Source organism: Hypanus sabinus, chromosome 18, assembly GCF_030144855.1.
Source record: "Hypanus sabinus isolate sHypSab1 chromosome 18, sHypSab1.hap1, whole genome shotgun sequence".
NCBI classification, from domain to species: Eukaryota; Metazoa; Chordata; class Chondrichthyes; order Myliobatiformes; family Dasyatidae; genus Hypanus; species Hypanus sabinus.
In genome coordinates, this window is record NC_082723.1 from 57,202,784 (window position 1) to 57,430,876 (window position 228,093).

Sequence of the window (228,093 nt, forward strand, 5' to 3'; positions counted from 1 at the left end):
CATCATTCTCTGCTACTTCCACCATTTCCAAAGGGATCCTACCAGCAAACATATCTCTACCTCTCCGCCCACTCTCCACTTTCCACAGGAGTTGACCCCTCTGTGGATTCCCTTGTCTATTCATCCCTCCTGTCACTTATCCCTGCAAGCTATAGTGCTATACTTGCCCATTCACCTCCTCCCTCATCTCCATTCAGGGCTCCAAACAGTCCATGCAGATTCACCTACGAATCTGCTGGGATGCTCCAGATGCGGTCTCAACCACTTTGTCAAGCACCTCCACGCCATCTGCCAAAAACGGAATGTCCCAGTACCCAACTATTTTAATTCCTATTCCCATTCCCACATGTCAGTTATGGTCTCCTCTTTTGCCACAATGAGGCCACTTTCAAGTTGGAGAACAACACCTTATATTCCGTCTAGGTAGCCTCCAACCTGATGGCTTTAACATTGATATCTCCTTCCGGTAAAAATATTTTCCTCCACCTTCCCTCTTCTTCCATTCCTGACTCTGGCCTCTTCTCACCTGCCTGTCACCTCCCCCTGGTGCCCCTCCCCCTCCCCTTTCTCCCACAATCTGCCCTCCTCTCTTAATTGCTTCCTCTCCTGACTTTACCTATCACCTTCCAGATGTCCTCCTTCCCCTCTACCACCTCTTTAGTCTGGTGGCTTCCCCCTTCCTTTCTACTCCTAATGAAGGCTCTTGGCCCGAAACATCAACTATTCATTTCCATAGATGCCGCCTGACCTGCCAAGTTCCTCCCGCATTTTGTGTGCAATACACATCTCTCTGATTTTTGTTCCATTGGCAATTATATTCCATCTGCCATTTACCCTTTCAATCACAGTAAAACATTGGTGAAATTTTAAGATATGAATATAGAAACACAGAAAACCTACAGCACAATGCAGGTCCTTCAGCCCATAAAGCTGTGCCAAACATGTCATTACCTCAGAAATTACCTAGGCTTTACCCATAGCCCTCTATTTTTCTAAGCTCTATGTAGCTATCCAGGAATCTCTTAAAAGACCCTATCGTATCTGCCTCCATCACTGTCACTGGCAGCCCATTCCACTCACTCACTACTCGCTGCATAAAAAAACTTACCCCTGATATCTCCCCTATACCTACTTCAAAGCACCTTAAAATTGTGCCCTCTCGTGCTAGCCATTTCAACCCTTGGAAAAAGCCTTTGACTAAGCACACAATCAATGCCTCTCATCATCTTGTACACCTCTATCAGGTCACCTCTCATCCCCCATTGCTCCAAGGAAAAATGGCCAAGTTCACTCAACCTATTCTCATAAGGCATGCCCTCCAATTCAGGCAATTTCCTTGCACCCTTTCTATGGTTTCCACATCCTTCCTGTAGTGAGGCGACCAGAACTGAGCACAGTACTCCAAGTGGGATCTGACCAGGGTCCTATATAGCTACAGCATTACCTCTTGGCTCTTGAACTCAATCCCACTGTTGATGAAGGGCAATGCACCGTATGCCTTCCTAACCACAGAGCCAACCTGCGCAGGAGGATGTCTTCATCATTTTTTTAATAAAACGGAACACAGATTTGTTAATTGTAAAAAGGCTTGGGGATGGTTCTGGGGCAAATACTTTTCATGCCATAGTTGGAATCTGAAATTATTTTGTCCAAAGTAAATGCTCAAGCAAAGATTAATTCTTTTCAAAGGAACTTAATTGCATGACATATTCCAAGTTATAGGAGCAAGTGGAATCAGCCAGGGCCTCATGTAGAGATGTACACACAGTGGCCACTTTATTACACCTGCTCGTTAGTGCAAATATCTAATCAGCCAATCATGTGGCAGAAACTCAATCATGAAAGTATGCAGACATGGCCACTCCAAATATCAGAATGGGGAAAAAATGGAATCTAAGTGACTTTGATCATGGAATGATTGTTGATGCCAGGCGGGTGGTTAGAAACTCCTGATCTCCTGGGATTTTCACACACAAGTCTCTAGAGTTTACAGAAAACGGTGAACAAAAGACATCCAGTGAGCAACAGTTCTCTGGGTGAAAATGCCTTGTTAATGAAAGAGGTCAGAGGAGAATGGCCAGACCGGTTCAAGCTGACAGGAAGGCAACAGTAACTCAAATAACCATGCATTACAACAGTGGTGTGCAACAGTGCATCTCTGAACACACAACATGCTAAACCTTGAAGTGGGTGGACTCGAGCAGCAGAAGACCACAAACATACAGAAATACACTCAGTGGCTAATTTATTAGGTACAGGAGGTACCTAATAAAAGATGCCACTGAGTGAATATTGTAACAGTATTCAGTTTCAATGGCATAGGTTTAGGTACAAATTCATTCGCATGTTGAAATTTAGGGTTGGCAATATTGGGAAAATATTGTTACAAAGATTGTGATATTCATTAACTGCACAATGTATTCATAATAGTCTGGTTATTGTGACAAAGGCAAAAAAAGAGCAGAAGGATGTTGAGACAGCATCGTGTAAGCATAAAAGCTTCAACTGATGTCTTCCAGTCAAGATCTACAGCAACAGGTTGTGCCTCAATAGGCAGGCATCATTACTCTGGAGAAATAAAAGAGAGCGCACAGATAGGAGAAAAGCAGATCCTTGTGTCAAATCTGACACATAATACATCTGAGTCTATTAAGATAACTGCCTTCAGAGAGGCTTAGTGGACTTGGGCTAAAAATGATATGTGGGGGTGATCAGAGAGGAGTTGATTTATTTCACATTAATGGATTGAGTGCCTCAGCTAAGGCTCGAACCAGTGACCTTCAGGTTACTAGTCTGATGCCTTGCCCACTAGGCCACGCGCCAACACTTAATAATTAAATAATACATTAATCATGCCAAGTGGAAATAAGTCCAGGACCAGCCTATTGGCACGGGGTGCCTGACACTCGGAGGGAGGAGTTGTAAAGTTCGATGTAAAGCCACTGGCCCTCCACCTGGATTCCGTGACCCTCTCGTGTAATGAATTCGCAAGGTGTTGGTGGAATTCCCCTCCAAAGTCACGGCCAACCCCAAGCACGGCGTGCAGCACCACATCCCCACGCAAGGACCGCCGCTGCACACCCGAGCTCTCAGGCTCCCACCCGACAAGCTCCACCTCGCCAAGGAGGAGTTCCGTAAGATTGAAGAGATGGGAATCGCACGCCGCTCAGACAGCCCGTGGGCATCCCTGCTGCACATAGTGCCCAAATCCACAGGAGGATGGAGGCCCTGCGGAGACTACAGAAGGCTCAACAATGCCACAAGCGCCGACAGATACCTGATACCCCACATCCAGGACTTCACAGCGAACCTGCACGAAGCAACCATGTTCTCCAAAAGCAACCTGGTCAGGGGATACCATCAGAACCCAGTGCACCCCGACGACGTGCCCAAGACAGCCCTCATCACCCTGTACGGCTTGTCTGAATTCCTGAGGATGCCTTTCGGTCTCAAGAATGCAGCCCAAACTTTCCAAAGGCTCATGGACTCGGTGGGACGCGGCCTGGATTTCGTTTTCATTTACTTGGACAATATCCTGGTGGCCAGCAGTTCGCACCAAGAGCATGTGGCACATCTGCACCAGCTCTGACAACACCTGAGTGACCACAGACTGGCAATCAATCCAGCGAAGTGCCAGTTCAGGCTGACGAAGAGCGACTTCTTGGGCCACAGAGTCAACCGACATGGCGCAGTTCCCCTACCGGACAAGGTCCAGGCCGTCCGCCAGTACCCCAAGCCCAGCACGGTCAAGAGCCTGCAGGAGTTCGTAGGGATGGTCAACTTTTATCATCAGTTTGTGCCGGCGGCGGCACTCATCATGAGACCCTTGTTCAGCCTGATGGCCGGCAAGGCAGGGGATGCGGGGTCTACGGAGGCGCTCGAGCGGGCCAAGGAGGTGCTGGCAAAGGGGGCCCGCCTAGTGCACCCGAGAGTCGATGTACCCAAGGCACTCACAGTCAACACTTCCTACACAGCAGTTGGCAGAGTCCTGGAGCAGCTCATCAAGGGCCAGTGGCGACCACTCACTTTCTTCAGCCGGCACCTACGGCCAGCAGAAGTGAAGTACAGCGCTTTCGACAGAGAGTTGCTAGCTCTCTACCTGGCTGTCTGGCATTTCCTGTACTTCCTCGAGGGAAGGGAGTTCACCATGTATACAGACCACAAGCCCCTCACCCTCACACAGGCCAAGGGATTGGACCAATGGTCAGCTCAGCAGCAGAGGCACCTGTCCTTTATTTCAGAATTCACCACGGACGTCCGCCACATCGCAGGGAAGAACAAGATTGTTACCGACACACTGTCTCGCCCCTGCCTCCACTCAGTAGGCATATCATCCTCAGGAATAGACTACGCAGCACTGGCGGAAGCACAATGGTCGGACACCAAGATCCTGGCTTACCGCACCTCCGTTTTTGGGCTCCAGTTGGAGGACGTCTCCTTCAGCCTGGCAGTGGATCGACTCCTGTGCAATGTGTCTACCTGCAAACCCCGACCCATTGGAACCAGCGGCATGGAGATGCTGGGTGTTCGACACACCGCACAACCTGGCCCACCCATCCATCCGGGCGCCCATCAAGCTGGTAGCAGACAGATTCATCTAGCACAGTTTGCGCAAACAGGTCGGACACTGGGCCAGGACCTGCGTACACTGCCAGACCGCCAAAGTCCAGCAGCACATGAAGGCTCCCCTCCAGCTGTTCCAGCCAATGCATTGGAGGTGCCAACACATCCATGCAGTCATCATCGGCCCCCTGCCAGTCTCCCGGAGCATCAGGTATATCTTTACCATGGTAGACAGGTTCACCAGATGGCTGGAAGTTGTACTGCTCGCAGACACATCCACAGAGTCCTGCATCAGGACGTTCATTGCAAACTGGATCGCCAGGTTCAGCCTCCCAACGGACATCAACTCCGACAGAAGGACACAGTTCACGTCTGGTTTGTGGACAGCACTGGCGCAGCTCCTGGGCACCCAGCTGCATCACACCACAGCGTACCATCCCCAGTCCAACGGTTTGGTACAGTGGTTCCACCGGCATCTCAAGTCGGCCTTGATGGCACGTCTCAGGGGCCCCAACTGGACAGATGAGCTTCCCTGGGTCCTACTGGGCATCTGCACAGCCCCCAAGGAGGACCTGGACAGCTCATCGGTGGAATTGGTCTAGGGCGCCCCCCTGACGGTCCCAGGCAAGTTCATACCAGAGGCCCGAGGTTCGGAAGAAACTTCAGCAGCAGTGCTAATGAGGCCGCTGGACAAGGTAGGGACTCTGGCACCGGTCCCAACCTCCAGGCATGGTCCCACACCATCCTTCGCCCCTAAAGACCTCTGAGACTGGGAGTATGTTTTTATTCACAGGGGCTTGTACAGATCACCACTAGTGGCAATACAAGAGACCCTTCAAGGTGATCTGGCAGGACGGAACCACATGTGTCATGGAGGTGGGCGGCAGGGAAGAGACTTTTACAGTGGACCGCCTCAAACCAGCGCACTTGGACATTGAGCAACCAGTGAGGGTACCCGCACCGCGCCAGCGAGGCCAGCCCCCCCCCCCCCCAAGGCAAGCCACACAGACCGGGGGCTCCACTCCCCCAATGGACATTTTTGGAGGGGGGCTTGAGGTGGCCCGCACACGCAGGACTCAAACCACCATCGGGAGCCATGGGTAGACACACGGTAGCACATTTGTAACTACCTGCTTGGGGTGGACCTTCCGGAGACAGTTTGACGTCACGTCTGCCCTGCGGGTCACAGGGGCCCATGGGAGCAGAGATTTAAGCACACAATTTTGAATCAGTACAGGCATTCTGAGTTCAGCTCCTTTACCTCCTTGTGTGTCTTTAGTAGCACATTGCGCGTTACTACAAAGGGTTATGAAACGGAGTAAGATTTTTGCTTATATTAAAAAGTTAAGGGCCTCCATTATCGCATGTACGTAGTTGTGACAACGCATGCCTTTTCAATCAGTGGAGGGATCTACAATTTCATTCTTCATTCAGAGCAAAATCTCAAGGGGTCTCAATTTTTATAGATAATACAATTTATTTTGTTCAACATACAGTTATCACTGAGACTAATGGGTGATTTGTCACAGTGTCAGGGAAACTAGATAATAAATTAATTGTATTTGCTAATGTCTACACTCCCAATGTGGATGATCCAGGATCTTTTGAGTGTTTCTTTTCATTCCTGCCAGATGTGAGCTTTTATTCTTTAGTGATGGGAGGAGATTTTAATTGTTGTCTAGACCCAGTATTAGATCATTCTTCTCTTAAATCAGCCACACCTAATAAATCAGCTTTAGTTATTCAATTCTTTCCAACGAAGTGTGATATTGTTGATATCTGGCGTTTTTTTCACCCAGCAGAAAGGGAGTATTCATTCTTCTCTCACATCCATCATTCTGATACCAGGATTGATTATAAATGATTCCATTAGTTTAATCCATTGAATATAATGAAATAGCTGTATCCAACCATTCTCCTGTATTGCCATCTTTAAATCTTCCTGGTTTCACTCATATGAACAGATCCTGGCATTTTAATTTAACTTTGTTATCTGATAAGGACTTTCTAAAATTTCTGGAGAATCAAATTACTTTTTTTTAAGAAAATCTGTTGGAAGAGACTTCTAGTATAATCATTTGGGATGCTTTTAAGGCATATATTAGAGGACAAATTATCTCCTATACTGCATATATAGAAAAAAGCTAATAAAGAGAGAACTGGTTTAGTTAATCAATTAAAACAATTAGACCAGAAATATGCTGTGGCACCAGACCATGAATTATACAAAAGACGTATTGAAATTAAAACTAAATATGATCTTCTTATAACGAATCCAATTGAAAGCCAACTTTTAAAAGATAGAGGCCAATTCTATATCCATGGAGAAAAAACTGGTAAACTGTTGGCTAATCAATTGAAGACCTCTATAGATAAACGGCAAATTAAAGAAATTTGCAAAATCAATGGTGATATGACAACCAACCATTTTGAAATAAGTGACACTTTTAGAGAATTTTATTCAAAATTGTATAGTTCTGATTCTGTAAAAGATAATACTACAAAGAACAATTTTTTAGACCAATTATATATTCCTGGACTTTTGGGTGATAATCGGAAGCAGTTGGATCAACCTATTTCTCAGGAGGAGATCACTGAGGCTATACATTCATTGCATTCTGGGAAATCTCCAGGACCTGACAGATTCTCTGGAGAATTTTATAAGGCTTTTTCTTCATTGCTTATACCTTATTTATGTTCTACCCTTACTGATTCCTTCAAGGTGGGTGGGTTGCCAGTCTTTTTACGAAGCTTCCATTTCACTTATTCTTAAAAAGAATAAAAATTCCACTGAATGCTCTTCATATAGACCAATCTCTTTACTCAATGCTGATGCTGAGATCCTATCTAAAGTTTTGGCCCGTAGACTTTAAAATATAATACCTTCTATAATATCTGATAATCAGACAGGATTTACTAAAAATCGATATTCCCATTTTAATATATGGCGACTGTTAAATGTTAAGCATTCTCCATCCAGGGAAATATCAGAATGTGTGATTTCTCTGGATGCAGAGAAGGCTTTTGATCGAGTTGAATGGAATTACCTACTTAAAACCTTAGAAAAATTTAATTTTGGGCCCAATTTTATTCATTGGATTAAATTACTTTACTTATCTCCCTCTGCTCGGGTCCTTACTAATTTTCAGATTTCTAAACCAATTAAACTCCAATGTGGAACCAGACAAGGATGTCTGTAGAGTCCTTTGCTTTTTGATTTGATGCTAGAACCTTTAGCAATTGCCTTTTGAGACTCTAAAGATATCAGCAGTATTTTAAGGAAAGGTACTATTCATAAAGTCTCGCTTTATGCTATTGACCTATTGCTTTTTATATCTAATATTTCAACTTCTTTACCCTCCATTTTTCTTTTACTGACTAATTTTAGTCCGTTTTCAAGATATAAATTGAATTCACATAAGAGTGAATTGTTTCCTTTAAATAATTTGATACCAACCAATATTAACCTTCCTTTTAAAATTGTAAGAAAACAATTTACATACTTGGGTGTAACAATCACTAAGAATTATAAAGATCTATTCAAAGAAAATTTTCTAACCTTAATGAATTATGTGAGAAAGACACTTGCTAACTGGTCACCTCTATAACATTGACTGGTCAAATCAATTCTATTAAAATGAATATTTTACCTAAATTTATATACTGTGGCAACCCATTTCCTGGCATATCCGAACCGGCTCACAATTAGCCAGCTTTCTGGCTAAGGGAGATAGCCTACGGGGGTTTGCGAGCAGAGAGCTTTGGAGCCTCTGCGCCACGGGGGGCAGGTTGAGGGAGGCTTAAGAGTGAGGCTGAGGATTTCAAATAAAGTTTTTCCTTCAACTGCAGTTACCGACTCCGTGTCGTAATTTTAGCGCTGCATGTAGCACACCGCTACAATACCTTTTTCAAGCCATACCTGTTTTTATTACCAAGTCTTTTTTTGATTCTTTAGATTCGATTCTTTCTTCCTATATATGGAAGAACAGAAAACCCCGATTAAATAAAGCCCACCCTCAAAAAATTAAAAAGAATGGAGGCCTTGCTGTACCCAATTTTGGGTTATATTATTGGGCAATTAACATACAAAATCTTACGTTCTGGTTATATTATATTAATCCTGAGGATTGTCCAATATGGGTCTTCTTGGAAGCCAACTCTGTTATGAAATTTTCTATTATTTCTTTTCTTGGATCCTCGCTGCCTTTATCTTTAAATAAATTAACCGACAGTTTGGTGGTTAAAGACACTTTGAGGATTTGGCTACAGTTTAGAAAATATTTTGGTTTATTGAGACTTTCCCTTTCTAGTCCTATTTTACTATTTTTTTTTAAACCATCTATGACGGATCTGTTTTTTTAGAGAATGGGATAGATTAGGCATTAAACAATTTCAGGATCTGTTTGTTGGAGGGAATCTTTCTTCTTTCGAGCATCTCTCAGTGAAATATAACCTATCAAATGCCCACTTTTTTCGATATCTACAGATTAGAGAGTTTTTAAGATCTAAACTACATATATTTCCTACCAGCCCGGATAAGAACATAATAGATGTAATTTTTAATTTGAAACCTTTTGATAGTGGCTCAATATCTTATATTTATGTCTGTTGTTGGGGTTGAGAATGGCTCCTTTAGACAAAATTAAAAAAGATTGGGAAAAGGATTTATAGACTACATTATCTGATGAGACCTGGAGGGCTTTTTTCAAAATGGTTAATACTTCATCATTATGTGCCCGTCATTCCCTCCTACAATTTAAAGTGGTACGTAGGGCTCATATTAGAAGATTCAAACGAGAGGACATGATTTGAGAGTTAGGGGGCAGAAGTTTAAGGGAAACACGAGGCGGTATTTCTTTACTCAGAGAGTGATAGCTGTGTGGAATGAGCTTCCTGTAGAAGTAGTAGAGGCCAGTTCAGTTGTGTCATTTAAGGTAAAATTGGATAGGTATATGGACAGGAAAGGAGTGGAGGGTTATGAGCTGAGTGCGGGTAGGTGGGACTAGGTGAGATTAAGAGTTCGGCACGGACTAGGAGGGCCGAGATGGCCTGTTTCCATGCTGTGATTGTTATATGGTTATATGTTATATGGTTATGTCTAAAGACAAGCTCTCTCATTTTTTTGCAGATATATCTCCTTATTGTGACAGAAGTAATAATGGAGAGGCTTCATTAATTCATATGTTTTGGTCACATTTGATCCTTGAAAAATATTGGAAAGATGTATTCCAAACTTTTTCTGTGCTTTTTAAAGTTAATTTTAAGCCCAATCCTTTGTCTGCCTTATTTGGTATTGTTGAGGAAAGAGCTATAATTTTGGGGCCTTCTCATTTGTGGGTACTGGCTTTTATTTCTGTTATGGCTAGGAGGGCAACCTTGCTTAAATGGAAGGAGGTTGCCTCCCCTACACATGCTCAATGGTTATGCAATGTTAAGTCACGTTTAAATTTACAGAAGATTCATTGTTTGATTTCTAATTCTAACCAAGATTTTCAAATGCTTTGGGGACCCTTTCTGAACTATATTAAAAATCTTTTAATTGTTATTGTTATTAAAATATAGATTTGGGCTATTATTATAAAACATTATATGGTGCTTTTTTTTCTCGTTTTTTTTTACCAGCCAGCTTTGTCTTGGTAGTGGGTGCAGATTTTCTTATAATATAATTAACCATATTATTGTATTTCATAATTCAATTTATTTTATTTGATTGATCATGAATATGAGATACCGTGATTGTATGTGTGATTTATATATGGTGCATTTTATGCTATCTTATTTTGATTTATAATAAGTATCCTTTTGAATTCTGTATTTGTATATGAAATTTAATAAAAAATATTGGAAAAAGAAAGAAAATGATGAAACTAGGGCAGTTCCTCTGAAATAATAGCCCTGAGGAATTTTTGCTGACCACCTCCACCTCGGATACTCCGATGAGGATGAGCTCATGGACCTCTGATTTCCTCCTCCTGTCAATAAACAGTTCAGTGGTCTTGCTACACACAGTGCAAGGTTGTTATTGTTAAGGGCAGATCTTGCCTGACAAATCTGTTGGAATTCTTTGAGGAAGTTACAGGCAGGATGGACAAAGGAGTCAGCGATGCTGCTTAATTTGACTATGTGCTGATATGAGGCTGCTAGACAAGATAGGAGCCCATGGTATTACAGAAAAGGTACCAGCATGGATAGAAGATTGACTGATTGGGAGGAATAAAAGTGGGAATAACAAGGGGAGGGGGCTTTTCTGAATGGCTACCAGTGACTAATGCTGTAACAGAGGGGAAGGGATTGGGTCCGGTATTTTTGCATTATAAGATAGTAATCTGGATATCAGGAGGAATAAAGGCTTAGGCTATTTTATGAATAGGGAGGAAATTCAGCAATCAGGGTGCAAAGGGATTTGGAAGTCCTAATGCAGGATTCCCTAACTGTTAACTTGCAGATTAAGTTGGCAGCATGGAAAGTAAATAAAATTCAGCATTAATTTCAGGAAGACTGAAAGCAAGGATATAATGCTGAGTCTTTATAAGATCACAAACAAGAGAAAATCTGCAGAAGCCAGAAATCCAAGCAACACACACAAAACACTGGAAGAACTCAGCAGGCCAGGCAGCATCTGTGGAAAAGAGTACAGTCGAAGTTTCAGGCCGAGACCCTTCAGCAGGACTTTATGTTTGTCAGACCATATTTTAAGTATTCTGAGCCATTTGGACCCTAAAAATAAGGAAGAACATGTTGGCTTTGGAGAGAGTCCAGAAGTTTACAAGAATGATCCCAGAAATGCAATAGTTAAAGTATGAGGAGCATTTGATGACTTTGGGCTGTAGTCATTGTTTAGAAGGCTGAGGGGGATCTCGTTGAAACCTACCAAATATTGAAAGGCCTGGATAAAGGGGAGATGGAGTGGATGCTTCCAGTAGTGGGAGAATTTAGGACTTGACAGTCTCAGAGTAAATGGTCATCCCTTTAGAAGCGAGATGAGAAGGAATTTATCTAGGGGCAGTGAATCTGTCAACGTCATTGCCATATATGGCTGTGGAGGCCAAGTCATTGGGTGTATTTGAAGCAGGGGTTGATACATTCTTGATTAGTGAGGGTGACAAAGGATATGGAGAAGGCAGGAGAATGGGGTTGAGGGAATTTTTATATCAGCCGTGGTCAAATGATGGTGCAGACTCAATGGGCCAAACAGCCCAATTCTGTACCTATGTCTTATAAAGCATTTGTCAAATCTTTAAATGAGGGTTTTATGTTTGTACTATCATCATCATCACGTGCCCTGTCTGTATGACGTGGGCAATCATAAACTACATGATCATGATTATCCTTGCCAATTTTTTCTACAAAAGTGATTTACCATTGCTTTCTTCTGGTAAGTGTGCTGTAAAGACAGATAACCCCAGCCATTAGCAATACAGTACTCTTCATAAGTTGTCTGTGGTCACATAACCCGGACTTGTGATACTCACCAGCTGCTAATACAGCCATCCACCAACTGCTCCCATGGCATCACGTAACCGTGATCAGTGAGGGTGCAGGCACTAAGCCAGTGTAACACCTTGCCCAAGGCTAGCAGAGGGAAGGAACACCTTACACTTCCTTTGGATCTTCACCCCAACGAAACCATAAGTTTGTATACAAGGGATAAAAATCTTGGAACCTGTGAGAGCTTTATGAAATGAATCCTTCGATGCTGCCCTTGACTTCACACTCTGATTAACTTGAGAAGATAACCATTGCTGCCCACAGTTGATAACCGAGCCATCGAGTGTCACGCCGGTTTTGGGTCCTACGTTTGTTGACTTATCATAGTAGTAATAATTTCTTAGTGAACAATAAATCCAATCTATTCTTTGGCCGTTGTGTAAGATCTTACAAAGGATGGTGGGAACGTGTTAGGTACAGAAGAAATGCTGCTGATGCTGGAAATCCAAAGCAACACACACACAAAATGCTGGAGGAACTCTGCAGGTCAGACAGCCACCATGGAGATGAACCGACAGTCGACGTCTCGGGCCGAGACACTTCTTCAGGTCCAAATGACAGAGAGCGGGCGGCCAAAATGGTTACAGTTAAGGATGTTGAAATGAATTATCATTCACTCAAGGGCTGGCACTCAGTTCTCTTGACCCCACTCCTTTCAACCACTTGGGCTTGTCTGTCTGACCAGCGCCCTGCTCCCTCTTTCCCTTCCCCCCTCCCGCTGCCGCGATGGGTCCGGCCATTGACTCTCAAAGAAGTGCCTGACACCGGGAACTGGCATCACGGACAAGCAACCGGGAGATCTGCGGACGTCAAATCAATGCGGCGCGAGTCGCAGGCTGATGACGCCACGCAGGCGGCTGTTGGTTGTTGCTGGGAGACGGCTGGCGGGAGCGGGACCGGGACCGGGACGGGTGGCGGGGATCTGGAGGCTGCGGCCCAAGGGCGATTGGAGCCGCTGCCATGAGCCACCAGGGAGCCGCGCTGCAGTCGTACAACAACGAACTGGTTAAATGTAAGTGGGATGGGGTGACGAGGCGATGGGCCGGCGGGAAACAGGAAAACAACGGGAATAAGAGGCGCAGTCGACTGCTGGACCCTCTGCCTCCTTCGGTTATAGTAAATCTTCTAGTCAGTATTACTTTCCTCCACTTACAGTTTTATCTATCACTGCCTTAATTAGATTCAGCAACTGGGCCTTCATAGTCCACACAACACCTCAGGTTCTAATATGACGGTCATCTGATGTCCAATGGGCCTCTATTCCATAACATCATAAGACACGGGAGCACAATTAGGACATTCGGCCCGTCGAGTCTGCTCCGCCATGCCATCATGGTCGATTTATTATCCCTTTTAGCCCCATTATCCTGACTTTTCCCGTAACATTTGACGCCCATACAAACTAATGAAGAACCTATCAATTTTCATTTTGAATATACCCAATGACTTAGTCTGCAAAGCCGTCTGTGGCACTGAATTCCACTGATTCTCCACCCTCTGGATAAAGAAATTCTTCCTCATCTCTGATTTAAAGTGGCATTTTTCTAGTCTGAGCTGTGCCTTCTGGTGCTAGACTCCCCCACCTTAGGAAACATCCTCTCCTCTATCTAGGCCTTTCAATATTTGATAGGTTTCAATGAGATTTCCACCCCCCCCCCCATCTAAACTCCAGCGATTACAAACTCTGAGCCATCAACTCCATGTAGAATATTTTGGAGGACCAAGAACTCCCACCCACCCACACACAGGCATGCTTCAACCATTTTATTTCCAGGATTATTCTCATGAATCTCTGGACCCTCTCCAATGCCACCATCATTTCTAAAGTAAGACCCCGAACTCCTCACAATACTCCCAAGTGTGTTCTAATCAATGCAGTGGCATTAGCAATGATCTTTCAAGAATCAATAGATTCTGGCATTGTACCAGACTGAAAAATTGCAAATGTTACTCCACTATTTAAGAAGGGTGGGAGGCAGCAGAAAGGAAACCATAGACCTGTTAGCCTGACATCAAAAGTTGTTGGAAGCGATCATTAGGGATGAGATTACACAATACCTGGAGGCAAATGACAAGATAGGCCAAAGTCAGCATGGTTTCCTGAAAGGAAAATTCTGCCTGACTAACCTACTGCAATTCTTTGAGGAAATTACAAGCAGGGTAGACAAACGAGATGCAGTGGATGTGATGTACTTGGATTTTCATAAGGCCTTTGACAAGGTGTCGCAAAGGAGGCTGCTTAGCAAGATAAGGGCCCATGGAATTACAGGGGAGTTACTAGCGTTGGTGGAGCATTGGTTGATCGGCAGAAAGCAGAGAGAGGGAATAAAGGGATCCTATTCTGACAGGCTGCCGGTTACCAGTGGAGTTCCACAGGGGTCAGTGTTGGGATGGCTGATTTTTATAATGTATGTCAATGATTTGGACTATGGGATTAATGGATGTGTGGCTAAATTTGCCATTGATACAATGATAGGTGGAGGAGCAGATAGTGTTGAGGAAACAGAGAGTCTGCAGAGAGACTTAGATAGTGTAGGGGAATGGGCAAAGAAGTGGCAAATGAAATACAATTGTAAAGTGTGTGGTCATACACTTCGGTGCAGAAATAAATTGGCAGAATATTATATAGATGGAGAGAGATTTCAAAATGCAGAGGGACTTGGGAGTCCTTGTGCAGGATACCCTAAAGGTTAACTCCAGGTTGAGTTGGTGGTGAAGGCAGCCAATGCAATGTTGACATTCATTTCTAGAGATATAGAATATAAGAGCAGGGATGTGCAGAGAAGATTCACATGAATGATTCCAGGAATGGAAGGGTTACTGTATGAGGAATGTCTGGCAGCTCTTGGGCTGTATTCCCTGGAGTTCAGGAGAATGAGGGGGGATTTCATAGAAGCATTCCAAATGTTAAAAGCTTGAACAGATTAGATATGGCAAAATTATTTCCCATGGTAGGGGGGTCTAGGACAAGAGGGCACAACTTCAGGATTGAAGGACATCCATTTAGAACAGAGATGCAGAAAAATTACTTTAGTCAGAGTGTGGTAAATCTGTGGAATTTTTTGCCACAAGCGGCTGTGGAGGCCAAGTCCCATTGGATGTGTTTAAGGCAGAGATAGATAGGTTCTTAATTAGCCAGGACATCAAAGGATATGGGGAGAAGGTGGGGGAGTGGGGATGACTGGAAGAATTGGATCAGCCATGATTGAATGGCGGAGCAGACTGGATGGGCCAAATGGACTACTTCTGCTCCTATATCTTATGGTCAAAGCACCAATCCTCCCCCCCCCCCCCCCCACTGACTTCAGCAAAAAAAAGCATCAGCAACTTCTACCCTCCAAGCACAACTGACTGTTTTCAATATCCCGAGGACTCGGCCTAGAAGATGAGGGCCATGAAGCCTCAGACCACCGAAGGCACCCTTACCTTCTAGGCCATGTCCTTGGGATATCAGAAAGCAGCCAGTCGTGAGCCCCGGGGAGTGGGTCCCATTGCCACAGCATCTGAGTTTGAGTGTAGCTGTAGGTTAGGGTCTTCGACAGAACCCCATCCACCTTGAAAAGGAAAAAGAGAGACATTAAAGGCATAATAACATGTTTACCCTTGACTCCACTTTAAAGGGATTATGCACCTGTACTCCAAAGTCTTTCTGTTCTACAATACCTGGGGTCTTTCTGTTCAATATAAAAGTTTGACCTTGATTTGTCTTTCCAAAATGTAACACTTCACACTTAAACTGAATTAAATTCCATTTGTCGACCTACATATGAAGCTGAACAAGATCTTGCTGCAATCTTTGGTACTCCTCTGTCTACAGTATCACCTATGTTAGTGTCATCTGCAAATTTATTAACTCTTCTTCTATATTACAATCCAAGTTGTTGATGTACTGCAGCTGACAAATAACAGTGAGCCCAAAATTTCTCCTGGGACACATCACTAGTCACAGACCTCTAGTCTGAGCAAAATCACCATCACCATCACCCTCTGATTCCTACCATCCAGCCAATGTTGTATCCAGTTTGCTAGCTCTCCTTGGGTGCCCTATGATTTAACCCTTCAGAGCAACCTACAACGCTGAATGTTATCAAAAGCTGTACTGAAATCCACGTGTACCCTGTCTACCTCGTCAGCCTTCCTTGGCACTTCATCAAAAAATTCAAATTCGTAAGACAAGATCTCCCACGCACAAAGCCATAGTTGCTATCCCTAATCAAACCCTGCTTTTTCCAAATGTCCCTCAGAATGCTTTCCAGTATCCTATCTACCACAGATGTTAGGCTAACAGGTCTGTACTTACCATGTGTATCTTTACAAACCATCTTAAGTAAAGGCACAGCATCAGCTACATTGCAGTCTTCTGCATGTTCAGTGGATTCACCTCTAATTATTTTAATTTCCACAAAGCATAAACATCGAGTACTAAATGCCTATGTGACTAATGTGACACCTTGAGGCAATTTGACAAACCATTATTGCACTCCACCTATCACAGGTATGTTATTCCTTTGTTAGAGTAAACAGACTTGTTCATGATAGTCCATTTGCAATTTCCGGATGCCTAATATAAATGGATCAGGACAACTCTATTCTTGCGTTGAAGCCCAACTTGCGCTTTGCTCTCCTGTTACCTGTGATTTCAGTAATTGTTGTGAAAGGTCACCTACATGGACTGTCTGAGATCTCTTTGTCAAGAAGTCTGTGATTCAGTTACAGGGGGTGGTGTTGAGACCTAACAAGAGTAGTTGGGTCCCAACACCTCTTGCAATTCATGTCAGGCCAATTGATCTGTTACTCCCAGTTTTCGCTCTTTCCCTCTTCTTAAATAGTGGGCTAACATTTGCTAATTTCCGATCTATGGAAACTGTTCTCGAATCTGTGTTTTAGAAATCACAAACAGTGCAACCATTGCTTTCATCGCTATCTCTTTCAAAACCATAGGAAACAGGTTATCAGAGGACTTGTCACCTTTTAGTTCCAGTAATTTGTCTAATTCCAATTACTTATTGATGTGAATTTCTTCAAACCCCAGTCACTCTGATTCCATCGTCCTCCACTATTTTCAGGCTTTGTCTTCCATGAAGAATACTACAAAATATATTATTACTCACCGAGGAAGACATTCAGTGAAAGACCATTGACTTGTACTAATAACTCTGAACCTCTGTTGCCTGATCTGTTGAGAATATCCAGGAGTTTATATTCTCATTTCAGATTTCCAACATTAGCAGTTTTAATTTTAGAATACAAAATGTTTAGTTTATTTTCTGTGTAATTTCCTTATTTCTCCAATGTATGTTGTCCTTTCTCAGTCTTTGCCCACAGTAATTCTGCTTTATTTTACATATACATAGAAGCTTTGCCTATTGAACTTTAGTTTCTCTTTCCTTATCAAAGCCTCAGTTCTGCTTTTATACCCTGAGATTTTATCAATCCAAGCTTAGTCATTTCTTCTAGCAACGTTATAATTTCCTCTGATTTAATGCTATCTTTAACTTGATTGCATTGACTGGACCACTTTTCCTGTTTCTTGTTGTTTTACAGGGATATACATTGCTCGCATGTCTTAATTTTTAAAATGTTAGCCATTACGTATTTGCCAACTTATACCTTTTAATGTGCTTTCGCAATGTAGCATTGCCAACTCGTGCTTTTGTTGTTTACTATATCTGAATATAATACTAAGATTTCAGATTAAACTGCATCGCATTAAAACTTAAGACAATATTCTGTTGTATTATTAGTGTTCCCACAAGAACTTATAACATTAGTTCTTCAATTAGCTCTTTCTCCTTATGCAATACTAAATCTAAAAGAATATCTTTTCTTGTTTTGACCTAGTAAACTGTCTGACACACCCCATGAATTGCCCTTGTGACAGAGAATGCTCAGCAAACATACTCCATATATCCATCTATATATAGATCCACACACACATTGCCTTGCCATTCTGCTGTCGTGCGGAGCGTGCGCACTTCAATGTCTTTCCCAGTATATTCTAATGTATTCCACCAGCTTGGCTTTATGTTGCCTTTCCTGCCATATGCAGCAGATTATTCAATTTCCTTAGTAATGGGGATGTGTAAATGTGTGCATGTTGTTTGTGTAGTGTATTTAATGTAGATACTTTTTATTTTGTAATATGATTGAAACCACATTGTGTGGTGCAGCATATTCTAATTCATGTGTAGTCTTAAGTTAACTTGGCTAGTAATTAAAGTTGGTATGTCCTAGTGCCTAAGGAAATCAGGACTCTTTGCCCTCGGTAGGAGAGAGAGGCCGGCTGGTGGCGCAGTGACATCAGCGCTGGACTCCGGAGTGAAGGTTCCCGAGTTTGAACCCAGTTGGGCTGCTCCCGGGCACACTTTCCATCAGTGCCTGGTTGAGTGTCGAGCTCGCAACTCAGCCTCGTAAAAGAAAACAGGGCGCTGTGGGAAGGACGTAGGGGACCACTCACAGAATCTTTCCTCCAAGACAACCACTTGAAAAAATAAGTGGTCACCGAGGCTCTGGCAGAGTATGGCACACAAAAAAAAAGAGAGAGAGAGAGAGATTAGGCTACCAGGAGTTCACATTAGATAAATAGTTTGGAGCTAATTATTGTGTTTCCTGGTAGACATCTTTTTGTAAATATTGGCAATTTTCTTTTCATTATTTTTGCTAATAGATAGCTAGAGACTTTATGATCCCAAAGGAAGTTGCAGAATCACAGTAGCATCACAAGTGTAGAGGTATAAATATTAGAAGAGTAGAAAGTATAAAAAAATAAGTTACCTTAAAGAGTCTAACAGGAGAGGGTCATCACTTCCACGGCAATGGGTTGACTCATTATAAAGCCTGATCATCAAGGGTAAAAATGACCTCATGTAGCACTCTTTGGAGCAGCGCAGTTGTCTTAGCCTGTTACCAAAAGTGCTTCTCTGGTCAGCCAAGGTGGCATTCAGAGGGTGAGAAACTTTGTCCAGAAATGCCAGGATTTTCCGTAGGGTCATTTGTTCTATCACAGTGTGTTGAATATGATTCCTATAACAGAGCCAGCCTTTCTAATCAGTTTACTGAGCCTGTTGGCATTACCCACGTTGATGCCATTGTCCCAACACACCACCACATGGAAGATTGTACTGGCAACAACAGACTGGTAGATCATGTGAAGAAGAGACCTGCATACTCCAAAAAGGATCTCCGTCTTGTCAGGAAGTAGAGGCGATTCTGGTCCTTCTTGCACACAGTCTCTGTGTTGGTGCTCCACTCAAGTCCGTAAACCAGATGTGCCTGCAGGAGCAAATCGGAAGAAAAAAAACACAGTCCTCATTGAGGGGTCAGCAGTGCAAAGGGTGAGCTGCTTCAAGTTCCTGGGTGTTAACATCTTTGAAGATCTATCCTGGGCCCAACATATTGATGCAAGACAAGACAGTGTATATTTAATTAGGAGTTTGAAGAGTATGTGTACTGTGGAGATCGTTCTGATTGGTTGCATCACTGTCTGGTATGGAGACACCAATGCAAAGGATTGGATAAAGCTGAAAAGGGTTACAAACTCAGCCAGCTCCATCATAGGCACTGGCCTCCCTGCCATCAAGGACATCTTCAATAGGCAATGCCTCAAGAAGGTGACATTGATCATTAAGGACAAGTACCATTTAGGACATGCCCTCTTCTCATTGCTGTCATCATGGAGGAGATGCAGGAGTCTGAAGACCCACACTCAAATGTTTTAAAAGCAGTTTCTTTCCCTCCACCATCATGTTTCTGAACAGACAATGAACATAAACACTACTTCACTTGTTGCTGTACCTATCTATCTTACTGTAATTTATAGTAATTTTTATGTATTGCACTGTATTGCTGCTACAAAACAAATTTCGTGACATACTGTATGTCAGTGATAATAAACCTGACTTTTTCGCATCTGCCTTTACTTGGGAGACGGACACAGTCTATAGAACTGAAGCAAAACAGTAGAGAGGTATCATATCTAAATATCTAGACCATATCTAAATTACAGAAGAGGAGGAGCTTGTTGTCTTAAGAGTTAGGGTGGATAAGTCTCCAGGGCCTAACCAGTTGCTCTCCCCCACCCCCCACCCCCATAAACCTTGTGTTGGCTAGTGGAGAAATTGCAGGGACCCTGGAAGAGGTACTTAAAATATCCTTAGCCATGGGTGAGGTGCTGAGGGATTGAGAATTAGCTAATGTTCCATTATTTAAGAAAGTCTCAAGAATAAGCCAGGAAATTGAGGCGAGTGATCCCAATGTCAATGGTGGACAAGTTATTGGAAGATGTCCTAAGAGACAGTAAGTATAATTGTTAATTATAGGGCCCTGGCTAGTAATAGTCAACATAGCTATGTGTGCAGTAAGTCATGTCAAACCAATCTTAGAGTTTTTCAAGGAGGTTACCAAGAAAGTTGATGAAGGAAATCAGTGGATGGACATGGACTTAGGCAAGGCCTTTGACAAAGTCCCACATGGGAGATGTTCAGGAAGGTTTAGTCACTTAACATTCAAGATGAGATAGCAAATTGGATTCAACATTCCCAAAAAGCCAGGGAGGCAACCATCTATTACCACTCTCTGCACCAACAGACCAGCTGTGACTTGTGATGTGCTACAGGAAATTGTGCTGGGTCCATTGTTACTTGTTATCTCAAGTAATGATATAGATGATAATGTGGTGAACTGGATCAGCACATTTGTAGATGACACCAAGATTAGGGCCATTGTAGACAGCAGGGAAACTATCAAAGCTTGCAGTGCGATTTGGACCAGCTGAAAAATGGCTGATGGAATTTAATGTATTTTGAGTGGACAACCCAAAGTACATCTTACACAGTGAATGGCAGAGCGCTGAGGAGTGCGGTAGAACAGAGGGATCTGGGAACACACATCCATAATTCTTCGAAAGTGGCATCGTAGGTGCACAGTGTCATAAAGAGAGCTTTTGGCACATTGGCCTTCATACATCAGAGTATTGAGTATACATGTTGGGATGTTATGTTACAGTCATAGAAGACATTGGTTAGGCCAAATTTGGAGTATTCAGATTTAGAAATACATCAGCGTAACGAGCCTGTGCCGCCCAATTACATCCATGTGATCAATTCACCTACTAATCTATGTGTCTTTGGACTGTGGGAGGAAACCCATGCGGTCACAGGGAGAACATACAAACTCCTTACAGACAGTGGCGGGAACTGGACCCGGACCGCTGGCAGTGTAATAGCATTCGTTGGAATGGTTGGCAGACAGGAAGCAAAGAGTGGGATTAAACGGGACCTTTTCAGAATGCCAGGCAGTGACTAGTGGGGTACCACAAGGCTCAGTGCTGGGACCCCAGTTGTTTTCAATATATATTAATGATTTAGACGAGGGAATTAAATGCAGCATCTCCAAGTTTGCAGATGACACGAAGCTGGGCGGCAGTGTTACCTGTGAGGAGGATGCTAAGAGGATGCAGGGTGACTTGGATAGGTTAGGTGAGTGGGCAAATTCATGGCAGATGCAATTTAATGTGGATAAATGTGAGGTTATCCACTTAGGTTGCAAGAACAGGAAAACAGATTTTTATCTGAATGGTGGCCAATTAGGAAAAGGGGAGATGCAACGAGACTTGGGTGTCATTGAAGGTGGGCATGCAGGTACAGCAGGCGGTGAAAAAGGCAAATGGTATGTTGGCATTCATAGCAAAAGGATTTGAGTACAGGAGCAGGGAGGTTCTACTGCAGTTGTACAAGGCCTTGGTGAGACCGCACCTAGAATATTGTGTGCAGTTTTGGTCTCCTAATCTGAGGAAAGGCATTCTTGCCATAGAGGGAGTACAGAGAAGGTTCACCAGATTGATTCCTGGGATGGCAGGACTTTCATATGAAGAAAGACTGGATCGACTAGGCTTATACTCACTGGAATTTAGAAGATTGAGGGGGGATCTTATTGAAACGTATAAAATTCTAAAGGGATTGGACAGGCTAGGTGCAGGAAGATTGTTTCTGATGTTGGAGAAGTCCAGAACGAGGGGACACAGTTTAAGGATAAAGGGGAAGCCTTTTAGGACCGAGATGAGGAAAAACTTCTTCACACAGAGAGTGGTGAATCTGTGGAATTGTCTGCCACAGGAAACAGTTGAGGCTGGTTCATTGGCTATATTTAAGAGGAAGTTAGATATGGCCCTTGTGGCTAAAGGGATCGGGGGGTATGGAGAGAAAGCAGGTACAGGGTTCTGAGTTAGATGATCAGCCATCACCATACTGAATGGCAGTGCAGGCTTGAAGGGCCGAATGGCCTACTCCTGCACCTATTTTCTATCTTTCTATGTTAACTGTAGCACTACCGTGCTGTTCTGGTCATTCGTCTACAGGAAAGATGTCAATAAGACTGAAAGAGTACAGAGAAATTTACAAAGATGGTGCTGGGATTTGAGGACCTCAATCATAAGAAAAGGTTACTAGGTTAGGTCTATATTCTCTGGAGTTCAAGAGAATGAGGGTGGTTTTGATAGTGGTATTAGTATGGGTATAGATAGGGTAAGTACAAACAGGCTGTTTCTAGTGAGATTGGGTGAATCTACATCTTAAGGTCATATGCTAAGAGCAAGGTAAATATTTAAGGGAACCTGAGGGAGAACTTCACTCAGAGAGTGGTGTGAGTATGGAATGAGATGCAAGTGGTAGATTCAACTTTGATTGAAAAATTTAAGAGAAGTTTGGATAGGGATATGGAGAACTGTGGTCCAGGTGCAGGTCAATGGGAATAGCCAGAATAATAGTTTGGCATGGATTAGATGGGCCAAAGGGCTGGTAAAGTTTAAGGAAATCTCAGATTCCTGTAAATAATGGATTAAGTACAGACTATGTCTGTGTATTTTGTGAGTAACTAAAGTGTGTTTGAATAATGTCTCACAACTGCTTCTTTGGAGCAAGATGAGGGTTAAAGTTCACCCAGATCCACAAAAGATGTCTCCTGATTTTTCACACCTTTTGGTTTCGACGAAAGGTGACACCTGATGGAAATTGGACAGGACATTCCTTTCTTAATTAAAGCATAAATTGGTGGATGTTCTTCTCTTTGTAATTAAGTTTTGGCTCCAACAAACCAGGTAGGACATTCCTTTTTTTAATTAAAGTGGCTGGAGTGTCTGTCAAGCTGATTGTTCTTTTGTATCAGCGGCCTTATAAATTGTAACAGTTCTGGAAGTCGAACAGTGGACTTGTTTAAACCACCAGAGAGATGAGAACGCTTCTCACCAATGTCAGGGCCAAGTTCCCTCGCTGGCTGAGCTCGAAGAAGTAAACTGGTAAAAAGATAAAGGAACAATCTTATGTGCTGTAGTTATTTGGTCCAGCAAATTTAAGTTTACAAGAAGGGCCTGCTTCTGAGCTGTAGTGCTCTATGAATCTACTGTAAGGGGTATTTATATAAATTGAAGCAATATTTTCTGCCTTCTACTGTTCTTCAATACCAGCCAATTTGTTTCTATTTCTTATTTTTCTAAACTAGGATCATTTACTTTTGTCTTTAATTAATTTGCTAATGTTAGGGCTAACTAACTTCCTTTTTCATTTTGGCCATCTCCCCTAAAAGTTAAATATCCAAGGACATTTAATTCCCAACCTTTGTCACTTTTCAACCATGGTCCTGTGATGGCTATTACATTGAATCCATGTACTTTTGTCTGTGTGAAGAAAGGTCAAAGGAGAGAGGAGCATGGGAAAGGGGGCAGATGAGGAGCAGGAAAAGGAAGAAAGGGATGAAAAACAGTATAGCTTGTTTTCAGAAAGTGTCCATTCAGTCCTTTCAGTCTGTCACCTATTCAGTAACTTTTTTGACTGAATTATTCCATATCTCTTGACAACACTCTAGCTGGATGTTTTATTTCCTGCAATGACAGGTATCGAGGATTTGTGTACAAAGAGAGAAGAGCTGAATCAGCAAATTCTTCAGGAAGAAGAGGAAAAGAACAAGCTTCAGAATGACATCCGCATTTTGACGGAGAAACTTGCAAAGGTGAATGAGAGCCTAGCACGCAAAATGGCTACACGAAATGAATTTGATAGAACTATTGCAGAGACTGAAGCCGCTTATATGAAGGTGAGTACAAAAATTGCTCAGGTTCTTTTAATTGAAATCTTATCAATTACTTAAAATATCATCAAGATACACAGCCATGACTTTGAACACCTACTGGAAAACTAAGCTTTACGTCAGTCACCTTTCCTTTCTGCATCCATGATCATCATCCCCATAAATCACATTTTAATTTAGCAGGATCACTGAACATAGACAATGAAAACTACTTTGTGAGTGATCCTTTTTGTACCCTGGGACTGTCTGTTACACTTTTGTAGGGATGCCTAAACATTTGTGCTCGGAGAACAGAAAACTGAGCTTGTTGGCATTTTCATGGACATTACAGTTAAGTATTCGCAGTGACGTCTGATATTATCATTGCTTTTTGCTCTTTTATATGCCCTTTCTTTTGCTTTTATGTTGGTTTTGACTTCCCTTGTCAGCCAATCTTGTGTCATTCAGCCTTTAGAATACTTCTTTGGGATGTATTTATCCTGTGCATTGTGAATTGCTTCCAGAACCTCGAGGTATTGCTGCTCTGCCATCATCCCTGCTATAGTCCCCTTCCAATCAACTTTGGCCGGCAACTCTCATACCTCTGTAATTCCACTTACTCTACTGTAATTCTGATACATCTGACTTTAGCTTCTCCCTCTCAAATTGCAGGGTGAATTATCATATTAGGATCACTGCCTCCTAAAGGTCCCTTTACTTTAAGCTCCCTAATCATAAGACCATAAGACATAGGAGCAAAATTAGGCCATTCAGTCCATTAATTCTGCTCTACCATAGCTAATCCATTTCCCTCTCAACCCCATTCTTCTGCCTTCTCACCATAATCTTTCATGCCCCAATTAATCAAAAACATATCAACCTCCACCTTAAATACACCCAATGATCTGGCCTCCACAGCTGAGTGCGGCAGTGAGTTTCATAGATTCACCACCCTCTGGTTAAAGAAATTACTCATCTCTGTTCTAAAGCGACGTCTCTTTATTCTGAGGCTATGCCCTTGGGTCCTAGACACCCCGCCTCCCAACCATAGGAAACATCCTCCACATCTCTTTCAACATTCAGTAGGTTTCATTGAGACCACCTCTCATTTTTCTAAATTCCTAAATAACAGACCCACCAAAACTGCCCACGGTACTCCAAGTGAGGCCTCACCAGTGCCTTATAAGGCTTTGGCATTACATCCTTACTTTTATGTTCTAGTCCTCTCAAAATGAATGCTGACATTTGCTTTCCTCAACCTGCAAATGAATCTTTAGGAAATCCTTTGCACCTTGGACTGTTGAATTTTTTCCCCATTTAGAAAATAGTCTATGCTTTTATTCCTTCTACCAAAGTACATGGCCATACAGTTCCCTATGTTGTATTTCATTTGCGACCTTTTATGCTCCTGAACACTAAGCTCTTAAGTTTTGGCCACACAACATCAGTAGATAGTTTCAGTGTTAATGACTTTGTTATAGTCAGATCCCTTGCCTTTTTAATTCTTCCTTCTACAATCCTATGTTTTCTTGCTGATGCCCTTCCCCTGTAGCAGTTAAATGCACTGTTCATTGCCATTCCCTGTTTGAACAGATCCTGGAAAGCTCACAGACACTGCTGACTGTTCTGAAGCGGGAAGCTGGAAGTCTGAGTCAAGTCAAAGAGAACAGAGATGAATGACTCCTGATTTTTCTGCAGTCAACTTCAATCACAACAGTGAGAAATGTCCTCAACAGATGCCTACTGTACAGTTTCAAACAACACCTTTATCAGGGATTTTTGATTCTTCAAAAAATGACTTCTTTGTAGTGCCGCATTGTAATAAAGTATATGGAGATAGAAAACATGGATTATTTAAATATATCATTATAGAGGGTGATTGGGAATCCTTCCAGCACTAGAAAGAAGTTTACCTGCCTTTTATGGTGAGAGGAGGGATAGTGATCCCCATTTTCTGTAAGTTTTATCATTTGAACTCCCCTGATCACTTTGGCATTGAAGGAAAATGCTGTGCTGTGAAGGAGAAAGTTAACAGGAATAGCTAAAGTCTGCAGGCATTGGCCACAAAAATCTTCGTGCAGTCATACGTTTTTCACTGCAACATCTATAGACAGACCAACTGAGTTCATACTTAAAGATTTAGTAAAAGCTTTATTTCTTAAATTATTGTAAGATTTTGTGAATAAAACATGCAGGTCAGTTTATATGCTTAAAAGCCGCAGCCCTTTACTTCCATTATGAACAATCCGAAAGCAGGGGCCTTACATTGACATCATTACATCAGACTCTGTCTCTTAAAGTGAACACAATTCAAAGACTGCGTTTATCAATTATGTAGAGCAGTTTCTGTTATGAACAACAACGTGTCATCTGTCATCCACTACATTACCCTACACAGCAGCCCCCACCCCAACCAGAATTCACCAAAACTGGCATTGTGAATGAGGCTGGAGCTGGGGTTCATTTGAGTAACAGCAGGTGATTCTGGCTCAGCCAGGAGTGTGCTAACACACTCGAGTTCATATTCTGATGCAGGGGGTATGTTAGTGAAAGCATCCAGGTCTTGGTGGGCCGGTTGTAAGGCAATCTACAGAAATACATTCAGGTTTGCCTGTCCAACCTACAATAATCTTTCCACCACATTCCAAAACGGGGAACGGACTATCATTAGGAAGCTTGAGTGGGTGTTGATATCCATCACAATGGACAAAAACAAACAAGGTCAACTGGAACCCAAGGGTGCTGTTTCCATGATGGGAGGTAAGAATAGATGTAAAAGAATTGAGTTTACTGAGGAGAGCAGAACACTTGAGATGCCAGCCATGTGGTTGTGGAGTCAGGAATAAAATCACCTGGCACCCGTAGTCCCATAGCACACCAACTCAGCTGTGTGAAGGACTGCAGGTCCTCTTTTGGAACTTCTGAGCCCCATCAGGATCCACGGGAGATGACCATGCCAAGACTCGTCCCACATGAGGGTCCTCAGAGCAGCCTTTAAGGAATAGTGAAATTGCTCACACAGGCCATTGGACTGCATGTGATACGCTGCTGTGATGCAATTTATCATCAAGATTCTGGGCCATTGTGCCCCAGCGGGGACCACAGTCAGAAGAAACATCAGACGGGGTGCAAAACCGAACAACCCAGATGTCAATGAATAGCCGAGCCTTGTCTGCAGTCATCATCAGCGCTAGAGGGACAACTCTGGCATCTACCTTGATAAGGAGATGCGTGGAACTGCTGTTGGGAGGTGAGGGGAGAGGGAAAGCAGGGGAGGACCAGCCAGGTCCACAGTGATGTGATCAAACCATAACTCAGGAACCTCAAAAGGTGCCGATGGTGCCAAAACATGGTTAACTTTTGCCCTGTGGTGCACCTGTTCTTGCCAAATCAAATCCTATGGCCAGTTCTCTCAAGCTCCTTCTCTTGCCATCTCCCACCAAAGAAGACCTTGACCCACCTTAGTGTCCTTTGTAAAACCTCTCCCCCAGCATCCTGACTGGATGACACATTCCTAAGCATCCCTTACCTTTAATAGTAACTCAAACAGGCTGAAAGCAAAACAGACAGCTCTTACAGAACTGCTAAAATGAAATACTTACAGCATAGCACAAAAAATCTGAACCAGGCCATTACACAAGAGAGGGGCAACAGCTCCATGTTAAGAATAGTGCATGCATGGAATGAGCTGCTAGAGAAAGTGATTGATTTAGATACAATAACAATGTTCAAAAGACAAGTATGTGGTTAGGAAGGGTTTACAGCAGGGGTTCCCAGCCTGGGGTCTACGGATCTCTCAGTTAATGATGTTGGTCCATGGTATAAACAAGGTTGGGAACCCCTGGTTTAGAGGGATATGGGCTAAATGGGACACCATAGTCAGTACAAATGATTTGGGCTAAAGGGCCTGTTCTCCTGCTGTGTTACTATGACTAAAGAAGTGCATTTGAAAAGCATATCCTGGACATAACTTAAAGCTACTAAGCATTACATATGTTCAGTGGCTGGCTAGAGAAGCGTCATTGAGTATCTCAAATTACAATGGAGTGCAGATTATTTGATAGGGAGTGAGAAGATCATCAGGAACCTTAATGTTTGTGCTGTCTCTCTGCAAGAGCAATGGAACTAGTCCCCATGGCTCTATTGATTTTTTTCCCTCAAATACTGATTCATTTTATATTTGAGAGCCACAGTAGAAACTGACCAGTCAGACAGGCAATGGACTCCAGATGCTGGGTAGGCATGTGCTCTTGTTCTCACTGAAATGGTCCAGGGTATGAATTTCTGTGACTATGGTCCTGGTAGAACTCACTGGATGTGGTTATACAGATATGAGAACAAAAAAGGCCCTAGAATCACAATCTCTTTTGAATGTTACAGCCAAATCTGCCTCCAGCCCAATAATGCATTCCAGAACCTAACTACCTACTCTGTAAAAAATTTTCCATTATCATCTTTGATTCTTTGGGCAATCACCTTCCTTCATTTTGTATCCCAGGTTCTTGACCATAGGGGATCTCTACTGCTTGAAGTGTGGGAGAATGAGAAAAGTTTATAAAATCCCGAGGAGGATGAATAAGGTGGATGGTCATAGACTTTTCCTCAGGGTCCAAAACTAGAGGGCACAGATACAAGATAAGAGGGGAGACCCAAGAGCTTTTTTTTATACATACATACACACGCACACACACACACATAAACCTCTCACTGGGGTCGTGTGCAAACTTGGCTCAATAGTTAACTGTTAACAGCCACTTAACCGCGGTGAGAAGGCCACCTTTCATAAATAATATGCATCTAGGGTTGGTATGATTTGGGGTTCAGCTAAGCAGGAACCTCATGATGTTCCAATTTAAGGAACTTTGATTTGAGTGAATGCTGTGTAAGTACTGTCCGTCCACAGTTATCAGTTAGCAAGAAATAACAGATTGTACACCGCATAAAATTATAAAGTATATTTACTAATTTCAGTTTATCAAACAGTCATTAAGAGAAAAAAGAATTAAATAAAAGTGCCCATTACAGTTAAACGTACACATAACCATTGGAGCTCATCTCTTCCAAAGCTGGGTATAACCGTTACTCATGGCATTGAACCCTTGGTCTGCGTGAAAGCACCAGCCACAGTCCAAACTTCCCTTAAAGTCCATCTCAAACAAACTGGCCCTCCTCCTTGGAGCCATTCATCTACACCAAGCACTTCTTGCAGTGGGGGCTCTCTTTCCCACAGCATTCTGCTGCATCTTCCCTTCCGTTCTGCTCTGCCAGAGACCCCAAACCAGAGTACTGTCCGTCGCAAATCTCTCTCCACCCCTTTCTCTCTAGAATTTCCTCCAGATCCCATCATCCTGTTTGGCTGACACAACATTCAAAAGTTGAACAGCAGGGCTTCTTATCTTCAACTGAAACCAAAGCATTCTACCAGCAGGACACACTGCTTTTGCAGAAAATTGATAAAATGAAATACCTGCGGCATAGCAGTAGAAATCTTAATCAGGGCATTATATACAGAAGTTAGCGAGTTCCTGAGATGAGTTGTCAGAGGAAATTATCAAGGCAGGTACAATTGCAACATTCAAGGTGCATTTGCATAGGTACATGGAGAGGAAAGACTTGGGTGGTTATGGGCCGAACAGGCAATTGGGATGAGCAGGAAGGATGTTATGGTTGGCATGGACCCATTGGGCTGAAGAGCCTGTTTCCATGTGTTGTATTACTTTATGACTATGACTTAAATAATTTCCCATTTTTCCAGCCTGCAAGGCCTTCATCACTATAATACGGAGGACCTGAGCTGGACACAATATTGCAGACATGGATAAACCCAGTGTTTCATGTACTGTATTCCTTGCTATTATACTCTATAATTCATCAACTACACCATTTTGTCAGCCTAACCTGCAGTTTTCAATGTATTTCTTTTACCAATGTGACCTCTTCATAATCACCTTTTCTCATCTTCCATGCAGAAAATAAAACTATTTCTCAGCATTAAATTTCATCTGCCATCTACCAGTTAGTGTGTCCATATCTCCTTGAAGTCTCTTCCCATCCTCAGTTTAACAACCGTCCAAATTTTGTGTCATCTGCAAATTTAGAGATAGTCGCCCACATACCGTACCTAACCAAATAATGAATTTATATAACTAAAGGCAATGGTCTTTATCACTGGGTCTTGGGAAACTCCACTTTATGCTCACTTCCAGAAAGTAATAACCTTCCCCATTATGTCCTGTTGCAGAGAATGAAAAATAGGCCACCACCCCTTTTACTCCAGGTCTTCACCCTGAGTAAGTCTACAATGTGGTATCTTACTGAAAGATCCACATCAAACATACACATTTCACTCATTGATCTCATCAAACTCATATTAGTTTGGTTAAACTTGATTTGTCTTTAACAAATCTTTATCGGTTTTTGCTAATCTATCCGAGTGAATTTTTATTATTACTTCCTCCCTTGCTTCCCACGACAATCTGAAATTCAACTCATTACATCTGAAAATGGCATCACAGGCAGACAGTGGTGAAGATGGCATATAGGAACTTTTCTTCATTGTTTGGGGCACTGACTTTAAAACTTGCCAAAGTCATACTGTAGCTGTATGAAATTTTGGTGGCAAAAGAAATGTTGTGTGCAGTTCTGGCTGTCACACCACGGGAAGGTTGTGGAGGCTTTGGAGGGGGTGCAGAAAAGGTTCACTAGGTTGTTGCTTGGGCTGAAGTGTCTTAGTTTCAAGGAGAGATTGGAGAAACTTGCACTGTTTTCTCTGGAGTGCTGAAGGTTAAGTAACCTTATAGAAGTACAGTAATGAGAGAAATAGACAGAGTAGATACGAGATATTTTCCCCAGGGTGGGAATATCAAATACTAGAGAGCATAGGTTAAAGGGGAAAGTTTATAAATGTGCAAGGCAATTTTTTTTCCCCACACATAGTGGAAGGTGCCTGAAATGGAGCTGCCAGGTGAGGTGGAAGAAGCAGATACAGTGACTGTGTGTAAGAGGCTTTTAGGTAGGTACATGAATATGCAGGGAATGGAGGAATATGGTCCAATTGCAGGCAATTGGCATTAGTTTACTCTGGCATCATGCGTGGTACAGACAGGGTAGGTTACTGTGCTGAGTTGTTCCATCCATAGCAGATGAAATAACCATTTATTCACCTGCATAGTTCTAGTTCTAGCATATCCAGAATCTCAGCGACATCTCTCTTTCTGAATCTCCATCAGCACCTCTTCCTTCATAAACATGATATAAAGTACTCATTTAGATCTTAGCTGTTCCCTCTGCCTCTGTGATAATTACGTTATTCTCCCTGATCAAACTCCCTTACAACTCTTTTGTAAGAGTTTGTTTGGATTCCTTTTTATACTTGCTGCTAGTCTTTTTTTTCAGGAACTCCTTTTCCCATTTCCTTTATTGCTCTTTTAAACCCTCTATAATCAGCCCTATCCTCCCTTGAGCTAAAAACTTGGCATTTGCAATGCTTCTTTAGTTATCCTCCGTTTTACTCTATTCATTCATCTGGGAAGACCATAAGACAAAGGAGTAGAATTAGGCCGTGTGGCCCATCGCTCTTTTTTTCCCACTCCTCACCCCCATTCCCTGGCCTTCTCCCTGTAACTTTTGATGCCATGTCCAACCAAGAATCTATCAACCTCTGCCTTAAATACACCCAATGGCCCGGCCTCCACAGTGGCATGTGGGAACAAATTCACCACCCTCTGGCTAAAGAAATTTCTCCACATCCATTTTAAATGGATGCCCCTCTATCCTGAGGCTGTGTCCTCTTGTCCTAGACTCCCCTACCTTGAGGAATATCCTTTCCACATCTACTGTGTCTAGGCCTTTCAACATTCAAAAGGTTTCAATGAGATCCCACTCCCACCCCCCCCCCCATCCTTCTAAATTCCAGCGAGTACAGACCCAGAGCCATTAAACATTCCTCAAATGATAATCCTTCCATTCCCAGAATCACCCATGTGAACCATCTCTGGACCCTCTCCAATGCCAGCACATCTTTTCTTAGATGAAGCCCAAACTGTTCACAATACTCAAGGTGAGGCCTCACCAGTGCCTTACAATGCCTCAGCATCACATCCCTCCTCTTGTATTCTAGACCTTTTGAACTGAATGCTAATATTGCATTATTGCATGGGAACTCTCACTTTAACTCCTCAAAACTATTGAAACAATTCCATATTAAAATTACAAATGAGAAAATCTGCAGATGCTGGACATCCAAGCATCACACACAAAATGCTAGTGGAACATCTATGGGGGAAAAAGTACAGTCAACGTTTCAGGCCAAAACCCTTTGGCAGGACTGGAGAAAAAAGGCTGAGGGGTAGATTCAAAAGGTGAGGGGAGGGGAGAGAGAAACGCCAGGCGATAGGTGAAACTTGAAGGGGAGGGATGAAGCAAAGAGCTGGGAAGCTGATAGGTGAAAGAGACTGAAGGCCATGGAAGAAAGGGGGGGGGGGGGTGTAGGAGCACCAGAGGGCAGCAATGGGCAGGGAAGGAGATAAGAGGGTGGACAAGGGAGAGTATAGGCATGTGAAGGCATTACTGGAAGTTTAAGAAATCAAATCAGGTTGGAGGCTACCCGAACAAATACATTTGTTCCCCCTTTTTTCTTCCATGCCGTTGTCTCTTTCACCAATCAACTTTCGAGCTTTTTGCTTCATCCTTCCCCCTCAATGTTTCACCTAGCGTTTCTCTCTCCTCGACCCACCTTTCAAGTCTACTCCTCAGCTTTTTTTCTCCAGTCCTGCCAAAGGGTCTCGGCCCGAAATGTTGATTGTACGTTTTTCCATAGATGCTGCCTGGCCTGCTGAGTTCCTCCAGCATTTTGTGTGTGTTGTTCAGATTTAAATGGTTCAGTTATATTTTTCCAGCGCCAGATCTGTATTCATCCCACTGAAACAGGCACATTGGGAAGTACGGTAGCATAGTGGTTAGCACACTTTACAGTACCAGGGACCACAGTTCAATTCCCATTGCTGCCTGTAAGGAGCTTGTACATTCTTCCCGGATTTCCTCCGGGTGCTCTGGTTTCTTCCCACAGTCCAAAGATGTATCGGTTAGGTTAATTGGTTGTAAATTGTCCTGTGATTAGGCTAGAGTTAAATTGGGGAGCACGGTTCAAAGGGCCAGAATGGTCTATTCCACGCTGTGACCCATTTCCAATTGACTTTTAATTTTGGACTGGCCTGTATCCATTCCCATTTCACTTCAAAATGATATAATCACTGTTTACGATATGTTCTCCCGCTAATGCATACTCTGCTTAGCCTGGATCATTTCCAGAACTAAGTCCAGCAATGCCAGCTTCCTTGTTTGGCCACAGAAGTACTTACTAAGAATATTGTCTTGAACACCTGTCAGAATATTTTCTCCTTTTTCTCTTAAGCTGCAATCTGCAAGCCAGACAGCATCTGTAGAGAAACGTTTGAGGTCAATAACAAAATCATTGATCTGAAATATTGTCTCTGATTCTGTCCTGACATGCTGCCTCACTGGTTGTGAGTATGGATAGATGTGAAGGTAGTTTGGGAGCACATCTTCAGCTCTGTTGCTGTAATATTGTTGGGTTCAATTAGTCTGTCATAACCAGTGCTGTCAGCTACTATTTCACATTATATTGGCTTAAGATTGACTTTATGTTGTGGAGACCTTGGGAAATGTCATCCACTCAATGAAGACATGGTGGACTGAAGAGCTTGTTCCTGTGCTTCAACTTGCTTTTTGGCATTCATGTCCTCATTCATTGATGACACATATTTATAGATCCTCCTGTTGCTTATTTGCCACCACAGTTCATGACTCTAACCTGATTATTTTGGTCACAAGTAATTAGGGAAGTGAGTTAAGGAATGTCAGATGGAACTTAACTCACACAGGTGCAAGATATGACCATGCGATTCAAGAGCATAATTAGGTCACTCAGCCTATCAAATCTGCTCCTCCATTCCATCATGGCTGATGTATTATCCCTCTCAACCCATCTCCTGCCTTCGCCCCGTAACTTTTGTTGCCCTTACTAATCAAGAACCTATCAACCTCCAATTTAAATAGTCCACTACTCTACTCTCTCCACCTATGACTGTGGCAAAGCACAATTCAAATGCCATCTATAAATTTGCCAACAGTTGTTGGCAGAATCATAGATAGTGACAAGGAAGTAATATCAGAATAAGATTGGCTGGTTGTGTGGTGTTGCAACAACTTTGCACTCAATATCAGTAAGACTAAAGAATTAATTGTGGACTTAAGGAAGGGGAAGTCGAGGCAAGACAGACCCGTCCACATTGAGGGATCAGCAGTGGAAAGAGTGAGCCGTTTCAAGTCCTTGGATGTCTGAAGGTCTGTCCTAGGCCCAACGAATTGATACTATTATGAAGACAGAACAGCAGCTATAGTTCATAAGGAGTTCCAGGAGATTTGGTATGTCACCAAAGACTCTAGCAAATTTCTAAGTGTACCACGGAGAACACGCTAAATGGTTGCATCACCACCTGGTATGGAGGGGCCACTGACCAGGACTGGAAAAAGCTGTGGAGGGTTGCAAACTCAGCCAGCCCCATCATGGGCACAAGCCTCCCATGAACTGAGGACAGCTTCAAAACACGGTAACTCATTAAGACCCCATTACCCAGGACATCCTCGAGAAGGTAGAGCCCGAATACAAACTAATTATTTTAGGAACAATTTCTTTCCCTCCAACAGATTTCTAAATGGACAATAAACCAACTCATGAACACTACCTCACTATTTTTGCTCTACTTACTTAATTTAATTTTTAAATATATTTTTCTTATTGTAATTCATATTTGTATACCTTTTGCATTGTACTGCTTCAAAACAATGAATTACATGACATATGTCAGTGATATTAAACATGATTCTGAAATATACCCCATGATATGGCCTCCACAACTGTCTGTGGCAATGAATTTCACAATTTCACCACCCTTCGGCTAAAGAAATTCCTCTTCATTTCTGTTCTATACGGACATCCTTGCTTGTATTCTGAGGCTGTCTCGTCCAGTCCTAGACTAACCCCACTATAGGAAACATCCTCTCCACATCCACTCTATCGAGGCTTTTCAATATTTGATATGTTTCAATGAGAATACCCCTCCCTCCATTCTTCTAAACTCCAGTGAGTACAGACCCAGAGCCATCAAGTGCCCCTCTTTCATTCCTGGTATCATTTTCATGAACCTCCTCTGGACCCTTTCCAATGCCAGCACATTCCTTCTTAGTAAGGGGCCCTAAACAACTCTCAATGATCCAAGTGGGGTCTGACCAGTACCTTATAAAGCCTCTGCATTACATCTTTGATTTTATATTCTAGTCATCTTGAAATGAATGCTGATATCACTTTTACTTTCCTTACCATTGACTCAACTCTGGAAATTAACCTTTGGGCAATTCGGCACAAAGATTCACAAGTCTATTTACACCTCTGATTTCTGAGTGTTCACCCCATTTAGAAAATGGTCTACACCTTTATTGCATCTATCAAAGTGCATGGCCTTACATTTCTTTACACTGTATTCCATCTGCCACTTCTTTGCCCATTCTCCTAATCTGTCTAAATCCTTCTGCATAACTCCCTGCATCTTCAATACTTCCTTCCCCTTAACTTCCCCACAAACTTGGCCATAAGGCCATTGATTCCATCATTTTGATAAGTTAAACAAAGGCAGGACTTAAACCACAAAAGGTAGGGCCCTAGAGAGCGTTGTAGAAGAGAGCTAGGAGTATGTGCACATAATTGCTAAAAGTGGTAATACGGATAGAGATAATAGACAATAGGTGCAGAAGTAGACCATTCGGCCCTTTGAGCCTGCACCGCCATTTTGAGATCATGGCTGATCATCTACTATCAATACCCGGTTCCTGCCTTGTCCCCATATCCCTTGATTACCCTATCCATAAGATACCTATCTAGCTCCTTCTTGAAAGCATCCAGAGAATTGGCCTCCACTGCCTTCTGAGGCAGTGCATTCCACACCCTCACAACTCTCTGAGAGAAGTAGTTTTTCCTTAACTCCATTCTAAATGACCTACCCCTTATTATTAAACCATGCCTTCTGGTACTGGACTCTCCCAGCATCTGGAACATATTTCCTGCCTCTATCTTGTCCAATCCCTTAATAATCTTATATGTTGCAATCAGATCCCCTGTCAATCTCCTTAATTCCAGCATGTACAAGCCCAGTCTCTCCAACCTCTCTGCGTAAGACAGTCCGGACATCCCAGGAATTAGCCTTGTGAATCTACACTGCACTTCCTCTACAGCCAGGATGTCCTTCCTTAACCCTGGAGACCAAAACTGTACACAATACTCCAGGTGTGGTCTCACCAGGGCCCTGTACAAATGCAAAAGGATTTCCTTGCTCTTGTACTCAATTCCCTTTGTAATAAAGGCCAACATTCCATTAGCCTTCTTCACTGCCTGCTGCACTTGCTCATTCACCTTCAGTGACTGATGAACAAGGACTCCGAGATCTCTTTGTATTTCTCCCTTACCTAACTCTACACTGTTCAGATAATAATCTGCCTTCCTGTTCTGACTCCCAAAGTGGATAACCTCACACTTATTCACATTAAACATCATCTGGCAAGTATCTGCCCACTCACCCACCTATCCAAGTCACCCTGAAATCTCCTAACATCCTCATCACATGTCACACTGCCACCCAGCTTAGTATCATCAGCAAACTTGCTGATGTTATTCTCAATGCCTTCATCTAAATCGTTGATGTAAATCGTAAACAGCTGTGGTCCCAATACCGAGCCCTGTGGCACCCCACTAGTCACCACCTGCCATTCCGAGAAACACCCATTCACCACTCCCCCTTTGCTTTCTGCCAACCAGTTTTCTGTCCATGTCAATATCTTCCCCCCCCCCCCCAATGCCATGAGCTCTGATCTTACCCACCAATCTCCTATGTGGGACCTTATCAAATGCCTTCTGAAAATCGAGGTACACTACATCCACTGGATCTCCCTTGTCTAACTTCCTGGTTACATCCTCGTAAAACTTCAATAGATTAGTCAAGCATTATTTGCCCTTGGTAAATCCATGCTGGCTCGGCCCAATCCTATCACTGCTATCTAGATATGCCACTATTTCATCTTTAATAATGGACTCTAGCATCTTCTCCACTACTGATGTTAGACTGACAGGACAATAGTTCTTTGTTTTCTCCCTCCCTCCTTTCTTAAAAAGTGGGATAACATTAACCATTCTCCAATCCCTAGAAACTGATCCTGAATCTAAGGAACATTGGAAAATGATTACCAATGCATCTGCAATTTCCAGAGCCACCTCCTTTAGTACCCTAGGGTGCAGACCATCTGGACCTGGGGATTTGTTAGCCTTCAGTCCCATCAGTCTACTCATTACCGTTTCCTTCCTAATGTCAATCTGTTTCATTTCCTCTGTTACCATATGTCCTTAGCCCATCCATACATCTGGGAGATTGCTTGTGTCTTCCCTAGTGAAGACAGATCTAAAGTACTTACTAAATTCTTCTGCCATTTCTCTGTTTTCCATAACAATTTTACCCAATTCATTCTTCAAGGGCCCAACATTGTTCTTAACTACCTTCTTTCTCTTCACATACCTAAAAAAGCTTTTACTATCCTCCTTTATATTTCTGGCTAGCTTGCATTCGTACCTAATTTTTTCTCCCCGTATTGCCTTTTTAGTTAAGTTCTGTTGTTCCTTAAAAATTTCCCAATCATCTGTCCTCCCACTCACCTTAACTCTGTCATACTTTTTTTTAATGCTATGCAATCTCTGACTTCCTTTGTCAACCACTATGGCCCCTTTCCCCCCTTTGAATCCTTCCTTCTCCAGGGGATGAACTGATTTTGCACCTTGTGCATTATTCCCAAGAATACCTGCCATTGCTGTTCCATTGTCTTTTCTGCTAGGATATCCATCCATTTAACTTTGGCCAGCTCCTCCTTCATGGCTCCATAGTCTCCTTTGTTCAACTGCAACACTGACACCTCCGATCTGCCCTTATCCTTCTCAAATTGCAGATAAAAACTTATCATATTATGGTCAATACCTCCTAATGGCTCCTTCACTTCAAGATCACTTATCAAATCCTGTTCATTACACAACACTAAATCCAGAATAGCCTTGTCCCTGGTCGGCTCTCATACAAGCTGTTCCAAGAATGGGCACTCTACAAACTCCCTATCCTGGGGTCCAGCACCAACCTGGTTCTCCCAGTTCACTTGCATGTTGAAATCCCCCATAACTACTGTGACATTACCTTTGCCACATGCTAATGTTAACTCCCTATTCAACTTGCACCCAATATCCATGCTACTGTTTGGGGGCCCGTAGACAACACCCATTAGGGTATTTTTGCCCTTACTGTTCCTCAGTTCTACCCACACAGACTCTACTTCTCCTGATCCTATGTCCCCCCTTGCAAAGGACTGAATCTCATTCCTCACCAACGGGGCCACCCCACCCCCTCTGCCCACATTTCTGTCCCTACGATAGCCCTTGTGCATTCATTTCCCAGGTCTGATCTCCCTGCAGCCACGTCTCCATTATCCCAACAACATCATAGTTACCCATTCGCACCTGAGCTTCAAGCTCATCCGCCTTATTTCTGACACTTCGTGCATGCAGGTATAGAATTTTTAGCCCATTTCTCCTCTCTCTGTTTAAATTGCTGCCTATTGTGCTGAACCCAGCTCCCCGAACTCCCATCGGGCTATATGCTCCTTGAATTTTGTTGTCCTTCCTAAACTTACTTATTCTTTCTGCACATTTAACTCCATGTTCCGTCAGACCATCCCTCTGGACATGTGTCCTCCTTATCACTTGTTACGCCTCACCTTTCTCTACTACACACTTAATATTCTGGAATAGTGCTGAAGATGGTGTTTGGCATGCTTACCTTCATCGGTCAGGGCAATGAGCACTGGAGTTGGGATATCATGTTACAAGGTACAAATCATTGGTGACATTATACTTGGTATTGGGCACAGTTCTGGTGGGCCAACTATTGCAAGGATGTCATGAAGCTAAAAAGGGTGCAGAAAAGGTTCACATGGATGTCACTGGGACCAGAGGTCTTGAATTATAAGGAGAGACTGGATGGGCTGTAAATGTTTTCCCTTGCAGAATAAGATGCTAAAGGGTAACTTTACAGAGGTAAATAAAGTCATGGGAGCTGCAGAAAAGCTGGATGGTTATTTTCTGTGTTTGAAACAGACCTTTCCCTTCAGAACACTCTGGAGAGAGACAAGTGTACCAACATACCCTCCATTTTCCCTGGGTGGCAACAATTTGTTGTCTTTTGCACACTGGTTGTCTGCCCCGTTAATGCAGTATTTCATTAATTTCATTATGGTTATTGGATTTACTGAGTATGCCCACAAGAAAATGAATCTCAGGGTTGTATATAGTGACATATGTACTTTGATAATCAATTTACTTTGAACTTTGGTTCAGTTCCATTGCAACTACAAGAACATCTGCTCTTTTATTCCTCACTTTCCAACATAGAAAGGCCCCAAACTTTTGCTGGCCAAATTTTTTTTTTATTTACTCCTTGGAACATGGCCAGCACAGACATGACCAGCCTTAACTGCCCATCCCTAAATGTTAGAGGTTGTGGTACATGTTGTTGACTGGGGAATTTCACTATCTGGACTCAACAATGAAGAACTGGTGATACATTTCCAAGTCAAGATTCTGTAAACTTGGAGAACATACAAACAATGATGTTTTAATGCACTTGCTGTTCTGGTCCTTTCTAACTGAGGTTGTGGGTTTGAGAGGTGTTATTAAAGTGGTCTAGGCACATAATTATAGTGCATGTTGTAACTGGTGTACCCTGGGGTCATAGTACAATGGTGGTGAAAAGGCTGCATATTCAAAGTTGTGTTGGGGTGCCAGTCAAGCAGGCTGGCTGGCCCTGGGTGGGGTGGGGTTCGGTTGCTTGAATGTTATTGGAGCTGTACTCTCCCCAGGCAAATAGTATGCAATTATGACCTGAAAAATTTAAGGGTGTCAAGAATACAATAAGTTACTTGCAGTTAGATGCTCAGCCTCTAACCTGTTCATCATCAGACTTATGTACCTCACTCAGTTGAGTTTCTTGACAATGGTGAACCCTTTGATCAGGGGTTCCCAACATCTTTAATGCCATGGATCCCTACCATTAACCGAGAGGTCCATGGACCACAGGTTGAGAATCCCTAGATATTGCTGCGGGGGACTTAATAATAGTAGTGCTTCCAAAAAGAAAACCTAGGCATATTGTTGAAGATGGTAATTTCTTGGCACTTTTGAGGAGTAAATGATGCTTTCTGCTTATCAGTTACATCTGTTTCGAATGTTGAGGAGTTGTAAATAGAATTGAACATTGTCAACCTTCAGAAAATATCTCTACAACATAGGGTCAGAAGTGGGGAAATTTATTGAAGGAGGATCTGAAGATGTTAGACTTAGAACAATTTCCTAAGGAATTCCTGCAGACATATCCCACATTGGGATGATCAGCCTCCAATAGTGACAACCATTGGTGCGTCTCCCTTTACTTTGATTTTTTAGTTAGGTCATTGTATTTGCTTTCATTAGATAGAACAGAGAGGGTGGCTGCTTCACAGAACTTCAGTAACCTTGTGCTTTGTCCCCCTCAGTCAGGATCAACCTTCCACACTGTTAAACTAATTAACTTAGCTTCTCCCCTTCTGCTGGCACTCTTAACCCTTGCTGTCGATCACACCTGGTTGTCATATTCTTGACAATGAACAAACTCCTTCACCAATAAGATATCCTGTGCCCTTGTAGTTCAATATGAAAGAGTTTGATTCATCAGGGCACTAGATGTTTCACATAGCATCAAGTTTCTTTGCCTACATTGGAGCCAATTTCACAGTGCTTCACAGAGCCACTGACTGCCAGTGGGACAGGTAAGCTAGGCAAAGGTCAAGTTCTTGGTTTGTAGACCCTGATTCCTATTTAAACATATCTCCAAATATTTATGAAGGGCTTATTTAATTCACTAAATTAAATTCTGCTGAGTTTGAACACGTGTCCCATTTTTAATCCACTAATATACCGACCATTCAAAAGGAATTTGTAGACATGAGAAGTATTAGGACAGTAGAGAAACTGTTTCTTTTCCCCCAGGAAGGTAATAGGCCAGTGGTGTGTTATTAAGTATATAAAATAATGAATCCTGGTTGATAGAGCTTTCCTTTTGTAAAGAGGTCTGGTAAAAGACAAATGTTAGAGCCAAGTTGCAGAAGTTCAGGTGGCAGGGGCAGAAAGAATATTTTGAGGCAAAAAATTTCAGATTAAAAGTGTACTTATGTGAGCACGACAGAACCTTGCAGGAGCTTGGAAGAGGCTGAGCAACGATGTACTTACTTCCTACACATTTGGCTTGGACCACTTGTGAATATTGCACTCTGACTTAAGCCAAATGTCAGGCAGGGTTCGGACAGTCAAGTTCAGTTACTGATCAGCCACAAGTCAGAACAAATGTGAGCAGTAAGTAGTGCCCTGCTGTTTTTATCAACAACATTTAAAGATGAATTGATTTTTGATGCCTTTTCACACACATGCTATAGCCAGTGTATTTTTTTTTATTTTAAATCACATCTCTGAAAATCATAAATCATTATATTACATCTACAACCAAAAATACAAAATTTCTATCAAAATAAGCATTGCATATAACTATAATGAAATAAACTCTTCGCTAGTAGACTGTCGTGTCCATAATTGAGGTGTTTTTTTAAACAACATGCTTTCTTAGCATTTGCATTAACGGTGAGTGTTAATAAAAGAGCAACACATTTGGCCTTATGACTGGACGGTGGCAAGTTCCACTTCTTCCTTACAGTTCATTCTCTAAGTGCAAAATTGTATAGTGCATATGGAATTTCCTGGAATAACAAGTTTCACCCTGGCATCCAGATCTAAGATGATGCACTCCCCTGGCTTGCCAAGCAATTTCTAAGTGTTTTTGTATGTGCACACAGAATTCATCCCTCCTTTGATAACCTTTTTGTCAAACATGCTGATCTGTGTCAAAAATCACAGAAGGCTCTATATTCAAACACTGTATGTGAATAAAATGCTTACAACTCACCCAGAGCTATAAATTTCTCCTAATAAGAATGCTGTTAGTTGGTCTTAGAGTACTTGGAGTGTGCTATTTGGAGTGTTGACTTAAGTAGAGAGAATGGTTAATTTTCTTCAAAAATTCTTCAGATCGGTCAGATGGTGTAGGCCCCTTGTGCTCGGAACTGTTAATCAAAAACGTGTAGCTCTAATGTAAACTGTCAGCTGAAGCTCTAGCTTTCTATTAATAAAAGTAGAATATATTCAATATAGGTGTGCTGTTAGCACTTAAAACAGTAAAAATGTCAATTGTGTAGGTAGAAATCTTTTGCTCGACAATGTTTTGATCACAAAAGTCTACCCAAAAGATTAGCCTGGTTCCCTCTCCTGACGATTTTTTTTTTAATTTTCCAGTGTGCTTCTCTTTTTAATTTTGTGTCACAATTCCATGGGATTACAGCAGAACATGGGCGGGAGTGGGAAAAAAGCAGAGGGTGGATGAGTAATGGCTTTACCTCATTCATGTCTGCACCTAAATAATTGACACATTAACAGGCAGTCAACTTGCACTCAAAGTTAAACCCACCCTCAGACAGAAAAACAAGCACAGTGACTATAGTCTCAAAGCGGACAATTTGGTATTGAAGTGCAGATCAGTTTATAATAATTTCACGCATCCTTTTACACAATTATGACACTGCCTCAACTCTTAACACCAGCATTAGAAAAATGCCTACCCCTCTACATCATCCCTGACCACCTGTGGATGATCTTTGCTCTCATTCATCAACCTGAGGGAGATGGCTCCTTAACTAGGAATAAAATTGCAAATGTTTTTAGACCAATGTTTTTGTCCAAAAACCTTGGGGGGGGGGGGGGGGGGAACAGGGAGAGTACTTGAAAATAGCTTCAACATAAAGCTGCCAGACAGGTTTCTTCAAGCACCTCAACCCAAGCAGGCTTTAAACCCGGGGAAAAGGAGTGCATTCTGCAAGTTTACATTTCAACATGAATGAAGAGTCTACCTTATGGAGCACCAAAGAACCAGATAACATCAGGCTAATCTAGTGCAATTGTTTGATTTCCAACTCCTCATCTAACATTTTAAACCCAATTATAATTAGGAAGCTGTAATGCGCTAGACTTTTTAAATTGCATTCTATATTCTCTGGAAACTGAAGTTACCCAGGTCTTGAGGATTCTCACTCATGGTCCATTGCCCCGAATCCCAATGAATTAAGAAACATACTTATTCGAACAATTGGGAAACTGGCATGGAACTAATGCAGCCCAGCATTTATCTCGGCACCTTTCCACATTGCTCTGACAGCTAATGTCAAATACAAGCAAAACAACTTTCTACACACAATTCAGCCAGTATGACTGGAGAACAATCCAAGTCGTTAGTTTTTCTTTCCAGCTTTCTCTTTAGTAACTGCAGCATTGGAATTAGTATTGTCATTAACTGCTTCCCAGCTCTGACACATTCCAGCTCAAAGAACAGCAGCCTCCATAGCAATGGCTAAAGCAGCATGTCTTACAGACTTTCACCATTACAGCAGTGCACATGACCATTTCAGTAGACAAGAGTAAAACAGAATTTCAGGTCTCACATAAGATCTGGGAATAAATTTCTTATTTGTATAGGAAAGTCTGCACGAATCAACACAAAATCATCCCTTAATTAGGTGTGGCATCATACCACAAGCAGCCTAGAAGTGATTTCTGCTTCAATTCCCACACTTTTGCTCTCATTAGCAGTCATTGATATCAGGTCCAATTTACAAGGACCTTTGTACGCCAGGTACAGAACGTGTAAACGAGATTTAAACGAATCCACAAACAGAGACGAGCTTTGTCCTCGATCACTGTTTGAAGCCTCACAAAAATCTAACATCTCACTTGAGGCATTAACATACTTTCATTCCTGAGGAGTAGCAGGTGCACAGAAAAATTCAACGCCACTCTTAACCCTTCTGAATTTAGCAACTCGCTCCCGCTGCCCAAACTAACCAGTAAAAGCATGGCACTAAACTCATTCCATAAAGAAATTCCACCTTCAAATGCAAAGCGGTTTGGCACTCTCGCAGCCTCTACGCCTCACCAGGAGGCAGTTGGAAGTCAAATGCCAGGACGGTTAATTATATCATTAAGGAAACTCAGACAAGCACAAAAACAAAAACAGACAAACCCTTAGACCAGTACCACCATCGGTTAAACCTGTGGCATAATGGAAGTTACAGACAAAAAGGTTCATTATATACACTTCATGATATTGCCGTCTCAAATACAACTGGAAGCAACTGCTGAGAACACAAACTAAGTTCAGTACCCAATATTCAAAGACAAAGGTGGCCAAAGCCACAAAAGACAGGACAAAATGAAATTCTCCAGTGAAGAATTGAGTAGTCAGCATCTTTCAGTATAAGCTTCAAACATCCATTGTCTGGCAGTATCCGGGAATGATTTAGAAACAGGTCAGAGCCCTTAAAGAGCAAGTGCAAACATAGCAAACTCAGTGTGTCAGTAAAAAAATCTCTGAGCCTCAAGGCTGCCACATAAGCACCGCTGTGACTCACAAGTAATCTGGAGATGGATCTCCTCGTAGGCACAGGAGATACCTGAAGGAATGTATGGAAGCAAATTGAGTCTCTCTTGAAATTAACCTTGGTCCTGGGACATGCAAGTGTGGCCCACAAAAAGCAGCGATTGGGAGGGTGAGCTTTTCGAAGGGCACCTGGCCACATCTCAGGTGGCACGTGGCCTGCATTTGCCAGTCTAATCATTCCTGGCAAAGTTGTCCCAGAAAAGCACTGTTACTGTCTCTAGGTCCCATCTCCTTCTGATCAGAAGTACAATGCTGGTTCACTACTGTAATCCGAATGGGAGCTGCTGTCTGCTGGTGTGAGCTGAGGATAAAAATGGAACAAGAGTGAGTATTGAGCATCATTAAACAACAAATAGCACTGTATAGAAGCAGACAGAGAGAGGTTAGTATAAAATGCTAATACCCTTATTACATTTTCTTCTATACCCATGTGCTATCTCTGTTATTTGCTTATTTTCCTTCTTACAGTTTCCTAGTTACTTCAATCCAATGAGTGATCTCATGTTCCCAGAATTGCCCATAGTTTTATGGCTTTTTATATTTCTATTGTCTTGCATAACTACCAACTCTACTTCCTAACTTTGCACCATCAACAAATGTGAAGAAGCCATTCGTCATTGCCTTCATCCAAGTTACTCACACATTTTCAGGGAACGGAATTTTAAATTAGCTTAAAATCATTAGTCTTTCGTGTTTTACTTGCATAATCCCTATTTCACTATTATATCATTTGATTTTATCTTTACACATAATGCCACTCATTTTATATCACTTTTCCCCAGCCTTCTCCCAAATGCCATTTCCGAGTTGCAAGTCCTTGTACCCACTGTCCACTAGGTTCCTGGTCCCAGTTCTCTTCCAATGGTACAGTGACACCAATACAGCAGTAGGAAATTCCCTAAGAAATAAGGATATCTTCCCACACCATTCTTTTGTCAAAAGTTCATTACACAAATTGATGTCAAGCTGAGTACATTTGGGTGTTTTCATTTAGTAATTCAGAAGATTTTAATCCGTGAGGTTCTTGAGCTGCTTATATCTGGTATTCTCCAAACAGCACCCAATGTGGACCACAGCAATGACATTCTTCCTTTAATCTTCAACACCTTTTCAAGTCTACATGAGACATCTACTCAACTGGAGCCAGATATGTAACATAGCGCAGGTGCCCATGACTTCCACACAAATCTTATAAGCACTGTTGTTTCCCAACTCCCTTTTCCCTTTCTCAATCTGAACTCTTTAGTTCTCCCAGTTCATGTCAAATTAAAATTATTAATGCTCCTTTCACTGCTGCAGTTTTATCACCCCTTTTCTTTTCCCCAGATACATCTCATTCCCAGCTTCAATCCAGTTCTCTGTGATGGCCTTCCAGCTCATCCATTTCCAGTGCCTGCACCTCTTTTTTAGGTAACCAATAATAATCAATAATCCTTCTCCCACCTACATTGGCTTAACATCCTTTCTACAACCCCATTTGTTCTTTTCACAATGACTTTACTTCAGTCCAGGTACCTGTATTGTATGAAGTGGAACCCTAATTCTCATGCTGTCTTTCAGCTTTCTTCTTTACTTCCCTGAACAGTTTATCCTTTAAAGCAATTAACTTGCGTCTTGGGGAATAATCCTGAATTACCTTTTCTAAATTTGGAAGAGATCGTCATAGTCCCTTACGAGAGAACAGGGAGGAGGTCCTGACGTGTTACTCACCTCAAAGTTTATAACTGGCTGTCACCCCATGTTACGCTGCAGAATACACATGCGTATAGTTCCTGTCAATATTATGGATCCCCCTTGTTGAATCTATGGCTTATCCCCCACTAGTAACATAATGGTCACCACATCAACCAGCAGGCAAACTCCCTCACTGAACGAACTCACCATGCTGTCCTCTGTCATGGATTCATTATTCTGCAGCAAGCTGTCCCCACTGGGCAAGTTTTCATTTAGCTTCTGCTCCTGCCATGTATCAAATGGCATTGTGTGTTTAGGCATGTAGTTCGACAGGTCTGTATCAAAGGTGGCAGGGTGAGTGGCAGGAAAAGGAAGAAGATTAAGAAATTTTTATCTTTAAGATTGTTATCAGATCATAAATGGCGAAATATCAAATCGCTAAGTTCGTTTTAAATTATCCTGTACAGTGGGTGAGATGAGATCAGCATACACATCCACTGACTGGAAGCTGCATGGAACTTTACAAAACCCAAGGAAAAAGAATGGAACTGAAATTATATGGAAGTTCAAAAAGTGATTCAGATGTATCAGTGTCAGTCTCTCATCCAGAGGGCAGCAAGTATATAAAACGTCTTTTCTGTCCTTCAACATGTACTTTCTGTGACTACTACAGGTGATAATCAAACATCAATGCTAACTTCTACTACCTACTTTAGAAGAAAATCAAACACCTTAAGATTTCTAACTAAAGAGGAGAAACAGTATTCTCGACCAAAAGACAGTGGAGGCTAATTTGCTGAAAGTACATGAGGCAGAGCAACTTCTAAATGCAGAAGGCATCAGAAGGGGAGGTGGAGGTAAGAGAAAGCAGGAGTGTGGTATCTGGATACAGCATCAGCCGTGATTGTACTGAACAGTGGAACTGAAAGACCAAATAACCCCATCAAAACCTATTCAAATAACTCCTGTTTTCCAACATTTAGCACTTACCCTCACCATCCAGCACATGCTGAACCTTCTGCTGAATTAACCATATGATCTACTCTAGTAAGCATGATCTGATGTACCTGTGACTTCTGTCAGTCATAATAACATTACTTCCTCTTTTATGGTATTCGCTGTGATTTAACTTTTATTCTTAGATGACCTCACTCTCATCTCTATCCTGTAGTGACCATAATACTTATTATAAAGAGCTGCCTTCTTGTACATTGTAATCAATAATTTACCACCAAAATAGCTCAGTTAAGACTTCTATTTCATTTTTTCTTCATTCATTGTTCTTCTTTCCATCTGCTTTTTAAATTTTGAAGATAGCTAGTTCTGCGTATAGTGGATTCCAGTTAATTGGGACACGTCGGGACCAAAACATTTTGGCCCAATTAAATGTCTGCCCCAATTACCCAAAATTTCATGGAAATAATTAAAAGGGTATAAAAAAGCTATTTCCATTTAACTGAGTAACAAATTATACATTTGAATGAAATACAGAACAAATTAAAACACTACCAATACACTACAATAAAACTGCATTAGTTCCTAATAGTTATCGATGGATAAATTCATCCAGTGTATGCTGCCACATTAAATGAACAAAATCAGCTCAGATACCATGTGCAGATAATGGGCTGCCTTCACTTAATGCTTCAGTCTTCATTTTCATTGTGACATTCAAGATGATTATCAACACCTTCAAATTCTCAGTAGTTCCCAATTTGTACATCCCCAGCCAGTTCTGACATCTCTAAGTCTAAATGCTTGAAACTACACTGAGGTAAAGAGCTTTGCATTGTCTTACTGCTTATTTCTCACCATTAGTGACAAAAAATCACTACTTTTTGAACACAAGCACACACAACTGACACTTTTTAAAGCTATTTGCTCTACGCACGGTGTAGTGTCTAACAGTCATAAAAGTGTAAGTGACTGATGTTAGTTTGAAACTGTTCGGCAACAGTCTCCCGTCCCGGTTAAGCGGCATGTGTCCCATATAAAAGCTGGGAACCCTTTCTATTTTCTCAATTAAGTTTTGTTCTCTAAGTTGTCCCAAATAAGCAGCTGCCCCGATTAATTGATGGCCCAATTATCTGGAATCCACTGTATTTAAAAAAGCTTGCAGTACCCCACTGTAGCCACCAGATGATGCTGTTTCCACAGTTCTGCCTGGAACAAAGTTAGCATGGTCTCAAATGGGCCTTTGCCATTGGTCTGAAGCAGCATTCATCACAAAGACAGATATTCCAGCTATTTTCAAAGGAGAAATACATCTGGACTTGGCTTATTTTCTTTTCTACAGGACTTTATCAAACTGGGAATTTTACAATAGTATAGTGTAACCCAAATTGATTTAACTAACAGAGTTTAAGTTTTGATGTGATCTGAGCTCTTCCCTCTGGATTATGAGTTCAATTCTCAAGATTAGTGTCCAATAAAATAACTATCAACTTCTAAGCAAAATTAAGAACCAGAGTGGCTTAAAGTTAAATGGTTCCTGTTGCAATGTGAACAGAAATTCCCCTAGCAAACACACTTCCAGCCATGAAAGCCAGCAATTACTTTGCCCCACTTAAACCTATTTTTAATTTTATTGCATAAACTTGTATAATTTTGCAAATTATTGACAGACCCTTTCTGGGCAACATCAGATCATATTCAGGCGATGATCCTTGATTTGCTTCCTGAACCTTGCGTTCAACATTAGTTGACTGAAGAGCTGATTGTGGACTTCAGAGGGGGTAAAACGAGGGAATGCGAATCAATCCTCGTACAGAGATCAGACGCGGAGAGAGTGAGCAATTTCAAGTTTCTTGGTGTCGAGATTTCTGAGGATTTAACCTGGTCCCAACATGTTGATGCAGCTATAAAGAAGGCAAGACACTGGCTATATTTCATTATGAGTTTGAGGAAATTTGGTTTGTCTTCTAAAACACTTGTAAACTTCTACAGATGTACAATGGAGAACTTTCTGACTGGCTACCTCACCACCTGGTATGGGGGCTAGGGGAGGGGGGCTACTGCACAAGATTGAAACAAGCTGCAGAAAGTTGTAAAATCAGTCAGCTCCATCATGGGTACAAGTCGCCATAGTATCAAAGACATCTTCAAGGAGCGGTGCCTCAGGAAGGTAGCATCCATCATTAAGGGCCCCCACCATCCAGGACATGCCCTCTTCTCACTGCTACCATCAGGAGAGAGGTACAAACACCTGAAGGCACAGACTCAGTGATTCAGAAACAGCTTCTTCCCCTCTGCCATCGAATTTCTAAGTGAGCTTTTGACCCCATGAACACTACCTCACTACTTCTTTTTAGTTTCTGTTTTTGCACTACGTATTTTAATTTACCTATTTTAAAATAAATATATGCTCTCCGTAATTTTGTTTTTTTTTTCAATATTTATCATGTATTGTATTTCGACATGTGCCCGTGATATTGAACCTGATTCTGAAAGTTCCTGATTTATTCTAGATCCAAGCAGCAGTCCTGTTGTTGTATCAGCCACTTTCCCCAGGAGACTCCCTGCTCCCCAGCCTAGTTTTGTGAAGGGAACAGTGGATGTGGGTCTTATTTCCCCACTCTTCCATTACTAAAATGACTGTTCTGTACATGTCCCTCAATGAAAGGCTTTGCTGAATCAATCCTGATTACTAAAACAAATGGGAATGATGTGAAAAGGTCTGTGCTAAAGATGGGCAACACGACGCACAGTAGAGCTGTTACCTCACAGTGCCAGAGACCCAGCTGTAACCCTGACCTCGGGTGCTGTTCCTGTGGAGTTTGCATGTTCCCCTAGTTATCAAGGTCTTCTCCGGTTTCCACCCATGTTCAAAAGACACATGGGCAGGTAGTTTAATTCTCTACTGAAGAGGATTGGGAAGCTTTTAAAAACCAACAGAATGCAACTAAAAATGTCATCAAGAAAAAAAATTGAATACAAAAGTAAGCTAGCCAATAATATTAAGGATATCAAAAGTTTCTTCAGATAAATAAAGTTTAAAAGAGAGGCAAGAGTGGATATCAGACCACTGGAAAATAATGCTGGACAGATAGTCATGGGGAACAAGGAAAGGGAGGACAAACTGAATAAGCCGTTTTCATCAGTCTTCACTGCGGAAAACACTAGCAGTATGCCGGAAGTTCAAGAGTGTCAGGGAGCAGAAGTATGTAAAGTTGCCATTACAATGGAGAAGATTCTTAGGAAATTGAAAGGTCTGATAAGTCACCTGGACCAGACAGAGGTCCTCTGAAAGAGGTGACTGAAGATTATGTGGAAGCATCAGTAATGATCTTTCAAGAGTTAATTGATTCTGGCATGGTTCCAGAGGAATGGAAAATTGAAAATGTCACTCCACTCTTCAAAAAAAGGAAATTATAGGCCAGTTAGTCTGACCACAGTGATTGGGAAGATGTTGGGAGTCTATTATTAAGGATGTGGTTTCAGGGTACTTGGAGGGACATAATAAAATGGACCGCAGTCAGCACGGTATCAAGGGAAAATCTTGCTCGACAAATCTGTTGGAGTTCTTCGAAGAAATAAGAAGCTGGATAGACAAAAAAACACCAGTGGATCCCGTATACTTGAATTTTCAGAATGCCTTCGACAAGATGCCACACGTTAAGAGCCCATGGTTTTACAGGAAAGATAAAGCTGACTGGCAGGCAGCAAACTGAGAATAAACGGAGTCTTTTCTGGTTGGCTGCTGGTGACCAGTGGTGTTCAGAGTTTTGAGGAAGTAGGGAGGTTACTGAAGAACTTAGATTAGGAGAATGGGCAAAGTAGTGGCAAATAAAATGCAGTATTGTAAAGTGTATGGTCGTGCACTTTGGTAGAAGAAATAAAAGGGTATTTTCCAAATGGAGAGAAAATATAAAATTCAGAGGTGCAAAGGGTCTGGGAGCCCTTGTACATGATTTCCTGAAGGCTCATTTGCAGGTTGAGTCGGTGGTGAGGAAGGCAAATGCAATGTTAGCATTCATTTCAAGAGGACTAAAATATAAAAGCAAGGATGTAATGTTGAAGTTTTATAAAGCACTGGTGAGGCTTCGCTTGGAGTATTCTGAGCAAGTTTGGGCCCCTTATCTACGAAAGGATGTACTGACATTGGAAAGGATTCAAAGGAGGTTCATGAATGTGATCGCAGGATTGTCATATAAAGACCGTCTGATGGCTCTGGGCCTGTATTCACTGGAATTGAGAAGAATCAGGGATGACCTAATTGAAACCCATCAAATGTTGAAAGGCCTCAATACAGTGGATATGGAGAGGATGGAAGAGTCCAAGACCAGCCGACACAGCTTCAGCATAGAAGGATGCCCTTTTAGAATGGAGTTGAGGAGGAAATTCTTTAGCCAGTGAGTGGTAAATATGTAGAATTCATGGCCACAGGCTGCAGTGGAGGCCATATCATTGGGTAAATTTAAGACAGAAGTTGATCGATTCTTGATTAGTCAGGACATGAAGGAAATGGGGAGAATACAGGAGATTGGGGCTGAGAGGGAAAATGGACTCAATGGGCCAAATATCTTATATCTCATGTTATATTGCCCTTAGTGTGTAGGTAGAATCTGGAGGGTGATAACAGACATATGGAAGGAAAAACTGGGATTAATGATGGTTGACAGTGGTCCAAAAGACCCATTCCATGTGGTATCTCTCTGAGTCTTTATCAGTTCATGACTGTACAAGGTCAACTGTCTGTTACCTTGATGCATAGTATGATTTGATTTCGAATCATAGCTATTTGAATGCACCAAAGTGACTTACAACAGCCTTCCCTGTGGATTCTCTGTTGGAAAATACCAATTTACTGCCCCACTTCACTACTCTGTGCTGAGTACACAGGATGGACCTCTGCCAACTCATCATTTCATTCTCATTATTTTCTGCAGTGAGAGAGACCCTTTGAGTAGAAAGGTTTCATTTGTGATTGAAACTCTAGTGCATGAGCCCGATGTCCCCCGCGTACTCCCACCCGGACACGCACCTGAGGCCACGCTGTTGCTCACAGACGTGGGAGAGCTGGTGTAGCTGGGACGTAGAAAGCTGCTCATCGAGAGCTGCTCCTCTTCGTCATCCTCACTCGCTTCAGATTCCTCCTCTTGAATAAGCGAGTTCTCAGAGGGATACTCAAATGTTGTGTGCAGACTAGAATCATTGAAAGAAATCTTCATCTGGTAAAAAAGTAACAAGAAAAGAAAGGGCAGACGATTAAACCAGATGTGAACTTCAGCCTTCCTCCACAGCTCAGTTTTAATCTACTTAATAAAAGGCTTTGACTTGTGCTGTAGTGGGAGGTGGGAAGTAGTGGCAGATGAAGGGAGAAGGTTAAGAGTACAAGTGGCAGGAATGTAAATAGAGGAAAAGCAAATGGGAGACTGGAAGCTACGGTCACGATGAAGGAAGCCAGAGATGGACCTCCTAAATGCTAGTGGTGTAACAGGCAAGAGAGAGAGTGGGAGACAGCAGGAACTGAGAGAAGTGATGAGACAGAAAGCAGTTGGGGAGGGGAAAGAAAACAGGAGCTGTTAGTAGTAGGGACACAAGACAGTGACGGAGAACAAGCACTTGGCATAAAGAAACAGTGTGCGACGACAAGAGCTGAATGTAAGCGGGCCATCAGTCAGAGCACAGGAGAAATGAGAAGAGTACAAAGAGCTAGCAGCCAGCACCATGAGAACAGCCCAGAGACTGCGAATAGGCCAGAACTGAGAGGTTTGATTTTCAATCGTTAGGATAATGGATTAAACAGGCAAAGGGGAAAATAGAACTTGATTCATTAAACAACATACACTGGGCACATTAAAAAATAATCAGTCATGAGCCAAGGGTGTGCAAGTGTGAAGGAAAAGGCAAGAAAAATACACTTTAAGTTGATGCCAGCTGAGGAATATTAACTACAGTGCTTTTCTTTCTTCTTTCACAGATCAATGTTAAGTCTTAATATCACTTATGATAAACTTATTTAATAGTAAGAGGGCACTATATTTATTTAATAATAAATAAAGGCAAGGTGGAGTAAGATCAAATGCATACGGTGGTGTAGCGTGACACTACTACAGCTCAGTGTCAAGAGTTCCGGCATCCTCGGTGAGGAGTCTCTCTGTACATCCTCCCTGTGGAATGTGTGGGGTTGCTCCGACCCCTCTGCTGTGCTCCCACAAACCAGTGTTGGCTAAATGGTCATTGTAAATTGTCCCGTGATAAAATTAGGGTTATATTGGGGGTCGCTGGGCAGTGCAGCTTGAAAGGCTGGAAGGCTGTATAAACATGAAGTGAAGGGGAACTCTGACCAACACAAACAAGGAGAATCACCAGCTGGGATTCCAGCTCCAGACATGAGTGTATCCATGAGGCCGAGAGCTGCAAGAGTGAGTAATGGATTGAGAGGCCAGAACTCTAAGTATTCCCCAGTTGTGACTCATTCACTGAACCATATTCAGCCCTGAATCCTACAACGGTGATACTTCCTTTAGGGAATACAGCCAGGGCCAAAGGTGCTCCAGCAATCATACAATTGGGAAAGTACAAACATTCTCACATACCAGTCAGGAACTTCAATTGTACCAATAGTTATCAACCGAGATATTATCAATACATGTTCACACAGGTATACAGAAAGATCAGAAAACTGGACCCACTGAATGTTCAGAGTTCTAAAAGTCTATTGAAAACATTTTTACCCAGTACACGGCAAGCTCAACAAGACAGGTAACAGTTCTAGACTTGCAAATGGAAGTTCTACATCTGTAGGCATTATCGATGAGAGATAATTTTGGTGGTTATGGAATTGAGTGAAACTTATCATGGATTGGCAAGAGTACAAAGATGTGGTGCAGCAGGTATGAACTGGAAACCACCACTTGCAATCAAGTCAGTCACCAGGGTGTGGGAAGCATTCAGAGATGATGAGAGCTCAGACCACATCCTCACACAGATGTACAGAAAGATCACAAAATTGGAATTTTTCGAATGTCAAAAGATTATACACGGTTGTGCCAGGCACAAAAGGAAATTGAGGTCTCAGTCCTACTGAAACTGAGTATACAATGTGCAATATGAAAATGAGGACAACAAAGGTGAAATACAAAGCAGCTGAGAAATGAAATCAAGCTGTATTAAAATATGGCACTCATGACCAACAAGGAAATGGTGGTTTTGGGCAGGGTTGGGAATGGAGAAAAAATAGAAACACAAGAACATAAACAATAAGCGCACAATAAACAGATGAAGCAGTAAGCGACTCAGTACTTGCGCCTGCTCAGAAATCCAAATGTTTTATCTCAGTGCCACTTTCCCCCATGAAGCCCAATTTCACTCCATTCTTTTAAATATCCACATACTTCGTCTATCACCATCTTTAACTAGGAAGTAGACCAAGACTGCAGTGAGAGACTGACTAAAACCTACAGCCTGAATTCAGAATTCAAAGTAAAGTACATATATCAGTTCTGGTCGTCTCACTACAGGAAAGTTGTGGAAGCCATAGAAAGGGCGCAGAGGAGATTTACAAGGATGTTGCCTCGATTGGGGAGCATGCCTTATGAGCATAGGTTGGGTGAACTCGGCCTTTTCTCCTTGGAGCGATGGAGGATGAGAGGTGACCTGATAGAGGTGTACAAGATGATGAGAGGCATTGATCACGTGGATAGTCAGAGGCTTTTTCCCAGGGCTGAAATGGTTGCCACAAGAGGACACAGGTTGAAGGTGCTGGGGAGTAGGTACAGAGCAGATGTCAGGGGTAAGTTCTTTTTTTACTCAGAGTGGTGAGTGAGTGGAATGGGCTCCCAGCAACAGTGGTGGAGGCAGATGTGATAGGGTCTTTTAAGAGGCTTTTAGATAGGTACATGGAGCTTAGTAAAATAGAGGGCTATAGGTAAGCCTAGTAATTTCTGAGGTTCAGCACAACTTTGTGGGCCGAAGGGCCTGTATAGTGCTGTAGGCTTTCTATGTTTCTATACTAACATATACAACTCAGAGATTCATTTACTTGTGGGCATACTCAATAAATCCACAACAGAATCAATGAAAGACGGCACCAACTGGGTGTTCAACCAGTGTGCAAAAGACAACAAACAGAGCAAATACAAGAAGTAATAAATGAACAAGGCTAGGGAGGTCACAGGCTGAGTGCAGGGCAAGTGGCAAAGTCACCAACACTCTGAGGTAGCAGTAAACTCAAAATACGGAACACTCCCAGGCAGTCAAAAATATATTATGTTTTTGTATAAAAATCTAGCAGTTCATACCTTCCTCTCATGAGAACTGGAGATCTAAGTCAGGAAGCTTGACTCATTTCCTCTTTGCCCATGCTGAAGTATCACTGATACTTCACTGAAATACATCAGTGCGAATCTTTCAAATTCATATACATTTTCCTCTCTAACCTGAGTCAACTTTGGGTTGGTAATTCAAAATATCTTGGCCTCCATTTTCCTTGCAACAGCTCTTTTAAAAAATGGTTAATATTAGTTACGTGAACTGCCAGATCTGTATCGATAAGTATTCCATCCCATTGTTATAGAGCAACACTGGACCAGTACAGGACATCTTCATTTATGGCTGGATCTCAAGTTGGGCCCAAATTAATCCATGAATTTCTGGTCCCCAAGTCTCTGTCTGCAAGCTGGCACTAGATTCCTGGGACGAAGCTAGTGAGAAGGATTCATGTTCTTAGTTCAGGTCTTCAGTGGCCCACAGCCTCCTCAACACATTGTCGAGTCAGCAAAATGGAATAGGCACAGTGGTCACTGATTACTGCTTTAAGATGTGCCCTGTCCCATCGTGCACCCTCTCTCCCTCTCAAACACACTTGAGAAAGACGTGAGGTGTTTTGGTTAATAAAGGAAACTTTTTTGCATGTCACTTTAATCATTTGTGTACCTGCTTCCATACCTTCTCCACCGTTCTTGCCCACTCAGATATTCTACCAGTTGACTTCTGGGGTACAAGTACTATGAGGGGATAGGACTAGAGGGGAGAGGTCTATTACCATAATTCCTTAAACACATTTATAGAGGTTTTAAAGACAAATTAGTTAATAAAGATTTTTGTTTTGAAGTGCCTACCCTACCACAGCCTCACTCTCAGATTAGAGGGAGGCAAATCTCAATGAACTTGAAAGACTCGCACATAAAGCTGATGTAGAAAAGTTCAGTGATAACTCATAGTGGACAAAGAGGAAATGAGTCAACCTTCCTGACTTAGTGGGGCAAACATTTCCTGTTCTCATGAGAGGAAAACTAGAACAGCTAGACTTTTAAAACAAAAATCACATAATTCTCATCTTTTTAGAATGGATTGCTGTGCTGTCGTAAGAACGTATCTCTTAATGCTTCATTTAGTTTTACCTTTGCATGTTGACGGCTCTGCACTTTTCATTGAGCATTCAAATAAAGTTCTTTACACCTCACCAATTAGGGTAAAAAATTGGGAAAAGCAAAATATTTCAGATTTCTGCAGTAAGATACACAATGATGGAATACTCAGCAGTTCAGAGAATGCAAGGGTACAGTGGGGGGGGGGTGTTTAGAGAGAAGCTTTTCAGCTCAATGATCTTTCACAACACGGAAAACCTATAATACAAGAAGAGCCATCACATGTACAGGACAGAGCTACAAAGCTGAGCCCACTTTCTAGCACTAGTTCTGTATGTAGCCTTTTTGGGTTGGTCACGGCTCTGAGTAAATATGGTGAGAGTTTCTGCCTCCTCCACCCTTTCAAGCAGAGAACTCCAGACCCCTATAATGCTACCATTTACTTTCAATCTATATCCCCTCAGTTTGATACCACTGCGAAGGGAAGTAGATCCTTACTCACTTTTTCTAGCTTGTCATAATGTTAAACTATTACATCTCCCCTCAGCCTCCAAAGAAAACATTACAATCCTGCCAATCCTTCTTCGGGGTCGAAATTTTCAACCCTGGCAAAAGCCTCCAATTGTTTTTGCACCTTGATCAGTGCCATCACATCTCTCCTGTAATTAAGCAAGATGAAGTACTCAAAGCTTTATTTACAGTTCCAACATAACCCACAGCTTGGTGGTGCAGCAATGTATATCTGCTGCCTCATATCATCTGCCAGCTCTCTCTATGACTTCAGCCTTCTCCCACATCTCAAAGACAAGTGTAGTGTGTAGTTGAGAGGCTGAATGGAGTGTACAAATGACTAGAAAACTTGTGGGAAATAGGATTAGTGAATTGCTCTGAGAACCAATAGGGTGAAATGGTGTCGTGTAAAAAAAAGATAAATTCCATGCTAATAAAGGAAAGCATCCAATTTGCCTTTTTAAACCAACTTGTTGACACATATCTCTGGACATACACTCTATTCCTCTGCACCACCCCGTATCCTCCCTCCATGCCACTCCATATCTCCCACTCAGTGTATATTCCCTTGCTCTGATCCACCTCATTAACGCAGAACTTCACACAGAGCAGTCGTTGGGAGGGTGAAAGGTTGCTGTCAGAGGAGCACTACAGTCTGTGGTACTTATCCTTTCCACAAGACTGAACACACGGTATAGTTGCACATAATTTTAGTAAAACATATTTCTCACGAGGTGATTTCAGCAGTCTGGAGGAAACAACAGAAAAGTCAACAATCAGAGCCTCTCACCTGTTCAGTGTTAATAGATAGATTTAATTAAAGATACGGGATGCTTACAGCTTGCAATTAACTTCTTCATGCAATGATGCAAGCAGAAAGCCTCTATCCTCCATAAAGTATTTGCATATGCACTGATAGCCACTCTACTGGGAAAACAGATTTAACCCGTAGCTCTCCTTTATCAAGGATAGATGCAATTGGACATAAGGGTTACTCGCATGCTCTTAATTGTTTAATGACTACATGGAAATCACCTTCAGTCTGAGATCCTCAAAGTTTCTTTCACATTTAGTTGAATTAGGATTCTGAAGAAATATGCAAATTAACGAAAAGGGATGGAAAAAAAACCAATCTGTTGGAGGAACTCAATGGTACAGCGGTATCTGGACCCATTGAGTTCCAAACAGATGGTCAATATTTTGGGTTAAGACTGTGCACCATAACAAAATAACTATTACAGTATAAGAAACATTTACTAGAACATATGGTAATGGCAGCCTAGTAGTTGTGGCTTATAACAAAAGCTTATGAATTTTAAGTTTACAGACTGAATTCAATAATTTGAGCCAGTTCATAAATGATCATGAAAGTCCATCAGTCAGTCATGAACAATCATTAGCTTCGCTGATAATTAACATCTGCTCAGTAAAACCTGCTTGTGACTCTCAAAAAATAATTGAAATTCAGTCACTTTAAGTCTCCTTGTAAGTCACTCAGTCATCATCCTAACTGGGGATGGGCACAAAATCTCAGACTTTTCACATCATTCATAGAGGAAAAAAAATTGTATCACTGTACTATGGAAATCCTGCAGATAAGTTGGGTTTCTACACAGACTAACTAATCTCAACCTGCTTAGAATGGCTTCACCTATCAGCTTCTAGCTAGTCCTATTTCCCTTCCTGCCCCCCCCCACCTTTTTATTCTGGCATCTTCCCCTTCCTTCCCAGTCCTGAAGAAGGGACTTGGAGCCATTATGAACGGTTTTGCTAAGGAAGCTCAGCAACTTAATTGAAGGCTTCATTTTGTGCAACGCATCAGAGTGCTGGAGGAACTCAGCAGGTATGGAAATGAATACCTTGCAAGGGGCAACCATTCATAATGGCTCCAATACATAGAATAAAGAATAAAATCTTTGATAGAGTAGGTAAATAATTAGCCTTTGTATACATGCCAGCTAAAAATAATGAGCCTTCCACTTTCCTACCACTTCTGAGCTCTCTGTTTGTAGTTAAGTGGTTACCCAGGTGCCTCAAGAACAAAATGGAATTTCTGCCTTCACGATCTTTTCCACACATCACCATACTCAACTCCTTTCTTTTACAGTTTTTGTTTGCTTTATTTCAAAGTTTTAAATTTTAAACTTGAGACATTACCATTTAGCTTTAACAAGATAGAGATGATGGGCACATGGGGTTTGATGCGGGATTATATATGCACAGTGAAGTTTTGGATATGTGGAAGTTTGAGGATCTGTAGTGTTTGCTGCCTCAAACTCTTCCCTCCAACTGTGCAAGGCTTTTCAGTGCTACAGACAAGAGCACTGGGCTTCAAATTTCACCCCAAAATTTGAGAAAGAGAAGCTGAAGTCAGATACATCAGTATTACAGTGGAGTAAAGGGAATTGTAGAGGCATGAGAGAGGAGTAGGCCAGGACTGATTGAAATAAAACACTGGCAGGGATATATATCCCAAAGAGGAAGTAATAGTCTAAAGGCAAGATGATACAACCGTAGCTAAGAAGAGAAATCAAAGCCAACATAAAAACCAAAGACAGGGCAGAAAGTAACAGGAAGTTAGAGGATTGGGAAGCTTTTAAAAACCAACTGAAGGCAACTAAAAAAAGTCATTAAGCTAAAGATGGAATACAAAAGTAAGCTAGCCAATAATATTAACAAGGATACCAAATGTTTCTTCAGAGACATAAAGTGTAAAAGCAAGTTGAGAGTGTATTTCAAGTCACTGGAAAACAATGCTAGAGAGGCAGTAATGGGGGACATGGAAATGGCAGACAAACTGATTAGTATTTTGCACCAGTCTTCACTGTGGAGGACACTCACAGTCTGGTGGAAGTTCCAGGTGTCGGGAGTCATGAATTGTATGAAGTTACCATTACTAGAGAGAAGGTTCTTGGGGAACTGAAAGGTTTGAAAGTCAAGAAGTCACCTGGACTAGATGGTCTATACCCCAGGGTTCTGAAAGAAATGACTGAAGAGACCGTGGAGGCATTAGTAATTATCTTTCAAGATCCACTCAATTCTGAATTAATTCCAGAAGACTGGAAAATTGCAAATGTCACTCCACTGTTCAAGGAGGAAGAGAGACAGAAAAAAGGAAACTATAGGCAAGTTAGTCTGACCCTAGTAGTTGGGAAGATGTTGGAGTTGATTAAGGATGAGGTCTCAGGGTACTTGAAGGCACATGCTAAAATAGGCATGGTTTCCTCATAGGCATGGAAAATCTTGCCTGACAAATTTGTTAGAATTCTTTGAAGAAATAACAAGCATGACAGACCAAAGAGAATCAGTTGATGTTGTGTACTTGGATTTACAGAAGGCCTTTGACAAGATGTCACACATGTGGCTACTTAACAAGCTATAAGCCCATGGTACTACAAGAAAGATTCTTGCATGGATAAAGCAGTGGCTGATCGGCAGGCAGCAACATGGAAATAAAAGGGAGCCTTTTCTGACTGGCTGCTGTTGACTAGTAGTGTTCCACAGGGGTCTGTGTTGGAACTGATCATTTTTATGTTTATATGTCAATGATATGGATGATGGAATTGATGGCTTTATTGCAAAGTTTGCAGACGATATGAAGATAGGTGGAGAAGCAGGCAGTTTACAAGTAGTAGAGAGGCTACAGAAGGGCCTAGACAGATTAGGTGAATGGGCGAAGAAGTGGCATATGGAATATACTGTTGGAAAAATTTATGATCATGCCCTTTGGTAGAAGAAATGAAAGGGTTGAGTATTTTCTAAATGGAGTAAAAAATACAAAAAAGTGATGTGCAAAGGGACTTGGGGGTCCTTGAACAGGATTCCCTAAAGGTTAATTTGCAGGTTCAGTCTTTGGTGTAGAAGGCAAATGCGATGTTAGCATTCATTTCAAGAGGACTAGAATATAAAAGCAACGACGTAATGTTGAAACTTTATAAAGCACTGGTGAGACCTCACTTGGAGTACCATGAGCAGTTTGGGCCCCTTATCTTAGTAGGATGTGCTGAAACTGGATAGGGTTCAAAGGAAGTTCATGAAAGTTACTCCAGGATTGAATGACTTGTCATATGAAGAGCTTTGATGGCTTAGGGTCTGTATTCACTGGAATTCAGAAGATTGAGGGGTGATCTAATTGAAACCTATCAAATGGTGAAAACGCTTTGATAGAGTGGATGTGGAGAGGATGTTTCCTATGGTGGGGGGGGGGGGTATCTAAGACCAGAGGACACAGCCTCAGAATAGAGGGACATCCTTTTAGAATGGCGATAAGGAGAAATTTCTTTATCCGCAGAGTGGTGAATAAGGGGAGTTATTTGCCACAGGCAGCTGTGGAGGCCAAGTCTTTATGCATATTTAAGGCAAGAGATTGATAGACCCTTGATTGTTCAGGACATGAAGGGATACGGGGAGAATGTTGGAGATTGGGGCTGAGAGGAAAATTGGATCAACCATGATGAAATGCCGGAGCAGACTCAATGGGCCAAATGGCCTAATTCTGCTTCTACGGGCTGAACACCAGTTTGTTTTCCCCTCTCAGGCCTCAACTCTTCAATCTGGCTTGAAGTCTGCCCCAGCAAAGTCCAGCTTGGCAATTGCTGTACCTGCATTCTTGAGAGTCAAGTTCACCGAATCCTTCAGGAGATCGCACAATTGCTAGCTAGCTTAGTAGGTTCAAAAATAGATGGCAGTGGGGATGAAGCTGTAGTTGAACTTTCAGGTTGAGGTCTTCAGGTTCCTGTACCTCCTGCCTGATGACAACAAAGAAGGTGTGACCTGGATGGTGGGGGCCCTGATGATGAAAGTCACCTTCCTGAGATGTGCCTCCTGTATGGCAGGGAGAGCTGCACCCATGATGCAACTGGCCTGGTGCATTCCTGTGCATTGGAGCTTCCATTCCAAGACATGATGAAATTAGTCAAAATTTTTCCACTATATATCTGCAGAAGTTTGTCAGAGTCTTTGATGGTGTGCCAAAACTCCTTATACTTCTAAGAAAAGAGAAGCTGACATGCCTTTGTTCTGGTTCAACCAAGAGCACCATGCTGTGAGAATGGGCATTACCTGGTTTTCAGGTCCGATAAAAGGAGACTGAAAGCTGAGTTGTCTGCCTTATGTTAATCCTCAGCAGTCTCACTAAAATGTCTGCTTTCTGATGCATCAGCAAATATCCAAACACAATGACTGTTAATGCCTGTCACTGCAAAGTGCACTGGCAAAAAAATGGACTTTTTTCCTTTAGGTTAATTAGGTTAATAAGGTGCAGTTGCACTAATAATCACTAAACAACGATCACTGCTGGAAGCACGCGAGGAAGGACTTTCAAACTCCAAGCAATTTAATCTGGTTATTTGGCCCCCAAGTCTCTCCCAATCTAGACAAAAAGATAATTATCTTGGAAAGGTAGAAAAAGCATCCAGTAACCGTTCCTCATATTGGGGTCAATGGCCACAGGCAAAACTGAGATATAATCTTTCACTGAATAAAAAGCATCAGTAAAACCATAAATATATGTTGTTCTCACAGCTCAGGATATCGATGCCCCTCCCCTTCTCAGCATCACGAAGAAACAACACCTCCCAGTCACCATTGTCACCTCGGATGGCAGAATGAGCACAGGAACATTAAACGTCTGAAGCCTATTTAAATGTGTGCACACCAGAGTACACTTGTGACAGAATTTTGTAGTCATGGCCCCTTCAAGATTTGTTGCTCCGGCACTCACCAACAGTTTAATTCAGCTTTCTCAGAGCTAAGGTAATAAAGCCAATTACTTCAGGTAATAAAGATCAAACGAGCCAAGAAATAACAGTGACCCATGTAATACTGATCCCACAAGCTCATAGGCAGCACTGCCCAGCACCCAGGGCTCAACCAGACACCGCTCATTCTCCGCTCCTGAACATACTGTGCACTGATGTCATGAAAAGAGAAGAGTACAATTTCACTGATTGCTCATCGCCCACACTAATAGGCTTGGCGATAAATGACCCTGAAGTATGTCCCTGATTTTTATTTAAACATATGGCCATTTAACACGTCTGAAAGGTACAATACAGCTCAAAAAACACACTACAGACTGACTCAACATTCACACACAAAAACATCACTGAAAGAGAGTCAGGTGATGTTGTGCAGATTTGAAGTTAAGCAGCAGGTTATGCAAAGAGAAGCTGATTTCATCAAATCGCACCCATCACCTAAATCACCTTTCTGAACGATTGGTAAAATCTATTTGAGCTACTATGAGGTGCACGTCTAACAAATTTATTTTTCAAAGATTCAAAGTACATTATCAAAGAGTGAATGCAGTATACAACCTTGAGATCTGTCTTCGCCACAGACAACCACAGAACAAAGAAAGGTGACTATGGAATCCATTCAAAGAAAAACAAACCCCCAACGCACACACACAAAAAAAGACCAAATCACACAAATGACAATAAACAAAAAGAAAGAAACGAGGGGAAAACACAGAATATAAAACACCAAACATCAAACCAGTCCAGTTCTAAACTTAAAGAAGCACTAAATCCTTTTTTATACAAAAAAAGTTTAGAACAGTACTTCCAAATGAACTGGTAAAGACAGCCAAAATATTTTTCACATTTTGAAATAATCTAAAAGGGAATTTCCTTGTCCTTTATGTAGCACATTCCTGATTTTTTAAAATAAATTATACATAGGTAAATGTACCCATACATCAGGAGAAAGACCTATTCCAGATTCTCCTGAATTTACAGAATCCCACAAATTCCAATTGCATGGTATCAACTCCAAATTTACTGAAGGCCCATCCCATCCCTATGAAATCAATACAGAAGTAACTGTCTCATGCAGCTGGATTTTAAAATATTATTAATTTCTATGACTCCTTTCATTTCTACAGATTCAAGATTGAATCCTGCCAGATTTCATGCCCTAATACAGAACCCTTTAACGCAGGAGCTCCAAGACATTCTCAATCAGACGATAAGATACAAGAGCAGAATTAGACCATTTGGCCCATTGATTCTGCTCCAAATCAGCTCACAAAATCAAACTTTTTTTCACCTTCCTCTGCTTTGAAACCCTCCCACAAGCTATTTATTCTAGTTTACTTGTTTAAGCTCAATAGGTATAGAACAGCCCTATAATTATTACTTTTGGTGTGGCAAGTATTGTTTGTGCTATCCTTTACCACGGAGCATATATACCATGTTTACATTCAACTCCTATTTATTGGATGGAAGCCTATCCAATTTGTGGATCCTGCACACCCCTCACACACGACATCTCTCTGGACCCAAACATCCAAGATTCTATCCGAGTGGGAGTCCCGGGGAAGGTCACCACTCTCTGGATTTCATGGCAGAGCAAGGTATTCTGCATTATTCATTTCTGTATTGTGAAATGGAGATTCTGCATCGCAACACCCTGGATAATCAAGCACCAACTCTACTAAGGTGCGAAAATGCTACTGAACATTTGGCATTTTACCACAAAAAATACAAATAATATTCCAAATACTTCAATAAAATTTACCAGAAAGCTTTGCATTGTGCAGTAACCCAGCAGCAAGTGAAGTCCAACAAATTGTCTGAAGTCACACTACCGTTTACCAAATATACTGTCCATTTATAATGTTGTAATTATACCAAAAGAACGTGAACCTCGCATTCATACAAATTCTGAGGGATATCAAACTGATCAGAAACACAAAGAAGTCTGTATGTGCTGAGAATCCAAAGCAATGCACACAAAATGCTGGAGCGACGTTTTGGGCCGAGACCTTTCTTCGGGACTGAGAATGAAGGTGGAAGATGCCAGAACAAAAAGGTGGGGGTGGGGGTGGGGGTAAGGGAGGCTAGCTGAAAGGTAATAGGCGAAGCCAGGTGGAAGGGAAAGGTCTGTGGTAGTGGGTCTGTGAGAGTACACAGTCGAAGAGTCAGAGGGCAGCAAGAACCTGAACTCTTACCCAAATCTTCACCTCCAGGAAACTACAAGCAGGTTCCCTGACCAATTCCTGACAGGAACTACTTCACAAATCATTCAAACTATGTGTTACGCTCCATACACTTTTTGTCAGAGATTTAGAAGATGGTGCTTACTCCCTCCCATGTCCTCGATTGAATACACCCGTTTGCAAAATGGGCTTACCGCTGCATCGAAGAGATGATGCATTTAAAACAGTTCCCATCTTTGTCACTCAATTTTCTGAACAAAAACATGACCCCAATTCAATAGAACAGAATTATAGATCACCCAACTCCATTTACTGAAAGATAATAAGAATCACATGTACTACACAAATTACATTAAGTATATCAGTGAAGACAGATTTATAACTGTGTTAATGAGCTTTCTCCAATATACTCTAGGCCGGGGGTCGGCAACCCGCGGCTCCGGAGCCACATGTGGCTCTTTTAGGTCTGTGCTGCGGCTCCCTGTTGCTTTGGGAAATAATTGGTTGTGGCGACCCTTTTCCTGGCACATCCGAACCGACTCACAATAAGATAGCCTACGGGGGTTTGCGAGCACAGAGCTTTGGAGCCTCTGCGCCATGGGGGGGGGGGGGGGGCAGGTTGAGGGAGGCTTAAAAGTGAGGCTGAAGATTTCGAATAAAGTTTTTTTCCTTCGACTGCAGTTACCGACTCCGTGTCGTAATTTTAGCGCTGCGTGTAGCACACCGCTACATGGTCAGTATTTAATTAATATGTTTTTTATGTTAGTTTGTTAGTTTTTGAAATGTAAATCTAAATTTGAAGATTATGGTGATCTTGTACAATCTAAATAAGACGTTGTGGCGGGCGACCCATTTCCTGACACATCCGAACCGGCTCACAATTAGCCAGCGTTCAGGCTAAGGGAGATAGCCTACGGGGGTTTGTGAGTACGTGTCTTTTGCAGCATCCGCGCCCATGGGGGGCGGGTTGAGGGAGGCTTAAAAGCAAGGCTGTTTAGTTCGAATAAAGCTATCTTTGACTGCAGTTTACTGACTGCGTGTAGCAACCGCTACAACGTGTTTTTATCGCTGGCTGTCCAGAGGGGAGGTGCTGAAACGCTTTGTCGCGCGTCTGGAAGAAGTGAAAACTTTCCTGGGCAGCAAAGGGCTCAACTTTCCTGAGCTGGAACAGCCAGAGTGGCTGGAAAAGCTACACTTCATGGTAGACATGACAGCGCACCTGAACACGCTGAACACAGCTCTTCAACGGGGTAAGGACGTACAGCCCTGCACATGTTGGGGGATGTTTTGCATTCGAGCGCAAGTTGACGTTGCTTGCCAGAGATTTACAGAAAGGCACATTGTCTCACTTCCCCAATTTGAGAGAGTTCAAACAATGTCACGACATGATAAATTCGGAGTATTTACATTCTGCAATCATCGCAATGCAAACATCGTTTGGGAAACTCTTCTGTGAGTTCAGAGAGGAAAAAAACACATTATCCTTCCCGGTCACTCCCCTAAGCATCGATCCATCCCTACTGAATACGACTGCATTGTCAGGTGTGAGTCAACCTGAAGAAGTATGATAAATATTTTAATTGCGTATTATTTTACGTATATTCATATGTTTTCATTGTTCAGTGAAATAGTCCTTTTATTTTTCAGGTTGACAGCTGGCTGACGTTATTTTTGGTTTGCTGCTGGCGGCAAATTTAAGTTTGGCGTTTTTCATAAATACAAGAAGGACTCAAATAGACGTTGAGTATTTTACTTAAAAGTAACCTTCAACCCAACGTCTTTTTTTCGGAGTTCAAAATGTTTTTGTTGCATGCAGAAATGTAATTTCGTTTTCTCTGCAGGAGTTCATCAATTTCATAAATGCAACACATTATAGTTTATTTATACATAGCATAAAGGCAAAACAAAACGTTGTATGCAGTGTTATTTCATTTTAAATGTCAAACGGGTTTTGCGGCTCCCAGTGTTTTCTTTTCTGTGGGAAACGGGTCCAAGTGGCTCTTTCAGTGGTAAAGGTTGCTGACCCCTGCTCTAGGCTCAGATAAGACTGAATGTTTAAACAAAACCCAATTCTCAGCAACAAAAGCAGACAAGCTCAAACTAAGTGAAGCAAACCTCTGGCTTTGTTCTTTTCTCCCTCCCTAACAGTGATAGAGATCACATACAAAATCAGTTCCAGGCTCAATGCAGAAATGTGGATACTGTTAGGAATGGGAAGCATTTGGTTTAAATCAGCTCTCCGTCACCAAACTCATCCAGCAAAGAGATGGAGTCAGCTTGTCTGTGCTCTACGAAATAAAGGCATTCTGGTGTGGTGCTGGTAATCTAACAGACAGCATCTCAAATCCCATTGGGAGCTAATATCCAATTGAATATTGGTCACAGAGCTGCTGGGCCTTTAATTAATGGTGGGAGTAAGGTTTTCTGACTCTTTTTTTAATCTCAAGTAGACCCTGCTTTCTGCCCAGATTGGGATGAGCTTCAAGTCACCTCCTCCCTCTCCCCCCTCTCACAAAAGACACAGCGAGTGGCCAAAACATCAAGAAGCTTGTAAATTGAAATGGAAAGCATTCCTCCTGTGAATAGGACATGTTTAACTCACATTTTACTTCAGTGCCAAGCACTGTTCTCCACTATGGGAAGCACTCTGCCTACATAAGAAATTTAAAAGACCCAATGCTGACTGACTGCCGCATAAATCAGGACCAGCTACCTGGGGCAAAGTAAAATGAGTATTTTTTAGCTCTTCATTGGAACAGCGAACATTCAGAGGTGTGGCCAGCCAAGCAGAGAGGAAACAGCATCACACACAAAATGCTGGAGGAACTCAGCAGGCAAAGCAGCATCTAGGGAAAAGAGTAAACAGTCGAAGTTTCGGGCCAAAACCTCGACTATACATTTTTCCACAGATTCTGCCTGGCCTGCTGAGTTCCACAAGCATTTTGTGTGGGTCTTGCTCCGATTTCCAGCATCTGCAGATTTTCTCTTGTTTGAGGAAACGCCATGTTCGGAATGCTGACAGTCTCTTCACTACACAGTCACACTGCTTGGGTACCCTGGGACTTCCTTATGCAATACTAGCTGCCCTTTAGACTGCTCTGCTAGCCTCAAGCAGTGGCAGATGCAAGTTAAGACCTTGTCTAGGTCAGTATAAAAGACAATTGCACAGTTTCTTGTATGGTCACAGGAAAAATGGGACTCCTGGGAGGTGCCAACCACTGCCAAAGCAAAATTAGCCATAGTGGACTGGAGCTGTGATACAATACACAAGAGCTGTGACTGAAGAGGCAAGGCCAAACAACACCTGCCAATGCTTGAGGATGGGCCAAGGATGGTTGGTTGAACTACTCACTGATTTATAGGAATGGTTGTTTGTTAAATAGATGCATCAGAAAAAGACCACAAACAGTTCCCAATAACACAGGAAAAACACATACTCCTCAAAGAGGTAAAATAATCTAACTTAAAAAGTGAATTTCCTCATTGACTGATGAAGAAAGTTGGCCTCAGTGAAAATCTTGTCAGGTTTTGTATAGACAATACCAACACAGTTATTTTGCATTTCTAAACAAGTGCAGCGCCATGATAACATAGCAGTTAGTGTAACTCAATTACAGCTCAGGGCGTCAGGAGCTCGGAGTTCAGTTCTGTAAGATGTTTGTACACCCTCCCCATGAACGCCCAAAGACGTACTGGTCAATAGGTTAATTGGTCATTGTAAATGGTCCTATCATTAGGCTAGGGTTATATAGATAGGCTGCTGGCCAGTGTGGCTTGTTAGGCCAAAAAGACCCATTCCACGCTGTATCTCTAAATAAATATTAAAAGTTAGGAAAGGCCATGTATGGTAAAAAAATACAGATCGAAGTAGGGAGTTAGAAACAGCACGCATATTGTATTGTTTTCAAACTGTCTACAGCCAGCAGACAACTTGATTTCCACTTAACCTGGAGTGTTTTGCAGTGGAGGTTTATAATTACTTTCACATTTGCACTATTAATAAAGAAATTGAAGGAATCTACAAGTCTGAATGTATTCTGGGACATTGTCACATAAACTTCCCACCAGTATTTGAAAGAATTTTATTTTTGAGATAGTAAATGCATCTTTCTGCTGGTAAACAGGTAGCCATCTTTCTGAAGACAAAACTATTGAGGAAAAAAAGAATCATTGGTGATCAAAGCTGCACTGCAAAACCATATCCTTCAAGAATACTTATTGGAATGGAGGCTGCAAACCTTGTCGGACACGAATGCCCTTCAGGATAGCGGCACTGCAAAACGTGCAGCTGATGCACTGCTCCAGGTTCGACTCTGAGCTCCAGCTGCAACCATGAGAGGTCAGAGAATTTTGCCCTTGTCACAGAGGGACTCCTTGGGGCTGTGTCCCACGCTGAATGTTCATCAACGACCTTCCATCGCAAGGTCAAATATGAGATGCTGGATGATGACTGCACAAGTTCAATCCACTTGCAGTTCTTGCAAGATTAACACTACCCAGGACAAAGTAGCCCTCTGGTGGTCACCCCATAGACCCTTCTACAAACACCTTACAGCTGCAACAAGCACCCTATCCTCTACAAATGAACTTCACTTGTTCGCCACAGCTACACTGAGGGCATCTAAACCAACGGCTCTAACAGCAAGGTAGGTGGGGTCATTGGCACAAGGAAGCAGCACCATTTCTACATTCTCCTCAGAGATGCACAAAACACTGACTGGGAAAGATACATGTTGCCTCGTTATTACTGAAATCTTGGAATTCCAACATTGTAAGAGCCCTGTTGCAAATGTTCAAGGCAATAGCTCAGCACTACTACCTCAAAGGCAATTAAAGCCAACACCCATAGCTTATGAATAAGTACATTAAAACACACAGTAATCAGATTGACAAATAACAGGAAGCTCACGCCCAGATTAAGTCCTGCGATCACATGCAAGCAAAGGTCACGTGGTTGCAAAGCCGGCAGCAGCTATGTAAAGTCTACGTGTTTAAAAGGCCACAGCCTCCAAATGACTGTTTTATACCAGCTCATTAAAATAGTCAGCTCCTGAAATACAAGCTAAAGCGAAAAAGAAAGCTGATACAAAGCAATGTCATTAAAATAACTGTATCTGCAGAATATGGGTAATAACTCTGCTGCAGGGTGCCACTTGGTCATCCAGTAACCTGAATAGGTTAGTCACAAACACAAGAAAATCTTGGTGGCCACCCATTTCAATTCTACTTCCCATTCCCACACTGACAAGTCAGTCCATGACCTCCTCTACTGCTGCACTTTGGTTGGAGAAGCAACACCATATATTCCATCTGGGTAGCCTCCAACCTGATGGCATGAACATTGTTCTCTTGAACTTCTGATAATTGCCCCTCTCCCTTCACTATCCCCACTCCCATTTCCCTCTCCCATCCATCATCTCCCTCTGGTGCTCCCCCACCCTTCCTTTTCTTCCATGGTCTTTTACTCTCTTCTGTCAGATTCTCCCTCCTCCAGTCCTTTATCTCTTTCACCAATCAACTCTCCAGTTCTTTACCTCACCCCAATCCCTCTCCCGGTTTCACCTATCACCTACCACCTTGTATTTCTTGCTCCCCTCTCCCACCTTCTTACTCTGACTTCATCTTTTTTTCCAGTTCTGATGAAGGGTCTCAGCCCAAAGTGTTGACTGTTTATTCCTTTCCTCAGAAGCAGCCTGACCTGCTGTAATCCTCCAGCATTTTGTGTGTATTGCCCTGAATATGTTAGTGCTAATTACCCAATAATGACAACTCAAAATCCTTTCTTCTACTAACACCAACTACCAATTCCTTTTGAATACACATGTCCAATTATGGACACCAACTCAAATCCTCCACCTCTGCTGACATGCTTAAAAACTGACTAGGACTGTCAAATCAAACTGTCGGTAATCTTCATTTAATGGGAATGATAAGCAATGTTGTTTTCTAATTGTACAGTGTGGCATCCGTTAGTCTCGCCAGGCCATGGATCTGTGCCCTCTCCAGGGCGCAGGCCTGGGCAAGGTTGTATGGGAGACCAGCAGTTGCCCATGCAGTGAGTCTCCCCTCTCCACACTACTACTGTTGTCCAAGGGAAGGGCAAGGGCCGATACAGCTTAATTGTACAGTAACTTTTCCTCATGCTCAATCATTCGTCCATTAAATTCCAAATCAATTGGAAAATGCTTCACCTCACTGCTACAATTTAAAATTTGTGTTCAACCTCTCTTCACTTCTTCCAGTCCCACAATTCATCCAATTTCAGTCCCTGGATCTATTGTTTGTCCCAACATTAGCTACCACCGCGCAGCCTAACATCAAATGGCTTACTTACATTCTTCAGTAATATTGCATTTTAAGAATAGTTTTGTTTTGATGTATCACTGCAAATGGAGAGGAGTGAGGGAGCCAGATCATTGAGTTGAAATCTAGACCTGCCACACATCAGACTCCAGCAGCTGTGACAGGCTTGACCAACTCTCACTTCTGTCAAGTATCATTTTTCGCCACTAAAATATATAATTAACACTTTAACTTTAAATCTCATTATAACAATTGACAACTCTATTGTTAGATGAAAGGAAAATTACTGATAGGCATAGAAAAGTATAGCACAAAAAACAGGCCCTTCATCCCCTCTAGTCCAAGCCAAGCCATCTAAGGTGCCTACGTCAATTGACCTGCTCTGCGACCATAGCCCTCCATACCCCTACCATCCAAGTAACTATCCAGACTTCGCCTAAGTGTTGAAATCGAGCTTGCATGCACCACTTGTGCTGGTAGATCGTTCCAAACTCACACCACCCTCTAAGTAAAGGAGGTTCCCTCAAGTTCTCCTTAAACTTTTTAATCTTTCACCCTTAACCCATGACTTCTGGTTGTAGTCCCACCCAACTTCAGTGGAAAAAGCCTTCATGCATTTGCCCCATCTATATTCCTCATAATTTTGTATACCTCCTGTCAATCCTCTACGCTCCAAAATAGGTTAGGAATAAAGTCCTAACCTATTCAATAATGTGCAATAATTTGCTGTTGAGATGAGTAAAGGAGAGAAAGCAGCCCAGCGGTAGCAGTCTCTTGAGGTTCTTGTCTCTTTTATCTGTGCCTTTGAGTCAAGCAGCCTGCTGTTCTTACAATTCATGAGTCAGTGCACAAATCCTTTCAAAATGTATCTGTGAAATGACTGCACATCTGGCTGAACAACATACAGCCAATAATAATCACTGGAAGCAACACATTACTTCATTTTGTGTGTTCAAATGACAAACGTGATACACATAGTGAACGTTACAGCTCCCAGACTCCAAGTTAATGGAACAGCTTCATTCAAGAGGATTAAATAACAGAACGCAGTTTTCAGAACTTACAGCACCTCATTCCAAAATATGGACACCATAAAATCTTACTAAAGCCCCTTTTGTTACAGATGTATTTGGGAAACGCATCATATTTCACATCACTCTCAACATCCAACGAGAAATTAAATGAAATTAAGTGTGCAGCTTTGATACATGTGAGCCATAATTGGTATTTGAGTAAAATGCTATTTCTTTTAAAGGTTTGCCAGATGACAGTCTTGACAAGGTTTGAGTTTTTAAAAAATGCCTACATATAAACTTATTTGGGTGGAAAACTAACTGCTCGATAACGTGAAGTATTCTGCTGGCACATCAGCTGCTGGAGTTAAGATCATAATAATCCTTCACAAATCTCTTACTTGTTCAAAAATGCAATAATAAGCATCTTTACATCCATAACACATGAAAATTATTGAAACCAGATCACCAGAGCAAATTGCTTGGGACAGGCCTACAAGTAAGATTGCATTGGGAAGAAATGTTACTCAGACACCTTGCTCAGCCTTTCAGCATACTAAACCCCCCAAATGCAGCTACCATTGATATCATAACTTAGTGCAGGGCAAGATTTGCACTAAAAGATCTGGGAGCCCATTCCCTGCTTTGGAGCGAGGGGTGGAAGAGGCTCAATAGTAATCTTAAATGTTACTTGTATCAGTTGTACACTACACTTACACATTTCAATCTCACATTCTTTCTAAACACTTTGATTTACTCTTTCCTTTCTGTTTGCTATATCTATTTGCCTGTTGAGACACAGTGCAGAATAGGCTCTTCTGACCTTCAACCCACATCACCCAGTAATCCCCAATTTAATCGTAGTCTAATAACGGGAAAATTTACAATGATCAATTAACCTGCCAACCAGTAATATCTTTGAACTGAGAGAGAAAACTGGAGCACCTGGAGGAAACCCATGTGGTCTCGGGGAGAACATACGAACTCATTACAGGCAGTGCTGAGAATTAAACCCAAGTCACTGGTAATGCAAAGCGGTGTGCTGATCACTACACTACTCTTTCTTCCTAACTTAGGATACAGGATTTAATTGGCAATAATTTTGATAAAATAAAATGAAAGTTAGGCTTTAACTATTATAATTTTCAGAACAGCACAAAATTAAGTACATAGGCCGAGACAATGCACAATTATAAGTTTTATGTAATACTATGACTACTTTGCACTACAATGGACTTTAGCTCAAAAATACAACTGCAGATGCTGTGGATCAAAGAATACATACACAATGCTGGAAGAACTCAGCAGGTCAGGCAGCATCTGTGAGAAAAGAGTAGCTAACGCCCACTCCTGATGAAGGGTCTCGGCCTGAAACGTTGGCTACTCTTTTCTCATGGATGCTGCCTGACCTGCTGAGTTCTTCCAGTGTTGTGTACATATTAATGGACTTTAGCTTATGTTCTAATAGTGTCTTTCATGTATAATTTATATTTTTCTTATAAATGTTGCATCTCCAATATTATGTGCTTGTGAACCTGCTGCAAGTACATTTTTCACTGCACCTGTACATAAGATATTAAACTCAATTTGACTATAAAAAGCAAATAATACTCGTTTCAATTTATTGCTTCCAGCCAGTAATATTACATATGAAATATAAATAAAATACAAAAACAAACATTTTCATTAGCGGCTGAGTACATACATGAACCTTAAACCTAACATTGCAATTTGTTAGTTGGTCAGTGCAGGGTGAAACTGAGATGCTGATGATTAAAAATAAAACCCTGCCAGTCTTACTCATAACTCAGCCCTATGACTAGTGACCTATTTCATCACTGTGCACTGCCTCCAAAGCTAAAGCACTTTTTTCATTTCTTGCTGACCTGAACTCAACCCACGCACAAGCTGGGATTAATGAGAACTCGTCCCAAAACTACAGGGGCAGTCTGACAAGAGGTGAACCTCAGACTCTGCAAAACCTGGGCACTGAACAGAGTCCTCAAGGTGTGGCCACAACTGTTTGAAAGCCAATTCGCCACTTAAGGTATGTCTGACCCAAGTTCTGCACTGTGTGGTCATGCTCTGTCTGAATTGCATACTATTATTTTGACTCAGTTGTACTTTGGCTTCAGTTGAAAATGAATTGGCACTGAGTGAACTACAGCTTAGTTTCTTGGCATGTTCAGTCAGATTCTTATTCTACAAGTGCTACTAAAAGGTTACATTATTTCACTTTATCATAATTGCTGTAATTTACTAAACAATTTTTTAAAAACCATTAGCTGTTGGATCAATAAACTTTTCTCAGGCTCCCAGCTGGGTACAGGTACCGACAGCAGAGTTTTGTTTTTGAAACTTGGGTTAAAATCTATACCCGTACCTGGATAGAAGCCTGAGAAGAGTTTATTCATCATATATGCCGGGAAAGTACTAGATCCTTTTTCAGTATTGGATCAATTCGAATAGTCTAATTGTCTTTGACTACTGAACGTTTTTATAAGTGGTTCATAAACCTACCAGGAGTGGGATCTCGTCAATATGCTACTGAAACTCACATGCCTTTGAGCTTATTCTGCTTCACAGGATACCTCAGGGAATGTTCAGGCTTCCAAATCTGAGAAATTCTAGGTGGGCTGCACAGAACGTCTTGGAGACCCTGAAGGAGGCAGTGATGGTGGATACTGTTGGATGATCCGGAGAAGAACATCAAAGTCATTTGGTCAAACACTTCATTGATGGAACTCTCAAACAAACAAGACCTTGTTCAGCTGTTGGCAAGAACCCTCCCCATCAGATCGCTCTTACACAGCCAGACTCTCAATACACTGCCTTCAAAATAGCTAGGATGCATCTCAGAGTCCATCTCCAAGGTGGCCTGGAAAGAAATTCAGTGGCCTTTGTCAAGGAGCTGTCAGAACAGCTGGTAAATATAGGTCTCTTTTTTCCACGGGTTGTATCCAGTGATACATACCGAGACAAACACCAAAACAACTCAGTGGAAAACACATTTCATTCTGCCCGAAACTTACTGGTCTTCCAGTACAAAAATCAAGTCAAGTCACTTTTATTGTCATTTCGACCATAACTGCTGGTACAATACACAGTAAAAATGAGACAACATTTTTCTGGACCATGGTGTTACATGACACAGTGCAAAAACTAAACTGAACTACGTAAAAAAAAAACATAGAAAACTACACTAGACTACAGACCTACCCAGGACTGCGTAAAGTGCACAAAAACAGTGCAGGCATTACAATAAATAATAAACAGGACAATAGGGCAAGGTGTCAGTCCAGGCTCTGGGTATTGAGGAGTCTGATAGCTTGGGGGAAGAAACTTTTACAATAGTCTGGCCGTGAGAGCCCAAATGCTTCAGAGCCTTTTCCCAGACAGTAGGAGGGAGAAGAGATTGTATGAGGGTGATTGTCTAGAGTCCTTCATAATGCTGTTTCCTTTGCCGATGCAGTGTGTAGTGTAAATATCTGTGATGGAGGGAAGAGAGACCCCGATGATCTTCTCAGCTGACCTCACTATCCGCTGCAGGGTCTTGCGATCCGAGATGGTACAATTTCCGAACCAGGCAGTGATGCAGCTGCTCAGGATGCTCTCAATACAACCCCTGTAGAATGTGATGAGGATGGGGGGGTGGGAGATGGACTTTCCTCAGCCTTCGCATAAAGTAGAGACGCTAAAAATACCTAGAAACAAATGATGCTGGTGGGCCCACTCGCTAACGCCATGATGAACTTTGGTGCAGTCACTGCACAGGTTTTGTGGAGAAAGGCTACTGTTTCAGGCTGTATCAACACAGGGCAATTATGCCATGTTTGAGGAACATTGTAAGGGGATGCATTGAACTGTTCAGTGTAGGGAATAAAAATAATGACATACACCAATTCTATTCTTGTATATTTTATGAATAAAACTTCAGGGCAGACAGAGACTGGAAATAGCACATCTTGGTCCAGAATAATTGGTAGATTGTATTGTTTCCAACTATACATAGGCTAGCCGCAATCAAAAATGCGAAGTTGTAAAGAATAGATTACACTCAAGCTTCTACCAACCAAGCGTACTTATCAGAGAAAGATCATGGAAACGTGAGTCAGTGTCATGCATGGTCACTGGAACCAGCTCGATCGCTGGAAATAGTACCTGCAGCAGGAATATTGGGTAACTTGAAAAGCAGCGTGACTTGCGTTAGATGCAGAACCTCACCACTCCCAAAGCATGTAAGGTGAATTATAAAGGAGAAGCTCTACCAAGCCCATAAAATTCACTTGGTATTGCGCAGAGCAAACACCCCACCCACTATCACAAACTGGTGTCAAAAAAAAGCAGCAAGAAGTCAACACCTAAAATTTGTGATACCAAAATATAAACAGTCAGATTAAAACAGCTAAAAATACTAGCAGCTATTATTTTTCCACAAGTTTGTCTCCTTCACTGAAAGCCTGGGCCGAGGGAATTCTTAGTGAAACACAATGTTAACAAGGCCAAGAATAATCCTACAATATCTTGTTTAAAACCACAATAAGCAAGCAATAGTTGGGTGTATAGTGCTTCAGCAACGAAAAGCAAGGCGTGGCTGCTCTTTCAAAAGATATTCGCCTACTCTTGGGTGAAATACTGCTACTGATAAACAAACTCTGATGAATATACCATCTACTCAAGTGAGACAGGACCTTGTCAGAACTCTACAGTTTCCAAAAACAGCAGTTCTCTCAATACAATAATTATCATATGCGGTTTATGCAGCCTTGTAAAATTTGGTTATACCGCAATGGTTAAATCACTTGACTAGTAATACGGTGGATTCCAGTTAATCGGGACACTCTGGGACCTGTACATTTTGGCCCAGTTAAGTGGCTGCCTCAATAGTGAAAGTTTCGTGTAAATAGTTAAACAGGTATAAAAAAGCCAAACTACCATTTAACTGAACAACAAATTATTTGTTTAAATGAAATACCCAATAAATTAGAACACTACCAATGCTACTACAGTATTATAAAACTCTGAATTAGTTCCTAATAGTTATCAACGAACAAGTTCTTCCGGTATACACTGTGGGGTTTGGGGTGTCCAGGGAGGAATAGCACCTCTGGTGAAGGAACTTGTCGTGTCCATTCTGGGGCAGCTAACTCACCTTCTCTGGATGTGTGGTGAAGAGTATATTATCTGGCTGCCTGCTATGGAAATACCAATGCTCTTGAACGGACCAGTCCATCTGGGTAAAGCCCTCCCCATCATTGAGCATGCCTGCATGGAGTGCTGTTGCAGGAAAGCAGCATACATCAACAGGGAACCCCACCACCTCGGTCATGCTTTCTTCTCACTACTGCCTTCAGGAGGTGCTACAGGAGCCTCATGACTCATTCCAGCAGGTTTGGGAACAGTTATTATCCCTGAACCACCAGGCTCCTGAACCAGAGGGGATAACTTCACTTGCTCCATCACTGAACTGTTCCCACAATCTATGCACACACTTTCAAGGATTCTTCATCTGATCTTCTCAATATTGATTGCTTGTTTATTTATTTATTGTTATTATTTCTGCCTTTTTGTATTTGCACGGTTAGTTGTCCTTTGAACACTGGTTGTCCACGTGTTGGGGTGGTCTTTCATTGATTCTATTATGGTTATTGGAAGTTAGAGTATTTCCACAAGAAAATGAATCTCAGGGTTGTATACAGTGCCATACATGTACTTTGATAATAAATTTATTTGAACTTTAGGAAAAGTTATTTCCTTTTTAACACAAATAATGAAGTTTATCAAAACTTACCAAGGAAACCACATCCTTCTCCAGCTCCTTTGTTCTGAGCTCCCACCCTTACACGTTTCTCTTACGTATTTGAATATTCTGATTACTTATCATGTAATTTTGTATTATTGTTTAAAATGACTGAGCAAGGATTCCAAACCAAGGTCACGATTGGGCCAAGATTTGGTTAAAGTATTAATCAGCATTTTTTTTTTAAACTTAGATCTGACATTTTGTTAATGTTCTCACCTCAGAAGTTTACTCACACAGGTGCTTGTTGCCTTCCATCACCTTTCCCACTCCTCACTGGAAGGTTTGGAGGAAGAAGCATCAAAGCCAATTCTGGTATCAGAATTATTTTGCTCATGAGCAGGACTGTGAATGACGTCTGGCAAAGCCAATTTTCATCTGTGAGTACCAACTTGTATTTCTAATCATTCTATGTCTATGGGATATTAAACATTTGACCCTCAAAGGTTAATTCCAGCAAGGCCAAATAATATTCCAATGACTTTAGTGAGGAGTAAATCAGCTAATAAGTAAAACAACAGTGGGAGCTATTGATCACAGAACTACTCTACAACAACTCCACTTATCTTCTCCCCAATTATTATGTCGGAAGCACCATTGTGGTCCTGAATTGAGTACACAATTAACCATCCACATTACCAGCTAATTACTGGCTCAAGTAGAGTAGCTTTGTCCACCTCAAGTAAGCTTGGTACCAAAATAACCAGCAGGATTTAAAATCTTAATCTCAAAAGATGTCTAAGCTCCAGAGAAACCAGCCCAAGGAGATCTTTCCTGCACATTATTGGATTCCTGACTCTTTGGGAAATTTGGTTGCATACTCTTGGAACATTAATAGCACAACACATCCACTAATCTGTCCTTTAAAAACATTTTTCATCTGCATTGAAAGACAAGAAGCTACCCAACCTGCTGAGACTACCAGCAAGTATGATGAGAGAAAGAGTTAACATTTAAGGGTTGTTCACCTTTTATAAGAACTGGGCTAAATTAAACTGCATTATTTTAATAAATAATTACACTGGATTCTTGAAAACTTGCTTAAATCAAGTGTTGAGGCTGAGAGAAAAACAGAGCTGGAGGAGAGAACTGACTGCAACTTGGTTGACCTTCAACCAGTAAATACAAAATATTTAACATCCTCTACGCACATCCAGTTAGTTATATATAGTGATTAGCCAAAACATCAATTTACTACAGTCCCAGGAGATGCAGCTATTCCAAGACACACTTCCTGCCAACATATTTTCACTGAACACACAAGTATAACTTATTTTTGAAACCACTTCAATGATTTTAAAACACATTTAAATTCTTGAGAATGGAGAAAATAATTCTTAGAAAGTTATCTTTACATGAAACAGAACAATATTGGTTCTATTTATCCTATACTAAAATATTGAGGTTATGGTAACATAGTATTGACAGAATTTTTTTTTAAATCTCATCATTACTGGAAAAATTTGAAAGCAAGCTTTAGTGTATTTATTGGCTAAATCCCTCTTGGGAGCTCCATCAAACCACATTCAATGGATAGAATGCCAATTCCAATAAAGGGGAACTTCTAACTAAGGGTCTCTGTCAGAAATGCTGTCCCTTCAAATGTTACTCGCTTTGTCATTTTAGCTGCAGTTAGAGACCACATTCAGAACTGTGTGCACATACTATGCAGAACGGAACTGGCATCCAGCTTCACCAGCAAAGTTCTCTACCAGGGTCCCAAAAGGAGAACCCTTCATTTTCATTTGTAAAATTGTTCTATTTTCCAGAATACTCACTTAATCATTGTCAAAAGTTCATAGACAGGGTGTGACCAACTATGTACCAACTCTCTTCATTAATCAGAATATTCAAGAGCATTGCTCTGAACTGTACTGGAAAGATGAAACTAATTCCAATTCTACATGATTTCTCCAAAGCCAATCTGTGCCGATCCAATTACTGATTGTTTTAAATTCCATTTGAAAAGAACTTTTCAAGTTTTCACAGCTCCAAATAGATCAGCTTTGTATATTACTTTGCCCTTATGCAAACTTGCCTTTCATAAATGGCCAGATCAAAAAAATTATATATTTACAGCAGGTGACAAAGCCTAGTTTGCAATGCATCTCAGATATTGACCCTCCTAGGAAACTAACTTCTACTTTTGTTGCAGACATCATCCTGAAGACATTGGTTGCACAACCAGCTTCTATTTTTACAGCTACATGTAGACTGTATCCCGATTACAGGGCTATCAACATCAGTCAATTGTATAACCCTAGTGTTTCATCCAATTTCTTCTCACTCAACAGCCATCCTAGATGTAACCAATATGCTTCTTCCCTGTCAGAGAGGGAAAACCTGTACTAAAAGCAGTGCAGGGTCACAGCTGATTAGCTATACGGATCAATTACCTGGATGGAGAATAAGCAATGAGTTTACATATCACTGACATTACAGATTCTACAAGGCTTTCACCAAATTGACATTTGAAACTTTCTAATAAACGGCATAAAAAGAATGTACCATTTATCAAAGTTCTTAGCACAAACAGTTGGCTAAACCTCCTTGTTTAGTTGCTGCTTTTGAGTTTGTTGAGCCTCCCCAATGACACGAGTCCACAAGCGTCAAATTCTTCAGCTGAGCACCAGCAATGTCCACGCCACCTTAGTTTTGAAGGTGGATGCTCAAAATGGGAAAAGAGCAAACCCGAGCAAGGAAAGGCACAGCAAGAAATGGGGAACAAGATTCTGTGTAAGGGGGATGTGACAAACTGCAGGGAGGCAAGGAATAAAGATCAATAAGTGATCTAGGGCTGAAGTGAATGTGATTGTGAATAAATTAAACAGAAGATTTTAAAAGTATTTACACAGCAACATTCTTGACTTCACTGCAGCCTCAAGTGCTTTACAGGAAATAAAACCATGTATCATGTGAAGTTACAAACTAATGATATATTGCTGCCACAGGCAAGATTCCACTCAAAGTTCAAAGTACATTTACTATACAACCTTGAGATTTGTCTGCTTACAGGCAGCCACAAAACCAAGTCCAAAAGAACCTGATTTTAAAAGAAAGACCAACATCCAATGCGCAGAGAGAGAGAGAAATAAAACACAAATCATGTAAGTAATAAAAGCAAGTAACAGCATTCAGAACTAAAGAGAGCCCATAGACCCGGAGCAGCCAGAGTAGGCCCACAGGCTCAGCCGATCACACATCAGGTCAAATCATCGTGAAGCTCGCAGAAACAAAGCCTGGAGCAGCCACTCAGCCTCAGCTCCACAGAGAGAAGAATAAACGACATGCAACAACAAGCAGAGTCAGCCCGACCCCTGCCTCTGGCCTCGATACCCTTCTTTTCCAGTCTATCTGTCCAGTGTTTAAATTGCCCAAACACCGGCTCATCTCCTGAACTAGGATCCAGTCTCCTCCCCAGCACTACACTCTGGGCCTAGACCCTGACACCCAGCCCATTGCCACAGCCACGTTCCAGCCCACACTCAACCTTTCCAAATCGGCTCTGTGCTTAGATTGATCCAACCTCGCTGCCGGTTTAAGTGGATGGGCTCCATTGCTCATTCCAAACTCCATTTCCAACATGCCTCCACCTCACTCCAACCACTTCTCCTCAAACATTCTACACTCCAACTTTGCATCCCACCTGCACGCCTTAACCCTCGAGTCAGCCTCACCTTTGCACACTTCATTGCTTGTGATGATAATTTACCACAATTTACCACAGAAAAAGTGTTATTAATAAAGTAATTAGTTATATTTCTTGCCAGTAAGCTGTCCACCAACTTCAGTAGCGCCATCTTAAAGCAAAAGCAACCTTTGATCTTTCACCACTGATAGAAATAAAATTTACCCTGCTTGGCTGAATGATTGTTAACATTGAGGAAATGGATCTAAAACTTATTTGTGTTTTCCTTCTGTTCATCAGTGCTGAAATAAAGTTATAAAATCATTTGAAATCCAAATAAAAGAGTCATTAAAATGACAAGGTCTGCCCTGTGGAAGCTGGACAAAAGGTCAATGCTTGCCTTTTTCCTAATCTGGCCACAGATTTTCAAAGAAATGAATTTATGAAAAAAACAGAATACAGCAGCTGAAGGCACTTAGATGAACGTTTCATAGAGATGAATATTTCTGTTCAGAGTGACCTCCTTCCACTGTTGTTGGCATTGAGTTGAATCCTTCTGTTGAAGAAATTATTGACACTCAGTTATCAGTGGAAAGATTGCATGTACAGAGAAGGTTGAGGAGAGAAGACTTTAATTCAGTGGAGTTGGTTCTGACACATTTTCTCTCATATTATCGCTGGGCTTGTCTCGGTCTGACAAGAACGATACATCTTAATTTGTCTGGACAGCAACTGGCTTTTCTTGGATTTTCTTTTATAGAAAAGAGAAAGACCTTCACTCCAGTCATCAGGCAAGAATGCCTCTCAGCTGCCGTGACAATAAAGGAACCATTAATTACCCGAGAAGGATTAGATTTAATATTTTAAAAATGCTAACCACAGCACTGACTGAAACACCAACCAATGATCTTGCTCTACTTAACCACAATGCACAGCAGCAGACCTTTAGAGAGAAGCCAGCTTTCAAACTATTCATTATTCACTTGTGCTGAGAAGTGGAAGAGCCTGAACCCTTGAAACATTACAAATCGCCCAAGGAGCAATGAGCATCAAGCAACAGAATTCTAATGAGCTCATTACGGCATCTAATCCAGGACATGCACCATCAGTAGTGCATTAAGGTCTTGTAGGGAGATCCGTTATCATGCAGCAGGCTTTGGAGACAGCTATATTATTTACTTGAAAGGAATGCCAACTCACAGCTAGCTGATCTGTACTTCGGCCTCTGACACAAATGGGCAAAACCAGCCATTGAGAGGATATGTGTGGAACAGTGAATCTTAAAATTACTCCACAAATATTTCAAAGGAATTAATTGCAATTTGTTCTGCAACTGAATGCATCTTCCTGAATACAAAATCTTCAGAAGAATGGAGAAAAATAAGACTGCTCTGGGTTCTTAGCTGTAAACAATCTTTGTAAGTGCTTGAACAGTCGATTCAAGAGAATGGAAGCAAGGGCACAGTAATAATTTTACAAGAATAACTTTTGCCTTATAAATATGAAAATAAATTAATCATCTGCAATAATCAATGCTATCATCTGAGTAGGGAGAATTATCCAACCATATAAATTCCTTGATTGAAACTTCAAAAAATTAAACAAGACCATTTTATTGGTGTTGGGACCAAATAATACTTCGGATTATCACAGAAAGACAACTCATTCCTTAAACTAAACCAATTTTCCATCTTGTCCTGTAATCATTTAAGTGCAGGAGTGTGGATTTCAAATTGCCATTTCAGCAAATTGCAGACCCATAGCCCTCAGGAGAACAAGACACAGCTGTGTCAAATGGTATTGACAGTAATGGATGTAAAAAATAAAACTAATTTTAGGGCAATTGATCAGAACAGACTTTCATTTAATCTAGTGAGAGGCAAAAGGAAATGGAATTTTTTTCCTAAACATTAACATTTTTGAAAAAGCAAAAAGCATTAGCTTTTCAAAGTAAATGGTTTCATAATTCTTTTTGCTTGCTCGAATCATCACCCTTCAAACTAGTAAGTGTCTTGCCAAATTAGTTACATGGTATTTCTGGGCTCTGAAAAAATTTGTAACTTAAGTGGCTTTTGGATTAGCATGGGGTCATTAACAGCTGAGACCTGTGCCAATCAGTGATGCTCCCTGGTGTAAAAACTCTTCAATATTGTGACATGGAACGGTCCACGGTCCTCATTCTTCAACAAAGTGAAATTGTATCACAGTATTTCCCAGTTTAATGTGTAAAGCCTCCCAAAAAGAAAAGATGGACTTAAGGGTGAGCTGCTTCCAAGGCTGGACAGATGATCAATGATAAATTGGTCTTTGTCATGCAAGATGTAAATTTACCCAACAGAATTCTATTGAATATGGGAGTCAGCACAAAGACGCTACTGTCAGGGTGAAAATGATGGGTCAATTTAAAATCTAAGCATTGTACATTGCTTGTTTTATCAGTACTGAGGACAGCTTTTGACTAATCACTTAATTTCCCCATTAGCATTATTTCCACTTTGTATTCAGATCCAGCACAACCTTGAATATAAAAATAGAAGATTATAGCAGTGACTTGCGCCTCCATACCTCATCCATTACGTTAACACAGCAAAAGAGTCTTATTTTTGAATGCACAGGAAAATTGATGATGCTTCAAATACAGACACAATACAAATTTAGGTTCATACCACTTTGAGAAACCGGTATTTAATTCAAATTAGAATTATTGAGTGCATTCCTGGTCAGCTACCTACAGAAAAGATGTCAGCAAGATTGAACGAGTGCAGAGAAAATTTACAGGGGTGTTGCCGGGTCTTGAGCACCTGAGATACAGGGAACAGTTAAATAGGTTAGGACTTCATTCCCTGGAGCGTAGGTGATTAAGAGGAGATTTGATTAGAGGCATACAAAGTTATGAGGGGTATGGATAGGGTAAATACAAGTAGGTTTTTTCCACTGAGGTTGGGTGAGACGAGAACTAGAGGTCAGGAAATTTCTGCACTCAGAGGATGGAGCAAGTGTGGAACGAGCTGCCAGCGGAAGTGGTGGATGCGACGTTCAAGAGAAGTCTGGTTAGATACTTAGATGGGAGGGTATGAAGGGCTATGGTTCAGGTGTGGGTCAATGGGACTAGGTAGAATAACAACTCGGCATGGGCTCGATGGCTGAAGAGCCTGTTTCCGTGCTGTAGTGCCCTACGAGTCCATGACTAAGTCACTGACCGGCTCCTTTGTTTTTCTGACACTGACAGAAATGCTGTTATCTTGACACCATGCCACCACGCCACCACGCACCTGTACTCCATATTTGCTTGAGATCCACACCTCAACAGTGATAACCTTTCCTAATTACTTGGTGTAATTGTTATGTTAAAGTTCAGTATTTTGTACATAAGACACTCAGGTCTACCTGAAAATCAAGACCGTTCAACCTCTCACCATTTAAACAAAATACAGACTCCACCCCATTAAAGTGGAGTTGATCACATTTATTTTACATTACGCTCCATCACCCATGTCCTTGCCCATTCATTTAACTGTACCATATTCACTAAAGCTTTTGTATTTTCCTCCCAGTCCACATCACCACTCCAGCTTTGAATCATCAGAAAAACTGGATATATTACATTTGCTTTCCTCTTCTACAGCAGTGCTAGGAAGCTTGTGAACCCTGTAGAATTTTCTTTATTTTGCATTTGACCCAAAACATGATTAGATCTTCATGCAAGTCCTAAAACTAGATAAAGAGAACCCAATTAAATAAATAACACAAAAATCGTTATATTTGTTCATTTATTTGTTGAGGAAAAATGATCCAATATTATATGTATTTATTGAAAAAAGTATGTGAATCTCTGGGGTAATGCCTTCTACAAAAGCTATTTGGAGTCAGATGTTCCAGTCAATAAGCTGAGATTAGAGGTGTAAGTTGTAGAGATACACCAAGCTGAAAAAGGCTACAAAGGATTTATAAAGACCCAAGTGTACATCAGTAAGAGAAATTGTCTGGAGGTGGAAGAAATTAAGTATTGTTACTACACTCCCTAGGAGTGGGCATCCTGCAAAGATCACACCAAGAGCACAACGTGCAATGCTGAAGGAGGTAACGAAGAACCCAAGGGCAACAGCAAAAGACCTGCAGAAATCTCTAGAACTCGTTAAAGTCTCTGTTCATGTGTTCACTGTAACAAAAACACTGAAGAATAGCGTTCATGAAAGGACACCACTGCTTTCCAAAATAAATATTGCTGCACATCTCAAGTTTGCAAAAGTCCACCTGGATATTCTACAACACTTCTGGGATCTGTCTGTGGACAGATGAGAGAAAAAATTTTTGGCAGAAATGCACATTGTTACATTTGGAGGAAAGAGGGCACTGCACACCAACACCAAAACCTCATCCCAACTGTGAAGGACGGTGGAAAGAGCATCATGTTTGAGGCTGCTTTGCTGCCTCAGGGCCTGGGCAGCTTACAATCGTTGAGGGAACAATGAATTCAAAACTGTACCAAGACATTTTAGAAGAGAATGTCAGGGTTGCAGTCTGTCACTTGAAGCTTAATAGAAGTTGGATAATGCAAGAAGATAATGATCCAAAAGACAAGAGTAAATCAATAACAGAATGGTTTAAAAAGAAGAAAATTTGAGTTTTGGAATTGCCACGTCAAAGTCCTGACCTAAATCTTATCGAAATGTTGTGGAAGGACCTGAAGCAAGCAGTTCATGCAAGGAAGCCCATCAACATCCCAAGCTGAAGCAGTTTTGTAAGGAAGAATGGCATAAACTTCCTCCAAGCTGATGTGCAGGACTGATCAACAGTTACCGGAAACATTTGGTTGAAGTTATTGCTGTACAAGGGGGTCACACCGGTTACTGAAAGCAAAGGTTCACATACTTTTTCCAACAAATACACGTAATATTGGATCATTTCTCTCAATAAATAAATGAACAAGCATAATATTTTTGTGTTATTTAGTTAATTGGGTTCTCTTCATCTAGTTTAAGGACTTGCTTGAAGATTTGATCACATATTTATAAAGAAATTCCACAGGGTTCACAAACTTTCTAGCACCACTGATTATCACTGCTTTGCTAGTGAACAGCTGGGGCTCAACACTCATCTCTACAGCACCAAACAAGGAAAAGGCGCTCTTTTATTTTCTCCCTTATCTACACATGAGTATATTACTCATAATACCAAGCATTTAAATGTTGTTTAATAATCCCATGCGATAACTTATTGAAGAAATGTTGATAGCTGAAATACACAAGGACAACTCCCATTTACTAGAACCAATCATCCATTCTCTGGGCCCTTTGGAACAAAATTACCCATGCCATTCTCCTTTCTCCAAACAGGAAACACAGTTTATCAGCATTCACCCCTGTTATCCAATTAAGCTGTGAACTTTGCCTGTGGTTATTGTTCCACAAAATTGGCTTCTGCCTTTTCCATCAGCCACTCCCTTGTACTTGTGTCATTTATAGATCTTCTTACTAAAGATTTAAACATTCAGAGTACATTATCAAAGCATGCAGACAGAATACAACTGAGATTTGTCCTCCCACAGGCAGCAACAAAACAAAGAAACACCATAGGACATGCTCAAAAAAATAGCAAACACCCAGCAGGCGAATAAAAACGAACAAATTGCACAAATGGCAAAAAGTAAGTGAACAACACAGATATCAAACCAGTAGTATTCAGTTTAGTTCAGTTCAGCATGGCGCCACTGGTCAATGCAGGCCACAAGGCCATTCTTTGATGAAACGGCCCAATCCAAATCAATCACTCCTATCAAACTGCCCAAAAACATCAGAAAAAAGAGTAATCAGAATCCAGGAACACATGCAATATGAATCACAAAGTTCCCCAAAATGAGTCCACAGCCTTGCTGATCAATCTTGGCAATGTGGATCCCAAGACTCCTACATTTTCCTCAGATAGCAGCTGGTAAAAGGGAGAGAAAGACCTCTCCGGTCTCCACGGTCCATATTAAAATATTAAAAACTTTCAAAAGGAAATACAGAAAACTTCTCTTGGGTGGGAAAAGAACAAGGATACAGCTTTAAAGTGTGTTTGAAGGAAAATAAACAGCAACATTTTTTTCGGAGAGGTTGTAATATAGATCTACCAATCTTGCTCTGGTAGTTTTCAACAGAGCAGACAGTCTGATACACAAATGACAAGTTAGGAACTGCTTACTGCTCCAAAGTAACTCGGTCTCTCAAGTCTTTTCCAGCATTCTGATTGGATAATTGCTGATCCTAGCTCTGCATTCCCACCTTTCCCTAGTAATTTTTCAATGCCCCTCTCCTCATCAGGAACTTTTTTTAAAAGGAGAATATCAGGAATATGGTAGCAAAATGTGAAAAATATAATTCAGATTACAACCAAGAGGATCACTTTCATAATCACAACACTAATTATTTTGGTCACTTTGTAGTAAAATAGACTTTTGTTTTAAGAAGTTCCTTCCTAAAATTTCTTATAATGTGTTAGTTTTTCATACAAATGCTGCTTATATAAAGCCTATATAAGCTTATGTGCCCATAAATTTGTCATTACATACACTTACTTGTGCATATGGCAACAAACCCAACTTTGACTTTCATATCCAATTGATACCCTATTGGGATAAAATAGACCAGATAGTAAAAAAAAGCTCCTAGCACATTGATTAATCTTTGTTATCTCTCACTGGGCCAGAGTACTTCGGTATAAAGCTATTTCCAGAAGGTGCAAGAACAAACTTGATTGGACTCTACATATAAAATATTATTTATTTCCTCAAAATTAATCATTTGGCCCTCAGCCCTCCATACCTCTCCCATTCATGAACTAGGTGGCTTTTAAATGTTGCTAATGTTTCTATCTCAGCCACTTTTACTGGCAGCTCATCCTACGAGCATAAAGAAGCTACCCCAATATCTCTTTTAAATCAATCCTAAATCGATGTTGTCCCCTCTTGCTTTTCACAACTCCTCCCTGGGAAAAATGCTATGGGATTTCATACTGTCTATGCCCCTCATGACCTTACATACTCCTATCAGGTCACCCCTCAATGTGCTGTGTTCCAGGAAATAAAGTCCTAGTTTACTCAATATAACTCAGCCCCCCCAACCCCCACCCAAGTCTAGGCAACATCCTGGTAAATCTTTTCTCATTCTTTCTAGTTTAATAACGTATTTCCTGTGACAGGAATACAATACTGCAAGTGAGGCCTCACCAATGTCTTATATAGCAGCAACAATGTCCCAGCTCCTATAGTCAATACGTCAACTGCTGAAGGCCAGCTTGCCAAACACCTTCTTCACCACCCTATCTACCTGAGATACATCTTCAGTAAACAATGCACTTGAACTCCCCCTATCTGCAAACATGACCACAGTTAAAAAATAAACAATGCATGTATATTCTACAAAAATATTGAATAAAATCAGATGAATCAGTATCAACCACACTGATAGAGTGGATAAATTTTTACCACATCCTATGTTTTCCGGGAGTGAACATCACCAACAGCTTGTCCTGATCTAAGCATGTTAATGAAACAGCCAGGAAAGATCACCAATGCCTCTACATCCTCAGGAGGTAAAAGAAATTTGGCATGTCCCCATCAACTCTTACCAATTATTTTATTGATGCACCATAGAAAGCATTGACTCTGGTTGCCATTCTGTTCATTTGGCAACTGCCCTGTACTTGACTACACGAAATGGCAGTGAGCTGTGGATGCCTCCCCTTTATAGATTCTGTCCATACTTCCTGCTGCCTCAGAAAAACAGTCAATGCAATCAAAGATCCCATTTACCCCTCCCATCAGGCAGCAGATACAAAAGCCTAAAAGGTCAGCTTCTAACCTACTGTTACCAAACTCCTGAATAGACATCTTGTACAATAAGGTAGACTCTTGATCTCACAATTTATCTCAGTATGATCTTGCACTTTATTGTTTACCTTCATTCTTGTCCTTATACACCTCCATCCCACATCAAGAAGGCCTCAAAACCCTCAGCTACTTTTTGGATAACAGACCCCACCAGTTCCCCAGCACCACCACACTTCTCCAGTTGGCGGAACTTGTTCGAACTCTCAATAACTTCTCCTTTGGTTCTTCCCACTTTCTCCAGATCAAGGGTGTAGCCATGGGCACTCGCATGGGTCCCAGCTATGCCTGCCTCTTTGTGGGTTATGTGGAATAGTCTATGCTCCAAATCTATACTGGCACCACTCCCCAACTTTTCCTCTGCTACATCGACAACTACATTGGTACTGCTTCCTGCACCCCTGCTGAGTTCAATTTCATCAACTTTTCTTCTAACTTTCACCCAGCCCTTAAATTCACTTGGTCCATCTCGGACACTTGTCTCCCCTTTCTTGATCTCTCGGTCTCCACCTCCGGAGACAGACTATCCACTGACATCTTCTACAAACCCACTGACTCCCATAACTATCTTGACTAAACCTCTTCCCACCCTGCCCAATGTAAAAATGCCATTCCCCATTCCCAGTTCCTCAGTCTCCGCCGCATCTGCTCCCAGGATGAGGCTTTCCATTCCAGGACTTCTCAAATGTCCTCTTTCTTCCAGGATCGTGGTTTCCCTTCTAGCGTCATCAAAGATGCCCTCACCCGCATCTCCTCCACCTCCGGCACTTCAGCCCTTAACCCATCTTCCCGTCACCACAACAGGGACAGGGTTCCCCTTGTCCTCACCTACCACCCCACCAGCCTCCGGATCCAACACATTATCCTCCGCAACTTCCGCCACCTTCAACAGGACCCCACCACCCAGCACATCTTTCCCTCCCTACCCCTCTCAGCTTTTCGCAGGGATCATTCCCTCCACGACTACCTGGTCCACACAGAACTTCCACCCGGCACTTATCCCTGTAAGCGCAAATGCTACACCTGTCCCCACACCTCCCCCCTTACCACCATTCCGGGCCCCAGACAGTCCTTCCAGGTAAGGCAACACTTCACCTGTGAGTCTGCTGGAGTTGTCTATTGCATCCAGTGCTCCCGGTGTGGACTCCTCTACATCGGCGAGACCCGACGCAGACTGGGGGACCGCTTCATCGAGCACCTCCGCTCCGTCCGTCACAATAGACAGGACCTCCCGGTTGCCACCACTTCAACTCTGCCTCTCATTCCCATCTGCCATGATGAGGCCAAACTCAGGTTGGAGGAGCAACACCTCATCTACTGTCCGGGTAGGTAGCCTCCAGCCTGGTGGTATGAACATTGAATTCTCCAATTTCCGGTAATTCCCTCCCCCTCCCCTAGGTCCCTCTCTGCCCCTCTCCCCTTTCAACTTTCTGCTCCTTTATCTCTACAGTTCTTTCATGCTTATCCCCTCCCCCCTTTATCCTTCCTCTGATTGGTTCTCCACCTGGCGCCTCTAGCCCTTCCCCCTCCCCTATCTCTATGACTGGGCTTCGGCCCTCTCTTCCCCCTTCCCCCCATTCCAGATGAAGGGTCTCAGCCCGAAACATTGGCTACTCTTTTCTCCCAGATGCTGCCTGACCTGCTGAGTTCTTCCAGCGTTGTGTACATATTCTTTGATCCAAAGCACCTGCAGTTGTATTTTTGTGTTTCTTGTTTCGCTGTAGCTTTTGTGTTTTATCCTGCATGATTGTTTTACCTGGTTCTACAGCAACACACTGTATCATAATTTAAAGTTTAAAGATTAGCTTTATTTGTTATGTGTACATCGAAACATACAGTGAAATGCATTGTTTGCATCACAACCACAGTCCACGAGTGTTGCCATGTACCTGGTGCCAACATAGCATATCCACAACCTACTCAACCCTAACCTATAACTTCTTCGGAAAATTATCTGTATGAACAGAAGGCAAGATAAGTTTTTCACTGTACATGTGACAATAATAAAGCAACACCAATAATGTGGCCACTCACCTTTCTTTCATTTACTCAGCTCGACATAGGCACAGCACAGAAGCATCAATGGACTGCACAAGAGAGCAACTCCATTCACTCCTCTGAACAACTCATTGATATTTACCTATGCTTGACAATAGCAACACCACTTTAGTCACTGTCATTCATCAAGTCTATGGTTCGGTATAAGCACATCTTAAACCTGATCAATCTGCTCTTTGCAAAGCCTTCTTTCAATCCAGCAAAGCTCATCGTACCCCTGACAGAGCAATGGACTGCTTTGGTGCAAGTCTACTCACCACTGTAGAAAATACCTGGCTAAAAGTCAAACGCCTCAGTGATCTTCTAGTGCATCACCACAAGACTCCCACAACTATATAAATAAGACTGCTACAAGACCTTTTGGAAGATTTGTCATTGCTGTTGAGACAGAACACAAGAGCACTCACTCTCAATGAGACAAAACTTTGATATCTGATATTCTTTAAGTTTCTGGACTTCAAGCTTGCTTTTCACTAAAGACGGCTGTACATACTTAGGGGGTACATACTTGGGGGGGTATAGTGAGTTATGCAGAATGCAGCCGCAAGTTACAAATTGAGCACCTTCTGCAGATGGAACCTGATACAACAAAATGAGAAATTATCCAAAAGACAAATCAGAACAACTTCATGGTGAGATATTGTGAAGTTTAACTGAGAAAAGATAAGTGGACATATATTAAAACTAAAGCATAACATTGCTGGCCTATATTCAAGTGAACGTGAGCTGCAAGCTAACAGGAACAGTCATTCTCTGAAGAATTGTATGCTGGTTTTGCCACCAACTGTGGAAAATAAATGTCATGACTTTGTAGAGTGTGACCTTCACGATCACTGGAACAACACTGGAACAAATTTAGCTTATATATCCCTAAAAAGATTTGCCTTCTCTTCAATTTAGGTATTTAATATGATAAAATAGGGTAGATCCAGGGAGACTGCTTCTCTGGTGCAGGACAGCAGAGCTTAAGGATTGAGGGGCAGACCAGCTGAAATCCACCCAGTACCTGGACTTGGCCAACCATCCACATTCACTTTTTCTGAACATACAAGGCAGAAAAAAAGATGACCCAATCAGCCTGCAGTTCTCCAAGTGACAAGTAGGCCTGGAGCAACGTGCACTGAGATTACATCTCTGGTTTTCCTCGTGACCTTTGAGGGCCTACCACTAACAAAGGCTTCAATACAGTAACACAATCATTCAAACAGATTTGCATATATTAAATATTAAGGAAGTAAATAACAGATTAATACTTTGCATAATCTAAGGCACTGATTATTTGACAGTAGACCTGATCAATTAATTAGTTAACCGAGAAGACGGATAAAAACTTGATAAGGGCTATGTTCAAATGCTTTAGATGTCCTCCCTTCACAGCCTTCTTCAGCTCATGTCTTTCCACCCAATTATTAAAACTGCAACTATAACCCTCCACGTCAGTCAACATAATCAGTAACTAAATGACTTTACTGAACAGCTAAGCTATAAATTAATAAACTATGGGGCAAGAACATGGGCATTACTCCCCATCCTTATCATATCTTTTGGATCACCTTTGAGATTTGTTCAGAAAATCACATGGCTAGGATAAAGTTCCTTCGTGAGGTCTCCTTTAACAGAAGGGATCAACAGAACAGGGCCTAATACTAAACAATATCTTCAGGAAATATCAAGCATTTGAACTAGAACAAAGACACTTTTATTAACCAATAAACAATGTGGAAACTAACACTGATTCGCACTGCACTCAGTATTTCTGTACACTTTATAAACTAACTACAACTCCATTTATCAAAATTATGAACAATTATCTCCTATATCATACATTAGGAAGAGAGGGTGGGTAGCTTTACAGTACAGGTGACCCGGGTATAATTCCTGCCCCTGCCTGTAAGGATTTTGCATGATCTCCCTAGACTGTGTGGGTTTCCTCAGGAGCTCCGGTTTCATCACACGGTCCAAAAGTTGTACCAGTTGGCAAGTTAATTGGTCATTGTCAATTGTCCGGAGATTAGGCTAGGGTTAAATTGGGGAGACTGCTGGGCAGCACGGCTCAAAGTGCCAGAAAGACCTATTCCTTGCTGTACCTCAATAAATAAAGTTTTTGGTACATTTAGTTCAAATGTATTTGGTCCATATTACATGGACAGCTGGGCATTCCTTCTGCCAGATCACTGCTCTGCTTCAAAAAGTGATAATGGTAGAGATCACAGAATGTCAAGAACCTGCAGTATTACTCTACTGCCTAAACTTGGCTTTCTCTAAAAAAAACTGAAGCCAACATCTAGCCAGGTTTTAACAACTAGGTGCATGTGCATTCAGCATCTCTACTGTTGAATACTTCTCAGGGCCAAACAAATTCCATATGAATACTTTGAATTGTTCTCATTAACAGCAGTCAACTTCCCAGTCAAGAGTAAAATACAGTCGGCCCTCCTTATTCGCGGATTCTGTATGCGTGAATTCAACCAAACGCAAATCGCAAAAATCGGAAGTGCTCTTCCAGCACTTGTTGTTCGAGTATGTACAGACTTCTTTTTCTTGTCATTATTCCCTAAACAATGCACTATAACAACCATTTTACATAGCATTTACATTGTATTAGGTACTATAAGTAATCTAGAGATGATTTAAAGTATACGGGAGGATGTGCGTAGGTTATCGTGGATCGGGATCGAAAAAAATCGCAAGTTCTCTTACTAAGTAAGTCGGAACAGGTACATCTGGTATTATTTAGCATCAGTTAGTCATACTTTTGTCTTAGTATATAGTATATATTTTACCCTTCTATGCATATAAAACACTTAACAACATGTGTTTCAGCGCCGGGCTTGGGAACAGAAGTTTTAGGGACAGACTGCTCCAGAGTGCGCTCTCCACCGTGCCGGGTTGATGTGGAGGATCAAAAACCCAAAACCCAATAATTAAACCACTGTGTTGCTCAGTAATAATTGTAGCTTTCATCAGGGCAGAGCCTTTCTCACTTTATCCTTTAAAATTGTTCCGATCGTTGACCAATGTAGCCTAACACTTTTCCAATGACCGATGGCGTTTCACCTCTTTCCGATCACTTTATTATTTCCACTTTATTTTCAATTGCGATCGTGATTATTTTTGTGAACAGTAACACTGCGCATTCAGAGCTCTGGTGCCGGGTCCTAATGTCCACTGCTCTGAGACAGGTTAAATAAGGTCTGGGGTTCTGCTGGGTCCAAAGGTCCAGCACACTGAGACAGGTTGAATAAGGGACTCGAGCATCCGCGAGGGGTTCCGGAATCAATCCTCTGCAGATAAGGAAGGTGGACTGTACTTCACTTTTACTTCCATTTCCACACCGTGAGCAAGGCCCAATGCAAACTAGAGAAATACCTTACGCCTGGGTCGTCTATAACCAAATGTTATGAGTACTGAGTTCTCCTTTTTCAAATAGCCATTAACTGCCATGTTCTTCACTCCCTTAATCCACTACCAATCCTCCTGTCTGTCCACTTTCGCATCAGCTCACCACACCACCCCCTCACCAGCCCTATCAGCATTTTCATCCCCTCCCACTCCGGGTTTCATCTGCCTTCCGCTCAGTGAATCCCTCCATCTCCATTACTTAATAGATTGAAACAAGGGCATGATTGAAAAGTTTTCTGATTACGTCAAAGAACTGATACAGAAGCAAAAAGCTCTAAGTTGTGGCTGATATCAATGGAATGATTAGCTGAGCAGAGGAGTGGAAAATGGAATTCAAAATAATGTGCTGTATCTGAGAAGAGGAACCAAGTGAGTGAATCAAATTGGTTATTGGTTAGTGCAGGGATCCCTAGTCCAGAGTTTCCTAGTTGTACATATTTATCTTGTACTGTCTAGGATCTAAAAAATCCATTTAATTCAGGGTTTTAAATATCAAAATTAATACATTGGGTAAAATCAGACCGTTTTCACTGGAGGAAGAAATGAAAAGTTAAAGACCTGGGGCCAAAACTCAAGTTACAACAGACCACTGGCTGGATGCCACAAATACACTCATATCTTTTTTTGTACACAAAAAGCTAAACAAACTAATTTCCTGCATTTCAGACACATCCCACACACTGAGGAGCAGCTCCCAAGTCGCCAAAAGATTTCGGGTGATGAGATCCTAAGGTGCCCCTGCAGCCTTTCATGGTTTGACTCAAAAAAGACTTTTGGTGCTTGATAGAAACTCAATTAAATAGATTAAATGATTTCAGCATCAGAATCAGATTTATTATCACACTTAACATGACATGAGATTAAACAACGGCGGCTGCACAAAGGTTACAGAATTAAAATGGGAACATATTAGAAAACAGTAATAGGTTATAATAAAGCCACGTAGAGTAAATATTCTCCCATTCTCACTGCAGCCAGCTTTGTGTAAAGGTCAGCGGCTGGATGTGAAGTGTTTACAGACTCTCCCGAACTTGAGTGTTATTTAGTTGAGCCCAGTGCCATGACCAGCAGCAGAGGAAGATGTGATGAGCTGGCATCTGGCCTGAAGGTAATTTGGACTACTGTGTTAAGCCTAAAGCAGATGGAAAAACTTGATGAGCTAAGGCCTGAACAGTAACAGACAGCAGTTCCCCAAGGAAACATCCCAAAGAGGAAGAAGCATTCGAAAGGCAAGATGACACAACTATGGCTAGCAAGAGAAGACAAAGCCAACGTAAAAGCCAAAGAGAGGGCATATAATAGAGCAAAAATAAGTGGGAAGTTAGAGAATTAGGAAGCTTTCAAATACCAACAGAAGGCTACTAAAATAGTTATTAAGGTAAAGGTGAAATACAAAACGAAGTTAGCCAATATATTAAAGGGGATACCAGATTTCTTCAGATACATAAAGTATAAAAGAGAGGAGAGAGTGGATATTGCACCGCTGGAAAATGATGCTGGAGAGGTAGCAATCAAGGACATGGAAATGGTGGATGAACTGAATATGTATTTTGCATCAGTCTTCACTGTGGGAGACACTAGCAGTATGACATAAGTTCCAGGTGTCAGGGGCATGAAGTTACCAGTACCTGACAGAAGGGCCTTAGGAAACTGGAAGGTCTGAAGGTAGATAAGTCAGCTGAAGGTGCTCACCCCAGAGTTCTGAAAGACATGCTGTAGCGATCGTGGAGACATTAGAAATGATTTTTCAAGAATCACTAGTTTCTGGAATGGATCCAGAAGACTGGAAAATTGTAAATGTCACACAACTCTCCAAGGAGGGAGAGAGGCAGAAGAAAGGATACTACAGGCCAGTTAGTCTGACCACAGTGATTGGGAAGATGTTGGGAGTTTATTGTTAAGGATGTGGTTTCAGGCTACTTGGAGGCACATGACAAAATAGACCTTAGTCTGCATGGTTTCCTCAAGAGAAAATCTTACCTGACAAATCTGCTAGAATATTTTGAAGAAATAACAAGCAAGTTGAACAAAGGAGAATCTGTTGATGTTATGTACTCTGGATTTTCAGAAGGCCTTGACAAGGTGCCACACATGTCAAAGCTATGAGCCTGTGGTATTACAGTAAGGATTCTTGCATGGCTAAAACAGTGGCTGATTGGCAGGAGGAAAAGAGTCAGAACAAAGGAAACCTTTTCTGGTTGGCTGCCAGTGACTAATGGTGTTCCATGGGGGTCTGGGTTGGGACACGTTCTTTTTACATTATATGTCAATGATTTGGATGATGGTATTGATGGCTTTGTCGCAAAGTTTGCAGACAGTATGAAGATAGGTGGAGGGGTAGGTAGTCTTGAGGAAGCAGACAGGGTACAGAAGGATTTAGACACATTAGAATGAGAAAGAAGTGGCAAATGGAATACTGTCAGGAAGTGTATGGTCACGCACATCGGTAGAAGAAATGAAAGGATTGACTATATTCTGAATGGAGAGAAAATACAAAAAACTGAGGTGCAAAGGGACTTTTGAGTGTTTGCGCAGGATTCCCTAAAAGTTAATTTGCAAGTTCAGTCCATGTTGATGATGGCAAATGTGATGATAGCATTCATTTCAAGAGAACTAAAATATAAAAGCAGGGATATAATACTGAGACTTTATAAAGTACTGGTGAGACCTCACTTGGAGTTTGAATGGCTTTTCATCTCAAGAGCGTTTGATGGCTCTGGGTCTGTATTCACTGGAATTCAGAGGAATTAGGGGTGACCTCATTAACAAATGATAAAAGGCCTTGATAAAGTCGATGTGGAGAGGATGTTTCCTATGGTGGGAGAGTGTAAGACCAGAGGACACAGCCTCAGAATAGGGGCATCCTTTTAGAACAGAAAAGAGGAGGAATTTCTTTAACTAGAGGGTGGTGAACCTGTGAAATTCTTTGCCAAGTCTGTATGTATATTTCAGGTGGAGGTTGATAAATTCTTGATTGGTCAGGGCATGAAAGGATACAGGGAGAAGGCTACGTGAACTTTGCATCATGCTTCGCTGTGTGCCAGAGGACTGTGTCAGGGAGCAGGAGTGAGTGCCATTGTTATTACAAAGGAAAATTGCTAGGCAAACTGAAAGGTCTTAAGGTGGATGAGTCACCTGGACCAGATGGACTACAGCCCAGAGTTCTGAAAGAGGTTGCTGAAGAGATAGCAGTTGCATTAGTCATGACCTTTCAAGAATCACTTGATTTTAGCATGGTTCTGAAGGACTGGAATATTACAAATGTCACTCCACTTTTTAAGGAGGAAGGAAGGCAAAAGTAAAAAAAAATATAGACCAGTTAGCCTAACCTCAGTGGTTGGGAAAGTGTTGAGTTCATTATTTAGGATCAAGTTTCAGGGTACCAGGAGACTAATGATAAAATAAGTCAAAGTTAGCATGGTTTCTATAGAGGGAAATCTTGCTACACAAGGCTGCCTAACAAGATAAGATCCAATGGCGTTATAGGAAAGATACTGGCATGGATAGAGGAATGGCTAACAGACAGCAGGCAGCGAGCGGGAATAAAGGGGGCCTTTTCTGGTGACTATTGGTGTTCCTCAATGGTCAGTATTGGAACTGCTACTTTTCACACTGTTTGTCAATGATTTAGATAATGGAATCACAAACAAGAGAAAATCTGCAGAAGCTGGAAATCCAAGCAACACACACAAAATGCTGGAGGAACTCAACAAGCCAGTCAGAATCAATGGAAAAAAGTACAGTCCACCTTTCAGGCCGAAACGCTTTGGCAAATAATGAAATGATGGCTTTGTGGCAAAGTTAGCAGATGATACGAAGATAGGTGGAGGGGTAGGTAGTGCTGACCAAGCAATGCAATTGCAGAGGATTTAAGCAAATTGGAAGAATGGGCAAAAGTGTCAGATGGAATACAGTGTTAGAAAATGTATGATGCATTTTGGTAAAAGGAACAATAGTGCAGACAATTGTCTAACTGGAGTGAAAATTCAAACATCAGAGGTGCAAAGGGACTTGGGAGTCCTCGTGTAAGTCTTCCAGTTTAATTTACAATTTGCATCTGTGGTAAAGGCAGCAAATGCAATGCTGCCATTCATTTCAAGGGGAATAGAATATGAAAGCAAGGAGATAATGCCGAGTCTTTGTAAGACTCTGGTCAGGCCAGACTACGGGTATTATCAACAGTCTTGGGTCCTATATCTCAGAAAGGATGGGTTGTCTTTGGAAAGAATCCAGAGGAAGTTCATGAGGATAATTATAGGAAAGAAGGGGTTAACATAAGAGAAGCATTTGGCAGCTTTGGGTCTGTACTCACTGGAATTTAGAAGAATGCAGGGGTATCTCATTGAAACCTACCAAATGTTGAAAGGACTAGACAGGGTGGATGTGGAGAGGGTGTCTCCTATGGCGGGAGTATCCAGAACTACAGTGCACAGCTTCAAAATTGAAGGACAACCCTTAAGAACAGAGGAAAGGAGGGATTTTTTTAGCTAGTGAGTGTTGAATCCGTGGAATGCTCTGCCACAGACCGCGGGAGGCCAAGTCCGTGGGTATATTTAAAGCTAAAATTGATAGTTTTCTGATTGGTCAGGACATCAAAGGTTATGGTGATAAACAGGTATACGGGGTTGAATGAGATCCGGGATCAGCCAAAATGAAATAGTGGAGCAGACTCAATGGGCCAGATAGCCTAATTCTGCTCCTATGTTTTATGGCCTTATGGAAACACCAGCTGCAGGTCATTCAATTCAATGCAACATCCTAAGGACAAAGCAAGGCTACTCAGAATGAAATGAGGACATATTTCCTCACGCAAAAAGGAAATTGGAATATTCCTACGTCTAAAATAGACTTTGTACCAACTGCATAAAAGCTGTATCTGCAAATCTTAGACTCACCCCTATATATCCATCATGGTGCAAAGTTCACGGGTCATAACTTAGCTGTAAAAAAATAAACTCAAGGCGGCAATTGAGTTTATTTACATTTTGCAGAAACTGTCAATACAATACTTACTTCATCAAAGTGGTCTAGGTGAATAGAGTTCAGTTCAGGGACATAAAGAAACACAGGGGAGAAGTAATTTACAAAATATTGGGAAGTACAGCTGAGCAGGTTCTGCTAGAAGTATTAATTAGTTCCATGTTATTTTGAGAACTGGGAGAGTTCTGAAGAACATTCATGCTGTGACAAGTACTTGGCTGCATTTTATTCCATTGAATTGCCAAAAGGGAATGTAAAATTGAGCTCCAATTTCTGAAATTTCGTTAATGAAAGCAGTCCTCAATACTCTGTATCCCACAATGATTTCTTTAAAACTAAAGCACTAACCTAAACAGCAATGGTGTTACTATTTCACATCTCAAAAGAGTTGTCTTAAGAATCCTCCAGGTAAGATTAATGGATTGAAAATGGCTAAAAGCACCTTTGCTTAATTTTAGTGCCAACTCAGACTCAGCATTTTTGTTTCAGTGTCACTAAATGAAGATTCAAGCTGCCCACAACTGATGCTTCAGATAAAGTGCATGCAAGTTGCTCTCTTACCGAGTCACCTGCATTCCAAGAACACAGGCTCACACTCACTGCAGTTTGGTTGTCCAGGTACTGAGAATTCAAGTCACACTCTAGAGAACACAGAGCACAGATTTTAGAGCTATATACTATACAGTATCACAAATTTCAAGATCTGTCCCATAACTAACTGACTTCTTTCCGAGGGCAGTTAAGCATCAAGTGCTTTGAGGGTCCAAGTCTGGACAAGTAAGGATGCCCGATCTCCCTAACACCACAGCTGGAATGGAGAGATGTTTATACAATAATAACTGTATTTTGAAGGCCACAGTCAAGATTCTTAATTCTAGACTTAATTTAATATCCACAATGGGATTTAATACCTCTGGAATAAGAAAATTCAACCTCAGTCATGTGAGACTGGGGTGTGGAATTGTTATCTTTCTTGCAGTTTTACCTTATATTTTTATATAACCACCCACATACGTGTTAATGTTCAGAGCTTTCCGGTTAATTAGTGTACAGTTGCTTCTGAATTTTTCCAGAAACTTTTAAGTTTTCAGTAGCGGGTGTCTGGCCACTTCAGTCTGGGTTAATTGTTGAACAGTCAGAGTACAAGATTTCTTTTTTTCTCTGTTCTCTCAGTTCCTCCTTTGTTCATTCATCAATCCTGCAACACTTAATAAAACTACTTAGCAATAAGCTTTCTGCCTCATTCTGGACTTCCAAAGAACCTCTAGATTGCAAAAGCATCAGGATCCAGTGGTAGCTTAGCCACGTGCCCTCAACCTCTCCCATTTCTGATCTTGTCATGTTTAGCTGACTCCTATTACTGGATAAGCAGTAATTTCCTATTAGCACATACAGTGAAGACCAGGCTTATATAAGACCATATGCATTTACTGGCATAGCTGACAAAGGCCAGCTTCAAGCATCATCAGCAAAACTGCTCAGCTACATTTGAGACCCTTGTCTACATCGGAGTCCTCCCTGAGTGTTTTTCTGAAGCTGAAATCACGCAAGCTAGTGGGGAATATTTCATACTGACTTGTACGTAGCACATTTGAGGTTTCAGGAGTTCAGTGACTCGTCACAGATTACCATTCTCTGCTCTTTTAGCCTTGGCATTTGTGTGGCTGGTCAAGGTGAAACTCTAACCAGTGGTAATTCCCAGAAAGTTGATGATGGGGTTTCACCAAAGTTGATGCCACTGGACATCAGCGATGGTGGGCTCAATTGCCTCTTGATGGAATTGATCAATACATATCTTCATAGCATAAACATCAGCTGTCACCTTTCAGCCCTTGACTTAATGTTGTCTTTAGTTTACTTCATGCAGGCATCAACTATTTCATTTGGTAACAGAATAATTGGAATTAAATATTGTACAAACAGCAAATCTCTCCATTGCTGACCTTATGATGGAAGAAAGCCATTAATTAAGCATGAGAAAATGGTTAGGCTGCAACTCCCAAAAATATAAAACACTGCAGCAATAAGCAAATAACCTTTTTTTAAATGTGGCAATCCTCAGTTACAACACTCATATAGATTCAGCACACTATCAACACTATTAAGAAGCAGTGTAAATAAAGTAGGAGATTTCAAGCCTGCCTTCAATAGCAGTTTACAAGCAACTCAGGGAAATGGTGAAGGATTTAGTTTTCTAACTGCCTGTGAGGAGAGTGATTGTTCTCCACCTTTCATCAAGTTCAAGTCTATTCTGATTCTGATTTCCTGTACACAAGTGTAAGGAGAATGAACAAATTCTTACTGTGGATTTGATGCAACACAAGAAAAAATGCAAAAGAACAATAATAATACTAAAAAGCGCATAATAAGTGTAAATACACAGGATACCTTATATACATAGATTGATTGTATATTCATAAAGTGATGCTACGCTGTACATACAGTGACTGATAGGCAACAATAAAGTCATGGTGGAGATGGTGGGTGGAGGTGTTAATCAGCCTTACTGTTTGGAATCAAACTACTGTGCTTCTGTAGAATGACATGTGTATGAATGTGCTCTGGGTCCATGAGAGGTTTTGCGTGCTGTACACTCTCAGGAGTTTGAAACTGTTTGCAGTTTCCACTGCTGTGCAGCTGATGTAAAGGGGGTTCTGATTAACATGTTAATTTGCTTTTAAATCAGAAAATTAAATTTTACATAGAATATCAGGCAGTATCTTTGGGTTAATGATCCTTTATCATACTCAAGTGAATTAGAGGTGAACAAATCTTAGAAAGCAGGAACAGAAGACAGGAGAAAAAAGTAGCAGGTAGAATACAGAAGGATATGACCGGAATGGGATTGTGTATGACAAACATAGGTAAAACTGATCTAAGAACCTAAAAGTAGATTTATGGAGGCAAATCCAGTATTCATTCTCTGAAATTATTTTATGGTGCTGTTTCCAGAAAGCCATAATGAGCTAATCTGACAATGAAAATGAACACGACCCTCATCTTTTAACCAAGTAGATTACAACTTCTGTTTTTAACACAATAACTCCATGATGATCCAGCACTCTTGGGACCTTTGTGGTACCAGACCAATAGATTTCCCAGATCAGTCCTATTAATATGCTTTTATTTTCACTTTTAAAATATGTAGTATGCTAAGTTTTCCAGTAAACCTGGCAAATTTAAAGGGATTGAGAAATAGAGAAGAACTCCAGAGTCTAACTACACGAGTTGCCTGACCCCAGCACAAGCTCTAACCGTGACTGCTTTGCAGATCTCTGGTCTGGCCACCTATCCCATCTGCATTCTGAACTCCCAGCTCACATGAGGCAGAGACCAAACCATCTGGATTTCCAAGCAATCAGATATTACATTTGAGTCTAATACCAAGTTCAATAGCCAGATAGTGATTCTGCTACTCATTTATACCTCCTCTCCATCTCGCTGCTTTAGTTGTCCCACTGCCACCCTCTTTTGCCTTGCCACATCATCCTTGTCATCCAAGCACTGATCTCTCCTCCACGGTTCCATACCGTTGCTTGGAGGAACAGACACTGGAAGATGACACAGCACACAGTCTGCTGAAGGAACCCAGCAGGCCCAGCGGCATTTGCAGAGAAAGAAATTGTCAGTCCTCACGAAAGGTTTTGACCCAACAATTCCTTTTCCCTCACAGATGCTGCCAGAGCTCCCCCAGCAGATTCTTTGTTCCTTCCTACCATTTCCCCTACTGCGAAAAAACTTGTTACATTTCAGATTTGTTCTAGTTATAATTAAAGGTTATCAACTTTAAACATTTGTAATTATAGTTCATTTCCATAGATGTTGCACAACTTGAGTACTTGCAAACATTTTTGACCTTTACTTCACATCTCTGGCATCAGCAACATCTATTTTAATCTTGCTATGTACTTTTCACACATTCCAGTAATGCGACACATCCTATTTTAATAATATCCCACTAACCCCAAAATAATTAGCAATACACATCCTTGCAGGGTGAAAACCAGACAATTTTGATTGACACTCAATGGTAACATCAAGTTTGGGGCGGGACAAACAAAACTGAAATCAGTCTCTCATGTAAAGTCTACAATACGGGAGATTCAACTCGTGCTTTAAACCAGCTACTCTCACCTGTTGATGATTGACAAGAGTCAACTCCAATCAAAATCCAGACAATGAATAGCTATGCTAACCAGACAAAAATCTGCCAATGCACAAGTAACTTTGCTCACAAGTACTGAACAGGATAATTCACAACCTTTCCAGGTGAATCATTTTATTACTCGCTGTGTGATCCAAACAAGTTACCGTTTATCAGGAGATATCAGATCACAAATTATCAGCATGTTCACATCTGTAATAAATGAAAGATACAGTAGTGAAACTAATGAAGAAGATGCAACCAGTCTAAAGTTAAATCAAATTTACTAAGTCTGCTATACCAATAGGAAAATCATGATAGGTTCAGAATTCTGTTTCACAATCTCACGCTTCACATCATAGAAAGCCAGACCCTTGCATCAGTCTGAATAATCTCTACTACTACTCACATGTAGAAATAATACATTCCCTTGGGAGTCACAAATGGGAATATCATATATACCAGTACGACCCTCACACGAGATCCAGAATTCTTGCCCAGAAAAAGGCGTTCTTCATTCTGCACCTGACCTGCTCTGCAGTTACAACGTGTCCATGGTAACTATCCTTGAATCTGTGGGACTTGTGCAAAAACACAATGCATCATTTCCTTTGTCCCACCAAGAATTTAAAGAAATAGTACTGTTTTTGAGATCCTCCAAAAGCTCCTGCAGAGTGAAGTTTCAAAAACACCAGCATCCATATTCTCTGCACAAAGAATCTGAGAGAGTAGAACCTACAAAAATCAGACACACTCTGTGGCCACTTTATGAGCTATACCTCCTCATTACAGCAAACATCGAAATCAGCAAATCATGTGATAGCAACAAAATGCATAAAAGCATGTAAACATGGTCAAGATGTTCTGTTGTTATTCAGATCAAACATCAGAATGGGAAAGCAATGTGATCTAAGTGACTTTGATCGTAGAATGATTGATGGTGCCAGACGGGGTGGTTTGAGTTATCTAATCTCCTGGGATTTTCACACACAAGTCTCCAGTGTTTTCAGAGAATGGTGCAAAAAAAAAAGAAAAAAGTTCACTGCAGCAATTCTGTAGGTGAAAGCACCTTGTTAATGAGAGGTCAGAGGAGAATGGCCAGAATGGTTCAGCTGACAGTAATGTGTTACAACAATGGTGTGCAGAAGAGCATCTCTGAATGCACAACACATCAAACCTTGAGGACCACACCAGGTTTACAACCCTGTACATGATAAAGTGGCCACTGAGTGTGGATTGTAGGTTTTCGTTTACAGAAACAAAAGTATTTCCAATCTTGCAGTGTAATGTATCTAGCAATTTATTGAACAACCGAGATTTACTATCTCCATTTCTGTATGTAACACAATAGAACCACAGTACATTAAAGCACAGAAACAGGCCTTATGGCCCTTCTTGGCTGTGCCCAACCATTTTTCTGCCTAGTCCCACTGACCTGCACCTGGCCCATATCCCCCCATACACCTCTCATCCATGTACCTGTCCAAGTTTTTCTTAAATGTTAAAAGTGATCCTGCATTTACAACTTCATCTGGCAGCTCATTCCACACTCTACACTCCCTGTGTGAAGAAGCCCCCCCCCCCCATGTTCCCTTTAAACTTTTCCCCCTTCACCCTTAACCCATGTCCTCTGGTTTTTTTTCTCTCCTAGCCTCAGTGGAAAAAGCCTGCTTGCATTCACTCTATCTATACCCATCATAATTTTATATACCTCTGTCAAATTTCCCCTCATTCTTCTACGCTCCAGGGAATAATTTCAGTCTATTACTACCAAACCTGTCTGAACCATTTATAGCCCAGCGCAATGCATTAATCTTTCCCCAAAATATCGACAACTCCCTCCCTCGCCCCCATCATCACAGAATTCCTCCAGCATATTGCTCAAGATTGACCAAATCGTTAAGCGAGCGCTGATCAATTCCGGTGTCAAAGGTTATAGCCAGAAGGCAAGAAGGTGGGGTTAAGAGGAATAATATATCAGCCATGATCGAATTGCAAAGCAGCTCAATGGGCCAAATGGCCTATTTTGCTCTCATAACTGATGCCAATGGATTTGTGTTTATTTTACACCACTGCTGCTCTCAGATGATTCTGACAGACTCTAGAAAATCCAACTGATTACAGAGCTCAGAATGAGGGATCAGACTTCTAATCAAGAAATTCTTTCCACTGAACAAAAATATATGCTGGGACAAGAATAACATTTATCACCTTGTACAGTGGGCTTGTGTATTCAATTGAAAATTAAAGCTGTCAAAAGCCCTGGATTGCATCTACTCCTAAGTCTCGCAGGAATTCAAAGATGAAAAGTAAGCTTTCATGAAAAGTACTAATATAGTTCCAATTCAAATAAGATTGCAGTTTACAAAATGACCAAAGCTGATAAACAATAATGCTGAATAATTGGGAAGATTTTAAAACAGCTTTTAGAATGCAGTAAAAACATTTCACAAAGAGAACACCCGAGAATTTATGGATAAGGCAAGAGAACAACTCAGGATCAGAAGAGACACATACTGTAGCAAGAAGAAGTATGTGAACCTTTTGCAATTACCTGATCTACACTGGTCTCAACTCCTCTTCTGTGTCAGTTCCTCAAACTTTCCAATATTTATCTTTAAGTATACCTTATGAACTGCCCTCCACCATATCTAGATTTCAGAGATACACAACCAAGAGATTATGAGAGGAATACATTTGCAAGACAAAGGGAAAATAAGAAATCATCAGGGACTAAATAGTGAAGAATTGTATAAATGTCAGTTGAAGGATGGAATAGCAATAAGACAATTAAGAGATAGAAGAATGCCAAAGATTTTCAGGAAATATTGAATGATTAATTTTGCTTCAATACTTAGAAGTAAGATAAAACAAGTGGATTATAACATGGTAAATGGTAGGGCATTAAGGAATGCAGTAGAACAGAGTGATCTAGGAATAATGATGCATAGTTCCCTGAAAGTGGAATTTCATGTGGATAGGGTAGTGAAGAAAGCTTTTGGTATGCTGGCCTTTATAAATCAGAGCATTCAGTATAGGAGTTGGGATGTAATGTTAAAATTGTACAAGGCATTGGTGAAGCCAAAATTGGAGTATTGTGTACAGTTCTGGTCACCAAATTATAGGAAAGATGTCAACAAAATAGAGAGAGAGGGGAGATTTACTAGAATGTTACCTGGGTTTCAGCACCTAAGTTACAGAGAAAGGTTGAACAAGTTAGGTCTTTATTCTTTGGAGCATAGAAGGTTGAGGGTGGAATTGATAGAGGTACTTAAAATTATGAGGAATATAGATAGAGTTGACGTGGAAAGGCTTTTTCCATTGAGAGTCGGGGAGATTCAAACAAGAGGACATGAGTTGAGAGTTAAGGGGCAAAGGTTTAGGGGTAACACGAGGGGTAACTTCTTTACTCAGAGAGTGGTAGCTGTGTGGAACGAACTTCCAGTAGAATTGGTAGAGGCAGGTTTGGTATTGTCATTTTAAGTAAAATTGGATGGGTATATGGACAGGATAGGAATAGAGGGTTATGGGCTGAGTGCAGGTAGGTGGGACTAGGTGACGGTAAGCGTTCGGCATGAACTAGAAGGGCCGAGATGGCCTGTTTCTGCGCTGTAATTGTTATATGGTTATTTGAGATGTTTTTAGTAACAGAAAGAGATACAGTAAATAAACAAACTCATACCAGAAAGCAATCCAAGCAGATTGCTTCTACACATCTTAAAAGAACCCAATTGATAGTGGAGACATCACTACACATTTAATAATTTGTTATAGAAGGGTATTGAACCAGACGACAAGCAGATAGTTAATACAATACCTAAAATAAGGGGAATAGAACTCGCCTCAGGAATTACAGGCTAGTTGGTATTAAAACAAAAACAAGATACAGGATCAGAATAAGACCATTTGGCCCATTGAGTCTGCTCCACCACTTCATCATGGCTGATCCACTTTCCCACTCAGTCCCGTTCTCCTACGAGGCCACGAGGAGCAGAAAGATAATGAAACCGCCCTCAAAGGGGAGGATAGAAGAACTTCTATTCAGCAGAACATTAATGAACAATGGAATTCTCTGACCAAATTTGGTAACGTTGAGGAGGAAATACAGCACATACACACGATGCAATTTATTTTAATTTTCAAAAGTCCCCACACAACAATCATAACTACTAAGCCCTGAGATTGCAGTGAAATGGAGCAAGCAGCTGAATAGATTGCTAGCTCACATATGGACAGAAAGCAGTGTGGAAGCAAAGCTCTTCACAATGCTGGGTAATGGTGTTTTAAGGGAATCATCACCGGGACTCCAGCACTTTAACAATGTACATTCAAGTGTTGGAACCAAAAGCCCAACTACTAAATTTGCAGTTGAAACCAAATTTGGGATGGGGGTCGGGAGAACAGTGAACACTGAAAAAGAAAATTATACAGAACAACATCAAAACTACAGAACAGGGAAACAAGCAAAATTCAGTGCAAATAAATTCAAGGGGATGCTTTTTGGTAGAAAAAAAGGCAAGATGTGAGATCACAAGTGCAAGTTCTACATGGGGTAAACATAGAAAACATACAGCACAATACAGGCCCTTCGGCCCACAAGGTTGTGCTGAACATGTCCTTACCCTAGAAGGAAATCAAAAAGATGCTGAAGCACCAGAAGATGCCAGACAGGTTAGTAAGATTAAAAGTAATCAAACAAACTTGGAGTTATTGTGCTAAACCTGCACAGAATACCAGGCACAATGCTTTACAGTACCAGTGACTCGGGTTCAATTCCCGCCTCTACCTGTAAGGAGTTTACACATTCTCCTCGTGATTGCGTTGGTTAGCTCCAAGTGGTCTGGTTCCCTCCCACTTTCCAGCTGACAGCCCAGGTAAATGCAAGAGGCCAGCAAACAGACAATGCGAGGGGTGAAGCCCTTCGATGTAGATGAGTGAAAAGAAGAGATCTGAATACACAAACACAAGCCTGGGCTGGCTGGACCACACAGCCCGATTCCATCCCACATTCCCTGTGTAATCTTATATATCTGCTAAGCAGCTCCAAATTATGACTAGCTTCCTAGTAAAATCAGCCATTCACCAGTTTAAGATCAAAATAACCCTCAGAGTGAGAATACTACTGCCTGTGTGACAAAGAGAGAGTTATTTTTGGGACCAGTGGTTCGCTGATCATAGTGAACCAATATGACATGTACAATCCATCCTGTGGGCGATTTCATATAAACCACAGGCTTTAAGTTTCCAGTCTGCTGTGGGAGATTCCATTGCCTCTTGACAGCCAAAAAGCACCCAGAGACCATGGGATTTTCATGACAGCACAAAACCACAAGTCGGTAGATTGTGAAGTTGGGAAATAAATATGCACTGGAGGAGACATTTAAAGAGGCAACCACAGAATTGAATTTAACCCAAATGTTCGTCCAAAACCAAGTACAACAGAAGAGGAATTGCATAATTCGCCTGGGACAAATGCACAAAGAAATATTTGGCAATCTTCCCTGCCTTGACATGTAAATTCATCTTGCATATAGACAAGTATTCACCTGAAATCGGATGCCTACCTTCTTTCTGGTGGAGCCACTCTTAGATAAACAGGATTTCTCCAACGACAGGTAGCCTCCTATCACCTGAATATCTTCAGCAGCTGGGTAACGTTTCTTTAATGATGCCCCCAGTTTGGCAAGTTCCTCAGTTGGCTGCTTGTCAGGAGAGATCTCACTTGTGTGGGCAGGAGCTTCTTGGCTACTGTTTGCTGGCTTTCGCTGAGGGACAACAGTGAAGGTATTTCCACTCTTCCGTTGCATAAAGGGGGGGTGTAGCCCACCAAAGGATTCACTGGGAGACTTGTCCTTTTTTACAGATGGCTTTTCGATGGCTGATTGTTTCGAGGTTTCTTCCGTAAGTAAAATATCATCTATGTTAGTGACAGGGAGGTCACCTTTTCTGATCAGTACTACAGCAGATTCAGCATCCTGCTCTGCGTCTGACAACTCGGTGGGCAATATGCTTGATGTTTCTTCACTCGATGAAAGCTGGGCATTCATGTGCCTGGAATACACATCATAACTACCTTTTGATGTAGGTTTACTCAAGGTCTCTTTCATCTCAAAATCTGCTCTGGAAAGAGGAGATTCTTCATCAGACAGGTCCTCTTTCCTTTGATCGTTTTCCTCTGGCTCGCCTGAACTTCTGTCTGTTTGAATCACAGTGGGCGCAGAAGCATTAACATCAGGTTTTGGCTTTTCATCAGATTTATTGCTCACTTCCCTGGAATCACAAACATTCCTGGATGCCACAGGGGTGTCCGTTCTTTTCTTTGGAATCACAACAAATGAGTTCTTGGATTGCTTTTTAAGATTTGCCAGCGCTCTTGCTTGGATATCATCCTCTGGAATGGACGCAGCATCTGGCGGAGTGGCAGGAACGATCTCAAAGGTGTTGTTGAGACTGGTGGAAGCAGACACACCATTGCATAGGTTTGGAGTGACTTTGGCTGCACCCTCCACTTTCCCCAGAGGAGTGGGATCCACAGGCAGAGGGGCACAATGAACCTCAGCCGCAGTGAGTGAGGGTGCTTCAGGGCTCGATTTGGGAGATTTTCCAGAATCCATTTCATACTTTGGCCCCCATTTATCAGTTCCTTTGGAGACTTCCACACCAGATGCTTTAAGAGGAGTGGGCACCTGGCAATTCCCAACATCACTTGCGTTTGACGGATATTGGTGTGCTATCTCCCCATCCTTCACTGAGTTCACATGGTTCCTCACAAAATCAACTTCGGGAAGACCATTCTCTATTACCTTACTTCCCTTGCTGGTGCAATCTTTCAAACCATTCTCGTTACTCCTCTGTGAAGGGGATTTCCAAGGGTGCAAATCCTTCTGCCATCCATCAGTGTGCAAACCTTCAAACTGCTTACGATAAGACGACACAGAGTAAGGTCTATCTTCAGAAAGGCTGGTACCTTGATCCTTCAAGGCAACACGGGGAAGGGAAGACGTAGCGCCTGGAGACACGGAGGAAGGGTGTCTTATGGGGGACGACAACGGGAGTGTTTTGGAATGAGAGGGAGACACGCTGCTCACGACAGGACCGGGTGATCGCCCAGCCTCCGAGAGCGAGCTGCCCCAGGATCTAGACTGGGCATCCGACCGTGCTGAACCGTAGTTGTGTTTAGAGAGGACTAAAGGTTTTGGCATCACGGGTGGCTTGCTCCGTCCGTCCTTGGCGGAGAATCCGTCCAGCAGATTCTCCGTGCTCCTCGACCGGGCTGGCTTCACGTAGTTTTGGTCAAACTTCTCCAGCAAGCGGCTGACTTTGCCGTGCAGGTGCCCCGAGCCGGCCTCCTCGGTGGTCAGGGTGCTCAGATTCTCCTCGCTGCGGCTCAGCGGCGCCTCGTAGACGAACACTTCGTCGGCTCGGATCTCGGTCACACCGGCCTCGCCGTCCCGCGGCAACAGCTCGCTCAAGCTGCCGACACGCGGCGAGTCGGCGTGCCTGGGGCTGGCCTCGGAGAAGTAGTCGGGGTCGGACTCGATGATGATGATGTTGTCGGCCCGGATGGTGCGGACGCCCGGGATGTGGCTGTACAGCCCCAGGAGCCGCGGCACCGAGCGGCCTGAGGTCGGGGCCGCGCCGCCACCTGGCTCACGGTCCCCCTGCCGCCGCTGCCGCCTCTCCCGCTTGATGAACGGGTTTTCCTGGACCGGAGCGATGCTCTCCAACAGCACGGAGCCGCCGTCCTCCGCCTGCTCCAGCAGTGGCTTCGACCCTTGGCTGGCGCCCGGGCTCTGCGCCCAGCCGCTGGCAGCTGAGGTTCGGGCTCGGTCCGCCGCCTGCTTAGCCTTCCGTCGCTCCAGAATCTCCCTCTTCCATGCCGGCATTCTAGCCATGGCTTGGGCGTCCGGAACCGGCTCCTGGGCGCGGCGCGGCAGCCTCTGCTCGCTCAGCGACATCCCGACCCACCGACCGACAGCTCCGCGCTGACTGACTAGCCAGCCCGGAACCTCTGACTCCGGCTCCCCCTTCCTCCACCGTCCCGCCGGCCACCGCGCCCCGGCCCGACACGCCCCCGTCTCCGTGGCGACCACAAACACAATCACCGGAGTAGCTCCGCTGCGCCACCTGCCGGGAGCGGCCGACAAATCCAGCCCGGAGACGACTAAGTTTCCAACCTCGTGAAGGCCAACCTGGGACAACTTCTCTCCCACTTTGTCAAACCCGTGTTAATTTCCTCTGAACTTCAACAGTTCCTCCGGAGTAGCTTGCAGGACTTATTTATTAACATGTTAAACGAATCATTAGCTAATACAGGAAAGTGGGGATGAGGTAAAAAAAAGATCTTATTTTACACTGAAGTAGGAAGGTTGGACGGATGATCATTTCCGTTTTTGTTGTTACCTTATTATTCCTCTCCTTTACCACTTGTGTTTCTATCTTTATCTGCAAGTAAATGTCATCATTTATGTATGGTAGGCTGTATCATAGCCAAAGCCATTCTTAATTGCAGTGAAGAAGTTCATGGATTCCTCAGCATTTAATCCAGCAGTGGAAGGGTGCTATGTAAATAAGGTAAAACACCGTCCATACTGGAAATCTGGTGTAAAACAGTATACGCGTTGACAGAAATATAATTAGTGTTTTGTTTTAGTAAGGTAGAACTGGCATGTGCCCTCATAATCATTCGAAAATATACGCATAGAAATGCCTATGTCCTCAATAGCACTGAACAAGTTAATACTTCTCCAAAATCCAGGAAAGATAGCACCCTCTGAATGCCCGCCCTGCCACTAATCTGAAGCGCTCATCGCTCCCTGAATTCACTTTTGCACACCACTTTCAACCACGCCTCATCCTCCGACTTGATCACAGACCTGCTGGCCTGTGTGGGTTTTAGCTGCAGATGCTGGAAATCTGGAAATGCCCTCAACACTCAGCAGGTCAGGCAGCGTCTGTGGGAAGAGAAAGGACATTATTATTTCTGGTCGGAGACAGCTCCTCAGTGACGGTGAGGTGCCGAACAGGTTTACCAGGATGCTGGCTGGATGAGAGGGCATGTAAGGAGAGGTCGGACAAAGTTGGTCTGTTTTCTTTAGAATGCTGGAGTCTGAAGGGAGATCTGGTAGAAGTTTATAAGAAGCATAGTCAGAGTAGACAGCTGGTATATTTTTACCCAGGGATGAAATGTCTAATACCAGAGAGCCTGGAGAAGGGTGGGAGGGAGTAGGTTCGAAGGAGATGTGGGGTTTTTTTTTACATTTAGAGTCTGGGATTGCACTGCCGGGGGTTTGTTGGAACCATTCAAGCGGCTCTTGGATAGGGTCATAAAAGTGCAGAAAATGGAAGGATATGGACCTTGTGTTGGCTGAAGGGACTTGTTTATCTGGACAGTTACTTTTAATTTAATTAGCCCGTTAAAGAGCCCGAAAGGCCCGTTCCTGTGCAGTTCTGTTCTAATTTCATTATTACTATTGTGGTGTCGACCTGATAACGTCCAGCTTTAAACTGCTAGAGCTGGCATGAACTTATCCCGTTTAGTACAGTGTGCCGCACAATACAAGGTTGAGTATTTTTGTGCAAAGGTAGGACTTGTTTTCCGCAGGAATTGTGTGATGGTCACTCATACCAACACTGGCTTGGTCAGATTCTTCTACAACAGCAGATTGTTTAGGATGAGGTCGTAGCTTCACCCCTTGTGTGGTTGTCTCTCTGCCTGCCACACGTTTAGTCCAGCCGCTAGGTCTTTCTGCTACTGAGGCAACCTCGGATAATGAAATTCCGCCCCCCCCCCACCCAAGCAAATTACATTCTGTACATTCCTAGAACTCCCTGCATCATTGTTCTTCCTGGTAGAAAGCAAACGACAATTAGTGCTTCAACAATGGGAGGTTTCAAACGTATGGCGAAACACTCCCAGAAAGCACTTCCCCTGCCATTGAGTCATCTCATCGGTGGGTCTACGCTGCTAGAGGCAAATACATCAAAGGCTTCTACATAGTCCATGTCCTGCTGAAGGGTCTCAGCCCAAAACGCCAACCGTTTACTCTATTCCGCAGATGCTGCCCGGCCTGCTGAGTTCCTCCAGCGTTTTCGTGTGTGTTTCAAAGGCTATTAAGAGACATTTAATTGGCACATGGATGTAAGGAAGATGGAGGGACTCCATTGTTTAGGTAGGAGGGATTAGTGTTTGGGTATTTTTGATTTGCTTTTTAGCTGGTCCAGTACAATATTGCGGGCCGAATAGCCTGTTTTTGTTCTGTGTTCAATGTACGGAGAGGGATATTGAACTACCTCTTCAGGTGAATAACCTTTCAGAACCCCGATTAAAGATCATGGACCTGAGGTTTCTCTCGACACAGAAGCTGCCTGACCTGCTGAACAGTCCCAGCTTTCTCTCTCCTCACTGTGATCCAAGACTTTCATGTTGGCTGGAGAGTCTAACGCTGTCTGTACAACCTCGCAAGAATGATACTGAAAATTCATCAAGTGCGGGTGCTGAAAATCTGAAATTTAAAAAAAAGAGGAAGTGGTGGAAATATTTCACACTGCCGGAAGTATTTGTGGAGAAAATAAAGCGGAGTTAAGGTTCTAGTGAAAAATTCTTCAAAGGCGTTAGCAAAATGGGAAATCAAGTTGGCGTGTGGGCGGGGGATGTTCGGACAAAGGGTTCATCTCCAAAATGGTGTCGCCAGGACTGCTGAGGTGATTCGGACGAAGATTCTCCACCTGAGACTCGGCTCTATTTGCCTTCCCACGGGTACAACCTTACCCTGTCGCGTACTTCCAACATTCTTTGTTTTTGTTTTGGAGTTGCAGCTGTGCTGGGGGTTTTCGCTCAGTGAGCTGGCCCCACTCTTCACAGAGCCGTCGCGGGGCTTTATTACAAATCCGGAGGTACACCAGTAATGTGATGTGCTTCCAGCGTTTTGTTTTCTGTTTCAGAGTGTCGCCCGAGGAACAGCTCTCCAAACGTTCCCGGGAAAGACCTGGGTTGAGTGCATGGAGTGTGGCCGGGGAGCCGTACGGTACGTCATCAATGACGTAGGGTGCCCTCGGGAGGGGCAGTTGAGAGACGATCAGTCACGATACACAAGTCAAAGCTGGTTTTGTTTAAATTTTGAGGTGACACGATGTGGCTGACCGATCTGCAGCTACAGCAGTTAAGTGCCAGTCACACAGCTGTGGGTCTGAAATCATGTCTGTATACAGACTGGATAATTATAGCATATTTCCTTCCCCAAATGATGTCAGTGAAATAGACTAGTTCCAAGTCATTGTCTCCAATACTGACGCAGCCCTTTCTTTAACACAAGCCCAACTGCCGTGCAGGATTCAGACCCTTAATCTCTACTGTAGATTACTGATTTACCAATCCAGTAGCATGGTCAATACTCTACAATTGTTGTAGATCTCCCTGCACATCCCCTCTTCATCTCTCATCAGCTCACCGTCCCTGAGATGTACTAAACAGCTTTTGCGGTTCTGCTTCTGATGGTCTTCCCTCCTCAGCCCCACTCCAGTGCCTGCACCAGCTCCTTGCCTGCTCATCTCTCGCTCCAGGTCAACAGAGCAAGCCTGGCAAAGGAGGACTGAAGGCAGCCACAGCAGCCCAGCGGGAAGGGGCCTAAAGGGACACTGGATGCCAGAAACTATGACAAGCTTTTGTCTCTCCACCTTCACTCTTCCAAAGATTCAAAGTACATTTATTGTCAAAGTATGTATGCAGAATCCAACCCTGAGATTCATCTTCCCACAGACAGCCACGAAACAAAGAAAACAATGGAACCCGTTCAAAGATCAATGCTCTCTCACACAAAAAAAACCTATCACGCAAACAGCAACCAAAAAAAAATGACAAACGAAAAATACAGAATGTGGAACACAAGCGTCCTGGCACATTCAGTTCAGCTCAGTGTTTGTCATGAAGACACAGGCTGCCTCGGTTCAAAGTCGTCCAAAATAGCAACCAAAAAAAAAGAGTGACCAGGAACCAGAAACACAACATAACATGAACTACAGAGCCCAATCCACTGACCATGTCAATGAAACCCTGCCCAAGACCCCAGACTCCAGCACTATTGAGGGAGAGAGAGACTATTCGAACACAGGGACTTTCCTTTGGGAGAAAGACAGGGACCGTCACACATACCTTCCTCTGGCAGCAGTGAGCGAGAGACTGACACACAGCGCTGAACACCGGCTTGCCCTCCGCACTTTTCAATATTCCTTGGAGCTTTAATTGTTGAGGTTGTAAAGAAATGGAGTCAATCATGGGCTCACTACTATCTCCAGGCTTCTCGGAGCTTTAATCATGGAGGTCGTAGAGAAATGGAGTCGATCACTACCGTCTCCAGGCTTCTCAATCTCAAGGCCACACACTTCACTCAAAGCCTTACGGAACAGCAAAGTGCCAGATCACTCAATCGCCCCAATAACACATCACCAAAATGCCGATCACAGACTCCAACAATAAAAGGACCACATTTGAAAGAAAAAGACAACAATAGGAAATTATAAAGATTTGTCTTTCAGGCTCTGGAGAAAATGCTCTGTGCATGGCCATATCTATCTTATTGATGCAATGATTAACTGCTAGACTGCAAAAGGGCTTGATGGATTCCCACAACTCTGGAACAGCCATCAATAATCACAGTCACAAGTAACAGTAGTTTGTCAATATAGAATTCAGAGCCATAGTGTAGACTGGTGTGGACTTCTACACACCAGGGCTGTGTACAGTAGGAACTGTACACTGCAACTCAATTTGAGGGATGAATGCTATTCCTTATCCAAAATAAAAACAAAATAAAAAGGCTAGAAAAGCACAACAGGTCAGGTAGTCTCTGTGTTATATCTGAGACTCTTCATCAAAACTGAACTTTGATGAAGTGTCTCGGACTTCAATTATTAACTGTTTCTCTTTTCATGGATGCTGACTGACCTGCTGAGGTTTTCCAGTATTTTCGGTTTTTAATTCAGATTTCCAGGATTTTTCTTTTTCTTTTGATTTTCATTTCTTACCCAAAGGCTTGCCCTGGGACATCAGACGGAAACCAGCAGTTACAAAGTGTGCCTTGCAAGAAGTGTTACCTGCCTTACACAGAAACTGCCATTTAGTCTTCGGGTAACCGAGGTCTGTGGCTCTGAAACTCTACACACAAACGCAGAGATCAGCCCCTGTCTGGTATACTCGCTCTGCCATTCGAGAAACGTTAGCAGCAAAAAGAGGTGTACTACGAGATGTTTGATCACAGAGGCAAGTGTAAAGAAGTAATATACATGGGGAAAGAGAGTGAGAGGGAGAAAGAGATTCAGGGAGCACATTCTATGAATCAGAGTTTTGTCAACTTAAGGTAAATCTGCCAGCGATGGAATTGGTGTATTATTATCACATGTACTAAGATACAGTGAAAAGCTGTTCGTACAGATCAAATCAATACATTGTGTATTGAGTAGAACAAAGAGAAACAGAACGTGGTCATACTCGAGTTAGGGTCACTGCCGGAGACAGAGTGAGCAATTTGGAGAGGAACTGTTGCAGAAGAGTTTGGATGCCCATCCACTTAACCCGGGCGTGAGGCTGGATTGCTCCAAGCGCCGAGCCAATTTGGTGAGGACGAGAACAGTGGCCAGGTGTGTTGTTGCTGTTGGATTCGGGTCCTGGAACGTGGAACTACCCAGAGCATTGGCCCAAGTAGACTGGAAGCCCAAGGGTCGGGTACAGAGGCGAAGGTAATGCTGATTTTGCTCGCTCTCCAATGAATGTTCATTTATTTCTCCGTGGCGCTGAGGCTGTGAACTGATCCGGCTGCTGTGCATTTCTGCCCTGCTGGTGTGATGACTAGGGATTGAGGCTTGGTCTGCACCTACTCCAGCTGCTCTGGGAGTGAATTTGGGACTCAGTCTGGTTCAGGATGCTGTTGGCTTGCTTCTACTGTTTGCAGAGTGTGTTTTTTCCCTCTCTTTCTCTGCACAGTAGTTTTTGATCTTTTGTTATTGGGTTATTCAGGTCTCTTGCTTTGTGGCTGCCAGTTAGCAGACAAATTTCAAGGTGTGTAATTTATACATTCTGTGATAATAAATATGCTTTAAATCTTAAATGTTGAATCTTTGAATTACGATGCAAAATAAAGAGCTCTGTAGCATTTCACAGCCAGTGACTTGTTAGTCAGTGGTCAGAGTCTGCGGCAAGGACTGAAGGCAGTAACTTGATACTAAACTGTATGAACTGTTCTTCCACTTTCACAGAGAGCTGGCAAAAGCTGGAACTACCTCAGTCTCCAAAAGAATTCAACATGAAGCCTGAAGTGGAAGTCTCCAAAGGAGAAGGGAAACAGTCTGTGTTCTTTTGTATAAGCTCCCTGCATTCTTAAAATGTCATGAACTGTTTCACAACCAAAGAACCACAGCTGATGTGAGATTACAGTTGATGTGTAGCTGGACACAGTTGCAATAAGACGCATTTTATGTTGGAGGGCTGCAATTGACCAAAGAACTTGTTGTTTTGTTCTCAGCTGGGGACATGGGACTTTTTACATCATTTGTACAGCAGACACATAACTGTCTACATCTACAGTAGATAGTTTCCTGGCCAAAAATAAAAACCATTTGTTGGTACATCCTTCAGTTTGGTGGCAGAGTCAGTCTGATGGTGCGTTTGGGTCTAAAAGAGGGCTTAAGCCTTGGGGTAAGAAATGAGGTGGCCCTTAGAGCAAAGACATTGCATAATAGAAGTGGGAAGTCTTGCTGTTTGTATACAATTACACTGAGCATTGGTGCTATCAAACCTGTATACAGCTTTCGTCTTGTTATTTAAAGCAGGAACTAGTTGCATTGGAGCTGTTCTGAGAAGGCTCACAAGAATCAGTCCTCAAATGAAGGGAGTTTGCTCCACAACAGGATGAGTAGGCTGAACACTCGCTCGACTTTAAAGAATGAGAGGTGATCTTCTTCCGATAAGTCTCGACAAAGCAGGTGCTGAGGGATAGACAAACCAAAATTACAGATGCTAGAAACCTAAAAATTCTGGAGACCTTCAACAGGTCAGGCTGCATCCCTGAAATGAGAAATGAGGTACATCAATAGAGCTGTAGTGGAGCGTGTATCAAGCTTCAAATTCCTTGGTGTCCACATTTCCGAGGATCTCACCTGGTCCCTGAACTCCTCCATACTGATCAAAAAGACGCAACGGCACCTTTACTTCCTGCGGAGCATCAAGAAAGCTCACCTCTGTCCCGGGATACTGACGGACTTTTACCGCTGTACCATTGAGAGCATACTCACCAACTGCATCTCAGTGTGGTATGGCAATTGTCCCATATCGGACCACAAAGCACTCCAGCGTGTGGTGAAAGCTGCCCAGCAGATTGTCGGCACCCAATTGTCCACCAGAGAACATCTACCATAAACGCTGCCTGAGCAGGGCGAAGAGCATTATCAAGGATGCATTTCACCTTAATCATGGACTTTTTACTCTCCTCCCATCCGGTAGGCACTACAGGAGCCTCCACTCCCGCACCAGCAGGCACAGGAAGAGCTTCTTCCCTGAGGCTGTGACCCTGCTGAACCTCACATCTCAGCGCTAAGCAGTACTGCACCCATATTGAACTGTCTCAGTACTTTTATATTTGTGTGCTGTAACACTCACTTTTTATTCGCAGTTATTTTGTAAGTAACACTGTTCTTTGCATATTCTTTGCTAATTGCATTTCATTTGGCTTTGTATCTGTACTCAGCGCAATGACAATAAAGTTGAATCTAATCTAATCTAATCTATGACCTGCTGAGTGTTTCCAAAATTGTCCGCAGATCCTGAGAGGATGTTTCCCTTGTGGTAGAAGCGGGACGATAGTTTCAAAATAAATTCTCATCCATTTAAAATGGTGTCAAGGAGGAATTTCTCTCAAAGGGTCATGGATCTCTGGAATTATCTACCCTAGAATCATAAAAGCTGAATTGCTCAATATATTCAAAACAGATCTAGTCTGATTTTTGGACCATTGTGGGGTTGAGCCTAATGAGGATTAAGCAGAAACGTGGCCATCAGGTTCAACCAGACTAGCCATGATCTTTTTGTGTAACAGAGTGTGCTTGAGGAACACATAACCTACTCCTGCTATTATTATCCTACTATTAAGTAGTAACATATCCAAAGTTTTCTGGTATCTTAGCAGTGCTGGAAACTATCCACCCCCTTTTCTATTCTTGAGATATTACCAATTCTATTCAGGTAAACAAAAGATGTTATTGTAACATACACACACACATTGGAATGCAGAAAGCTCTTGAACTGCATGTTCCACACCTTAATTCATGCCACTGACATCTGCATCCCACACCCTTCATGGTATTTACTAAAACTTGTTTCCATAACATGCAAACAGACATTTTTATTTAAGCTTGGTTTGATAAACAGATGAACAGCAGAACATTTAAATAGGGACTTTAATTATTAACCACAATACTAAAAAGAGCAACTTAAGCAGACACACATTGATTTATAAGTAGTTTCTATGGTCTGTGATGGGTGTGACTGGGTACATGAATGTGTGTGTTAGTGAGACAAGTATGGTGAAAAATAGACACACACACAGACATTTGCAGGCACAATACATTAAACAAGTACTGAATGCAGGGAGTACAGTAAAGGCAAAGGCTCACAGAAACATGCTGTGCTTCTCAAGTTTATCACACAACATGCTTTGCTTGCCAAGGTTCCACAATGAGAGGAATCTGTTGTTCTGCAGGTTAGAGTGGCAGAGGAGTTTGGACATAGCAGGAGTGTGAAAATGTCAGTGGAAATCATTTACTCCTTTAGTTATAACACTGCATCCGCAACATTCACAGAAACCGTGACACACTTGCACTCGTACTTGAGGAGTGGGCATCATTAGCGCAGCAGGCAAATCTCGCCAGTGTCCAGGGCAAACACAGGTCAGAGCTGTCCAGTCCTGAAGAGGAGTCTCGGCTCAAAACGTCAACTGGTTATTAATTTCCATAGATGCTACCTGACCTGCTGAGTTTCCAGCATTTTGTGTGTGTTGCTCTGACAAGCCGCCTTGACCAAACAACAATAGCAGTTTTCCTTTCTTAGCTCGTCCCTAAGGAGGAATTATTTACATTTTAATTCAATCTTAAGGGTTTGGAGTTTCAAGATCTTGGGAATGAACCTCCAATAAACTGCTAGCCAGGAGAATACACATCACAGTAGTCTCTGTTTTATTATTTCGTACATTATCATTGCACAGTACTGCAATCGGTAAATTATTATTGTATATTATTCTGTACTTAATATTAATTCATATTTATCACTATTATTGCCAAGTGTGTTTTTAAATGTTGCTACTGTAACAAAATAATTTCCCACTCGGGATCAATAAAATACTTAGTATTAAGTCCTCACCCACCCTGGACGTTCTCACTTTTCCCTGTCCCATTGCGCTAAAACTACAAAAGTCTGAAAGCAAGTTCAGCTTCTATCCTGCTGTTATGGAACTATTGAACAATCAATTTACTAATCTTCATCGCAACAGTTTTTGATACAAGTTTTCCAAAATGCTTATTTAGAACTTGAATATACCGTCCAATCCATTAACAGAACTGTTTCTCTACTATAGTTTGAAAACTTGGCTGACAGTCACTGAAAATCTTACTCTGCTTATTGGAGTAAAGGTTTAAAGTGCAGATGAACATAGACTAAATGAATGGTGAGTGTCCTACCCCTGACCTTTGCAAGGTGCTCTTTCATCCTGCGTCAATGGCACTGCCCGAGAAACAGCGAATACTGAGAACATGCAACATTCCAATTCAGTTTCGTGGTGTGCAGTGATGTACTTTAGTTAATGCATTGGGTGTGACTCTTCCTTCCCAGTTTTCTGCAAATGGATTACACCCAAAATGTTAATCCTGCTTTGCCTTTCAGCTTCTGGTCATATTGTTCAACATTTCTAAAACTTTCTGAAAACTTAAAAGGAAAACCTTTAAATATTAATGATTCTTCAGTTACAGACTTACAACCTGAAAATGGTCAATGTGTCCTGAATATGTTTTCTGTCTGTTAGTACTCCCATTCTGTTACTTCAATGCCACAAGCTCTTACTAGGTACAGTAACTTTTAATGTGGCACCTTATTAGAAAATCAGATGCACCAAAGTCTCATTTATCCATCTCGTCCATTATATTCTTAAAGGACTCTAAGACAATTATCAAACATTAGTTTTCTTTCGTAAAATCATGTTGGATCTACTTATGGACTTTTCAAATATCCTGCTGCCAAAATTATACTTTTCTGATGACAGATAGCTGGTCTATAGTTTCCTGGTTTCTCTCTACCACCTTTCCTGAATTATATTTATTTTCCAATCTGCTGGAATCTCTCCAACGTTCAATAGATTTTGGAAAATTGAATCAGGTTTAATATCACAGACATAAGTCATAAAATTTGTTGTTCTGCGGCAGCAGTACAGTGCAATAGTCCAGGGGTTATTGATAAGTTCATGGCCTAAGGTAGGAGGAGTCAATTTTAGAAAACCTAGCACATTTTTCAATATAGTCCCCTCCTACACGTGCACACTTAGTCGAGCGGTCGTGGAGCATATGGATCCCTTCTTTGTAGAAGTCGTCCACAGCAGGGGTGATTGATAAGTTCATGGCCTAAGGTAGAAGGAGATGAGTTACTAACTTCAAACTTTCTGCGTTATCACTCAAAGAGTTGAACTGCACGTGCATGTAATGAGAGCGTCTTGGACCTCCAGGACTGATCACAGCAGTGGTGATTGATAAGTTCGTGGCCTATAGATGGGTTATACAGCTCTCCTTACGTGCATGTGCAGTTCAACTCTGAGTGAAAATGCAGAAAGTTTGAAGCTAATAACTCATCTCCTTCTACCTTAAGCCACAAACTCATCAATCACCCCTCGTATAATGGGCTATAGACTAGAGTAGTGGTAAATACAATACTTTACAGTACAAGCAAACCATGATCAATTCCCATCGCTACCTGTAAGGTGTTTGTACATTTTCCCCGTGACCACATGGGTTTCCTCCAAGTGCTCCAGTTTCCCCCAACATTCCAAAGATTATTGTAACTTGTCCCATGATTAAGCTAGGATTAAATTGAAAGGTTGCTGGGTGGTGTGACTCAAAAGACCAGAAGGGCCAGTTCCACACTGTACCCCGATAAATAATTAAAACTGTAAATTACTGTGTCAAGTCAAGTCACTTTTATTGTCATTTCGACCATAACTGTTGGTACAGTACATAGTAAAAATGAGACATTTTTCAGGATCATGGTGCTACATGACACAGTACAAAAACTAGACTGAACTACGTCAAAAAAAAAACAGAGAAATCTACAGACCTACAGACTGCAGACCTACACAGGACTACATAAAGTGCACAAAAACAGTGCAGGCATTACAATAAATAATAAACAGGACAATAGGGCAAGGTGTCAGTCCAGGCTTCGGGTATTGAGGAGTCTGATAGCTTGGGGGAAGCCAAGGAATGTAGGCCCGTTCCCCTCAGCAAGCCAAGGTCGCGTAATTCAGCCAGATCTTTATGGAGCTTTGTTTTTGGGTGATATCTGTATTGTAGTAGTATCTGGCAATGGTAGATAGTCGCTCTGTTATCCATGTGTCCTAATCGAAAATTGTATATCAAACTTAGAATAGAAAATTAAAGTAACACCAGGTCTGAAAGGCCACTGCTGCCGTGTCTCACCGCCTCATGGGAACATATAGTTTTTAAAAGTTGTATTCAGTAAGTAGTGCAAAAAGAGTGGAACAAGTAGTAGTGAGGTAGTGTCCATGGGTTCAATAGTCATTCAGAAATCTAAAGGCTGAGGGGAAGGAGCTGTTCCTGAATCGTTGAGTGTGTGCCTTCAGGCTCCTGCACCTCCTCCCTGATGGTAACAATGAGAAGGGGGCATGTCCTGGGTGATGCAAGTCCTTAATGATGCATTCTGTCTTTTGAAGCACCTCTCCTTGAAGATGTCCTGGACGGGGGGAGGCTCGTACCCATGATGAATCTGAGTTTACAAATTTCTTCAGCTTATTTTGAACCTGTGCAATGCCACCCTTCTCCCCACCCCCCACGTATTAGATGATGATGCAGTTTCTCATCATGTCTAATCTCCCTGTTACGTCTGCACCCTAGGATGTGGGCCCTCAAGTCTAGGTCAGTCTGTGGTTACAGTGGTCTGTCTAGTAACACAGTAAAAAATGATTACAATGTGCTGCCGCCTACAGTTACTTCCTTGTATGTGCAGGTGCAATTAAAAAAAACTTACTTATGATATGCATCATAGGCAAAATTGCATCAGATAAGCAGCATTCAAGAGAAAATAACTAAAACACAAACTATACACAAATTTTACAAGAAATAACACAAGTAGAACTTAACTATCCGCTGTAGTGCAAAATGACCTAAGTGGTCATAGTGTTGCTATACTGAGGATAGTGATTAGAGTTGTGCAGGTTGATTCAAGAACTGTGGTTGGCTTCTGTACCTCCTGCCTGATGGTAGCTGCAAGGAGATGGCATGGCCTGGATTATGGAGATCTTTGGTGATGATGTTTCCTTCTCAAGGCAGATGCTGCCAATGTTGGAGAGGAATGTGTCCATGATATATTGGACTGAATCCACTATTCTCTTCAGCTTCTTGTGTTCCTGTGGATTCAACTTATATAGCGCCATGCCTTCAGTCCTCAGTCCTGAAAATCCTGGTTCACCTGCAGTGCTGGATACTTTGACAAGAAGTTCAGCAGTTCAGGAAGGTGGCTCAATATAACCTTATCAAAGGGAATTAGGTACGTATGATAAATGCTGACCTGGCAAATTAAACCCATATCTTTATAAATTAAAATATATTTAATAAAAAATAATTCATTCAAATCAAAACCATCCCATCCATATGACCGGTACACCATCCAATATCCTACAATTCATTTCCTCCACCAGCACCTCAGTTGCTGTGAAAGACCCAAGAACAAGGGCAGCATGGACGCATGAAAACACTGCCACCTACAGTTTCTTCTCCAAATTACACACCAGCTGACCTGGAAATGCAGTAGTCGAATCACAGTAACTTCATCTCTGGAACTACTACAGTGGGACCACCTTTCCTAGAAGGACTGCAGTGGTAGGTGATAGTGCCTGAATTCCACCTCTCAAAAGCAATTTGAGATGAGCAATAAGTGCTCTGTGAAAAAAAAGCAAAAGATACCCAGCTGCTGTTGCCCTTATTCTAAAAGATTTAATATTTTTAAAATACTTTTAAGTTCCTCAATCCTTTTGTCACTTGGTTACCAATTATCTTCAGAATATATTTAATACAATGAGTGAATACACCACAAAATAATTGTTTAATTTCTTGAGCACTTCCTTATTTTTTCATTAATTCCTGCTTCTGCTCTTAACTTATTTACTCACTGCCCGCTACGCCACTGGTGTTTAAGGCGGGAATGAAGGTTCCCCATCTCTGGTGGTGTTCAGGGCTTCTTTCATCATGTCAGTAGCTTCCTCTCAGTTTTCAGCCATGCGAATGTCAGGTGGAGACAGGGACACCATCGCACTCATATGTTGAAGGATTCTTCATTGTTGTTCCTGTAAAATTCTTCATACCTGTCTACATGCTTTTAATCTCCACAGCCCTCTAGTGCTCTCTCTATACCTTGTAGTAACTAAAATGGTGCAATACTCTCACCAGTGTTTTACAGTTTCAACGTCACCTTGTTGCTCTGGATTTCTATGCTTTGGTCCATAAAAACGTGTTACCTGTATGTCATATTCATCACCTTAATAACTAGTTCTGCTTCCTTCAAGAATCTATGGACACAAACAACACGATCACTGTTTCTTCTCATTTAGTATCCTACCAATTAATATAGTTTCTTGCATTGTTTGCATTCCTTAGATGCATTGACTAATACTTTTACATTTGGATTTTGTTTTTCCTTTGTGTGCTCTTAAGCCTACATTTTAACCACAAATGGCAAACTTCTTAATACTTGTCCCTATATTTAAATCTATATTAGTAGTTCATCCATTGTGTCGTACGACATGGGCAATCATAGTATTTCCAAGACCGTGACTGTTCTTGGCAAATTTTTCTACGGAGTGGCTTGCCATTGCCTTCTTCTAGGCTATGTCTTTACAAGATGCGTGACCCTAGCTATTATCAATACTCTTCAGTGGTTGTCTGTCTGGTGTCAGGGGTTGCTTAACCAGGACTTGTGATAAGTACCAGCTGCTAATACAACTGACCACCTGCCCCCATGGCTTCACATAACTTTGATTGAGGTTCTAAGCAGGTGCTATACCTTGCCCAAGAGTGATCTGTAGGCTAGTGGAGGGAAGGAGAGCCTTGTGGTAGTACATACCACAAAAATCAAGAGACACAGTTGCAAGAAAAAGTTTGTAATTACCTGATTTTCTGCATTACTCATAAAAAGTAGTCTGATCTTCATCTAAGTCACAATAATAGACAATCTGCCTGAAATAATTGCACACAAACGTTTGTACTACTTCTCATCAATACTGAGTACACTATTTAAATAATCACAGTCTAGGTTCAAAAAATTATGTGAACCTCTGGGGTAATGCCTTCTACAAAAGCTATTTGGAGTCAGGTGTTCCAATCAAAGAGATGACATTGGAGGTGTGGGGGTGTGGGTTATGGAGGTGCCCTACCCTATAAAAGTAACACACAAAATCAGGTTACTGACAGAGCCTGCTTTTCTCAAGAAAGACCTGTTTATGTGCATGCCTCAATTAAAATAGCTTTCAGAGGACCATGAAAGAAAAATTGTAGAGATGCGTGAAGCTGGAAAAGGCTACAGAAGCACTTCTAAAGACCTGAGTGTTCTTTAGTTGACAGCAAGAGAAATTGTCTACAAATGGAGGAAATTCAGTACTGTTGTGACTCTCCCTAGGAGTGGACATCCTGCAAAGATCACACCAAGAGCACAACATGCAATGCTAAAGGAGGTGAAAAAGAACCCAAGAGTAACAGCAAAAGACCTGCAGGAATCTCTAGAACTTGCTAAGATCTCTGTTCACGTGTCCACCATAAGAAAAACACTGAACAAGAATGGTGTTCATGGAAGAACACCACGGAGGAAACCATTGCTCTTCAAAAAAAAACATTGCTGTCCATCTCAAGTTTGCAAAAGACCACTTGGATATTCTACAATGTTTCTGGGACAACGTTCTGTGGACTGAAGAGACAAAAGTTTAACTTTTTTGCCAGAAAAGCTCATTGCTGTTTTGGGGGAAAAGGGCACTGCACACCAACACCAAAACTTCATCCCAGCTGCGATGCATGGTGAAAGGAGCATCATGGTTTGTGGCTGCTTTGCCGCCTCAGGGCCCGGAAAGCTTGCAATCATTGAGGGAACAATGAATTTCACTGTGTGCTGCATCTGCGAGGCTGAGTCGGGCAGCACCGTGGAAGTCCATAACGGGGTTATTCCCTTCTGCCACTGGTGTGAGATGACAAGTCTATCGGGACCCTGAGGACTTGTGGAAACTGTGTGGTGGTTTCTTTCGAACTTATAGTCTTTTAACATCTCTGGACTATTTTTACTGCGCCCATGGTCAGTTTTTTTTTATCAAATTTTGGTATTGTTTGCACTGTTGTAACTATATGTTGTAATTATGTGGTTTTATGCAGGTCTTGTAGCTTTAGTTTTTGGTCTTGTTTTATCTGGTGGATTTGGAGCTCCTTTCTGGGGAATGCACTAAGATGGTAGTGCGATATTAATACGCAGCAGCCTCTTCTGACTCTGGATTGGGGATTGCCAAACGTTATGTGGATTTTCTGGTGTAGTCTATTTTGTCATGTGCTTTGTCGATATCATTCTGGAGGAACATTGTCTCATTTTTTTAACTGCATTGCATTTGTGGTTTTTAAATGACAATAAACTGAATCTGAATTAGAAGTTGTATGGATATTTTACAGGAGAATGTCAAGGTAGCAGTCCCTCACCTGAAGCTAAATGGAAGTTGGATGTTGGAATAAAACGATGATTCAAAACACAAAGTAAATCAACAATAAAATGGCTTAAACAGAGAAAAAAAAACTTGTGTTTTGGAATGGCCAAGTCAAAGCCCAGACCTAAACACAATTGAGATGCTGTGGCCTGTGGCTGTTCGTGTAAGGTATCACAGAAATATTGATGAACTGAAACAGTTTTGTATGGAGGAATGGTCTAAAATTCTTCCTCACCATTGTACAAGCCTGATCAGTAGCTACAGGAAATGTTTAGTGAAAATTATTGCTGCTAAAAGAAGTTCTACCAGTTATTAAATACAAGGGTTCACATAATTTGTCCAGCCTGGACTGTGAATGATTAAACAATAAAGATATGAAAAGTACAATTGTTTGTGTGTTATTAGTTTAGGCAGATTGAATTTGTCCATTATTGTGACTTAGATGATCAAACCACATTTATGCAGAAAACCAATTGCCAAGGGTTCACAAACTTTTTCTTGCAACTGTAAATCACAATGAATATCTTCAGTCACTACAAAGTCATAGCCATTACCCTTTTCTCAATTTTTTTCCTTAGCTCCTGTGTGCTTTAATGTCTTGATCAGTCTGCCACATAGAACTTTGTCATACTTTGGTAGATCCATGCATTCTACATCAGAGTGGCTAACCTGATGGATCCACTAATGAAAAATTCAATCCAATTAGACGAACTGCTGAACAAACACACACTAGTCCTTATTGATTAACCCATGCTTCTTCAAATGTGGAGATAGATACACACGTACATGAATCACTACGTTTGTTTAAGTCTGTCTGTATGTACAGTGGTTATATAGTCTATCACTTTCATTCTTTTTGCATCAGTTGTCCTCTGCTTGTTGAATGCATAAGCTTTTATAGCAGCATAAACAAGATGTGGGTTCTGGTGAGCTCACATCTTGAGTACTATGTGCCACTCTTGGCCTCAGTACTCAAGGAATTCATTTTAAAGAGAGAAAGCAACAACGATTCACTCTAGGATAAGAAAACAGTCCCATGATCAGAAAGTGCTGTATACCCACTGCAGTTTGGAATGGCAGATGTTCTTCCATGGATTAAGATAATGCAAGAAAGGGGCTTTCATGGCTGGAGAGCTCAGAATCAGCACAACCGCCCCCATACTAACAACTTTCTATAGGAGCAGCACTCAGAGTATCCTGTCTGGCTGGATCATTTTGTGCTATGGATGCTGCAAGCCATTCGTCTGCAAGGCCCTACAGAGGACTGTAAAAACCAGCAAGGGGATTACCTGGGTCTCCCTCCCTCTGTTTGTGACATTTACTGGGAACATTGTAGATGAAGGGCATGAAGGACTGTTGGGGATCCCTACCACCCATCCCACAATCTATTTGACCCACTGCCATCAGGAATAATGGACAGGAGCGTCACAACTAGAACTGCCAGACGAGGTAACAGCTTCTTTCCTCAGGCTGTGAGACTAACGAATACCCTACCACCACTGAGGTCTCATCAGTTGGGGCAGTGAGCTGTTTACTGCCTACCTGTGCTGTGCACTATGTGCATTTTGAATTATATTTATGTACTTATTGGAGGAAATATTTTGTTTTATGTGCTGAATGTTTTGTGGATGTGTGGAGGAATGCTATTTTGTTTGGTAGTATATACATACAGTCTGATGACAATGAATTTGAAGTAGATCATCCTTTTGGGCAGGTTAGAAAAGAAAATCCACTTATATGGCTGTGGATGCTTAGCTCATTGTTTAATAATTAACTAGGTGACTGTTCCCTCCATTTGTTTAATGAATGTATCCAAGACTGAGAATACATTGATTTTTGAGCACTATGCTAATGAACAATGAAGGGACAGTGGAATTAAAATTAATTGATTAGGCACAATTGTATTGACTGGCAGAAGAGGCATGATGGATTGTGTCTCTTTTACTATATCTTTACATTTGTTGAATTTTAATTTTGTTGATGTATATCTAGAAACTAATGAGGAACAAATCTTTTTTTACTTAAAGTTAGAAGGTAAACTGGAATACAATGGCATGTGATAATCATGATTAAATGTCTATAAGATCATCCATTTCCAATTGAACCTTATCATCTCTATAAAATTCCTGTCACAACACACATTAACATTCTCTGCCTTTGACTCTGAACTGCAGAATTTAACTGGATCAGGTATGAAAGGAAATGTTTAACTTCCAAGCAGTCAGTCGCACCACTGCCAGGGAGCTAAATGAATGGCATCACAAACAAAAAAGTTACCTTCAGCAAGGTAACTGTGACCGGACTGGGAGAATGAATCAGGTGGCGTTGTGATTCTTTTAATGCTGGTCCTGTGCCCACAATAATTGTAGAGGATGTTTCATTCTCTTCTTGCTGCAGTCTAGTCCTATCAGGTTGACCTCAGTACAAGGCAAGCATTTTTCTGGCACAAACCCATTATCGCAGAAAATTAGGGACTTTGAAATTATAATTACAGAATATTTGATCAGACCTCTCAGTAAGAGCTGAAGCAATGCACCATGAATTACTAATAAGTGGTTGCTGCTGTTCCTTAGGAAACAGGTCAGCCATTATACACACAATTAACAACAAAATGAATGACTCTTTCAGCCGTTGTTTATCGAGGAAGGACTTTGCATATGGAAAAGCAAACCTACTGCTCTTTAAACCTCACCTGGGAATACATACCAGACTTGGGTTTAAACATTGCACCTGTAATATCACCTTCAACCTTGCAACACTCCTCTGATATATAAAGGGTGGATCAGGTGCAGTGCATTTTGAACTTAGTCTTCACACCCAAATGCCAAATGTGAAAGTCATAGTGCTACCAAATGCTAGGCTGTTTATAACTGTCAAATATTCTCTTCACCTGTAGTTTTGCAGCCTACTCAAGTGTTAATTTTTTCCATTTAGAACATCTAGGCAGGGTGCTCTCCACTCTGTAAATACTAATCTCCATCCAATGAGTGGAAGGTACACAAGATCAGGTGAAAGGAGCCCTCTGTACATGTAAATATAAATGTAACTAAATTAAGAGTCTCCTTCCTATAGGTTAGATTAGCTTCATTCAGGAAATTGCTATAACATAATGTTAACTGGGCCTTGTCTCAACACTCAGCAAAGCAATACTATTGCTGCTAACTGAACTACCTCTTACCAGATTTCAAACAGGGATCTTATTCAATCTCCAGATCGCATGGAAAATAATAATCCATTCCTGAAATTCCTTAAAAGGTGTTAGAAAGATAAAAACAAAAATCAGAATAATAAAAGTGGCAGCTTTCTGAGAGAACCCCATCTCAGGGTGTAAACTAAATTTAACAAGGCTTCCTCTCTCAGGGTGGCCACCTTCCAAAGTAAACAAATACACAACACACAAAGAAGCTTGAACAAAACAGTAAGACATTAGGCTCATCTGAGTACAGGAAGCTGATTATGTTGGCAGCAACAAACTGATTGCCTGTATTTAACCTGAAAACAATTGGAATGGTCTTTTGACACTAGCAGCATGAGTTGTTAATACAATTAACCTCAAATGCCTCCATTGTTGATATACAACTGTGAATTCTGTTAAGGTGTAAATAAATAACGAGCCAATCACTCAGGGTATCAGTCACAGCGGCTTGAAATCAAAAGTAGTCTGCAAATGAAAAATTTGAAACTCAATCTACGAAAGGTTGTTTGCTTACAAAATCTTTATTACACTCTCCTGGAGACCAGCCAGGTGACTTGGTAATACAAGATAGCATAGGGAGCTGTCAGGTGTCGTTAGGACATTTAGGAGAAGGAGAAACAAAGAAAGAAAGAAAGAAAGAAAGGAAGAAATGGATAAATTTTAAAATTTAATTCAACAACATCTTGGATTACTTCTATCACTTCTAGTCCAGTGAATATATCAGCTAAATCCCTGTAAGAATTGCAGGACATAGAACTCCACTGTTATCTTCAACCTTTGGAAAGTTTGAATGAGTTCCCAAACATAAACCTAGTGTGGAGTCATCTATTGATTAAAGTTTCACCAAAATGTTAACATATTCAGAGGAGAGTATCTTGGTCCTAGGCAATCACCGGACCCTTTCTCACCGTTGACTCTGATTAAAGAGTAATGGGGCAAGACCACTTGAGGGTTGAACTGGCCTCTGGAGCTGAAGGTTAGTCATGAACACACTCTTTGTGCTTCTCCTTACAGCGGGCCAGCAACCAGGTTCACTGTCTGGTTGTACTGTGCTCAATAGCCGCTGCGTAATAAAGCAACCACCATGACATCACTGAGACAAGAACCATCATTTAACTCAAGTTTTCCCTCCTTGCAGCCATCATCCAACACCCCTGGGACTTGTACATCTGGGAGTCAGTTGGCTTGAACGTGAAAGGCAGAATGGATGGTTTCAGGCCTCAGTTGACCCGGCAGGCTCGTATCATCAACAACTGGAGGAGAATGAAGACTGGTGACATGATGAGGCCATACCATAGGTGAGTGCTTTGTTCTACCAGCTTTTGGCACAGCAGCATCTCAAAGACAAACTTGAGGCTAAGGACAGTCAGGATCCAGAAAAGGCGCATGATGGCCAGGCGTTTCTCACCATCCTGGAATAGGCGGACAGAGACAATCATGGTGAAGTAGGTACTGAGCCCATCGGCAGTGAAAAGTGGGATGAAGACATACCACCAGTCCAGCTGTCCCACAAAGTTGTCCACCTTGACAGCCAGCAGCACCGAGAACACCAGGAAAGCTGTCAGATGCAGCAGCATTTCAAATGTGGCAAAGCCCAACCATTGTACCAACTCACGCAGTGAGAACAGCATCTTCGTGCCAGTGTTGCCCAGGCCCCAGAGAGGCCCTGTGTCAGTCAACAGGAACCAACAGCTCACATCAGTACAGCAGCAGCTCCTGGTGTGGACTTGCAGAGTAAACAAACTTCACTGAAAAATAACAGAAACATTTTGTTTTAACAGGGATCATCACTCTCAGTAATGACACAAGACTATAGCATTTTTACAGAAAAACTTTGTACTTCCTGTAACAAACTTTTGTAACCTCAGAGTCCTGCCTCACAGCACTAAAGACCTGGTTCAATCCCAACACCAGGTGCTGTATGTGGGGAGTTTGCATCCCTCTACCTCTGACCACATGGGTTTCCAATGAATGCTCCAATTTCCCCCACATCACAATGACGTGGGTTGGTGGGTGAACTAGCTGCTGTAAGTTGCCCCTAGTGTGTGGTGTAGAATCTTGGGGAAATGTGCTGAGAACAAACAGAATGGGATAATGCCAGATTAGTATAAATGGGTAGTTGAAGATCAGCAGGGACTCTGTGGGCCAAAAAGACATTTTCCATTCTGTACCACTCCATGACTCTAATGTCACACAGCACATTACAGCCAATTGAATAGCCTGAAATCCAGTCAATGTTATAATTTATAAAGAAACAGAACAGTCAACATACACAAAGCAAGCACCTGAAAACAGAAATGTGGCAAAAAGCTATTGACAGAACAGGCTTGAGGGGTAAATATTAGTTGAAGTATTGAGTTCAAAGTCAAGGGGTTATGTTAAAACTTTATAGAACTTTGGTTAGGTCACAGCAGGAGTATTACATTCAGTTGTGGTTGCCTCACTATAGGAAGGACGTTGAGGCTTTGGAGAGGGAGCAGAAGAGGTTCATCAGGATGCTGCCTGGTCCTGGTAGATCTGATAGAGGCTGAAAGATTACGACAGGCGAAGATGAAATATACAGGGAGTATGTGTTTTCCAGGATAGAAATGAATAATACTAGAGGGCATGCATTGAAGGTGAGAGGGGGTAGGTTCAAAGGGGATGTAAAGGTAGATTTTTTACTCAGAGTGGTGGATGTCTGGTATGGTGATAGAAGCAAATACATTAGAGGCTTTTAAGAGATGTTCAGATAGCCACATGAATATGTGGAAGACGGAGGGATATGGACATTATATATAGGAGGGATTAGATCATGGTTTTTTTAATTTACTGTTTAGCTGGCTCAGCACAACATCGTGGGCCAAAGGACCTGTTTCTGTTCTACGCGAAGGTAAATTCTCTTACTTGGTCATCAAAATAGGAACCAAAAGTTCTGTTCCTAAGAATTCAAATAACACCATGGATCTGGGCCATTTATATTCAATTAAATGGAATCACAGTAACCATTAAATACCAGTCTAAGATGCATTCATTTACGTGGCTTTCAACCCACATCCATGCGGCAAAATCTCAACCGCTTAGCAAGCTATTCAGATGGATCAAATCCAAACATATTAATTAGTTCAGCTGCCCACAGATCAATCAAGCAATAGTATGAAGTAACGATTTCTCTCAGTGAACTTGCCTGGTTAAATCATGTCGCATCAGCAGTACAGACAAACCGGGATGCAATAATACAGAGATAGAGATTCTGGAAGTACTCAACATCAATTTCATGATGTTGTATGGCATCTGATCAAACAAACCCAGGAAATCTGCTGATTGGTGCCTACAGTCTTCCCTTGGCGATTGAATTTAAAGCACTTAATGCACAGAGTAGCTAGAACAGAGAACATTTTCAGAGTGGGAGATTTCACTGTCCAGAGCAGCTCTTTAGCACCTCCACTAACCAAGCCAACAAAATACCCAAGGTCATCGTTGACTTGTGGCGGGTGAGGAAAGAAGCCACAGGAAGGAGAAACACACCTATCCATGAAATTGGCAGCTGAACTGCTTTTGCACTTGCAGTATTAACAATAACTCCTACTGCACAAGGTCCCATCCCACCTGTACTGCAAGGACCCCCTTCATCACTCAATGCCACTTACTGATGGGATAAAAAATAGGGCAGCCTAAGACTACACCATGAAACACCATTAACCACTAACAGAACGGTAATCCATCATAACATATACTTGCTACATCGCAGAGATAAGCTGCAATATGATAGTGAATTTGAAGCTACGAGTTTATTTATTGAAGCTTTAACAAAAAGGGTAAAAGCAGAAGCAGTAGTTTTTAAGACAACATCAGATTACACTGGATAAGAAGATTTTCAAAAGTGTTGCTTCCTCAGTATTTTTTTTTGTTTATGATAAGACTGCTTGAAGCTGAACACGAATATAATTTCAGACCACTTGTATCATGATGAAATTTGGAAAAACAAGAAACTTAACTTTTATTGAATATAATGTATTTAATTGCAAAATGCTTCATCTAAGCTAAAATATTTTGTTGATGATTTTCATTTGCACTCAGTGTCTTAAGGCTTCTCGCTTAAGTGTCCAACAATAATCAGCCAGCATTGACAAGACCACAAGATATATGTAGGAGCCAAATTAGGCCATTTGGCCCATCGAGGCTGCTCATCAAGCCATTTCATCATGGCTTATCTATTTTCCACTTCAACCTGTCTTCTGCTTTCTCCCTGTATCCCTTCATACACCGATCAATCAAGAATCTATCAACCTCTGCCTTAAATATATGCAAAGACTTAGCCTCCACAGCCATTGAGTGGCAATAAATCCACAGATTCACCACTCTCTAGCGAAAGAAGTTCCTCCTCATCTCCATTCTAAAAAGATGTCCCTCTATTCTGAGGCTGTATCATCTGGTCCTAGAGAGACCCACCAGAGGAAACATCCTCACCACATCCACTCTACTGAGGCTTTTCAACATAGTGAGTCATAGAAACATAGAAAATAGGTGCAGGAGTAGGCCATTCGGCCCTTTGAGCCTGCACCGCCATTCAGTATGATCATGGCTGATCATCCAACTCAGAACCCTGTACCTGCTTTCTCTCCATACCCACTGATCCCTTTAGCCACAAGGGCCATATCTAACTTCCTCTTAATTATAGCCAATGAACCGGCCTCCACTGTTTCCTGTGGCAGACAATTCCACAGATTCACCACTCTCTGTGTGAAGAAGTTTTTCCTCATCTCGGTCCTAAAAGGCTTCCCCATTATCCTTAAATTGTGACCCCTCGTTCTGGACTTCCTAACATCGGAAACAATCTTCCTGCATCTAGCCTGTCCAATCCCTTTAGAATTTTATATGTTTCAATAAGATCCCCCTTCAATCTTCTAAATTCCAGTGAGTATAAGCCTAGCCGATCCAGTCTTTCTTCATATGAAAGTCCTGCCATCTCAGGAATCAATCTGGTGAACCTTCTCTGTACTCCCTCTATGGCAAGAATGTCTTTCCTCAGATTAGGGGACCAAAACTGCACACAATATTCTCGGTGCGGTCTCACCAAGGCCTTGTACAACTGCAGTAGAACCTCCCTGCTCCTGTACTCAAATCCTTTGCTATGAATGCCATTTGCCTTTTTCACTGCCTGCTGTACCTGCATGCCCACCTTCAATGACTGGTGTACAATGACACCAGGTCTCGTTGCATCTCCCCTTTTCCTAATTGGCCACCATTCAGATAATAATCTGTTTTCCTGTTCTTGCAACCAAAGTGGATAACCTCACATTTATCCACATTAAATTGCATCTGCCATGAATTTGCTCACTCACCTAACCTATCCAAGTCACCCTGCATCCTCTTAGCATCCTCCTCACAGCTAACACCGCCGCCCAGCTTCATGTCATCCGCAATCTTGCAGATGCTGCATTTAATTCCCTCGTCTAAATCATTAATATATATTGTAAACAACTGGGGTCCCAGCACTGAGCCTTGTGGTACCCCACTAGCCACTGCCTGCCATTCAGAAAAGGTCCCGTTTATTCCCACTCTTTGCTTCCTGTCTGCCAATCAATTCTCTATCCACTTCAATACCATACCCCCAATACCGTGTGCTTTAAGTTTGCACACTAATCTCCTGTGTGGGACCTTGTCAAAAGCCTTTTGAAAATCTAAATATACCACATCCACCAGCTCTCCCCATCCACTCTACTAGTTACATCTTCAAAAAATTCTATAAGATTCGTCAGACATGATCTTCCTTTCACAAATCCATGCTGACTTTGTCCGATGATTTCACCTCTTTCCAAATGTGCTGTTATCACATCTTTGATAACCGACTCTAGCATTTTCCCCACCACCGATGTCAGAGTAACCGATCTATAATTCCCCGGTTTCTCTCTCCCTCCTTTTTTAAAAAGTGGGGTTACATTAGCCACCCTCCAATCCTCAGTAACTAATCCAGAATCTAAGGTGTTTTGAAAGATTACCACTAATGCATCCACTATTTCTTGGGCTACTTCCTTAAGCACTCTGGGATGCAGACCATCTGGCCCTGGGGATTTATCTACCTTTAATCCCTTCAATTTACCTAACACCACTTACCTACTAACATGTATTTCCCTCAGTTCCTCCATCTCACTAGACCCTCGGTCCCTTACAATTTCCAGAAGATTATTTATGTCCTCCTTAGTGAAGACAGAACCAAAGTAGTTATTCAATTGGTCTGCCATGTCTTTGTTCCCTATGATCAATTCACCTGTTTCTGACTGTAAAGGATCTACATTTGTCTTGAACAATCTTTTTCTTTTCACGTATCTATAAAAGCTTTTACGGTCAGTTTTTATGTTCCCTGCCAGCTTTCTCTCATAATCTTTTTTCCCTTTCCTAATTAAGCCCTTTGTCCTCCTCTGCTGGTCTCTGAATTTCTCCCAGTCCTCAGGTGTGCCGCCTTTTTTTGCTAATTTATATGTTTCTTCTTTGGACTTGATAATATCCCTAATTTCCCTTGTCAGCCACGGGTGCACTACCTTCCCTGGTTTATTCTTTTGCCAAACTGGGATGAACAATTGTTGTAGTTCATCCATGCGATCTTTAAATGCTTGTCCAGGCCCAGACCCATCAAATGTTCCTTATATGACAAGCTGTTCAATCCCAAAATCATTTTTGTGCACCTCCTTTGAACTCTCTTCAGCATCAACACATCCATTTCTCCTTGACTGCAATGTCCTGGTGAAACCTTTCACCATGCTCATCACTGACAGCACCAAGATTTGCAGGGAAGAAGTCTAAATGGTAATGCAGAAAATGAATCTTTAGTGACATGTTGCACTTCATGGTTTTATATGCTTGAAACATGTTGTCATCCAACTGCCTTCCATGCAGTTTTCTCTGATCCCGCTAGAAGTTCTTCAGCCTGCCTATCATCGATTACCTGTTTGATTTGTGGACCAACAAAAAAATGTCTTCCTTCATCTTGGCATCAGTTACTCTGGGAAACATCTGTTTCAAATATCGAAATCCTTCACAGAAATTTGTAGCCTTTCTAAAGCCTGTCCTGCCATGCAGCATCCACCATAAGCATGCCTGGACAAACAGAAAACACTTCAGCTTACATGTGGGGAACAGTTTAATTGACTTAAAATATAAATTGAAATAACAAATATAGGTGATTTTAAAAAATGGTGCATGATAGGGAAATTTTGTGGTGACTTTCCCAATCAGCAGCCCAAAATCAATAAGATACACCCAAAAATATTCAGGAAGCAAAATCTTTGTTGTCTAGTGTTATTTTACAGATCAATGGCCCACAAAATAGGGACACATTGGATATATTCACATGTAGGTCAAAGGACAGAGGAAGGTAGAAATTTTCAGAAGAGCAAGCTGATACTCAATCTGCAAACCAAGGATCAAGGTTACAATCAATGTTAATAGCGTGGTTGGAATAGTTCAACTTAGCTGACAATACACAGTTGGATGGCAAAATAAATTTTAAGGGGGCAGAACAGGCTTATTGACAGACTAAGTAACTGGATAAAAAAAGTAGATGGAAGGTAAAGGGTAGAAAATAAAAATACATTTAAGTGTGATAAAATATTAACACTTGGTCTTCAAAGGGAGATTCAAAGTGTTCTTATAAATAAAATACAGAGCAAACATAAGTTATAAGTTTACAATCTGGAAAATAAATGATATGCTCATTTTTGTTGTGAGAGAATTGAAGTACAAGAGCCATAGTATATAGGATGGCCATTCAACCCATCAGCACATTAACTGCCAGGCGTGCAATCCTAATAGCGCTCCTATTCATCCTGTACCCTTGCAAATTGCAAGTCCCATCAACCTACCCTCTTGATTTGTTCTTCCATTAATAGACCATAGGGCAAGTCTTCAGGGAATCCCATACAGTCAGGCACAGATATCAAAATCAACACCAAATCTGCACTCATGGAGCTGTAGGAACAGTTGTATTCATTGCTGCACCACTGTGCCACAACAGACTTAGCTCTGATCAAAGTCAAAGTAAAGTTCATTGTCATTTGCACAGCTGCAACAAAAAACTTACTTGCTGCAGCATCACAGGCACAAAGCATCAGAAACAACGTTCACATGAAAAACATAAATTATACAAGAAAGGACACAATCAGAACAAAATAAAACAAGGTCCATTGTAGGTCAAAGTGACCATGCTGTTGTTATACTAAGGTGGTGATTAGGGTTGCTTCAAGAGCCAAATGCAATTACAAGGACCTTGGGAGGATACGCTTCCTGAGAAGTAGCACAGAAGTCCATATGAATCCTGGTGTGCAGGATTTGCTGAATAGCAGAAATTAAATTAATGGAGTTTCAAAGAATGAGAAATTATATCAATGAAACGTTTAATTCTAAGAGGGATTAATAGGGTTTCCACTGGCTGGAGAGATCAACCTGTGATACACACCCAACCCATGAACTGGACCCATCGCTACTGCATTCACCATCCTCACAATCTCAGCAACTTTGCTACAAGCTCAAATGGCCGCTTTCCTACCATCTTGGGTTACCAACAGTCTCGCTTGTGAAAGGGATATTGAATTTGCAGTTTGGTGTTAATAACAAGATTTTGATTTCCCCATACAATCATAGAGCCAGGAATCCTCAGGACAGCCCCAACAGCTGAAAGGGAGCTACCTGTAAGATAATCAGGCAGCAGAGCATTGGATTTGAAAGGAGCATGGTGTCTGCAGCTGAAGGTTGAAAAGTAGAACTCCCTCTAGTTACCTTGTTACCCAATACTAGGCTTCTTTCCACAGAGCAGAACCAATCCTCTGGCCCCAACAAGTGGGCACAGGTCTAGATACCGGGGTCGGGAGCAGTATTTCCCAGCTTGTGGCTAATACGTGTGTGGAAGATTTAGATTGGTAAAGTGAATGAGCAATCTCGAAAAGCCTGACATTATTCACTTTAGCAGAAAAGTCAAATACTTCCACTTTGAAAAATGGTGACAGCCCATTGTTGCATTCAAAGGGACCTGATACACAAAACACTGTATCTAATATGTCAATACACCAACCAATTAAGGTGCCAATGGTATGCTGTCCTTTACTGCAATGGAATTTGAATACAAGGGTAAAAATGCATTACCGTAATTATATAGGATGTATTGTTATAATTATATAGGATCTTGATAATATCACAGAGCCGATTGTGTATATCTTCTTACCCTAAAAAATAAGATGTACTTGCTCTAGATTCTGCATCAAAGATTCACCAGGAATGACGGGTCTTTCAAGAGACCAAACATGGGGTAGACTAGCCCTGCATTCCCTAGCGTTTAGAATTTGAAATAAATATTTAAAAAAAAACAATTTTTGGAGGTACGATTCCGGGTATGACTGACGTGAGGAGAAATTTCCAGATTCAAATCGTTGGGAGTTCCCGACCCCAGCGGTGTGGAGGTTCTGTCAGAGTTTATGCAAAGCTCAGATGGACGGATATTGGAGCAATTAAAAAAAAACTATATGGGGTCGGGGCAGGGAAGCGGTGCTGGAGGTAGATCAGCCGTGATGTTGTTGAATGTGGTGCCGAGCATTATCAACTCCGCTCGGCCCTTCCGGCCTCTCCCAGGTCCGCGACCTTACCTAGGAATGGCGTCTTTCCCGGTATGCGATTCCTCGCTCGGAAGCTGAGTCTTTCCCCGATTCTCGGTACTCGGCACCACGCAAGGCGGAGATCCCGCTCCTGCCGACGGGCGCTCTGCTCCGCCGATGGTCCTGCTCACTCGCACCAGCAACGGCTCGCACTGCGCAGCCGCACGATGGGCTCTCCTCTCGCGAGACTGCGCGCGGGAGCCCGGCGGCGGCCGTGTCGCAAAACGTCGGGAATCGTGAGTACGGGAAGGGAGCGAGAGGTGTCTGAGGGTGACGATAGGGAGTGGGTATCGGAGAGTAAGAGAGGAATGAGAGGTGCCTGAGGGAGTTGTGGGTGAGGAAGTGGAAGGCAGGAATGATGGTGTGGGTGGTTGGGGAGGTGAGTGAGGGATATCTAAGGTGTGGGTGAGTTGAGTGAGGGATGTCTGGAGAGGTGAGTGAAGATGAAAGTTGGTGGGTTCTCGAGGTGTCGAGGGGAGTGAGGCAGATATCCGGTAGGCGAGGATAGTAAGGGGCTTTGATGTGGGATTGCTGAGAAAAGTAAAAGAGGCTGCCAAGAAGAGTGATGGGTGTCTTGGAAGGGTTGAGGGTGATAGAGGGCATGAGGTTCTGGAGTTGGTTGGTGATGAGAGTAAGAGGGAGGTGGAGAGAGTAAAGCGACCCTATCATATTGAACAAACCTGAGGAAATCTGCAGATGCTGGAAATTCAAACAACAACAACACACAAAATGCTGGTGGAACACAGCAGGCCAGGCAGCATCTATAGGGAGAAGCGCTGTCGACAGTGCTTCTCCCTATAGATGCTGCCTGGCCTGCTGTGTTCCACCAGCATTTTGTGTGTGTTATCATATTGAAAACGGTTGGGGAGAGTAGGTATGTTTAAGATGGTTTGGCAAGTGAAAATGATATGCGGAGAGAAAGGGAGTATGTGGGGGGGGGGGGACACCTGTTCATGTAATCTGGAAAGTGTGACAAGATAATGCAAACCTATTTAGTCTACGAACAGTAAATGAAAAAGTGACAAATTGTGAAGAACTGTAATCTTGAGCACAGTATGGGAGGCAAGAGGTGTTACATCTATTATGCTGTAAGCAATTGATGTAAACAGCTAAAGTGTAATGGTTGGTAGATGCCCCTTCAGGGCAATGTGCACTCTGGAGTTGGAGTGAAAATGAATTTTACAGACAGAAGTGCTAATGAGTTAAATAGTAGAGTGTGAAAGGTCGAAATAAAGGGCTTGCATTTAGTGAAGGATGGGGGATGTTCTATTATTTGCTGGATTATGTGTTACTGATGTCAATAACACATTCAACACTGCATGTGACATGGGACTATTTTAACAGTTGTGCTTTCTAATTGTTACAATCTACATTTGCCTTCAGTTCAAGGACATGAACTGAAGAGTCCATTTCTGTGTTGTATGACTGTATCAGCCAATGTGTATATTTATAGTTTGGTATACACAGCCAGGAGTTACTGCGCACCAAGATAATAATTTTTTTTCTTCACTATATGCACTAATTTGTTCTTAGTGATTAAAACTTGCATCTCAACTTTTTGTTTTCTTCTGCTCTCGATCATCACCCTTCTGTCCTCTCCCTCATAAACTCTCTTAGCCAGACTCAAGGGTAGTTCTCAGATTCATTTAGTTCAGCAGCGAATTACCAGTTTCATTCGTTCAGCACAACATCGTGGTTCCTGCGCAAACCTGTTCTATATTATCAACATATAAAATAAATTTCAAGTAGCAATACTGAGATGTGATGTTGACCAACATGTGGTAGTGTATGGAAATTTGTAGCAAGATATAATGAGCCTTTAGCAAAGAACATCATGTTTTTATGATGAACAATCCAATTGAATGTGCATCCAGTTAAGTACTTTATATTTCTGTGCTCAATTATACTAAGATTAAAATAACAGTTGTAATTTGTAATTTTCACAAATGTTTTCATTAATGGCAGCCATTTTTCAAGTAGTTGGTTTAACCAGTTCAGTGACGGTGAATGGTGTAAATGGGGCTAAGTGGACATAGTAATCCTGACCATTTCTACATCAGATATTCAGGTCTTGACCATAACACATCAGAGCAGAATTGGGCCATTTGACCCATCGAGTCTACTGCACTATTCCATTATCTTCCCTATCTATACCATTCTCCTGCCTTCTCTCATGAACCTCTGACTAATAAACAACTATCAGCATCCACTTTAAATATACCAAATGATGTGGCCTCTACAACTGTCTGTGGCAATGATTATCATGTATTCACTACTCTGGTGAAAGAAATTCTTCCTCATCTCAGTTCTAAAGGGACATTCCCCACCACTATAGGAAACATCCTCTCCATGCCCTCTCTGTCAAGGCTTTTCATTGTTCAATAGGTTTTAATGAGAGCCCCCTCCCCAATTCTTTCAAACTTCAGCCAGTACAGGCCCAGAGCCATCAGATGCTCCTCATAGTTAACCCTTTCATTCCTGAGATCATTCTTGTGAACCTCCTCTAGGCCCTCTCCAATGCCAGCACATCCTTTCTTAGATAAAGGGTCCAAAGCTGCTCGGAATACTATCACAAAGTTACTTATTCAGGTGTTTCTGTTAACTGTTGTCTTTGCATGTTGAGAGGTGAAATAACTTTATGATGTACAGTGCTATCAAAGATTATGGGGCATTAATGCAAAACAGTAGGAGTTATTTTTATATAACTTGGAGGAGCAACAACTCTTATTCTGTCTGGGTAACCTCCAAAGTGAGGGCATGAATATCGATTTCTCCTTCCAGTGAACAAATATCCCTTCCACTCTATTCGCCACTCTGACCTTTCAATTCTTCTCAGCTGCCTACTATTTCCCCCGGGTCCCCTCCTCCTTCCCTTCCTCCTATTGTCCACTTTCCTCTCCTATCAGATTCTTTCTTCTTCTGCCGACCTTGCCTACCTGCTTGACTCTCCTTCCAGCTAGCCTCCTTCCCCTCACTCTCCTCCCACTTTTTTATTCTGGCATCTTCCCCCTTCATTCTCAGTACTGATGAAGGGTTTTGGCCTGAAACATTGACACCATAGGCTCCTCTCCCACTCTCAGACACCTCTCCCCTTTCGTCACCCTCAGACACTCCCATCCACAGACGCTGCCCGGCTTGCTGGGTTCCTCCAGCATTCTGTGTGTGTTGCTTTAAACTTCCAACATCTGCAGACTTAGTTATTTCTATAAGTTGTTACTAAACTCTCAAGCAGGTATTCAGCAAACAGAATGGACAGGGTCTGGTTGAGCAAAAATAGACTGACTCCTGGGTGTTGCTTCTGGTTTGTACAGTTTCTACCCACAACAAACTGACAGCTCTCCTGAGTAGGAGAGGCAAGCACAGGCCAGCGTTATTGTAGAGTTCTCACCCTTCTGCCCATTGTCGGTGTCTGTGATGAAAAATCAAACAAATGAAGTTCCCCTTCTGGAAGCCCATTCGGAGCCATGGACCTGTCCTTCCCATGGCTTCTCGGTCTGAGACCTAGCCACTCAGCTCACTTCAGATGCGATAGCAGAACCCACACCACCTCCACCACAGCTTTCTCACTTGTACAAAGGCTGGGCAATTCCTCCCTCTCAGCAACCAGGGGTTGATAAGCCATTGGAAAGGTCACTAGCATGGCACGTGGGAAGCAAGTTCAAGTTTGATTGTCATTCAACCATACATGAATACCCAATACAGCTACTGAAGGAAAGTGTTGACAGTTTCAGCAGTATCAGTCCGGTGGGTGATTCATCTAAATATTACACCCAACATCTAAATCTTAGCCCTGTTTCTGTTGCCACAGATACAGCCTTACCTGCTGAGTTCTTCCAGCATTTTGATATCTTTTTTTAAAATTTGAGATTTTTAGCACCCACCGTTTTTTTTTACTTTTTCTGATACAACATAATCTGTTTGTTCAATCACATTCTCAGCTAATTTTCAGATTCCTTGACCCTGACCGCTATAGCCGTCCTGCCAAAGGGTTTTGGCCTGGAAAGTTGACTGTACTCTTTTCCTAGACGCTGCCTATCCTGCTGAGTTCCTCCAGCATTTTGTGTGTGTTGCTTGGATTTCCAGCATCTGCAGATTTTCTCTTATTTATAGCTGCCTCCTTTTCTGGTGTTTGCCTTGGACTTGCTCTGCCTTCGCTCCCCGAATCCCAATGGTTGCATGCTCGAGTGGTTTAAAACACAAGTACAGGATGAAGCAATTGGCTGTAGTCTGATTATTGTTTTGTGCCATTTACTGTTGAACTGCCCAGTCCTCCAGACTCACCCTGATTACCTTTGTTCCTTTTCCCTGCCACCATTTGCTCTTCCCCTTTAACCATCACTAAGTCTGAGGAGTTCATGTAATTTTATCATAAATTCAAGAACATTTACAAACTCTGTTTGGAGTGGAAAACCTTCCTGTGTCAGATACACCACATGTTTCTGTGTTACTGTTCTCTCCTCCTAGCTTGGAACACCAATGAGATCTACTCTATGCTTTTTTCTAATGCAAACTCCTACCCCCATACTGACTAATACTGGATGTGACTCCTGCTTCTCTTTCTTTCCGAAATCTCTAGTCTGTCTTCAAATTACTTGAACACCTTCACCCGATTGGGGCCTAATTTTCTGACAGCTCTACATTTGAGCCCTTACTTCCCCCTCACCCCTCACCCTTTCTTGCTACAGTTTGGTTCCTCAGTTTGTCTGAGTGACTGCTAACTAAGTCAGATTGATATTTGTTTTAACAGTGTCTTGGTAAACTACGCCCAGTCCTTCTGTCCTTGCCTCTGACTTTGTTCAACATCTCACACAATTGATCATGCCATTCTCTTGCATTATACTGCTGGGTCAGTGAGAACACATCCACAAAGTCCTACGCTTGCTATTTGTTGCCAGAGCTTCAAATGCAATATTCCTTCACTGTTACCTTTGTGATCTGCTTTACTATCTGACAGCCCCATCAAACAACAGTGCCAGTTTTCCACAACATTGCTTAGCACTTGGTGATTTTGCATTCCTCTTGTACCTCAGTCTCCTTCAGGTAAACATTGATCAAATCGACACTGTGATCACCAGTCCCTGGCACAGACTCTGTTCCCTTGCTACAGTACTCCCTTCTACCTCTTCGACTGTGTCAGACTGAATCTGATCGTTTGCATGGTAGCATTCTCTTTGAATGTGGGATGGACTTCCAGTGCCCGATTATCTCCATCTTAAAACTGCCTACTTTCCCCTCTTGCTTCAGCCCATTTTCTACTGCAGCACATTTTGATGGTGTGGCTGCCTCTCTCTGCAAATGCTACCTGAGCTGGAGAGTATCTGTAGATTGTTGTTTATTTACAGAACAAGTAACTTATTTGCTACTAACGATCCATTTACTGTTTTATTGCTTGCTCAGACGGGACTTGGTTCGAATTGTATTCTGAAGCTGATTCTGTGGTGATGTATGGTAAGTGTTTCATTAGCCTGTCATGTTCTGTAGCTATAATTAAACCTGTACACGATTCACAGAATGGGAGCACAGCTACTCACTGGTTGGAGCTGCTGCCTCATAGTTCTAAGCATCCAAGTTCAATGCTGACCTTCAGTACAGTCTGGTATGGAGTTGGCTTGTTCTCCCTGTAGCAACACGTCTCTGATTTCAGACCACGGGCTAATAATGTTTGATTGAAGACTAAATGGCTACTGTAAATTGCTTGTAGAGTTGATGGGGAAAATCAGGAGTGGGGTAGGTCGAGTTGTTGGGGATATGAGGGGGAACACTGTGTTGTGTAGATGGTGCTTGTCAGGCTGTGCTTGTGTTTCCATGCTGTTTAACCCTCACTATGATGACACATCATTAGGGGAAATTTTTCAGTAATCCATGCTGTTGAGTCTCTCAAAAGCAGAGGTGGTGGTGTATTTCTCATGATCAACTCCTTGTGTACTAATGTGTCAGAGACATCCCAGTTTTGCTAACCAGACCTGGAATATTCTGCAATTAAGTGCCGTCCATTATACCTGCTGCAGGAGATTTCAGCGATTCTTTTCGGTAGCAGTGTACGTTCCACCTCATCAAAGAGACTCTAGATTATCTATCCGATGAAGGCAACCTGCACGAAACAGCACAGCCATTCCCCATCATTTTGGGGGGGAGTTGTTAACCAAGCCGGCTTGAAAAAGTCACTAAATAATTATCATCAATAAGTCACTTTTAGTACCAGAGGAAACAACACATTGGACCACTGTTACACTGAGATCATGAGTGCTTACTGTTCTATTCCACATCTATACTGGAAGGTCTGATCACCTGGCCTTACTTCTACTCCCTGAGTTTAGGCAGAGACTGAAGACTGCAGCACCAGTAGTGAGGTCCAAGAAGGTATGGACAAGGGAAGCACAGGAGCACCTACAGGACTGCTTTGAATTGGTGAACTGGACTGTATTCAGGGATTCATCTTTGAATCTGGATGAGTATGCCCCAGTTGTTACCAGCTTCACTGAAACCTGGATGAGTGTGTGCCTACAAAGACTTGCTGTACAATCCCAAACCAAAAGCTGTGGATGAACCAGGATGTTTGTCATCTGTTGAGGGCTAGATCTGTGGCATTTAAGTCTGGTGAGCCAGGTCTGTACGAGAAAACCAGGTATGACTTGCAGAGGGCCATTTCAAGAGCGAGGATGGAGGTGACATCGGAAGCGCGTCAACTCTGGCGGGGTTTGTAGGACATTACTTCCTACAAAGTGAAACCCAATAGCATGAATGGCAGCGATGCTTCGCTACCAATGAGCTCAATGCCTTCTATGCCCACTTTCAAAAGGAGAATGTAACTACAGCTGGGAAGGTCCCTGCTGCACCCAATGCGATGTGATCTCTTTCTTGGAGATCGAAGTCAGGCTGTCTTTCAAGTGGGTAAACCTTCACAAGGCAGCAAGCCCTGATGGAGTACCTGTTGAGGCTCTGAAAATTTGTGCCAACCAACTGGCGAGTGTATTCAAGGACATTTTCAACCTCTCATTGCTACAGTCGGAAGTTCCCACCTGCTTCAAAAGGGCAAGAGTGCCCAAGAAAAGAAGTGTGAGCTGCCTTGATGACTGTCGTCCAGTAGCACTCACATCTACAGTGATGAAATTCTTTGAGCGGTTGGTCATGGCTAGAATGAAGTCTACTGCAATACTCAAACTTCTACAGATATACTGTAGATATATACAGATATATTACAGATATATTCTGACAGGCTGTATCACTGTCTGGTATGATGGGGTGCGGGGGCTATTGCACAGGATCAAAAGAAACAACAGTAAGTTGTAAAATTAATCAGCTCCATCTTGGATACTAATTTTTGTAATACCCGAGACATCCTCAAGGAGTGGTGGTTCAGAAAGGCAACATCCATTATTAAGGACTCCCATTATACAGGGCATGCCCTCTTTTCATTGTTACTGTTAGGAAGTGGGTATAGAACCCTGTACGCACACACTGCAATTCTGGAAGAGCTTTTTCCCCTTTGCCATCCGAATCCTAAATGGACATTAAACCCATGAACACTCCCTCACTTTTATTATTTCTGTATTTGCATTATTTTTAATTCAACTATTTAATATATATACTTACTGTAATTGATTTACTTTGGTATTGTATTGTACTGCTGCCACTAAGTTAATAAATTTCACGACATATGCCCAAGATATTAAACCTGATTCTGATAATTCTGATGATAGTCATTTTTATTGGCATATCATCATTCATTGGATTTCAGAAAACAAAGTGTGTGATTAAAGGACATTATGTTGCAACATGCAACTTGTGAGATGGTGCCCCCTGTACTTGCATCAAGTGTGGTGTATATTTTGGTTATTGAATGTAGCTGACATCAATAGGTAGCTTGGGGCTGTGTAAGTTTTGCCTCGTCATCTCCCGGCCTCTAATACCATGCTTCATTCTTTTCTTGCAGATGGTGGAGCGGAAGCTGTTGGTGTTGTTCGGTAGCCAGACTGGCACGGCACAGGATGTGGCCGAGCGGATTGGCAGAGAAGGAGTACGGCGCCATTTTGTTTGCAGGGTTTTGCCTTTGGATAGTTACCCAATAGTAAGTACCAGTGAGTGGTGACTGTGCTGACCTTGACTTCAAGTGTTATCAGATATGTGTTTTCTTTTTCTGTTGTTACCTGCAAATACTGACAGTGCCATGGTTTATCAGAGGCATGCCTCCTCAAAAAATAGGTCTGCCTCTGTTTTGTGTGAAGTACTTTGGGACCCTGGGGATGTAGGCCCAGCCACAGAGAATGCATTTTGCCACCTAAAGAAGTCCCAAGAGAGTTACTGTTTCACTGTAGCCTTTTTTTTGTAATGTAGGAAGCACAGTGTTCACATGGTACATAATACATAGCAAACCCCATACACAGCCATGAGCTAATGAAAAAGATAATAATCAAAAATGAAAAAAACATGAATTAAACAACACAAAACTAACCAGGATCAGGCTGCATCTGTGGAGAGAGAAATGGAGTTAATGTTTTAGAATATTGACCTCATCATAGAAGTCTGATTTGTCCTTTTGCTTGTGTGGCATCAAGTGTTGGATTGACCCCAGTTAAGGATTGGGAGTATGGAAGCCATTGACTTTGTTTTCTGCTTGAAGTTCCACTGCCAGCTCAATGGCTTCATCCCTCTCCCTCTACAGAAGTAGTTCTTGTTTGCCCTTCATCTAGGCTCCTAACTACATGTCTGCACCATCGTTAAGCCCCCCAGCTTTCATCTCTGTAAATATTTCCTAACTTTCTACCTTTGTCTCAGGTGAATTTTTGCTGAAATGTTTCTGTTATCTTCAGATGCTCTATAAAAACAGAAATTGCCAAAGACATATCCCACATAAAGCTCTTTGTGGGTCATTGACCTTAAGCATTATCTCTATCTCTATATATCCAGCAACTTCCAACTCCCAGTGCCTGCACTTCATTTGCTTCTCACTCAATATTCCACAACTATCCTGCCATCTTCCAGTACTTGTCAGTTCCACTTCACTATATCGTCAACAACACACACACACTGCTGGAGAAACTCAGCAGGTCCAGCAGCATCTCTGGGAGGGTAGAAAGATTGGCCCCTGAGTTCTTCCAGCAGACTGTACGATGCTTCAGATTTGAGCGTCTGCAGTTCCTCGTGTATCACCAGATGTTCTGTCGTGCCGTAGCACACTAATTGCCATTCATCAGCCCAATGCTTTCTGACCAATTTTATCATAGCATACAGCAGTGGTTGTAATTTAAAATTTTCTCGGTTTAGCCCTACATTTTTTTCTCATCTTCTGCTTGAGCCCAAACCTCTGGCACTCTCTAAACCCTTTCCTTTCTACTTCTGTCTCCTGCTCTAAGGTAAACCCTGATTCAATTACCTTGATCAAGTTTCTTGCTACTTAAAAAAAGTTACCAGTGTATCTCAGTATCATATATATCCTGCTGCTGTCTGTAAGGAGTTTGTATGTACTGTCCATTTCCATGTGAGCTTCCTGCAGGCTTTGCACTTTCCTCACACATCCCAAAGATGTACACATTAGTAGGTTGTCCTGTCCTGTTCGTGTCCTGACGAAGGGTCTCAGCCCAAAATGTCAACAGTGCTTCTCCCTGTAGATGCGGCCTGGCCTGCTGCGTTCCATCAGCATTTTGTGTGTTTTGCACATTAGTAGGTTAATTGGGTGCATGGATGTATTGTAATTGGGTGGTACCGGCTTGCTGGGCCAGGAGGGAACACAGTGCTGTATTCCTAAATAAATGAGTAAAATTTAAAAGAAATTTCTGATCCTGCATCTGGGAGTGCCTGCGGAAGAGTTAAGGGCATTCGATATAAAAATCATTATTAGTTAAGGGCACTCGATATAAAAATCATTATTAGTTAAGGGCACTCGATATAAAAATCATTATTATTGCTTTCAGCAATAGTTTAAATGTAGTAGACAGGGATTGAGGTACAGGTTCACAAAGCCGTGCCATAGTTCTTTTGTATTACAGTCACAGAAAACAGATTGCTTTGCATGTTAGAAACTCTGCTGCTACCCTGTACCTTTTATTCTGATATTCTGACAGCACTTTTCTCTACCCTCTCAGGCTGACCTGATCCAGGAGCCTCTGGTGGTGTTTGTGTGTTCCACCACAGGCCAGGGTGAACCTCCGGACAATATGAAGGTAAAGTATCATCTGCTAAAGTCTCCTCATGCCGATATGCTGTCCCTGTTTTCTTTGGGGGCTAGGAAGCGGATCTCAACAAACATAAAAGTACAGATTTTATTAAAATCCCGCTAATGAAGAATTTACAGTGCTGAAAGTTACTTCATTGTTTGGATAAAATGAAACATGAATAATTTTTGCATAGTGCAGAATGTGAATGGTCTAGAAGGAAGTGTTATGTAGTTACACTGTTGTCCTGATACAATCTGATACAAATGCAGTGCAGGTGAATTGGGTTACAGAGCCGCACAGTACTGTTTCACAGTGTGAGAGAGGGACAAAATCATTCATATCAGCACGAGTGCAATGAGGAACCTGAGTGAAATGTAACAGCAGTGGTGTATTTTTCCAGGCCTCTGTGAACAAGCAAAGAAGCTAAGTGATTTTTGTACCACTGCTTGTTTGACCATGAGGAGCACAAGTTCTCCTCTAAGAGAAAGAGCTTTTGCCTGTTCTTTCTGCCTTCAGTCTTTCCTCAGATGATCTTGGCTTGTTATCCACTGTTGAGCAAAGGTCCTGCTCACTCTCCTGTGTCTTATAGCGTCCCTACTTCTATTCTGGTTCCCCATCTGACCTCTCATGGCTCTGTCACTCCTATCTGACCTTTCTTGGCTTTACCCTAGACTCCTGAACCCTTATTCCCCTAAACCTCTTTTACCTTTATACCCTCAAACCCCTTTTGCCCCTCTTCCCTCAAATCCCTTTTGCCCTTATTCCCTCAAACCCCTTTTGCCCCTCTTCCCTCAAATCCCTCTTACCCTTATCCCCTCAAACCCCTGTCAAGCTCCTACCTGCAGCTGTCAGCCTCATGGTGGTAAGGCAGCAGCTATGAAGTATTTTCCCATTGGTGGACAACCAGACTGTCAGTGTCAAAGGTTCCTTGTTGATCATGCACTCTAACCATTTTTTCTGCATTCCCACATACTTCCCTACAACAGTCATGTACACAGAGTTTGTATAATTATAGTTATATCAAATAGTTCTGTCTAAGTGCTCCCTAAAGTTCTCCCTTCCCTGATAAACGCTGACTCTCATTTTGCCTATAGAAATTCTGGCGGTTTATCTTCCGACGGAATCTTCCTGCTGCCTCTCTCTCCATGGTGAATAGTGCTGTCCTTGGTCTTGGAGATTCTTCCTACCCCAAGTAAGTGGAGTAATGAATCTGCAAGCAGAGGGTTTAATCTGTGATTGTTTCTATGGATCATGATGATGAGTGAGCTAGAGATTTTACAATGTAATTTAATGTCTTTCCTTGCAGCATATTGAATGTTATAGAAATACTGTTGCTCAGTGTTCAGTGATAAATAGTGCACTGGTGGCAACATGTCTAAACAGTTTTATGTGCTCTGTGAATATGGCATGCACGCACAGTGACCCCCTCCACCCTGCCCTGGCTCCATGTGGTCATGTCAAACAATGATTAAGGCCTGCTTTGATGTAACTTGTGCACAGTTTATTGGCTCTGTAGTAGCTGCTGACATGGTGTGCCTTAACTGGATTGCTGAGGTGTGATTTAACATTAATTAAAGGTTGGAATGCGGGGAGTGCAAGACTTGCAACATCTTCAAGCTGGAGTCTCCTTTAATTTATTCAATGATTTTTTTTCTTTTGTGCTGCTACCTTTAGAAGGTATACAATGCATTGGCCTTTATCAATCGTGGGATTGAGTTTAAGAGCCAAGAGGTAATGTTGCAGCTATATAGGACCCTGGTCAGACCCCACTTGCTCAATTCTGGTCGCCTCACTATAGGAAGAACGTGGAAACCTTAGAAAGGGTGCAGAGGAGATTTACAAGGATGTTGCCTGGATTGGGGAGCATGCCTTATGAGAACATGTTGAGGGAACTCGGCCTTTTCTCCTTGGAGCGACGGAGGATGAGAAGCGATCTGATCGAGGTGTATAAGATGATGAGAGGCATTGATCATGTGGATAGTCAGAGGCTTTCTCCCAGGGCTGAGATGGCAAGCACAAGAGGGCACAGTTTTAAGGTGCTCAGAAGCAGGTACAGAGGAGATGTCAGGGGTAAGTTTTTTTACGCAGAGAGTGTTGAGTGCGTAGAATGGGCTGCCAGCAATGATGGTGGAGGCGGATACAATAGGGTCTTTTAAGAGACTCCTGGATAGGTACATGGAGCTGAGAAAAATAGAGGACTATGGGTAAAGCCTGGGGAGTTTTCTATGTTTGTATGTTTTGATTACCTGACTGACTGCCCACAAGCTCCTGTGTAATGAAAGGTCATCAACCTATGTGAGAATCTATAAATTAGAAGCATTTAATTAATCTGATCTGATCTGATTAAAATCTGAAGGCTGCCTTCTCATCTACCACTGATAACCTTTGCCCAATAAGTATCCACCTTAAAAATATTGAAAGATTTTGCTTTCATTGCATTTTCAAGAAGTGGTCTTAAAGATTTGTGACTCACCAAGCAGAAAATTCTCCTCCGCTGTTCTAAATGTATGTTCTATTGTTGCATCAGAATCCACTGACTTGTGCGACTGCAGCTCCAACAGTTTGCTCAGGATCATTGTCATTGTAATTTTCCCCAGTTCCACCCTCCCAGCTCCCAACTTACTGCAATTTCTGGGGTATTACTCGTATTCCGTAAAGTGAAGACTGTTGCAAAACACTTAGTTTTTGGCCCATTTTATCTTATTCTCCCATGGGTTCCCAGTCTTCACATTTTCCAGTTTGGGACACCAGCTCTTGATTTAATATCCAATCTAAAAAATGTATGGGGCCAGTGATGTTCTCCCACAGTTAAACATTGGACTATCAGCCTAGATTACATATTCATGACATGGTCTGATCATAAACAATCTCATCCCTTGCAAAGACACCACTTCTCTTAGAGAATCAGAATCAGATTTAATATCACCGGAATATGGTGTGAAATGTGTTGTCTTTGTGGCAGCTGTACAATGCAATACATAATAGAAAAAAACATGAATGACAGTAAATATATATAACTAAATTAAATAAGTAATGCTGAACTAAAAAAGAGTGAATCTCTGATGCTGTCTTTCCATGAGGGTGATGGAGGCCAAATCATTAAAGATATTTAAGATAAAGAATTATAAATATTTAAAAGATTGAGGAATTGAGATCTATCAGAACTGACACAGAACAGGAGACATAGAACACCCGTGGTAATATAGAATGATGGACAATCTTGAGGGGCTGAGTGGCCCCTCAAGATTTTCTTGTGTTCATTGAAGAGTACTGAAACTAATCCAATCCACTCCTTGCAAATGATCTAATCTTGCCAGCTCTAGTAGTTGCTTTTTTCTTAAGCCAAGTCAAGCTGATACATTCAACTTGGATGTGTGGCTAGAACTGGAGTCTGTGTGTAGCAGTAATACGCAGATACAACTGTGAGTATATGTGCAGCATTTAACATAAGAGAATCTTGAGTGAAAGAGATTTATCAGTTTCATTTGATCATTCCTGATTGATCCAAAATTATTTAGGTTAAATGTTGATAGAAACAGTTTGGCACTTAAAAAGCAGAAAATGCTGAAAATACTCAACCAGTCAGACCTCATCTGTGGGAAGAGAAACGGAATGAATGTGTTCAGTTAGGGACTGTGGATATGAATACATTTAAATGGGCAAGTTTCCAAAATGAAGGCCTTTTGTTTTCATGTTCTTTCTAATTAAAGGTTCAACTTTATTGCCAAGAAGCTGAGTAAGCGCTTGATGCAATTAGGATCCAATAAACTACTACCAGTGGGATTGGGTGATGACCAACATGATCTGGGGTAAGAGAGCTCTCTGCAATTCTCTTGAAAACTTCTCTTGAATGCTTTGGTTGATTAACAGAACCATACAAAATGGTACAAAATTTTGTACATACAAAATGTAGCTTGTGTTGTTTCTCAAACTGACTCAATACTAATCCACTTCTGCTAAGCCCTGATACTGTTCCTTATAGTTCTGTTAGAAGGTAACTGCTTTTATGAGTGTAACTAATGATGCTTGAATGGTTTAAAACCTGTGAGCTTAGCAGTAACCATGTTCAGTACTGGCCTTCCTGTGTTGCAATTGCCTTTCCGTTGTTCACAGGCAAACTTTGCTTTAACGCAGTTGATGGCCACATTTTATAACACTTCCTTGTGGTTTTTTGAGGGGTCTTTTACTCTCTGGACAATTTGTTGTCTGGATGTGGAATACAAGCACAGCTGCCTACGTACAATATGGAAACGAGTTCTGTAAATGTCAAGCTACTTCTAAGGTAGAGAAGGTGCAATAATAGAGCTAGCTTGGTTCTTCAGAAATGTGGAATTTGGCAACAGTTTTTATTTCTGCAGGAGCCTTTCTGCAGTGTTGTCTATATCATACAGATATACCACTGATCTCAAAACAAGGAATGTGTAGGTTATTGACAAATAACAAAGTTAATACACTGTATGTCATCTTCTCCATATTTGATCTTGGACCTCCTAGCTAATGATATCATACTTCATCTGACCTTTAGCCTATAATCTACGTTCAAATTTCACACCTTGGCCAAGTTTGCTGCTGGTTAATATCAAAGCAGTCATTATTACATGTGAATCATCTGAAATTGTTATTATACTCACAAACTATTTATATTGCAGGCTACTTACTGACTGCGGGTTCCAGCTGCTATACATTATTGTCCATGTATTTTGTGTTTTCTGATGGAATTGTCACATCATCTGCCACTAATATATAAAATAGTTTTCTTCTGAGAGATGCTTCAGAACTAATGTGAATGCTCTTTCCCATCCAGACCAGATGCTGTAATTGATCCATGGCTAAAAGAATTCTGGGATCATGCTTTAAGAATCTATCCTCTTCCGCCAGGGTTAACCATGCTTGGTGATGATGTCATGTAAGTACAGAACAGCAAGCAACTCGGGAGGGAGGCATGTGCCTTAGTTGTAGGTATCTCTGTTACAAAGTAAAATAGGTTCCGAATGGAGGAGTGAATGATTGGACCAAGAATCTCACACTGGGCAAGATGGATTGTGGTTATGTAGAACTAGCCATTATTGCCCTGTAGATGTGGGTAAAGGAGACCTTGACATCTGCTGCACATCTGATCTGTTGGACAGTAAGCACTGGTTCTGACACAGTGGTTTATCTTGCACTCTGTTGGACACCATGGGATGCTTCAAAAACACCTCCTGTGGATTCTCAGATTTTTACTATCTTGGCTTGGGATAATGGATTTCTGGGAGCTATCGTTCATACTTTCAATCAAATTCATTTTGATACAGATGTGCAAGGTGATACATTTGGGAGGAGAAAAATCTGATTTCTTCGGTTAGCAAGAGTGTGAATAGGGTCTCCCTTAACTTAATTTTCATCTCCACCAATAAGTGTGAGAAATTCATGGTCTTTGGCATTGGGATTTAGCCTGCTGTTTCCTCCTTCCCTTTGATCCACCTCGCTTTAGCTCAGGACCCTATTCTCACCCAGCAATGACAATTCAAGTTCTTTTCTTGGTTCCAATATGTAAGCTGGTTCTCTATCTCACTCTGCTTTGTGCTTGCCATCACCACCAGTTTCTGATATACCTTTCACCTCTCAATCCTTGCAAATTGCTGCCCCATCACCAGTCCAAAAACATTGCAGATGGTCAAGTTCCCCAGATCCATGCTTATCTTTGTCAGAATATTGAATCCCTCCAATTAGGTTTCTAACTCTTTACAGTGCTGAAACTTCTCCTGTCATTCTCAGCAGTCTGTTTGAATGGGTTGAGGGAATCCAACTCTCCTTGTCCTTTCTAATATGTCTGCAGCCTTTGAATGCATCTTTCTCCTCCTGTATATCTCCAACTAGAGAAAAATACACACCCCCGGTTCCACTTGTAGCTCTCCAGTTACAGCATGAGTATCATCATCAAAGCTGCTGGAGCTACCCTTGGTTTTCCTCAAGGTTCAGTCCACAGCTCCCTCCTGTTTCAAAATTCCCAGCTGCTCTCTGGCACTGTCATCTGAAAACACTGCATTTGTTTTTGTATGAATGCTCTAAAATCATCCAGTTTTATTTTTAAATCTCCACCTTCTCTACTGACAACTCGTGTGTTGACAATAGCTGACATAATTTTACAACCTCTATCTCTGCTGATTCATTGTGAGTCAATGATAAACAATTTCATTTCACTAACCTGACTCCCAGTCCAAAATCTTTCTGAATTGCAAGACTTTTTTTTGCCTGATGTGCAGTTCTGGATGTTTAGAAATGCCTTCCAACAAAATATTGTGAACACTAAGCCTTCAGTCTCTGTCACAAATTTAATTTGTATCCAGCAATTTCATCTCTCTGCCTGACATTGAATCCGTCCTGGTGTCACATTTTACCCAGAGGTGAGCCGTGAACTAGTACTATTGAAAACCAATCTCTTGTTTGTGTTAGCTTGAGATGAATATTTTGCAAGTGCCATCTCCCTCATTCTACTGTATGTCGTCTTCTAAAACTCTGCTGCCTGCGTCTTAACTCACACCAAAACCTGTTCACCCTGCTCCATTCTTGCTAACCTACAGTGCTTCCTGGTTAAGCAATACTTTGATTTTAAAATTGCAGCTCTTGTTTTGAAATCATTCATAGGAAGCTGCACTCCCCGTCTCCAACTTATTCTCCAGCTCTAGCATTTACCAAGTCATTCCTGCTTCCCAGGTCTGGGCTCTTGATTTTCTATTTAATGATGTCACCTTTGGTATTGTGCCCCAATCTTTTCCCTTTTTCATTCCTCATCATTAATAGTGCATTAAAGCTAGTGCCGCACTCACTTAACATTTTCCCCAGTCTAAAGAAAACTATCCATCACCACTCTTTTCACTGCTCTGTTTCTTGTTACGTAACCACCTGGGCTGTTACAGCCTTCTTTTCCCACACCTTTCAATCTAGATGACAGATTATGAAGCACGTTTTGGAATTCCAAAGCTACCACATAAATGCAATTCCATTTTTCACAAAAACCTTTACCAAGTTAGTTAAACTTAATGTGCTTTTAACTAATTTATGTTGGCTTCTTCTAATCAATCCATGCTTGTCCAAGTGAGAGCTTGATGACAAAATCCAGGGTAACGTTTGAGTGAAACCCACACATAAGCCATCAAAAGTGAACATAAAAGATAGCACAGCACTAATCTGAATGGGGATTTCTCCTCAAAAATATCATATAGAAATAGGACTTTCAGATAGTCCATCAACCACCCATTTTACACTAATCATATAGTAATATTATAATTATTCTTCCCAAAGCCCTGATAACTCCCCCAGATTCTACCCTAGGGGTGGCATGGTACAGTACAGTTCAGGCGACCTGGATTCAATTCCTGCCACTGTCTGTAAAGAGATTTTACTTTCTCCCTGTGAACGTGTGGATTTCCTCCCACAGTCCAAAGGCGTACTGGTCAATTGATCATTGTAAATTGTTCTGTGATTGGGCCAGGATTAAATTGGGGGATTGCAGGGCACCATGGCTTGAAGGACCAGATGGGCCTGTTCTGTTCTGTATCTCAATAAATAACAAACAAACACAAGAAGCAATTGACAATGACCAATCAACCTAGTAACCTACACACTTCTGGGATGTGGGCGAAAACTGGAGTTTAAGGGTAAATTCAAAGAAGGTATGCGTGGCAGAAGATGGTGGGTGCCTGAAATATATTGCCTGGGGTGGTGCTGGAGGCAAATATGATAGAGAATTTCAAGAGGCTGTTGGATAGACATGTGAACATGCAGGAAATCAGTGGATATGGACATTGTGTAGGCAGAAGGGATTAGTTCCATTGGGCATTTGATTACTTACTTTTTTGATTTAGCACAACGTTGAAGGCTGAAGACCCTGTTCCTGTGCTATACTGTTCAATGTTGTAAGTCTCTGGAGTAGGGTTTGAACCCGGTGATGTTTGTCTCAGGGATGAGCACTGAATTTGTTCAGCCATTATACTGCAGACTGACGTATCAAACTGCACAAATGACAGTTTTCAGCAGATTGTTTCAGTGATTGCCAGTATTGGTGAGATTCACTCTGTTGGTTCTAATGAACAATACTACAAATGCTGTAAATATCTAATGGCCACAGGAAACTATGGAAAGAGCAGATGAGGCAACATCTGTAGAATGAAATTATTAATATTTCGGGTCAGTGACATTTGCCTAGATTGAAAAGTTCCAGCACTTCTGCTTTCAATTTCTTGGCAATATGGACACTCTATGTTTCAGATCCAAAAGCTTTCTGAATGTGACAAACTTCATCTGATTCCATGTGTAGATTGCCATCAAAGTACCGCTTTCAGTTTGAGGAGGATGCCACCAATGGCATATTAGTGGGACCTTTTGACACCGACAGACAAATTCCTGGTCCGCCCTCACAGCTCCACCCATTCCCTGCCCGGATGATCGCCAACAAAAGGGTCACAGATGATAACCACTTCCAGGATGTGCGACTGATCACCTTTGATATCACTGGCTCCAGCATCGAGTAAGAAATGTCTGAATCTGTAATTTAAATTTCAAATAGCCTACTATGATTAAACTGTGCAGAGACCCCAGCATCAGACCTCTCTATCTTGTCAGTAATGTCTTTGTGGGGTGGCTGATGAATATTCATTCTCCCAGTTAATCAGACGAGTTACCCAATCCTATCCCTATTGCTTTCCATCTTCCCATTTTGCCAATTGTGGGTGAGAACTCACCTACCTCTGATCCACTTGTGATCAGAAATGCAGATTTGCATTTAATTTTTAATTTTTATTATGTCAGAACATGCCAATGAAAAGCTTTTGAAGTGTAGTGAAGCTTTTGCAGTGGTGGCTAATTTAAAGTAAAAAAAACAAGATCCCTGATGTGAAGTCCTGATACTATCTTCCATCCTTTGGGATTTCTAGTTTCATGGCTGTCTCTGCAAAGAGTAAGAATTTCACCTTGTATACCGTGTACATTCTCTGATATTAAATTGAACCATTCAGTGTGGTAAATAGCCAGATCATCTATTAATCATATTTGATGGACAAATATTGGCCAAAGCACAAGGAAAACTCGTATGCTTTTCACATGGTATGATATCAACTTCTGAAAGAAAGTAGTTCCAAGAGCGCAGCATCTCTCAGTACTGCACTGAACTTTCAGTGTTCAGAAAATCCTACTGAGAAATTTGTACTCACAGTCTATAAAAATGATAATGGAATCAATGATTCACGTGGAGGCAAGAGACTGCAGGTGCTGGAATCTGGAACAACAAAAACTTTTGCTGGAAGAACTCAGCAGGTCAGTCAGTATTTGTGGGAGGAAAAGAGTTCTTGACATTTCAGGTCAAAACCATAAAGGAATTGCCAGTGTTTTAGGTCATGTTGGCAGGGTTTTGATCTGAAACGTTGACAGTTCCTTTCCTCCCACAGATACTTTTCGACACACGTAGTTTCTCCAGCCAATTGTTTGTTGCTGAATGATTCACACATTTCCTGAAATTTCTGTATATTTAAAGCTCAGTTGGTGACAGTGATTTTTGTACCATATACTTATGGGTAAATACAAGGTTTTGTTTGAGGGGATCTGCTCATGGAAATGTAAATGAGGCACTATAGAAAGAGGCCATTCAGTCCATAGTACACATGCTGTCTTTCAATGATAGTTCAACAGCTCTGAACTTCACCCAGCCATCATCAAAATCTTCCCCTTCAAGCAACTGTCTCATTCTGGTTCCTATAAATCTGAATCTACTATAGCTTCAAGCATTTCAATTCAGGTTATAACAATTTATGATATAAAATAAAACTGCTCTTTACTTCACCTCAGGTTCATTTGGAAATTACCCCTCATGTGTGGCCTTCTTTACTGACAATCAAAATGTATACAATTTCTTACCTTTTTTTCTGTCAATCCTTGTGTGATTCTAAACTTCATTAATTTGCCTTTAAGCTTTTTCTGTTCCAGCTCAGCTTTCATACTGAGTTTACATAATTGAAATCCTCACCCCAATATCAATTTGGCTGAACTCCTATACGTTTCTCTGAGCTCCTGATATCCTTCCTGAAGTGTCCTTATTGTGGCGAGTGCTGAAGCTGTGATCCTTCTCTCTAATTTAATTTTTCCCTCTGAACTGCAGGTACTCAGCAGGGGATGTAGCAATGATCGAACCTCGAAATTCACCAGACAGCGTGGAACAGTTCTGTCAGCTGTTTGGCCTGAATCCATGTAAAAGTTTTATCCTGAAGCCCAATGATGCAGGTTGGCTCTTTTGCATGTGATTGTTTGTTGCTATTGAGCATTTGTTAAAAAGAGCATTTATTCATAGAATTTAGAGAGTTTATGACACAGAAGAAAATTCTACCCACCCTGTCTGTGCTGCTTGGGCAATGACTTCCAGACCCCGCCATCTTTTCTTTAAATCATTTTCTTTACCTCTTTTCTAACCTAATTGCTTTAAATCTGCTCCCTTTTTAACACCTCAACTAAGATTGATTTGTCCTTCATCTAGTCCCTGTCTATGCTGCTCATTATTTTATGTACCTCATGTAAATCTCTCCATGATCTCTGTTCTAAACAAAATAATCTGAGCTTACCAATTCTTTTCATTATAGATCAAATTTTAAAGTTTTATCCCAGTTTATATCAGATTCAGTGAATTCCCCATTATTAGTGTTCTATTACCTGAAATCTGGCCACAGTTTTATTTTCCCACCTCCATCAGATTGTTTGGCAGTTCTAAGTACACTGTTAATGATGATTCTCCTCTCCTTGTTCTTGTTCAACATATGTCACAGCATTTGATGATCCTTTCAATATTTCCATTTCACAGTCATGCTTGATTCTTTTACCAATATTGCCGCTCACCCTTCTTTAATTGCCCTCTCCTGTAAGTAGATCAATAGGCTATTCCTGTCCTTTTCTAAGTATTGTTTCCATAAAAGCCAAAATAGTTCCAGATGGCCATAAATGCACTTAACTGCCTTTTTCATTGTACTTCTTGCAAGTGTGGATAATTATGCACAGCTCTAGTAACTAATTATTGAAGGTTAATTAATGCGCTAACATCTTTTACTTTACCTAAATATGTTTAAAGCCCTACATTTTGTGCATTTTCTTGGAAGTCTTGTATTTGCTCCCAATAATATATTTATAACCTAATATTTTGGGCTGGCTGGTGGTATCGTGGCATCAGCACTGGACTTCAAGACGCATAGTTCTGAGTTCGAATCTGGCCAGGTCCCAACCTGGCCAGCAGCAGTATCTTGCCACAAAAGCCCTACGAACAACTACACTATCCATAGGGTCACCATGAGTCGACGAGGACTCGACAGCACATTAGCACCAACAAGAAACCTAATATTTGCCGCTTGGCAAGTCTGTCGTCCAATGGTTCAGTGCTTGCCTCGTATCCCTACACCTCTTAAATTCCAGTTAGCTTTATATAATTCTTCCTCGAATTTTAACTGTGGAGTTTATATCAACATACCCTGCACTTCTTTACAAGGCTTAGGACTGTGCTGAGTTAACCCAGGGAAATGAAAAATAAGGCAAAGAAGTGGGTTTGAGACAGGATCAGCCCTCAATCACATTGAGTGGTGGAACAGCTCATGCTCTCTTCCTGTTTCTGCTTCTTACATTTTTAACATGTAGTGCCAGAAATGCTAGTAATTCTCTGAATGTGATCAAACCAAAGCATTGCATTAGTTGTGGCGTTACAACTGTCCCCATTCGAAGGCCAGTGTTTCTTTAACCTTTTGATTTTCTCTCCATAATATTTTAAAAATCTATATATATGAGCCCTAATGTTATGTTTCTTTGACTGTAGTAATATAGCATCAGGACTGTGCATCAGTTCCCCTATCATTGTAAGCAGCTTGTAAGTTACAGAGTGATATGATAATGGGCATAATGTGATCCCTGGCATTGCCCAACTGTTCAGTAAGATTTCAGCTCCAGTGAAACAATTTCCGATCTCTGACGCTGTCCTGTGCAGATAGGGAAATGGAACACCCAGTCACGTGTCATTGCTGTAATTCTAGAGATGTATTTCTTCTTCTGGCCTTTTCTATTACTGATAATGCTTGAAGGTCATGCTGATCTTCCACCGACAGGAGAATGATGCATGTGCTCCATTGTCCTGTATGCAGAGAGTAAATAGGATGTGCTATCCCAGTTGCACAGAGCTCCTGTATATTGGGTGGTTTCCAATCCCTCCCTCAGCAGGTCTCAGGTTTCCCAGAAGAAATGGAAGTAAGTCCAGTTTCAAGTTCCAGACTGTCTTATGGCAGTAAGTGGTGGACACTTGTAGAATCAAAAACACGAGGAAATCCGCAGATGGTAGAAACCCAAGCAACACACACAAAGTGCTGTAGGAGCCCAGCAGCTCAGGTAGCATCTATGGAAAAGAATAAACAGTCGACATTTCAGGCCAAGACCCTTCGTCAGGAAGGGTTGACAGTTTACTCTTTTCCATAGCTGCATTTTGTGTGTGTTGCGGGGATGACACTTGTATTTCATTTTGCCACATTTCGTGTTCTATCCAACACGTTGATGACTCTGTTGAAGTCAGCCACTGGCTGCTGACACTTGAAGAATTAGTTATTTTTGTGATTTTTTTTATTTAGCGATAAGAGCACTGAGTAGGCTCTTCTGACCCTTCGACTCACGCTTCCTCAGCAACCCCACAAACCCCATTAATTCTAATCCACTGATGGCACAATTTAAAATTTATGTCTTTGGACATTGGGAGGAAACTGGAGCATCTGGGGAAAATACACACATTCCACAGAGAGAACATACAGAGACTCCTTACAGAACGGCACCGGGAATGCGGGACGGGAGTAGGAGTATGGAGTTGAGTCACAGGACAGCCAGCAACTGAAAGAGCTAATTAGTCCCCTTTTCCTCCATTCCCTTGTTGCTATCTTTAGATTTCCTTTGTCCTGCTGTGACTAATATCCCACTCTGTCTCTCCAGCAACACCACTTCCTGCTCGATTGCCGCAGCCCTGCACAATTCAGTACCTAGTTGAGCGATATCTGGACATTAACTGCGTCCCCCGACGCTCCTTTTTCGAGCTTCTATCGTACTTTTCTCCTGATGAGTTAGAGCAGGAGAAGCTGAAGGAATTCAGCTCAGCCGAGGGCCAGGAAGAGTTGTACAGCTACTGCAACAGACTTCGAAGGACCACTTTGGAGGTAGGCCAGATAATAGCTCTTCATGTGATAAAATGTCCCACAACATCTTTGAACAGCTACTGAGTTTAACACCTTTCAGAATATACTAGAAGACAGCATGAAAAGATAAAGCAGGCAAGTTTAAGGAACACCTTGAAGGTGTTGGTGAGCGTTCCTGATTATGTAGAATGTGTTCTAGCACTGTGAGAGTTTATGCAACATGTGCACTCCCAGGAGTTTGAAACTGCGCACCAAGACCACCGGACTCAAAAACAGTTACTTTCTCCTAGACCGATCAACAACTCCACCCACTAACCCACCCCTCCACACCCCTCACCACCACTACTTTATCATTTCCTGTCAGTCAACTTATGTACAGACACTCCTGTGCCTAGTGGCACTTTATAGACATTCAATCTCTCTCCCTTCCCTCTCCCACCTTATATATTTATATTTATTACGTTTTTTGTTATTGTGTTCTTTATTTTTCTCTGTGTTTTTTGTGCTGCATTGGATCTGAATTAACAGTTATTTTGCTCTCCTTTACATCTGTGTAAATGCCATTAAACACTCTTAAAGAGTAGGAAGTTAAAACAGAAACCTGGGAACTTTGGAGTCCAGGCAGGTGAAGGTATGGTTTTCAATGGTAGTTAAAATTGAAAGGGTTCAGGGGTCTTGGAGGGTTGCGGGATGGACAATGGGAACTGGGATCATACTGAAGATTCATGTGCTCAGTCAGAAGGTCCTTGTGCACTGACAAGCTGCATCGGGTGTGAGGCGACGTATTTGTTCATTGGAAGTGCTGCCTGTACAGATGAGGAGGGTGAAGCTGTCCCAAATTGAGAGTTGAGGTGATAATTCTTTCAACAGCACAGAAGCCAGTATATTGGAACAAAGGGAAGCCTGAGAGAAGATGAAGGGTCTCGCCCAAAATGCTGCCTGGCCAGCTGAATTCCTCTGGATTTGTAGCAACTTTACCCAAGAGTAAGGAGAAGTTGTTCTCCCCAGGGTGGCCGACATGGTGGAGGCATCACTGAAAACTATGTCGATCCTTTGCTGTAGCTTCAAGGCAGTGGCCACATCCTGGAATCTTAGAAAGCTAGCCTGATTTTATTTTACTCTGCTGTACTTGTTTCTGGTTACTAAGCAAGTGCTGAACACTAAAAAAAAATTTTAGTTTCTTGGGATTTTTCCTAGGTTCTGTTCGATTTCTCGAAGACGACAGCTGCCATCCCAATCGATTATCTCCTGGACCTCATTCCTGAAATTCGACCACGGGCTTTTTCCATCGCTTCTTCCCAGTTGGTAAGGACCCCTCCACATTGGATTTATTTGGGAGAATTTTTGCCCAAATTGGGATAGATTTTCAATTTGCTGATGCAGCATCAAAGCTGCCAATGACACTGTCACACCTGAGACTAACTGTAACCAGTGGTGCAGTGCTAGCTGGAGCGCATCCGGCACATCTTTAAGAAAAAAGCCAAAATAAACAAGCTAATTAATTAGGTGCCACCCAGGGTGATTTGAGTATCTCAGAAACTGCTGATGTGGGATTTTTACACACAACAGACTCCGAAGTTTACAAAGAATGGTGCCAAAAACAAAAAAAACATCCAACGAGTGTCTGTTCCGTGAGTGAAAAAATCTTGTTAAGTCCACTCGTTGGATGTTTTTTTTTTGTTTTTGGCACCATTCTTTGTAAACTCCAGAGTCTGTTGTGCATAAAAATCCCAGGAGATCAGCAGTTTCTGAGATACTCAAATCACCTTGGGCGGCACCTAGTTAATTAGCTTGTTTATTTCAGCTTTTTCTTAACGATGTGCTGGACGCGCTCTGGCTAGCACTGTCTGTAACAAGAACATGATCACATGGCGAGGAGAGCCTGGGGATGGGCAGGGTTTGATTCTGTTACCAGATTCATGATTCAGACTATGTAAGTTTGAATCCCACCAGTGGAAGTTTGGACTTTTAGTTCAGTTTAGTAAGTCTTTAAAATTAGAGCAGGCAGTGCTGTGGCTCAGTTAGTAGAGCTGCTTCCTCATATTGCCAGAGACCTAGGTTCAATGCTGTCTGTGTGGAGTTTGTGTTAAATCCTAAGATTGCATAGGTTTCCTCCAGGTGTTCCAGTTTCCTCCCACATCCCAAAGATGCGCAGGTTGGTAGGTGAATTAGCCACTATATATTACTGCTAATGTGTAGGTGAGTGGTAGAATCGGGGAGAGTTGATGAGAAATGGTGGAGAATAAAATGGGATTAATGTAAGGTGGGTGTGAATGGGTAGGTGATGTCGACATGCAAGTGGGTCGAAGCACCTGCTTCTGAGCTGTATCCCTCCAGGACTCAGAAGAGCAAACCTCGTTTAGTAGTCAGGCTCTGGAAAGGATCTTATTGTTATGGAGTGCCCTGTAGGAATGAAACTTCTTGTCCTTGGGCTGTGGGGATGAGACAGAAGAGCGAGGCTTATGGTGAAGATTCACCAAGCTGCAATTGAATAGAGAAGCTGGTGTGAGGGGTGGTCTAGCCTGCATCTCACATTTCAGGGCCAACAAATGACAGTCTTCATAATGACCTCCAGGAATCAAAATACTAAGTATTAGGGGAGTAAAATTTACAAATAGTATCTTCCCACTTCTACTTCTTACAAATAGAGCATTTTGATCTCCAAACATTGTTAGTGTCAGGCATCCTACACACCAGCACAGAAACATAGAAAACCTACAGCACAATACAGGCCCTTCAGCTCACAAAGCTGTACCTTAGAAATTACCTAGAGTTACCGACAGCCCTCTATTTTTCTGAGCTCCATGTACTATCCAGGAGTCTCTTAAAAGACCCTATTGTATCTGCCTCCACCATCATCGCTGGCAGCCCATTCCACGCACTCGCCACTCTCTGCATAAAAAAACCTTACCCCTGACATCTCCTCTGTACCTACTTTCAAGCACCTTAAAACTGTGCCCTCTTGTGTTTGCTATTTCAGCCCTGGGAGAAAGCTTCTTGACTATCCAATGCCTTTCATCATCTTATACACCTCTATCAGGTCGCCTCTCATCCTCCATCGCTCCAAGGAGAAAAGGCCGAGTTCACTCAACATATTCTCATAAAGCATGCTCCCCAATCCAGGCAACATCCTTGTAAATCTCCTTTGCACCCTTTCTATGGTTTCCACATCCTTCCTATAGTGAGGCGACCAGAACTGAGCACAGTACTCTTTAAGTGGGATCTAACCAGGGTCCTATATAGCTGTAACATTACCCCTCTGATCTTAAACTCAGGCCCACAATTGATGAAGACCAATGCACCGTATGCCTTCTTAACCACAGTGTCAACCTGCGCAGCAGCTTTGAGTGTCCTATGGACTCGGACCCCAAGATCCCTCTGATCCTCCACACTGCCAAGAGTCTTACCATTAATACTATATTCTGCCATCATATTTGACTTAGCAAAATAAACCACCTCACTTATCTGGGTTGAACTCCATCTGCCACTTCTCAGCCCAGTTCTGCATTTCTGCATTCTATCAATGTCCCACTGGTGAAGTGCTGCCAACATTGCAGCCAATTCTAGTCTCTCACATTGGCTTGTACATTATCGCTATGGTGCTGTTGTTTGGCTGCAAGATGTTGAGTGGATCTGTGAGCTGTAAGAAGCAGGGGATTTTTGCCACATTACTGTGGCGAAAAAAGAATGCTGCCATGTTCCAGGCAATGACTTTCTGGTGCTTGCTTCCAAAGCTAATAGAAATACTCCAGAATTTTGACTATCAGGCTGTTCTTCTTGTATACCCCCAGACTGTGCTCGCAGAATATAGGTCATCCCTTGTGCAACCAGAAACAGACTATATCTGGTGGTTTTAGAACATCATGTGACCCTAGACAGGGTCTTTTATCTATGCATGAACCTGTGAGACATCCAGTAGTTCATTTGTATGGGTTTCTACCCCATGATGGATTTCCAGGCTAAGACCGCTCTTACTCTTCACTTTTTCATTCGGGGCTGGTGCAAGTGTGAAACAAGCTGCCAGCAGAAGTGGTAGCTTCCGATTCTATTGTAACATTTAAAAGAAATTTGGATAGGTATATGAATGGGAAGGGTTTGTAGAGAGATGGTCAGGTTGCAGGTAGATGGGACTTGGCAGAAGATAAGGTTGGCATGCACTGGATGAGCTGAAGAGCCTGTTACTGTGCTATAGTACCTCAATGACTGAGTGCTTCGGTGCCCTTCGACGAAAGTGATGCCAAGTGGCCTTCTCTGACTGGTCGGTTGTGTGTCTCTGAACCTCCCCTCACTTACTACAGAAACCCATCTCTCTTGAGTTTACCTTCATGCTGACAATTTCCAGTTAATGATTTAATGTTATGTAGCAGACTGTAACCTGTGAGATGCAGTGTTGGTGAAAATGAGAATCCATTATAGGAGATCATGGTGGTTAGTCAGGACATGCGCACTTCAATCATTCAGGCCTCAATCCAAAGGATAGGGGGAGCTTGTGCCTCATTTAGTAGCAAACGCTGTAAAGATCATATTTGAATGGAAATCAATGTGCATTTCATATTTTCAGTCTTTTTCCTGGTTCCCAGGCTCACCCCGGACAGATTCAGATTCTGATGGCAGTTGTTCAGTACAAGACCAAGTTGAAGAAGCCTCGACGTGGTGTGTGTTCCAGTTGGCTGGCATCCCAGAACCCACAGCAGGGTAAGCCTCGCCTGGTGCTCCCCGTGGTGTGCTTTCGCCAGTGATTCTTCGTCGGGAAAGGCTTTGGCTCTTCCTTTTTCTATTGCTGTGTGTTGATCCTACTGGCTAGCCCTCTCCATTCCCCATTCAATGTTGGTGCCCACAACCAAAAAACCTTAACTTTTCATCCTTTATTGATTGTACCTCATATGATCTTTGATTTTTTTCCCCCACTCCTCTGTTGCTACCCCAGATGATGTTTTGACTGTGGCTTCCAGGGACTTGATCATAAGATTCTCAGTTTTTTTATTTTGGCTCAACTGTCTCGATCTTCCTCCCAACCTTATCCTTCCTCTTTCTCTCCACTTCTAAAACGTCATCAAAGCCCATTCCTCTGCCCTAGCTGTGTATCTTCCTCTTTGCTGGGTATCAGTTCCTTTATAAGGCAGAGCAGACTCATTGGCCCAATGTGTCAGCTCTGCCATTTCATCATGGCTGATCCATTTCCCTCAGCCACAATCTCCTACCTTCTCCCTGTATCCATTCATGCCCTGACCAATCAAAAATCTGTCAACCTCTGCCTTAAGTGTCTTGGCCACCACAGCCGTCTGTGGCAACAAATTCCACAGATTCACCTGTCTCTTGAGAAAGAAGTTCCTCCTCATCTCCATTCTAAATGGATGTACCTCTATTTTGAGGCTGTGCCCTCTGGTCTTAGACTCTCCCACCATAAGAAATATGCTCCCCAATCTACTCTATTCAGGCCTTTCAACATTCAGTAGGTTTCAATTAGGTCCCCCCCTCATTAAACCATAAAACCATAAGATATAGGAACAGAAGTAGGCCATTTGGCCCATCAAGTCTGCTCTACCATTCAATCATGGGCTGATGCAATTCTTACAGTTATCCCCACTCCCCTGGCTTCTCCCCAAACCCTTTGATGCCCTAGCTAATCAAGAACCTATCTATCTCTGCCTTAAATGCACCCAATGACTTGGCCTCCACTGCCAATCACAGCAACAAATTCCACAGATTTACCACCCTCTGACTAAAGTAATTTCTCCGCATTTCTGTTCTAAATGGACGTCCTTCAATCCTGAAGTTGTGCCTTCTTGTCCTAGACTTCCCTACCATGGGAAATAACTTTGCCATATCTAATCTGCTCAAACCTTTTAACATTCAGAATGTTTCTATGAGTTCCCCCTTCATTCTCCTGAACTCCAGGGAATACAGCCCAGGAGCTGCCAGACATTCCTCATATGGTAACCCTTTCATTCCTGAAATCATTTTTGTGAATCTTCTCTGAACCTCTCCAATGTCAGTATATCCTTTCTAAAATAAGAAGCCCAAAACTGCACACAACACTCCAAGTGTGGTCTCACAAGTGCCTTATAGAGAGAGTCTCAACATCACGTCCCTGCTCTTATATTCTATACCTCTAGAAATGAATGCCAACATTGCATTTGCCTTCTTCACTACTGACTTAACCTGGAGGTTAACCTTTAGGGTATCCTGCACAAGGACCCCCAAGTCCCTTTGCATCTCTGCATTTTGAATTCTCTCCCCCATCTAAATAATAGTCTGCCTGTTTATTTCTTCCACCAAAGTGCATGACCATACACTTTCCAACATTGTATTTCATTTGCCACTTCTTTGCCCATTCCCCTACACTATCTAAGTCTCTCTACAGGCTCTCTTTCCTCAACACTACCCGCTTCTCCACCCATCTTTGTACCATCGGCAAATTTAGTCACAAATCCATTAATCCCATAGTCCAAATCATTGACATACATCATAAAAAACAGCAGTCCCAACACCGCCCCCTGTGGAACTCCACTGGTAACCTGCTGCCAGCCAGAATAGGATCCCTTTATTCCCACTCTCTGTTTTCTGCTGACCAGCCAATGCTCCACCCATGCTAGTAATCTTATCTTGCTAAGCAGCCTCATGTGCAGCACTTTGTCAAAGGCCTTCTGAAAATCCAAGTACACCACATCTACTACATCTCCTTTGTCTACCCTGCTTGTAATTTCCTCAAAAAATTGCAGTAGGTTTGTCAGGCAGGATTTTCCTTTCAGGAAACCATGCTGACTTTGGCCTATCTTGTCATGTGCTTCCAGATATTCCGTAATCTCATCCGTAACAATCGATTCCAACAACTTCCCAACCACTGATGTCAGGCTAACAGGTCTATAGTTTCCCTTCTGCTTCCTCCCACCCTACTTAAATAGCAGAGTAACATTTGCAATTTTCCAGTCATCCAGTACAATGCCAGAATCTATAGATTCTTGAAAGAACATCATTAATGCCTCCACAATCACTCCAGCTACTTCTTCAGAACCTGAGGGTGCATTCCATCAGGTCCAGGAGATTTATCCACCCTCAGACCATTAAGCTTCCTAAGCACCTTCTCAGTCGTAATTTTCAGTGCACAAACTTCATTTCCCTGACATTCTTGAATGTCCGGTATACTAAAGATGTCTTCCACTGTGAAGACCAGTGCAACATACGCATTCAGTTCCTCTGCTCTTTCTTATTAGAATATCTCCAGCGTCATTTTGTATTGGTCCTATATCTACTCTCAACTCTCTTTTACCCTTTATATACTTAAAAAAGCTTTTAGTACCTTCTTTGATATTAGAGTAATTTTCACTGCACATACTTCACTTCCCTGACACTCTTGAATATACTGCAGATGTATTCCACTGTGAAGAATGATGCAAAATTCTTCTCAATTTCAGTGAGGATCAGAGTCTCCCTTCTCCTAGCAGGCTACCATCCAAGGCCGATGAACCCCACTTGCCTGATGAAGGATCTTGGCCCAATATGTCATCTGTTTACTCTTTTCCATAAATGCTGCCTGGCCTGCTGAGTTCCTCTAGCATTTTGTGTGTGTTGCTTTGGATTTTTAGCATCTGCATATTTTCTTGTGTTTGTGGTCTACCATACCTAGAGCACTGGGTAGAGATATGATCTCCTTACCTCTCAGACTGGGCATTGTTCACAGCAAAGGCTGACCAGATTTACTCCAAGGCTGGTAGCTCAGTTGTATGAGAAGAGATTTGGAGTTTATAAGAATGAGAGAAGATCTCATTGATATACTTTAAAATTTTAACAGGGTTAAGCAGATGATTGAGCAAGGATGGTTCCCCTGGCCAGGCTTTCTAGAACAAGGGAATCAAAATCTCAGAATAGAGGGCAGAAATTTGAGTACTTAGAAGGCGGTAAACCTGTGGAAATCTTTACCAGTGAAGATGATGGAGGCCCATTCACTGACAGTAATAAAGAAAGAGGCAGACAGATCTCCAGACACAAATGGATTTGTGGAGACACCAAGAATATATCATTGGCACAGAGGATCAGGCATGGTTGCACTGAGTGGACCAATGGACCAGATGGAAAGTTACACCTATTTTAAGCATAGCTCCCCTCTGTAACAAATTATCATAGAAGATTACTGCACAGTACAGGCCCTTCAGCCCTCCATGTTGTGCCGACCCATATAATCCTTTAAAAAAAGTACTAAACCCACACTACCCCATAACCCTCTATTTTTCTTTCATCCATGTGCCTGTCCAAGAGACTCTTAAATACCCCTAATGTTTTAGCCTCCACCACTTTCCCTGGCAAGTCATTCCAGGCACTCACAACCCTCTGTTTAAAAAAACTTACTCCTGATGTCTCCCCTAAACTTCCCTCCCTTAATTTTGTACATATGCCCTCTGGTGTTTGCTATTGGTGCCCTGGGAAACAGGTACTGACTATCCACCTTATCATTGCCTCTCATAATCTTGTAGACCTCTATCAAGTCCCCTCTCATTCTTCTACACTCCAAAGAGAAAAGTCCCAGCTCCGCTAACTTTACTTCATGTGATTTGTTCTCCAAACCAGGCAACATCCTGGTAAATCTCCTCTGCAGCCTCTCCATAGCTTTCACATCCTTCCTGTAATGAGGTGACCAGAATTGAACACAATACTCCCTAAGTGCGGTCTCACCAGAGATTTGTAGAGTTGCAACATGACCTCTCTACTCTTGAACTCAATCCCCCTGTTAATGAAGCCTAGCATCCCATAGGCCTTCTTAACTACCCTATCAATCTGCGCAGCGACTTTGAGGGATGTATGGATTTGAATCCTAAGGTCCCTTTGTTCATCCACACTCTTAAGTAACTGACCATTAATCCTGTACTCAGTCTTCTGGTTTGTCCTTCCAAAATACATCACCTTACACTTATCCAGATTGAACTCCCATCTTCCATTTTTCTGCCCAACTCTGCAGCCTGCCTATATCCTCTTGTAACCTTGGACAACCTGCAGCTCCATCCACAACTCCTCCAAACTTCGTGTCATCCGCAAACTCACTCACCAATCCTTCTGCCTCTACATCCAGGTCATTTATAAATATCACAAATAGCAGGCATCCCAGGACAGATCCCTGCGGCACTCCACTAGTCACCGACCTCCAGGCAGAATACTTTCCTTCCACAACTACCCTCTTTTTTCTTCCTTTAAGCTAATTTTTTATCCAAACAGCCAAGGTTCCACTTATCCTATGCCTCATGACTTTCTGGATGAGTCTCTCATGAGAGACTTTGTCAAATGCCTTGCTAAAGTCCATGTAGACCACATCCACTGCCCAACCCTCATCAATTTCTTTTATTACCTCTTCAAAAAACTCAATCGGGCTCGAAAGGCATGATCTTCCCTTCACAAAGCCATGTTGACTATCCATGAGTAGACTGTACTTCTCCAAATGCTCATAGATCCTGCCCTTAAAAATCCTTTCAAGTAGTTTGCAAACCACCGACGTAAGACTCACCAGTCTATAGTTCCCAGATTTTTCCCTATTACCTTTTTTAAACAAGGGAACTACATTTGCCATTCTCCAGTCCTCCAGAGCTAATGCTCCAGAGATCTCTTCTGTCAATTCCCACAACAACCTGGGGTGTATCATATCCGGCCCTGGGGATTTAACAATCTTAATGTTTTTAAGAAGATCCAGCATTTCTTCTTCCTTAATCTCCACATTGTTCAGCACACAGGCCTGCTCTATTTCGACCTCACCCTGATCAAGATCCTTTTCACTTGTGAATACTGAAGCAAAGTATTCATTTAGGACCTTCCCCCACCTCCTCTGCCTCCAGGCATATGTTGCCGTCTTTATCCTTTAGTGGTCCCACCTTCGTTCTCGTCATCCTCCTGTTCTTCACATATGCATAGAATGCCTTGGGGTTCTCCTTAATCCTACTTGCCAAGGCCTTCTCATGCCCCCTTCGAGTTCTCCTAAGTCCTTTCTTTAGCTCCTTCCTGGCTACCCTGTATTTCTCAAGAGCCCCTCCTACTTCCTACTTCTTATATCTAACATATGCTTCCTTTTTCCTCTTGACGAGATACCTCATGTGTTTCATCAGCCAAGGTTCCCTTTCCCTACCATTTTTTCCTTGCCTCAGTGGGACAAACCTATCCTGAACCCAGCTCAAGTAGTCCCTAAACTTCTCCTATGTTACTTCTGTTACATTACTTCAAAGGGGAAACCCTTTGAACATCTGTTTCCAATTTACTCTCGCTAGTTCCTGCCTCATCCCTTCAAAGTTAGCCCTTCCCCAATTATGCGCTTTACCATTTCGTCTGATTTTACTCTTTCCATAGCTATGCTGAAGCTAAGGGAGTTGTGGTCACTCTCACCAAAATGCTCCCCCACCAAGAGGTCTGTCACCTGACCAGGTTAATTACCCAGAACTAGATCCAGTATACCCTCTCCTCTCGTTGGCCGGTCCACATACTGTGTCAGGAATCTTTCTTGAACACACCTGACAAATTCAGCCCCATCTATCCCCCTTGCACTCAGGAGGTGCCAGTCAATATGAGGGAAGTTGAAATCACCCATAACTACTACCCTGTATTTTGTGCACCATTCTAAAATCTGCCTACTTATCTGCTCCTCGGTGTCCCGAGGGCTATTTGGGGGCCTATAGACTACTCCCAGCACAGTGATTGATCCCTTCCTATTTCTGACTTCCACCCAGACCGACTCAGAATCCTCCCTTTCTATAGCCATGATACTATCCCTGATCAGCAATGCCACTCCCTCCCATCCTATTCCTTTTAAAACACCTGAACAGCGGGACCTGCATCATCCAATCCTGCCCTTCCTCCAACCAAGTTTCAGTAAAGGCCACAACATCGTAGTTCCACGTACTAATCCATGCTCTAAGTTCATCCTCCTTGTTCCTAATACTCCTAGCATTGAAATATACACATTTCAACCCCTCTAACTGGCTACAATTATCCCCTGCCTGTCCTTCCTCATCAACTCAGAATTCTTAGCATCATGCCCTTGTCCTTCTACCTTAATCCCTGCACTCACATTCTGATTCCCACCCCCCTGCCAAACTAGTTTAAACCCTCCCCAACAGCTCTGTCAAACCTGCCCGCCAGGATATTGGTCCCCCTGGGATTCAAGTGCAACCCATCCCTTTTGTACAGGTCACACCTGCCCCAAAAGAGGTCCCAATGATCCAGAAATCTGAATCCCTGCCCCCTGCTCCATTCCCTCAGCCACACATTTATCCTCCACCTCATTCTATTCCTATTCTCACTGTCGCGTGGCACAGGCAGTAATCCCGAGATTACTACCTTTCAGCTCCTGCTTTTCAACTTCCTTCCTAACTCCCTATAGTCTTCTTTCAAGACCTCCTCCCTTTTCCTGCCTACGTCATTGGTACCAATACGTACCACAATCTCTGGCTGTTCTCCCTCCCACTGCAGGATTAAGGCAGTTTACTGTTTAGTGATAGTGGAGCACTTTGAGCACTTTCTTTGTTAAAATACTCATGAGTCACTTCACAGCAGTGGTCTGTTAGGTTTCAACTGAACGTGAACCCTGTCCCATTAATTGTAGCAGTGAGTAGGACAAGTGAAAGGTGATTCAGTCAGTACAGCTGCCTAAGGCTCTATGGTTAGAAAATGTCAGGTACTAATTAACTCAAATTTCCCTGCAGCATTTCAATTTTTAGCCAAAAACCTTGAATTTAATGAGGCATTACTTTATCAGTCATTAAGTGCATCAGTTACAGGCAATCATTAAATATATGATTAAATACTTGACTGGGTTTAGACTTTATCTCATTTCCCCAGTGACAGACAGTAGTAACAGTTTTGTCGCTGTAGTTATTTCAGTAACCATATATTATTAAAGTTCAAACACAAGGAAATCTGCAGATGCTGGAAGTTGCAATTTTTAAGGTTCTGCTGAGCTTTAGTTAGGGATCCTTGTCACCAAAAGTCACCTTACTACATCAGTTCATCGAACAAATTGCTAAACTCACACAGCAACAAGGAGTATCCTTGCCAAGATTGAGACAAAAAGCACCAGATGCTGGAAATCTGAAATTAAAAAAGAAAATGCCTGAAATACTCTGCAGGTCAGGCTGCATCTGTTCTGATGAAAGATCGTCCTGAAAACATAATTCTGTCTTGCCCTACTGCTGTCTAACCTGCTGAGTGCTTCCATAATTTTCTATTTTTTGATCATTATCAAGATCTATGTCTAAGCTTAACATCTTTTTCAATATTTTTCAATCTACTTTAACAGCAATGGTGAAATTCATTCCTACATATGTCGGTTGTAGAGCGAGATGTTTAACATGATAAAACTACTGGTTCCTCTATCAAAATCAGATTCAATCAGGTTTATTTTTGCTGACTTAGATTATGTGAAATTTGTTGTTTTGTGGCTATTATACAGTGCAAAGACATAACATTACTATCAATTACAAAATTAGATAAATAGTGTAAAACAAAGAAATAATGAGGTAGTGGACAATTCATAAATCTAATAGTGAAGAAGCTTTTTTTTATCTGGAGTTGTGGGCTTCAGAAAGACTTCATGCCGATGCTCAGTCCCGTTCACAATTTTACCAATCTACTAATTTATATCTTCCCCCAAGATCTTCCAGTAACCCTTCTGTCTTTATTTTAGAAATGTTCTGGAAAAATAAACATATATCTTAAACGTGCAGCCTTCAGAAGGAGAGATTAGAGGAGGCAGATCGTCCATAATATGATGGCATCAATGAATTCTTTTAGGAGAATGATTTCGCTGGTGCTGCCTGGTGCAATCTCACATTATCTTCCTTAGTCACTTTGTACTACTTTGTAAAGGTTATTTGCTATGGCTAATTCTCCTTGTTCTCCTCCTGCAGGTGATGTGTTTGTGCCCCTATGGGTGAAGGAGGGGATGTTGCAGTTTCCTACAGACACTGAAACACCCATTATCATGGTTGGACCAGGCACAGGGGTGGCACCATTCCGAGCAGCAATACAAGAACGTGTTGCAAAGGGGAGAAAAGGTCAGAGATTGTTAGCTCAAATTAATGTTTATTCCTTTAGAGTTTATGTTCCACAGACTTTTGCCACCTTTAATGGGATCCAGCTTCTACCTTTTTATTAGAATATAAAAAAAGAATTTCCACCTACTTGGGATATATCCAGATGTCCCAAGTCTGCTTCCTGCAGCCATCTCTGATGGTGCCACATGCAACATGCAGTGACTTGTGCCTGAAACAGAGAGCCTGTCTCTGACCCTCTAGTCCCAAAATCCACGATCAAAGTCTACAGACAAATTGGGCTGTGAGTGGCACAGTGCAGAAGCCCTGCCCCAGAGCAGTTTAAGGATGTATTAAACACCTTTAAAAGTATACTACTTGAGAATAATTAAAGGCATTAAGGTAATTTTAGTAAAAAGTAACTCCATTCCCTATGCCTCCTATTCCGTGTGGCTAAATTCTACATTAAGGGTGTTAATGATTCTGTGTCTAGTCTGATTTGGTATAGAATCCAAGAGGCAGTCAACTCCACCCACCCCCAGAATATTGAAGGTGAACAGACAGATGCGACCTTCCACATTATAGACAATAGATGCAGGAGTAGGCCATTCAGCCCTTCTAGCCAGCACTGCCATTCACTGTGATCATGGCTGATCATACACAATCAGTACCCAGTTCCTGCCCTCTCCCCATATCCCTTGACCCCGCTATCTATAAGAGCTCTCTCTTGAATGCAACCAGAGACTTGGCCTCTACTGCCTTCTGGGGCAGAGCATTCCACATATCCACCACTCTCTGGGTGAAAAAGTTTTTCCACATCTCTGTTCTAAATGGCCTACCCCTTACTCTTAAACTGTGGCCTCTAGTTCTGGACTCACCCATCAGCGGGAACATGCTTCCTGCCTCCAGCGTGTCCAATCCCTTAATACTCTTATATGTCTCAATCAGATCCCCTCTCATCCTTCTAAATTCCAGTGTATACAAGCCCAGTCGCTCCAATCTTTCAACATATGACAGTCCCGCCATTCCGGGAATTAACCTTGTGAACCTACGCTGCACTCCCTCAATAGCAAGAATGTCCTTCCTCAAATTTGGAGATCAAAACTGCATACAATACTCCAGGTGGGGTCTCACCAGGGCCCTGTACAGATGCAGAAGGACCTCTTTACTCCTATACTCAATTCCTCTTGTTATAAAGGCCAGCATGCAATTAGCTTTCTTCACTGCCTGCTGTACCTGCATGCTTGTTTTCATTGACTGATGTACAAGAACACCTAGAACACCTGCATCTGCCATACATTTGCCCACTCACCCAACCTGTCCAAGTCACCCTGCATTCTCATAACATCTTCCTGACATTTCAAACTGCCACCCAGCTTTGTGTCATCAGCAAATTTGCTAATGTTACTTTTAATCCCTTCATCTAAATCATTAATGTATATTGTAAACAGCTGCAGTCCCAGCACCGAACCTTGCGGTACCCCACTGGTCACAGCCTACCATTCCGAAAGGGACCTGTTAATCGCTACTCTTTGTTTCCAATTTTCAATCCATGTCAATACTCTGCCCGCAATACCATGTGCCCTAATTTTGCCCACTAATCTCCTATGTGGGACTTTATCAAAAGCTTTCCAGAAGTCCAGGTACACTACATCCACTGGCTCTCTCTTGTCCATTTTCATAGTTACATCCTCAAAAAACTCCAGAAGATTAATCAAGCATGATTTTCCCTTCATAAATCCATGCTGACTCGGACTGATCCTTCCACTGCTATCCAAATGTGTCGTAATTTCATCTTTTATAATTGACTCCAGCATCTTTCCCACCACTGACATCAGGCTAACCGGTCTGTAATTCCGTTTTCTCTGTCCCTCCTTTCTTGAAAAGTGGGACAACATTAGCCACCCTCCAGTCAGCAGGAACTGTTCCTGAATCTGTAGAACATTGGAAAATGATTACCAATGTGTCCACGATTTCTAGAGCCACCTGTTTAAGTACTCTGGGATGCAGACCATCAGGTCCCGGGGACTTATCAGCCTTCAGACTCAGCAGTCTATCCAACACCGTTTTTTGCCTAATATAAATTTCCTTCAGTTCATCCTTTACCCTAGTTCCTTTGACCACTATTACATCTGCGAGATTGTTTGTATCTTCCCTAGTGAAGACAGATCCAAAGAACTTGTTCAACTCATCTGCCATTTCCTTGTTCTCCACAATAAATTTACCCGTTTCTGTCTTCAATGGTCCAATTTTGGTCTTAACTACTTTTTTGCTATTCACATACCTAAAGAAGCTTTTACTATCCTCCTTTATATTCTTGGCTAGTTTACCTTCGTACCTCATTTTTTCTTGGTGTATTGCCTTTTTTGTTATCTATGTTGCTCTTTAAAAGTTTCCCAGTCCTCTGGTTTTCCGCTCATCTTTGCTATGTTATACTTCTCTTTTATTTTTATACTGGCCTTTACTTCCCTCGTCAGGCACAGCCGCCCTTTACTCCCCTTGGGATCTTTCTTCCTCTTTGGAATGAACCGATCCTGCACCTTCTGCATTGTTCCCAGAAATACCTGCCATTGTTGTTCCACTGTCTTCCCTGCTAGGGTATTGTTCCATTGAACTTTGGCCAGCTCCTCCCTCATAGCTCCATAGTTTCCTTTGTTCAACTGTAGTACTGACACATCCGATTTTCTCTTCTCCTTCTTAAATTGTAGGTTAAAACCTATCATGTAATGGTCACTACCTCCTAATGGTTCCTTTACCTCCAGGTCCCTGATCAAATCCGGTTCATTGCACAACACTAGATCTAGAATTGCCTTCTCCCTGGTAGGCTCCAGTACAAGCTGTTCTAAGAATCCTTCTCAGAGGCACTCCACAAACTCCCTTTCTTGGGGTCCAGTACCATTCTGATTCTCCCAGTCTACCTGCATGTTGAAATCCCCCATGTACCTTTGTGTCATATGTATGTAAGTCCCAGACACCTGCACATTTTCTGCATATGTGTAGAGTCTTGGGATCTATAGTCTGAATGGCTGAACTCCAGCTATAGATTTTGGAGCCAGGTGCCCTGCTGAGTACCATTTCTTTCATTGACAGGACGGTCTGGTATTTTCTAAAGTGATGCCACTTGAGGGATGTAGATTGGCGTGATAAGGCATGGAACCAAAGCCTTGGTCCAGATTCATCCATGTCGACCATGGTACTATCATGAGCTAGGCCCATATGCCTGCATGTAGCCCATATCCCTGTAAAACTTCCCTATCCATGTACCTGTATAAATGCCTTTTAAATGTTGCAGTTTACCCATGTCTATCACTTCTTCTGGCAACTTGCTCAATGTAACCTCCACTCTCTGTATGGGAACTTCCCTCTGAGTCTCCCTTTACGTCTTTCCCCTTTCTGTTTCATTCCTTGTTTTAATTCTGGTTCCTGAAAGCATGATCCAAGACAATGCCAGATACCATAAGGTTCCCTTAAATCTTCAAATTGGTTAGGGCATGGAGAAAACACTCTCTATCTCAAAATATTTCTTTGGATATTTTATACCCAAGAGAGAGAAAACAAGGCCTCACATTTCAGGCAGTGCTGCACTCTCTTTGTGCTATGCTGCAGTGTTAATTAAACACAACGTTCACATCTCTGGAGTTGGAGACTTGACCTTTGTGGGCACCAGGTACCTTTTGCTGGTACAGCAGCCAGAACTGGGCACATTACAAGACAGCTGCCCCTACTTTTGAGATGAATCTCTGTCTCACCCTTGCATGTTCCTTCACTCCCTTCAATCACTGATTTAATACATGCAGCAATTTGATTAGGATGCTCAATTAAGTTTCAGCATTGTGATGAAATATGACTTTATAACAAACAGTTCAACTCTGTTCACAGTGCCATGTCCACCTTAATATCTCCTTAGCCTCTCTTTGCTTGTTTCCTAAATCATCTGGGTTTTTCTATTGATTCTTAAAAGCTATCTGCACAGAGATTAATGAAAGGTCTCCATTGTTTCCTAAAAAAAAAAGGCTCGTCGCTCAATATTTAAACGTCCTCTCATCTGTTGATGACCACCTAGTAATGAGGACTGGATGGGCAAAGCAACTCTAATATCACTTGTGTAAGGAGAGAATAGAAAACCCCACAAAATACTGCATTGTGACATTTTTCTTTCCATCATAAGGCAACTACCTGTTCTTTGGCTGCCGTGGGAAATCGAAGGATTTCTTCTGTCAAGCTGAGTGGGAGGATCTGCAGCACAAGGGCTTGCTCAGCCTCTTCACAGCTTTCTCTCGGGATCAGGTGAGGATGGGGAGTGTATGAGGTTGGCCTGGGCCTGATACTTTGTGACTGAAACTGTAATTCATCTGACAAATGTGGTTTAAATGTAGATTTCATCCAACTCTTTTCTTTCCAGGAACCTTTTGTTACTAGAATTAACTGGTTTCTAACCTAGGCCATGGTTCAGTAGTTTGTGATCGGTTTCCCAGTTTTTTGAGCCATTGAGACTTACCTAAATATGCCATGCAGAATTAGGCAGGGATTACTACCAAAAACCTGCATTAACCCAGGAAGCTGAGAGCCGGATGAAAAGACTATAATTCTGAAGCATCAGAAGAAACTGGAAGTGATGAAGAGATTTATTCTCAATGAGACATAAAATAGTCATACCAAAGTATGACTCTGTGAGTCTAAAATAGCCATGGGAGAGGGGTTTGGGAGAGCAGTGAGCAATCTTCATGATTGGGAAATCTGAGAAAGTTTCTTAATCAGTTTATATCCACTCATACTATATGAAGTTAATTTGGAGTTGCCTGGTAGGGCAACTCCAGATCATGGAATGTCCACAGGTTCTCCAGGATGCTTGCTGTGGACAGTTTTAGGTGCAGGAAACTTGGAGGACATGGATTTTGGAGTCATCTGCTGTCACTATTCGTGAGGCTGAATGTCCTATGGATAGGAGGTGGTCACCCTAGAGAGTGCAAGCAGAAGCGGACTAAGTGACTGCCAGACAGATAAAGCAGAGCAGGCGAGTTGCTCTGTGCTCCTCTGAGGCTATTTTACTCTCTCACCTGTACTGATTTCTAAGTGATGGGGGGAAGGCTGCCCTGAGGAGAGTGAGTCAGAACCAAGGCAGTAGCACCCTGATTGCACCCTGTGCAAGGAGAAGGAGGAATGATTAGAGGAAATGGGGACAAATGAGAGGCACTGTGGCTGCAGATTCCTGCAAAATAACCTCAGGAGCATTGAACAGACCACCTGCTCTTTTTTTCAGATGTGTCTGGCAGTCCCCCCTTACTGCCAGGTTCAAGGATATCACTGAGGCTACAGAATATCCTGGAGGGAGGATAGCAGTCAAAGGTCACCATACCAGTGAGACAGGAAGGTCAAGAGATGATCTGCAGGCAGACTAGGAGCTGGGAAAGACTAAGATGCGGGTTTACATCCCAGTACCTTACACTAATGAATGCAGGGACAAGAATACAGGGCAGATGAATGCATGGCTGGAGCGATTGTGCGGGAGCTTTAGATTCCTGGGATGTCAGGACAAGATCAGAAGAAAGTGAGACCTGCAGAAGCTGGGCAAGTTCAGATTTGATTTAATTTATTTATCACATGTACATGGAAACATACAGTGAAATGCCTCATTGCATTGACATCCAACACAGCCTAATGATGTGCTGGGGACAGCCCGCAAATGTTGCCATACATTCCAGCAGAGCAACAGCATCTACAGCAAAACAAGCCCCTTACCTCCCTCACACATACACACTCTGACCGCAGGACCGGCCATCTCCAAGCTTCCACCCTCCAGTGGACACATGGACTCACTGACTCTGGGCCTTCAACCTGCCCAGTGGACTGAGACCCAGGGTTTCAGCCATCAGGCTTTGACCTCCGGACTTCTGACCGACCTTCAGGCTTCGACCTCAGGATTCACCGATGACAAATGCAGACCCTGAACTCTAGGCCTCCAACTCTGGACTCACCGATGATAGAACCCTAAACATTAAGCTTTGAATTCCAGGCTCACCGATTCACATACCTTGGAGTATTCTCATGTACCCTAATGCCTCCTGCCTGTATGGAACTCCGATCCCAGAATCCATCGGCAACTCGATGACCTAGGAGGCATCAGCCCTTGACCTTGCTGGTCTGCTGGCCTGACATCCATTCACGAATGTCCTTTGTCACACGCCCATGTCACCAGCCTTGAAAATGGAACAGACACGTAGACTCCATCCTGACCTTTAATTCCCATCATCCCTATCCTTCAACCCTAACCTGACCCCTAACTTCCCTCTCTGTCCCCAAACCACCTTTACAAACCTAAAAAAGCAACAAACTCTGAGCTACAATCTCAACAGAGACTGCAGCTCAGCCCCATCTTGACCAGAAGACAGAACATGATAATACTGGATGAGAGTGGTTGGAATGTGGATAAACTATCTTGGCAAGAGATTGGTTATTAATACGATGCACTGACGAGAAGAGAAAAGGTGCACATAAATAAACAGTACTAGAATAAAAATGAAGCTTTAGATAGGACCAGATTAACGGATGGGTACGGGGAGATCTAAGTAAGATTACAGCATAGGCATATGAACACACAAGAAAATATTGGTGAGCTACAGGCCTTGCGATGAGGCTTTTGAAGTTCTTCTTAGCGATCACATTGAAAAGAAAGTGGTCTGTTTACACACCTATAAAATCAGTGATTAAATACTAATTTATGAATACTTGGGAGGAAGTCCTTCTCCTCTGGAAAATAATGCTCTCAAAATCTTTTATATCCACTGGGAGTGTGTATGAGACCTTTAATCTGCAGTTTCCAAAATGCAGTAGCATTCACTACATTTAAACTTGAGAATCAGCCTGAATTATGGTTAATGTTTTTAGCCCATGAACAACCATGTACCTCGAGTGTGAAGGTTCCTAGCCAACCAAAACTGCCAAAAAGAGCCAACTGAATAAAGAGTGAGGACTTGAACCTCTGGAAAGAATGGCAGGCTGAACTGCTATAACTTTAAAATGTTCTTTTTTACTTTCGTATGAATGTTATTTCTTCTAACATAATGTTTGCTTTGTGTGGTCTCAATGCAGGATCATAAAATATACGTCCAGCATCGTATAAAGGAGAATGGAGCTGTGATTTGGGACTTGATTGGGAACAAAAAGGCATACTTCTACATTGCAGGGTAAGTGGGCCAGAGAGTAATCTCACTGACAAACTTCCCTATCCCAGTGCAGCAGGTTGAGTGGGTGACAGACTCCCCTGTATGGATACTCATCTCTGAACAGTAAAGATATTCCGCAGTGTGTTGTTCTCCCATTACACATCTCACATTCCTGTTTCAATCATTTTGTCCCTCCGTATTTTTATGCTGGTCTGCGCCACAACATTTGCAATGGTGAAATTTGAACTCAGAAGCAGGCCATTTGGCCTTCTGGATCTTGCCAGTGTGTGAATCCCATACGGACACCCTTCCACCTCAGACCAGCACCTTCTAACTTTCTTCCATTTAGCTTGCCCCTGAGGGAATCTGTACGCCTCTTGCAACCACTATTTTTAGACACGAAAAGCAATAGAATTAATTCTCTGGAAATCCGAAATAAAATCAAGTGCTGGAGTGGTTCAGTAAGTAAGGCAACATCTGCAAGGAGGGAAACAAGTTTCAAATACTGTCTGTTCTTTGAGTAGACAATGTCTCAATTCCTCACTGGATTTATTGGTGACTGCCTTATATTTCTAGCCTTTAGTTTTACACTTCATCCTCTGAATATTTATTTTTTTACAGCTAACTGGAAGTCCTTTTACAATGTTGAGACTCTCTGTCAGATCATATCTCGGTCTTCTCATTTCAAGTAGAAATAGTCCATGTTTCAGAGTACTCTGATAATAATATATTTTCTGGTACCATGTAGTAAATATTTTTCTCTCGGCTTCAGGTGTCCTTTTAATATGGAGATGAGCATTTTCAGAAGTAGGAATGTAATAATTCTCTTTCCTGTGTTTCCTGTTTGCTGGGAGTTTAGCTACAAATTTCTTGATGCCCTTACCTTCCTGCTTCCATTACTCAACTGTTGCAACTCAATGGCTAAGGGGATTTTACTGATAAAATCATACAGATAGAAATGGGTCCATGACATACTGTATTCCAGCTGACCGACTGTCGGGTAACCATCTGTACTAATCCCATTTACTAGTATTCGGTCTCCTCCTAGGCAATTGAAGTGGTTATCTGAATGCTGTGGGAATCTCTGCTCTATTACACCCAGCAGGCAGTTCATTCTAGATTTCAGCCACCAAAACAAAATGCTTCCCCATATCCCCTCTGAATCTCTAACCCCTCACCTTAAAACTTTGTTCATGGACTTTTCGGCTAATTACTGAAATAATCCACATTCTTCATAACTGTGTGTTTAAGTTAGGTCGCCCTTCACTCTTCTCTTCTCCGAGGAAGAGAAGCCCAGCCTATATCTCTGCTGGTACCTGAAACAATCCATCCTAAGTTCTGACAAAGCAACCTTGACCTGAAATCTTAACTTTGTTTCTCTTCCCACCCATGCAGTCTGACCCACTGAGCATTTCCAGCATTTTCTGTATTTATTTCATCCCATCCTGATGAATCTCCTCTCTTATCATCTACAGTTAATCACCCCCTTTGTACAGTATAGCAACCAAGGATTTATAAAATTGTAAGATAAACATACTGTTCATATATTCTATGCTCCATATATTGAAAGCAAGTAATCTGTATGCTTTGTCAACCACTTTAGTTACCTCTGTTGCTGCCTTCAGAGATCTGTACACTGAGCTCCCTCTTTTCCTCTGTTTACTTCCTGGTCTTATTATTCCTCCAAGGTGCCACACCTCACATTTTTCAGGATTAAATTCTGACTCTTTTACTGTACTATTCTTTCCAATTCGTCAATACCTTCCTTGCTATCAACAACTTTGATACTTTAATGTGATTCCTTCATCTCATCCTGTCTTCTCACTTCACAGCAATGCCAAGATGATGCCAGTACAGGTCACCGATTCCTTGAAGTCTGTTTTCCAGTCAGAGGGAGGCCTTTCTGACACCGAGTCTGAGCACCTTCTTGTGGAACTGGAACAAGGCAAAAGGTTCCAGACGGAGACCTGGTCGTGAAGATATGTACCCGGGCTCAGAGCCCAGACCGCAGGATGTGCCTTCTTCAATGGGGTGTGAGTGAGTGTCATCTGATCACGGATCAATTGACTGTGGCTTAGGAGCTCTTCCCTGCTTCTTTCACCCGATCACTCACTGCTGAAGTGAAAGAGATTGCATGTTGTGACATAATTTATCAAGCAGAGGCATTTCCCATGAGATGACTGGCCAGTCAGAACACACTAAACTTGACTGTTCAATAAAATAAATTGGATATAGGGAACAATAGGCTGCTGAACAGTCTCTGTTTGCCTTGCTTATGATGTTGTGCTGAGCTTGATCACAGGCTCGGAGGCCACAGCTGCATGAAGAAACCTGTTACTGCCGATGGAGCTCAGAACGTTTGTGCCCCTCCCGTATTTCACTGGGGTCATTGAAGGAAGCAGGCCTTTGGCCTAGTTCATCCATGCTATCCAAGGTGACTTCCTGGGCTAGTCCCATTTGCCCATTTTCCTCTAAATCTTTTCCATCCATATGCCTGTCCCAATGCCTTTTAAACATGATTCCCTTCTCAAGATGGTGCTCGAGAGTGGTGACTGAGGTGAGCTGCTTTCAGTAGATCCACTCATTTCATTGTAATTATACCTGCTTTTGCCTCTTCTTCCACATACCCACCACCCTCTGTGTGAAAAATTTACCCCTCAGGTCCCCTTTCAAATCTTTCCCCTCTCACCTTAAACCTATGCCTTCCAGTTTTACGCTCTCCACACTGGGGAAAAGGCTGTGATTATTCATCCCTTCTCTGTGCTCCATAATTTTATAAGCCCTGAAAAGGTCACCCCTCAGTCTCCTTCACTTCAGGGAGCTCCAGGGAGAATGGCCTCAGCCTATCCAATCTCTCCTTATCACTCAAGCCCTCCTGTCCTGGCAACATCCTAGTGAATCTTTCCTACACCCTCTCTTGCTTAATAACAACCTTCATCTTGCACGGTGACCAAACTGCAGTATTCCAAGTGCAGTGTCAGCAACATCTTGTGCAGATGTAACATGATGTCCCGACTCCCGGAATCTATATCCCCACCACTGAGAGCCAGCAAGCATGTCACACACATGTTGTATGAGCTGCAGTAGTGTTACTCTCCTTACTTACTGATCCTCCCTCTAGTCCTCCACCTCCCAGTCTTCCCCATCTCACGATACTACATTACATCAGGTGAGAATGGAGCAAGACCGTGACTTATCTTCTCCATAACCACTTCGCTGTTCTGCCTGGAACAAATTTGAGGCTGTCACAGTGGCATGGCTGATGGAGCTGCTGTTTCACACCTCTGTTCAGTCCTGGCTTGGGCTGCTCTTTGCACGCTCTCCTTGTCACTACATGGATTTTGTCCTGGTACTCTGTTTTCCTCCAACAGTCCAAAGACAAGCAGGCTGGAAGGTTAATTGGCCTGAATGTAATTGCCCCTAGGTTTGAATCTAGGGGTAAATATTGAAAATAAAATGGGATTAATGTAGCATCAATGTCAAAGTCAAATTCATTGTCATATGCGCTAGCGCAATGAAAACTAGCTTACATCACAGGCACATAGCATCTTATAAGCAGCATACACAAGAAAAACAAACTAAACACAAATTATACACTATTTCTACTAGAAAGAACACAACTAAAATCAAGAAAACTCGAAGTCCATTTTAGTACAAAGTGTTTAAAGAGATTTCAGTATTGCTAAACTGTAGTGATTACTGTTGTGCCAGTTGATTCAAGTACCGAATTGTTGAAGGGAAGTAGCTGTTCTTGAATCTGATGGTGTGTGACTTCAGGCTTCTGTACCACCTGCCTGGTGATAGTTGTGAGATGTAAATGGGTGGATGGTGTTTGGCATGGACTCAATGGGCTGAAGGGCCTATATTCCTTTTGAAGCTCTATATGACTGTTTGGTAACTGAACACCTTCAGTTGTCAAATAGAAAATTATGAATTATTCACAGGCACTATACAAAAATATTTCTCCTCATCTCGGTTTAAATGGCCGTACCCAAGCCTAAACCCAAGTTCCAGATTTTAGGGGAGGTAACTTCTCAATAACTATCCCAGAATTGTGCATGTCTCAATGATGTTAGCTCATGTTGATCTAACCTCCAGTGTATACAGGCCCATCTTGTTCCATATCTCCTCATGAGATGATCTCCTCATTCTGGGAATTGCTGCAATATCTCAGGATCCATGTAAACTTGAATTAAAGAAAAAGATGAGAACAGAAAGAGCAAAGTCACTCCAGGAATGTTTTTCTTTTCGATACTTATTTCCTGTGTGAGTCTGGGATCCATTCAACGAAACTTCAGAGTCTGGTGTACATAATCACACTTGTGAAATTAATAATTAAAATAAGAAAGTTGGTTGCTATCTCTAGGGGAAGTTGTATCCTTGCTTCCCTAACTTGAGGAAATAGCATTTAACTGCCAACCTTGTGACAAAGGCACAAGGACCATTGTCAGGGAGGAAAGCAAAAAATCTTTGAATGATATTGTGCAGATTGCATGATATTGGGAAACTGGTGTGTGTTTTGTAGATGTACTGAACATAGCAATTGAAATGGATGACAAATTTAAATTGAATTGCTGATCACAGACACACTTACTCACTAGACAGCAGCACAGGAATGAGAGGGTTACCATATGAGTAACATCTGGTAGCTCTTGGGCTGTATTCCCTGGATCTCATGAGTGGGGATCTCATAGAAACATTCCGAATGTTAAAAGGCCTTAACAGATTAGATATTGCAAAGTTATTTCCCATGGTAGGGGATTCTAGGACAAGAGGGCACAACTTCAGGATTGAAGGACATCCTTTTAGAACTGAAATGTAGAGAAATTACTTTAGTCAGAGGGTGGTATATCTGTGGAATTTGTTGCCACGAGTGGCTGTGGAGGCCAAGTCATTGGGTGTATTTAAAGCAGAGATAGACAGCTTCTTGATGAGCCAGGGTATTAAAGGGTATGGGGTGAAAGCAAGGGAATGGGGATGACCAGAGGAATTGGATCAGCCCATGATTGAATGGCGGAGCAGACTCGATGGGCCGAATGGCCTACTTCTGCTCCTATGTCTTATGGTCTTACAACATGGGATGGGAAATGTGGCTGAGGAAGATGAGGCTGCTATTGATGTCATAAGGCATATTGAGAAACTGCCAAATGTGAGGTGGATTGAAAATGATGAAATGGAGCAGCATAGGATTTGTTTTCATATGTTACTAGGGAATGCAGGAACTTGCATCAACTGAAATCTGTTTTAAACATTTCCAGAAGAGGAAGTTTAATTATTAAAAATACAACATGATGAGTAACCACATGAATGGGAGTTGGAGATTTGGTAAAAGCACTTGGATGTCAAGGACTTTATGAAAACAGTCATAGATAAGTGTCACCCCACAAAATCCTTCAAAGTCTTCCCAAATCGGAAGCCCCGGATGAACCATGAGATTCTCAGTCTGTTCAGAGCCAGGCCAGAGGCATTCAAGTCTGGCAACCAAGGAAATTACAATAGGTCAAGGCATGATCTCTGTAAAGCCATCTTCAAAGTTCAATGTAAAATTGATCATGAGTTCATACATGTCACCACAGACAACCTTGAAATTCTTTACCTGCAGGCATACTTAGAACATCTATATTCTGTAAACAGAATCAATGGACAACAAATTGTGCAAATGCAGATATAAATAAATAGCAATAAATAACAAGCATGAAATCACAAGATAAAAGAATCCTTAAATGAGTGTAGTTATCCCCTTTTGTTCAAGAACCTAATGGCTGAGGGGTAGTAACTGTTCTTGAACCTGGTGGTGCAAGTCCTGAGGCACCTGTACCTTCTACCTGATGGCAGCAGCGAGAGAAGAGCATGAGCTGGATGGTGAGAACCTTTGATGATGGATGCTGCTTTTCTATGGCAGTGATTCATGTAGATGTGTTCAATTGTTGGGAGGATTTTACCCGTGATGCTCTGGACTGAATCCACTATCTTTTGTCGGAATTTCTGCTGAAAGGCATTGGTCTTCCCATACCAATTTGTACTGCAGCCAGTCAGCACACTTTCCACCACACAACTATAGAAGTTTGCCAAGGTTTTTGATGACATACTGAATCTCTGCAGACTGCTGAGGAAGTAGAGGCGTTGTGTGCTTTCTTTACGATTATATTTATATGATGGGTCCAGAACAGGTCCTCTGAGTTAGTGACACCCAGGAATTCCAAATTACCTGCCCTCTCCATCTCTCTGTTCCTCCAATAATTACTGTCTCATGGACCCCTGGTTTCCTTCTCCTGAAGTCTACACTTCTTGTAGGCAAAGTGGCAATTCCAGACTAAACTTGAATCACTGAATGATGCTCGGCAGCTGTGTCAAAGTGCGAATGCGGTCACCTCTTACAAAGTGAAACCAAACGACATAGGTAATAACAAGGCTTTGCTTCAAATGATCTCACTGCATTCTTTGCTCACTTTGACCGTCAAAGCATGGAGGAACCTTCTCAAACTGCCACAGCCCCCTATGATCCTGTGATGGTCTCTGAGGCCAACGTGAGAGCATTCTTCAGGAGGGTGAACCCATGAAAAGCATTTGAGCCAGATGAAGCATCTGACTGAGTACTAAAAGACCTTGCTGGAGTGTTCACTGATCTTTAACCTTTTGCTTCAGAAGACTGAGGTACCAATGTGTTTCAAACAGGCTTCAATTACACTGGTGCCTCAATGACTATCATCCAGTAGCACTTACATCCACAGAGATGAAGTAAGTATTTTGAGAGGTCGGTGATGAAACGTGTCAACTGCCTGAGAAGTGACTTCGATCCACTCCAATTTGTCTATGGAGAAACAGGTCCATTTACTAGCCCTTCGCTCAACCTTGGAACATCAGGAGAGCAAAGATGCATATATTAGAATGTTCTTTATAAACTACAGTTCGGCATTTAATACTACCATCACTTCAAAACTAATCAATAAGCTTGAAGACCTTGGCCTCAGTACCTCCTTGTGCAATTTCCTCACTTGCAGACCCCAGTCAGTTCAGATTGGCAAATCTCCTCCATAATCTTCATTACACAGGTACACTACAAAGCTGTGTACTTAGCCCCCCTGCTCTACTTGTTTTACACTTATGACTGTGTGGTTATGCACAGCTCCAATACTATATTTAAGTTTGCTGAAGACACCGATGTCTTAGGCTGAATCAAAGGTGGTGATGAATCAGCATATAGAAGGGAGGTTGAAAATCTGGCTGAGTGATGCCACAACAACCTCTCAATGTCAGCAAGACCACAGAGCTGATTATTTTATTCGGGAGGAAACCGTGGTCCGTGAGCCAGTCCACATCATAAGGTCAGAAGTGGAGAGGGTCAGCAGCTTTAAATTCCTCATTGATATTATTTCAGAGGACTTGACCTGGGCCCAGTACTTAAGTGCAATTATGAAGCATGGCAGTGCCTCTACTTCCTTGACGAAGATTCAGCATGGTGTCTAAAACTTTAACAAATTTCCATCGATATGTGTTGGAGAATATAGCGACTGGCTGCATCACAGCCTGGTATGGAAACTCCAATGCCCTTGAATGGAAAATCCTACAAAAAGTAGTGGGTATGGCCCAGTCCATTACAGGGAAAGCCCTCCCCACCAATGAGCACATCTACACAGAAGTGTTGTTGTAGGAAGCAGCATCCATCATCAGAGACCCTTCCTCCCAGCTTGTGCTCTCTTCACTGCTGGTAAGGAGGCAGTGGAGCTTCAGGACTCTCACCACCAGGTTTAGGAACAGTTATTACCCCTCGACCATCAGCCTCTTGGACCAGATGGAAGTAACTTCACCTGACCCATCACAGAACTGTTCCCAGAACCTATGGGCTCACTTTCAAGAACTCTTCTTTTCATGTTCTTGATATTTATTGCTTAATTGTTGTTATTTCCTTTTTTTCTTCTTTCGTTTTTTATTTGCATACTTTGTTGTCTTTTGCACACTGGTTATCTGCCCTGCTGGTGTGGTCTATCATTGATTCTATTATGGTTATTGTATTTACTGTGTATGCCTGCAAGGTAATGGTGACATATACATACTATGATAATAAATTTACTTTGAAGGCTGCAGCAGGCTGAATTAATCAACAATAGTGAGGATGCAAAGGTTGTTTGGAAGAGAAAAATATGTTTTTTTAATAAATGGAGGCAGAGTGGAATATCTGATGATAGTCAACTTGATGGCATGCATGAGAAGGTCAGGTTATTAAAGGCTCAATTCAATCCTGTAAAGTCAAAACATTAAGAATTAACAGAGGAGTCTCATGAATTCAAGATAGGCTCATGTGTAAAACTGCTGGCTGAATTTAACCAAGAACGGTCTTTGTGGAATATTTTAAACAGGACGTTTTTACCTCTCCTCAGAGGAACAAATGGGAATGCACTCTTGAAGCAGCAGCCTGTTCCCTGGAGTTTCCATAATCAGGCTGATAAATGGCTCAAATGATCAAAGTGGGAAATGCGTAAAGGATTAACACTGGAACCGGCATGTTAGCCATATATTTGAGTACTGGGGTTTGAATACCAGCCTAATGATTCATCAGTTACAGTAAGAGTGACTCCTTATGATCCGTGGGACAGATGTGCAAGATGTACCAGTCCTGAAGAAGTTGTCTTGGCCGAAAGGTTATTCATTTCCATCGATGCTGCCTGGCCTGCTGAGTTCCTACAGCGTTTTGTGTTGCTTTGGATTTCCAACATCTGCAGAATCTCTTGTGTTTAAGATGTACAAGATTGTCATTCTGCCATACTAAACATTTCCAGGAAGATAGACGACCGATTTCCTTGAAAAATATTAACATCCTCGCCATGGGGATCCCTGCTGCATGTTCACTCAAAATGGAAAAAGAAACTGATCACTATGAAGTTTGAAGGCACTGATTGTGAGTTTAATTTATTCACAGTCTCTCAGTGAAGCATATGCTTAGCAAGTTGTGAAGATTTTTTTTGTCTTTTGGCCTAAAGTCCATGAAAAACAACAATCAACTAACACTTTCAAACAAGAGCAGATCTTCAGATGCTGGAAATCCGAGTAACACAGACTGCTGGAGGGACTCAGCAGGCCAGACAGCATATGTGGAAAAGAGTACAGTCGGTGTTTCGGACCGAGACCCTTCAGCAGGACTGGAGAAGTCAGAGTCAAAGGCTGGGACGAGGGGAGGGAGAAACACAAGGTGAGAGGTGAAACCGGTAGGAGGGAGGGGATGAAGTAAAGAGCTGGGAAGTTGGTTGGTGAAAGAGATAAAGGGCTGGAGAAGGGGGAATCTAACAGGAGAGGACAGAAGGCCATGGAAGAAAGAAAAAGGGGAAGGAGCACCAGAGGGAGGCAATGGGCAGGCAAGGAGATAAAGTGAGAGAGGGGAATGGGAAATAAAGAAAGGGGGGGGGGGGAGGCGTTACCGAGTTGGAGAAATCGACGCATATGCCATCAGGTTGGAGGCCATAAGGTGTTGCTCCTCCAACCTGAGTGTGGCATCATCACGACAGTAAAGGAGGCCATGGATGGACATATGGGGTGGAATTAAAATGGGTGGCCACTGGGAGATCTTTTTCTGGCGGACGGAATATAGGTGCTTGGCTAAGTGCTCTCCCAATCTACACATCGGGTCTCACCGATATACAGGAGGTCACACCGGGAGCACCAGACACAGTATATGACCCCGACAGACTCACAGGTGAGGTTTCGCTTCACCTGGAAGAAGTATTGTAGTGAGGGAGGTGTGGGGCCAGGCGTAGCACCTGTTCCGCTTGCAAGGATAAGTGCCTGGAGGGAGATCAGTGGGAATGAATGGACAAAGCAGTCGTGTGGGGAGCGATCCCTGCGGAAATCAGAAGGTGTAGGTGGGGGGGGGGGGGTGGTCCCGTTGGAGATAACCAACACTTTGCATGTAAGCCTCAAGTCCAGCGATCAGAAATGAATGACAGAGAACGCAGAGGGGATTTACTGAAACAGCAGCAGGAATACTATACTGCAGTCAATGAAGAAGTGAACGAAACTCGTCGGGTTTTCCTGCGACGGACTAAGGTTAAAAGATGGAAAAGTTTCCAGCGACAGGAGATTCGCTAATCAAAAGGTCCGGTGGAAGCGCCTTTTCGGAAGGTAGACAATAGCTTTCAATTCCCCTCTTGTGTTTGGAAAGCCAGGCTTTGAGGGAACTCCGGGTTTTCCAAACTATTAGCGACCATAGACGAGCTGAGTATCCCTCCCCTGTCCTTGACCACGTGTACCGTATGTCCCGCCTCACACACATCCTTGTCACCGATTGGATGTTGTCCGAAGGTTGGCCAATCACATGCCACCATCTCCGCTCTTGCCCACGAACAGCCTCCCCTTGACGTAGGAATTAAAACCAATCAGGAAAGGCCATGGGCGGGGTTTGCCTTTGCTTCCGGGTTATGTGGGGGTTTCTCCTCATTGAAATCAGGCGCAGAGGTGAGGAGTGGTTGTAATTATTTACTCTTTTCTGAAGATAGTTTGTGCCAGTTGTAATACTTTCGATTTCAAACACAACGTGGCTGTTAGTTGTGTTAGGGTACGGAACTTCATGGTTGGCGATGTATTCGCTCAGATACGGAAGGTGTGTGAGTTGATTCGGAACTGACAACAGAAGATGCTGCAAGCGCTCGGGGGTGGGGTGTGGGTCAGACGACATGTACGGAAAGAAAAATTATTGTTTCGGGAGTCAGGACTGCAGATGCTGGAATCTTGAGCCAAATATGAACTGGATTGAGCAACGTCTGTGGGGGAAAATGTTTCGGGTCAAGATCCTTCATTGGCACTGAATGAATAGAGGGTAAAAGCCAGTTTAACGAGGTGAGAGGAAGAGATGTGGAAAGAGCTAGGTAGGTCGAGGTAAAAGGGGGAGAGAAAGGCGGCAATAGTAATAGAGGCTGGGAGTTGATGAGTGAATGCAACAGAAATAAAAGGAGATGGGGAGAGGTGAGGATGAAGTGAGCAGGTTGGAAGCAGTGTCTGAGTGAAGGGAGGAGGTGTTGGGGCAGGTGAAGCACTTGTTCCGCTTGCAAGGATAAGTGCCAGGAGGGAGATCAGTGGGGAGGGACGAGTGGACGAGGCAGTCGTGTCATCTGAGCAGGTCAGCAAGGGGAAAGAAACTAGGGAAGTTAATGTGAACGATTGGGTGTGTGTAGGCTGACCTGGGTAGACCTGAGTAGAGAAGGTGACAGAGGAGAAGTGTTTCTGGGCTTGGGAGTGGGATAATTAATTGATGTAGATCTGTTTATCCTGCCGGTAGATTTTAATGTGTCAAACAATCAATGCATTAACTGTCGTTACTTAGCAATTCGCAATGTTTATGAGCTGGCTGTTTGGAGTAGGCGATCTGGATGGAATTAGGACACAGGTATAGTTCCAGGTAAAAGAATAACAAATTAGTTGTTTCTTTTTTGTGACACTCTCTCAACAAGTGTGGTTTCGTAATTACAGTAAATAAAGATCAGACATCGCGAATATTCTCTTTAACGTGAACGAATGAAGGCAGGCGTCAACGATGGAAATCACCGCCACCTTCAGCGCACCAGCTTTCCTTTTAGCAGCTGAGGAAGAAGGGTGTTTGAATTCAGGACCTCAGGCCAACAAAAAGCCCATTGTTACCAGGTGGTGGTGATCCCTATACATGGACAACCTTGGCTGATACCCCACTGCACTGCAGCTCGATCTCTGCTAAATGGGGGGGGGGGGGTGGCAATTACAGATTCTGTATCTGCAGATTGGCTGGGAAGTGGCACAGTACAACCACATCACTGCAGTGCGACCAGTCGGGGTTTCGGTAATCCGAATGCAACCAACAGGGGGCTGCTACAGATGCTGTAACTTACTTAGTAAGTTTGTATGGAAACTGGTTGCAGTTTCTCTTACGGGAAAAGTAGCTGCACTATAACCAGTGGGGAACCTGCACAGAAAGTAACAGGACTTAGTGCCAGAAGTGATGCTGCTGGGTTAGCAATGGGGAGTGAAACAAATATTGCGATTGCAGTGCGGCCGGTAAAAAGTTAGTTTTGTACCTGCAACGAATGGGTAATGGGTCTCGTGTAACCAATGGATAGAGCAGTACAGCACAGGAACAGGCCATTCAGCCCACAATGTTGTGCTGAGCCAGCTAATAGACAAATCAGAAACACCCAAACACCTCCTACCTATACAATGTCTATATTCCTCCATCTTCCTCACATCCATGTGCCTATACAAATGTCTCTCAAGAGCCTGTAATGTATTTGCCTCTACCAGCATACCAGGCAAGCGCATTTCAGGAACCCACCATTCTGAGTAAAAAAACTTACCCCTCACATCCTCCCTTGAACCCACCCCATCTCACCTTCAATGCATGTCCTCTGGCATTAGACATTTCAGCCCTTGTAACAGATACTCCCTGTCCACTCTATCTGTGCCTCTGATAGCCTTATAAGCTTGTACCAGATCTCCCCTCAGCCTCCGGTGCTCTAGAGAAAGCAACCCAAGTTTATCCAGCCGCTCATAATAGTACATGCCCTCTAAACGAGGCAGTATCCTGGTAAACCTCTTCTGCACCCTCTCCAAAGCCTCAACATCCTTCCTATAGTGGGGTGACCAGAACTGTATGCAATACTCCAGATGTGGCCCAACCGGAGTTTTATAAAGTTGCAACATAACCTCCCGACTTTTGACCTCACTGCTTTGACTAATAAAAACAAACATTCCATAAGCCACCTTAACCACCTTTTTGACCTATGTAGCCACTTTCAAAGAACTGTGAACTTCGATCCCAGGATCTCTCTGCTCAACAACACTGTTAAGGATCTTTCCCTTAACAGTGTACGTCCTCCTTGTATTGGCCCAACCAAGGTGCAACACCTCACATTTATCTGGGTTAAACTCTCCCAGAGAAGCTGTAATTGATGTATTTGTGCTGAGCTGAAACAGATATTATAACCACCAAATGGTCAATAATAAATTAGTACTCTTAACAAATTGGATGTTGGCATGGAAACTGTTAACTGCAAAGTTACCAGCCGTGAGTTACTAAATTGCTGTAACTATGGTATGGTCAGTAGGTGTTGATGCTAAAATTGTTCTGAAGTGTGGGAACTAGGGGGCTGGTACAGATAAACTACGATTCATCCAATGGAGAGCTGGTACAACCTTTAACAAAAAGCCAAAAACAAATTTAACTGCCAAGTGGCCAATATTCAGCTGAAGCAGTTTGTAAAACCGTAACCAGTTGGGATTTGATACAGAAATGGAAGCTATGTACAGTAATTCACAGGCAGTGAGTATTGAAAGCATAACTAGAATACACAGACAGTGGGTTACCATTGAAGCTAACTGCATTTTGACCTTTACGGAGTTAGGACAGATATTAGGAATAGAGAGTTGAAACATTGCAATTGTAGTAAAGGTGTTTGGGAGCCAAGTAGCAGACAGTATCTAATGTTTCCCTGTCTGTAGCCCGTGTTGAACTGCACTGACGTTGCAATCAGCTGTTGCGTACAATAGAGGGTTGAGTACATTGACTGTAATTAATTGTTGTATAATCAGCAGTGATGCTAATATCTGCAGAGTAGGGCAACTGAGTCAGGGTTTATTACACACTCCAGTGTCTGCCCAAGTAGCTGTTCTTGACCCTGCTGGTGTAGGACTTGAGGCTTCTGTACCTCCTCGCTGTGATACCTGTGAGAAGACGGTATGGCTTCTGGATAGTGGGGGTCTTTGATGGTGGATGTTGCCCCCTTGAGGCAGTGCCTCAGGTAGCTGCTTCAGCGGTAGAGAGGGATGTTCCAGTGATGTACTGGGGCGAAGGCACTTCTCCCTGCAGCTTGCATTCCTGCACCCTCAAACTGCCATACCAGACCAAGGTGCAGCCAGTCAGGATACACCTGTAGGATTTTGATGTGCCGAACCCTGTCAACGTTCTAAGAAAGTAAAAATGCTGGTATGCCCTCCTTACGGGCATCCATCCGTTATGTTAATACCCAGGAACATAAAGCCATTGATTGCATCCATACAATATGCTGATGCCCAGGACCCTCCCCAACGTGATCCACCAGTTGCAGACTGATATATGTTCACCCTTCTTTACCTTCCTGGAGTCAGCAATCAAATCTTTAGTTTTACTGGCATTGAGTGAGAGGCTGATGCTGAGGTACCACTCAATGCGGTGCCCTGTGTCCCGTAAACTGACTCATCCCCACCTTTGATTCATCCAACACCAGTGTCCCTGTGGAACAGCCCTTCACCTTCCTCCCTCTGGTTCCCCACTTCCTTCCCTTTATTCTGCCGCCACATTCCACCTTTCACCCCCCCCCCCCACAGCTCCTCTCATCAACCCCACCTATCTACCTTCACCTCCTCCCCTGGACTCGCCTATCACCTGACAGCTTGGGATCCTCCCCCCCCAACCCCAACTTATTTATTGCGGTCTCTGTCCTCGTTCTTTCCCGTCCTGATCAAGGCTGTCTGCCCAAAATGATAACTCTTCATTTCCCTCCGTGAGCGCTTCCAAACCTGCGGAGTTCCTCAAGAATTTTGTGTGCAGCTGCTCCAGATTTCCGGCATCTGCAGTCTTGTGTCCCCGTTTTACAATTGCACTTTTTGTTTTGCTGCCTGCCCGTTGGTGATAAGATCTTTTGGTGGTGGTATTTGAATCCACAGATCTGGGGAAGTATTAGAATTAGAAGTAGCAGCCCCTTTAACGTATCGCTGTCCAAAGGGTGACCCTCCCCTCTCCCTGGGGTGTCTAGATCCGTTCTGACCACCCGGTGTTCGTCTGCAGAGGAGGTGGAAATATGTGGGTGGGTGGGGGAGGGGGAGGATGTGGGTGTGATCTGAGAGGTGGAGTTTCATTGCAGTCCAGGCTGGAACTCAGAGACAAGATACCCTCCCTGAATTTTTAGTTGAATCGTTCAACTGTTCGAGTTCCTGAGAACTTCCTCCCTGCTCTACTGCGTTTTAGGTTTCTGAGCGCCCGCCAGGGAAAGGACGATGCAGACAGAATCACTCTTGCACAGTGGCTACTCGCATCCCCTGCTCCGAGCCTGGCAGACTTGTGCCAGCACCTTCACCGCAAGCAACCTCATCTACCCCATCTTCGTAACGTAAGTGCTGGCGGGGGGTGGGGGGGGGCATCATCCCGTGAGGGAATTTTGTACTTAACCTAAAATGGAGGGCGCGATAAATATCCAGACCAGTGTTTGACTGGTAGTGCTGTTCCTTGGATAACACGATCGGGACCGGGAGGTGAAGGGCGCTGAGACCCAGGACGGGATTTGTTGCCCTCGGAACCGCGGAGCTGACACCCTCTCTCTGCTCTTTCAGTGACGATGCTGACGCCGTGGAGCCTATCGCGAGTCTCCCAGGGATCGCCAGGTAGGCAAGCCCGATGACAAGTCGCTGCAGGTAGCTGGGCAGAAGAGAGGGCGAGGGAGGAGGAGTAGACAGGAGTGAGGAAGAAGAGGGACCTAGTAGAGTAATGGGAAGGGGAGGAGAAGAGGAAGAAACAGGGAGGAGGACTCTCCCTCACTGGTCTTTGCACAGTCAGTGCAGGCCGGCCCTGGGTTACAGCAGGGCTCCCTTCCCAAGGACTGTTTCACGGTCTGAAGTGCGCCCGTAAGCTAAGTTGCAAGTGGCAGGTTTATTGGCCGTGTTGGAGCCTGCATCCAGTGTCCATCCCACCGGTCTCACCCACACAGGCTGTCTGTAAGTCGGGCATTTATAAGCCAGGAGGACTCAGCTTGTGTTTCTCTGCCTATTCAGATGATGGAAATTATTAATATTTCTTTGCAAGAAAATGGGTAGGGAAGGTGAAGCTCTTTCTCTCTCATGTATAGTGAGGCCACTTTCTCCTTTCTGTCTCTTGTTCAATACTGTAAACTGCCCGTCCCCTCCAGACGCAATGCCCTGTCATCCTGCACGTTTGTAGCCGCAGGTCTGAACAACTAACAAAACTGCCAGCGACAGTTTGAAACAGCTGTTTAGTAGTGGCCCTGCATCTAGGATGATTGTAATGGGACTGTGGAACTCACCGGTACTGCAGGGTCCACCTGGAGCACTGCTGGTGGTTTTGGTCACCTTATTTATGAAGGGAAAGCATCCAAGCATTGGAGAGGTGGTTCACAAAGTCTGCTCCTGAAATGAGTTCCAAAGAAAAGCTCGGCAGCTTGGAACTGTACTCATTGGGGTTTAGGAGAAAGAAGGGCAATCTATTGAAACGGTAAGATTCTGAGGAGAATTAGCAGGATCGATGCTCAGAAAAAGCTGCCCCCACCCCCCATCTCATGGGGGTATCTGGAATCACAGGTGTAGTTTTGTTAAAAAGAAAGATGTGGGCAATTTCAGATAAAAATGTGGAGAAATTTCTTCTCTAAAAGAGGGGCTGAATCTTTGGGATTCTCTGCCCTCCAAAAGCTGTGAAGATTGACAGAATTTTGGTCAGGAGTAGAGCCAGGTTTGAGGAACTGGCAGAACGAGTCCTGACTTCACTACCACTGCAGCCACTCAGCACAACGTATTCATTCAGACCCTCCAACATGAAACAGAGTTTCAGGATGTATATTGTGTACATTTCTCTGATATTAAATGTACCTATTGAACATGTTCTGATGTTCAGTAAGGTGGGATTTCCAGCTACATTCACTCACCTTGCCTCTGTGCCTCTTGAGTACCCTTGTCTAGCAAGTATCCATCAGGCTTGGGTCAGTGGCTGTGAGCACGTGCGGTGTTTCATCCTCTGCCTGGCTTTCGGACCTTCCCAGTGTTGACTCCGAAAGTTCCGTCAGTCTTTCTCTACAAACCTTTATTAGAGGGTAAAGTTTCTGTCTGTCCCCCCTTGTGATTCGTTTAAAAATGCTGGAATTATTCAGTATTTTATGTTATTCCAAACAATAGATGACTATTTCGCGTTTTTTCAGTAACTTGTCACATTTTAACATGGGGAGCACTTTCAGCATTTTGGTGAATCTGTGCTGCCCTCACTTTGAGGCCTGTGTATTCTCTAACGTTCGCTGCCCAGAGAGCTCCAGACACGTCAGTCCCCGTCTTTGTACCGCTATAACTAAACCTCACTCGCTTTCTAACTTTAAAGGCAGATGTTGCACTTCTGACACACACACAATGCTGGAGGAACTCAGCAGGTCAGGCAGCATCTTTGGGAAGGAATAATCAGTCGCCGTTTCAGTCCGAGACCCGTCATCAGGGCATTCCATTTGCTACTTATGATCTAATCAGTTGCGTTGGCTCAGCACAGCGGCACTTTTCACGAACTGAAGAACATTGGGATTTGCATCCTTGCTGTGAATAAATGTGATGTTAATTTGTTTGTTTTAAGAGAGATGGCCAGTATTACAAAAAATGCATTTGTTTTAAATTGAAACCCTGACAGTATGATTGTACAATCACATTGCAAGCAAAAAGCAGACAAATCATAACTAGCACAGACTAACCTAGCACATTCCCATCCTCAGTGAGGACAGCATTTACCCCCTGTGCTGAAATACCTCTGTTAACCATGGAGGCATGTTCTTTTTCCACAGGAAAAAGGTAGGAATCAGGAATTGCTGCTGTAGGTAGTTTTATATAAAACAAATGAATTAACACCACGTTTAGTCACATCGTTGAGGAAACTAAGCAGCAGATTGAACATTCTCCACCACACCCGCCCCATCAGCCGAAGTGCCTGCCTGTGTGGAGGCTGATAGAGCACTGGGGGTGGGGGGTTCCTGGTTTGTCTCTCTCCGCACAGAGGCGTGGACGCTGAAGCAGTAGTCTGTCCTTCCCCTCAGACAAAGAAACCTTGTGGCCGAGCAGTCTTATCGAGCTGCGCGACTCTAGGTTGTACATGTGGTTCACTGCCAGTGTGATAACGGTCCCATTACACAGAGCTCAAGGCCTGGCAAACTGACCTTTGTCCAAAATTAAAAATGCTTGGATTAGTTCAGCAGTCTGGTGTGAGAGATAAACTGAAATCTGCAGCGAGGAAGCTTACTATGTAAATATATTTAATAAAAATGTTTTAAGTATTTCTGCTATTCCGAACAGAGCTACAAAATTAACTCTTGATTTTACACGGTTCCTGGATGGCCCCGTTTCCCTGCACCCTGCAGTTTCCGGCAACAGTTTGCTTCGTTGTGAGGAAAGGAAGGGTATGGCAGATGGGAATTATAGTGAATCGAAGGCTGTGTGCAGTGGAGTGCCAGAGGCTCTGTTCCTGCAGTACATATCAAGATCTTCCACTTGTGATGAAGAACGTTGCTGATGAAACCAGACTGGCCAGTGTGGTTGACAGTGATAAGTTCTGGGCTGCAGCAAGGTATTGACAGACTAGTGAAGGGGCACAGGAGTGGAAAGTGGAACTCCGTTTGCCTAAGTGTGAGACATTGCAATAGGGCTTTTGGATCTCTGTTAGGGTTCTTCCGGGGGTCAAAAATGGGGAGCAGGCGTAATTCTAATGATCATTTATTTTAGAGTACGAACAAACATACAGATACTAAGCAAACTAAAGAGCTGAGAAACGATGTTGAGGTAGAACGAATATGAAAACAAAAGGAACAAAGATGGTGCAATGGAAAAATCAATCACTTTTATAGATAAGATGAGAAGTTCCTCAGATAGGAGTAAACTAGTTAATAGGCTACATAATTAAAGCAATTACGTCATGTGGGTAACGGGCTAGTACTTGGCCAATGAAAGATGAGAAAGGTGTTAAACTGTTTAGCTGCTATACCACTTTCTGCCAGTGAGGGTGAAAGATACATGAGATTATTTAAAAAGTACAAATCTTATTAAAAAGTATTATTTTTTTAAAAAGAAAACAGTGGTTTCCAAGTAGAGTGGGAGTGAGGAGCGAAGGGATCCTGGAGACACAGGTCACAGGATAGTCAGATAAGTTAGTTCAGAGGGCATTGGTTTAATTAACCAAGTCACAGAGTGCAAAAGGTTCGGGGTCATGTGTAAAGTACTGGTTCCACCCACATTTGGGACTCTGCACGTAATTTTGGTGAGAATGCAGGAGAAGGAGTGGAGTAGGTTCAGATGGAGAGTTACAGTTATGAGATCAGGCTTCCTCGGTGTTTTTGGGAGAGAATTGACAGATGGGACATGGAATTGAGGCTGAGACAGTATGAGCAAGGACGACTTGTTTCTTTGGAGCCTGTATTCCTTGGCGTTTAGACAGATGAGGGGAGACATTTTTTAAACTGATAGGAGACCTGATGGGGTGAACGTTGGGATGTTTTCACTACTGTGAGAGTTTTAAACAGAATAAGAGGACAGTCATTTAAAAGTGAGGTGAAATTCCCCCTGCAGACAGTGGTGAACCTGTGGAATTCTCTGCCCCAGTGGGTGATGGGTCATTAGAAGTATTGAGGTGGATAAGCATTGGACAGAATAGGGAGAAATGGCACAGTTGAGACCAGCACAGAACAGTCATGATATTAAATGGTGGGCAGGCTTGGCCTTATGGTCTGTGTTCCACAGCCTGTTTGTCTTTGAAATGTTGGAGGAAATCCGTACGGTTACAGGGAGAATGTACAAACTTTTTGCAGACAGCAGCGAGAATTGTACCGCGATCACTGGTGCTGTAACGTGTTACGCTAACCTCTGCGCTATTGTGCCGCGCCACGCCTGACGTGCCTAGCTTCCCTGACCCTGCCCCTCAATACAGTGTGTGTGTGTGTGTGAATCTCTCAAGGGGAACGTGGAAAACCAGGTTGCCTTGTGCTTTTGGTCATTATAACGTCTCAGACAGCAGGCAGGTCGGGTACACTGCACAGCTTCCTCCATCATTTTCCCTGGGGTGTGATGGTTGTACGGTAATGACGTGGTGTAACCAGAGGCTGTTTGTCTTGTCTGCCTCTCCAGGTATGGTGTCAATAAGCTGGAAGGGATGCTGCGACCCCTCGTTGACCAGGGTCTGGCTTGTGTGTTGATCTTTGGTGTTCCAACTAAACTTGCCAAGGTAGGATTCAAAGTACCATTTCACCAAGCGTGAGCTTCCTTTCCAGGAGTCAGGCTCTGTCTTTACACTCTTCATCATTCTTCTCTTTAACGTGTAGTTTTAGGGATCTGGGTATCACTTGCAAGGCCAGTATTTATTGCATGTCCCTAATTGAGGCGGGGGTGAGGCAGCTCCTTGGATCAGTGCAGTCCTGCTGGTGAATTACAGTGCTGCTGGGGACGGAGTTTCACAGTTTAGACCCAGCCACAGTTATTCCAAAGTCAGGGTTGGGTGACTTGCGCTCAGCCCTTGGGCATCCCGGGTATCTTCATCGCCAGTCAGCCGCTGGTGAAGCAACCCAGGAAGAGCAGGGAGACAGACTATCTCCTCCTCAAGCATTGGCTGGGCATTGAGATCTTCACATACATTGATTGTTCGAATTTTCTGAAAGGTTTCACAAGGAACCTGTCATAACTTATTGATGAAGGAGAATTGATTTTGCTGCAGGGAGGTTTTGGATAGAAGATGTCAGATGAAGACTCTGTTCCAAGTGATCTTTCTCACGTGCCGTCACCTGATGGCTGGTTACCTCGGTCACTTGATGAGGCAGCCGCCAGATCACTGGGTGGTGGTCTAAAGCTGGGCTCAGTGTGATTTTGGCACAACATAGCTTTCATTTTAATCACCTTCCTGCTACATACTCCTTGGTAATCACAATCTGTTTCACTGATGTATTACAGCGCACTTTGTGGGAGTCTGGAGAAAGTCTTTGTTTAGTCTGTGCTGTCCCTGTCTCAGAGATTGTACAGAGAGAGTTGTATCCCATCTCAGCCCGTGCTGTCCCTGTCCTGGAAGTAAACGACGGGACAGTGTAGAGGGAGTTTTGTTCTCAACATAACGGTACTGCTCCTATCCCAGGAGTAAACAATGGGACAGTGTAGAGGGAGCTTCATTCTCTTTATTACTACTGCTCCTATCCCAGGAGTAAACGATGGGACAGTGTAGAGGGAGCTTTGATCTCAACATAACTGTACCGCTCCTATCCCAGGAGTAAACGATGGGACAGTGTAGAGGGAGCTTCACTGAACATAGCTGCAAGTGTATTCTACATTGTTTAAGTTTTCCATCAGGTGATAACAACAGACTGAAGCTGGTCACTGGTGAATGCCACCGCTGCCTTTTACTGAGCTGTGTTTCCTGGACAGGATGAAAGAGGGTCTGGAGCAGACCAGGAGGAGACCCCAGCCATCCTGGCTGTTAAAAAGCTGCGCAGCGCATTCCCAGGTCTGGTGATTGCATGTGATGTCTGCCTCTGTCCGTACACCTTTCACGGGCACTGCGGTGAGTCAACAGCTGGGGTTCCTTTCTCAGACCCCTCCACCTTTCTGATTCTTAGTAACAAAGTTAAGGTCGAGTATTGTCCTGTACACAGGTAATGCGTGCCCAGGTGCAGCAGCGTCACGGTATGTAGCATCATAACAAAAATGTAATTACATATAAACTATGTGCACATTTCACAAGAAAGAACACCATTAGAACAATAAAAAGCAAAACTCACTTCAGTGCAGAGTGATCCAAGCAGTCATGGCAGTGCTAAACTTGTAGTGGTTAGGCTTGTGTCAGTTGGTTCAAGAACTGATTGATTGAAGGGAAGTAGCTGTTCTTGAATGGTGTTGTGTGTCTCCGGGGTCCTGACATTCTTCCCGATGGTGGCTGTGAGAAGATGGCACGGCCCAGATGGCGGGATCTTTGGGGATAGATATTTTGCCTTCTGCAGTGCCTCCTGTAGATACTCCCAATGGCAGGGAGCAGTTTGCCTCGATGTATTGGGCTGAGTGAACTACAATGGATTCCGGTTAATTGGTCAATCAGTTCAACAGGGTTAGTTGCTGAGTTGGAATAACTCATATAACTCATATAGTTGGAATAAGTTCATCGAGAAAATAGCCAGGATTCTCTTCGTTTATTTTGGACACTATGCCGCTTAATTGGGACTATTGCCAAACGGTTTCTAGCTAGTGTCAGTCGTGTGGACTTGTGTGGCTGTTAGACACTACACTGTGCTTAGAGCAAATAATTCTTAAATTGTGTCAGTTGTGTGCATTTGTGTTCAAAAAAGCAGTGATTTTAGTCACTGAGAGTTATTGATAAATAAGCAGTAAGACAATTCAGAACTGTTTTTCTCACTGCGGTTTCAAGCATTCGGGCTTGGAGATGCCAAAAACGGCCAAGAGTGAAAAGAAAATTATTTCACTTCTTAGTTAGGAACAAGTTAGGAGCTATGGAGAATTTGAAGGTATCGACAATCATCTGAAAATGAAGATTTGGAGGATGCAATCGTTGAAAGCATTGTATGAAGGCAGTCCATTGTCTGTGCTAGGTGTCTGCACTAATATAGTTCACTTACCATCAATCAAAAGAATACAGCAGCACGTTGGCTGTCTGTCTTATCCGATGACAGTGAAACCTGTGTGGAGGAGTTGTTAAAGTGGAAAGGCCATTGCACTGGGGCATTTCCACTCTCTCAACCTTGGAAGTCCAGGACCAGTGGTAAATGTAGTCATCCCAAACTGAGGTCTTCCTTGGTTACGGTGGACAACCGTGACTCCTCCTGTGCCTTGTCTTGCCCCTCACTCTCCACAGAGCATCGTGGAACCGCCTTCCTGGTTGGTGGATCTCATTCGCCCAGTCCACCAGAGCTGACTTCAGATGCTAGGACAGGTGTGTCCCTGTCTCACCGGGGTATGAGATCAGCTGGTTGCCCTCACCCAGTTTAACCCACCTGTTGAAGTGGTGCAGCGGGGGGGTGGCTGCCGTCACAAGCAAACAGCCGCTTGGAGCCACGGGTGAGAGGTGGGTGTCTGGTGAGAAACAAAGTTGAGTGAGCTGACAGAATGGACTGGACAAGCCCCTTCACTAAAAGTGCTACCCCTTCATGGACACCCCATATGCAGCAGAATTTCTCTGTTGGTAACTATTAGAAACTAATACACAGTTTTATAGCACTGTAGTAGCTTTGGTAGTGTTCTTGATTTATTGCGCATTTCATTTAAATACATAATTTGTTACTCTTTTAAATGGTAGCTTGATTTTTTTATACCTTTTTAACTATTTCCATGATATTTCAGCTAATTGGAGCAACTGCTTATTTGGGCCAAAACGTACTGGTCCCGATGTGTCCTAATTAACTGGAAAACACTGTGTTCTCTGCAGCTTTTTATGTTCATGCACTTTCAAATTGCCATACCAGACCACAACGCAACCAGTCATAATGCACAGGATGTGTCAGTCTGACTCCAATAAGCAGAGTTGGAACTGTGTCTGAGCCAAACCGCATGTGAGTGACAGCCGGAGTAGTGAGTTGAAATGTTTTGAAGAGGAAGAGACCCAACTCAGATCCAGAACTTCTACTGGATCTTTACAAGATATCAGGCAATGTCTGTCTCTAATAAGGAATCTAATCGCCTCCCCTTGACTCTCAATGGCACTACCATTACTGAGAAACTCACCATCAACATCCATTGACTGGAAGCCAACTAGACCAGCCACATGGTTATCTTAGCAGTAAGTGTAGGTCAGGGGCTGGTACCCTGCAGCGAGTGACTCCCCTCCTGACGTCCCAACGCCTTTCCATAATCTGAAAGGTGTGTCGTGGAAGACTCTCCGCTTTCCTCGATGACTGCAGTGCCAACACCTATCAAGAAGCTTGATGCCATCCTGGATAAAGTGACCTGGTTGATTGGCAGTGTTCATTTGGCCTAAATGTTTATTCCTCCACCACTCCACCCACAAAATGCATTGCAGCTAACTTGCCTGGGGCATTCCACCAGCACCTCCCAAACAGGGAGCCTCTGCCTCCAAGAAGGGAAGCAAGTCAAGCGAGTGCCAGCACCTGCAGATTCCTCCAATTCACACGCCGTCATTGAGATCACAGTGTAGAAACTGGCCCTGCAGCCCATCAAATCCATGCCTACCACGGAACATCCATTTGGCCTGGAGATATTTCACGGCTCCTGAATTATCGCTGGGTGTAAATCCTGGAATATCCATCCCAACGATGGGCACGGGTGTATCATCCAGGTCGAGTAGCGGCCTCACCGTTTTCCTTTCAGGGCAGTTAGGCATGGGCAATAAATGCTGGTCTTGCCCGCGGTGCTCTGATGCTGATAATTAATCTTCGCTGATGTGCTGGGTTAGGGGTATCAGGCTCCGAGACAGTGCTGAGAGGCACTGGGGTCAGGGACCACCTGTGATAGGCACAACTGTGATCGTCTCCTTCCACGAGGTTCCTGTTGCCTCAATGGTGCTCTCCCTCACACCATTGGCAGCCAGCTGTTGAGGGATACATTTCTGGAAATGGAAACAGTGCCAGGGGGTAATGGCTCTCGCTCTTCTCTTTCTAGGGATCCTCCGAGAGGATGGGACGTTGAACAATGAAGCCAGCTGCCGTAGGCTGGCGGAGGTGGCACTGGCTTACGCCAAGGCAGGTGAGCACAAAAGTCAGGAGCTGTAACTTTTCCAAAAGCTATATGTTTAAAGTGACAAAGGCTGATGGGTCAAGGGGACCTGGAAACGTCTTCTATTGTTGTTCAGTTTTAATCCAGTAGCAGTCCAAAATTAACTGTGTAACCCAGCGTGCAGTGGTGTTCAGTCAGAATGCAAAGTGACCTTGCAGAAGGTTGACCCAGTGAGGTGGTGAGATTGGTTTTGAGGGTACAAGTCATTTACTTTGTGGTTAATTCTGTGCAGCCACAGCTGCTCAACGAACAGTAAACTTAGTCTGAAATCCCTGACTGAGTTACGAATAATGTTTCATCAGAACAATGTGGTCTGATGAAACATTTTTGACATTTAATGGTGGTTCTCAGTTGACAGATGCTGCCTGATATAAGAACATAAGCAACGGGAGCAGGAGGCCATTTAGCCCTTCAAGTCTGTTCTACTGATTGCGACTGATCTGATAGTTGGCCACATCTCTGCGTTCCCCTTTGGCCCCCCATTATCCCTCATTCATCTGCAACCCAAAAGACAGCCCCAGCCTTGAATGTGCTAGTCTCAGCCACCGTCTGGGGTAGCAAATTCCTAAGGTTTACTGACCTCCAAGAAGAAATTCTCCCGTATTGCCAAGATGAGTAGCCAATTTTGTATATGAGGCTGTGTCCTAAGTTCCAGGACCCCAGTGAGGAAAACACTCTCACAGCATCTACCCTTCCAACTCCCCTTCGTTTTCTTCAGAATTCCAAAGCATGTTAGATCAGCCCTTCACCCTAAAACAATCCTCTCATTCCAGCGATCAACTTTGACCTTTCCTGTTCTGCCTTGACAGCAGCTATATCCCAGGGGATCCCAGGGGTGATCAGTTGGGAACCCTGCACCAGAGTTCCTGTCAAAGTGTTATGTTCCTCCCTAATAATCTGCTGTCTCTGCACATCAATGGAGACATAACAGATACTGGGATGGCGGAAATCCAGAGTAACTCTGCTCAGCAGTTCCTCCATCGTTTTGTGAGTTGCTCTGCACCTGACCCTTTATGCTGCTCTTTCTGAACACCAGCCTTCTCTTCTCTCGGTATTTCAATGACATACTTCTTTATTTTTTTCATCGAATAGATAACTTCACATTTTCTCTGTTATACAAAATCTGACATTGCTTTTCCCACTTAATTTGTTCATGTTCTGTATCCTTATCCTTGTCTTTGTTACCTAATTCAGTATCATGTGAAACCTTGTACATTTGTCTAAATTATGGTAAATAATTGATGTTCCAGTCCTGATTACAATCTGCCAACCTGAAAATTACCTATTTTTCCTTTCTCTGTGCCAGTTAACGAAAAATCTATCTCAGCCCTGAATTTACTTAATCACAGCAGTTCAGCTGTCGTGGGTAAAGAATTACGAAGATTCACTGGCCTCGGGGAAGAAGCTCTCCCTTGTATTGAAAGAGACGCCTTGACCTACTATATGTTTCCAGTAACTTGGGGTGGGGTGGGGACGTTACTGGAAGGGACACTAATACCAGCACGAGCTGAAACACCATTGGAATGTGGTCAAACACAATATGACAACATTGATATATTAGAACCCGGTGCAGAGGGAAGTTTTAAAGAGCATATTAGAGAAGGTAAGGGGGGTTTCAGAACTTGCCCCCCTCCCCATGGGTTATCTTATAGAAAAATAATGTGTGACAGATTGTGAATTCTGAGACATTACTGATGGAAGATTTAGGACTGAACTTGTAAGGGAGGTTACTGCTTGTCAGGGTGTGAAACCTATTCTGACATTAGTCATCCAAATTATCTGGTTATTTGGTAATTCAGTTAAAAGGGTTTGGCAGTTATATCTTTAACTTTAAACTGTAGAGAGAATGGTTGGAAGTTACAGGAAGATGAAAGGTCCACCTGTAGCAATCCAACCAGTTCATGGAATTTCAGTTCCACCTCTTGCATTAGGATTTATCCATCTTGAATCGTGCCTTGACCTCTGGCAACTTGAGACCAGAAGCCTCCCAGTTCTTCCAGGAGGCTGGCACAGTGTCCTCAGGGCCAGGCATGAATTCACCCAGCCTGGATAAGTGAATGTAATGAAATTGGACAGCCTTAATCCAATTTTCAATGGGAATAAAATGATTGTACTCAGTTCTATCATTTATAGAGTGTGTTAAATAAACTGTTGCTCAGAGATGTGTAATCAGCAAAATTCATGTTAATTCATAGAAGGAACTTGGATCAGAATTTAATCCACCGACCTAATGTACATTCCGTCTTCAGTGCCCAGGCAGCTTTGAGCACTTTATGTTATTTCACCACGATGCTCAGAAAGAATTCCTTTGTCTGTTAGAGTAAACTTGTGGGAGGGTGGGGGAGGCAGCAGTGAAGTTCCTAGACTCATGGAAAACTTTTTTGCCAAGTGCCCGAGGGGTCACTAAGAACTGATGGCCACTCTCGTTTCAGGATGCCACATTGTAGCTCCCTCGGATATGATGGATGGCAGAGTTGGATCCATAAAGCAGGCACTTGTCTCCAATGAACTGGGAAACAAGGTAAAGCTCTTTTACTTCAGAGCCAGCTCCGAGCTTGGTGTAGAGTTATCAATGAAAATCAGTGCAGGAAAGCTGATCTAAAAGTAGTCAATACTGGAAACACTCAGTAGCTGAGGCAGCATCTATGGAAGGAAAAACAGGTTGAAGGGCCTTCATCAGAAATACTGGGTGTTTCCTGAATTGTTCGTTCATTCTGAGAGTTCTCTCCTGGTGGTACAGTCTTCAGATGAAGCCACAAATGCTGGACTCTGGAATAAAAACAAACTCTGTAGAGGAACTCTGAGTCAGACAGCGTCTCTTGAGGGAAGTAGGCAGCCAGTGTTTCAACTGGAAAATGAAGATTCTGAACTGGAAATGCAGTCTGTTCATTTCCTTCTCCAGTTGTTACCTGATCCACTGACTTCCTCCCGCAGTATTCAAACATTAGAGTATAAACTGATTGATTTGAAATGTTGATTCCTCTGTCCACCTGCCCAGAACATGTCGATGAGACACAACACACATCCTGCTGGTTAGTGGGTTAGGCAGCACCTGTAGGGGGGAACGTACCATCAGCCTGAAACATTAACTGCCCGTTTCCCTCCATTCGTTCTGCCTGACCCACTGAGTTCCTCCATTTTTTTGTGTGATGCTCCAGACTTCCAGTATCCGCATTCTCTCTCGTATTGAGGTGAGGTACAAGACTCATCACCTAGTTGACCATGGGTTCTCAGCCTGTCGCCGGGTGATTCATGGGGCTCGCCTCTTCGAGCTGCACCTTACAAGCAACAGCTTGCGCTGCTGACCTGCCACTGTAGTTAACTCAGTGACTGGAGACTGCAATTCCTGTTAGTTTGTCCCCATTCTCACACTCGGCCTAGCACACACACCCCTTCGACAATTCCAAACAAGAACATTGTTCCGCACAAATTGAGGGTGCGACCTTCCTGCGCTGGTGTTACGGGAAAGCAGCGACTGGGATGTGGAGATTTTATATTGGGGGGGGGGGGGTGCTGAGAATTAGGTGATGGGAGTTTGAAATAAAATGTACTTGAATTTTGTCAGATCTTCAACCTGAGTTTAATCTTTCCACCAGGTTTCAGTGATGAGCTACAGTGCAAAGTTTGCTTCCTGTTTTTATGGACCTTTCCGGTGAGTTCACTGACTGGCACAGGATTGATCAGTCACATTCTTCAGTTTAATATCAAGAGACCGTATACAGTATGCAGCCTGAAATTCTTACTCTTCACAGACATCCGCAGAACAAAAAGCCCCAAAGAATGAATGGGAGAAGCATCAGAACCCCAGTGTACCCCCTCCCACATACAAGCAGTAGCAGAGGCATCGGCAATCCCCCCACTTGCACCAACCCCACTCCACCCTCCTCAAAAAGTATGGATGCATCTTCCCACTCAGCACCAACCTGTCCCTGTCCTTTTTCTTGGTGCTGTGGGTAACTGTGTCGACACAGAAAGCCCGTGTGTTTAGGGTGAGCAAACGAGTGTAACGGTGGGTGGTGCCAGTTCAAAGATCTAATTGAAGAGGAATTGGAGCAGGAATTCTGCAGACTCTGCAAATCTGAAACTAAGGTAGAAAATGCAGTAATCTCCCTGCAGACCGAGCAGCAGCTGTGAGGTGAGGAATGTTGGCTCAGCTGCTGCCCAAACTCCCAGTGCCGGCTGTTCTTGTTTTTAACCTACCTTACACCATCGCGTGGGCTGCGGGAAACAATTGCTTGACGTGTTTTGGGGGAGGAAGTGGAGGGTGAAGTAAGCTGGATATATTAAAAAGGATAGGGGAACATGGGCCTTTTGTGCACGTTGGAACTGGTGGTTGTGTGATTCATGTCCTTCCCCATCAGAGATGCTGCCCAGTCAAAGCCAGCTTTCGGAGATCGCAAGTGCTACCAGCTGCCTCCGGGTGCCAGGGGACTCGCTATCCGAGCTGTGGTAAGTCAAAGCCTGCAGTCAGCACGCTGGGACCCCCTGCTGAGCCGCGGTTATGTAGACGTAGTGCGTCTGCATCCTGCAAACAACGGGAGCATCTTCATAGCTACAAGTTCAGGTTGGGCAGTAAACCGCAGCCATGCCACTGTCAGTCACAGTTAACTGCAGAGTACAGTAGTGTGCTTGGGTGTCAGCTGCAGGTTATATCCTTCCCCGGTGAAGGAACTGTGCTGCCATGTGGTGTGAGTTAACTATTCCCTTGCACAAATGTAGTTGGTGGGGGTGGAGATACGTCTCTGCCAAAGGAGGTGTAAAGCGCTTCTTCGGTCTGCTACCCTATAGGTCACCCTTGGGCAAGGTGTAACACCCGCTCAGCTCCCCGATCAGGGTCACGTGAAGCCATGGGATCAGGTCGTATGAACAGCTGGTGCCTATCTCAAGTCCTGGTTATGTGACGATGATGCCAAGCAGGCAATCTCTGAAGAGTATTGATAATGGATGGGCTCAACCGTCTAGTAGAGACACTGCCCAGAAGAAGACAATGGCAAACCACTTGTGTAGAAAAGTTTGCCAAGGTCAGTCCTGGTCATGGAAAGACCATGATGATGAGTTGAGTTGGCAAGTAGCCCACTGTGTCTTTCAGGGCAGCTCTGATTGTCTGGTGCTCTCTGGCAGATTCGGGTTGTAAATTGGTTTATTATTGTCACATGTAGCAAGACACAGCGGAAAAACTTGCCTTGCAATACCGTCCATTCAGATCAATTCATTACAACAATGCAAGGTAGTACAAGGTAAAATAATAACGGTGTTACACAGAAAGTACAGTGCAGGAAAACAATAAGCAACAAAGGCATAAGGGGACACATTGTGAGATCGAGAATCGGCTTTATTATACAGACAGACGGACATACTTTATTGATCCCGAGGGAAATTGGGTTTTGTTACAGTTGCACCAACCAAGAATAATGTAGAAATATAGCAATATAAAACCATAAATAATTAAATAATAATAAGTAAATTATCCCAAGTGGAAATAAGTCCAGGACCAGCCTATTGGCGCAGGGTGTCTGACACTCCGAGGGAGGAGTTGTAAAGTTTGATGGCCACAGGCAGGAATGACTTCCTATGACGCTCAGTGTTTCATCTCGGTGGAATGAGTCTCTGGCTGAATGTACTCCTGTGCCTAACCAGTACATTATGGAGTGGATGGGAGACATTGGCCAAGATGGCATGCAACTTGGACAGCATCCTCTTTTCAGACACCACCATCAGCGAGTCCAGTTCCACCCCCACAACATCACTGGCCTTACGAATGAGTTTGCTGATTCTGTTGGTGTCTGCTACCCTCAGCCTGCTGCCCTAGCACACAACAGCAAACATTATAGCACTGGCCACCACAAACTCATAGAACATCTTCAGCATCGTCCAGCTGATGTTAAAGGACCTCAGTCTCCTCAGGAAGTAGAGACGGCTCTGACCCTTCTTGTAGACAGCCTCAGTGTTCTTTGACCAGTCCGGTTTATTGTCCAATCGTATCCCCAGGTATTTATGTAACTCCCTGGGTCGCCTCAGGCTCGCTCAGCTCGTTCTTGTCTAGGGGGAGCAGCCTTCGGCCCCGCCAAACTGGGTAATCAGCTGGTGTGGATGCTGTGTGATGTCCCCGCCTCGCCCAAAACCAGACAGTACACCATATGCGATTAAATGAGTACAATTTATAAAGGTTACTATAACTAAGTGATTAATAACGATACAGTATATATGAAGAGAAAATTAAAGAAAAGGTGCCAAACTTATCAAAGTCCAAACCACTTCGTGCACAACCATTGGAGCTCAATTACTGAAGTCTTCTGGCCACCATTCGATCCCCTCCGAACTCCTCGACTCGCAGCTCAGGACCCTCCGAACTCCTCGACTCTCCAAACAGCTCAGGACCCTCCGAGTGGTCAACCAAGCACATCTAGCTTCATCTCCCCCCCCCCCCCACTCCCTCGGAGAATCTCCCAGCCTCGGACCCCCCTTTGGGGTCTGATCCTCGCCCAGCTTAGAGCATTGCATCCTCTCTCTCGACCCCCTCGCGCCGATCTGCCCAAAAGCCCGTCAACAAAAGCTTACAGACTCAGAAGAAAGAACATTAATCCCCATTTGGTTTACAAAGGAATACCATTCTCGTTATCAGTAAATTAGCATTCCTGCTAGTTAACAAAAAGAAGAAACCCTCTTTACACTCTCCCTCCACCAAATAAAAGTCATGTCCTCATGACTTCTAAATAACTCGCCACCTTTCCTGCCAACACACCGTAACCCAAGCACAAACAGTGACATCTCCTCCCCACACAGTAACCCTCACGCCCTGTTCCTCAGGCGCTACTTAGGCCAACTATCTGGGAGTTCCCTAACCCTTCTGAGGCCTCCGTACCCCCTCACCTAAACCCTTCAGGCTCGGACACAACTGGGGATACCTTGGGCCCACTACCAACTCCTCTCTCAACCTCTCACTCATGCCCCACACTGCACACAGCTAACCCTCCCCGCTACACCTGACTCAATGGGAGAAGGGCCAAAGGTCTTCCTCAATCGAGGGAAAGTCAGCAAAAGGCAGCATGTACCACACATCCAGCACATCATCCATCGAATCTGTATTCTTCCTCATTCCTTTGATCGGTAGTTGCTGTTTGATCTCCAAACGGAAACACGTGGCCTGCACTGCTCCCGCAGTCTCTTCAGCCTCCTGTTCAGTATTCACTGCACTTCTCTCCAGCTTTTTCTTCCTCATGACTTCTTCCAGATCAACTTTCAGGTTTTGCACTTCATTTGAACTGTCGATGGTCATCTTCAGGTTCTCTTCAAGCTTCCGCTTCTCTCTTCTGAGATTCGTCTGTAATTTCTTCACCTCCGCAAACTCCCCTCTCCGGGTTCTCAGTTTGCTATTACCCTCAGTCAGACAACTTACTTCATTCTCTCCAACTTGTAAGTCTTCCGACTGGTTCCAGATCGCTTTCTCCAGTCTCTCCGTCTTCATTTCAAACTTGATTCCATAGAGACAGTCACTCACGAGCTGTGACCTTCGCCAGCCCTGGCACGTGTCCTGAAAACACTTTAACTCGGTAGTTCTCAGCTGCTCCTGCAACGACCTCACTTCATATTCTCCTGAGGCAAATCCAAACACCAAGAGATCATCCACATACACCAAAACTCCAAACACCTCCACATCCCCTATGGTCTTCCACCTGCCCAGCAGGAAGGTTGCAAGGGCTCCAGATATGCCCTGTGGCATCTTTTCGGACCCGAAGACTCCTAGGGAATTTATAACGGCCGTCTTCTCCTTGTCGGCCCCACTCATCGGGATCTGGCAACATCCACTCCTCAGATCCAGCACCTTAAACCATTTCGCACCACTCAGACAGGCCATCGCCTCTCAGGCCCTCAGGGCCATATTCTGGTCACTGACAGTGCGCCTCTTCAACGCAATATAATCCACACACACGCTGCCTACGTCTTCCACGGCTTCAGGGGCCAGTCGCCGCAACCTCTCTCTTTCCGAGGTGTCTTCAGCAGTCAGCTCCCCTCCCTCGTGGTATTTCGCAGCGTCCACTAAGAGGGTCTCACCCTCAGATACTTCCCCTAGGCTGTACCACCACTGGCTCTTGTTTGAATTCGGTATCGGCCCAATGCTGCTACACACGTCCGCACAAGCAGCTCGAAACTCTGGGTGCATCGACAATGCCTCCAAACAGCGCTCACCCGCCTCCTCCAGGCAGGCCCCCAAGCGCACCAGCAGGATATTGGTTCTCTCTAGAACAGAAACGCTGCCAGTCTCAACAGGGTCCGGACACATCAGCATTAACGATTCATGAACCTCAGTCTCCTCCACATTTGCCTCCAAGAACTCCATTTTCACTGACCAACAACCGTCGTCTGGATAATCACCGGCACTGGTACCCCGAATCTCCAGTGTCCTCAATGTCGTCAAGGGTAAATGCTTCCAATAACGGTTATGAAACAAACTGTACAGCAACTTAACCGGCGCCCTGGTGCCGAGGATGGCTTTAACTTGACTTCCATCCATCCGTAACAACACCTGTGCGCATGGCCCCTCTAAGCCTTCAGGAATAGGGTCTGTTCCTTTCGGGAGTTTGTTGGTACATTGCTGGGAACGTGCTCCCCCAGAGACCCCAAGCCGTTTCCCCACTGGGCCTCCTCTAAGTTTACCGACACCTCTCGAATCAACGGAACAACTGATCCCCTTGACAGATCCCCTTGGCACCACAAGCAATTTATCTGCCCCCCTAGGCAAAAAGGGATACCCTAAAAACTTCCCACCAATCTCCTGCCACGGATATGATAAGCCCCCCAGCTGCGGCATTTGACTTCCAGTCGAACCACACGCATTTTCACACACTTTCCCAGAACTGGCAGCGGTCACTTCGAGGTAATTGCGCCCGACAGTTCTAACAAAGTCACCAGCCCGCCTACTCAAACTTTCAACCCGTCCCTGTCGCTTTCCCTCAGCCAAGCACTGCCACTCACCCAACACACACGCAGCGATAACCAGCAATCGCACACCCACAAAGGCACACCAGCTCTTCCCTGCAGACACAATTTAAAGAGGCTGATCACACAGCTTCCACAGAAATCAACCCCGGACAAGCACCCCACAATGTAACCCTTACCCAACAGGCTGGTATATGTCTAGGGGAAAAAGGAGATCCAGCCACTCTCCAACCCACCTCCCGTATACGCAGGTGCTGTGAGAATCGAGTTAATGCCTCGCGCCCGCCAACAGTATCAAACCCACAACAAATACCATTATGAAATACACTTTAAAGAGTTTACTAAAATTAAAAAAATAGTAGGCAATACAATATATATATATATATATATACAAGGTAAAAAACAAAAGGCGCCAACTTATCAAAGTTCAGTCTGTTTAGTGCACTCGTTGGAGCTCAATCAATGAACCAATCGACCCATCCGGCCGTCGCACCTGGGACCACCCCGGTGGTCTTACGAGCAGTCCAGCACACGTCCACCTTCCTCAGCGTCTTCCTCGGCCTCTCCCAAACAGCTCAGGACCCTCCGAGTGGTCAACCAAGCACATCTAGCTTCATCTTCCCCCCCCCCCCCCCACGTCCTCGGAGAATCTCCCGGCCTCGGGACCCGGGGTCCGATCCTCGCCCAGCTTAGAGCATTGCGTCCTCTCTCTCGACCCCCTCGCAGCGATCTGCCCAAAAGCCCGTCAACAAAAGCTTACAGACTCAGAAGAAAGAACATTAATCCCCATTTGGTTTACAAAGGAATACCATTCTCATTATCAGTAAATTAGCATTCCTGCTAGTTAACAAAAAGAAGAAACCCTCTTTACATTTATAATCCTCCACCATGTCCACACTGAACCCTTGGATGGAAACGGGTCACCGGTGCCTTAGCCCTCCTCAGGTCCACCACCAGCTCCTTAGTCTTTTTCACACTAAGCTGCAGATGATTCTGCTCACACCGTGTGACAAAGTTTCCCACCGTAGCCCTGTACTCCACCTCATCTCCCTTGCTGATGCATCCAACTATGGCAGAGTCCTCAGAAAACTTCTGAAGATGGCAAGACTCTGTGCAGTAGTTGAAGTCCGAGGTGTAGACGGTGAAGAGAAAGGGAGACTCGGTAATCTCTGGCGCAGACTCAGACATGTTCTTTTGTTGCTCTCCGAGTCGGGAGGTTGTACACAGCAAATGCCCACTGATAGTCGTGAACGTGACTACTGCTTTGCCTCTTTGGCTCCGTGTAAATGGATAACTTGAAGTGACACTGTTTGCCACCTTGCTGCAGGACCGTGATGTGCGTGAGGGGGCGGACATGCTGATGGTCAAGCCCGGTATGCCTTACCTGGACATGGTCCGAGAGGTGAAGAACAAAGTAAGTGGGTTCAGGTTCCCTCTACCCATGGAGCATAAAGAGGTGGAGGGGAGGGGAGAGCCATCTTGTGCAACAAGAAAGCAGCTGAGGGTGGCTGCACCCAATGAGCTCTTTATGACTGATAAATCTATGAGTCGGGATAAGGTGTGCAGACCTGAATTTGATCTAAGTGTCTGTGTCGACGGAGAGATCTTGTGTGTCAGCCTATTAGTGCAGAACAGTCCTCTTCCCTCTGTTGAGGGAGCAATGGAGGGAGGTTTAAAGGTAAGCTGTCGTATCGGCTCGTTCACCCCATTACAGTGAAGATTCATCACAACTTTCATTCCAGGTTCCCATCGGCTGTTTCCACTTGTTCCAGCTTTGCACTTGGGAATTATCGCTGGTGATAAGTGAAGCCCATCCCATTTGGATCGCCTATGTGTTGCCTGCAGAAAGCAGAAACTTAGTGAAACAAAGTCTGAGGGAAGATAGCAGATTGTATTAGAATGTAACTTTGGTTTGAACTAAGCAACGCTTGTCAATGATTTGTTCATTTTCTCTCTAACACTCACTCACTTGTTCTCCCTCCTACCTTTCCTTCAGTACCCCTGTCACCCACTAGCAATTTACCATGTTTCCGGAGAGTTTGCAATGCTGTGGCATGGTGCCCAAGCTGGAGCATTTAATCTCAAGACAGCCGTGATGGAGGCGCTGACCAGCTTCAGGAGGGCAGGTAGTACTCTTCACCTAACTAAGCATTTCTTCCATTGTCTCGCACCCGGCACCAGGCAGGATCCCAGCAATGCATCAGCATGTTGTGCACCAACCAGTGATCACGATGAAGCCTGTCTTTGATAATCCTGGGATGCAGGTCAGATACCACTTCTACCCCTGTGCTGCTGGAGCTGACCATGTTGTGAGTTTACAAGGAGCAGTTCAGTAGTGGGGCAGTCCCCTTCTCAATTCTGCATCAATGTGTGAATTAGGGCATTAGAGAGAGAAAGCTTGGTGTCTGCTCAGGCGTGTGAGGGACTGGGTATTCGATGAACCACATTATCACTTGTGATGCAGGACTCCACTTGGCTGCTTGTGGTTGTACTGGAAATGAGTACCTGTAGCTCTTTAAAAAGGACAATCGGAAATCAGGTTCAAAATCACTCATACTTCCCGGAAGTTGTTACTTTGTGGCAGCAGTACGGCTCAAGACATTAGAAATTTATATAAACTGTGATTTTAAAAATAACTAAATTGTGCAAAGGAGGAATAGCGAGGTAGCGAATTAATGAACCGTTCAGAAATCTGATGGCAGAGCTGTTCCAACTGCACCGTTTCTATAGACAACGCCAGACCAGCTTTGCAGCGCAAAGTCAAAGTTGTCTGGCCCTGAGATCTCTAGTCCCCTCTCTGATGCTGCTGGATCACGGTCTGGTGCCTCTGACAAGGAAAAGCAGTCACTCTGTCTGAGAACTTGGACAACAGTGGTGACCGGTTACATGGCTATGAGGTCATCACACACACACACACACACAGGGCCAATCTGCCCACACCCACCACTGAGGCAATTTCACGACCCAGGTTTGCGGACGTGATTTGGAAAGAAGACGCTCCCAGACAGATTTCTGAAACTGAGATTTGCCAAGTGTGTATCAAACTGCACGATAGCCTGAGAAATTAAACCTAGATCAGCTCTGCCCTCGATCACACGCTCGAGGCTTTTGGATACTCAAGCTACTCTCTCACTCCATCCCCACCGGGCAGCTTTTCCATCCCTTTATATCGCTGTGGAGAATTCTGTGGGTGTTTACCCCAGAAGGGGAGCAGGGATGGTCCAGGGGTTTGGGAAGAGACTTGGTGAATGATGTGGCTAGGGCAGGGGAGGAAGCGAACATTGGATTTCCCTAAGGAACAAGGGAGAGTGTCGACCCTGGGTGTGGCCATCTTCTGTAGGAGGCCACTCCACTGGGGTGTTTTTCTTAGTCATTTAAGGGTTGTCTGCGTTTATTGCCCATCCCCAGAAGAGTGGCAGTGAGCTGTTGCCATGATTTTGGTCCATCTGACAAAGGGGCCTCCGTGACACTGTTGCACAGAGTTCTGGATTTAGAACCAAGGGCGTGCATGTATTTCCAGGTTGGGGTGGTGCTTTGTGGATGTCACCGTGGGTATGGTTCAGTGCACCAGCTGCCCTTGTCCAGGATGGTTGTCGAGTGGCTCCCGTGCGGGCAAGGTGGCAGTGTTCCCTTCTGCCTTGTGAAAGGCTTTGGAGTGCCAGGGACTCCCCAACCTTTGATCTGCCATTGTAACCACAGGGCTCGGCCCAGTTGCATTTGTGCTGAGCTGAAAATCAGAGGGTGGCAGCAGCTGTAGATCTGAAACAAAAAATGAAGTGCTGGAAACATCAGTGGGAACAGACACACGAGTCAGGCTTACAGGTCTGAGCCCCCCTAAATTGGGAAAGCGAGAGAAAGAAAGTTAGTTTTAAATATGAGAGAAAAGTCTTCGACTTGAAACAAAATATTTTGGTCCATGAACTGACACACTGAAGTCCTCCTGTGCATCAACATCTTCCAATCTCTCACTATCTGCTTGCCCGTTCAGTGTGTTACGAACCCCGTAACTGGGTCACTTACCAGCAAAGATAGAGAGGTCCGTTGAAGTCTGATGGTACTATTTTTAACAGTATTTATTGATAAAGATACACAAACATAAGATCAGTGCAAACATACAGATAATATACGTCGTCAATACTAAATCTAAAAGCACGGGTATACTAATAATCAATAAGAAATAGCTCTATCGTTGTCTAGGGGATAATGTATTGTCCGATGGAAATATATAAGTCACTGTTAGTTCGTTCAAGCTGCAGCGTTTTGGGTTTGAGAGAAAGACGGGTTAAACTTGCCCAGTCCTTTCATGATGCCAATCCTTCTGAGTCGTTGGGAGTTGGTTTCCCCGTTGTTAGCTAAAAGCCATTTTTCCATGGTAAAGGGCACCGGTTCCGGGGCAAATGGAACCGAACGCACGTGGCCTCCCCACCGGCTTCCGCTATTACGGGATCGCTAGCGTTTCTTCTGGTGTGTCTGAGGGGCTGTTCCCACAGACCCTCTTTTATCCTGACTCCCAGGGTCTTGGATGTCAATCAGGTGGGGGTGATGCAATCCCTCCCTCAACCAGCCCACTTTGCCTGAGGGCTTCCATGTAGCACAGTATTGTAATACACAAGTCCGTCTCCAAGAGACAATGGCCGTTTCCCGTAGCTTTATATCGCCGGGGGGGGGGGGGGTCAAGACATTCCTCATGTCTCTCTCTCTCATTTCTTGGGTCTCCTGACCCAAATCAATAGCGATCCTGCGATTCTCACAAAGGAGGGGGTTACCCTGCACCCTTCGGCCCCTCAGAGCTGTGGTACATTCATAACAAGTGTATCTATCTACACCAACTCTACCTCAACTTCACACCAGTCACTCTGCATCCTTCTCAAAGCTCACCTGCCCACCTTGACAGATGGTATGCCCTAGCATTGCACCGCTAGTCACCGTTCCCCATTGTTAACCAACTCTATTCACCCCTTTCTACTTCTTCCTTTGATGTGGTTGCTGACTGAAAGCACAAAAACATAATCAGGTTGTTACTACTGTCCTGTATGATGTGAAATTTGTTGTTTTGCACCAACAGTGCAAACACGTAAGTTGGTCACTCTTATCAATTATAATTGCCTTCCTCTGGACAGTGTCTTTACAAGACGGGTGACCACAGCATTTCACTCTTAGCGCCTTTGCTGGTTTCTAGGACTGGTGCAGTGGACCATTGTTGTGGACTCCAAAGCAAGTCTGCAGGTGCTGGAAATCCAAAGCAACACACACAAAATGTTAGGGAAACTCAGCAGGCCAGGAAGCATCTGTGGAAAAGAGTAAACGAGTCTTCTTCACAACTGGAAAGAAAGAGAAGTCTTCTGTTTCTTTCCAGACCTGATGACGGGCAGGTCTCAGCCCGAAACCTCGACTGTGTACTCTTTTCCATAGATGCTGCCTGGCTTGCTGAGTTCTCCAAGCATTTTGCATGTGTTCCATTGTTGTGGGGGCCATTCTAGTTAGAGCGTTGCATTAAGGATCATCCCAGTCCAGAAGTTCCAGGTTGTTACGGTGTGGCTACAAGCAGGGATTTTCCGATGTGAATTGAAGGGGAACCAATCTGGAGGTGTGTATGAGGAGCGGTCTGTTATGATTGGCCCTGCTGATGTTGGGTATTAGCCACCTGCAAAGAAAGCCCTGATAGGAACAGCCTCCTATTGGTTTTCACTGGGGACTGCCCCAGGTGACGTGTTCTGTGCTGCACCTGGAATGGAGTGTCTATGGAACAGTGCAGCCCTGGATTATGGAGGTCTGTAGGGAGCTGCCTTAACTTGGGTGTTTGAGGGGGAGAGGTTGGCCTTGGTTAAGGGGCTCTGTGGAGACTTCCCTGAACGTTCTTGAAGTGTTGGTGCGCAATTAAATGCAAGTCCATATTAAGCTACGCTGGTTCTAGTGTACATTTGCTGGTCATTCACCCAAAGATGGTCCCATTGATACCCCACCCTCTTTGTCCACTGGAAGTGTGCACAGCACAGCTTTCCCTCTGATATGTGGTTTCTTCTGTCCGGATCTTGCAGGTGCTGACATCATCATCACGTACTACGTGCCACAAATCCTGAGCTGGCTGAAGGACATTTGATGCTGCTCCTCCTGAGCACAGAACATACTGGGTTTTGAAGAAATATTAGTCTGCTCTTCCACTCACCCTCAACCTGCTCCAATCCTCTGTCTGACTGTGAGAGGGACAACTTTTAAACTGGAACGTTTGTGTTCACCAAAGGTATATTTTCACAGATGTTTGGCACCTATCGGATCTTTGCATCATGTTTTGGGGTGAATCCGACTGAAAGAAAATATAAAAGAGCCAAGAGAATGATGTCTGAAAAGCCCACAGACACAAGAAAATCTGCAGATGCTAGAAATCCAAAACAACACACACACACAGTGCTGGAGGAACTCAGCAGGTCTGGCAGCATCTGTGGAAATGAGTAAACAGTCGACGTTTCTCAGCAGGTACTGACGAGGGGTCTCAACCTGAAACGTCAACTTTTTACTCATTTTCATAGATGCTGCCTGACCTGCTGAGCTGCTCCAGCATTTTGTGTGCGTTGCGATGTCTGAAAGACTGCAGGTGAAAAGGTTCCGGTGACATCATCGTCGAGAATGGCAGCTTAAGTCACTAGCCCCTCCGGAAAAATGTGTATTAAGCCCTGTTAACCCATCAAATACTATTTTTTGAAAGTATTTGAACTGATAAGAGGGGCAAGAATGGGGGAAAAGAATGGAAATAAAAAAACTGAAAAACTGCAGGTATCTGATCTTGCAAACAATCTGTGATTATTTCAATATACAGAACCTCAGGGATTGTAAAAATGAATGAGTATGAAGGTATTGTCAGTAAATCATGTGACTGGCATGTTAATGTACTGTGTAATGGTTGCCCAGGTGCCTTCCTGAACTTGACCCTTCTGTGGGTACATGCCTTAGGACTACAATCTGTATGTGAAACCCTGTGAATGAATGAAGTGGAATCCTCTGTTTTAATAAAACAAACACTAAAAATTATGTTCTGTTTGGAGCTCAATAGAGAATTGTTCCTTTAAATTGTATGGTGTTTCATAAACTGGTATAACAGTCTATAGATTAAACACTCATTCTGGCTAGCTGGTGTATTTTGTGTCCATTGATGTGTACCAATTCAGAATCAATGTCAGGTTTGTTGTTATTGTGAAATTTGTTTTTACTCAATTTTATCAGCTGCTTGATGTCTACCTGAAGACCAGCTGCTTCATGGATTACTCTCCCTGTAGAGTCTCTTCCGACTGATCCTGAGGCATCTCCCCTGTGGTCAGGGATGACTCAGTTCCACTTCAGTCTGTGGATTTCCTAGGTGGGGCCAGTGCGGTAACAACAGACTCTGGGCAGGAGAGGTGCTACGTCACAAGCTAGGTACATTACAGAGAACTCCTGCAAACAAACAAGTCATCTCAGATCTATTGTTTCACAGTGAACACTGAGCAATCCCAGAGACGATGTAGCACTCTCATGTCTTCCTACACCTCAGGCATTGAGGCAGTGTCTTGTATCTGGTGGGACCAGAACTGGCAATTAAAGTTTCAGTGTAAAATCAAAGTTCAGAATGAATTTCTTATAATAGTACTTGTGTATCACCATATACTACCCTGAGATACATTTTCTCACAGGCATTCACAACCCATGATTGGCAGAACAGACTCAATGGGCCAAATGGCCTACTTCTACTCCTATATCTTATGGTCTATGGTCTTAGTATAACAAAGAAATGCAATAGAAACAATGTAAAATTACAAAGACTGACAAACAACTGAAGATTTCTGCTCCTCATGTATATGAAGGATGTCAATTCAACAAGCAAAAGAAGACAAACTGCAAAGTTGTGTGATGAGTTTCGTAACCTAGTTCCATTGATGAGTGGTCAACATACTTGAAGGATTCCAAGTCATTAAAGTCTCTATGCCTGGAGTTGTAGACTGAAGCAACATGGAAACAGGTCCTTTGACCCTCTGCATCCACTCTGAACATCAACTCCCCATTTACACTAATCCTGTGTCCATCCTGTTTTACTCTCCCCACATTCTCTTCAACCCTCCCATAGGAACTACCATTTACCTACACTCTAGGGGCAATTTATACTGGTAATTGACATACTAACCTCCGTTCTTTGGGATGTAGGAGGAAACCAGAGAACCCAGAGGTAACCCGTGCGGTCACGGAGAATGTGTAAACACCAGACAGATTGTGTCCAAGATCAGGACTGAATCTGGATCTCCGGTGGTGTGAGGCCCCTGTTCCACCAGATGCAACACTCTGCCACAAAACGTTGTGGCCTTGAGTATTTTGGGATGTGGGATGGTGGAATTGCGGCAGAACATCAACCAGAGGGGACACAGGTTTGGCTACTGGTCCTTTTTCTCATGAGGGAGCAGAAGAAATATAATTTCTAAATGTTATGGAATAGTCCATATACTAATGAATTGAGGGAAAGCATGGAAGAAGTTTGTTACTCTTAGAGCAAAATTAATGAATTCTGAGTTGGAAGAGTATATAACTGGGTACAATGGAATTTAATTTTCTGGCCCCAATGACAGTTGCCATTAGTTCCCTTACAATAAACTTGGAGAGGATGGGTACAACATTCTGCCAGAAATTATTGGGATGCATCATTTCTCTACCATCAGTGCCAAATCACCTGTTATCTCAAGTACCAGTACTTCAATTCTACTTACCAACCTCAAGATGGCGCTGGCGACATACCTTTACCGGGCAGCTCACATTGACATCCTCTGTCTGAACTGCTATTGCTGCAATCCGCAGCTTGTAATTTCTCTTTAACAAACTTGCTTTTGAACCGTTAGAACACTCTAGCATTTTTGCAATCTCCTGAAGGACTCGGAGAGCTTGACTTTTAGCAATGCAGGTACAGCACCTCGAAGCAGATGAAGGGTGGCCATCGCTGCAAGCTGCCGGCACAGACTTCAAGTCTGACTAATGGGATGGGGTAGGTGAATACCTCTCCCCAGCTGGCCAGTGTACTGGAGAGCAAGGTAGAGAACCTAAGGGCAAGATTGCTTTATCAGAGGGAAATGAGGCATTACTGTGTTCTCCGTTTCACGGAGACATGGCTCATACCCGACACTCCAGCAATGGTGCTCCATCCAGAGGGGCTCTCAAGCCACTGAGTGGACCAAGGGGAGAGGTGGAGGGCTCTGCTTCAAGATAAACTCATTGTGGTGCTCGGACATAGCGCTCTTGTTCAGCTGACTTGGCACATCTAATAATTAAGAGCCATATTTACTGAGAGAGTCCTTCACTGTGATCCTGACTGCAGTTTACATACCGCCAAAGACAGGTGTCAAGTAAGTTCATTGCATACTATGATTAACAAACAAGAAACAGGCTACCATGACATCTCTTATATCCTTGCCGTGGACTTTAATTAGGTTAACTTGAAGAAATCTCTGCCCAATTACCATCAGCACATCACCTGCAGCACCAGAGGACCCAGCACACTAGACCACTGCTACACTAACACTAAGGATGCCTACTATTGAATCACTATAAAACAATATGGGAAATCCGATCCATCTGTACGGATACCTTTGTACTTCAAAATGCAACGTACCAAATAGGTTGTCTGTAAACTATCTGGTATATGCTAAGATTTGAACTTTACTTTTTTTTATTTTCTCCCTTTGGGTTAATATACCCTTCTTTGATTCCACCCTTTCATGTTCCATAATTTTTCTGCATTAAGCACTTGTTCGCTGCCCCTTATCCACTCACTCTCATCTGGGTTGTGTCCAGCAGCTTTTGCAGGCTTTTCCATTCTCTGGGATTGGTGTTTCCATACCAGGTCAGATGCTCCATACCATGCTCCGCTGTGCATCTATAGAAGTTTGTCAGAGTTTTAGATAACATTTGGTGTGT

The 228,093-nt window shown here is 42.8% G+C and overlaps 5 protein-coding genes and 1 long non-coding RNA gene across 14 annotated transcripts; 4 read left to right on the forward strand and 2 right to left on the reverse strand.

Annotated features, from left to right (window-relative positions):
• The first annotated feature begins 12,877 nt into the window (after positions 1 to 12,877).
• On the forward strand, positions 12,878 to 26,312 carry ssna1 (Sjogren syndrome nuclear autoantigen 1). The gene is made up of 3 exons (XM_059994388.1): positions 12,878 to 13,063; positions 23,936 to 24,135; positions 25,702 to 26,312. The coding sequence occupies exons 1-3, from the start codon at positions 13,012 to 13,014 to the stop codon at positions 25,786 to 25,788; spliced, it is 339 nt and encodes a 112-aa protein (XP_059850371.1). The 5' UTR covers positions 12,878 to 13,011; the 3' UTR covers positions 25,789 to 26,312.
• A 15,423-nt stretch (positions 26,313 to 41,735) lies between these two features.
• Positions 41,736 to 112,503, reverse strand: tprn (taperin). The gene is made up of 4 exons (XM_059994390.1): positions 110,039 to 112,503; positions 52,498 to 52,684; positions 46,722 to 46,849; positions 41,736 to 45,141 (listed from the first exon to the last, which is right to left on the reverse strand). Exons 1-4 carry the CDS (start codon positions 112,430 to 112,432, stop codon positions 45,079 to 45,081), a joined length of 2,772 nt encoding a protein of 923 aa, XP_059850373.1. The 5' UTR covers positions 112,433 to 112,503; the 3' UTR covers positions 41,736 to 45,078.
• On the forward strand, positions 66,938 to 79,670 carry LOC132407618 (uncharacterized). The gene is made up of 3 exons (XR_009516538.1): positions 66,938 to 67,018; positions 69,404 to 74,642; positions 78,636 to 79,670. It is a non-coding gene; the product is annotated as an uncharacterized LOC132407618 (long non-coding RNA).
• Positions 112,504 to 123,682: 11,179 nt separating the features above from the next.
• On the reverse strand, positions 123,683 to 141,417 carry tmem203 (transmembrane protein 203). 2 transcript variants are annotated; one of them, XM_059994404.1, is made up of 3 exons: positions 141,278 to 141,417; positions 138,589 to 138,740; positions 123,683 to 133,411 (listed from the first exon to the last, which is right to left on the reverse strand). In XM_059994404.1, the coding sequence occupies exon 3, from the start codon at positions 133,292 to 133,294 to the stop codon at positions 132,884 to 132,886; it is 411 nt and encodes a 136-aa protein (XP_059850387.1). In that variant the 5' UTR covers positions 133,295 to 133,411; positions 138,589 to 138,740; positions 141,278 to 141,417; the 3' UTR covers positions 123,683 to 132,883. The 2 variants fall into 2 exon arrangements, with proteins under 2 accessions (XP_059850387.1, XP_059850388.1); XM_059994405.1 differs by lacking the exon at positions 138,589 to 138,740.
• A 34-nt stretch (positions 141,418 to 141,451) lies between these two features.
• Positions 141,452 to 188,253, forward strand: ndor1 (NADPH dependent diflavin oxidoreductase 1). Of its 3 annotated transcripts, none has more exons than XM_059994391.1 (16): positions 141,452 to 141,522; positions 146,684 to 146,734; positions 149,220 to 149,354; positions 151,369 to 151,446; positions 152,535 to 152,632; positions 155,151 to 155,249; positions 156,245 to 156,346; positions 159,740 to 159,949; positions 161,573 to 161,694; positions 164,413 to 164,633; positions 165,810 to 165,917; positions 169,193 to 169,307; positions 177,491 to 177,637; positions 181,782 to 181,900; positions 184,703 to 184,797; positions 186,609 to 188,253. In XM_059994391.1, the coding sequence occupies exons 2-16, from the start codon at positions 146,732 to 146,734 to the stop codon at positions 186,751 to 186,753; spliced, it is 1,797 nt and encodes a 598-aa protein (XP_059850374.1). In that variant the 5' UTR covers positions 141,452 to 141,522; positions 146,684 to 146,731; the 3' UTR covers positions 186,754 to 188,253. The 3 variants fall into 3 exon arrangements, with proteins under 3 accessions (XP_059850374.1, XP_059850375.1, XP_059850376.1); XM_059994392.1 differs by lacking the exon at positions 141,452 to 141,522 and adding an exon at positions 142,240 to 142,374; XM_059994393.1 differs by lacking the exon at positions 141,452 to 141,522 and adding an exon at positions 143,141 to 143,159.
• Positions 188,254 to 194,219: 5,966 nt separating this feature from the next.
• On the forward strand, positions 194,220 to 225,290 carry alad (aminolevulinate dehydratase). Of its 6 annotated transcripts, XM_059994400.1 has the most exons (13): positions 195,330 to 195,367; positions 196,088 to 196,162; positions 199,736 to 199,877; positions 200,098 to 200,148; positions 204,637 to 204,733; positions 205,918 to 206,053; positions 209,116 to 209,199; positions 211,662 to 211,750; positions 212,826 to 212,881; positions 213,591 to 213,678; positions 219,494 to 219,580; positions 220,163 to 220,292; positions 224,205 to 225,290. In XM_059994400.1, the coding sequence occupies exons 3-13, from the start codon at positions 199,765 to 199,767 to the stop codon at positions 224,264 to 224,266; spliced, it is 993 nt and encodes a 330-aa protein (XP_059850383.1). In that variant the 5' UTR covers positions 195,330 to 195,367; positions 196,088 to 196,162; positions 199,736 to 199,764; the 3' UTR covers positions 224,267 to 225,290. The 6 variants fall into 6 exon arrangements, with proteins under 6 accessions (XP_059850386.1, XP_059850384.1, XP_059850381.1 ...); XM_059994403.1 differs by lacking the exons at positions 195,330 to 195,367; positions 196,088 to 196,162 and adding an exon at positions 194,220 to 194,464; XM_059994401.1 differs by lacking the exons at positions 195,330 to 195,367; positions 196,088 to 196,162 and adding an exon at positions 194,710 to 194,889.
• The last annotated feature ends 2,803 nt before the right edge of the window (positions 225,291 to 228,093 follow it).

Excerpts from the sequence above, each read along its gene's own strand:
- tprn (XM_059994390.1), bottom strand. The coding sequence starts at position 112,432 with ATGTCGCTGAGCGAGCAGAGGCTGCCGCGCCGCGCCCAGGAGCCGGTT. Across the intron at positions 46,850-52,497 it reads GAGCAACAGCGTGGCCTCAG|ACCTGTCGAACTACATGCCT; the intron begins GTGCGTGTCCGG and ends CCTTTGATACAG. Across the intron at positions 45,142-46,721 it reads CCATGACAGAGGACAGCATG|CTCACACCAGCAGACAGCAG; the intron begins GTGAGTTCGTTC and ends TTTTATCCTCAG.
- ndor1 (XM_059994391.1), top strand. Across the intron at positions 155,250-156,244 it reads GATGACCAACATGATCTGGG|ACCAGATGCTGTAATTGATC; the intron begins GTAAGAGAGCTC and ends TTTCCCATCCAG. Across the intron at positions 156,347-159,739 it reads ATGCTTGGTGATGATGTCAT|ATTGCCATCAAAGTACCGCT; the intron begins GTAAGTACAGAA and ends TTCCATGTGTAG.
- alad (XM_059994403.1), top strand. The coding sequence starts at position 199,765 with ATGCAGACAGAATCACTCTTGCACAGTGGCTACTCGCATCCCCTGCTC. Across the intron at positions 211,751-212,825 it reads CCAATGAACTGGGAAACAAG|GTTTCAGTGATGAGCTACAG; the intron begins GTAAAGCTCTTT and ends TCTTTCCACCAG. Across the intron at positions 219,581-220,162 it reads TCCGAGAGGTGAAGAACAAA|TACCCCTGTCACCCACTAGC; the intron begins GTAAGTGGGTTC and ends CCTTTCCTTCAG.
- ssna1 (XM_059994388.1), top strand. The coding sequence starts at position 13,012 with ATGAGCCACCAGGGAGCCGCGCTGCAGTCGTACAACAACGAACTGGTT. Across the intron at positions 13,064-23,935 it reads CAACAACGAACTGGTTAAAT|GTATCGAGGATTTGTGTACA; the intron begins GTAAGTGGGATG and ends CTGCAATGACAG. Across the intron at positions 24,136-25,701 it reads CTGAAGCCGCTTATATGAAG|ATCCTGGAAAGCTCACAGAC; the intron begins GTGAGTACAAAA and ends CTGTTTGAACAG.
- tmem203 (XM_059994405.1), bottom strand. The coding sequence starts at position 133,294 with ATGCTGTTCTCACTGCGTGAGTTGGTACAATGGTTGGGCTTTGCCACA.